At 39.0% G+C, this 288,358-nt stretch overlaps 2 protein-coding genes and 1 pseudogene across 3 annotated transcripts; 1 reads left to right on the top strand and 2 right to left on the bottom strand.

Annotated features, from left to right (window-relative positions):
- Positions 1 to 67,854: 67,854 nt before the first annotated feature.
- Positions 67,855 to 87,999, top strand: UPP2 (uridine phosphorylase 2). The gene is given in 7 exon segments (XM_028113066.2): positions 67,855 to 68,015; positions 69,110 to 69,305; positions 69,879 to 70,000; positions 73,196 to 73,350; positions 73,353 to 73,413; positions 75,547 to 75,692; positions 87,866 to 87,999. Coding segments are annotated over 7 exon segments (975 nt in total).
- A 21,113-nt stretch (positions 88,000 to 109,112) lies between these two features.
- On the bottom strand, positions 109,113 to 274,264 carry CCDC148 (coiled-coil domain containing 148). 2 transcript variants are annotated; one of them, XM_028113067.2, is made up of 14 exons: positions 274,204 to 274,264; positions 273,127 to 273,248; positions 265,282 to 265,385; positions 259,664 to 259,746; positions 259,307 to 259,458; positions 257,788 to 257,883; positions 257,529 to 257,710; positions 242,331 to 242,469; positions 239,924 to 240,130; positions 196,648 to 196,788; positions 161,408 to 161,526; positions 116,482 to 116,599; positions 113,901 to 114,041; positions 109,113 to 109,259 (listed from the first exon to the last, which is right to left on the bottom strand). In XM_028113067.2, the coding sequence occupies exons 1-14, from the start codon at positions 274,262 to 274,264 to the stop codon at positions 109,113 to 109,115; spliced, it is 1,812 nt and encodes a 603-aa protein (XP_027968868.2). The 2 variants fall into 2 exon arrangements, with proteins under 2 accessions (XP_027968868.2, XP_087878274.1); XM_088022148.1 differs by lacking the exons at positions 259,307 to 259,458; positions 265,282 to 265,385; positions 273,127 to 273,248; positions 274,204 to 274,264 and having other exon boundaries at positions 259,664 to 259,705.
- On the bottom strand, positions 142,242 to 142,910 carry LOC114216470 (methylosome subunit pICln pseudogene; annotated as a pseudogene).
- Positions 274,265 to 288,358: the final 14,094 nt, after the last annotated feature.

Here is a 288,358-nt window from a genome sequence, read left to right as displayed (position 1 = left end):
AGCACAACCTCAGACGACTGGAAGGCCGAGCCCTTGGCAAGGTCGCTGTGGGCCTGGGACCTCAGGCACAAAGAGGCCTGCGGTTGGGTTTACAGGGAGACCAAGACAACATCCTGCAGGGATGGGCTGCAAAAGACAGAAAGGCCTCAGGGGACATGGTTGTTGGTCACCTAGTGGGCTTTGAGTCATATGTGTCCACGTCTGTGCACACTTAGCAGCCCTTGGCCACAGCCTCACAGTGAGGATGTCCCCAACACAACGAATGTAGGAAAAATGTGTCTAGGAAGCTCAGTAGGAGGAGGGTGTGGAGGGATAAAAATCAATCCTCAGTTTTCAAGAGCGTGTGGGAAAGTTGACATCATATCCTACCCTCTCATATCAGCTTCCCCTGGAAGAAGAAACCCTGGATGGCAAGAGGACATCCCTGAAGGAGGTACAAAGGGCCATCAGGACTAAAAGTGGGCAGGGAGATAGAGGAGGCCTCCATAGCTGGGCCTTCCTTGCTCTCACTTTTCCTTGTTTCTCCCATTGTGCTCTTGGTCAGGATAGGAAATGGTTGGAAGGGGAAAACTCTTGTGAAGAAGAAAGGCCGAGGGGACCATTTTCTTAGAAATTTCAAGAGTGCAGGAGAGATACCTGAGATGTTTCTTTTCTCTTTTCTTTTTTTTAAAGATTTTATTTATTTATTTGGGAGAGAGCGAGCGAGCAAGAGAGGGATGAAGGGCAGAGGGAGAAGCAGGCTTCCCACTGAGCAGGGAGCCCAACGCGGGGCCGATCCCAGGACCCTGGGATCATGACCTGAGCTGAAGGCAGATGCTTAACCGACTGAGCCAGGTGCCCCTCTCTTTTCTCTTTTCTTTACAGCATGGGGCTGGGGCAAAGGCCTTGAGGTCCTGATTGTTTTAAAGGACAGCCATCCTTTGGCTATTCTCTGTTCAGGCCCACTCACTGCAGGGAAAAATCAGATGAGAGCTTTGGCAAAGAGGTTAGACGTTCTCTCCAAAGCCAGTGTGTCTGCAGGACAGTGTCCCATGAGAACCCTCCCTGTGCTGCTAGATAGCCAAGGGAGATTCTTATGTAGTTGAGGAGAAGGGATAGTTGGGAGACATTCACCTTGGCAAGACTGTTTTTCTACTGCATTATCCGTGGATCTAGGGAGATGGGCTGCCCAAAGTGGGACTCACAGAAAGAGCTCAAATCTTGTCAACTGTCATGAGACCCTGGACCATGAGTAATGTCAAATACAGAAGGTGATTTAAGGATAAGCAGTTCTATTTAATGACCCTCCAAATGAAACCATATCCCCCATCCAGTGTGAAAGGTGCCTTAACTTTGGGGTACATGACTCGCTGACCTGGGTTGATTTACTTACACTCAGGCAATCAACTCTTAGAGGCAGGAATGGAGAAACATAGAAATTCATTTTAAGAAGCAAGTTTTGGAGTTTTGTTTGTTGGGGTATTCCTTGCATGGCAGATTTCATGTTCGAAGATGAAGTTTCTGATCTACAATGAGGGGCATTGGTGCTCAGAGTGATTTTCCGATGAATGGGAGTGGATTTGCACAGATTTGTCCTCTTCAGTGTCTGCATAACCGTCAGCATTGTGCAGGCAGTCAGCCCAACCCACAGAAAGTGAGGAAAGCTGGCAGGCTTGCACAGGGGCTGGACTTCTGGTGTGAGTCTCATGGCCCCAGAGCTTGGGAAAGCTGCTCCACCTGCTTCCATACCCCTCACTACACATAACACAATCACCTGCAAGATGGTCAACTGGAAATGAATTTTGTCTTTTTTTTTTTTAAGATTTTATTTATTTATTTGACAGAGAGAGACACAGCAAGAGAGGAAACACAAGCAGGGGGAGTGGGAGAGGGAGAAGCAGGCTTCCCACCGAGCAGGGAACCCAATGTGGGGCTGGATCCCAGGACCCTGGGATCGTGACCTGAGCCGAAGGCAGACGCTTAACAACTGAGCCGCCCAGTCACCCCTTTTTTAAAGATTTTATTTATTTATTTTTCAGAGAGATAGCGAGAGCACAAGCAGGGGGAGTGGCAGGCAGAGTGAGAGGGAGAAGCAGGCTCCCCACTGAGCAGAGAGCCCAATGTGGGGCTCGATCCCAGGATCCTGGGATCATGACCTGAGCCGAAGGCAGATGCTTAACCAACTGAGCCATCCAGGCACCCCTGAATTTTGTCTTAATCGAGACATCTTTGCAAGTATGAATGGTTACATCATAAAATAAGAAATAAAGACAATTTCCCTCCAGAGATTTAGAAATATTAGACAAATAATAATAACTAAATGTACTGTTCTCAGATCAAAGCAGCCCTTTTTAACTAATTGAGAGAGTTTCTTGTAATTAGATTTCTTTTAAAGATTGATTTTAAAAAATAAGGTTTCCTTTGGAAGCAGATGCTGTGTTGACTGGTAGTCAAATTACCAGAATCTTAGACATTTTAATATCACTTTAGATAATTAGTTGCTTTGCTTTAATTTCCAACTACTGTGCCTTTGAGTTCTGTCTGGCAGCCATGTGGGTATTAGTCTCACAGGAAACTTGCTGAATGGCCAATATGTTGAATGCCTTGGCAAGGCCACAGAATTACAATATATAGTATGCTCTTTGCTGTAAGTGGAAGACTGTGTAATTTATTGTCCAAACTGTGATACTTTTGAGAATAAAAGGAGGAACAATTAATAATCACTCCAGGAAAACAGTTATAAACTGGGACTTCCTTGCCTATAAGGCAAGGTTTTTCCTTCAAAGTTATTTCACAGAAAGATGGAAGATGCAGATATAGTTATAAATGTTATTCAGGTTCTCATGAAGTTACTCATATTCCAGGTCAAGTTCCTTTTTTGTTTGTTTGGTTTTTGTCTTTTGTTACCTAGAAAATACTCTTTAGGCAAGACATCCTGAAATGATTCAACCACTGCTAGTTTTGCATTTTTTGTAGAGGTCGACTAATGGAAAACAGATTTAAAAAGGAGGGATAGAAATTTGACACAGATTTAGTAATTATTCCTGGAGGTTGTCTCTCAAAATTTCAGTTGCTGGATTTTGCAGTTATAAAAGCAAAAGGATAAAGTGGGTGTGCTGTCAACCGATAGGATAAATGGAAATTCCTATTTTTATGAAAGTGTATGGTTTAGAAGAAATTTTTCAGCGACAGCATCGTGCCTGATTTTTAAAAGTATTATATGTCAGACAACTGAAGCGTGAAGATGTGCACTCTGGATGACACGGCAAAAGATAAACAAATTGGCCATCGTGATGAAGGAGACAAGGAAGACAGAACACGTGTGTGAATGCTGAATGTAAGAGTGGGAAAAATGCTAAATTAAGCATTATTTTATGTAATACCTGATTTTTAACATCAATATGTAATTTATTTAACAAATTAAAGATTATGATTAGACACTTGAACATTTTACTCATATTCCCAAAAGTTTATGTATTCACATTGGCCAGAAACTTTCCTTTGGACTTTTTTGTGGGGAAACACCTTGTATCTGGGGTCAGCTTATAGCCAGGCATATATTGTCATCACCACATGGGTTTCTGTTCTACGTAGGTTTATAGCAACAGGCTCCCGGAATTCAGGCAAGGTGGATAAGGGGTCCGCCTGACTTTTTGCCTGGGTGGAGAATTCATCAGGACTCCAGGTGATAGAGCAAAACATTGAGTCTGTGAGCTATGTCTTTTTTTGTCCTAAGTCCAGCTGCTGTCTTTCAAAATACCACCATGCAGGGGGGAAGGGATTATGGCTATGAGCTCGTCCTAAAGATTAATAGATGACCAGCAGGGTCTCTGCAAGCAAAGTCTCTCAGGACTACACTGAATGGCTCAAGGGCAGTTCCTTTCCATCCCAGGCTCTAAGAAGCCTCTATCATGGACCCGAGCCCTAACTTCATTTGGTGTTAAGGTGGCCTGGGGTACATTTATTAAAGATCAGCCACTGTATGGATCTGGAAAGAAGAATGTGTCGTCCTGGTCTCTTCTGGCCTCCTTGGAGCTTAGAGTCTAGCTGGGGGGTGGATAAGATGCACTCTTGGACTAACCACCTCTGCAACTTAAGGCAAATCCCTTAAACTTTCCGCAGAAATTAGAGGAGTTTTCTTCCAGAGCTGACTATTTCTTTTATCTATGAAAATAGAAGCAAAAGGGTAGTGAAATGTTAACATAAATGGTACAGAAAATGAACACCTCAGAAGTAAAAAGAAACGAGATCAGTGTGCTGCAGTGATTGGGGAAATCCTCTGGTTTCTTAGGCTTTCGTGATAAAAAGAAATTAGGATTTCCCTTAGTTTTACAGATTTTGGAGTAGAAGTACACTGAGGGTCAGGGAGGAGATTTCACTTAGTTAGGCCTATACAGATACATAAAAGGTCCTTAAGAACCAGAGAAAATGGCCTAGCCTCCCAAACCCTAAAGTAAGGTATTATTTGGTATGTTGAGTGCCTTGGGGAAAAAGGAAATCATGTGATCCTAGTGGCCTTCCCCTTATATATGATGACTCCATTCTCTTGATTTGGCCCGCTAAAGGAACTTCAGAGATTTTGAGGTGCTAAGAGCAGGCTTAGGGATGGGAGAGGAGTATAGAGATGGGGAGCCCGGGGTGCTGGAGCACCTCCAGGACTGCTAGGGTACTTGATTGGTCTGGCAGTTTTAAGGATTTTATTTATTTATTTGAGAGAGAGAGTATGAGAGAGAGATCACGGGCAGGAGGGAGGGGTAGAGGGGGAAGCAGACTCCCCACTGAGCAGGGAACACAATGTGGGACTCGATCCCAGGATCCTGGGATCATGACCTGAGCCAAAGGCAGACACTTAACTGACTGAACCACCCAGGTGCCCGATCTGGCTGTTTTCTAAGGAAGATCTGGAGAGTCGGCCAGTGTCAGTTCAGGACGCTGACAGCTTTGATGCTCTTCATTTTCCAACTGGCTCTAGTTACATTTTTGGTTGGCAACCCATTGCTGGATAACCAGGTACATGAACTTCTTTGTAGAACTCACACAAACCACAACTATGCCATCAAAAGGCTGTGAGATAAAATTAAGAAAATAGATTCCATGTCTGTCCAGGTGGTTCTAATTTGTACCACTTTTGGTTTTCCCTAAAACTGGAATCTCTCGGTTGGGTAAAATACTTGCTGGCTTTCTTTACAAAAGCATTTCTTTCTTGTTTTAAGCAAAAATCATTGCCATCCAGTCCTGTTCATGATAACAATTAACATCAAAAAACCTCCCTCAATGGGGCGCCTGGGTGGTGCAGTGGGTTGAGTGTCTGACACTTGGTTTCTGCTCAAGTTGTGATCTCAGGGTCATGGGATTGAGCCCCTCATTGGGCTCTGCACTCAGTGTGGAGTCTGCCTGAGACTCTCTCTTCCTCTGCTCCTCTCCCCCGACTCTTTAAAATGAGTAATTGAATATTTAAAAAAAAATAAAAATAAAAACACTCCCTCAAGTGCCTCCTTCCCTATGTTTTAGGCTCATCACTCAGAATGTACATTTTCAATAGCTGAATACTGCATTTTGTTCTGTGCAGCACATTTCATGAGGGATATTGGAAACCAGAAAGTTCCCAGGAGAGAGGGATGGTATAGTATCTGGACACTATGATAAAGGAAGACCAGACAAAAGAACTGAGGATCTCTAGTCTAGAGAAGCGAACCCTAACCTAAAAATTGAGAGCAGGCGGCTGCCCGTTAATGTAGAGGTAGGACCAGATATTGCTCATTTTGGCTTTGTAAAAGGAGGAACTTTATAAAACTTAGGGCTCGCCAGCTTTGGAAGGGGCTGGGATGAAGTCATGAAGTCATGAGAAATGTCCTTGGAGAGATGAGGTAGGCCTCTTTCAGGGATGCCGTATCTGGGACGCCTCCCAGGTAGCTTGCAGTGAAAGGCTCTGGGGATACAAATCAATGTATGACAAAGTGCCTATTATCTTCCAGAAGAAACGATGCGTAAATAAAAATATAAGTTAAGAGTGTAGGAAGTGCATGCCACGGACTAGGGGACATACTGAGAGCTGTGGGCTGGCTGGGAATGGGCAGAGGCAGAAGGCTTCATTAGGAGGTGGGATACGGGGTGAGTGTTGAAATGTGGCTGAGACTCAGATAAGTGATTGGGGAGATTCTTGGGGTGCAGCTGGGGCAACAGGGAAGACTGGAAACAAAGGGCTGTGTTGGCACCATGAGGAGGCATAGAGCAGGGAGGAGGGTCTGTGAGGGGAGGGCTCATAGCGATTGGAGATAGCCAGAAAGGCCACAATCTGGAAATCCTTGAACTCTAGGTTGTTGGAGTAAATCCTCTACTGGTACCTGAGTTACTAAATAGCGATGTCTTTCATACTTGACAGGCAGTGTTGGCTTCCTTGTGCAGTGCCTCAGAAAGCACAAATGTTAGGGTAGAAAGTAAATAACATCATGGCATTTTCCTGACCTCTTTCATCAGCGGAGTCTCTAGCTTTAACAGGCTTTTAAGGGAAATAGTACATTCTTTTGGCATTTGCCGGTATTAGCCTACCCACCCCTAAACCCTCAAAGCCCACTGTATAATTACCCCCAGGAGGCCAGAGGTCATTTAGAACAGCAAGTGTAGGCAACACCCAGCTATTAGAACTCAAATTTCAGAGCTTTCCCTAAATTCTGGCCTGAAGCATTTTGGAGATGGCAGGGGGCCCCAAAGGTGGGGAGACTTTGAGGTTGCTATTTCCTGCCTGCAATGAAGGCGTGTGGTTTCTGAGGTTGGCATGGGTAGGCTGGGTTCCTTTAGGGAGGGGTGCAGCTCCTCTCCCAGGGAGGCTCTCTCTCCTTGGCACTGGATGCAGGCCTTACTCATGGCCCCTCTGCTTCCTCAGAGGCACATACTTGCCTGTTCTCCCTCTTCCTGCCTTTAGCTGAACTCCTAGGGTGGGAAGCTCAGAGGAGTCTCAGGGCTGCTCTTGTGACCTGCTACCCCAGATGGGAGGGGTGTTCCAGACAGGGAGTGCTGAAAGGCAGCTGTTCCAGAAGGGATCTCCCAGTGAGTCTATGGGCAGCCACCCAGCTAGCCAGTTCTTCTGTGATTTCCTGAGAGAAGGAGAAGCTGCGAAGTGGGCAAAACAGTAGTTGGTCTGCATGCAGGGTGACTGCTCCACCAAGATGGCAGCCAAGATGCTCTGTACAGGAGGTACATACAGATAACTGCCCCACATGTTCTCATTGAGGGGTCCAGAAGCCCCTCAACAGCTTCCACATTGGCCTACTCTGAGGTTTAAAATGCTACCGTTAGGATGGATTCACTGGATTTTACCATAAATCTCACTCCATGGTTCTCTTTAACAATGCAACTTCACCTGATACAATAAATTAGTCTATTGGGTCATTCCTCTCTTGTAAGAGGAGCGCATTGCCCTGGAAGCATTAGGAGTTGCAGAAGGTAGCCAAAGACAGCGAAATATTTTGAATCGAGAAAGCAGAGCATACCGAGGGCCACATTTACTCCCTTTAGGATTTGCCATGGGCCAACACAGACCCAGTCAAGCAGTGTCTCCTGGCTCTCGGGACCCAGAGCCCAGGGTAAGGCTCTATGCTCTAAAATGGATGCTTCTGAAGCCCTGTTTTATATTCACTTTCTATGGTAGCAAAACACTTAGGAAACCAGAGTTTAACCATGATCACCAATTCCCCACCCTTCCAATCTTGACCTGCTCTGTCTGGTGTTCTTGCATTCATTTTTACCATCAGGTGCTTGTCTTTGAAGTTGGCTGGAGATTCTCAAGTCTGTTTTCTGTAGGAAGGAGGCTCATTTTCACTGAGCAGACACAGCACTCATTAGGGCATGGAAAGTTTTCATTCCTATCCCAGTACAGAAGCCAATGTCCTGGGACCATCACACGTAGGGCAAAAACTTCTGCTCAGATGCTTTCCAGAGAGAACTGTCCAGCAGGTGTCAGTAAGTTCTAAGATGTGCAGGGAGTCTGGCTTGACAATCAAGTGTGCTCTTTTCCAAACCAGCTTAGCTTTCAAGGACTTCCGGCGGGGGGCGGGGGGCGGGGGGCGGGGGTGGGGTGGGGGTGGCGGAAGGCTGACCAAAGGACCATGAGTGGTGGAGTTCCCAAGGAGGAGAGCAAGGAGGGGAAGTAGAAGTCCCTTTCCTTGCAGAGAACTGAGATTTGTCCTGTGTCTGCGGATTCTAGGAAGTCTGTGCTCTAGAGCCCAAGCTGAGAAATGCACGGAGCTTGACAAGCTGAGATGGCAGAGATGGCAAGGCACCAGACAGCAAGCAGTTCATTCTGTCTTTCTCATGGCCTGGGGGCACAGTCCGGTCTGGCCTTACCTACAGGCAGCCTGTTCAAACCAGTCTCAGGTTTCTCAACTTAAATGAGGCCTGGCCTGAGGTTAACTGTGACGAGTCCAGCCCAGCGGACTCCATTCTACACTAGGTGACTCTCCACCACATAAAATTGTGCAAACTGGAAGCGCTAGAGCCACCATAGCTCGGCTTGGTGCCCTGTTTCTGGCTTATCGTCAGACCAGTTTCCGGGAGAGATGAGGCAGAGGTGTGGAGACGAGTCTTTACCTCTCTGCATCCTCTTTGCTTGATCAGCATGTATTGAAAGACTGCTATTTTCAGGGGGTAGTGCTAGAAACTGTGGAGGATACAGAGAGATAGAATGTCGGGTGCCTGAGTTTAAGAGAATCAGGATCTTAAAGTGGACTCCGGGGTTCATGGTCATTGTCGATCAGCTCCTATCCCGTCCTTATTGTGCTGCTTCCAATTAGAGGAGCTCCTCTCCCAGTTTATAGGATCTTGATAGAGTGATCAAACAGGCATCATACCCTATGACCACGGGGTGGGATTGTGACCGAACCTGGCTGATCAGTCTGCTGACATCACTATATGGTTGTTCTCCATTTCTTACAGCTAAAGGAAGTGAAACTAATCCATAGATTGACAATATTTGATCTGCCAAACTGTTTAACACTATATGAACACCGGCATGAAGTTTCCCAGAGAAAGGATTGATTGATCCAGAGATGTTCTTGTTTTATGTGGGATGCAGTTGTTCAAGTACACGGATATTGAAATTGGTTTTCCTCTGATAATCAGCTACTAACATTATAAACTACTGGGATGGGGGATGTCTAGGAAGTTGATTTTCTCATTAAACTTAGATTAATGAGTTCTGAAGGACAAGGATTGTGTCAAATAGTTGGCCAATAGTTTTTGAGCCCTTGGAGATGATCTGACATGTGAGTCACTTGGCCCGTAGGAGAATCCTGACCATGGACTTTGAAAGAAACCAGGCTCACAAGTTTGAAAAGTAAAAGTGCCCATTTTAAAAAAAGCAAAATACCAGCTTTTCTTCTTTATTCTAAGATATTGGATACATTACCATCAGAGAATGGCCAGGAAAAGTGCTCGCTTAGTTTTCTAAGCCATTCTCCGAGATTCGTGGTGTCATACATTCCGTTATTAAAGTGATAGTTTGTGTTTTACAGTTTTCTTTGTCAAAGTCTAACCTAAAGTCTTTCCATTTGAGCCTGAAAGGGAGGGCGGTGGCAAAGAGTCCATTCACCACTGTTATAGCCCCATGAGCTAAGCAGTGACATCACGTTTCCTGCCAAGTCCAGGGGTGGTCTTATAATTGACCTTAGTACAAAGCTCTCCACCTTGGCATTCATTACCAATCCATTAGTGTTGGCCTATGGATGCCCCACAAGATGAAAGCTACTTTCCAGCATGAACTGTAACCAGTGATACATGTTTATGAGACCCTGAGCAGAAATTTTCCTAGCTCTTATCTGTTCATAAGCTGGTGTAAGGCTCAGAGAAAGACACAACTTCAAAATCAATCAACTATAGATTGTAACAGTGATGCTGTGAATATGTTTATGGAAAGGCAAATGAAGATAAAACAAGTTACTTCTAAGTACTCGACAGGTCAGTTTCCTGTCCCTGTGGGGAGAAGATAAATATTCATTGAATGAAGCAAAGAATGGCCATCAGTTGAAACGGGTGCAAAGTTTCACATTTCCAGATGTGTTTTGCTTCGCACTGACAGGTCCCAGACAGTCAAGGAGACCCAAGGTCATCTGTATGTGCTTAAATAAAAAAAGTGACACCACTTCAACAAAACACTGGTCAGTTTCAAGCCTGTACTGGGTTGGAAAATTTTCTTATCTTCAAGCTCATTTGTTTCCTAAAATCTCAGATTCATTCTCACCTCAGAGAGTCAATCAGTCTTTAACCTGACATAGAGAATGGAAATGTAACAATCCCCATAAGGGGGATATATGAGTTTCCTAGGCTATTGTAATAAAGTACTACAAACTAGGTGGCTTAAAGCAATAGAAATTTATTCCTCTTACAGTTCTGAAGGCTAGAATTTCAAAATCAAGGTGTCAGCAGGGTTAGTTCCTTCTGAGGGCCTTGAGAAACCATTTGTCCACAGCCTTTCTCCCAGCCTCTAGTGACATCCAGGGATTAATGACTGGCAATCCCTGGCATTCCTTAACTTGTAGATACACCTCTCCAATCCTCAGGTCTGTCTTCACATGGCCATCTCCTTATAAAGACACCAGGAATATTGGATTAGGGGCTCGCCCTACTCCAGGATGAGCTCATCTTAATTAATTATATCTGCAACAACTCTATTTCCAAATAGGGTCACATTCTGATATACTACAGGTTAGGGCTTTTATATATATATATATATATATATATATATATATATAGAGAGAGAGAGAGAGAGAGAGAGAGAGAGATTTTTGTGGGGGATGGAGGGGAAACAATCCAACCCATAACAGGGAATGAGGAATTATCTGACCCTGTTCAATAACGAATGTTGCCAGAGTATATAAGGTAAATCTTAGATAGGCTTGATTTGTGGTGGCAGGTCTATGGGGCCTTTGAAACTAAGATATCCAATAATGTATCCCCAATGGATAGAACTGTTTCTGTTTCATTGTTTTTCCATCTCAGCTCTGATTAGAATGTCAACTGTCACCTAAAAGAGAAACTTCTATATCCCATCACCAATTTTCAGATTCATCTTATTTTTAGTTTCCCAAATTTGAAGATGTGAGGAACACAACTTTCGGTATTTGTATCAGTAATATGAGCTTCCTGTAGTTGTTTGGGTGGCTTCTCTCCCCAGAGTTTTCTACCTGCCAGATTTTTGACATGGCTTCAATACATGTAGAAACAGAAAAACTATCCTATGGAGGCTAAAGTAATATGGGCCCGATGTTTTAAAAAAGGTTGTGTCTTTAGGATAAGTGGATACTTGAATAATTGATTTCAAAGAACTAGATTGATAAGCTCCTTTTGATTGCACCGATAATGAGGACAACCAAAGTAATTATACTTTGTAGCATGCATTTGCTAGTTGTTTATAACTTCTCACTGGACAGATGCTGGAATGATATATTTTGTATTATGCAGCAACACTGGACAGACAGTTAATATTTTTTTCCAGTTCAGTTATTCATATCTCAGCACTGCTATTGAAAGAAGTCATCTTATTCCTTTCACTGCAGAAAAAGGAGTTCATGCTACTCTTCACCATTGAGTTGGAACAGCCTGTGGCTAATGCAAAACCACACTGGGAGAGAATTTTTTACTCTCTGCTTTCTGACCTCCTCAAAGTCATCACTGTCAAGTGTGAACATTAAAAACCCTATTGAGAGTTTTTATAAAGATAATAGGGATAAAGAGAGGGCTGTATGCGTACAACACTTGGACTAGATTTAACTTTCTCCCTGGGGAACAGGTCAGCAAGACTAGTGTATGCGTGGTCTACACCGTAGGTACCACTGGGGCATCCGTAATTTTCCACAGGGAGAAAATGCCTTCCCTTGAGAGCCGCAGGGTTCTGCCTACTGCACTAAGGAGGTCTAATCCATTTTGGCTGGTTGCACCGAGATACTCCCTGTTCCCAATTAAATCAATTATCTGGGTAATCTTCATAATTAATGGCAGAAAACTTGAGCTGTCAGGACTGGCTGTAGCAAAAATATTTGGGCATGTGGGTTAAACCATGGTTGTTCTGTGGGTATCTGAGTCTGGGGCAGGAAAGTGGGCTGAGTGCACGCTGGGGCCAGCTTTCTCAATTATCGTTGGGCTCTAACTAAACAGCAGAAAGGGCTTTAGCCTAGAAGTCAGGAGATAATGTTTCTGCGCCAACTCCGGCACATTAAGCAAGGTTCTTCACCTCAGAATGACTTACCTTTACAACTGCAAAATGAAGGAATGAAGCCAGATGGTTTCAGTTAGTCTTTACAGAGCAAAGACTGATTATCAGGCACAGTGGTAAGCATTATTTCATTTAATCCTTGTAACCAAACTTTTATGAGAAACAAGACACAGAGAGGATAAGCAACTTGCCCAGCATCACACAGCTAGTAATTTTCAAAGACCAGAGGTTCTCTAAGCTCCTTTCTGACTATAATTTTAATGGCTATTACTGTGAAAGTCAAGTGGAAGACCCTGTGTCCCAACTAAGGCTTAGGTTAACTTAGATTCTTGCTCCTCAAAATCCGTGGACCAGTTACATAGGCATCACCTGCGATCTTTTTGGAAATTTGGAATCTCAGATCCTACTCCAAATTTATGAATCAGAACTTGCATTTTAAACCAGATAATAAGGTGATTCCTATGCCTATTAAAACTTGAGAGGGCGCTTATCTAAGGCTGGCCAAAGGCCAAATTGGAACGGCTGCAAGGGATTTCTGTTTTCTGTCCCTTGTGGGAAGTGTTGAAGGCGGTAGACTGAGGGGCCAGGGGAGGGGTGTGGTGCCTTCCTTCCTGCAGTTCTAAGCCGTTTGCCCAGTGCAAGGATCTGTGTTTGTTCTTGGATTTCATATCCAAGTCATATGCTCCTGACCCTCGGCTCCACTTCCAAAAAGAAGCTTCCCATAAACAGAAAAGACCTTTGTATCTTTGTGGGCTGACCAGTGGGGAGGCCGTCGTGAACAGATTAACGTATGTTCAGGATTAAATTCTCCAATGTCCATTTACAGGCAGGAGAAATTGCTGTTCTCACTTTCCCACTGGCTTCCCTCCTTTATTTAACAATGACTCTACACAAAAGCTTTCTATGGAAAGATAATTGGATTTCTAACTCTATTTGTTCAAAACTCACTTAACATTGTAATGGCCCTAGTTATATTGTTTGTTTCAACTCATCAGTAGTAAAGTACCAATTTCCAAATAAATATGTAGATGTTTGTACATATATCTAGCATTTTCTTTTCCTGCCAAAGTAGGAAAGAAAAAGAAGCCAGAAATAGAAATCCACTAATAAAAACAGATACCAGATACCTTGCTGCACTAGGCTTAAACTTGCTGGGTAAGTTTAGATTTTCAACATCTGAGCACTATTTTTATCTTACCTATGTATGGATTTGCTTAGTGTTTAATCACTGCGGAACTTCTGGCAAACTGGTCAAGGAAGAATATAGCCTGCTATACTCACCGCTGAAGAGCCTATTTAACTCAATCTAAAATGAATTAAACATATACATATACACTGATTATCCCTCTCTCCGCATAGGAGTTACAACAGAATCTGGTTTCCTGAATATCGCAGAGGTTTCCCTCTGACATCTTTAAGGCAAAAGTAGAACGTATTGTGTGCGTGTGCGTCCGCATATATTTCTAGGGATTTCCGTGTTTTCATTATGTATGTTCGATAGAGATTTCTTTTTCACTTTTACAAATATATGAAACAAGGCCTTTTTTTTAAAAAGATTTTATTTATGTGACAGACAGAGAGAGCACTAGGAGGGGGAGGTAGAGAGGGGGAAGCAGGCTCCCCGCTGAGCAGGGAGCCTGATGGGGGTTTCCTCCCAGGACTCTGGGATGGCAACCTGAGCCGAAAGCAGACGCTTAACCAACTGAGCCGCCCAGGCGCCCCAGAAACAAGGACTTTTCCCCATGTTTTTTCTTCTCTGTTCCTCCCCCTGGACAAGGAAGAGGCTACCACTCAATAAATGAAACAAAGAGCAGAATGTATTATCCGCTAAGCCAAAACAATGATCGTAAAACGATCTTTCCGAAGAAAGCAGATGGTTGCTTTTATATGGGGTCTGGGAAGCTGGGCGCTCAGAGATTGGTGGCCTGCAGAAGCAGCAGTGGTCAGGGATTGGCCATAGAAAGCAGCACTCAAGTATGGCTGCTGCTGACTGGCTGGCTTTCAGAAGCCTGCTTACTAATTCAGAGTTGTCATTAATTGATTGGGAAGGGTTTAAAACTGAATCTGGTGGTTACTTGTTGCTACGATCAGAGAGCAGTCTTTCCTTCTTGAATTTGGAGTATGGACACCCTTTATGTTCACCTCCTGTCCCCACCTGCCACCTCAGGCAGCCTGTGTACTCACTGTGGTATGAAATATTAAGGAATATAATCTTTATGAATCCATGGAATAGTAAAGTGCCACACCTTGGCATTCTCCCATAGAGTAAATAGGAAACATATGGCCCATGTGTGGGCCTTCCAGGCTTGCTCAAAGCTCATGCCACTCTTTGCCGCGAAGCCCAAATTAAGACTGTGGCTGCATCCTAGCAGCCTCTGCTCATTAAGTGGGATTGCCATCTTCCATGGAGGAAGGCTGTTTGCCATCCCTGCTCTTGAACAACTTTGTAAAATTTAACTATCCTGTGCCCCATGCTTTTCACTTCTCCTTTCCAGTAAACCAGCCGAGGAGAGTTCCAGGCAATTTCCCTCAGAAAATGTAATGTATTATACAATGCATGGTTGTCCTATAACTGTTAAGGGCAAAGATCCTGAGCTTCCCTCTGTGGACTAGATCTACTCCTGAAAAGGGGTACAGTAGTGTGTCAATTAAGAGCACCAAGACAGATAAGCACGTGGATTCTAATTCTAGCTGAAACATCGTTTACCAACTCTGGGACATTGGGCAATTTCCTCAACCTCTCTGAGCCTTAGTTTCCTCTCTTGCAAAATAGGGATAAAGCACATAGGATTACTGGAAAGATGAGATGAGAGGAACACATAAGACACTTAGGATGGTACCTGGTAGACTGTAAGTGCTCAAAATGTTGCTTACAGCATAATTTGCTATTTTTATCTGTGAAGAAATCCCAGACCTGGGAGTCAGAAAGTCTGAGTTGGAATATAGCTAATATTACGAGCCATGTGGCCAACAGCTAGTCACTAAAATAAGAATACTTGCATTGCCTACATAATTGAAGCCAATGTGTACTAACTTTGTAATGCTGTTCAAATCATCCTAATAGGGCCTCAGTTTTCTTCCCTGTACAATGGTGCTAATAGCTACTCAGTCTAGCCGACCAGGTGGCTGTACTAAATAATGTACATGAACTGATAAAGAACCATGTGTGGTACTCAATTCTTGAGGATAATCGAGATTTAAAAAAATAAAGGGGAAATCGGGGCACCTGGGTGGCTCAGTTAAGTGTCTACCTTCAGCTCAGGTCATGAGGGGTCCTGGGATGAGCCCCATGTCGGGCTCTCTGCTCAGCAGCGGGGAGCCTGCTTCTCCCTCCGCCTCTCCCTCTGTCTACCACTCCCCCTGCTTGTGCTCTTTCTCTCTCAAATAAATAAATAAAATAAAAAAATAAAGGGGAAGTCACTTAAAACAGGAAATAAAATTTTACCATATATGGTATTTTTAAAGTACTGAATGAATTTTATTGTTAAAAATGAAACATATAGGGATGCCTGGGTGGCACAGTTGGTTGAGCGACCCACTCCTGTTTTCTGTTCAGGTCATGATCTCAGGGTCGTGCGATCAAGCCTCAGGGTAGGCTCCCTGTTCAGTGTGGAGTCTGCTTAAGATTTTCTTTCCCTCTCCTTCTGCCCCTCGCCCCCAATCTCTCTCCCTCTCTCAAATAGATCTTTAAAAAAAATGAAACGTATAAAAATAAGTTAGCTTATCTTATACTTTCCAGAATTTTATAATTGTAATTATTTGTTAATTTTTAGAATCACAAAAATGAAGTGTTAGTTTTTGTGGCTTAACTTGACAGACAAAATGTTAAGACCTCCTTTTCTTCACATTTGACCTTTGCTACACACTTATTGAAAGGGTCATTTTTTGCAAAAATATTAAAGGACTTCACTCGTTCTCCCAAGGGTCTCTCTTAATTCTCTGATATTTAAATGGCTCTCTTTTGAAGCTCAGGTTGTGTCCTCATCCAAGTCAGATGAAAGCCCGCATCTTTTGCAGGATATGCAATTTCACTTTGTTGCAATCAATTTGCATTTGATTTGCATTGAATTATTGACCACGTGGGAGTGTCCAACAAAGATCTTGATACCATCTGTGAGAGCAGACACCAGCATAATGGGAAGTTATGATTAAAGGAGAACAAATTGTAAACGTGGTCAGTTAATTAGTGAATCCTTTTCCGTCCTGAGAACGTTGCTTCCTCACCAAATCTTGGCACTGCATAGATGTAGTTAATAATTCTCCCTGCTCCCATTAAGACTGTATGTGATCCGTTTCCCAAGAATTTGATTTGGGATCAAATTCTTAAGAATCAGACTGTATTTCAAATGCCCTCGGATGGGAGATACTATTTTAAGGCCTCCTTTGATGTTTCTCAACTAAAACGAAAAACCTACCTAATCCCCGACTTAATCTTACTTTTCGCAAATCTGGATTTCCAGGAATCACATTTTCTTAGGGTAGAGTGCATCCACATTGCTTCAGCGAGCTGGGGGTCAAGTGATGGTGCCTCACTTTTCTCTCTGCAGGGAAGGGGCCAGGCCCAAGGCCATTTTGAAGTAGGCTCAGGAGGGCCACGTATAGAAGTAAATTTCCCACTTGCAGGGCAAGAGTGAATTTCTATGTGGAGCACCTCTCCCCTTCCCTGCTGCCCAACCAACAGAGGCCAGTGGGGCAAGAGCTCCTGTCAGTCCTCTACAGGCAAGAAGAGTTGATGATTAAAGACATAAGCAGGCCAGGGAAGCATGGCCCCCTCTTTCCTGCACACCTCCCGATCCTGTAGCATCCCCTGACATGTCTGGAAGGGGAAGTGTCTGATGTTTGTCATGATCACAAAAGCCACCCTCCCCACATCTTAAACCAAACAGCACTCTCCTATCCTGTGGGATAAGCAATGAATATTGCTGAGATCAAACAGGATTTCATGGTGTTTTTGTTAGATTTCCTAAACCAGGCAGCTGTGGGCAAAAATTTAAACAAACGACAGGCCTTTTAAGGGGATCTTGAAATGCTCTTGTCATTGCTGACTGTGTTGCTCCCAGGCTGCAGTCTGACCTTAGTATGACGAGAAGCTTGTCCTCTGAAGAACTGGGGAGACCCTTTTGAATGTGCTTTGTTCTTTTCTTCCTCCCAAGGAGGACGGTGGGTGGGTAGAGGAAGGAGAAAGAGAGAGACAAGAGAGAAGTTGGAGGGCAGGGGTGAGGCAGAGGTTCTGGAGAGAATGCTATGCTATCAGAAGAGGGAGGCGCCATACTCCTTGTTGGGAGGAAGCCTTGAGAGGGTACGCGTGGTTTCCACCTCTTACCCCCAGCCCTGCTAAGTTCTCTTATAACAAAGTGGCAGCAGCTGAAATTTCTCTTGCCAGGCCTAAGTCTGTGAGGCTCCCACACACCATCCGCAAAGACCCAAGCCAAATGTTGACAGTCTCAAAGCCTCACTTGACTACATCTTAAGGCAGTCCTAAATGCTTATAGCTTCTCATTTAGGAGAGGGAAGAGAAATTCCCTTGGGAAACTCCCTTTGAAGTCCTAAGCTCTAATGTTTAAAATCTGTTAGCAAACCACACACATTTCTCCACTCTCTCTGGGGCAGCTGGTTTCTCTCCAAATAAAGCACAGGGCTGCTGAGCATTCTGATGTGAGATCTTTGGGGTCTCCCTTAAACATTGCTCAAAAGGCCTAGCTGCGGGGTGGTTGGCCCGAGACCACCTCTTACAGGCTACAATCCTGTTTATAAAATCCTTTGGGACCGGAGTCTAGAAGGTGGGTTTAGGAACAGAACATTGTACAACCCTGACGTTGCGAAAGGGCGTCAGGTGGTGGCCAAGGTCCTGGGACATCAGCATCAGGTCTGGAAGATGGGCAGAGGGAAAGTGGAGGCCTCCACGAGGGCATCAGATGCCTCCTACCTTCGGTGATGGACACCGTAGCTGTGCAGAGGCTGGGTCCTCCTACACAAGCACATAATAGCCCTTTGAGTGACACTTCTTATCTCCCCCTAACTGTCCTTTCCTGTTGCATCATCATCTTTCAAATACGAGCAACATGACCTTTACATTAGAGGGTTTACTCAGACTCTGCTGATGTTAGGTGACACGTTTCTCCTTTCTTCTCACGAAAGTTCTGTGAGAGAGCACAGAAGCCCCGATCTGGCCATACAGATGCTTATGGTCTAGTTGGGGAGATACATGAAGACAGCCGAAGTCAGAAGTAATTCTCTGGGGGTGATATGCCATACCAACTGAAAGGTTAGCCTCTGGAGTCCAGTTTCTTGGCACGAATTCCACCTGCATCAACTCACCTCCTGTATAACTTTAGGCAAGCTTCTGCATTCCTGAGAATGGCTCTGTTTCATCATCTTCCGACACACATATCTTAGCGCCCACCTCACAGGGATGGTGTGTATGTCAAATGACCGATCCCTGTGAAGCACTTAGCCCATAAAAGGTGCTCAATAAATATTAGCTATTGATATTATCCATTATTCGAAGATGGAATATAACTAAGCTCTAAAGTAGTGTGGTATGGCAGAGTGTAACCCAGAGTTCAGCGAAACAGAAAATTAGTTGCTTTGATGTGGACTTGGATAAATGGATTAGATTTAAATGCTCAGTGGAGAGGGGCAGAAATCAGTTCAGGACATGCAAAAAACATGAGAGAAGGCCCAGACAGCACTGTTCCCATTCATGCACCAGACTGGACTGGAGAAATGATGAGCAAAGAAAGCATTTGGATTAGTTTGCAAGGGCAGAGACAACAACCGGACTAGGGCAAATCCAACTCAATATGACAGAGGAAGAAGTCTAACACCTCTGAACAGCAGTGGATGTGGTGAAGGTGGAGTTTCAGGATGACTAAAGGGACAAGAATTGCAGGATAACAGAGAGCGGAGAGCCTGGAGCCAGGCTGGCCAGCTAGGGTGACGTGGGGCTGGGGGGAGGGATGGATTAGAAAGAACTTTCCAGGAAACATGAAATGAGACTTGGGAACGCTCACCTGCACAGTGTACACATAGTGGAATATGAAAGCCTTAACGGAAAGCTTTTGTTCATTCAGATATTTTGGCTTTAAGGAACAGAAATGCACTCAAGTTAAATGAAGTAATTAAAAATTTGTACACAAGCATAGGGACTCAGGAAAAGCTAAACAAACAAACTAACAAAAGAGGCCTCGGGCAGATGGTAAGTGGAGGGTCTTCTATAACCTAAATGGCTCTAGTAAAATGTTTGTGGGTTTCATTTTAGTGCTCTACCAGTAACAGACTTAATTTTGCTCCAAGCCTGTGCATCTCAGTCTCTCACTTCTGACCACCTCCCTCACCCCTTATAATTATATTTTGTAGTCTCTGTAGTGTAATGGGGATACTATTTGCAAAACGTTGAACTAATATGTTTTATTTCCCCTCTTAAATCATATTCTTTGTAGCTCTCCACCTCTGAGGCTCAGCCGTGAAATCTTTTGTCCTGTGAGAATATAGTAGTTTTGAAAACTGGGCTTGGATGAGAAAGATTTTCTAAATGCCTTCAGAATTTCAGGAACTAACCTGGTTGGGTCAGATCACAGAACTCCTCACAGGGAATGGAGATACCTTTTCCATCTCACCTAGCCAGGTCCCAAGGCTTGACTACAACTGGTGGGAGGAGGACAGGGTGCAGGTGAAGTGAGGGAAAACCCCACCCTTCCTGGCCCACAGGACCGGGGGTGGGGGGGACAAGGGAGAGAGGTAGAGGTGGAGGAAAGGAGATTCTGGACACCTCATTTGTCCTTCCTCTTACCTACCCCCCATTGCCTCCAGGCCACACCTGAAGGGCAGCGGGCAACTTTAGGGACATCTGGGTAACCTGGAGTATTTAAATAGCATGAGGATTCTTCTCCACTCCTATCCGGGACTCCGGAAGGCAATCATTTCCCATGTTGCCTGTGGGACAGCTTCATCAAAGTCAAGCTGGGGGTGCCATGTGGTGGGAGAGAAGGACTTCCTGTTGCTTCAGTGTTTTTGCTCTGCTTTTGGTGCTCCTGTGGTATGGATTCAACACAGAGGAAACTGAGACTTTGGGGAGCTCTGTTTCTGAGCAAGAGTGTTTTAATGCTGTGGGAGATGAATGAGAGTCGCAGGCCTTTCACATCAGCAGGAGCAGAGGGAGGCCGCATGAGAGGGAGGGCCACCAGCTACAGTCCAAGTTGCAAGAGAGAGGATCACAGGCAATACCACCTGCCAATGGCAGCTGTGTGTGTTAGCAGGGCCAGCTGGGGCCAGGATCGTGGCCGTGCGGATGAGGGGGGTAAAAGGTGTCGCACGGCTTTTAGGGCTCTTTCCCTTCAAAGCAATAAGGTCACTTAGTCCCCATTTGCCCCATAGACCCAGATGCCACACTGAAATAGAGCAAGGGAGGAAATAAAATTCTAGCACACTGAGTAATACCTAAAGAAATGTCAAAATGATTACTTCAAGCCAAGAATTGGGCTAAGGTGGTTTGTTTTATTTTGCTTTTTCCCTTTTGTTACCCAGTCAATGGGGTCTCATGAAGAAGATTAAAGGAGCTGTAAGTCAAATGAGGAAGCTACATTTTCTCCATGCTGTAGAATTAGAGTTTTAAGTAAATTTATAACCCTACCACGAGTGTGTCTGCTGGCTCATAGTTTCCACGTGAACATGGTCCATCATGACTTCCCAGCCAACTTTCCGATTTCTCTCTAAATCATGACCTACAATTTTATTTCTCCCTAAGTGTCTCATCTGCCCACTATTTGTTAGTTTAAGGACTCCCCGGTCAGAGAATCTGCTTTGGACCAGATCATATCTTTGAGCCAGGTTGTGCACTGAGATCTGACCCTTTGCGTCAGGAAACGAGAGCCAAAGCCGTACACACGGGAAGTTCCAGGAAGGCATCTGAGGTAGTTAAAGTAATAGCATAGTCAATTCCTTACTATTTCACCTGTGTTTCAAGTCATGACCAAAGGAAAACTTGGGAAAGTACCCTGTAAAAGTCATAAAACTGCTCTATCTCAAAGACACTTTCCTTCCTCTGTGTCTTGGCCAAGTAGACTTTTGTAATTGTGATTTTCTCCCCTACCAGAAATAAGCCTAGGGTATCCTGTGAATTTCACCTTCTTCTCCCATATGGGGAACCAGGGATCAGTCAATTCTTTTTATGCAGAATTTTATTTATATATTACAGTTGCTCAGATATTACAGTTAATAGAATTAGAATATGATTTTTTAAAGAATTCAAATATATTGGACCAGGTAAACTGAAATCACTTATCTCACACTATTCTTGTTTAAAGATCCTGAAGATAATTTTGTATTTGGCAGTCTCTCTGGCTCACAATTATGAAAATCAGTTATCATTGTTCCTTACATGTGCATCTGAGAGAGTTTGAGCTCACAGTCTAGGTCATTTTATAATTCTATCTCATGTTGGCATTTGTTCCAAATTTCATTCTATCCAAAAGCAGGTTTGAGGTGTCCTGCGGTATATTTCCTCCCTCGTCAACATCTTTGTCAGGCAACGCACATGTTCACACAGCAGGGATGTTGAGGATCATTTAAGGAGAGCCAATCGTAAAGCCCATTGCAGGTGATCCACACTTCAGCATGAACCCAGGGCTGGTAAACCTATGGCAAGGCCACGTGGTGACCTGAGGGGGGGTTTGGATATATAGACGGCTGTTGGTTTACTCATTCGCCTAACATCGGTCCTTTTCTCACATTTGTATGTCAGTGGCAAGAGCAAGATGCCAATATGACATCAGTTTTAAACCTGGGTATTATCACCCACTCAAAGGCGTGAGACCAGTGGAAAGGGGAAAATGCAGAAAGTCTCTTTAATTTTTTTAATTCAGTGCCACTCCTTAGTGTGACATATGCAAATAACATTCACTTCAATATCAATTGTAATTGTTGAAAAATAGGTTAAGATAGAGCCAAATTATAAATGAATGTACCTTCAATTATACTTGCAGGTAGGGAACAGCTGATCATCCTAACCATGTCTAACCATATTCTTCTAGTTTCTCTAGGACCTAAACCATTTGAGTGGCTTGAAAAGGACATCAGAAAGCAGCATGAGGACCTGAAAGGTATTTGGAAATAGAGGTGAACCCCCACCCAATTTCAACCCCTGCCCCTCTCCCAGCTAAGCAGAGCGGGCTCTTTAAAGATGTGATGTGAGTGAATATGTCTTTGACCATCACTTTTTTTCCACTCTAGCACCTCCCCCCTTCAGGCACCCATGCTATTGGAGTGAGCCCTGACAATTTAGGTCTCCCCCATGTGGCTCCAGACATTCTGCTTGCCCACCCCCCATCACAACTTAATAGTTACATGTTTGATGCTCTTAGAGCTTCACTAGTGACTTTTACCAAAGTATCATATTCTAAAGTAATAGTTAATTATGACTCCATGTCAGACGCCTTCTCCAGAAGAAGCCATAGAGGTTAAAAGTAAAGCATGAGAGATAGATAGTTTATTTCAGAGGAAGGCATCCAGCATGGTAGGCTGTGGGACAGATAGAGGCTTGTGCCACCTGACAGCGTACCCTGAAAACCACAGCTCCTGGGGGCTAGAACAACTTCCCCATCTGTGCCGTGCCCCTGCTCTCTTACCCTCATCAGTTAAGTGCCAAGTTGTTTTCAGGTGCCATGCAAACCAGAGGACACGAGGTCTTATTATTCCTTTTCCCCATTTTCCTTTCTAAATTTCCTCATCCGTTTGTGGCCCAGCATTTCTTAGGAGCAGAGAATGGTATTTCAGCCACTTTTCGTTTTAGGGTGTGACACAGTAGTGAGTATTTTCCCTACTGGGAACAACAGGTGCATGGAAATTGTAGTTGGAGAGAACAGGCTGGAGCGATCATACTCTGCAGGAAATAGGAGCACCGAGCACTTTAACCGATTCATGGATTTGGGATCTAATACCATTTCAAAAATCGGGCTGCACTAGAACAGTCGTCAGCTTTCACTTGGAATTCTAAAGTGAACTGGGAAGTATTACCTGGAGAGAAGAAGTTTGTAAATGTTTTCATTAGTTTCTTATGATTGTATATTAGAACTCAAATGTATTTGTTTAAGGCCTAAATCCTGTGGATAGTTTTCACTTGGAAGAGGCTTGAGCAAAATGACTCTCGTGTGATATTATTTATTTGGACCAAGAAGCCCCATTGCAATTTGAAACAAAAATCCCCTTGGCTCTAGAGTTCTTCCTTCACAGTGGTTTGTTTGTTTGTTTGTTTGTTTGTCTCTCTCTTTTTTCTTTCTTTCTTTCTCTTTCTTTCTTTCTTTCTTTCTTTCTTTCTTTCTTTCTTTCTTTCTTTCTTTCTTTCTTTCTTTCTTTTTCTTTCTTTCTTCCTTCCTTCCTTCCTTCCTTCCTTCCTTTCTTCTTTCCTTCTTTTTTCCTAAAAGTCAATAACCTTGATTTCCTCAATTTTCTTTTGCTTTTGTTTTTTTTCCTGAGTGGAAAAGTGGAAATACTAAGAATGATAGGCAATAATGGAGAGTAGAGGGTTGTATGCTTTGTTCCTGACAAAGAAATGTAGCAAAGAGATGTAGCTGGAAAGTTTCATGAGGAAGAAAAACCTTTTTGTGCTGAGGCTCTCCGTGAGCATATTCTGACATAGACCATCTCTTGCAGAGAGGGAACGTATTATTTTCTATAGTCTGCATTTTGAAGAACGTGTGAGACCTGTTAACAACGATTTGCTAAAAGCCTAGAGGCAAAGACTGTAAGCGAAGACTAGGAAGTGAACAGTTTTGCTCCATTTTGTTTACAGGGATTACTTAGGGCTAAGTTTCTTTTTTCCCCCCTCTTCGTGCTGCTTTCTCCGGTCCTTGCTTTCTGATAAGGTAACAGATGAACACTGTGCTGACTCCAACTATAAAATTCCAGTCTCTAAAAGAGATCTTAGAATAAAAAGGATCTGGGATTTACTGAATGAAGAAAGTGGACAAAAATTCTATTATTCAAGAAATTTTTAAAAATGAGTATTTGCTGCTATCAAATGTGACCTATGGAATTTGGAAAAGGGTGGCAGTCAGAGCAGATCATATTACTGGTCGTGAGCTATTAAAATTCATTGTGGGATACTCTAAGGACTACAGGTATGGAATATCCTTCATTTTATAGCAACCTAAGTTGGTTAATTGAATTTTTTCCTATGGGATTTATAAATCAGGGAGGATTTTGTATACTTAATATTTAAATCGACTTTAATGATCAGTGAAATTCCTCAGTCAGATGCTGGAAAGGAAGGAGCTTGGGAACAGAATCCAATTGGGTTGTGCTGAAGGCATACTGAGGAATATGAACTGAATGTAAACTGTCAGAGGGAATGACTAAGATGAATTAACAAATGGCACTTGGAGAGAAAACAATTACTCTTTACCACAGTGCTATTCACATACATTTTACTGAGTCTTCACAAAACCCTGCTCGTAGGACACTGTTATTCCCATTTCATGGGTGAGAAATATAGGTACACTGAAATGTGAAGTATGTTGCCCGGCTGTCCTGGCCCACACTTCTTCTAACAAGAAATCATGTGTTTTTGTTTTTGTTTTTTTCCTATCCCATAAGCTCTTCCATGTAAATGTCCTGCCACTCTGCAGTGGATAATTCATCTTCTAGCTACAAAAATATAGGGATGGGGTTAAGGTTGCCAGATTGAACAAATACAAACATAGGACATCCTGGGTATGTCCCAGATATTGTATAGGACAACTTTTTCCCATTAAAAATGACTTTAATTGAGGTAAAATACATGTCACATAAAATTTACCATACTAACAAATCTTTTGTTGTTTATCTGAAATTCAAATATAACTGATGTCCTATGTTTTATCTGGCGATCCCATGTGGGGGATCATGAGCATTTACTGAAAGGGAGGAACCTGAAGGAAAAAGCAGGCAAGAAATCGGAACCCAACAATGAGCCTAGAGTCCCATGAACAGCAAGGAATCTTCCTAAGGAAAAAAAAAGATGCACCTTACTTAGTCCATCTGCACATGAAGCTGTGGGAGAAAGTATGATGATAGAGACACCAAGAATGCGGGTAAACTTGGAAAAAGTGTACTTGGGGTAAATATTCAATGAACAGTGACAAAATTAAGGGCTACTCTCACCTAGAATGGACTCAGTTTATTATCTAGAATAAATATACCATAATATCCCTAATGGCTAATGTTCTGGATACCAATAGTACCGACTCATTGTATAGGTATGAAGCTTCTAAGTTAAGAGCACAAACTTTGGAGGGATACTAGCTGCCATGTATTATCTGTGTCTCTTTGATCAGGTTACATGATGACTGTGGGCTTCAATGTCTTCATTCATGTAATAAAGTTGATATTACTCTCTTTAAGAGGTATTTTCACTCAATGAATGGCAGAAGTGGCTTTTCTTCATCACCATCATCATCATCATCACCATCATCATCTAGACCGGGAATTGGTAAACATTTTCTATAAGACCTCCAATGTAAAACATTTTCTATAAAGCCTCCAATGTAAATATTTTAGGTTTGATGGGTCATAATGTCCCTGTCAACTACTCATCTCTGCTATCGTAGTGAGAAAGCAGCCACAAACAATACACACACGGAGGGCTGTGACTGTGTTCCAGTGAAACTTCATTTACAAAAACAGGTATTGGGTCAGATTTAGCCTGTGGGCTATAGTATGCCAATTCCTGATTTAAAGCAGGGATCCTCAGTCTCCTCCCAAATCTCATTCTCATGGGGAAGGAAGGAAAGAGGTGCTTCAGGGACTGCTGGATAAGTAGGAATTTGTCTCTGTCAAGGCATCAGCTGTGCGTGGTGAATGGCAACTGCTTTATGTATATACTTATATGTAGATATATGATTTTATTTTTTTACAGCCATTTTAGGTTCACAGCAAAAATGAGGGGAAGGTACAGAAATTTCCCACATACTCCCTATATCCACACATGCATAACCTCCCCCTTACCAGCATCCCCCACCAGAGTGACACATTTGTTGTAACTGATGAACCTACTGTCTCATCGTAATATCATAATAACCCAAAGTTCATAGTTTGCATTAGGGTTCACTCTTGGTGTTGTACATTCTATGGGTTTGGACAAGTGTATAATGACATATATCCATCATTATGGTATCATACAGAGTATTTTCACTACCCTAAAATGTCTCTGTGCTCTACCTGTTCATCCTGCCCCCCCCGACACAATCCCTGAAAACTACTGATCTTTTTACTCTCTCTCTAGTTTTACTTTTTCCAGAATGTCATGTAGTTAGAATCATATAGTATATATAGGCTTTTCAGATTGGCTTCTTTTGCTTAGTAATATGTATTTAAGTTTTCTCTATGTCTTTCCATGGCTTGATAGCTCATTTATTTTTAGTACTAAATAATATTCCATTGTTGGGGCGCCTGGGTGGCTCAGTTGGTTAAGCGACTGCCTCCGGCTCAGGTCATGATCCCGGAGTCCCGGGATCGAGTCCCGCATCGGGCTCCCTGCTCGGCGGGGAGACTGCTTCTCCCTCTGACCCTCCCCCCTCTCATGTGCTCTCTCTCATTCTCTCTCTCTTTCAAATAAATAAATAAAATCGTAAAAAAATAATATTCCATTGTTTGGATGTACCACAATTAATTTATCCATTCACCTACTGAAGGATCTTTTGGTTGCTTCCAAATTTTGACAATTATGAATGAAGCTACTATAAACATCCATTTGCGGGTTTTTGTGTGGACATAAGTTTTCATCTCCTTCGGGTAAACACCAAGGAGTATGATTGCCAGATCGTATAGTAAGAGTATGTTCAGTTTTGTAAGGAACTGCCCAACTGTCTTCTAAGGAGGCTGTACCGTTGTTTTTTGTTTTTTTTTGTTTTTTTTTTGCATTCTCACCAGCAATGAATGAGAGTTCTTGTTGCTTCGTATCTTCACAGCATTTGGAGTTGTCAGTACTCTGGATTTTGGCCATTCTAATCAGTGTGTAGAGAATCTCATCGTTGTTTTAATTTGCATTTCCCTGATAACATATGATGTGGAACATCTTTACATATGCTTATTTGCCATCTATATATCTTCTTTGGTGAGGTATCCAGGTTTTTGGCTCATTTCTTAATAGGATTGTTTTGTTATTGTTGAATATTAAGTTTCTTTGGTATTTTGAATAACAGTCCTTTATTAGATATGTCTTTTGCAAATATTTATTCCTAGTACCCATGCCTTTTGAGAAGCCCTAGAGGAATAAATAAGAAACATGTAGGCTCTCTGTCACAACTCTGAAGGAAGAAGTTGAATTTTATGTATTTTGTAATAATATGTAACATGTACTGGAAAGTGTGATTAGCATTTTATATACATTATCTTATTTAGTACGGCTCAACTCTAAAAAGAACAGATAGTATAACTATCTCTGCTTTGCAGATGAAGAAACTGAGATTTGGAAAGATTCACATGCTCACACAGTCAGCCAGAGTTCAAATTCAGGCAGTCAGACTCCAGTGTCTGAATGCTTGACTCCCATACCATATTACTAGCGCCTCATACTGGGCCTGGTTCAGTACCGTTCTGTAACCATTTGTAGAAAGAGCAAATGAGTGAATGGATGTATGAAGCTATAGATCACATTCTTCCAGGGAATTTTAAGCATTGTACCCACAAGTTCTCGAACTCATTGCCATTATCTTTGAAGGCTGGGGGATTTACCTCCTATAAATCAAATTGGAGAGCTAGGCATAGACAGATTAAGGTCTTCTTAACTGGAGGTAGAAATGAGTAGTGAAGAAAATAATAGAGTGTTATTCCAAAGAAGGTGTTTGTTTACTAGGCTTGATGGGACAATGTACCTGCTGTAAGGATTTGCAAAATTTCACTGTGACTTACAGCAAGATATTAGTAGCTGTGTTGATCTGTACATGTAGGAAACGAACAAAAGGGATAAATGCAGGTTTGTAAATGATTAATAAGGCCCTACTTTACTTTTTCATAGTTTTGTTTGTTTGTTTTCTTGACGAAGGAAATTCTTACAATGTATGGGAAGGAAACTCAGTATTGTATTTCTCTCTGTCCTTTGGAGAGTCATGGGTTTGCCTATCGAAGGTTATTTCTCCCTAATAATATGAGATTGTGCTGAAATTGCTGCATTGGGACATGCAAAAGAGTGAGGAAATCAAAAATGTGAAAACCATCCCAAACCCAGTGACTCGTGGGAGTCTGGTGTGTGCTGGGGGACAGGCTCTTTGGGGACAGGCTCTGCAGCTTTATCACAGCCTTCTCCAGAAACATCATCACTCGTATTTCCATTGCCTCCTTTCATCCCCATAAGCAGACAATGAATTTCGCATTAGAGTGGGCTAAGAATTATTTTAATGGTGGTAAAATGCTTGTAACATAAAATCTACCATCTAATATATTTTTTTTTACTTTAGAGAGAGAGAAACAGAGACAGAGACAGAGAGCATGAGTCAGGGGAGGGGCAGGGGAGGGAGAGAAGAAGGAAAGAATCCCAAGCAAACTCCACACTGAGCTTGGAGTCCGATGCCGGGCTCAGTCTCACAACCGTGAGATCATGACCTGAGCTGAAACCAAGAGCTGGATGCTTAACCAACTGAGCCACCCAGGCGCCCCCCCACCTTAATAATTTTTAAGTGTATGGTTCAGTGTCATTAACCTTCCCGATGTTGTACAACTATCACCACTACCCACCTCTAGAACATTTTTCATCTTGCAAAATTGGAACTCTGTACTTATTGAACAACTCCCCATTTCCACCTCCTCTCAGCCTGGCAACCACCATTCTACTTTCTCTTTCTATGCATGTGACTACTCCAAGTACCTCACATAAGTGGAATCATATAGTAGTTGTCTTCTTGTGTCTGGCTTATTTTATTTAAGCCTCTTGTCCTCAAGGTTCAGCCATGTTGTAGCATGTGTCAGAATGTCGTTGCTTTTTAAGGCTGAATAATAGTCCATTGTATATATATACACCACATTTTGCTTATCCATTTATCTGTCAAGGTACATGTGGGTGGCTTCTGTCTTTTGGCTATTGTGAATAATGCTGCTATGAACATGGGTCGGGCTAATGATTTCTTAACTTCTTTTTTATTTGAGTATAGTTGACATACAACGTGCTTCCTCTCTCTCCTCCATCCTTTTCCCTCCCCTCGAACATTTATGCCTTTGTCTGATACCCTAGTTGTTCATGGCTCCTAAATTCAGCCTTCTATCCAGGCCTCTCATCTCTTAAATGCCCCCCATCGAGATAGCTTCTTGCTTGTCACAACTCATCAAAGCTCCCATTTCCTGAAATTCTGATCTCAGCCAGATGTTAAGAAAAAGCACTTTGATTAGTTGGTTAAAGTAGTCCATTATAAAGTGTAAATAGCTTACAGGCATTAATCCATTAATTAGTACATGTCATCGATACGTGTTATTTTGTTCAAACACATCTCGGGGGGGTGTGTGTGTGTGTGGGTGGGTGGGTGGGTGTAGGGGGTCTCCCCGTGACTTGTGTCCAACCTAAGGCTGTAGAGGATAGGCGATTAGAAGAGCAGGCTCTAGAATTAGTCTGCTAATGAATCACAGCCAGACTCAGTCTCATATTAGCTATGTGACCTTGTGCAAGCTACTTACGCTTTCCACATATCAGCCTCTTCATCTCTACATAGGTCTAATAAAATTGTAGAGGGAAATGAAATGATTCATACACTATACTTGAAGAGTGCCTGGTGCACAGTAAGTTTCCCAGTAAATGTTAGCTATCATGATAGTTGATCATCAGGGCAGTCACTGCCCCACCCCCATCATCCCACCTCTGCTTTGAATCTCAGAGAAGGTGGGACTCAATCTGATACTTCTTTCTCAAAAGTTTCCTAGTGTTGAGAAGAGCATCTCCTTTTGATTTGTCCATGACCAGAGAGCAAAATTCCAGGAACTCGGCAGCTGAGCATAAAGTAATTTTAAGGTTTGTGCTGTGGACTGAATTGTGTACCCTTCTTCCCCAATTCATATATAGAAGACCTAACCTCAATTGTGATGGTATTTGGACCTGGAGACTTTGGGGGTAATTGGATCCAGATGCGGTCATGAGAGTGGAGTCCTCGTGTTGTTAAATGCCCTTATAAGAAGAGACACGAGAGAGTGCACTCTCTTTCTCTTTCTGCTATGTTAGGACATGGCAAAAAGGTGCCATCTGCAACGAGGAGGAGGGTCCTCACATGGAGCTTGCCATGCTGGCACCCTGATATCGGACTTCCAGCCTCCAGGACTCTAAGAAGATAAATGTCTGTTGTAGAAGCCACCCAGTCTGTGGTATTTTGTTATGGCAGCTCAAGCGGACTAATACATTTTGAGTGATAAGATGATCTTATAACCATCAAAGTATAAAACGTCAGAACTTTTCAGTGACCTGGTAAAAACTTACTAATAAAGCTAAGACTTTATCCACTGACATGTGATCTGGTTCACTACGTTAATTATAGTCACAGGCTAAAACTCCAGTCCGATGTCTTTTAGATGAATCACAAAATTGTTGTCTGAGCTGGATAAGAATTTAGGAGGCATTGATTTACCTTCTCGTGTGGCAGATGAGGTCACCGAGACCTAGAGTGGTTAAGAACTTTAGCAGAAGCCACACAGCTGGAGTCCAGTTCTCTCTCTCTGAGGCCAGTGTTCTCCCCACACAAGGCATGCACATCATCAGTCACAGGGAGGCCCTGCTGAGGCTGTAGAGACGAATTAGCTCAAATCAGAGCTCCCAGGGAGTGCAAAGATTTCCTTTCCTTCTCTCCCTGTGCCCCTGAGAAAACACTGGGCAGCAGTATTAACCTTTTATCTGCACTCTAACTCAGAGATGCAAAGAGACTGGGGCTTGTTTTCTGTAATGGGTCTAAACTTCCTCCTGAGCCCCACCCCAGCCCCTCAGTGAGTGGACAGGGAGTAGTGGGTTTGGGACAGTGGGTGGCGACACCTATATTTGCCATCAAACAGCATCCTGTCTCTTCCACTTAATCTCTTTTAGATCATTTGGCTTATCTGGGTTTATTATTCCAGGTTTCTTCCCACTCCCCCTGCTCCTTCTCCAAATGGAACACACCTTGAGTCAGTGTGTGCAAGTCTGTGTGCTGTTCTGCAACACAAAGTGTGGTCCCTGGCTGGTGTCTGCTGAGCTGCACCTGGACCTGCATCACCTTTGGGTGCAAGAACAGGTAATTTGGCCCTATCCCAGGGCTCCACACGTCTGCCAATTCTTTCTGTGGCTCCTGTCCCTTCCCTGAAGCACATGGGAGATTTGGATCATCTAGACCAGGGATGGGCATGCTGTGGCCCTCTGGCCAAAGCCTGTTTTTGCAAATAAACTTTTATTGGAACATGATCATGCTCATTCATTTACACATGGACTACAGCTGCTTCCATGAGTACTTGTGAATAACACTGTATGGTTAGCAATGCCAAAAATGTTACTATCTAGCTCTTTAGAGGAAAAAGTTTGCTGACCACTGGTCTAGACAAATGCTATCCAACGGAACTTTCTGCAATGTTGGAAATGTTTCTTATCTGTGCTTTTCAATGCAGTGGTCAACAGCTATGTATAGCTATTGAGCACTTGAAGTGTGGCTAGTACAACCAAGAAATCACATTCAAATTTTATTTAATTTTGATAACTTAAAATTTTTTAAGAAAGATTTTTATTTATTTGAGGGAGAGAGAGACACACACAGGGAGGGAGAGGGAGCACGAGCAGGGGGAGGGGCAGAGGGACAAGCAGACTCCCCTCACTGAGTGGGGAACCTGATACGGGGCTCGATCCCAGGACCCCGAGATCATGCCCTGAGCCAAAGGCAAACGCTTAACCAACTGAGCCACCCAGGCGCCCCTTTTGATAACTAAAAAGTTTAATTTAAATAGCCTTATGTGTCTAGTGGTTACTATATTGGACAATGCAGCTGTAGACACCCTGAAAAGGCCTTGGGGAGCCAGGAGTTCTGCCTCAGGATCTTCCCTGGCCACTTCCCTTGGCTTCTGCATCATCGCTCCTGGGACATGTGTTCACACTCCAAGTTTTTAACCAGGGGTATGCAGATTTTCTCAGGGAGTGAGGAGGAACAGGCTCTTTGTCCCTGCTGTTCCAGATTCTTGCGCTTCTATCAGATATTCACTATCTCGTACCACCCACCTGTGCTCTAGGTTTAGCCCCAAAGAAAGGCTGCAAAGGACACACTAACTTTCCATGGCCCCCTGGGTCTGGGAGGGCAGGTGTTTCCGCCTTTCTCCTGTAGCTGAGACTTCCTTTACTGCTCTATCTTCCTCTTCCCTGAGATCACATTTGTCCTCCTCCCCTCTCAGGGCCATGAGACAGATGAGGTACAGAGAAAGAAACCAGCTTAACTGTAGTGGAGGGTCATCATGCTGGCATGTGAAAATACGGTTCTTAAAGGACTGCTACATTAACTTGACTTATGTAAGGTTAGAAGCTTGACTGAGCTCAGATCCAACTCACATTTGTTGAGTACCTAATGTTTCAAGCCCTCAACCCATTGCTAGAAAAAAAAAAAACCCTATCTGCTTTTCTCCCTTGTCTTTTCCTCTTCCACACTCCTAAACTGACAAATACAGTGTCACCATCATCCCTTTGAATCTGCTTCAACAGGTTTAGGGGAAATACTTGCAATACAAGCATAGTCTTTTCTTGAATAACTGACAGTTTTTGAACTGTTAACTTTCCTGGAAGGCCTTTCCTGATCCCGCCCCTGAGGGCCTCCTCACGCGCCCACCTGTGGCAGCACCCCCATCCTTTCCCTGCTTTGTTATTCCCCACAGCACTCATCAGCACCTGCCAAACTCCATGACTGCCTGCTTCACTAACTTCCTGTCCCCCCACCTTAGCCTACGGCTACATTCTCTGGTTCACAACTGTATTCCTAGAACACAGAATTCTGCCTGGGAGAAGGTAGGTACTCAAATATTTGTTTAAATTTTCATCCCAGTATAGTTAACAAACAGTGTTATATTTGTTTCTGGTGTGCACTATAGTGATTCAACAATTCTGTACATCACTCGGTGCTCATCAGGACAAGTGCTCTCCTTAATCCCCTCCACCTACTTCACTCATCCCTCCACCCACCTCCCCTCTGGCAACCATCAGGGTGTTCTTCTAGTTAAGAATCTGTTTTTTGGTTTGTCTCTTTTTCTCTTTGTCCATTTGTTTCTTAAATTCTACATGAGTGGAATCATATGGTATTTGTCTTTCTCTGACTGACTTATTTTGCTTAGCGTTATACTCTCTAGCTCCACTCATGTTGTTGCAAAAGGCAAGATTTCATTCTTTTTTATGGTTGAATAATATTCTGTTGTGTATGTGTGTGTGTGTGTGTGTGTGTGTGTGTGTGTGTGTGTGTGTGTACACACCACATCTTCTTTACCCATTCATCTATTGATGGACATGTGGTCTAATTCCATAATTTGGCTATTATAAATAACACTGCAATAAACATAGGGCTTCATGTATCCCTTCGAATTAGTATTTTTGTATTTTTTGGGTAAATACCCAGTAGAGCAATTACTGGAATGTAGGGTGTTCTATTTTTAACTTTTGAGGAATCTCCCTACTGTTTTCCACGGTGGCTGTACCTGTTTGCTTTCCCACCAACAGTGCTTGAGTGTTCCTTTTTCTCTACATCCTCACCAACACTTGTGAAACTTGTTTCTTAAATTTTTGATTTTAGCCATTCTGACAGGTGTGAGGTGATATCTCATTGGGGTTTTGACTCACAGTTCCCTGATGATGAGTGATGCCAACCATCTTTTCATGAGTCTTTTGGCCATCTGGATGTCTTCTTTGGAAAATTGTCTGTTCATATCTTCTGCCCATTTCTTAACTGGATTACTTATTTTCTTGGTTTTGAGTTGTATAAGGTCTTTATGTATTTTGGATACTAGCCCTTTATCAGATATATCATTTGCAAATATCTTCTCCCATTCAGTAGGTTGTCTTTTAGTTTTGTTATTTTTTTCTTTTGCTATGCAGAAGTTTTTATTTTGATGTACTCCCAATAGTTTACTTTTGCTTTTGTTTCCCTTGCCTCAGGAGACATAACTAGAAATGTGTTGCTATAGCCGATGTCAGAGACAAACCAAAATACAGATTACTGCCTGTGCTCTCTTCTGGGATTTTTATGGTTTCAGGTCTCACATTTAGGTCCTCCGTCCATTTTGAGTTTGTTTTTGTGTTTGGTGTGAGAAAGTGGTCCGGTTTGATTCTTTTCCATGTAGCTGCCTCATTTTCCCAGCACCATTTGTTGAAGAGATTGTCTTTTTCTCATTGCATATTCTTGTCTCCATTGTCAAAGATTAATTGACCATATAATTGTAAGTTTATTTCTGGGCTCTCTATTCTGTTTCATTGACCTATGTGTCTATTCTGTACCTTGACTAATTTTGAATAAATAAGAACCTGGTATTATGCCTCATAGTATGACCTTGGTGTTTTAAAATGAGCAAAACTCCTTCCCTTCTGGGGGTGAAGATAGAAAAGGCCAAAGGAGTTGAAGGCTACAGAGATCTTTCTTTACTGGAGGAGCAAAAATTGTAAAAGAACATGGAATCCCACTCACATCATGGATTAAAAAAACAAAACTTTGACAAGTTAAATGATGACCCATTGCTGGCAGAGAAGGTGTATAAACCCACATGCCCTGTTTCCAAAATTCTAATTTTTCATCCATCGTTCTTTACTTGATAATAAATACTATAACCCAGATTAACTTCTGAAGTCCATATATTTACCTAAAATTTCAATAATTACCAACTTCTGGAGGTGTTTTCTTTTATAATAAAATAATTAGGTTGTAGGTAGGACTTTAGCTTCTATTTGGAATTAACTAGACTGTTTTCTTAATTATGTTTCACCTAGCATCTTTAAGCTTCAGTGTATCTTAAATTAGGTTTCTTTCTTAGAAAATAAAAGGGTACTGGCAAATAAATTTCTGAAGATTTATTTTAAATTAAATAATGTGTGTAAAAGCATATCATCAACCATGAAGTATTCTGCAATAGTAAGGCATTGCTACTATCGTCGTTATCAGCAATCCCAGGAAAACTTTGTAATATAGTTTTCTTTCTCACCTTGCCGAGAGTGTGAAATTATTTAAGATTTGGAAATCACCTAATGCTTAGTTACTTAATGGAAATAGCATAGATTTCCCATTCTGGTGAAGGGATGGGAATCTGTACAACCTCATCACATGGAGAGCGATAGCTTTGAAAACACAGGAAAAGAGAAAAAGGGGAATCAGGGGAATTGTTTTTGAGTAGTAATTATAGTTTGTGAAGTGCTGGTCTGGTTGTCAGAGATTGTGAATGAGGTTTTACATGAGGGACACTTAATATCAGGTAGTTAACCCCCCAAAAACCAAGTCTTAATAAGCTCTGGGGTATTTTCTTGCCATAGAGGATTACCTGAACACATTTCTTCCAACAATCTCCTGATTTTATGTAAATGAGCAAAATCTATGCAACTCAAACAGCCCAAATCTAGTGCAAATGTTTGAGACAAGTCAATATTTAAGGTAGGTTTATTTATTACTTCCACTGTGCCTGGGAGAGTGGGAGTAGAGGAAGGAATAGATATGAATGAATGAAACAATTGTGATTGTTTCATTTCTCTGAGCCTTGGTTTTCTCATCTATTAAGCAAAGCAGATAGATGGTCAAGGATCACAGATGATCACAGGGACCTGGTGTGTATTTGGGTAAAGCCTGCCTGCTGCAGCTAAGATACTAGGTAGTTATTGAGAATTTGGTAAACCAGAAGGCCTTCTTTAAAGCTTTCACGTTCAAATTTTTTAAATTCTTTCCTGTCCTGGTTTGGTGAGCAGGCCTCTGGCTGGCTGCCTCTGGAGTGAATGAATGATTGTTAAGGTACAAGAAGTCATATTGCACCAACCCATATCTTTTTTTCTAGGAAACTTCTTTTGATGACCACCTGTGCAAGTTGTTATTGCATCTCAGGTTTAAATGTGCCCTTTTTGCTTGCTCTGTGAAAATGAAGGTGGACCTTTATTTTCTTTTTTTTTTAAAGATTCATTTATTTATTTTAGAGAGAGAGAGTGAGGAAGAAGAGAGACAGAGGGAGGGAGAGAGAGAAAATCTCAAGCGGACTCCCCGCTGAGTGCAGAGCCTGATGCAGGGCTCAATTTACGACCCGGAGATCAGCACCCAGGCCAAAACCAAGAGTCGGACGCTCAACCGGCTGAGCCACCCAGGTACCCCTAAGGTGCGCCTTTAGAAAGTTTTCTTCTGTCAGGTGGCACAGGGTTAAGCTCTGTTGCTAGGTGGTGCTGGAGAAAGACTGCAAGAGAAAGAAGTTTACTTCCTGGTTCTAGTGAGCTCTCTTGGTGGGCCCCCTCTGTGCAGGCAGCTTCGCCAGGATCCGGCTTCTGCCGGTGCACAGCTTCTCTAGCACCTGGCTCTTGCAGCACGGGTGGCTCCTCGAGCATTGGACTCCGCACTGCATGCAGCTACTCTAGTGCTGGTGCAGTGACTTCTTCAGTGCCCACTTTTGCACTGAGAGTGATTTCTCAAGCATCTGGATTCCGCATCATGGCAATTTCCCCAGTGTCCAGTTCCTACAAGGTGCAAAGCTTCTCCAGCACCCAGCTCCTACAGCATGGCTGAGTTCTTAAGCATCTGTCTACTGTAGTGCCTATAACTTCTCTAGTGCCTGGCTCCTGGAAGCCTTTAGGCAATTTTGCAGCAGAAGACTTCTGGCAAGACACCTCCCTGTAAACAGCTTTTCCCGACACCCTAGAGGGAGGATTTCCAGCAAGTTCCACTGGTTTGGCACTACAGTGACTTTTCTGGCAATCTGTGAGCCGCAGTCATGCCCTCCAACAAGATCTGGATCTTAGCCTTAGGTGGAAGGGCTCTTTCTTGGGTGCTCTATCTCAGTCCTAAGTATAGCGCCTGATCCTTATAGCTGCTATTTCTATATTTGCTCGAGTTCTCTTCATTTCTCGGTAGCTGATCTCTTGTTACTCTCATCTATTCTTAGATTTAACAATTCTTTATAGTAAATTGTCCCTTGTTTAAATTGCTGTGTGGTTTCTGTCTCATGAGTGGACCCAAACTGAACTACCCTGGAGGTCTCAGTAGCTCTCCCATTTGTGTTGGTGTCATTCAGACAGGGCATCCCTACCCATTCCAGGTAAGACATCTCTACCTATCTCTACCTAGAAATTAGACATGCCTTAAAATATATGCTTAAGTCTCTTGCCTTGAGTGAAGGCTCCAACCTCATTTTATTGATAAGATCCCTGAGAACAAGAAAAGCTACATGATTTCCTTATGATCATGAAACCAGTTAATTATGGAGCTGGGACCAGAACCCTAGTAGCCTGACTCACAATCTGGTGCTCCTTCCTCTCTGTCACAGTGACATTATTCACCAAAAATATTAATTAAGCCACTATTTGCATATGGCCAAATTTATAAGTTTAAATTAAAATTTGAAAAATTGATCTAAGATATGCTTCTTAGGTAGAAGGGGCTGGGGGAAGTGTAGAATTTAGGATCAGAGAGACTGGGGCTATTTACCACTTGAGGGAAGTAGGGCGAATGGATGAACATTGTTGTAAAAGGAAAATATCTACATTACAGGTTTGTTGTGAAGAAGAAACAAGATCATATACATGAATCACTTGTCATCATTTGACATGTTTAGGGAAACCAGACAACTGAAAAAGCACTTAAATCATGCTGAATCCACTGCATTTCACACAATTATTTTTCCTGCTTGCTCATTTCTTTCATGTATATTTTACTTTATTTTTTTAAAGATTATGAAAGGGCATGATTTCACTTATACTGACTCAGGTGTATGATTTTACACTAAGATAAAACTAGAAATACTAAACATATCTTCAAGAAAGAAGGTGCTTTTTGGTACAGGTATATGTTATAAAGCTTCATTCTCCCCCTTCACCCCCAGCTTTATTGAGGTAAAATTGACAAATGAAAATTGTATATATTCATGGTGTACAACTTGATGTTCTGATATAAGTATACATTGTGAAAAATCACCATGATCAAACTAATTAACACGTTTATTGTCTCACAGAATTATCACTTTCTTCTGTTCTTTTTGTGTGTGTGGTGAAATACGTAAGATTTACCTTCTTAGCAAATGTCAAGTATACAATAGAGTATCGTTAACTATAATGACATTGCTGCACATTGATCTTCAGAACTCACTCATCTGGCATAATTAAGACTTTGTACCCCTTGAGCAGACCAAGCTCTTTCATTTCCCTCTCTCTCCAGCCCCTGGCAACTACCGTTCTACTCTCTGCATCTCTGAGTCTATTTTAAATTCCACATATAAGTGAGATCCTGTCACATTTATCTTTCTATGCCTGGCTTACCTCACTCACCATAATGTCCTTCAGGTTCATCCATGGTGACACAAGTGGCAGGATTACTTCATTTTTAAGGCTTAGTAATGTTCCAGTGTATATGATCTACCACGTTTTCCTCATGCATTCATCTGTTGACAGAGACTGTGGCTGTTTTCTATTTCTTGGCTATTGTGAATAATGCTACCATGAACATGGGAGTGCAAATACCTCTTCCAGGTCCTGATTGTATTTCCTCTGGATATATACCCAGAATTCCATGCATATTTTAAGAAAAATTGTTTTTTCCAAAAGGCTTTTGCATTTTTTTCTCCTTTACTTGCAACTATTTCTGCCCTCACATGGTGAGTGTCCATCTAGCAAAGAAAGGTCAAATGAGTTAGAATGAGTCACAGTCATTGAGAGAGGGGTGTGAGCTACATACTGGCTGATTCATTGCTCCTTCACGAAATCAAGGTGGGTAAGTGTGAAGTTAACTGCATTCGGACAAATGTATCACAGGAACCACTTTCTTGTCTGTTAGGCACTATTTGCACAGAGACATCTGGGCCGTTCAGTGTCATTACCATCTGTGTTTGAAGTCTGATTCTTTGGGGGTAGAGTCCTGCTTAAGTACAATATAGCCACATCAACATGCCTGACCTTAGCCCCGTGGCTGTCCTGGAATCTCCCTTTTAGAGCATTCTTCTTTGACAAAGAGATTCGGATTCCATGAACCACACATCATTTCACATTTCTCTATTTGAATGTTCCACAATTTTTTTTTTAAAAAGATTTATTTATTTATTTTGAGAGAGTGAGAATGAGAGGGAGAGAGAGAGTACATGAGAGCGGGGAGGGTTAGAGGGAGAAGCAGGCTCCTCGCTGAGCAGGGAGCCCGATGCGGGACTCGATCCTGGGACTCCAGGATCATGACCTGTGCCGAAGGCAGTTGCTTAACCAACTGAGCCACCCAGGCACCCTGTTCCACAATTTTTTAAAAAAGGGTACCTTAAGATAATAAGGTAATAGAGAGTATTAAGGTAGTAATTGCCATCCTTTATTATGTGCTTTATTATAAACCAGGTATTTAATATATATTTTCTCATTTTATCTTCTCAACACTCCTGCGTGGTAATTACTGTTATTTCCACTTTACAGGAAACAAACAAACTGAAGTTTGAAAAGATGATGATCTTGCCCAACAATACATGGATCCACTTGGCATAAAAAGAATAATCTTTTCAGTACATCATATTGCCTTGGTAGGTGCAACTTGTTAGTCAACCATTATGAAACAAAACGGCATTCATATACTGTGATAGAATTGTGCTTACTTTTTCCTCCTGCTTCCAGAGCCAAGAATATGGCTTTTCTCTGAATACAACGACTTTCCATTTATCCACACGCTGATTATACCCAAGGACAATGCATCATTTAGTATGTTGCTGGTCTATTTTTATAAATCTTGGTGTTCTACTCTCTTCAGGCTTATTAAAGCCATAGTTCTCTTTCCTAGCTAGCTCGACTCAAGTCAAAACTTGCCAAACTTTGCAAATGCTTTTTTTTCCTGCTTTGAAAAAGAATTGTGACACCTTTACCAAAATCCCAGCCTTTGCATTTTGTTTCCCAGACTATGTCCTCATTAGTATGTGAATGAAGAAGGGATTAAGGCAAAGAAGTAGGGGATTTGAATCAGGGTGGAACATCTCTCTGCTCCTGTTCCCTTGCCCCTTCTCTCACCCTAAGAGTGGAGAAAAGGCCAGGCTCAGACAAGAAGAGAAGGAAGATGTCCATGAATGTGAGTTATTTGTTAGGAAACATTGTGTTGTAGCATTTTGAAAGTATTCATTTAGAGGCATGTATTTAAATTTTTTTCAAGTAAAATTTAGTATTAAAAATAGTGAGCCATTCCTGTGTCCTATTCTAAATGTTGATTTGCAGTGTTGTTACACCTTAAAGGAATTAGAGACCTACGAATCAAGTGTTACCAGGAAAATAAAGGAATAGATACATTCTCATAAAGTAAATCATAGAATATAGCAGAACTGTGTGAAATGCTGATATTGAAAAGAAAGGACATAAGTCCAAAAACTGCTCATGTCAATTCTTTAGTGCTTAATGGAGAGAGGGCCATTTTTAGTGCTTAACAAAAATCAAGCCTATTTTAAGAAAAACTTATGCCCTGAACTATATAGTCTGTACTGAGCCATGTTTTTCTTTCGCTGAGGACTGAGTCAGTTTAAAAAATCTCCAGTTTTTGGGGTGCCTGGGTGGCTCCAGTCGGTTAAGCGGCTGCCTTCGGCCCAGGGTCCTGAGATTGAGCCCTGCGTTGGGGTCCCTGCTCAGCGGAGAGCCTGCTTCCCCCTCTCCCTCTGCCTGCCGCTCTGCCTATCTGTGCTCTCTCTCTATGTCTCTGTCAAATAAATAAAATCTTTTTAAAAAGTCTCCAGTTTTTACACTATTATCTTTGCTATTGAACAAAGCATGTGCAAGCAACATGGGAAACTGAGCCACATGGACATGTCTCTTAAAGTAAACAAGAGGAGTACAGTATAAATATTAATGAGTGAACCTTAAGGAATCAAAGGGCTAACCGTAAATTGCAGAAATGAGAACCATCAGCTCATGAGCTGATGCTATCATGGCACAGTGAGGATCAATCCTGGAAGAGACCCTCCTGCCAAGGTACAGGGGTTTTGCAGGATGCACATACATGGTCCTGGCCTGCCAGAGGTGGGCCTTGGACCTGAAACCCCTGCATTAAGCTGGGACCTTGGAAATTCTGTACCTTCAGTAAAAGAGAATTAAATATGACCAGCCTTGAAATGCAAAGGAATTTTTTTGTTGCCAATGTGGATAGAAACACAGTTTTTAGTGAGAAACTGAAACAGAGTATGACATGTGGTTGCAAAATGACAATTTATGCCAGCTACACAGTGCTGAAATCCTTGCATAGGAAATTTATATAAACCTGGTCCTAGTCTAGGGATACCCCTGGAGTTCCTGGCAGGAGCAAATACAACACCATGGCCTAGTGACACTTTCATAAACCAATGTCTATTGGACACTCATAGAAAATGGGCTCAAAAATAAAATTTATATATAAAACTTGGAAACAATCAGTTATAAGAGAAATCAACAGACACAAAAAACAGGAAGATCAGCACCCCCAAAACTTGAAAGAATTAAACAGTCTGAAAGAAGCTATAAAATAGTTCTGTTTAAAATCGTCAAGTAGACAAAAGGTGGAATAGAAATATATGGAAACAACAGGACATAATTTAAAAAGAATAGACAAAGTTGAAGAATTCCAGTTACAATATCTACACATCAGAGAACTGTTCATGGGAAGAGAGACCTCAGAGGATGGCGTAGCAGTTATCCATTGCCACCATAACATCATAGCCTAGGACTTGAGTGATGCACAACAAGTAGATATTGCTCATGTGCCTGGGGTCAGCTGGGGCTGCTATCCTTGGTTTGCTCACCTTTGAGGCATCAGCTGACTGTTGGCTGATCAAGACTGGCCTCAGCTGGGGTTCCTGGGGTGACTGGTCTTTGATTTACGTGCTTCTCATCCTCCAGCAGACCCGCCTGGGCATGTTCGCTCTTATGACAATGATAGAGGTGCAAGGGCAGGAACAACTGGCACACTGCCTCATTTTCTTGATCAAAATAGTGACACAGCCAAGCACAGTCAAGAGGCAGAACAGGTCACTCCATTGGTGGTGAGAGGGCGTGGGACTGTGCAGTCATGGAAGAAGGTACGGATTCGGGAGACAGGAGGAGTCAAGGACGTTGCTACAGTAGATGGCGATTGAGTGAAAAAGCTCGTTTAAGCACACCTACAGAGAGAATGAATGAGGAGAGACCTGAGGAAATTTCTCAGTTCATAGCAGAGAAGCAAAGAGATAGAATATGTGAACAAGTTAAGACATTCAGACAGATTGAGATGGCCCAACATATATCTAATTGGAGTGCCAGGGAAGATGGTGTATTCAAGGAAGAAATAGTGAGAATTTTCCAGAATTTATAACAGATCTGCTTTCTCATAATTTGGAAGCACAATGAGTCCTAAGAAGAACTTTATTTTTTTAAAGTGACACCTAAAACATACTTTAGAAAACTTGAGACTATAAAAAGAAAATTTAAAAGACAACAGAAAGAATAGGTACTTACTAAGATAAAACAAGTAAATGAAAGCAAAATTGTCATTGGCAGCAATAGGTACCAGAAGACAATGATCTAATACCCTCTGAGTGCCGAGGGAAAATAACCACCCATCCAGAACTTTCTACCATACAAGTCACTCAAAAATTAGGGCAAAAATAAAGATATTTTTCAGACAAAATCCATGCCGAAGAACTATTATGTAATGCGCTTTAAAAAGAAAGAAGTTAAGCTCAGATGGAAGAACTAGAAATGAGAAGCAACAGGAATCAAAGACATCAGCAGACATGGATAATTTAAAGTATTATTAACTGCAAATGAAACAGTAACCATAATAATGACTAATGGGGGTGGAGAGACATGAAAACAGGATAGATTAAGTTATTTCACATGGAAAACATGAAGTAGGAACTAGGATTAAAGAGTTCCAAGTCCTTGTGTTTTCAGGAGAAGAGTAGAGGTATTAGTTAACCATAAATTTTGTTAAGTATGCTTGTTAAAATATAAGAATAACTATTAACAGAAAAGAATGACTTCAAAAACAATACAGGGAAATGGAGTCTACAGAGAACCTAATCATTCTATAGAAGGCAGGAACAAGTGAAAAGAAGTGCTTTCTCTCTGTCTCTCTGTCTCTCTGTCTGTCTCTCCATAAACATATACACACACACACGCACGCACACACACACACACACACTTTGAAACATAAGACAGAAGAAATGAATTAAAATATATCAGCAATCACAGTATTTGGAAATGTATTAAACTCAGATAGAAAATGCTTAACCTCACTAATAATCAGAGAAATGTAAAATGAAGCAAAGAAATACCATTTTATGACCACCACATTATTAAAAGAATTATATGGTTAATAACACTTGATTTATTGCCAAGGATATTGGGAAATGGGGCACATTATACACTGTTGGCCTAAGTATAACTTGGTAAAACTACTTTGTAGGACCGTGTAATAATAGCTGGTAAAATTGGATATGTGCAAATGTATGACCAGATATTAGAGAAACTCTCATGTGCATACACAAGCAGATATTTATAAGGATATTCACAGAGAGAAATTGGAAGCAACCTTAAAAAAAGTAAGTTGTGAAGAATATTTATATAGTACATACACTCTCTCACATTTTCTCTCCTTGCTCCCCAGTAGTATTGCCTCACATTTCCTTTTCTCAAACATTATTAAGAACAGATGGTCAGGTTTAAGGTACAGATATACATATAACTTGCTCATGTAGTTATAAGTACATACTTTTAAGTAAAAGTTTTAAAATGTGCCCTGGAAGGATGTCCACCAACTTCAGGGGAGTGGCTGCCTCTGGAAAGAAAGCAAAAGCAATGTAAAGGTAAGGAAGGAAATTGTTTTGATGGATTCTTTAAAAAAAATGGTATTAAATATGGCAAAATATTAGCAGTTAGTAAATGTGTCTGGCAACTACACAGGCATCTGTTAGAGCTGCACGTTTTTACATGTTCAAAATATTTCATAATTAAAAATTCAAAGAATATTGACTAACAGAAAATACTGAGAGAAAAACCAACAATCATCACAGTAGAGAATGAAATGCAAAGCCAAGGAGAAGCATTCAAAATAATCACTTTAGAAAAGTCATGACATTCCTAAAGGACGGCATTAATAGAAATGGGAATGTGACCATGATGATGTACTCAAGGTTTTCTACTGCTTTAGAAAAAATTTAAATTTAACTCAATGTATTGCACTTAGTAGGTTAGGAGAATATGTCACAGAATGCCCTGTTGTCTGTCACTCGGCTAAACCGAAATTAGAATCAGTCAGCTTTGAAATTTCATGACTTTCTGGGCCTGGAATTCATTACCTCCATGATGTATTAGCATTATTTTCCCATCTGAGCCTTCTTGGGCAGCCGCAGTAATAAACTCGGTTTTTTGTTAGAGGTTAGGACTGCACCTTCCTTGAGTTCCAAGGAAAATAGCACCTTCTCTCATTTCGGGGTGACATCTGTCAAACTCACGGAGCTTCTTTCCAACTGAGAGTCTGATTTCCTGATATACTTCCCTTTCCAGGTGGGGCATTTTCTTTTTCTTAAAGTAAACTCTACACCCAATATGGGGCTCGAACTCACGACTCTGAGATCAAGGGTCACTTGCTCTACCATCTGAGCCAGCCAGACATCCCCCAGGTGGTGCATTTTCATCCGGTGCTGAAAAACAAACACGGGGCTTTATTTTTTTTCTTTAAATTTTTGTTGTTATGTTAATCACCATACATAACATCATTAGTTTTTGATGTAGTGTTCCACGATTCATTGTTTGTGCATAACACCCAGTGCTCCATGCAGAATGTGCCCTCTTTAATACCCATCACCAGGCTAACCCATCCCTCCACCCTCCCTCCCCTCTAGAACCCTCAGTTTGTTTTTCAGAGTCCATAGTCTCTCATGGTTCGTCTCCCTCTCCAATTTCCCCCCCTTCATTCTTCCCCTCCTGCTATCTTCTTCTTCTTTTTTTTTTCTTAACATATATTGCATTATTTGTTTCAGAGGTACAGATCTGTGATTCAACATTCTTGCACAATTCACAGTGCTCACCATAGCACATACCCTCCCCAATGTCTATCACCCAGCCACCCCATCCCTCCCACCCCACCCCCACTCCAGCAACCCTCAGTTTGTTTCCTGAGATTAAGAATTCCTCGTATCAGTGAGGTAATATGATACATGTCTCTCTGATTGACTTATTTCAGTCAGCATAACACCCTCCAGTTCCATCCACATCGTTGCAAATGACAAGATCTCATTCCTTTTGATGGCTGCATCATATTCCAGTGTGTGTGTGTGTGTGTGTGTGTGTGTGTGTGTATATATATATATATATATATATATATATATACCACATCTTCTTTATCCATTCATCTGTCGATGGACATCTTGGCTCTTTCCACAGTTTGGCTCTTGTGGACATTGCTGCTATAAACATTGGGGTGCACATACCCCTTCAGATCCCTACATTTGTATCTTTGGGGTAAATACCCAGTAGTGCAATTGCTGGATCATATGGTAGCTCTATTTTCAACTGTTTGAGGAACCTCCATACTGTTTTCCAGAGTGGTTGCACCAGCTTGCATTCCCACCAACAGTGTAGGAGGGTTCCCCTTTCTCTGCATCCCCACCAACATCTGTCATTTCCTGACTTGTTAATTTTAGCCATTCTGACTGGTGTGAGGTGGTATTTCCTTGAGGTTTTGATTTGGATTTCCCTGATGCCGAGCGATATTGAGCACTTTTTTCATGTGTCTGTTGGCCATTTGGATGTCTTCTTTAGAAAAATGTCTGTTCATGTCTTCTGCCCGTTTCTTGATTGGATTATTTGTTCTTTGGGTGTTGAGTTTGATAAGTTCTTTATAGATTTTGGATACTAACCCTTTATCTGATATGTCATTTGCAAATATCTTCTCCCATTCTGTTGGTTGTCTTTTGGTTTTGTGGACTGTTTCTTTTGCTGCAAACACGGGGCTTTAATCTCCAAGGCCTCACCTCTCCATAATGGGCCAGCCACAGGGAGTGAAGAACCTCTCAGCCCAGTGCCTTTTAATTCCCTTTATAGAAGCCACTCAGGAACAGACAGAGCTGGCTACAGGCCGGATGGTAATTTGGACCAAACTTTTGGGGTAAAATCTTAGGGAATCGGTAAGCCTGAGATAATGACATCCCACCAACAGTGAAGTCAACAGTGCTTAACACCAGCAGGGCAATGTGTTGCAGAGAGATGCTCCTCCCATCCCAATCCTACTTTAAGACCCACGTCAAATTCCTTTCTCTTGTTGATGCCATTCTCCTTGGACTCTTGTCTTCCTTAAAGGACTCTAACGTGTAAAAACAGTGGTGAAATAGAGTCCCCATGGCTTTGTAGCTGGTCAGACCTAGGTCTGAATCCCAGCCTCAGATTACTCATTGCAGGATCTCAGACATCTCACTTAACCTCCCTGGACTTCTGTTTCCTCATCTGAAATTTGGGGAAATACTAACACCCATTTCAGAGGGTTGATGTGAAGACTGACTGAGATAGCCCAGAGTCTGGCCTGGTGTCATGCTTGAACTCATCACAACTGTCACTGCCTTTACTCTTTCTTACTGGTCTTTCAATCAACTTTCCCCTTGTTCTTCAGATTTCCATTCTGAGTTGAGGGTGATTATTTTGAATTTAGAGAAGAACTTTTAAATTTTATTCCTGACTGCTATTGATTTAAAATATCATGCTTTATCCCCAATAAAATAGGTTTTCTTGAATTTTTGTTTGATATTTTGCCTCACATTTCCTTTTCTCAAACATTATTAAGAACAGAAACATTTTAAAGATTGAAGTCAAACGTGTTCAGAAGCCAAGTGGTTTCAGTCTTAAGTGTCTCTACTGACCAAGCCAGTTGAGGCACTGCTGACCTTTGCTGGCATCTCAGCATCGTCTGCTGACTGAGGCACTGGTGTTAGTATTTAAGGTCAGCCGTTGGGGAACAGGAAATTTAAGCTTTGGTCACACTGAGGGAGTCATGTTCCCAATAAGAAAGGCCACCAAAGCAGCCAGGGCTGTTGTAAGTTAAGTCCTTTTCATTTGGAGGTTGCCAGAAGAATGACTCTGAGAACAAGCACATTCTTTTATGTCTCTTATACAACTTTAAGCAAGAACAAACTTAGCCCATAGTAGGTGCTTAATAATCACTGAGGTGTATGTATGACACCTCCTGTACAGATTCACCTCAAAACAGAATGTTATGGACTAAATGTGTCTCCCCCAAATTCATATGTTGAAATCCTAACCTCCAAGGCGATGGTATTAGGAAGTAGGGGGCTGTGAGGAGTGACTAGATCATGAGGGTGGAACCCTCATGAAGGGGCTTCATGTTCTTATAAAAGAGACCCCAGAGAGCTTTCTTGCTCCTTTTCTGCTACGTGAGGACAGAGGGAGAAGATAGTGGTCTGTGAACCAGGAAGCAGTCTCTTGCTGGATACCTGATCTGATGGCACCTTGACCTTGGATTTCCCAGCCCCTAGAACTGTGAGAAATAAATGTTTATAGTTTAAGCCAGTCAGTCTGTGGTATTTTGTTATAGCAGCCTGAACAGACTAAGCAGGTCCTATCTATATAGAATGGTTGACAACCATCAAGTCCTTCTCATACCTCAACAAAGCCCCATAAATAAATGTTTGCACAGTTGAAATATGTTCTTTTACTTATTATTTTGAATCATTGTCCAAAGAGAAATTTCTGGGTTTTTATACTTTAAATATTAGGCAATATAATTCTGAAAGGAAAAAAAATCAATGAAACTTTGTAAATCAAGAGGAGTTGTTTTCTTTAAACATTTTTTTTTAAAAACTTAATTCCAGTGTAATTAACATACAGTGTTATATGCAAACAATGAATCATGGAACACTATATCAAAAACTAATGATGTAATGTACGGTGACTAACAGAACATAATAAAAAAGAGACAATAATACAAATAAAAAAACATACAGTGTTATATTCATGTCAGGTGTACAGTATAGTGATTCAACAATTCCATATAATCCTCAGTGCTCACCACCATAATTGTGCTCTTAGTCCCCTCCACATATTTCACCCATCCCTCCCCTCTGGTAACCCTCAGTTTGTTCTCTATACTTAAAACTCTGTTGTTGTTGTTTTATTTCTCTTTCTCTTTTTTCCCCTTTGTTCATTTGTTTTGTTTCCTAAATTCTACATTTGAGTGAAATCATATGGTATCTGTCTTTCTCTGACTGACTTATTTCACATAGCTTTATATTCTCTAGCTCCATCCATGTTGGTAGAAATGGCAAGATTTCATTCTTTTTTACGGCTGAATAATATTCCATTGCATATACACCACATCTTCCTTATCCATTCATCTGTTGGTGGACACTAGGGTCACTTCCATAATTTGGTTATTGTAAACGATGCTGCAGTAAACATAGGGGTGCATGTATCCTTTCAAATTTGTGTTTTCTGTTTTGGGCTAAATACCCAGTGGTGTGATTACTGGGTCACAGGGTAATTCTATTTTTAATTTTTTGAGGAAACTCCATACTGTTTTCCACAGTGGTTGCACCAGTTTACATTCCCACCAACAGTGCAAGAGGGTTCCTTTTTCTCCACAGCCTTGCAATGCTTGTGGTTTCTTAAGTTTCTGATTTTAGCCATTCTGACAGGTGTGAGGGGGATATCTCCTTATGGTTTTGATTTGCCTTTCCCTGATGATGAGTGATGCTGAGCATCATTTCATGTGTTTGTTGGCCATCTGTAGGTCTTTTTTGGAGAAATGTCTGCTCATGTCTTTCTGCCCATTTTTAATTGGATTATTTGGTGGGGGTTGATGTTGAGTTATATTAATCAGTTCTTTATATATTTTGGATACTAACTCTTTATCAGACATATTATTTACAAATATCTTCTCCCATTCAGTAGATTGTCTTTTAGTTTTGTTAATTGTTTCCTTTGTTGTGCAGAAGCCTTTTATTTTGATGTAATCCCAATAGTTTATTTTTGCTTTTGTTTCCCTTGCCTCAGGAGACATATCCAGAAAGATGTTGTTATGGCCAATGTCAAGAGAAGTTACTGCCTATGCGCTCTTCTAGGATTTTTATGCTTTCATGTCTCACATTTAGGTCCCTAATCCATTTTGAGTTTCTTTTTGTGTACGGTGTAAAAAAGTAGTCCAGTTTCAATCTTTTGCATGTGTCTGTCAAGTTTTCCCAACACCATTTGTCGCAGAGACTCTCTTCTTCCCATTGCATGTTCTTGTCTTCTTTGTTGAAGATTAATTGACCATATAGTCGTGGGTTTATTTCTAGGCTCTCTTGTGTTTCAAGGAGCAGTTATTTTCTTAAAGCAAATTTCAACTTTATAGAGATTCCAGATGTCAATGCTCTGTGGGTCCTGGAAAATATGTCATTTTGGAGGTATTTTTAATCTCATACAAAATTACTGAACTTTTAAAACCTAACCAGAGTACCTCTAACATCCCGTGGCCCTGAACACAGGAGGCTTCAGTCCTCTGCAAGGATTGGGGGACGCTGGCATCTTCTCCACAGTCTCAGCCTGGTTCAGCCTCCACTAGAGTCCCCTTCAAGTGACCCTGCTAATGGCACAGGCTTCATCCACTGCCCCTCTGCGTGCCTCTGCCTAGAAGAGTGTCATATAATTCAAGTGAAGAATTCTAACACATCTTCTTGTTACCAATGGGTTCTTTGTGGTTTTTTCCTCCTAATCTAATTATAGAAAGATAAACTGTCTGTGACTTTCAAACTGACAAGTGCCTTTTTTTCCTCCCTCCTTTTCTTCACTCATTTGATGCAAGAAAGAACTCCCAAACTCAGAACTGTTTCAAATAAAGCATCAACATAGAAAAAAAAAAAAGAATTCTAACAGAACTGTGGAGGGATAAGTACTCCAAAGCACGATATAAACCCTGGTATTCCTGGCCTTTGTGCTAGAGCTTCGATTCTTACTGCTTCAAAGTGTTAATGGAGATCGTAGTTTTGAAACCTATTGCCAAGCTCTTCTTTCCTTTCTGTGTACATGACCATTTTCATAGTCCATATTCCTATCTACCTGCTGGGGAATGGGAAATCAAGTAGGGAATTAGGACTCTTTTAACAGGAAGTCTGAGTCCCTAGGGAGGCAGTGTGAGGAACAATAAGATTTAAAAAAAAAAAGGTTTGTTTTCATTAACATATTAGAAGCTAGGTCCAGTGAACTTCAACACAGAGACTGCCAGATACCAGGGAGAAGTCAGTATATAAGGGTATTTCACTTTGGTCAGGTAGAAAAGGTACGAAGAAGACCTCACCTTCCTGTGATGAGAGTTGTGGGGTTGGGAGCAGGGAGAAGTAGGGCAAGAAGTTCAGACAGGGTCCCTGGTCACCATCTACCCCTGGGGATGAAATTCAAGGGCGAGAGTGCCGTGTAACTATCCAACTAGACATAGGTCCACCTGAGGACACTGGAGGCAGAAGTGTGCCTCCTTCCATTGTAGCCCAGGAGAGCTTGCAAGTCAGTAGGAGAATCTCCATCTAGTATGGTGTGGGGCATTAGTGCGCCAATGGTGGGCAGAGAAGAATTGGGAGAGAGAGCTCAAGACAACGCCAAAGCCTATGTCTGGCAGGCAGAGCGCTCTCACAGGGGAAACAGAAGTTCTCAGATGCCAGTGGGCTGTCAGAAGCCCGAGGACTGAACAAAGAGGCCACAAGAGAAGGGGTTTTGAGGCTGGAGACAAAGAAACAAAGAGGCAACAGACTTCAGAGGTGGGTGCCAGCATCATGTGCCATTAGTGCTGGATGGGCCCAGCTGTGTCTCAGTCACCCCATTCAGAGACCCATAGACCAACCCAAGTAACTAGAGGTTCCTCACAAGAACACAGTGGACAGCACCTGACCTGCCACCTCCCAGTGGAGCCAAAGGATGGGAACCTAAGCACGTGGATCCCCAAGCTCTCCTCTTCCTTACTGTCAAGAAACCAAGTAAGCTTCTCCCCACCCATCCCACGTGGTGCGTGTCATCTCACACGGGAGCAGTGGGCAGAGGGTGAGAAACATGAACTTGGAAGAGAATGAGCCATCTAGATGAGACTGTCTAAAGTGAAGACAGGAAGATGCTCTTGATGGGCAAGTTTAAAGTCACCACCCCTTGCCCCAACTTCCAGGATGGTGGGCATAGTGGGAAAGAGCAGATGGCTCATAGAAAATAAGGTACATTTTCTTTGAACATATGTGTAAAAATGTTAAGCTGCAACATATTTATACCATAAGGGAAACAATTGTGTGTTTTTTAATACCTCCCCTCTTCCAAAAAGGATTTGATGCAGCTACAACCTAGGTACTGGAAAGTAAACACTTAAGGAAAGATCCAAAGATTCAATGAGTTTTAGTTAGTCGGTATGAAGAATAGAACACCATATGTTAACTATACTGGAATTAAAAAAATAGAAAAATAGAACGATGAAAATACATTTAATACATGTGATTTGACATCTAGAATGTTGGCATGAGAAGTGCAGTTAATTTTATCTTTTCTGTTAATGGAATGTCAATATTTTTGTGGAAGAAAAGCCGAGAAGCCAGAGCTGTCTTCATCACACCTGTGTCTCCTACCTTTCCTGGAGCGTGGTGTGTGCTCAGGAAATATTTGTTCAATGAATAAATGAAAAAATAAACTGCTTAGCATCAGTAGGGATAACTTAAGACATTTTTGAGCTCTTTCAAGCCATTGATGGGCCACATAGCAGAGCAGGGGGGACTGGGGTGGCAAGAGGTAGGAGTTGCCCCAAAGAGTTACCCCATCCTGGCCATGAGAGACCTGCAATCAGAAAGAGGGGGCAAAAAAAAGGAGTGGAGGTGGGGACTTTGCTGTGCATTGCCATTTCTCTCTCTCTCTCTCACTCTCTCTCTCTCTCTCTCTCTCTCTCTCTCTCTCTCTCTCTCGCAGGGTGTGTGTGTGTGTGTGTGTGTGTGTGTGTGTGTGTTTGCCTGTGTGTGATTGTTTCCTGGGCAAGAGTGCTCATTGCAGCCTTTAGCACTATAGGACCTTCTGTAGGTTCCTCATGGAGAGACCCTCTCAGAGCAGGGACTCTGGGCCCAGGGCAGAAGGGGTTGGTCTGGGAGAAAGGCAAAGAGCACCCAGCATGGCCTCAGGGAGGCAGGGATGGCCTGGTGGCCTGAAGGTGGGAGAGTGTTTGGTCTAAAATTAGATGGGCATATGCTACTTTTAAACTTGTGTTCTATTAAATTTACAGTGTGTGATGAATTAAGAAATATTTTTATAAGCCCTGCAATGTCTTGTGGCACAATTTGACTGTGTTCTTTATTAAAAGAGTTAAGATGCCAATTTGTTGTGTAGAAGTTTTTTTGAGAGATTATATTTATTTATTTGAGAGAGAGAGAGAGTGAGAGAGAGCATGAGCAGGGGAGAGAGGGAGAAGCAGACTCCCAACATGGGGCTTGATTCCAGGACCCTGGGATCATGACCCGAGCTTAACCGACTGTGCCACCCAGGCGCCCCCATTAAGTGTAAACTTTTAAAGTAGGATGAGGATAACCCCGTTTTGACCTTTCTTGATTTTTTTAAAAATGCCAGAATTTTAAAACCTGAAAGCCACCACAGCCCTGTCTGCAATGTTCTGGTGCACGTACGTGGAAGTAAAAGCACATACTGCTACTAGTCGTTCCCTGAACGAGACCCTTTCTCTATCACCTCTCGGCATTTTACACACTGTTCCCTGGGCCAGAAGCACAGGCCTTTCATATTCACCCCCACCCGCCCCAGGGGTATGTTTGGAGACTACATCTTTCCTCAAGACACAGCCCAGGCATCACAGCCTCCCAGAGGCACCTGAATTCTCCCCCCAGAACCGCTGAGCTCGGGGCCTCACTGAGTTTTCATAGCACCTGTCATATTCTTTACTGCTCATCTCTCTTCCCTACTAGAGTGTAAATGCCTTTAGGGCAGATGCCATCCATCTCATCCTCTTTGTGTTCTCAGAATTTAGCACAGAGCCTGGCATGAGGCAGATGCCCAGCCCTTACGGCAAGGTTCTGGGAGCCCCAATTCCTAGCCCTGCCCCCCCCAGAGTGAGAGGAGCGCTATTTTTGGGGGTGGGTATGGTTCTCTGTCTACATGGATGCATCTCACAGGTTAAGTGGAAAGCGTGCCAAATGCAGAGAGACCCAAATGTCATCCCGTTGTACACCAGGACTCTGATTTCTTTTCTCCAGCATTAAAGGTGCAGGGGCAAAATTAAGCCAGAGAGCACGGTCGTGGGAGTGAGAATATGAAAATGCTGGCACTGTGGAGAAAGACGGTGGGAAGCAAAGGGCTTTGTCTGAGCACGGATCTGGCAGAGCCAACGCAGGCCTACTGACCTCAAGGCTGGGCTGAGTCAGTGTGCGGCCTGGCACACGCCTTTGTTTGCCCAATGCCCAGGGATGGATTGCGTTTGCCTTGTGCCGACTGTATACATGCTTTCTAAAAATGAAAACTTTATCCTTTGCCATTCAGGTGATTGGCCTTTTGCAATACAGTTTAAGGAAAAAAAAATAGTACTCTGCTCTCATAGATTCTACAAAACTATTCTGCAATTCACCCAAATGAAGACCACTTGCCTTAACGTCCCGGGGACTTGTTATATGGGGTCCATCAATCTTTGCTGGCATTCCCTGACACTATTCGTGATCGAGACCATTGGCTGACAGAATTTGCCCTGGAAACAGACTTGTTAGTTAGTCTAATGAATCCACAGGAGTCATTAATTATCTAACACTTATTAATTAGCTAACAGTTTCACCTGTCAGAGCCAGAGGTAAATGCCAGACTGGAATTCGGTGGTCCTCTTCATTATACCCTAAAAATAAATGGAGACACGCAGCACAGAATACCCAATAAAAGTGTGGAGACTCCATGGTGGGAAGTGGGCACGCTGCAGCCCGGAACTGTCAGTAGTGTTTGGAGCCGTTGGAGGTGGGTCAGGAGGTAAGAGACGCACGTCATTGTAAACTACAAACAGCTACTGCTGTCCCAAGTCACAGAAGCAACACACATGGTCGGGCCTATTTTGTCTCCAAGCTGTCATTACCTGTACTAAGATCAGTTTCTTCCGGGATTTTTGAATACTTTGGGCAAAGTTACAAACATCTACTTGGTGGTGGCACAGCAAGATTTAGGCTGCTACGTTGGTTCTCTAGCCTCTTTCCGTCTCATTCTGTAAGCTTTGGTCGCTGGCCAAGATGGACCAAAGGAGGCCGGCGTGGAATTCGAAGAGTTTGTCCAGACTGACTATCACCACGAAGAGGAGTATCTTCAAACATGGAGATCCTACATAGGATATGGACTCTTGATTATTGACTGTCATGCACATTCTTTTTTGTTTTTTAAAGATTTTATTTATTTATTTGACAGAGAGACAGCGAGAGCAGGAACACAAGCAGGGGGAGTGGGAGAGGGAGAAGCAGGCTTCCCGCTGAGCAGGGAGCCCGATGCGGGGCTCGATCCCAGGACCCTGGGATCATGACCTGAGCCGAAGGCAGACGCTTAACAACTGAGCCACCCAGGCACCCCTGCCATGCACATTCTTACAGAGAAATCCATTCGCATTATGCAAAACCTTGTATTTGCTGTTGTTTGGGTGCTTATGAATATTTTGAGCTCTGATTTGTTTGAAAGTGATGAGACTAACGTTTTTTTTTTTTTTTAAGATTATTTATTTATTTATCCGACAGAGAGAGAGACAGCGAGAGCAGGAACACAAGCAAGGGGAGTGGGAGAGGGAGAAGCAGGCTTCCTGCCGAGCAGGGAGCCCGATGTGGGACTCGATCCCAGGACCTTGGGATCATCACCTGAGCCGAAGGCAGATGCTTAACGACTGAGCCACCCAGGCACCCGAGACTAATGTTTTTGAAGCTCATACTTGCATAGGACTTTAGCTGATTGCCGTGAGAGCTGAGGCAAAAAAGGATCAAGATGAAGTTCCTTTTCAAGAAGAGTTTCCATCCCAAACGTATAAAGTGAAAAGAAGCAGCAGAGTAGTGAATTCATGGATTTCTTTTCTTTTCTTTTTATTTGTTTATTTACTTTTTTTTGAGAGAGAGAGCAAGCATGCAAGCTGGGGGGTGGGAGGGGGAGAGGGTGAGGGAGAGGGAGAGAGAGAATCTTAAGCAGTCTCCACCCCCAGCGTGGAGTCTGATGCAGGGATCGATCTCCCTGAGATCATGACCTGAGCTGAAATCAAGAGTCAGACACTTAACCCATTGAGCCACCCAGGCGCCCCAGGAATTCATGGATTTCTTAACAGGCACTCTGTTTTCTAAAAATATTGGACTGTAGTTCATTTTTCTACCTGGATTGGACTCTGACAATTGGACTTTAACTAGGGTTTAGCTAAATGAAGAGCCCCTGGGAAACAGAACTTCTGTGTGATTTTGAATGGACAAAGTTCAGATGAAGGAATGTTTTGAGGTCCTGACTTTGGATGTTTTCCTCACTTCTGATCACAAAGAACAAGACCAAGTTGGTGAGAGGTAGGGATGGGGTAAGAAAATAAAATGTTTGGAAAGTGGGACATTTTGGGGACACATTTTTCAGAGAGCCCAGTGGAGTTGTTATGGAAATCAATGCAAGACTCACATCCATGTACAGTTGTCTCAAAATAAATAAGTCAGTGTGCTACACCGGACCCACACAGGGACTAAGGCCAGATGTGAGAGAAAGGCTCACTGGTCAACAGTTAACAAGCTAACCAACCTGGCCAAAGAGACAGGATGCCAGGATGCCACACCTTCAAAGAGAGACTATCTTCTTGGGGAAGTGCTATTCTGAGAGCTGGGTTGGAGTATAAAAGGCCATGTCAAGGAGGATATTTTTGAATTAATAAGGGACTTTAGAATGCTCAGAGAAAAGTTCCACTGGCAATTTTAGAAGAAAACATAAGTTTTAAAGGAGGGTATCATTCTAACTTGGAGTTGAACTACTGTGATTTGATCTATAATTTAATAGCAAATCACAATATTTCTTTTCTGACATCAACTTAAGAATGACTGATTATCCATACAGTAAAAGTATGGCTTCAAATTTACCTGTTCCCAATAAATCCACAAGATCTGACAGGAATACATATGTTGGGTGAGTAATTTTGATTTTTTATTTGTTCTGATGAGATGGATATTCTTTGGATTTTATATTAAATGTTCATAAGATAGGCCTCTGTGGTTATGTAAGTTTCTTAAGTTTAGAGACAATACAGTTGGAACACAGCTCATAATACAAAACAAAATTAAAACAATGCAGTTTTTCTTCCCGATGGCATTTTCATTTCTTGGTTCTTGGTGGCATTTGGCTCATCTAAGAAAGTGGAGGGATGTATCAATTATATCTCAATTGAAAAAAAAAAGAAAAGAAAATGGGGCCAAAAAAAAATGTCACCAAAAAACATGCAAAAGGTTAACCAACCTGCAAGAGTGAACGAACTCAAAGTTCAGCCTGGGATTCAGCCTTTAATTCCAGGACCATGGGCTGTAGCTAAGAAATAATTAAGGGAGCTTCCCAGTGCCTAAGGGAGATTTAACTGTGTTGCAGCCTATTATGAAGTGATTTCATGTGCTTTGTGATGGACTTTACATAGAATTCACTTCTAAAATATTGTGTATGTTATTCATCTCAGGGGTAGACATAAATCTGCCAAAGCTGTCTGCAAATTTAGCTCCAATTCTTGCCCCAGGTTCACAGAACATAATAGAGCATTAATCTTCATGAGGCTTAAGGAATTCTTGTGAGTTCCTTCTGATTCGCTGAGAGTTGTTTGAAACCTGTTGCTTAGAGCCTTTGTCATGTCAGCATTTCAGAAAATGCTCCGCTTACCTATCCCAAACAGAGGTAGCTTCCTATGTGTTAATTTCTTCAGGGAAGCCAAGGAGAGGGTAAGGAAAAATTATGAAGATGAAGGTAAGGGTAAAATGAAAGACTTCTCAACAAGCAGTTTCCTTTGGTTACCAATATGTAATACTGACCATTCTGTGTAACTTTTCATGGTTTGCTGAAAGACTTTATTCTTAATCCCACCTTTGACCCATGTTTTAGGAAAAGAAAAGAAAATACAAAACAAGGTTGAGGGCGCCCGGGTGGCTCAGTCGTTAGGCATCTGCCTTCGGCTCGGGTCATGATCCCGAGGTCCTGGGATCAAGTCCCGCATCATCAGGCTCCCTGCTCCACAGGAAGCCTGCTTCTCCCTCTCCCACTCCCCCTGCTTGTGTTCCTTCTCTCGCTGTCTCTCTCTCTCTGTCAAAAAATAAATAAAATCTTAAAAAAAAAAAGTTTGAGGAGGAAACAATAAAAGATATTCTATTCAGTGAAAATATATTTTAGAAAGATCAAAGTATTGCAATTACCAGATTCATACTGGGTTGATTTGGTGTGATGACCAAACTAGTCTTTCTTTTGGTCACTGATAAAGTGATCATCGTAGAAGTGCTTCTTGATAAGCTCAATGGGATATACATCTTCTATGGACATGCCCTCCAATTTCTTGACCAAGGGATTATCAGACATTGGGGCAGACATCAAGGAAGACTAAAGAATAAAATTAATGGTTGTGCTGGCTTGAGAATTTCTTCTTGAAAGAGGAAATGTGGAGTAGATTGGTGATTTTAAAAATACAAAGGTCCATATCTCCTTGACCAACTGAATCAGAATTTCTAGGGGTGAGGACCCAGGTATCAATATCTTTTAAAGCACCCTGGGTGACTCTGAAATGTTGATGGAGTTTAGAATCACTGGAGAAGATGAATGGCACTGTTTTGTAGAATAATGATTTATAGATTCCATTGGGAATAGTGAGAGCAGTTTTGCAGAGTAAAACAGAAAGTGCAAAAGAAGTTGGAAGAGAAAGTGGATGGCAGTGTTTCTCAAACTTTAATGTGCACGGGAATGACATTAGAGTTGGTTAAAATCAGATTTTGACTCTGGAGGTCTAGAGTGGGGACTGAAATTTTATGTTTCTGACAAGCTTCCCAGGCAATGCAGTTGCTGCTGCTGGTTCATTGACCACACTTTGTCTAACAAGGGACTTTGGGTAAATGTCCTCTTGCCCTTCACCCAGAGAAGAAAGGAGGTGTCCTTTTGCCTTGAGGCTTTGAGGATTGTTCTGAAGTAGGAGAGTGTACTAACATCATGGAATGCTTTATTTTTGAAACTAGCTATGATCTACTAACTAATTAAGAATCTGTTACCCTAAATGTTTTTGAGGAGGAAGTTAATAGTACTTCTGTTCCACTTCCTGAACAGTTAAATTTAATTCAACAAATAGAATTTGTTAGGCCTTAGGGATTAAAAAAAGATATATGAGACAGCTTGCATGAGGGAATTCACAATCTTTCTGGGGAAACAGAAAATTAACATGTAAAATGCTAAATCAGTGCTCTAGGAGCGCAGTGCGGGGAATCCATATTGACCAGGGAGGAAAGATTCTTGGAAAAGCCTTCATGGAGGAGATGATACTTGAATATGAAGTTGAAGAACAACTAGGATTACAATACATGAAAAATGGAAGGGAAGGGGAAGAATGCCTGAGGAACAAAGGCCTAAGGCAGGGGTTCCTAACTTTGGCTGCACGTCAGACCATCTGGGAAGATTTTAAAAAGTACTTTCAGAGTCTAAATTAATTGGGGCCTGGGAACCAGTATTTTTTGAAAAGCTTCCTAGTGATTTTAATGGGCAATTAAGTTGAGGATCACTGGAGATATATAAAGACACCAGGTTTTTGTTAAGATTTTTTGAGGTATTTGGAGGGAAATGGGAGGAATGCAGAGCGAAGAAATCCCAGATGGTTCTTGGCAAAGACAGCTTGACCACTGTGGTGTGGGGAAGAAAACTCATTATCACTAATAATTAAAGTCGTATATAATTATTACCGAAATAACCAAAGGCTGTGGATGATCTGCTTCATAAATATGGATTAGATTGAATTAAGGTCACTCCTAGTAGCAGTCGGCTCACTGTCTTGCATACATGGCTGGCATTGTTTTACTGTCCAGCTAGCACTGCTGTGCTAGAGGCCTGGGATGGGGCAGAGGCCGCCAGGAAGGAAAGGAGATAGATACAGCACAGGGATGGAGTGAGTCCTCAATGGCAGTGCTCCTCAAAGCATGAAGCTTGGACCAGCAAAATCAGCACCAAGGAGGAGTTTATCAGAAATGCAAATTCTGACACATACACCCCCAACCTGTTGAATCCGAATTTCTGGAAGAGGAACCCATGAAGAGTCTAGTGATTCTTATGTCAGCTAAACTTTGAGAAGCACTGGTCTACAGAGCTGAAAGAGGCTGCAGGACTCTTAGATTACATGCGCACGTACGCTCAGACACAGACATACACAGAACCCCATGGAAAGCCAAGAAGGAGGCAAAGAAGTGTGCTGAGATGGAAAGACAGGAGAGCAGGGCATATGGGAAGACTGCCATGGGAGCATGATGTGGCCGGTTCAGGATGCAATGCTCATGGAATGGGGGAAGGGACTAGAGGACTGGCAGCCATGGTAGGGCTAGGAGGGATGGTGTGGCCAGGGTGTGCTGGGATGTCACACCCAGGATGAGTCGGAGTGAACAGGTAACCGTGGAATCACACTGGGTGATGGGGTGATGGGCTGGCACCATGAATGGCTTACAAAGCCCTCTGGCTGCGGTCCTTTCTTTCTGGCAAGCCTGTCTTCCCTTGGCCCCTTAGCGATTTTTCCACATTCTCTCCTGGGAATCTGGTGGAGGAATGCTGCTGGACAAAGAGTTTTTACATTAAAATGTCCTCCTTCTTCTCTTACCTTCTGTTTTTCAGTTTCACTTACCTTATTACAATAATTTTGTATTATGCTGTCACGTGTTTGCAAAATGAGGTTTTTGAACGTCTCACTCCCCCTTCTCCAAGCTCTTTAGCCTCATGTCTCCTTCATGATTTTCTTGAGCATTCCTTTTCTTGATAAGCTCTAAATCCTGTTTCTCCTGAACTATATGCCCATTCATTCTTTCTTTGTCCCTATTACAACCAAATCCAGTCTCTCAGGTTCCAACTCAGCTCTGTGCTTCCACCCCATCATCCATTTCATTTATTTCTCACTTAAATCTAATGGGACAAAGTTCATTTCCAAGTATGTTGACAAAACTAAAAACCTCTTATTGGTCAGATAGGCTAATGCTGTTTAAAATATCAGTGGCTTCAGGGCTGTCCTGGTGGCCCAGTTGGTTAGGCATCTGACTCTTGATTTTGGCTCAGGTTGTGATTTCTGGGTCGTGGGATAGAGTCCCATGTTGGGCTCTGCACTCAACACGGAATCTGCTTGAGATTCTCTCTCCCTCTGCCCCTCCCCCTGCTCACTGGCTCTCTCTCTCTCTCTCTCTCTCAAGTAAATTAAAAAAAAAAGTATATCAGTAGCTTCTCGCTCGAATCTAAAACAGTGATGAAGTAAAGGGAGGTGTCTACTCTGCAGCCATTTGAGAACCAAGGCCTTCCATCTCCTACATTTGGCCAGAAGGCAAGAGATTGAGTGAGATACTGGTTTTTAGGAGCCAGGCCTAGAAGTAGGTGTGTCATTTCCACCCACATTCCATTGGCCAGAACTCAGTCAGATGACCTCAACTTACTGCAAGGGAGTTGGGAATATGGTCTAGCAATGCCCCCAAGAGGAAAAAGAATTAGAGTTTAATGAACACACTTTGCCACACCCTACTTTTTCATATTAGTCTCTCTAAAGCTGGTATCTTTCAGATTCTCTATGTTGGGAGGTGTAAAAATGAGAGCTCATTAGTCTCTGTTTCCCATATATCAGGTATGTCACAAACATTATCTCAGGCCTTAGGGCAAACTTGCAAAGCAGTTATTATTTTCACTCTACCCATTTTATAGATGAGGAAACTAAAGAACCAAGATAAAGTAACTTACCCCAGAACCCAGGCAGTCTGACTCCAGAGCCCAGTAGCTTATATTGCACAGTCCCCAAGCAAAGAAAGAAAATGACCACTAAGGCCAGACAGAACTGGAGAAATGACTGTTCTATAATCTACTGGTTGTATAATCTTGCATGAGTTTCTCAACTTCTGTAAGCCTTGGCCTTATTTGTAAATTGGATCATTAGTATTACTTAATAGGACGGATATAAGATTAAAACTCAACTTACCAGCAATACTTAGGGATGTAAAGGTAAAACTATTTCTAACTTTAGGAAAAACAATTGAGTTTCCTCTGCTGCTGTTTCTTATTTTCCTAACAAAGTTTATACCTTCAGCTAGAGAAATGTCAGAGATCCTAACAGGAACCCAAGCTATGTTCATACTCCGAAACCATTTAGAATGTGCACATCACGAACAATCATTTCCACCCCAACAAGACATAAAGTGTCCCAAACTAAATTGAATACAAACATGATTATTTGGTTGCTCTGGTCCCTAGAGATAAATACAATTTTATTGACAATACTGCTGGGTGTTCAGAATTCATTATGATTCAGTTCACTGTTGAACATCTACATTCAGAGCTGAACCTCACTAATTCTCCTTTTATTAAATCATAAAATTAACTCAACAAAACTAACAATATTATCTTATTCCACTTCTTGAAAGTAACCATTATCCAATATTTCATATTATTAAAATGTGTTCTTTCATAAGAACCATTATGAGAAAACTGTTTATGGAATACTGTTAGGAACACTGCACTTCTGTATTCATTTGATCATATATATATATATTTTTAATTATAAAAGCAACTCATGTTCATTATTTAAAATTGAGAAAACACAAAAAAGAACAAAATACACCTAAAAAAAACCCCTACTATCTAAACACAGACACCACCAATTTATTTTCTTTTCTTCCAGTCCTTTTTAATAAATAGACTTTAAAATAGTTGGAATTATATAACTTTGTATTCTGCATTTTTCACTTAACTTTCTGTCATTAACATTTCCCCATATTATGACATTTTCTTTGAAACATGTTGCATGTGGATGTCAAGTGGCTGTGCCATCCATTCTCTAGTCTATCGTTGACTTTTATGTTGAAGTATTTTCTATTATAAACAGTGCTTAGATGAATATTTTTGTACCTAAAGATTTTTCACATTACTTAGGATGATTCACGGGAATGGTCAAGAGAATAAACTTTTTAAAGAACTTCTGCTTTCCAAAGGGTCTGTCCCTATTCATAGTCCCGTAAGTTATACGGTTTTCTTTTTTTCTCTTTTCTCTTATTGTTATTATTTTTATTTATTTTTTGTTGATTGAAGTGTAGTTAACACACAGTGTACATTAATTTCAAGTGTAGTACAACATCAGGTTTCAACAAGTCTATGGGTTATGCTGTGCTCACACACATGAGGATTGTGTGAGAACTATCTGTGAGAATTGTGCAGTGTTCATCTGACTTGTATTCACTTCTTTAGCAGTGAAAGGAGCAAAAGTCAATGCTCTTACATTCACTACCTTGCTAAATCTTCACATGAGGTCTTGTAGGTGGATTTAGCAGATATTAATTTCCTCCATAAAAAAGGTAATTGTTCTGAAAGGTTAAAGGAGGTAAATAAGTTACACCACATAGGGGCAAAGGTAGGACTTGGACAAAGTTCCTCCAAGTCCCATTTCCAGGCTTCTTGCCCACTACACTAGGTGCACTCTTTGAGTCATAGTAACTGAGAATAGTCCATTAAATGCGAGCAGGTATTGAAGAAAGGGAGGAAGAAGAGGAAGAGGTTAGCTAGAGGAAGAAAAAGAAGGAGAAGGAAAGAAGATGAAGGAAGATGAAGTAAAGAAGGAAGGGAGGGAGAGGGGAAGAAGAAATAAATCTGTGATGTTCATTAATAGTAGGTGCTAAATTGCTTCCTCTCCTCCCATCTCTCCAAGGGCACCGGTAATAGGCGTAACACAACTGGTAAGGGAAAAGATGGGATTAAATCTTAAGTTTCTCTGATGAAAAAAGTAATGGCTCTTTCTCTATTTGAAAGAAAAAAGTACTACACTTTGGTATTCTAAAGGTTGGTTTCTGGGAAATCATTGGGATAGAAAGTTTTGTCTTAGACATGAAAATTATGATACTCACACCTCTCTTTCTCTCTCTCTCTCTCACACACACACACACACACACACACACAGTTGTCTCATCCATGTTACAATCCCAGGAATCAGGCCTTTACCTTTCTACCCAAATAGATTTTCATTAGCACTTATTCTCACACTCTGTCTGTCATAACCACTATCCAACCTTATAAACTCACACCTACTTGGTTATGGACCTCTTCTGTAGATTCTCTTTTGGATAAAACAAAAACAAAAATAAAAACATGATCTGGTTTAGAACCTAGGTTTTTCCACCAGAGAACAACTCTTATTGATTGGGCCATTTTGATGGATAGGAGGCAGAAGTGTATGTGCGTGTGCGTGTGCGTGTGCGTGTGTGTGTGTGCATGTGTGCGTGTGTGCACATGTGGTGTGTGGATTGGGAAGCAGGTAATGTAGTTGCACATGATCAGAACTGGCAGTCTAGCCTAGAGCAGGATTCTTTAGAGATAGCTGGCAAAGTCTGTTTTACACATATAGAAGCTTTTCTCAGAAACTTGCCTTCTTCCAGCCACATTTTTACCTTTGGATGAAAGCATGCTAGTCAATCTCTTGACTCCCTCACATCCCAGGGCAGCAATTCTAGCTAAGAAGAGGGGATAAAATCCATCAGTACCTGAAAATTCAGGCTGTATTCATAGAGATGAAAATCATTATAAATAGTATTATCTACAAAGGAAAGGAGAACGCTGGACGTGTAAAATTTAAACCTTAAAGATTCTGATAATCATTCTTATTTCCTTCATTTCCTTGCTTACTAGATTTTAAAAAGGTTTGCTAGCTGCTGCTGAAAAATATTAATTGCTTAATACAGTGTAAGTTTATTTCCTACTCACATTGAGTACAAAGTGAATGTTCCTGGTGGCTTTCCTTCAACCGGTGATTCAGGGACCCAGGCTCCTTCCATCTTGTTGTTCTATCAACTTTAAGGAGTGGCTTATGAAGTTTCTCTGGATGTCAATGCCCATCCAGGAGATAGAAGAAGGCATTTTATTGGAGCACCAATGGGAGATTTCTATAGGCTAGGACTGGAAATGGCACCCATCAGATTTGTTCACATTCGAGTTGCTGAAATTCAGGCATATGGCTTCATCCATCTGGAAAGTTGAATTGAGTTGTGTGCCTGCAAAGAAGGAAAATAGCTGTGGTGAACAGCTAATCAGTTTTTATCAAACTGACTAGAAATAGGACCAGATTAATGCAACATGGACAACATGGCAAAGTTAGTCCTTTAAGACATTGGATATATTTGAAAATGAGTTCATTCTGGCAGTCATTACTCAAAGTCCATAGCATATTTTTCTAATTCTTTAGAAAGACTCCTTCCCAATGCATTTCTATCTTCTCTGATAAAACCAGGAAAAATGATAATTTTGTTTGGGACATAAATCACAGAAAGTGCCACTTAAGGTCAATGTTGGTTGGTGGTCTTCAGCCATATTTTACTTCTCATTAAAGCAGCCAGACTGAAAATTGTGTCTAGAAGTGATATTTAGTAAGTCTGAGTTAGGAGTAAGTCCTCAAGAATGAAAATGTTTCTGTCTATACATATTATCTTTGTGTCTCCAGAAACATTCAGAAATTCTTGTTGATTACAGCAGTATCTATAGTTCAAAGAAGAATTCAAACTGCAAGCTATTCTAACATCTGTTTTGGTTTTATGGTCAATCTGAATAGTTGTAATTTACATGCACTGGCACCACACAATGAGGTTATTTGCAAACTACTGTATTTTGTAAAAAGAAAACAACAACAAAAATGACCTCTTTGTACTTAGATGTTGAGCCAAGTCCCAACTATCCATACCAACGGAGGGAAAGATGTCATGAATTACAAATAATAATGTAAGAACTCACCTTAGACCACAGTCTTACCCTCTTTGCTACCCAGCCTTTATGGCTAACTTGCATTGCAGTTCATTACCAACCTTAGGCCCATCAGAGAGACCCATAAGAGAGCACAGAAAAGACAATAATGAAGGTAGAAGAGAAGCAGAGACCCTGGATAAAAGGATAATTACATCGTATAGTTGAAAATGAGTGTGGAACAGGAATTGTTGTTAAATGGAAACAGAATGCATCATGTAATCAGACCACCCAATAGTCCTAGTAAATCATTTGTGAATGGGGGCACCTACTCCATAACCTCGGTTGGGTATTCCCTTGGACAGATATTCTTCATTGCTGGGAGGAAGCTCGCCATCAATCCTTCTGATCCTCTGCCTAATATTGCCCACATCAGTTAGGCACCACCAACTGCCTTTTCCTTACTGGATTTGAGCCAGCTTCATTTATACTAAGTTCTGCAAATACAGAAACAATAAGCAAGCTCAAAAGCTAGGCCAGAAAATTGCTACATGATATGAAAAATAGTAGTTGTCATTTGTTGAACACTCAGAAGTCACCTGTTTGTGCAATGTCTTCCTCCATATTTGATCCCATTTTATCCTTACCAAACCCTCCGAAGCGTTCTGCATTTTTTCTGTCTTGGAGGCAATGATCTGAGGCACATAGAGATTACGTGTGTAACACTAAGCAAGTCACTTAATCAAGCAATAGGTTTGGGCAGGCCCTTAAACACTACATTTGTTGCTTTATCTCTCTCACTTGGACCTTCTTCAGACTCTGTACTCCTCACTGCTTAGCTTAGATTTCCTTTTTTTTTTAAAGCTTTTTTTCCCTAAGATTTTATTTATTTATTTGACAGAGAGAGACACAGCGAGAGAGGGAAAACAAGCAGAGGGAGAAGCAGGCTTCTCGCTGAGCAGGGATTAGCTTAGATTTCCAAATGGCTTTGCTCCTGGTGCTCTTCTATGGGTTGCACTTCCTTGGGTCTCTGACATCGCTGCCGCCTCCTGGTGCTCACCAGGCTACCCATGCTCTTAGGCTGTTGCCATCCTCCCTCTAGTCTCCACCTCACCCATCCCCGAGGCGGGCGTGCCCCTGATAGGCTGTTACACAAGCAACTATAGACAGTTTCATTACGACATTTTATTAGGTTCGACACCCTTGACTACAACACCTATGATAATTTCAGAGATGTTAAAATGGGAACAAAACAAAAAGAAATCATTGGAATTGATGAAATAGCATGGTGAGATTTCCAGGCTATGCGATAAGGCTTATTCCACGAGAATTTCTTCTGAAAGAGAAGTTGGAGAGTCTTGATGTGATTTCTTTAAAGCTTTAAGTTAACGTAGCACATTTTACAATGAAAACTAATGTTTGGGAATGTGGAATGAGAAGACATATCTAAAACTCAGAGTACTTTTTTCCTTATATTACTTATATTCCATGTCCATGGTAAGCATATGGCCTGCTAATGTGCCCAAATGAGCTGTCTGTACCAACCCAAGAGGCTGGTTGATGTTCACTGTAAACAGAAATGCCAGGAAACACCTACTTGAACAAAATCAACACCTACTTTGATTTTATGATTATCTTTTTCTTTACTAATTAAGTACATCAAACTTTGCGTCTGGTTGCCTTATTTACAGGTCAATGATGCAAATTAGCTAACTCATGAACATAACCCAAAGCGTCTATACATACTCTTAGGTAAAGTACAGAAAAAAATAAAATAAAAACATTAAAGTTGAAAGCTGACCCTTGGTTCTTATCCCAGTTATAAGGCAGGTAATTGTTTATTTTTATTAACAATTTGTCTGCATTGGTGGGAGCCCCAACACAATGAAAGAGTTTGCAGTGTTTATACACAGGGAGCTGGGATTGGAGGACAGTAGAGAGGACATGAAGGATGTCTGAGCTCGGACAGACAGATATTGCATGCACAAAACTGATCCTGTGTCCTCCATTGGTCTAAGTACTCAATGGTTGCCCTTCAGGTACTCATCACAAGCTGGCAGAAAAAGGTGGGAGATTCTGAATACAGGAGTTCTTTCTCCTCGCCTGCTTTGCATTTTCACACAATTAAATTAAGTGCCCAGGTGTGGCATTCGATGTTGGAAAAAGCCCTGGGGCAGAACATGGCATTCGGTGTCACTTTAGTTTATTAGCTACCACTTAGCTATTCAAGTTGGGGTAGAAAGCCTTCAAAGCACACCTCCTCTCTTTAGTTTATGACTGATTAAGCCACCAGCAATTTTCTCTCCTCTACCCCTTATCCAGCTTTGGGAATGTTGAGCTTTTCGTACACAGGGGCCAATCTTCAGAATTGTCAAAGCATGCTGTTGTACACTATACTCAGCTCACTGAGAAGCTGCTAATGCATCTCCACGAGTTCTTGTGAACTGCTTTCTGTACTCAGACTATGCTAGCAGCTCTGGACACACATGGTGTCCTAAGACAGAATATAAGCGGAATGATTTGCAATTTTAGGGAACACAGAGACCATTTCCCTCTTGGACGCAGGGGAGCATCCCCGTAAGGAGAGTGTATACGTGTGAGCACCCAGCTGGCCTTTCTAAGTCTGTCTCTCTGCCACAGGGCTGTATTCCGAAACAATAGCTCTGTGTCTGTCATGTGTCTGGACACTGCAGCCCTCCTGAAGGGCACAGCCAGGCATGCCAGAGGGCCAGGGAAGAGTCCACTGCAGACGTGTAACACTGCTAAGGAGCGGACCCACCTGCAGCTCCTGCACCAGAGAATAGCCTTCATCCGTCAATCACCTGATAGTCCCTGGTGATGGAAGGATGGATGAACGTGGGTGGAAGCCTGGGGTAAAGAAGGGAAGATTATGTGACACCAGCTGGGCAGCTAAGAAGGGGCCAAGAAGGCCTTACACCTGCTTTTGGGGCTCAGGTAGGGGAATCCATTTATTTAGTCATCTGTTTATTCAACTATTATAGAATGTCTACATTGGAAGGAAGCTGAGAATTCTCCGATCTTGGCAAATTTTGTTTTACTAATCTTCACTTGACTTTTAGACAACTGTTCTTTTTTACACAGTAAATGGGTAAGAACAAAAAGGGTAACGTTTATATAAATATGAAACTATCATAAACAAGCAGTAAGACTTCAAAATAAGAAATAAAAACAGCACTATACTGACCCTGCGGTCCTGTCGGGAAAAAGGCCTGAAATATGTATCATGTCCAGGGGTCAGCCAATTAAGAGCAGCCCTCACTAGGCGGACAGAGATTTCCAACTGGGACCCCTTTAAAAATTCTTTCTCTCCAACAGCTGCTGAGGGTGGGTGGGTGTGTGTGTGTGTGTGTGTGAAAGAGAGAGAGAGATTTTGCAGGAATATATAAGCCCATTTGTCATTTTATCATCATGTTGCATAATAAGTGATAATCATAAACCTATCAAATATCTGATTTAGAAGGAACCTAATAGATCAAATAATAGTTCATTCTCTTAATTTATAGTTGAGGAAAATGAGATTTAGAGAGTCTACTCATTAGTGACAGAGCCAGTGCCAAAGCCCAGACTTGTTAATCTTGGACATACAAATTAATAGAGGTTTGATTCATGTCTCTAGGAGGCTTACAATGTATTTGGAAGTCAGGACATGTTCAGTGGGAACCAAAAATGGGGAACGCAGAGCTTCAAACGTTCCATAGTTTAATATTCTTGATGGCGAAAGGGAGAGAACTCAGCTGAGCACATCACAGTCATGGTTACAATGGTTTTCCAGATTTGTTAGTGAGAGAATTAGTGGCAGGCATCACCTAATTTGCCAAGATACCCCTGGTACTTTTTGTCATGCAAAGTCCTTTGTCCAAGAGGAGAACACATTGAAGAACACATTTGACCCCCTAATGTTATGTTAGGAATGAAATAACCATCGATTCAAAACTCAGTTCCAGCTCCTACAAATTCCAGCTCAGACGATCTTTCTGGAGAGTTATTAGAACATATTGTAACTCCCAGGAATTACTAAATCCTCTAAACTATATTGACCCCTATTCTGGTGATACTGATTTTACTGTAGCAAATGCTGAGGAAAATAAGGGTTATGGTCATGAAGTATAGCAACATAACCTCACCTATGCTCTGAATGGTCAGATGTGGATGTAGCCCACACCTCTACCCTCACACCTTTCAGAGCTCACACTGAATTAGCAAATGAACAAGGCCACATGAGCACAATGAAATGGATTTATTATTTCATTTAGTATGGTGGAAGAGGACTAATTACATGGCAGCCAAATTTATATTTCCTCAGAAACAAGTCAATCTTGCAAAAAGCTCTGTTTCAAAGGCTCACTGTAAAGAGCCCAGCGGGGCGATGAGAAATGGCCATGCCCTGACACACCAGTACACCATGCCATCCCCACCTTCTGCTCTTGACAATGAGGGCTGAACTCAGTGTAACTGGCAGGGAGATGTCTCTGTCTGATCCTCACAGATGGACACATCTATCAGCATGTCAGGTAGGCGTCAGTTAGAGCTGACTTACGTTTTCCTCAGCTTTGGCAAAGTCATAATGACTATGTAAATTTATCTGAGGGCTGTTAACTTGTAATGAAGAAAGAAAATATGTCCTGTGCATGTACCAGTTTGCAAGATGTATAATGACTTTCTCTTTTCTCTCAACAGCATGGCATTGGCATTCCCTCCATTTCTATTATGCTTATGCTTCATGAACTCATCAAATTACTGCACCATGCCTGGTGCTGTAATGTTACCATTATCAGAATTGGTACATCAGGGAGAATAGGTGAGATGAGTTGATTTCTATTATTAAATCCAAGTGATTGCTCCATACAGGGTGGCTGCCAAAATACGGCAACATACTCGGAGCCCAGCAGATACCCAGATGGGCTAGAAAGTGTCAGGAGGCTGGGCTTGAGGAAATTTAAAGAAATTTAAATTTAAAGAAAATTAAAGAAATCTAAAGAAATATTTCCTTTTTATCTTGCTCTTTTTTTCCTCCATGGAAACATAGCATGAGAGATCACACTGCCTATTGCCCAGATGGACTTAGGTATTCTTAAGGGGAAGACTGGAAGAATTGCTGACGAATATGTATGAGGATAAGTATAAGTTTTGAGTATAAGTATGAGTAAATTTTGAGGCTGAGGAATTTTATAAGTGACAGAAAAAAGTGCTTGGAGGGAAAAATTAATCACTAAGATTTGCCTCATTTGTCAGCCAAGGAAGCAGACTTCAGAGCTCTTAGGAAAACTTTGTTTTAGCTCATGTCAGTGACTACACCCCTTTACTTGGTTGGGTCTTTTCTCATCAACACACCAGAGGAGATCAGGCTGGGTTTTTAGGGAAGGGCCAGGTGATGCTTCCTAAGGTTTGGCCAGCCCCTGCCCTCCAAATCCTTTCTTCTTTGGCTGGTCAGGGGCTGTGCCTCTGCTTCCACACTGGGCTGACATCAAGTTTTGAGGAAACCTCCTTCTTTTCCAATCTTTTCTCCAGGAGCAGACCTTGGGAGGAGGCGATTTGACTATGTCACCAAATGCAAATACAGGCAGGACACTGTAACTAAGGTTTGGTTGGCAGAGTGACAGGATTGCAAGGGCTGTGATTTTGCTCTCAGAATGACACAGTTTTGGAGTAAGTGTGTACCTTAGAAAACCTTGGACAAGAAATTAGAGAAGTGACTTGTCCAGTAGCACAGAGCCACAGGTGGCTGAGCCATCCTTCACTAGAAACAGTCATAGTCACAAAGATTATGCCCTTTCTACCACTTGAACTTGTACAGGGTCAAGTCCAGCCACGGCCCTCACAGGTGGGATAAAGAACATCTGTGGATGCCCATCCAGAAAGAGAAGGAGAATGTTAGCAATCACTTTTAAATCAGGCATCCTTCTGGATTGTTTTTCATCCAATGTTACCCCAAATAATCAGTAGTAGGTATCAGTGCATTTGGGGATGAAATGGGTAATATTGTTATTAAGATTGTTTATAATTTGGGGTTGTGGGCTACAAGGTTCTGTCTGCATAGCCCATGCCCATGCAATGTACCGTCCTTGCTGCTGTGGCTGCCACTTGATATGAGCCACGTGCAAGGCACTCTGCTGACCATCCAGCTCATGGTCATGGATCCTAGTTCTTTCATTTTATGGCAACACAATGCATCCAGCCCATAGGCTGTACTAGTATCACAATGAAAGTCTATGAATGGTGGGGAATGAAACACTGTGCTGTTGTGGATACCTTCATTTTGAAGTTTTGTCCTCATGAAGAACTCTTAGCTTATTGATAGGATGCGAATGTTTGTTTTGTTTTAAGCAGCATTGCATTCAGAGACGAAGAAGATAAATCTCATTCCTTTGCTGATGTTCCCACTCCTTAGATGAGCCAACAAACCTTGATGAGGATAAAATACCCAATTAAATGGTACTTGGACCTTTGAGAGACTTTAACCAAGATATAAATGTTCTAACATATCTAAATATTAGGATGGTAGGTGAATAATACCACTTTTGATGCCCACATTTTCAAATTCCATCTCGATCAGTTTCCTGTTCTTAGGACATTGTGAATAATTCAAGGAGCCACTTGTTTGACTTATTTTTGACTTATTTTAAAAGTTTCTGACCCACCAAGGCTCTTTTATCATGGAGATCTCCCTGGATCTTCTAAATTAATCCCATGTTGATCAATACTGGAATTTATAAAAATCCAGAAGAATATGGCTGTGTTCTGTGTCAGGGGTTGATAAACTTCTTCTGCAAAGGGCCAGATAGTAAATATTTTAGGCTTTGCAGATCATATGATTTCTGTTGCAACTTCTCAACTCTGCCATTGTAGTGTATAAGCAACCAGAGATAATACGTAAATGAATGAATGTGGCTGTGTTTCAGTAAAACTTTATTTATAAAGACAGACTGAATTTGGCCCATGGATGGTAGTTTGCAGATCTCTGCTCTATGGCATCTCTATGGAAGCATTCATTCACTCATTCAACAAATTTTTATTGAGTACCTATAATAGGCATAATGCTAGGCTTACAGGGAAAAGAGTAAACAGACATTGCTCTTACCTTTATAGAGCTCATGTGTTATCCCAGCAATAGACAAACAGTGAGTAATTACAAAGTATAATAAATGTTAAGACACAGAGGGCACTATCAATATATGTCCCCTTATCCAGGCTGTACACAGAAATCAGAATGGATCAGAAACTAGATCAAAAGCTGGGCTGGGGAAATTTAATGTAACCTATCCATATTACTGCTTTTTATTTTTTCCCCCTCCATGATTCAGTTTTGAAAGAAGTGACTTATGTTCATACCTGAGGAATGAGTTGGAGGTAGTCTGATGAGAAAAAGAAAGAGTGTGGGGGAGGACAAGACGGCACTGCAGGCAGGGACAATAGGAGTTGGCAGAAAATGGTTTCTCAGGTCCCTGAGACTTGAGTTCCTGAGTCCCGTGAGCAAGCCAGGCTTTGCAGCAATGGAAGGTCAGCCAAGAGGCCTAATTTACATGGGGTGGTGGGGGGAGGGTGAATGTGACAAGAATCAGAAGGAAGAGAGGATAGAGATGCAAAGAAATTATAGTAATCAAGGAGTTGCAGAGAAGATTAAATATCAAGTAGTCACATCACTTTATGAAAGCTACTTGCCGGAAGGCTCATTTAGTTTATTCCTGACCTAATTTACTCAAATTTGAGCCCGAAGGCCAGTACTAATTTGCATGTCCAAGAGTCACGTCTGTCTTGAAATCTAAACCTGATCACGTTGTAAATGTGAATCTGGAAAGACAGCAAATGTAAATGCCTGTTCTGAATATTATTATTTAATTGCATTTAGAAAAGAAAATAATTTAGAAGATGAAAATAGGGAGAATCATTAGCAACCAGCATTAATTAATGTTGGCAGAATGGATTACATACTACATGTCAAAAGTAAACTCTAAGTGACATTCTTCTGTAACCACTCTTTTAATCTCACATTGCAATACTGCCCTGGGGTCTGTTGTAATAGAAGGTGCAGCCACAGACTCCTTCCTTGATCCCTGGTTTGAATAGGTGATCTTGGACAATATCACTACCTGAAGTGCTAAACTTGACAAGGAACTGGCCCAGGAGCTCCTCAGCTACAGCAAGGGAATCCCCCCTTCCCAGTCCTCATCAGACATGTGATGTGTACCTAGGATTTTTATGAAGGTGACAAGAAGTTACAAATTGGGAAAGCAACAGAAAATTGTTGCAACCCTTTGTTATTCAAGGCCATAATTTACATTAAAAACTCTGCTTTAGAAAATTAAATAGTTGGGGATTAAATAAAGGAACTGAAACAGCCTTTTTGACTTACTAGAGCATAGGAATGTGAGGACATAATAAGCAGCAGAGAAACATCCACAATGAATTTATATTGAGAGTGGGTTTAATCCTCCAAGAACAAATCAAATACTAAAATACAATTAGCGATGTTAGCAAAATCTTATCTCTGTTTATGCCTTTAATTTAAACTGGTGATTCTGGGAAAAGGGCAAAAGCTGATTCTATGTTTCTGCCATTTTAAGTTACATTCTCCCATGCCTCAGAAGGGATCTGGTACCCAGGGAAGAGTAGGGACCAGAAAACGGGGAAAAATATTTGCGGGAGGGAGTCTAAAAGGATGGGTGGTCTCAGAATGATACTTTTCTCTCTCAACCATGAGGGGGTCCCGAAATCAGGTGATTTGCCATGTAGTAGCTCTTGCTACAAGGGGTGGGGGAGGGGCCAGGAGAAAACACCCTCAAGGGCAGACTCTGCTCATTCCGGAAGAAAGAACCTAAGCGGGATTGTTACCATTCCTTGAAGGGCCTTCTAGAAATCCTATAATGTTTTTGTGTTTGGGTATGTTCATCAAACTGCGTATTATCTCATCTTAAATCATGTTTCTTTTCTTTTCCCTTGGATCAAACTTAGGGTATTATATTGAATTTTTTAAAAAATTATGTATGGAGACAGGTTATGTTATCTACAAATGTTACTTCAGGTTAGTCAAAGGGGTGTCAGTACATCTATGTTATAAAATAGGAGGCATGTTGGGTCTGATAGGGTTGAGACTCTGTCATAGGCCACAGCCCCTTCACTGGGAGGGTCACTGATAGGTTTCAGCCAGAGCTTGCAAATGGCAGCCTGTTGGAGTCAATGTTTTCTTTGGCCTGCACAGTATTTTGTAAAATGTGAATTATTTTGCCAACATTGAACATTTCTGGAGGTTTCGCATGAAAGTCCAGATTTTTGGCTTCTGGAGATAACATAACATAAAAAATATAAAATAATATATGCATGGCAGCCCTGGCAAGACCCCGCCCACGTCCAGGCTACGTTTGCTAAAGGTGAGGCAAGGCTGTCCCTTCTCTTCAGCCCAGGCAGACCTCATGGATGTTACCTGCTCGCCTTCTGGGACATCGGAGTTTGAATTGGCTTAAATAACACTGCATTAGAGGTGTTGGCAGGCAGCACTGAGGAGGAGGGAACAAGGAGAAGCAGACAGCCAGGGTGGAAGTAGTGTGTAAGAGGAAAGGGAGGAAAAGAGTGGAAAGGGAGCCAAAATGGGGACTGTGCAAATAATGGATGGTGACAGAGTGTGTCAGCCTCCCTGCTTCGATGCCCCCCTCAATCGGGAGCGGCGCGGGCAAGATAGCATCAGGCTTTTCTCCACTTCCTTCCGGCTCCACTAGCTGACACAGGTGAAATTAAGTGATAAATGAACCCCGAGAGCAGCCTAGCAGGGAAAAAGCGATCACAAAAGGGTGGCATGCAGCCTGAGACATGTGTGGCAGGGGAGAAAGGGGACAAGTCAATTGCCTATATACAGCTAGCACTGTCCTCACAGAGATGGAGAACCGCACCGTCCAAACCACCCTCCTGATCCTCAATAGCTTCAGGAGGCTTGAAGCTGCTGCTTCTCTGCCAGCACCTGTCCCTGAGCCATCCCCCAGTCATGGAAGCAACCTGAGATTTTCCTCAAAGGGCAGATCTCCTAGCAGCCCTCTGGTGGGTCCTGCTGTCCCAGTACAGTATTAGCTGCTGTGGCTACCCAACGATTCTGCCCCAGAGCTAGAGTGCTCAACATCATGGCGACTCCTTTCTACAAGAGTATGATACTTTTCTACAAGAGACTCGAGCTGGGCACAAGCCTTGCTCCAGGTCCCTTGATAGGATGATTCAGATGGCTAGATTTGTCCTACCAGGAGTGGAGACCCAAGCATTAGAGTTAGCCATTGAGCACTTGGGTCCCCAGCAAGCCCCTTAGTGATGCTGCTGCCACGCTGGTAGGACATCAAGTTGCTAAGAGTTCTCCACTCTCTTTTAGGCCAGGTCAACTAGACGGAGCATTGTGGTCCTTTTCCAGAGAAGAAAAGTTACATTGCTTGAAGAGAGCATATAAAGCCAGAGTGCAAACTACTGAAATGGAATCGGCAGTGTTTGTGGCTGCGTGTAGATTTTGTGGTCTGAAAGGTAAGCTATTCATGAAAGCCTCCGGTCCAATTCTCCTTTTTCATGAAATTATTTTCACTTCACAGGAGAAGAAAAAGGAATCCACCAATATATTACTTGGGGTTGAAGGCATGCCTTGTAATTGCTTATAATATCATCATCATATCTTGAGGGAGGGCAGGACATTATTCTCACTATGCAATTGAGAAAACCAAGCCTCAGGGGTCAAAAGTGAGTTGCCCAAAGTCATGAAGGTTATCTAGCCAGGACTTGACAACAAGTTCCACTTTCTTGATCCTGGTAGTGGCTGCTATTTTCTATTAAAATTAAATTTATCAAGACATGATACAAATGAAATATTCCTAAAACAGTTCATCAAAGGACAAAACATCAATGGAGTAGTAGGTTTTTAAAGTTAATTTACATGCATTTTTGCTTTTCCCAACTTTTTATTTTGAATATTTTTCATAATTCAGAAAACATTTAAAAATAGTATAATAAATACCTATGTATGCTTTACCAAGATTAATTTAATACTTTGCCACATTTATGAATGCTCTCTAAATATTTATATATACATATATACATATATGTATGCATATAAGTGTATATAAATATAAGTATACATACATCTATTTGCTTTTTTCCTGATTCATTTGTAAATGAATTGCAAGCATCATGCCACTTAACTCTTGTACCTCAGCATCATTTCCTAAGAATAAAGATATTCTCCTAATAACCAAAATACCATTATCAAACCAAAAAAACCCCCAAAAACCTAAGGAAAGTAAAAATAGCTTCATAACATCACTTAATATCCATTCCATATTTAAATTTCCCTAGTTTTCCTATATTTTTTTATAGATTTTTATTCTTACTCAACATCAAAATAACTTCATACATTATATTACTTGGTTGTTATATCTCTGTCCTTTTTACATCTAGAATAGTCCCCCTACTCTTCTTTTTTTTCCTATGACAATGGATTTTTTATTATTTATTATTTATTTATTTATTTGGATTTTTTTTTTAAAGAGTCAAGTTATCTTGTTGAATATACCATGTTCTAGATTTGTCTGTGTGTTTCATCATAGAGTTTCACTTGTTCATCTATACTGTGGATTTCCTGTAAGTGGAAGTGGAATTTAGTGGCCTCACTAGATTCAGCTTTATCGCAAGAACACTCTATGGCAACGTAAACTTCCGATTGTACCACCTCAGGGAGATGTAATAATGTGAAGATGTCCCACTACTAGTAATTTCAAATTGGATCACTTGGTTCAAGGGATAACTGCTATCACTTTCCACTGAAAAGTGAAAGTTTTCTCTTTGTGCAGAACAAGTAATCTCTACATGAACACCCTGTAACCCAACTATCTTTTACCAATGATTTTAGCATGGGTTACAAAATGGTGATCTTTAATTCTATCGTTCCCCCTCCATTTAGTATATGTATTGCTGAAGCGAGCACCGTTCCCCCTCCATTTAATAGGGGCATTCTGCTTTAAGAAAAGTTTCTTCTCCTCACACCCCTTTCTCTCTCTCTCTCTCTCTCTCTGGTAGTGAGGGGATAGTTATTATTGCTTTGTGAATTTAGTTCAAATCAATGTGTTATAAATGGTTTCTGTCATTGTTTTTGATACTCAAATTATCCCAAATTTGGCCAGGAAGAGCCCTTTCTAGCATACTCTTTTATCCTTTTGACATAATCCTCTTAGCTCTTGAGAATTTTCTTGCTTTCAAACACAACATGATTCTCAGGCACAACTTGCACTTTCCTTGCCTCAGGTCTGGAACAAGCCATTTCTCCAAGAAGCTCGGGTTCCTCTTAGTGGAAATGGTAATAAGAAACCAAATATGAGTGTGCCATGCATTTTAATTTTTGGTGAAATTATTCTAACCTTTAGCTAGCACCAAAAAAACCCTGATGAAGTAAAATATAATTTCCATGAGCACTCATCAGAATAACTATTCTTTGGGATATTCAATTATTTTCATAGTTATCCTCTAGATTTCAAAAATTGTAAATTTTACTGATGGAAGAAAATAAAGCTATAAAGTGAATAAAATTAGTTTTCAAATAAAATAGTCTTCATTAAGTTGATTTAAAAAGCCTCAGATCTGAAGCAGAATAACACCATCTAAAATAATGTTTTTAGTGGAAATCAGTCTCCAAATATTGACAGTAATATCCAAGAAAATGTTGGAGCAATTTTTTTGGATCCATGGTTTTGCATTTCACATGGCAATTGTCTTTTTTTCCAAAAGAAAAAAGAAAGAAAGAAAAACAGGCCATAAAATATCTCATCATTTCAAATGTGTTTTAGAGCATGCCTACTGAGTACATGGTACAATACTAAGAAACCTGGGGTTTTTTTGTGTTTGTGTGTGTGTGTCCCAATTCTTTATTTTTTATTAATTTTATTTTATTATGTTAGTCATCATACATTACATCATTAGTTTTTGATGTAGTGTTCCATGATTCATTGTTTGCGTGTAACACCCAGTGCTCCATGCAATACATGCCCTCTTTAATACCCATCAACTAGGCTAACCCATCCCCCACCCCCCTCCCCTCTAAAACCTTCATTTTGTTTCTCAGAGTCCATAGTCTCTCATGGTTTGTCTCCCCCTCTGATTTCCACCCCCTTCATTTTTCGCTTCCTACTACCTTCTTCTTCTTTTTTTTTCTTTTAACATATAATGTATTATTTGTTTCAGAGGTACAGGTCTGTGATTCATCAGTCTTACACAATTCACAGCGCTCACCATAGCATATACCCTCCCCAATGTCCATCACCCAGCCACCCCATCCCTCCCACCCCCCACCACTCCAGCAACCCTCAGTTTGAGAAACCTGGTTTTTAAATCAGATCTTTTGTTAGTAAGATTTATCTCAATTATTATCTTCTTAAAGAAAGAAGGACTTTCTTTTTATTTTTAATTAATTTATTTATTTGAGAGAGAGAGAGAGAGAGCACACCCATGAGAGGGCGGAGGGGCAGAGGGAGAGGGAGAGAGAGAGAGAGAGAATCCCCAAACAGACTCCTGGCTGAGCATGGAGCCCAATGGTGGGCTCAATCCTAGGACCCTGAGATCATGACCTGAGCCAAAGTCAAGAGTCAAACACTCAACTGACTGAGCCACCCAGGCACCCCAAGAAGGACTTCCTTCTGTCCATCAACTAGTGGACTGAGTGCCCAGGCACTGGGGATTTAGCAGAGGACAACACAGACAGTCTCTGCCCCTGTGGCATCTAGAGGGAGACAAACAATAGCAAAGAGTGATGTAGAGTAACAGTAATATGTTAGCTGCTGAAGAGGCCTATGGCAAAAATTAGGACAGGGAAAGAGAACAGGGACAAACAAAGCAGGAAGGAAAACCACAATTTTAAATCACATGGTGAGGGAAGGGTGCATGGAGAAGGTACTATTCAGGAAAATGGCACATGGGTATCTGGGGAAGAGCCTGGGACATGCAAATCAAAGGCTGCCAGCCAGGAGCATGCAAGGTGTGTTGTAGGAACAATGAGACCAGTGTGACTGGAGGAGAGACAGCAGTGCGGAGTGGGAGGAGATAGGGGGTGCAGACTGTGTGGTCACTGTGAGAACTGTGTCTTTCACTCTGAGGGAAACGGGAAGCCATTGGAGGGTTCTGAATAGAGAAGTGACCAGATCTGACTTGGATTTTAACAGGAGCACACTGGCTACTGAGTTGGGAAGAGCCTACTGGGGGGTCAAAGTCAGAGGTAGGGAGAGAAGTAAGAGGGTAGTATGGTGGTCCAGGGGGAGATGATGGACCAGGTAATAGGAGTGGAGGTAGTGAGCAGTAGTCAGATTCGAGTACATTTTGAAGGCATATCCAACAAGATTTGTTGACAATTTGATGTGGATTTTGAGAGGAAGACAAAAGTTAAGAACAGCTTTTAGGTTTGGGTCTTGAACAACAAGAAGGATGAAGTTAACATAATTGGATTGAAGAAAGTTGGATGCAGTAGACATCAAATGGAGGCTGAGTAAGCAAGTGGATTTATGAATCTGGAGTTTGGATGAGAAGTTTGGGCTGGAGAAGTAAAATGTAAGTTGACAACATAGAGATGGCATTTAAAGCCACACAGCAGATGAGACAACAAAGCAAATGAATCTAGAAACAGGTCTTTGGTTAGATGTGAAAAGTTAGGGGAGGTGAGGGAGATCCAACAAAGGCCATGGAGGAGTGACCAGGGGAATTGGCAGTACACCTGGAGAGTCTAGTTTCCCGGCGCCCAGAGAAGAAACCTCCAAAGAAGTCAAGAATTATAACATGTTAATGTGTCTTTTGATCACAGGTGGAATATTAATTCCAATATTTGTCCTTAGAGTCGATCAATTTTAATACATAAAACTACAAACAAAATATATATGGTAACATTTCTAAAAATACATTTTAGAAAGAAGTTACGGTTCATAAGAAGAGATTAATTGAAGGACCACTATGCTTAACTACTCCCAGCTCTCAGAATACACATACATGCAGATCCTTGTAATATATGGGTGAAGAATGCAAATGCATCCTTACCCTCTTTAGAAGGTCATCATTAACACCCTTTTCTCTCCACAAGTTAGTGAGAGTCAGAGCTGCAGGTGGTGACAGCTTGATCTTGACCTGAGCAACAGTCCAATCAGCACACAGCCTGTAGGAACACCTGGATTTAGACATTTCTGCTCCAGGAAATGCCTCTTCGTATTTCTTTAGTATAGAAACAACAAGTGGTCACTTGAGCCACGGCGCCACATAATATGCAAATGGAGAATCTGATAACAAGTTTATTTAGACAAAAACTGCCTCCTTCCAAACGGTGCAGCCCTGGTTGTAAGTTTGGGGATGACCATCAGTTTTTACCTAAGAGGCATTGATTGATTGGCAATCAGGAAGAGCGCTAGGCTTGTGAACCCTAGACCCTGATCTTTCTCTCTTTAAGGATGTTGCCAAAACCCCAGAGAAAGGATTGTGTTATGAGGGATATGAGGGAACTTTCTGTCCTTGCTGCAATTCCTTGTGACCTTGCTCTCTCCGCCCCCTGCTGCGCCCTCCTGGACTCTTTCCTCTCTTGCTTCCTTTCCCTGCAGCTGCAGAACTCTAGGTAGCTGATTCCAGCCTGCCAGCACCTGGCTTCCAAGCGACTCCTGCAGCTCTTGCCCTGAGCTGACCTCTTCTGGACTGCCACCATTCACACTAAAGGTTGCATCTGTAACTCTAATCCTGTAGTTCTTGGGAGTATTTCTGTCTGAATGTCTCTGTGGTGATGGGGACTCCTATCTCCCTCAGACAGCACTGTTTTCAAGGTGAATTCCTGGTATAGTGCCCCCTGGAAGATCGAGCAGGGCACAGACCAAATCTCCATGCATACAATGCCACCATGTTCCCATCTTTAATCACCACTTCATAACATCCTTCCCCCATAGCCGTGAAGCTCAGAAAAGCTCTGTGTGAGCTAGAAATTTTGTTGTGGGGAAGGTTGAGAGAGCCTTCACAAGCAGCTGCTTTAACATGGAGGAAGTTAGGGAGAAGATACCAGTGGTAAGCACCATGGGACAATGTATTTCACCTGCCACCAATGGCTCAGGGCCCACAGGCTGTGGCTAGCCTCCCAGGCCTATTCCCCTGCCCCCCTCCATTCTGTTCCTGTTGTTAGTGATGGCCATTGCCACCCTGTCCGTCCAGACCACACTGTCCATCCAGACCACCTTCTCTAATGGCCTTTTCTGTCCTTTTAATATTACCAGATGACTAGATAACCACTCTGACTTCATGTAAAGGTGATGATGGCTAATGGCTTCAACTTACAAATAACTTTTTATTTAAACAAGGGTCTTCTAGAAGCCATTGTTCTAACCCAGAGGAGTCACTTGTTGAATATGGATTCATGCAAAATCGGATCTTTCTGCATCCCCCCTGGGACAAAGAGGTCTTGTGTCCACGTGGGTTACCACTTCTTTATAATTAATATCAGCTCTCACCACAAACCTCACTTCATCAGCAAGCCCTCCTTGTATGACGACCTCAACTCAACTCACTTACCCATTGTACTTCATTTCTCTGTATCACAGTTACTACTATAAATTATATTTCTGGTTTTTTTACATATTAACTTATATATTATTTTACATACATTAATGAGTGAAGGTATATACTTAGCATCTCTCTCCATTAGAAATATAAGCACCATGAGAACAGGGACTTTGTAGTTTTCTTGCTATATCAACAGCACTTAGAATAATATCTGCCATCTGGGCATTCAATAAGTATTTGCTACGTGAGTGAACAAATGAGTGAAAGGAATGGCCATTAACTTCTATTTACCACGAAAAAGGGCTATGGCAAATTCATCTGGTTCCTTCATTCCCTGGCCACACTAATGGCTTGGAATTGCTAACGGACCCTAGAGCATCTCCGAACTGTCCAAATAGGAAGAGGCAAAGCTTTAGAGTTAAGCCTTCCTTTGCTGTAAGATTCATACACTACCTCTACTGGATCTCTAGCTCCTGGATCCTTTGGTCTGATAGGTGTACAAACTGCTTAAAAGGTGGCCACGGACACCCACAAGTCGTAAGTCACTGTTGTTATCCTGATGTTGTTACCCTGAAAAAGAACAGTGGAAATCCAATGTCACTTTAACAAAGATTAGGGTGAAGGGAAATAGTGGCATTCATAGGGTTATTCTCCACTGAAAGGCTAAACCTTCAGAATAACATAAATCCACTGTACAATGCTGCATAAATGAATTCATCTATGATTCTGTAATATGCATACATCTGTCCCTCCCTTAAAGCAAAATCTACTTTAATTAAACCCCTAACACTCTGATTAAAGATGATAATCCTTTTGCACTGGTGAACTTGTGATAAGTATGTTCAATTTGTAACCATTTTTAAAAGACAGTGCTGCCTTTTGACACACGCTTGCTTGCATGGCAGTATATGTGAAACCTAATATTTATCTTAAGATTAGGTTCTCCTTAAATCCTCTTCTTTGTCTTTAGCTGTTTGTAGCACTCAGAGTGTTTTTTTGTTTGTTTGTTTGTTTGTTTGTTTTAATTTGTTTTGTTTTTTAGGGTAAAGGAAGATTCCAGTATTATTTCTTTTGACAGATACTGGTAACTTTGGGGATACAGTCAGTCTTTATAATATTACTTCATTACAATTCAGTGAAAGGGAGCAGAATCTTGATTTTAACTCAATTATATATTCTTCTGCTGGTCCCAGCAATGAAGGATAGTGGACTCTGGGAACTGCACGGTGATCACTGATAAAGAAGATATTACAACAAGGATTAAAGCTTACATTCAGGCTGGAGCTGGAGCATTTCTTAACTGCAAAATGGAGAAAAATCAGGGTTTTGAAATATTATTACACAAGGGTATGAGGCAACCAATTGCAGCTCTCTTCACCCTCCCAAGAGACAAACTGTAGCTCACAGAGGTTCAATAACTTCCCCCAAATCCCCCAGTTAACATGCAGCTGAGCTGGGATTGGAACCCAGCTCTGATTTGAGGCCCCTTTGCACCACACTCTGCTGCATCATCCCAGCAGCTTCCCATGGATGCACAAGGTTCACAGTCTGTTCAGAACAGCAACAAGAACAAAAATGCAGATTTCTCTATTTTAGAAGTTGTGAGCAGGTAGTTGTTCTACTTCAGCCAGCAAACCCTAAGGACTCAGCATATACCAAGATGGTTAGTGTTGGAATCAAATAAAGCATGGCAGTATGCAAAATCAGTCAGTGTATCCGGAAAATCAGGCATAAATGGTAGGTAATTCATTTATTACTTTTACAAAAGCAAAGTTTTAAAAATTCTTTCTTCTTTGTTGGTTTTTACACATTTTTAATCAAGGTGAGCCTCTGTAGTTTTATTTGATTTATTCTGGTTCTCCTCTCCTACCATCTATCTAACTCCCACCTCCCATACCAACACTCCCGTATTAGAGGATCATTTAGGGCCACTGACTCAACCCTTTGTCTGGTTGGCATTGTTTGTGACCCATTTCGCCCTCACCGGGGCCCCTGCTGGAATCTCCCACCCCCAACACATCGGTTCTATCCTCTGCCCATCCTGACGCATCTCTGATTGGGAGTCCAGCCTCCAGCAGACGCTCAAGTACCGAAGGCTACAGCTGGACCTCTTGGAGATGACAGCGTGGTCCTCACACCAACGAAATGATGGGAAGCACATAAGCTGAGGGTGTGGATTTGGGAGAGACCTCTGAGATCCAACTTGCCCCTGTCTCAGATGGTGAAATGAGACAACCTGCCTAAGGAAACCCAGCTAGACAGAGAAAGATGGATGAGGACTGAAATTTCCTGTCTCTTGATCTCCACTCACTCCACTATTCCATAATATGTAAAAGAGTAACATATTTATCTATTGACAGATTACTCGTGTTCTCTATTTTTTTGAATAGGCATAAGCAGCAGCTTTCAATAAAGGATGAATGCTTAATATAATTTAAACAGAGGTAAAAAGAATAGAGGCATATATTTAAGGGAGTGGGTGGGGAGTTCTCAATATGAAAGAGGCAACCTGGGAGTACAGTACTAAATCTAAATACTTATATTTAGTTCTGAGTTTCCTGGAGGCCAAGCTGAAAATGGAAACACTCTGACTTACTTAACTCTCATTATCTAATAAAAGAAAGCATTCGAGGTTTATCATAAAAACTTCATCCAAATGTTAAACTTGAGTGAAATTGTCAGCTATATTACAATGGATAGTGTCTTCAATAATACTTTTATAAAAGATTTGGGGCAATTCTTGATAGAGTTTATGCTAAATCTTGGTTCTGTCTAAAAATCAGCATTTCTCTGGGAACCTAAAGCCCTAGGGTTTAAGTATGTTGTAACTTGATTTGATTCAGGATAAAGTTTAAAGTCTTTAAAGCATTGTTATCAAATATTAATGTGAAAATAATTTACTGGTAAGGTGTACTTTTCTAATGTAGGTTCACTGTCTTCCCTTACACTCATCCCTCATTCTATAGGTCCAGGATAGAGCCTAGGAATCTGCATTATCAACAATTTCTGGGGGCACCAGTGTAGCTCAGTTGGTTAAGCCTTTGACTCTTGGTTTCAGCTCAGGCCATGATATCAGGGTCATGAGATCGAGCCCTGCATCAGGTTCTACAACTCAACTTGGAGTCTGCTTGAGAGTCTCTGCCTCTCCCTCTCCCTCTGCCCCTCCTCCTGCTCCCTCTCTCTCTCTCTAATAGAAAAATAAAATCTTTAAAAAACCTACAAAATACAAGCTCTGGTTCTGACCCAGGTGACCAGTAGGGCACATTTGAAGAAATACCAGTCTAGAAGAACAAATTATTCCTATGCTCCTTAGCTTTGATCCACCTCTTTGAATATAAATTTTCTCCACTTGGTTTCAATTAGCAGCCAATAGCCTGAAATTGATGTTTCAGGGAAGACAGAGAAAATGCATAGGCTCTAGGTTGTTGAGATTCCTATGCTTTAAATTCCAGGCATATAGTAAGTAAAGATGGGGTCTGCTTAATAAACTCAGATCTTGAGGAGTGAAGGGGGCCATGAAAAAGGCTGGGGATAAGTGCAAGAGGAGCAGTCACAGGGGCCAGCCTGGAAACTCCAAAGCTTACCTTTGCTGCTTTGCCATTTTCCAAGGCCCAGCCCTGTTTGGGCTTTGCAGTGCACAGGGCAATTTGTGCCTCACCTTGCTGTCTTTGCCTACAGTCTATGCAAAAACCTTCCTGGAAGTCTGTTCTGAATCAGAGAGGGAGGCCTAAAGTGGGGGTCCATTGGGGTCTGTGGATTCCTAGGGATTCATGGTGGATTTCAGGGGCCCTGAATTCCCTGAAATTATACATGAATATTTTGTGATTATATGCATATGTATATTTCTGTGAAAAGAGGTTCCAAAGACAACTCTCATCAGATGCTTAAAGGGACCATAAACAATCCCAAAGAATGCAGAGTCACTGGGAATTCTTGATGCGGCTGAAGGTGCATCGAGCTCCACGTTCATGTTGGTGTGTTCCATCACACGGCAGCCTAAGGTCAGTTAAAAGCTGACAACCTCCTTGGTGACAGCTAGGTCACTAAATATCTCTCCATAGGAGCCACTCTCCCTGCCCAATCTGAGGATTATGGTAGCAAAGCTGTCAGGCTTAATTTTGACAAATTGTTTTGGGGAGTTAGTCCCCTTTAATTGCTCGTGGAAATAGTAATTTTAGGTGACAAGATTATTATATGCTGCTTGTTAATGGGTCCTTCAGGGTCAAGAAAACACCACTGGGGTTACTATGACCTGTTCTTTTCCATCTTTGGCATTCCCCTTGAAATCACCAGAAAAGACATTTAGTAAAGTCAGCTCCCACTCTCTGAAAAGTACAGAGCACAAGTTTCCTTTTATCCTTTTGCCAAGTGAAGGATTAGAGAAGGACTTTCAACTTTTCCCTGCTACTGCCAGCCCATGTCAGGCTTCAGAAACTTGCTGATCATTAACTCGAAGAACTGAGGAAGTTTCTAGCCTTTCCCTTTGCTTATTTACCTGTTCAACCAAGTTGCTTTACAAGCGAGTGAGTTTTGAATAAATAGGGTCCTAGGTGATAAAATATTTGACTCAGCTCAAGTCGAATATTTTCATCGCTTTTCACTTCACTGAACAGGAGGGTCAGGTTGACCGGGAGGTCTGGGTAATGGTTCACCATGTGCCTGATCAGGGGAGCAGTGGATGGAAGGCAGAGAACACTTCTCAGCACTTTAGGAGGCTGGGAATTGACTGGCTGTTTACTAACTGTGTCATTCTGGGCCACTTGTTTGACCTCCTTAAGCCCTCATTTCATCATCTGTCAAAGGGGATAAAAATAATAGCTAGCTCATGGTATGGCTGGCCGTAAGGACTAAATGATCACATAAACACCCGGCATATAACAAGAACTCAACCAAACAAAATGATAGCATCTCTTATCATTACTGTCCATTTCTCCTTCCCAAATCCAGATCTTATTAAGAAGTCTGAATTAGTGGGGAGGTCAAAAAAATAAATATTACATCCACACACAACTTGAGCTCCATGCCTTACAAGCTTGTTAACGTAGGCATATCTAATCCCATGTACACCAAAATGTATAACTATCTAAAATGATGCAGATGAGGGGCACCTGGTTAGTCAGTGAGCATGTGACTCTTGATCTTGGGGTCATGAGTTCAAGCCCAATATTGGGCGTAGAGCTTACTTTAAAATAAAATGAAATAAAATAAAATAAAATAAAATAAAATAAAATAAAATAAAATAAAATAAAATAATGCAGATGAAGATAGAAATTACTACATTGCTATCTATTTGATTTCAATGTGTTTAACCACGTAACTTGAAATCAAAGATTTCATGTGACATTGACAATAAAGAATATGTAGGTGACCTGATTTTTCTCTCTGGTTCTTCTAGATGGAAAAAACTAAAGAAACTACCTTCATGGTGACTTTTCAAAACTGAGAATTTCTTTCTTCTTCTTCTTTTTTTTTAGAAAAAGATGTTTGTTCTTCTCCCCTGGTTTTATATCTATCTTAAAATTTTTATTCCTGTTCTTTAGAAACTAAATTCTAAAAAATTTGCTCCTTCATGGTGTTGGCGCTTAGGTTTATGCATTTCATTTCATATTTTCCTTCTCAAATTTCATAAGGGTCAGGGATCACATTTATTGGTATTTCCTGGGTTCTGTGTTCATACCTCTTCTCTATTTACTTTACTCTTCAGCAAGGGCTGAAGCAGACAAACTCAAATATTGCACCACAGAGAAAATGTCATCTCAGGAGTAATGTCTAGCTCTCCAATAATACCCTCAAGTAAGAAGATCCTTCTTTAAGAACTGGCAATAGGAGAGAAAGCTGGGAGCTTTGTGTGTCTAGGTTGGCAAAGATCTCTCCTTATTCTTGTCCTGAACACAAAGCTTCCCTGAGCCTTAAAAAGGAGAAAGGAGAGTGCTTGAAATTATCCCAGTTAACTTATTTAGATGGAGTGTTTGATGGAGTCCACAGAAATATGAATTGTGTGGAAGGCTAGAGGGTTCAGCAGGTTACATCTATGTAACAGAAAATAATACAAAGCACATATGCTAGGGAGATTGGGATATTTGTCTGGTTTCTATACAAATATAAACCCGTTTGTTCAGTAATCATGTTACCTACTCTTCTAGCTCCTGTGGTCCAGGTGACACAGCTTGACAGACTTAAATGTGACCAGCTTCGCTTGCTCCATGAGCAATAGCCTCAGCCCCTAATCTCCAACTTCATCAAACAGCAGCTTGGATTTCATGACCAGATGTCATAACTGTGCAGCCCAATCCTTCCCTGTAACTTTGTAGTTCAAGTTGTAATGCTGAAGTCATATATTATTTGTGACATTTTTATATAGTTCTTATCCATGTGCTAAAATCATAATAGAGTGGTTTTATAAAACCCCTTTCTCTTGAAAAAATGAATTTATTGTAAAGGAATTTAATGCTTAACATTAAATTAAATTAAAATTTCATCTTAGAATAACTGTTAGTCTATAATTAAAAATTTAAAACTCCTGGATTGTAACATTTGGAGTTTCATATGCAGCATTAATTAAGCTCACATCAAAATAGATTAGCCACTTGTAGATACAGTTTCCAGTCACTCTGTTTCTGAAACCAGTCCAGAAATGTTGGAACATTGTCAGGCACTTACTAGGTGTTGGACAAGTGACAGAAATTGATGATGCACACTTAGAATATCTACATAAAAAAAGAGTCAGTGTAATGTAGGTCTATATGAGGAGGTCACCCTTCAGGAAATTTGACCATTCTTGTTTTCTACCCCCTGCGTGATTTCAGTGCACCACGGAATAGGATTAGAGGCTTATGTTTGCCTATGTTTGTGATTTTTAGCATGGAATATAACAATTCTGGGCCACAGTATAAATTCAGATGAAAACCCTAGGTAATGCAAAGAATGATCTTGATTTCAGAACTCACAAATGACTAAATTACCTTCTAGCCGTTTTCTTGTCTCTTGAGGAAATCTTTCAAAGAGGCTATATTTTTAAATCTCATTTCAATATTAACCTAATAGGCTGAGGAATTAATAACAACTGAGCTTAGACTTGAGTTCAGGATGTGAAAGTCGTACTTTTGTGTGACTGTGCTCTGTATGACTTGCTGCCCCCTGAAGGGTTTCTATTTTTTTTTAAAGATTTTATTTATTTTATTTGAGAGAGAGAATGAGAGAGAGAGAACACATGAGAGGGGGGAGGGTCAGAGGGAGAAGCAGACTCCCTGCTGAGCAGGGATCCCGATCGGGACTCGATCCTGGGACTCCAGGATCATGACCTGAGCCGAAGGCAGTTGCTTAACCGACTGAGCCACCCAGGCGCCCCCCCTGAAGGGTTTCTAAAGCATGGATGGGGGATGGGTGGAGGATGGCTGACATGCTTGTATAGTGTGTAGTGTTGTGTACAGATTTATATGGTCGTGGCTCAAATAAAGCTTAATTCCAATCATAATAAAGATTATTTGCAACATGGGTGACAGAGTGGAGGAGCAGGGTGGGTTTCCCTGTTGGTGGTCAACATGGTCTAGGCTGGTGGAGTCTGCAGGAGGCTGCTCCTGCTCAGATAAAAAGGATTTTCTCTTTTTTTCATTTTTTTATTAAAGATTTTCATTTATTTATTTGACAGAGAGAGACACAGCGAGAGAGGGAACACGAGCAGGGGGAGTGGGAGAGGGAGAAGCAGGCTTCCTGCCGAGCAGGGAGCCCGATGCAGGGCTCGATCCCAGGACCCTGGGACCATGACACGAGCAGAAGGCAGACGCTTAACAACTAAGCCACCCAGGCGCCCCAAAAAAGGATTGTCTTTTAATCACTGACAATAAACAACCCCCCTGAGGGGTGCATCAGTTTGAGGACTTCTTTTGGCAATTGATAGGCTTGGAGTGTGATTTTTAAGGTACCCCAATAATCGACCGTCAGATACAAAGATCAGAGCTGAAAGTAATGTAGAATAACACTGCAGTCATTAGTGAGCTTTTCATTTTGTTTCATATCTTTGTAGACCACGTGGAATACTTCGTAGTGCTCTCCATAAGCCTTCAGGTTTAACTTTTACCTGTCAGATCCTGGAAAATTGCCTTTATTTTCCTTTTTATTGGGAGAAGAGGAGGTTATGAAAGAGAGAGAAGAAGAATTACAATTAATCATCCTCTCAGCTCCTGACTAGGAGTGTGCGGGTATGTGTGCCCGCCTACCTAAGTTTGTGTATGTGTGTTTTCCCCACTAGTTATTTCCCATCTCAGAAAATAGTATCAGCTGAACAAGCCAGGATCCTGGGAGACCTCTTTGATGATTCTGTCTCCTTCCAGTCAATCGACAAATCCTATTAATTGATTCTCCTAAATATTTCTCCAATCTGTCCACCACCTTCCTGGTCCTCAAACTGGAGCCCTCCCAGCCAGCCTCACCCACAGCTTCCCACAGTCCTTCTACAGCCTCCTCAAAGTACTCACCACACCTTGCAATTATGTTGTGATTTGGGTCATTATTTGATTAATGTCTACTGCCTAGATTATAAGGTTCACGAGGGCAAAGTCTACCTGTTTTATTTACTGATGTATCCCAAGAACCTAAAACAGTGCCTCTCACATACTAGGTGCTCAATAAATATTCGTTAAATGAAGAAAGAATCCTCTTGTTAGCATGTCCTGTTTAAACTCTTACAAAATGCCCAATCTTTGCAAGATTCATCCTTACCTTAGTCAGTCCCTTGTCGGCCGGGCTCCCCCGATTGTCCCTCCCATCTCACTTTTTGGGGGAGGAAAATCCTCTGTACCATCAGTGTAGAGTTGTGGCGATGGCTAGAACCTCTTGTTTTCCCCTATAGCATATGGCTTTCCCTGCTGTCACAACCAAATCCAGATTCATCACCTTCAGGAAGGTCTCCAAGCTTAATTCCCCCTCAGCCCAACATAACTTTCCTTCTTGTTCCCTTCGAACTAAGGTTACACTAGGAAGACACTGATTTGTTCTCATTCCTATATTGTGTTGAGAACATTCATCCTTTTTCATGAACTTAGCTTCTGACCACCCAGCATGTCCTCATTTGAAAGTCCCATGTCTCCCTTCTCCCCTTAAGACTGCCACAGAGAAGTCCTCTGTAGGTGTTCTCCGACTGCTCCCCTGTGCCTGCCTTGTGTCTGCTCACTGGCTTTTCACTTCACTCCTAATTCCATCTTCTCCACTCATCTTGCCCTCCTTGAACACTCTTCAAGAACAGATAGATAGGCTTGCAAACACTCTCTCCTGGTTATTCCTATGTATGGTTGTTTTTGTGCATGTTTTGATATCTTTGTTCCTTTGTTCATTCATTCATTATAAATATATATCCCTTCTTCTTCCCTAAAATAATTAGAAACAGTTTACAAGGATAATAAAAGCACATCAAAATAGCATAAATTCAAACAAGTGGGGAAGAAAAGGGAAACATGAGGGGAAGGGGCATCCCTGGCCCAGAGCCTGGAGCTGATACCAAGATGCATAGATGCATTCCATACAGTTTATTCATTGGCAGATGGCAGGTCCTAAATTGGCTTTGGGCTGGCTAGCATTGCTTCATAAAGAAAAAAATTTAGTGTCTCTAAGATAAAATGTGAACTAATAATTAGGAGAAGAACAACTAGTCCCAATTCTAAGAGGTCACAGTGTAGTATAGTGAGGAGCATGGGCCCTGGAGCAGATGGCCTGAGTGTGAAGGTGGGGTGGGCGGTGGTCAATGCACCTACTCCAGGTGGTTCTCAACACTGGTACACATTACCATCGTCAGGGAAGCCTTTAAAAAAAACACGATTTGGAGCCCTTCCTCAGGCCAAATAAATAAGAATCTCTGGGAATGGGACTGGGAAGCCCTATTTAAAAATTTTCCCCTGGTGATTTGCTGCCAATGATTTAGAAGAATGGATAGTCTGTGAATATGGCAGGGTATTCCTCTAGATGAACTTCTCCAAGTTCTTAGATGGTGTCTCCCCTGGAATAGTTTATAAAGATCAAGCTCTTTCACTTGACTCTTATTCCTCAATGTGTGTGCATACACACACACACACACACACACACACACACACGTATAATTGGGATATAATTGACAAATACAGTTGTATATATTTAAAGTGTACAATGTGATAATTTGATATACAAATACATTGTGAAATGATTACCACAATCAAGTGAATTGACACCATCCGCTACCTCACAGTTACCTTTTTTACAGTAGTCAAGATATGGGGAAAAAAAACACTAAGTGTTGATCAATGAATGAATAAAGAGAATGTGGCCTGTGCACAGAATAGACTATTATTTAGCCATAAAAAGGAGGAAATCCTGCCATTTGTGACAACAGGGATGAAACTGAAGGGCATTATGCTAAGTAAAATAAGTCAAAGAAAGACAAATACTGCATAGTAATACTTATATGTGGAATAGTTAAACAAAAAGAAGTCAAACACCTAGACACAGAGAACAGAATGGCGATTACCAGGAGTGGGTGGCCGGGGGTGGAGATGAAGGAAATGGGGAGATGCTGCTTAAATTGGTTAAAGGATACAAATTTTAGTTACAAGATGAATACATTTTGGGGATCACAGCATGGTGATTGTATATTTAAGGCTCACTCTTATAGCAAATTTCAAATGTCCTCACCACAGAATATATTTTTTTAAAAAGGAATTTTTGTATCCCCTCTGAAATGTAGATGTTGAATTTCTGATCCCCAGGGGGGCTGTATTTGGAGATGGGGCCAGTAAGAAATTATTAAGGTAAAGGAGAGCGTAGTGTAGGGCCCTGGCTGCATAGGATTAGTGTCCTTATAAGAAGGGACACCAGAAAGCTCCTTCTCTTTCTCTCTGTGTCCACACTCACCAAGGAAGGACCATGTGAGGACACACTGAGAAAGTGGCCATCTGCTCACCAGATATGGGACAGGCTGGAATCTTGATCTGGTACTTCTAGCCTCCGGCATTGTGAGAAAATAAATTTCTCTCACTTAGGCCACATGATATTTTGTCAGCTTGAGCTGATTAAGACATATATTTTATATGTGTGTATATATGTAATGAACTTATGTGTATAACTCATTCACTCTTTTTTTATTATGTTATGTTAATCACCATACATTACATCATTAGTTTTTGATGTAGTGTTCCATGATTCATTGTTTGCGCATAACACCCAGTGCTCATTCATTCACTCTTAAAATGTACCAGGCACCAGTGCGTGTGTGTGTGTGTGTGTAGTATATAATGATATATATACAAAAATAAACAAAAACCAACAAACAAAACCACCGAAAATGATAGATAGATAGATAGATAAAAGTAAATATATAGCTAACTGCCTGTCAACTTAATTTTGCCCAAATGTTATTCTTAACCACTTTCAGAGTAATATGTGTATATTATTCAATGTAATTTGCTATGTGAACTCATTACCCACCACGACCAGCTCTTTAGTTCCATGTTTCACTTCTAAGCACCAACAAACTAAATAACTGACACACTTAACAATTGCTCAGTAAAACTGAATCTTTGGTCCAAAATACACTAAATAACTTCTCCTGGCTTATTTGTATCTAGTTATAGAATGTTATTCAATGCTTTGTACCCTGTAGATCCTTAACAAGGGCTATAAACCATAAAATTCAGGAATATAACAAAGTCAGTTTGAATTTTATTTCCATCACTTAAAAATATAGCTCTTAACATTTGGGACTCATTTTGGAGACTGTTGATAAAATCTATGGGCCCACTCTGCAGAAGGAGGCACATTAACACATATATCCCCAACTTTGCATAAAACTTCATGGGTCCAGACACCGGCCTCAGGCTGTTCATGGCAGGATAACGTGTCCCCTACCAATGTCCAGACCTCCTGCTGGTGGCCCTTGACATATTGCTGTCCTCTCTAGGTTCTGGTAATTGCTCCCCCTATGCCCTCAGATCAGGGCCGGTAACAGCTGTTCCCAGCTGCACCATCCTTTATTTCCTACCTTCTGACCCCCTCTTTGTAAATAGTCCTTTCAGTAACTCTCTCAGTACCTCGCTTTATTTGTGCCATCTGATTCCTGCTGCGACCCTGTAATACAGCCTCCAAAGTACATCTGGGGACCCAAAACCGTTTTGAAAAACACTGACTTAAGAAACTCCATTCCACGTGAAGATCTTTCGATTACAATATTTACTGCAAAACAGAAGTTGGTATTTTTCTTTTTAACGGGTAGAATACTTTTAAAAAGATAATCTTCTAATACAAGAATGTTTATTCTTACATGTGAAAGTTCTCATGGAATTCTCCAGGGCTTGAAGCTTGAGAAACATGGTGCTTGACTTATTTTCCTAGCTGGCTGCTAGGCATCACGTGTATGGAAGAATTGAAAGCTTGAGTAAAAGACAGATAAATGGCTTCTGTTGCTTGCCTCCCAAGCTACATGTCCCGTCATCCTGTCATGGAAGGAAATTAAAATTGTCTGACACATACTGAGTTTCATAAAGCCACACTGTTCTTCTACAGGATCCTGTGAGCCTGTAGAAGTCAATACCACAAGTACTTGGTTTTTTTGAGGATTTGATCTACAATCTTCATTTCGGAATTAGAGCTAAGTAAATTAATATTTAGTTATCGGGGTCTCTCTTTGTCCCTTTTAAAACATAAATGATCTATATAAATGTTTCTTTCCTCAGTCCTTCAGGACTTTTTCTATCTTCAAAGAATCCTAAAATAATAGCCAGTGGCTCTGCCATCCAGTGTCTCCTAAGATGAATAACTGAAAGACTTATAATTTGCAACCTACTTCATTATTAACTCCTCAACTGTTTTTCCCATTTCCGATTTGCTTTTTTACTCCCCCCAGATAGGTATCACTCAATCCAGAATTGATATTTATAATTTGTTTTTCTAAACACTGAGCATGACAGTTTTCACTAGAGAACAAAAGCCCACCGTTAAACCACTTTTCTCCCTGAAACTTTAAATTTGATTTAAATATTTTTATAAGTATAAAATAATTTTATTTTTTTATTTTAAAATCATCAAGCAAAGAACCTAGAAACCAATATAACATTTTATAGAGGATTAGTCAAGAATTAGCTACAAAAGGCAGCAATTTAGGATTGGGTCAGTGTTTTCTAAATTTCTAAAATTTCTTAGAAAATCTGTTACTCTCTACAGTAGCTTAATCATTACCATCATGAAACACTGGACATTCCGGAGTTAGAGAAATCATCTGAGTAATGTGATTTTGCCCCATGCCCTATTAGAATAAGAAGAATGAATTATTTAAGATCTGGGTTCTTCTTCTCATTTTCATATCACTTTATTTTTCATCTGGGTTTAAGGTCCTTTGCATTTACATGTGTTCCCAACATTGCAACCAACAAAAACTAATTAAGAGGCAAGCAAATGTTATCTATGTTCTACTTACTCTGAGTAAATAATCAGCAGTGGAAACCAGTCCACTACTCAGATATATTTCCTACACTTCATTGTCCTGCCTTCTTCTTTCTTCCACTGGGACTCCAGAGAAGTCACCTGTTATACGGCTGGTTCCATGATTGATTTAAGGTTGCAATACCACAGATCTGCTTTAAATCAACAAGCAAATGATAGAAGAAATGTATTTATAAAGAACCTACTTTGTGCAAGTCATAGTGATAGGTGTTGTGGGAGAGCAAGACACAGTAACTTCCTTAAACAATGTATAGCCTACTAAGTTTGAGGCACTAAGACAAATGTGTTATAATTCAAAGGATTATCTGAGAGACTCCAAAAGAGAGGTAGAAATAAAAGTGTTTGGGGAGTCAACAGAGAGAATGATCATATGGAGCTAGGATTTGAAAAGGTTTCTTAGACAAGGTGGATATTTGAGACAAGCTTTATTTAAGGGCTGAAATTTTGAAAGAGACTTTGGGGAGGGCGTTTTCATTGAAAATAAAAGAATGAAATAGGACAAAGAAGGAAAATAGGACACCACTATTCTAGTTATGTCCTGTTTGGCTGGAGCTGGAAAGGTAAAATGGGGTTCTATTATGTGGGACCCTACAAGTCAGGTTAAGGAGATGGGGCCTTGAGCCTAGGCAAAGGAAAGTGGCTGACAGGCATGGAGCAGAACCAGTGAGGAGTCTGTTGGAGGTAAGTGGGAGGAGGGGGAGTGAGGTAGAGACAAGTACCCGTAACAAGGAACTGTGTCTGCGTGTAGATGACCAAGACTTGACCGCTACCTTCCACAATATCCCAAGGTTGTGGGGAGGGCAGAGATGGATTAAAGACAAGCTAAGGCCACCAAAGACATCATTTTCTTGTTAGACTAGTCAGCTCCCCTACTTGTGAAGGTCAGTGCCTTCACATTTTCACCTAATAAGTTAAGCAGCTTACATATTTCAGAATAAAAATTCCCTTTTCATGTGAAGATGATGTGTTTCCAAAGTCTTTCTTTTGCTAAAAGGCAAAAGAAAGTTCAAGCATGACAGAGCCAGAGCAGCAGCTATGGAAGAGAATGGCATCTAAAGGGCTGATGAGGGAGAAATATCCACCATGGTCTCAGTATCTGTGCAGATAAAATGCTTTCTGGCTTTGTGACTAATAAAACTTAGCTTTCCCAGAAAGGAAAAATGTATAAAATTCAGTATGTTAAAAAAGGGTCAATGAAATTCTGACACATAGTACAACATGGATAAATCCTGAAAACATTATGCTAAGTGGTATAAGCCAGACACAAAAAGACAAATATTGCATGATTCTCCATATCTGAGGTACCTACCTCAAATTTATAGAGAAAGAAAGTAGAATAGTGGTTACCGGGGGCTGAGGGAAAGAAGACAGGGGAGTTATTGTTTAGTGGGTATAGTTTCAGTTTGGGATGATGATAAAGTTCTAGAGATGGATGGTGATGATGGTTGCACAATAATATGAATGTACATAATGCCACTGAATTGGATACTCAAGAAAGGTTACAATGGTCAATGTTATGGCATGCATATTTTACAATTTTTTAAAAGCAAAGGCTCAGTGAGGTCTATATTGTGGTTTTTATGATGCCAAATTCTAATTTACTGATTTTTAGAGAGAAAGTTCATACTATGTGACCTGATAGGATCATGCCTGCAGGTTGGCCTTTCTACACGGGCCTCTGTTCTATAGGAGGAATCATGGCCTCTAAGAAGGTTACATGGGAAGTTGGGAATCAGAGCAAAGGAATTGGGTATGGTAATGGTTACCAGTAGAGAGATTGCTTGTCCTAATGTTCTTGTCTTCAGTGTAGGAATATATCTGCCAAGGAGGTCTGAATCTTAGCATTAGCCTGTCTGGGTATTCTTCCTCAAGATAGTGTAGCCAACCAAGGTTATTTTTCAAAGCACAGTTCATCATAGTCATGAATGCCGTGAGAAAATATGATGAACACATCAATAGCGATCAGAAAGAATGATTAAATCTAAAATACTCACTAGAGAGAAGAGAAGAAGAGCGATACCGGGGAATATTTCTACAGGATCAAAGTCTGATTTTGAAGTGAAATTTTCCTGCATCAAGCCAATATGCACTGCTCTTGGTATAAATGGGCTTTGGTGTTTCAATGACAGTAGAAGACCAATTAATGAGGCTATTTATCTTTGCAGGTTGACATAGCACTTATAGGACTCTGTAGAATTGAAATACACTACCAAAGAAGGAAAGAAACTAATGTGAAGTGGAAGAAGCTGATAAGAAAAAAATGAAAGGAAATATTGAGAGGGCAGGATGACTAGCAAGGAAAGAAGGCAGTTGTGAAATCATGTTATGTGAAGGAAGAAGTCTACTGGGGTTCTGCAAGATGGACAGCTAACATAACCCCAAAGCACTGGAAACATCTTTAAAATTGTTAAAGCTGTAACAGAGGTAATTAAAACACAGGAATGAGAAATGCAAAAAGACAAGGCCACTTTGAATAATGTTGATGCTGCTGATGCTAATAGTACAGCACTGGCCACTTGCTCGGCCCTTTTCTAAATGTTTTGCAAATATTAACTCATTTTGGGGCACCTGTGTGGCTCAGTTGGTTAAGCGGCTATCTTTGGCTGGGATTGAGCCCTGCATCAGGCTCCCTGCTCAACGGGAGTCTGCTTCTCCCTCCCCCTGTTCTTGAGCTCTTACTTGCACTGTCTCTCTCTCCCTCTCAAATAAATAAATAAAATCTTTTTAAAAATATTAACTCATTTAATCCTCACAGCAACACTATTATTACTGTATTATGAGGTGTTAGTATTTTTCCATTTTATACAAAAGAAAACTGGGGCGGGCGCCTGGGTGGCTCAGATGGTTAAGCATCTGCCTTCGGCTCAGGTCATGATCCCAGGGTCCTGGGATCGAGTTCCGCATCGGGCTCCCTGCTCCTTGGGAGCCTGCTTCTCCCTCTGCTTCTCTCTCTCTCTCTCCCTCTGTCTCTCATGAATAAATAAAGAAAATCTTTAAAAAAAAAAAAAAGAAAAGAAAACTGGGGCAAAAAGGTTAAATAACTTGCTCTAGGTCACAAATTTAATAAGTGGTAGAGTTGAAATTTGTACAAGGACATTATTTATACAAACATCTCAGTCCATTAAGGCTACTATAACAAAATAGCATAGACTGGGTGGTTTATAAACAACAAAACTTGATTTCTCATGGTTCTGGAGGCTGGGAAGACTAAGATCAAGGTGCTGACAGATTCAGTGTCTGGTGAAGCTGGTTTCCTGACATAGACAGCAATCTTCTTAGTGCAACCTCACATGGTGGTAAGGGCAAGGGAGTGCCTGGTGCCTCTTTTACAAGGGCACTGATCTCATTCATTTGGGCTCTACTTCATGACCTCATCACCTCCCAGAAGCCCCTTGTCCTAATATCAACATTGGGGGTTAGGATTTTAATACACGATTTTGCGGCAGAGGTGGGGGCAGGGGTAGGCCCACTTTCGGACTATATGCCAGAATATAGGGTCTTAACCATTACACCAAAGAGCAAATTTTATTTCCAAATGAAATTCCAAATTTCAAAACCTTTCAAGATTTAAAAATTACAAAAATAAAAAAAACTTGTAATTGTAAGGGAAACTCAGTGAATGAATTAATTAAATAGCAGATTAGGCACAGCTAAAGAAAGAATAAGTGTAAAATAGAACTGAAAAAAAATCTGAAAATATAGAACAGAAAGAAAAAGAGATGGAAAATATAAAAGCAAGAGTAAGAAATGTAGAGAATAAAATGAAAAGATCCAACATATTTCTAACAGAAGTTTATAGCAGGAGAGAACAGGAAGAACAATAAAGAGGAAATATTTAAAAATGTAGTGGCAGAAATTTCCAGAGCTGGTGAAAGACATAAATATTCAAGAAGCACAGTATAAGTAAAGTTAAATCACACATGGAAATTTTGTGGTGAAACTAAGAAAACTAAGAGAAAATATCAAAAGCATGCAAAAAATGAACAGGATTCCCTATAAATGAACAATTAGATTAATAGCACATATCTCAATAGCAGCCATAGATTCTAGAAGATTCTAGATTATCTAGAAGATAGTATCTTCAGAGTCCTGAGGAAAAATATTATAAACCTGGAGTTTTATACCCAGAAAAGATATTATTCAGGCACGAGGACAAAATACAAATCCTACACTTAGATTTTTGCTGAAAGAACAGCTAGTTGAAGGATGTAGTTCAGGGGAAAAAATAAACTCAGAAGAATGTGTAGAATGCAAGAAGCAATGCAAGCAAACACACTGGCAAACACTGACTGAAAAATCAATTTGATTAAAAAACAGTACTAGGTAACATTAAAATAGGAAATTGAAATGTGATCAATTCAGTCTGTGCACCGTGAAGAAGTTTACATAGAGACTCCTCCAAAAGAGTCAGACGATGGAAACAAGTCTCCTCTCTGTAAAAGGATGAGTTGAGGGAATATCTGATGACTGTTTGCAAAGCGTGCAGGTAAGGAAACTTGTCAGCTCGTGACCTGGCTCTAGATGGGAGTCTCTGAAATTGACAGCCATTGCTTAGACTCAACACTGCTCATATGCCCACCACACAAACAGCCCACCGGCTCAGAGGTTCATTTCCACAGGTATTTTCTCTGCATCTGCCAGCTGTATTCTAAAGGACGTGTTGCTAGCATTTCCTCTCTGTTATTTCTGTGCATTTTGTTATTCACCGTGGAAGACTAAACAATCTCAAGGGAATAGTTTCATCCCTCAGGGCCTGACAGAGTTGGAGCCTGCCTGCAGGCAGAAGAGACACTTGGGTTTTCTCCTAGATGCAGGCCACTATGACATCATGGCACTACTACATCCTGGCAAGCCATGCCAAGGAGAATGGTGGCTGGTGGGAGACCTCCTGTGGAAGAGTAGGCCTGTGATCACATCTCAAATATTAGTCCTTTACTCCTCTGATCATAATCCCCTTTTAGTCTCTAAGCCTTCAATAAATCTTGTGAATTGCTACAGATTGATCATAGCTATTAGCGTGTGGAATTAAGGAAATTTCATGCTTGGAGCCCAGCTTAGAGAGAGAACGGAAACTGCCTATGTGAGGCCAAATATGAGATGGCAAAAGATGGTCTTCAGAGCATAGGGCTATGGTTGGAGCCACAGGGTTGGCTAAGATGACAGGCTGCAACCAGGACACTTTTGTAGGACATGTAGGCATTTCCAGAAACGTGGAAAGGAGTAGGTAAAAATACAAGCTGATATAGGGTCTTAATCTACAAAATGGCAAAAATACTGATATATAAAAAGGAAGTGAAACTTTATAGTCACTAGTTGGGAAGTCATTTGGTGCTTGAATAGATCTTAGGAAAGAAAGTTTTGTAGGATAGACCTTGAAAACAATGGCTCAAGGTGTAGCCCTTCTAGAGAATTCACATTTTCATAAATGCTTCACTAATGAAAGGAATTTAGCACCTATTGCTGATAATGGGATATCATTTAAGGGTAGGTGGATTGCTGGGGGACTTTCTCAGTGCTTCTTAAATCACATTATTATGATACATTTGATTCCATATCCAGGTAAAAACCCAAAGAAGAGTCACCACTATGTGACTTGTGGCTAAGTCCCATCATTTTCAATTGAGACCCAACATAGTTCTAGCTATTTGGGACAACAGAAGGATGGCCAGATTGGCAAATCCTGAGACTAGGAGGCAGTAGAGTTCAGGGCTCAGAAGGCAGGTTACCTGGCTTTAAATCTAGGTTCTGATGAACTGTGTAAGATTGGGCAAGGCAAGTCACCTTACTGTGCCTGTTTCCCCATTAAATAAAATGGCTGATGTTAGTGCATAGCTCATAGAGTTGTTGTAAATCAAATTATGTCATACATGTAAAGCATCTAGAACAGTGACTGGTGTGTAGTGAGTGCTCAATAGACGTTGGCTGCTCCTACTAGGAGTTCAGGCAAAGGACTGAACATAGTCAAGTCCAGGATCTCTTGTTCAAGATTTAGATTCAGATATCAGTTTCTGCACAATAAACCACCTTAAAACAATAATGTACTGCCATTTCTCATAATTCCGTGGGATGAGTGGGCTCAGATGAGTGGTTTTTCTGCTGGTCTCCCTGAGGTTTCTTGTATGGTCACAGTCATAGTCATACAGTGGCTGGGGCTGGAGTCATGTGGAGACCTGAATCTACTGGAATGTCCCAGATTACTTCTTCCCTCCAGTGTCTGGTGCTTCAGTGCGTCACCCCATGGCGTCTCTCTCCACAGAGCTTCTCATCCTCTAGGGCTCTCTGTGTGGCTTATCTTCCAGGAGGGTGATGAGACTTCTCACATGGTAACTTTATTCTGAGAACACAAAAGCAGAAGCTGCCGGGCCTTTCCTAACGCTCAGGTTCAGAGCCGGCACAGCATCACTTCTGCCCATTATGTTGGATAAAGAAGTCACAAGGTCATCCAGATTCAGTGTGGAGAGATGGGACTGTAGAACGGCATGGCTACTAGGAGGCGTGGTTCACTGGGTATGGTCTAAAGGAACTTTGTAAAAGGGAAAGGAGTGAATGAGTTCAGAGTTCTCTTTTCCCCCTCATTTGATAAGGATCAGACCCTACTCTTCCCCACTTTCACATCATCTCACACCTGATCTATTCTAACTAATCATAAAGGGCTCACCCCGTCCCAGTCTTCTCCCTACTTTCATCCAACTTGTACCAACTCTCATGTTAGCCTTCCAGAAACACTGTCTTCGTTTCAATGTCCAAGAAAGCTTAACTATTTTTCAGTACTGTCTACATGATAAAGTTTGAACACCTTAGGCTGTTATTCAAGGGTCCATGGGCTTGTGTCTGAGAAAAGGGGGTTAGGTTGGAGAATGACAGAAGTGAAACTCACAAACAGCACAAAGGAAATATCTGAATGATGTATCATTTTTTTTCACATGGGAACAGACAAGAGAGGTGACGATGGTCAGCAGCCTGCAGGGATGAAAAAAACTGCCAGATTTGAACAAAAGGGCACCCAGAAATGCATCCTTTCCTACTGGAAGTGTCCCATTATCACCCAGAAGATAACTTCTGCTACCTTGTAAAGCCACTCAACAAGCCACGTCACTTAGGACAATCATCTATGCCCAATGTCTGAGTTCTGGGTCCCAATATTCTTGCTGCATAATATTCTATTACCTATTTTCCTGTGCCTGCACTTAGAGGTTATGCAGTTGCCTTTATTTATACCTGTGTAGGAGATTAGGGGAATTTCCATTTCTCCAGGAGGGCAGTTTGGGTCACGTTGAACCACAGAAGTCCTCTGCAATGGTATCCCAGTTTCATGTTTTAACTCCAGACTTACCTGTGTGCTGCACAATGTTTACTATAACACTCCCTTTTACCCCTTGACACAAATCTTTGCACCCATTCATATTGGTCTACCCTCTCTGTTCCCTCACTTCCTAGTCCTTTCTCATCTCTCTGCTTAAGACAGGGAAGAGATGGCAGGGAAGGAAAGGAGAAGATGCAAGCTGTTCCAATGTCCCAAGAAGCTGAGGAGTTGGAACACAAGCCAGGAGGGTAGCAAGAAGGACAAGAATGCCTTGTTCTATAGTCTTCTCCTACCTACTGCCTTTTACTTGTATTTTTTCTTAAATATGAGATGTTTTATCTTCTCAGCCATATGCTGGGCATGCTTTGAGAAAAGAAGGGATTTATTTTATTTATTTTTTTAAAAGATTTATTTATTTATTTTAGGGGGGAGGGGGAAAAGGGAAAGGGCAGAGAGAGAATCTTAAACAGACTCCCCACTGAACGTGGAGACTGACATGTGCTCAGCCCCACGACCCTGAGATCATGACCTGAGCTGAAATCAAGAGTCAGATGCTTAACCGACTGGCCACCCAGGAGCCCTAAGAAGGGATTTATTTTAAACTGTGTCTTTCTACTCTATATACGTATACCTATTCAGAGCAACAATAGATAATTACTTATTAGTTGATTATCCCATATAAAGACAAAACTCCTACAGTTCACCTGTCCATCCATCAATCCATTTCGTTATTGAGACAGTAATCATTTACCGACTCCTATCCATCTCTACCCTCTGCTGGCAGTCCTATCACAGGGCAGTTTATGCAGGTTCTGGAACTCTTAGATTCCTTGGCATCTCATACATAGCACCAGATAAAATATTTAGCTTTAAAATTATAAAAACAAAGAGATAAAATTATGAAAATAATACAAGCTCATGGTAAACATTAAAACAGCAAAGAAGGGTACAAAGGGAAAAGTAAGACTTCCTGGTTGTCACTCCACACAAACTTCCCATTCCAATAGCCCAAAAGTAACAGTTGAAGGTTTCTTATCTATCCTTCAGAACTTTGTACTCTTTTTTTTTTCAAAAATATCATTCTATATGTATTTTTCTGTTGTTGCCCCCACCTTCATCTATACAATATATCTTGGTTCTCTTTTCATATAAGGCCATGTAATTCTCCTTGTTTGTTTTTTTTAAAACAACAGTTTTATTTAGGAGGGGCAGCTGGGTGGCTCAATTGGTTAAGCATCTGACTTTGGCTCAGGTCATGATTTCAAGGTCCTGGGATCAATCCCTGCATCAGGCTCCCTGCTCAGCACGGAATCTGTCCCTCTCCCTCTGCCCCACCCCCCACTCAGACTCTCTCGCTCTCAAATAAATAAATAAGATCTTAAAAAAAAAACAGTTTTATTGAGGGGCACCTGGGTAGCTCAGTCTGTTAAGCATCCAACTCTTGATTTCAGCTCAGGTCATGATCTCGGGGTCCTGGGATGGAGCCCCAACCCGAGCCCTTGTGGACTCCAGGCTCATCAGTGAATCTGCTTGAGGATTGTCTCTCTCCCTCTTCCCTTCCCCCACTCACTTGCATTCTCTAAAATAAATAAGTCCTTTGAAAAAAAATAGTGTATCATTTAATGGTTTTTAGAATATTTAGAGCTGTGCAGCCACCACCACAATCCTCATTCATTCTTTTTAATGTGGCAATTTTGTAGTAATTTTGTTTTATCTTATGCCACAATCTCAGTAAATATTTGTTGAACTGATTTAAACTATAGATTTGGATTGAGAAAATGGGGGGGAGATAATTGTTTAGAGACATAAAAATAAAAAAGCTCCAAGACTTCTGCTGGTCCTTTAAGCCAGTTTTAAGCAACTATGTTATACTGATATAATAATATGGATGAAAAAATATTTTCACTTTATCTAGATCTTTTCTTTCCAGATAGCAGTGTCCTAATCCACATGGACATAGATTCATGTTGCATTGTGCTGGATTTCCTTTAGCAAGTCAGTTATTTTTGCTTTCAAGGAACGTTTTATTTCATTTTGGTAAGTTTAAAAATAAATACTACTTTTAATAATCTTCCCAAATTAAGTTAATTTATAATATTTCAACAGTAACAGGACAATTTTTGCAGCATTTGTTTTAAATATACTGTGAAGGTAAGCATTTCAGATTAATACAACATTTATAAAATGTCTAAAGAAATGTAAGCAAATTGTTTTTGAAATTATTTATAAATATTAGGAACTTAAAGCATATGTGGTGCTAAGTAATATTGACGTGTCTGGGAAAATGTGCAAAACAGAGGGAAATAATGCAACTGCTCTTTCCCCACGCTTACATTCCCACATACAAAATAATACATTCTCTGAGGGGAAAAAAAGGCACCTGGTAAATTAGTAAGGCCTACAGTGACATTAAAACATGTACTTAAATACAAACCTGAATCAGGCTAAGCCCTGAAAAATGTAGACTCAAATGCTGTTGAAGATAGGAAAGAAAAAGAACACAGGTACTTGTTCGTGTAAAAAGAGGAATTGCTGTGGAGGTTGGAAAACATCTTTCTAGAGATTTTAACATGACAAGAACAGGACAGATTTGATGCCATATTCCTCTCTCAGGATTGAGACTTGATTCCATGAGGTCACACAGTTCATGGATTCTATTATTATAATCCAGTCCCACGCTGAGGCTCAAAGTGCAATATTCACTCTTCCTAAATGCTTAATGTCTAAGTTCCTGAGAACTTTCCCCCTCAGGACCACTCTGGTACTCAGCAGTAATCTAGCAAGTGCTCATCTTCAAATGCATCAGGAAGCATGTAACATTTTTCCAAAACAAATTGATCGGATGTCAGAAACAGAATTCTCAGATCTTTTTCTCTCCTTAGGTGAAACTTCATCATTCCTAGGATCTGACTGAGATCTGAAAAATTCTGTATCGTAGATTCTCCAGCCAAACACAGTCTTGATCTTAAAAAGTTTCTAATTTCCCCAAGTTTCCTTAAAAATGTCTTTACCTTCAAAATGACTTTATACTTTACCTCTGTGTCCTGAACTTAAAATCTATCACAGCTAAGGAGATGATGGAGTTGTTTTAATGAGGCCAAAAGAAAACCCAAGAAAATACAGGCTCCATAAAAAATAAGCAAATATATACCAGATATAGGAAGCTCCAGGCTCTTTATGCTTTTTAAAAATGCTATATGGGACTTTGGATATGGGGAAATGCACTGAACTCTTTGAGGAGAGAGAAAGTAATTTCTAGTTGGTCTCTCCTTAGAGTGAAAATCATTGCTGTGAAAAACAGTACTCAACAATTAAGGTGACAAAAAAAAAAAAAAAAGGCTGAACTGTTTTCTTCTTCCTACTTTCTGAAGAGAGGGGAGATGGTAATTGAGAGGACATATTAAAAGACAGATCAGTGGAGGGCATGAGACTGTGCTTGGTGCATAACAGCAACTACAGAAAGATCAGTGTATCCCTGCTGCCACAGTAGCAAACTGACATAAGCTAGTTTAAATAGAAAAGCAATTTATTAAAGAGTGTTAGGTATTTCTGGGAGACCAGAGAGTCTGTGTTTGAGGTTATCCGACTGGGAAGATGCTCAACCCTAACCAGGAAACTGCTTCATGGAGACCCACTGCTGCTCTGGTAGTCCCATGCACCTCTACAGTCATCACCTACACTGACTGCTAGAGACTACCAGCTATGCAACCATTACTCCCCAAAGCTTGAAAGCCTCCACTACTAACCTCACCAGAAAATGGGTTCTTGGGTTCTCACATAGCTCTCTAATAATGAAATCTCAAAAAGGTGCATTCACTTGCATAGAATATATACCATGAGAACCGGGAAAATGGAGTAGCTAGCATCTACTCTGGGAAATGGGTACATAATGTGAGATAATCCCCAAATGTGAGAATGGCCCCAAAGCATGGCGCGTATCTTCCATTGGAAGAATGGCTCCAGTGTGGAAGCCAGAAAGTCAGTAGGTCTTGATATATTCGATATTACTAGTGAGGGAGAGGGGGCAGCCTGAGTGACCCTCAGATTTCACGTTTGCATCTGTGGTGGATGGTGGTGCCATTACTGAAATGGGGTGGGCTTGTTTAGTGCAAGAAAGGCCATTGGGATCAAGAATTCAGTTTTGGGGATTCTGGGAAGATGACAGCAGAAGTGGCATAATTTTTTAATTTCCTCAAAGTAGTCTATAAAAAGAAACAAATAATAGCACAATAAAGCCAAACACCCATGGGGATAGTCTTCAACAGTAGGTGACAAGGAATTCCCATATACTACAAAATATGAATGGGTAAAGGAGTTAACCACTGACAGCTGTAAGACCTGCTTATACCAACACCTTTGCAGGACAGAGGGAAGCAAGGGACATCAGACAGACCAGAGAACCCTAAAGAGCCAAGAAGTACTCACTGGAAACTTCAGAAAGCTGAGAGGGGTTTTATACTCTAATAATGAATGAGCATAAAGAGTTTGCAGTGAACTCTGAAGGGGCCACAGAAGTCTGGGTCCCATGAAGTCCCAGACTAAGTAGTCAAAACTTACTTCTAGGACAAAGTTCCATCACGATGAGAAAATGTTGCAAGGAGAATGCAAATTGAGCACCACAGGAACAGCAGTGTCAAAGGAAATAGCAGGTCCAGATAAAATTAGGGGAGGACATAGCTCCAGAAAGCAAGCTGCGAAATTTTTCGAACACTGCACAAATAGAACAAAAGAGAGAACTATAGATCTGTGAAGTTAGAAGGATTATCTAGCGCTACAATTATTTCTAAAAGTTAAGGAAAAAAATGTTAAGTATAAATGAACAAAGGAAGAATCAGATCTTAATGTTAATGTGAAAAAAAAAACAGATTAGGAGGCAGAATAACATCCCTACAGATAAGGAAGGAACACTAGAGAGACATTACCACAATATGTCTTGCCACAGAGAGAGGACGTGCTCTGACAGAGCAGGGCTTTCATGGCTTATGGTCTGAAGTTTTGCGTCAAGTAAATCGAGGGCCCATAAAGGAAATTGTGACTGTGGGAGACATCCTTAAGACAGTTGCCAATGCTCACTGCCCTGAGTTTTGTTAAGGATTCCTTTTCTTCTTATTATTATGAGATGTGATGATGCAAAAGGCTGAACTGGGAGGTCATTATAATGACTTGTGGGTAGAGATAAGGGGTTTTGCCCATAGACTTTTTAGTGAAGGTTTATTCTAATGAACTGTGTTTGCTACATTATTTATTCCCATCACCTTGGAAATAATCATGAAGCCAAATATTCTACTAGTCACACTGGTTTTTGTCTTTTTTTACATTATTGCAGTTACTACAGCCCCTGGGCTAGAGATGCCTAGGAAATGGCAGGGAGTTGCAACGGAGAGAAAAAGAGCTTAAAGGGGTGGAGGTAGTCTTCCTAACAGTAACGGTGGCAACTTCCAACAGTGACTTGCTCTTCTGATTAAATAATCAATTTTTTTTAAATAGCAAGGAATATATGCTTGACGGTTTTTTTTAATAAAGATTTTATTTATTTATTTGAGAGAGAGAGAGAGAGCACACAAGTGAGGGGAGTTAGGAGGGGCAGAGGGAAAGGGAGAAACAGACTCCCCACTGAGTAGGGAGCCCAACGCAGGGTTCGATTCGAGGACCTCAAGATCATGATCTGAGCTGAAGGCAGACGCTAACCAAGTGAGCCACCCAGTCACCCCTACACTTGAGTTTTATTTGAAATGCTTCTTATCTGGGGCACCTGGATGGCTCAGTCAGTTGAGCAGCTGACTCTTGATTTCAGCTCCCGTTATGATCTCAGGGTTGTGGGATCAAGCCCTGCAGTAGGCTCTGCGCTCAGTGGGGAGTCTGCCTGAGATTCTCTCTCTCTAAAAATAAATAAATCTTTAAAAAAAATGCTCCTTATCTATAATACCATCTAGATATTAAATAATTTGGAATTTTGATAGCATTTAAATTATAAATTTTAAAATATTTCTTCTAAACAACCATACAAATACATTTTTTCCAAGCCAAAACAGATATTCCCATGCTTGAAATGCTGTTCCTAATTTCTAATTTATTTTTACAGGCTAATTTGCAAAATGAAATTGTTTGGATGATTGGTTTGCAGTAAACATGGTATACCAAATTGGTTTCTAAATTTAGAGAAAGGTTGAGTCTCCTCTTATAATAATCAAGAAATAAGAGAAGTATTAATGATAATGGAGTTTCCATAATTAAAAAGTCAAATTCTGAAATAACAAGCAGAAATGAACTTCAGCAGGTACTAGCAACATAAATTATAATTCTTGCAAATGGTTATTTTGAGCTCTTTTCATGGGATAATTTAACCTCCAATATGCAATTTACTAAATGATAATATATGTATCACATGTGTCATAATTATGTCTCATAGTCTTGTTGAATTTAGTACTATTAGACGTAACAAAGATACGGGAAATAGTGCATGACATTATGAAATTCTGAGTCATAAAAGACAAAGATGTTTTAATGAATGCTTTGATTTCTATATCTGATATTTAAAAAGGTTTTAGAAAGTAGTAATTGTTATCCATATAAACATTTGTTTTCAAAGAAAAATCTTATTTACATATAATAGGATTTGCAGATGAACTCTAGATTTTAAATACAGTAGACTCCATGTCCTTTCTTGGAGGTTTTCGAGGACTGATTTTTGGAAATATCTCTTTGGCATAAAATGTTTTATGAAGTCCAGCTTCTCGAAGCGCTAACTCGAAACGGAGTCTAGGGTCAGAAATTATCTGTAGAAATAAAATACATTTAAATAAGTAGCAATTCATTGAACTAAATTACATTTTATCATTTAGTTCCATATTTCCTCAAGCTGTTTAACTTGTTTTTTCTGGGTAGATGCCTATAAACTTGGTATATATAGTGACTATATTCTGTTGAGGTGTTTTTTGTTTGTTTGTTTGTTTGTTTTTTGACTGGAAATGTCCAGTGGCACCTGGGTGGCTCAGTTGGTTAAGCAGCTAACTCTTGATTTTGGCTCAGGTCATTATCTCAGGGTCTTGGGATGGAGCCCCAAGTTGGGCTCCATGCTCAGGCAGGGAGTCTGCTTGTGGATTCTCTCTCTCCCTCTGCCTCTGCCCCTCCCCCTGCTTGGGCTCATTCATGCTCTCTCTCTCTCTCTCTCAAATAAATAATAAATCTTAAGAAAAAAAGAAAAGAAAATGTCCAAATATTCTTTTTTTAAAGATTTTATTTATTTATTTGACAGAGAGAGACACAGCGAGAGAAGGAACACAAGAAGGGGGAGTGGGAGAGGGAGAAGCAGGCTTCCCGCTGAGCAGGGAGCCCGATGCGGGGCTCCATCCCAGGACCCTTGGGATCATGACCTGAGCCAAAGGCAGACGCTTAATGACTGAGTCACCCAGGTGCCCCGAAAATGTCCAAATATTCTTGACATTATCATTTTCCAGTATATCTGTAGTTTCCAACACAAGGTATAGAGAATATCCTACTCGTCAAAATATAACACATTGAAATTATTAAAAGATGGGGGAAAACTTACTTTCAGTACTATCATTGATTCATTACTGATAGCTAGAATTAGAAAGTATAGACAATCATTGTTTAAAATAAACCTAAACCACAACCTTGTGCATTGGTCTTTAAACAAACATTCAGTTTCTCAGTCATTCAGCAATATGTAAATTGTGTTTAAACACATGGTCCCTACTTTAAAAAACAACAACAAAAAAATCACTTGAACTCTCCTTCCAAGGCTGGATTTCTATTTCAAGCAGAATTAGAAAATGTTTCCGCCAATGTGATTCTAAGTGGGAATTGAAATATGAGTGGCTCAATTTCTATTTTCATTTATAGCTGATTGGGCCTTTTTCCTCTTCTACGAATATTAAATGTCAACAGACGCTGTTTGCTATGATAAGGTAGTCACATACGGATTTTAGCTAATGAGGCATTTTACATGGACTTGAAGTCCCCCTAGAGGATAGAATAAGCTGTTGAAAGCAGCCCCTCCTTCAAGAAGCTCTTAAGCTAATAGAGGTAATAAGAATGTATATAGATAACTACAGCTCATGGCACATGTGGATGATGTTCCAAGAATAGTAGAACACAGAGGTACCTCTCCCGGTGCAGGTGAGACAGGATGACCTCAGGTAAGTAGCAGCACTTGAGCTAAATGTAATGTTCACCCTATTTTTCTATGAAGCAGAGCAAGGAGGAAAAGAGATAGAGCAGGAAAGGAAGGCACATGCAAATTCAGAGGTGAAATAGGTCAATTTGGGACCAGGGCAGTTTGGGTAGAACACTGGAGTAGCAGTCTACTACAGCGGTCTACACATGAAGTAATAAATGCCTAAGCTTGGCTGGTAGCAAGGAAGAGAGAACTGTCAAACATTATGAAGGGAAGAATCAAAAGACTCTGGCAACTGAGGACGTACAGAAACTAGAGGCAATGATGTATACAAGTTGAAAATACAGAGATTTGTGTCTGAGAAGCAACGTAGTTGAGCCTTAGATCTAGTTTCTCCTCTTCTGGATATAGTCTCTGTGGTCCCCCTCATCCACTTCCAAGGATTCATGCTCCACCTGTGTGCTCCTTAATTATCTCCTGAAATCACCTGTCTTCTCAATTTCTGGTTTGTGAAGTTTAAAATGTCTCATTATCCTGAAAGGGGAACCCTCCTACACTCTTGGTGGGAATGAGAGCTGGTGCAGCCACTCTGGAAAACAGTATGGAGGTTCCTCAAAAAGTTGAAAATAGAGCTACCCTACGACCCAGCAATTGCACTACTGGGTATTTACCCCAAAGATCCGAAGGGGCACATGCACCCCAATTTTTATAGCAGCAATGTCCTCAATAGCCAAACTATGGAAAGAGCCTAGATGTCCATCAACAGATGAATGGATACAGAAGATGTGGTATATATACGTATATACAATGGAATATTATGCAGCCATCAGAAAAAAATGAAATCTTGCCATTTGCAATGATGTGAATGGAACTAGAGGGTATTATGCTAAGTGAAATAAGTCAGTCAGAGAAAGACAAGTATTATACGATCTCACGGATATGAGGAATTTGAGAACCAAGATAGGATCATAGGGGAAGGAAGGGAAAAATGAAACAAGACGAAACCAGAGAGACAAACCATAAGAGACTCTTAATCTCAGGAAATAAACTGAGGGTTGCCAGAGTGGAGTAGGGTGGGAGGGATGGGGTGGCTGGGTGATGGACATTGGGGAGGGTATGTGCTATGGTGAGTGCAACCCCTGAAACAAATAATACATTATATGTTAATAAAAAAATTTTAAATGTCTCATTATCCTATTTTTAAAATAGATATCAAGTGAAATGGAGATCTCCCTCGAAAGCTGACCACCATTTCCCCAATTCCCCTCCCCAGAAGCAGCCAATCAGTTTCTTGTAAATGTGTTCTAGACATCTTCACCCCAAACATGAAAAGAACAAAACAAGTTCTCTCCCTCCCTAAGTCTGTTTTTACTTCTGTATTCTTACATGGTTAATGGCAGCCACAGCTAATGATTATAATTTACTGAATTACTTCTAGGTGCCAGGCAATATCCTAGGCAATTGACATTTATTATCCTAATCCTCATAAGAACCTTACAAATTATTATTTTACAGATGAAGTAAACAAGACATAAAGATGTTAATAGCTTACACAAGTTCACATAGCCAGTATATAGTGGGTGTGGATTTGAATCCAGAATGCAGGCTCTCCTCAGTGTCACTCGCTGCCTAGCTTACAGTCATTACTCCCTCAGAGCCATTCATGCCCCTCCCTCCCATGTTTATGAGGGCTCTGCCATCTGACAAGGATCTGACACACAACCCCCAAACCCACCAATTTTCCATCCAGGACACATGGCTAAAACATATCTGATCATATAATTCACCTGCTTCTGAGTCTCACCTGTGCGCACAGGATAATGTCTTAGCAAGCAAGTGCTACTATACTTTTCAGTCTGACCCTAACCTATGTTTCCAATCTCATGTCCCAGCACCCACCCTTACCACGGACTTTACACTTTCCACCCTCTTCGGCTTGGTGAAACCCTTTTTTGCCTCAGCCCAGGTACCCGAGCGTTTTCCAGTTTCTGACCAATTCTTTGTCCACCCCAGCTGCTCTCCCTGCTTTGGCTTCTGGAGACACACTTACATCCTTATAATGAATCCCTCTCCTTTCACCCCACCCCTCCTCCCAACCTATTTTTTTTTTTTTGTATTTGGTTTAAATCACCTGGAATAAATTTTGTTACTGCTGCTAAGGATCCTAGACTAAGATGTAGCTGTTTCCTCTTTGACACTTTGACTTCCCTGGTCAGCGTTTCCATGGGTTCCCTTCTCCTTACTGTTGCAGCCCTTAGACTTCCACTATGGAGGTGTAGTCTCACCCCAGAGCATTATTGCCATACAGGCTACCTTCCCTCCCAACCCAGCCGCCCTGCCCACTTCCTCCGAGAGAACAAGTCCATCCTGTTTAGGATGTAGCCCTGGCAACCCCACAGTGCCAAATACAGTGTATGTTCCATAAATATTTGTCCAATTAATAAGTGAACCGTTCACAAAGAGGCACACTCGATTTATGTCAGTGGGTGAATGGAGTTTCTTACTTTTTAAATAATTAAATACTGAGCTTCTCTCCTTAGATTTGTAAAATTAACAAACTAGGGGGAACTACTTTCTCCCTTAATTTCAGTGACATCCATTCGTTCATCTGTCCTCCCTCCTGCCTTCTATCCATGCATGCATCCATCCATCCATCCATCCAAAAAGACTTTTTAAAATCCTTCTCGATCTTTAAAATAAATAAAAAATAAATAAAATCCCTTTTCAGTAACAGACTAAAAGGAGTCAGAAATTCCTGGAAATGGTTAAATAACACCTTAATACTTGTCCACAGAAAATGTTTTCTTTTATCATTAGCTCTGATGTATTATCTTCAATTCATTTTAATTTCTGAAAGCTTCCTTCTGCTGTGTCTTATCAGTATCATCAATTGTTGCTTTAATAGGACTTACATTATGAATTTAAACAAATTCCAAATTGATAGAGAAACATTTAAACAAAATACAATATTAACACAACTTTAAAGTAAAATTTATAAGTTTTAAAAATAATTTTAACATAAAAATGTAAATTTAAAAAATAATTTTCAGTGATAGATTCATAATATGTTCAGATAAACTGTTCCAGGATTACCTATCAACTATTTTATAACATTAAGAATTGGGCAGTAATTGTGTGCTATCATTTAGCAGTAAAAATTATGCTAATCCATGTGGCATTCAAACGTAAATACTGAAAATAATCTGAAACCCAAAACACATACTTCCATGAATCTTATCATCATAGCTTTTGCATTAATCATGCTAATTCCCATAATTACCTGGTATTCATTGTATGTATTCATTGTAAAGAGTGGTTTTTGAAGAATAAATTCTTCTTCAATTCCAATACCCATCCTTGCTTTTGATGCGGTTGTATCTGACATCATTCTAACAGGATCAAACTGAGCGACAATAGCAACCTAAAAGAAGAAAGAGCACGTCTTACTTGGTTTAAGACACAAGCTAACTACTTCTGGGGAACACTATTAATGTTTAATGTCTAGTAAAATTTCCTAACTTCAATGAAGATAAAACCAAAGAAGGAAGGCAGACAGAATATTAAGCCAGGCCAGGCCTAGAGATCCACAAAGGAGTTAATGATTTAAAAACAAAACATGTTAAAAGGCCATGATATATATTGTTTGCTACTGATTGAATTATTACAGTTAGGATTAAATTTAGATAAAAATTTATCTTTCTGGTGCTAAGTCACAGGAAATCTGATCCAGAAAACCTATATATTGAACTACCTTAAAGGTAACCAAAAGTAAAAAACATCAACTTTTATCTACTAGCAACATATGGACATGGTAACAACAATATACTAGAAAGTTTAATCTGATCAAGCTCAATCGAAAGAATATTACTCATGGGTAAAGTGGAGTTGTGTTGGCATTATTGGGCGAGATGGGTGAATCCCATTGTGTTAAGCAACTAGATTTCCAGGAATTGTTGTAAACCATTGTTTTCCCTTCTACTGAAAAACTGTAGAGTCATTCTAACCTAAATGCCCTTGTCCTTTATGATAATTGAAATCATTCAAACCTGTATCCTACTGAAAAGAAGCCACTAATTTTGTAAATCATATGCACCATTAGTAACACCTGCCTGTTAATTCCTAAAGTCAAGAATTAGCATTAAGAAAATGGCATTTTGGGGGGCTCCTGGGTAGCTCAGTCGTTAAGCGTCTGCCTTCGGCTCAGGTTGTGATCTCAGGGTCCTGAGCCCCGTATCGGGCTCCCTGCTCAGCAGGAAGCCTGCTTCTCCCTCTCCCACTCCCCCTGCTTGTGTTCCCTCTCTCACTGTGTCTCCCTCTGTCAAATAAATAAATAAAATCTTAAAAAAAAAATGAAAATGGCATTTTTAATGCCATTTAGAAACCATAATGACATAACTGGGGTTTGAACGTACTTTAATTATTATAGGTTTCCTAGCCAAAATGTCCTATACTATAGTTCTAAACACTGATTACAGGTAACGGGCACAGTTCCTCTTTCAAAGAGTTCACAGATGGAAAGAATTCTAGTCATATGGACTGTAGTTATCAAAGTTATATTGTGAACAAAAATGTGTTTAGTAATAATGACATTAAAGTTTTGTCCCCAGAAGGCCATGGTATGTAATTATTTGCTAATGATTGAATAATTTAACTTTTGTTGAATCTAGGATGACCAGGATTTACATTCCTATGCTTTGAATTTATTTCTGTCATCTATTTTATCAAAGATGATGATATGATAGTTGTATGTATTTACACTTCCTCTAAACTATGCCATTTAACTAGCCCTCCTCGGTTTGAATCCAGTCTGACAGTTACTAGCTGTGTGACTTTGGGGAACCCCTGTGCATCCTCAGTTTCCTCTTCTATAAAATAGGAATACTGCTATAAAATAGAAACAATACATACATCATGGGGTTGTTGTAGAGATTAAATGGGATAAAACCTAAGAACATTTAGAAGAGGGCTTTATACTTAGTATTATTTTTAAACTGTGAACACATCACTACAAACCTATGAGGCAGATACTATCTTTCAGAGGAGGTCCCATCTTTCAGTCCCATCTTTCAGAGGAGGAAACGAAGCTCAGGGAAGTTAAGGAAAAGATCTAAGTTTCCTCTGCCAATAGGAAGCGAACCAGGTTGTACCAGGTTTGAAGGACACCAGAGGCCAAGTTCTTATCCAAGATTCCATGTTGCCTCCACCGACATGGAAGGGAAATCAGACAGTCATTTCCAATCAGCAGGGAAATGGTGTCAATGGACTTTGGAGCTTATGAGTTGAACTAATTACTTCCAGATCAAAACCTCTGAAAAATTATCAAGTAAAACTATTTTATCACATTTCTCAAATTCTTAAATTCCTGCCTTTGCCATCTGCTGTCTACGTTAAAAACTTTTGCCTACTTTTACTAGGCAAAGCAATGGGAGGTTTTCTCACAAAAAAATAACAGTTTTAAAAAGCGTTTTTTCACATGTTTGCTGACTGTAGGGTATTTCCAGAGGTTCCTACCCCAAAGAGGATTACCTTGCTCTAGCTCCACCAGGTGTTTTGAGAGCATAAAATCCTTATGGTAGACGCAGTTTCACTCCTTTAAGTGGATACTCTTCAGCTAATAAACTAGAGGTAACATGGATGCATTTAAGTCTTGGGAGAGCTTTTTGAAAGGTGCTGATAAAGTTATTTTAATATTCTAAGAAACTGGAAATTGTTCAACATAAATCTAATTGCTCCCAGGAATGAAGATCAGTGTCCCAATTTGGAAAAGTTACATTTTATATCACAGAGGTTGCGAACTAAGCCTACTAATTATGTTATGGACACTTAGAAACCACCCATGAAAATTTCCAAATTAAAAACACCTGTTTCCTAAGGGCTTCTAGCCGCCTCTCTCGCTCTTCTTCTTCATGAGCTTCTTGAAGGGCCACTTCTTTTTTCTCCATCAAACGCTTTTCCAGTAATTCTTGTCTATATTTAACCCTTTAAAAATAATGCACAAGGATGTTGGGAAAATATAATAATTATGGAAATTATACAGATAGGGGCAGGAGGCATGTCAGAGGTGACATGACGGTCATAATTTATTTTTACTTGTTTTTGGTTGATTTCTCACAGCCACACAACAAAATACACTGGTATAAAATGCAAGCTACAATAATTCTAAGAACCAGAGAACTGCAGATCAGGGGGCAGGAAAACGTAGGGCAATATCCAATCCATCTCTTCCTTCACTGAAATCATAGTATTGACTCTCAAACTGTCTGTAGCCTGTCACAGCTGCAGCTAATCCGACCCAACAGATGACATTCTCACTCCTGAGTGATTAGTCCAGCAGTTTTCTGAAGAGGAGTTTTACACAATTTGAGATGTTAAAAAGGCAACGTTACTAGTTAAACACACATACTTTAAGAATAGTAAAAAAAAAATGCTATGATAATATGCCCAATTATTGGAACTTAAACCAAACTTTATATTGTCACTCATTTTGTCAAGAATGCCCTGTGTGCATGTGTGTGTGTGTGTAAGTTTAAAAATTGCACTTTGACTGTAGATGGCAGCAAAAACACGATTTTCCGTTAGCATTATGTTCCCATTCTCCTTAAAATCAGCAGATACTAAACCAGAGCACATTTCAATACCTCCAAGCTCATTTGACCCTCCTTTGCTGCCTTTTTTAGACATCCCCCCTTCCCATCTTCTTGCCCAAGCCACTCTTCTATTGAATTATAGGGATGAGATTTATCTTCTCTAAAAAAGTAGACACTTGGGTTCTCAAGGGAGTATGAGGCCATTGCCTTGGTCTTCCATTATTGATGGTTTAGATTTAACTTTAAGACATCAGTGACAAATGTGCTTTGTCCTTAGTGTGTATACCTGCATTTTCCATAGATATACCCTCACTAGACCTCTTTAATTCTGGATCTTGAGGTTTACTGATGTAGCTGTTCACTATGTATCAAGTCTGTTGCTGAATGCTTTATGTGTTTTAGCTCATTTAGACTTCACCACAAGTACCAGTGTTGATCCCATTTTCAAGACAAAGAAATTGAGGTATAGACTGGTGATGTAACTTGCCCATGTTCTCACACCCAGAAAGTGGTGGAGCCAGAGATTAAACCCAGGGAGACTGGCCCCAGATCTCCCGCCGACCCTGACCCTCCCACCCCACTTCTACTAGCCACTATGCTCTTCTCTCTTCTCCCCCTTGATTACTCCACTCGCCTCACTGACATGAATACCTGCTGTGTGCTTCCCCTGTGCTAGATATTATGAGCACATTGAGAAAAAGACAGCCCTTAGAAGTTTGTAGTTTAATATAGAGACAAAAAGAGAGGCCTGAGAACGAGTCAAGGTGTGCAGTGCCTTCAGAGAGGAATAAAAAAGGGCCACGGGGATTTGCTGGATTGTGGGAAAGACTGGGAGGCTTCAGCTAGAGTTTTAGGGAGGAGGCAGCATCCGAGCTGGGTCTCAATGACTAGCATTTGGAGAGACATGGTGGTGGAGGGGAGGCTGGCCTTCCTGGCAGAGAGAGAGAGAGAGAGAGCAAGCCAGGGCAAGGGTGAGTCAAGAAAGGCCCATGTAAATATAGGGTTGGCATCTGAGAGTGGGCAACTTTTAAGTTTTGCCCCCTGGTCACAGTCCTGAGAAAGGAAGAGTCCAAGATGGCTAGAACAGAGTAAGGCATTTGAAGCTGTGTCATTTGAGCAGAGTGAGTGAATGAAAAAGAAGCCCAGGGAAGTACTGGCAGGCTGAGCCTGGCAGTCACCTGGTTCCTTCAGAGGAGGAAAAAATCTTTAAAACCAGGCTGCTCCTGAGGCTGACATTAAAGCAGCAGCACAGGAGAGGAAAGGAGGGAAGCACGCAGTAGACTCTTGCAGAATACAAAACCCACAACTGGACTTAGAAGGCAGATCCTGAACTCCTCTGATGGCCGTGGCTGTCCTCCCCCTCATCTCCCATATCAGGAGTCGGTGGTCAGATACACAGATTAAAGAGGCCACGAACCAGACTGCTCCCTTTCTCCAAGGCCTCCATGTCATGGGAAGCTACTGCTCATTCTCTCCATTTCACTAGGGCATGACACAACCTCCCTAATGAGGTTCTACTCAATTTATGTACGGAGTACAAGCTAAGTGAACTACTGTGAAGGTTCAATTAAAAGATACCCTGGGATTTGATAATTACCATATGCTAATTCTCAGAACCTTTGAAAAGTTTCCCTTCCTTTGGGATATATAGGTTGCTTTGTCTGCAACAAAGTTTTGTCTGCTGTGGAAAAGTAATAGTAGTTCCAGTTAGGGGAGCTTGACTAGTGAGGAAGAAGTTAAAAACGAGAGTCAGGCAACTGAACCTGTGTCTGAAGAAGCCTGGCTCACGGTTTACTCTGAGGCTTACTCGCTCATTCAACAAATGTTTACTGAGCACCTGTTCTGCATCAAACACTGTGTCAGGCACTGCAAATACAATTTCAACATGGGAGGCAGGCTTCTGTCCTCACAGAACTGGCAGTCTAGTGGGGATACAAAGACCCAGGCAATTTTGACAAAGGGGGGCCCTTGCTCTGAAGAGGCCATGTGATATAGGCCTTGGGAGAGGCACCTTTGCAGACTTGGGGCATTCAAGGGAGCAACCAAGAGGAAGTGCTCCGAATTTTAGACCTGAAAAAGGAGCAGAGGGGGAGAGCATAGAAAGAATGTTCCAGGCAGAGAAAAATAACATAGGAAGGCCCAGAGGTGAGAAAGCACAATATTTTTGAAGAACTAAAAAATATTTGGGATGACCAAAAGTGATTGATGCAAAGTGAAGAGTGCCAAGAGCTGAGGCTGGAGACACAGGAGAGGCCAGACTGGGGCTTTGCAAGCATGAGGGCTTTGATCAGGGAAATGTGGTGATCAGAAAAACCTCTCCTGTAATAATATGGACATGAATTGTAAAGAATCAAGACCAGGGAGGGGTGTCCACAGGCAAGTTGATGGTTTCCTAATCTAGGGAACTGGTAGGAGGTAGATATTGAGGAGATACTGAAGGAGAAGACATGGACTTAAAATTTATGTAGGAAATAGAATAAATTGGAATTGTTTATTTTATGGGAGAGCAGAAGAGATAAAGAAAGGAGTTAAGGTTTCTTTCTTGCACAATGAGCGATGGTGTCCCTCACTGTGACTGGGAACTTAGAAAAATCGGGAAAAGAAGGAAATTAGGCTCAGTTTGAACGTAGACCAGCCTTCACAGATCTGGGCTGAAGACGTAGATGGGGGATCTTTATCAACATCATGGAATCAAAGCCATGGAGCAGATGGAACCAATCAGGAAGAGAGTGTGGAGCAATAAGAAAAGTAGGTCTAGGAGTGATTGCCAAGGAAACGTTTAGGAAAGGGACAGAAGAGGAAACTATCTTAGGAGACTGAGGAGAAACAGTGCCAAAGCAGTGAAGGAAAGTGGCATTAACAGTGTCAAATGCTACAGCAAGATTTGATATAACACCAATGGTCGCTGGGCTAAATAGGAGGGAGTCATGGGTGATCTTGGCAAGAGCAGCCAGAAGAGAGGTGGCTGAAGAATTAGTGGAGCCCACGAGGTGGAGGTGGGCGGGGGAGCGGGGACAACCCCTTCAGTGAGACTGGCACCGCCATGGGGAGGAGGGAGACAGGGGGTGCTGCAGGGAGCACGCAGCCCATCATACTTAGGTTGGCTCCAAAGTGATGATAAAGATTACTCTGGCCACCTTGAGGATTTACCACAGAAAATTGAAGCAAACAGGCAACACCCTCAAATTCTTCATTTATACGGCTGCTATGGTTTTAACTCAAATAATAATTCCCTTTAAAAGGGAAAACTCTTGGTGCCTCTTTCTTCTCCCAATCTGGATAGAAACTTGTCTTTGCCTCAAGAGAAGTGATGCAGAAAAACTCCTGGGAGAAAGCCAAATACTCACATATTCATGGGGAAAGAAAATAGCAACACAGTGAAGTCAATCATTTGGAAAATTTTCCACATAAATACCTTTAGCTATTTGAGGTAGCAGATTTTCTCCAAATTAAACTCTTGCTATGAAAGTCAATGTCAGGTAGTGGCTAAATTCAATAGTCTTTAAGTTGTGCCCAGAATTCCCAAACAGGAGTCTTAGGTCCATCCCTCAGTCCGTTTTATGCTCTCTGAGTCTGCAGAGGTTGGAAGTGTTGCAAAATGGGCACTTTCAACTTCTCGGCGGGGGGAGGAGAGGCATCATATTGTTCAAAACAACAGCTGCTACAGAATCAGGCCCCGCATTAACAATAATCTGGAAAGGATTTTGTTTAAGCCTCCAGGCCTGAGTAGTTGAAGGGACAGGAAGCTTTCATGTAGAAATGGAGAGTTGATGTAGGTTTAGGAGATTTTTTTTCCAAAAGATTTTATTTATTTATTTGACAGAGAGAGACACAGCGAGAGAGAGAACACAAGCAGGGGGAGTGGAAGAGGGAGAAGCAGGCTTCCCGCTGAGCAGGAGCCAGGAGCCCGATGCGGGGCTCGATCCCAGGACCCTGGGATCACGACCTGAGTTGAAGGCAGACGCTTAACAACTGAGCCACCCAGGCGCCCCTAGGAGACTCTTTATGTGTGTACTGCACTCTAAGAGATGAATGGACAAATGCAAGTGGTTTGGAAACACCTTGAACTTTAGTAGCAGCATCCCTTTACTTCAGTAAAACTTCAGTGAAAACTGGGCAAAATATTAAGTACTAAACCTTGACCTCCTTCCTGTCTGGAGCCCCAGGTAATTTCAGTCTAAACAAACCTACAGCAACCAAGGGGGTTGATAGCCGATAGTGGTAGGATCTACGGTCAAAAAAAAGCGTAGACAGTAAATAAAACAACATAAAGACATGTCTTAATTAGGGTACTGTAACCAGTATTGAACTCCCCCCGAAAATGTTTCAGGGAAGTAATTTGCCCTCCTGAATTAAAGGCAGTTTGTATGCAAACTTGCTACTTAGTGTTGAGGTCACGTGGCTCACTCCCTCCTGAACAAGAACGCTTTGTTAAACAGACACCTGCCGGAGGTGCTGCCGCCAGAGGCACTGGAGCAGCGGCGTGGTGAACCTGTTCCTGCCTGTTGGCAAATCCATTTTTGGCTCAAACCCACTCAGAAAGTCGTTCTGCCCACCAAGTGGAGAGAAACCCCTCTATTAGCTATAGGGTACCCCAACAGGGAAGAATCCGCGGATCGAAACACAGGCAGGCCAGGTGGCAGCATCTGTCAAAAGGTGGATGACGGTGGGGGTTTGAGGGAGAAGGAGGAGAAGCCAGCTCAGAGAAAAGAAGGAAAATAACATAACCGGATGCTCCTCGGACGCTCACTGGATGCTTCTAATGGTATGGGCAATGAGACGACTCGGTGGGAATTCTGGCTAAGGGCATAAGCAGAGACCAACTTCTGCAAATAGAATGTGAATCCTGATACCAGGCAGTGACATCCTGGTGCAGAGAGGCGTGGGGCAAGAACAAAGAGGATTCATAGCGTAACAAACATACATAGCTTCACAGACCCAAGAGACAATCCCATGCCAGCCCCAAACAGAGACTGTTCTTCCAGCTCAGAACACTTACTGGTCCCTTTGTGAGGTGTAAAGGCAAGTTCTTATTGGAACCCTATTCTTTAATTGATCGATTCAGTTAGTCAACATACGGTTATTTGAGCACCTACTATGTGCCAAGCACTGTCCCCAGAGCTTAGGATACAAGAGGGAAAAATTAAAACTAGATAAAAAAGATCCCTGCCCTCTTAAGTGTTACAGTATTTGTGGTGTTTTATAAGCATGCCTAAATTAACATTCTAATAAAATACATAAGATTGTTCTTAATAAATTATTTGTCACAAAGTCTTAGATTAGTCCCTTCTTATATTGCTATAGAATGATGGTTTTCAACTATGACAGTCATTAGAATCACTGAAACTTATGAAAAGTTCTGATGCCAATCCCACACCAAACTAATTACATCAGAATCTGGTGTTGTGCTGGTGGGGGCTCAAGCACTGGTATTTTGTAAAAAGTTCCCCCACATGATTCTAATGTGCAGCCAGGTCTGAGAGCTAATACCACCTGGCCCACTGGTTCCCTAACTTGAGCTAACATCAGAATCATCTGGAGGGCTTGTTAAAGCCCAGACCCTTTGACCACCTCCAGAGTTTCTGATTCAGTAGTAATGAAATGGCGTCTGAAAATTTACATTTATAAGATGTTTCCAGGGGACGCTGATTTTGCTGGTCTGAGGACTACATTTTGAGAATTAGAGTATAAATATTCAGATTAGAGGGATTCTGCCTGACTACTGTTATCAAGACAAAAGCAGGTACAAATTACTACCCAGACAGGGCTGATTTCTGTTTGCATGTGCCAAACAGCACAGTGAAATGCCTCAGGACTGATCCAAACTAGAAATTCCTGCTTTGGTGCTACTGACTTTCAAGAGCAGAATCCTTCAACCTCACCTCCCCCTCCACGTCCCTAACACACACAAATGACAGGTGCCCTCTCAGTCTTGGGTCAGTGTCAGTGATGGGCAGTTTCAAGAATGGCTGCTACTGAATCACTGCCTTTCTCTCCAATGGACAAAGCGCTGGTATATCCTGATGACAGTTGAAAACATCAGGCTACTGGAGATATTTAAAGGGTATACTCAGTAAAAGGAAAGAAGGAAGAAATAAGTTGAAAGTATTTGAGCCTTAAAAAGGAGGTATGAGCCACTTCCTTTGGGAATAACTCTTGTAGCTCCAAGGGGGTGGATATTTTTCATACTGGAAGTGAAAACCCACAAAAGAGAGTGAAGTATGTTTTCCTGTTCTTTGTGATCAATTTCAACCTAGCTGTCTGACTTCACTTGAGCTAGAAGTACAGACATACAAACAGCTCGGAAACAAGGACTTAAGCTTGGCAATCCAGAGTTGAATACAGGGTAAGATGTGGGGAGAGGGTTACTGAAAGAATGTTGCAAATATCATATTAGCTCTTTCCCCATAGTAGCGCAGAAAGACATTTCTACCCCAATTTATTTACCAACCCCTTGTTGACCCTTTCCTAACCCTTTCCTTCTAGATTTCAGTGATCTTTTATACCCTTAAAATTTGCCGAGAACACTCCTTTCTAATAGCATTTCAAGAGGTGCACCTTCTATAAAGAATTAAAAACAAGAATAAAAGTCTGTCTTTCTTATGATCACGCACTAGCGAGTCTAAACAAAGTTAGTGATGAAATATTCCCTTTATTGGAGCATATAGCCCCATCCCACTTCACTCTTGGTTGCCCCTTTTAATAGTTTTTCTTAATTGAAAACCAGTGCTTCCCAGGTGATACTACTCCCATTGCTCCCATTTAAAATCGTGGAAGGAGAAGGCTGCATTTTCCTGGCCCTCTGGCACTAATTCTAGAAAAGCTTTATCCATTGACATTGGGGTTACACCATCCTCTTTCTGACAGGGTTCTTGGAATCAACCACTAGCTGCCCAGGTCACTGCCCAACATTTACTGAGGGTTATTCAAAACTCCACCCTTCCAGTCCCTTGAGCCTCAACAGCATTCGCTTCTCCCCTGCTTCACCAGTTCATTCCTTTGACCAAACTTGGAGCTTGGCATCACCTAAGAATTGTTTCCTGCCAAAATCTTAGACTGAGGAATTCTGCTCTGACTCTGATGTCTAGGGCCACCACATATGCTGATAAAGACTGCACAACTCTAGGGGTGGATTCCCTTTTAACTGCCTATGGTTCTTATGCTCTCATCGCTTACCCTGACTCAGCCTGCTACTTTAGCACATCAGGCACTCCATTTTTCAATGATCTATTTAAATTGTATTCTATGTGCCAGACACGGGGCTAGATCTTCCCTCATGAAATTTACTGTTCTACTTCTTTCCTTTCCCTCCAGGTTATGAGACACAGTCGGCCTTTATTTACTTCATTCTCTTTCCAGCTGTGGGTCCCTGGGTCTATGTTTGTAAGGGTTATTATCACTAGTATCCTCTACTTGTCTTCTTTTCTTTCCACGTATGCCTGCCAATTCCCAGACCCGATTCTTTGCTGAATTTATCATGTATCTATGAGGTCAAACTCTACCTGGACACTCCACATTCCTCCAGATTAATTGTATTTACACCAGCTGCTTAATATTCTCCCTCTTAACAGAGAACCTCCCCTCCTACTTTACTGGAAAGGCCATGGGCATTCATTTCCCCAACATGCTTTGCCCACTTCCAATTTTGTTAAGATTTGTTCTTATTTGTCCTTTGCTTCTTAAGCCTGGGCTTTTGTCTCATAAGCCTAGCTGTTTCTAGGACCTTGCTCCAGAAATGAATTTCTTCCTTTCCTATTCAGTCTTTCTCAATCCCCTTTCTTGGATCTTTTTCCTCTATAAGCAAACTTCTTCAAATGGGGAAAAATGTGTCTCCCAGCTCTGAATCTCTTTCCAACTGCCATCCTCTTTTTCATTTTCCCTTCACTGAAACATTTTTTAAATGAAAAAGCCATTCTTTTTGTTACCAGTTCTTCATTTCTCATTTAATCCAAAACCCATGCAGTCTGCTTCCTCCACTCTCTGGAAACCATTCTCCCCAATATCACCAGGGACTCCAAATTGTAAACCAAGCTTCTTTTAGAGCTCCTCCAACTTACCCTGTCCACAATGCCTGCTACTAATGACCCCCTCCTTGAAATGCACATGCAACCCCTCTGCTTTTCCTCCTCTTTTACAGGCTTCTCCTCCTCTGTCCACCCAAGGTTCCAACATGAATCTTCTTAATTTAAAAACATCTTCTGGGAAATCTGACTCCTGCTGCAATCCAGGCATCAGTATCCGTAGCCTCTACCTCCTTCAAACCGCCAAATACTCTGATCTTTTATTTTTTCTTTAGGTAATATCAAAATCGGTTTCAGACAAATCTCTCAAGTGTAACTACATCATATTGATAGTTAAATACAGAGCAACTGCTTTAATGGGCATCTGAGCTTGGCATAGTTTCCTCATAAAAACAATCTTAGGAACAAACCTAACGACACATACCTATGAGAAGTCTGGAATACCACCCCACGTCCTCTTAGAGCTGAGAGGGCCAAGATTCCACCTAGTCTGATTTTTTTTTTTAATGATTTTATTTGTCTACTTCACAGTGGAAGAGCACAAGCAGGTGGAGAGGGAGAAGCAGGCTCCCCACTGAGCAGGGAGCCCGAGGCGGGGCTCGATTCCAGGACCCTGGGATCATGACTGGAGCTGAAGGCAGATGCTCAACTAACTGAGCCACGCAGGTGCCCCTCTACCTAGTCTGTTATTTTAGGTTTGCTCTAATCCAAAGGCAGAGAATTAAGTTCCCATTGCTTAATACCTTATAATATGGCTGCAACAACTTTAACCTGAAATAATGATAGCAGGGTTAATAATTTCAACTACTTAAAAAAATCATAGAATGTATAACTTCGAATGATACAACTTCTTGGAGCCAAGAAAATCTTTTATATAATTAAACCTGTCTGAGGTCACAACATTTGGGATTATTAGTTATAAACCATCTTATGAATTAGAAGAGGTATTCCAAAAATAATGACTTTAATATTAGAAGACTTGATTTTTTTTTTTTATTTTATCCCTTATTTTCTGGCAGTAATTGGATACTAGGCCAACTGCCTATGATGGCCAAATCTAGATTTTAATAATTAGACCACATTGTGGTAGACATCTGTCTGGTTTTTTATCCTCTAACATCAACCTAGTAACATCAATCCCTTTCAAATTGCCTTTCCTCATTCCTTCCGGGTCTGTTGAAACCTTTAATCAGAGAATCCCCCCCCACACACACTTTCCTGGTGACCAGATATGGTTAATAATAGTACACTACAATTATGATCACAGCCATTGGCCCTCAGTGAGCTTCAGCGGAGCCAATCAGAATCTTTCCTGGGGATTTATATGGCTTTTGAAGAAGAAAAGCTTTCTTTTCTCTCTGAGGTCACTAAGCTAAAATAGTGTAATTAAGCCTGGAGCTGTTCAAGAATAGAATCCTTTCTCCCCAGTCTCCCCAGCCCAGACATATGAGAAAGTCCATACCAATGCACAAACAGGTAGGAGTAAAGAAGTAGAAAGAGAGTGAGAGGAACCTAAAAATGCCATTTGAGTCCCTGAGGCAAGACCCACGCCTGGATTCCCATTCGTGTCACTCAATCTATTCTCCTTTCTGCCTAAGCTAGTTTGAGTTAGGTTTCTCTCAGTTGCTTCTGAGGAGTCCTGATCAATAAACATATCCATATATAAGGGAATACTTATGTTTTCATCCTTTATAACAGGAGGGCATGTACCAAGCTGTTCCAAATGATAATCAGTTCATTTCCCAAATTGATGGCCCATGGAATGTTAATATCCCACAGAATGTTAAGATGTGTGCCATAGATAATATGTTTGGGTATTCAAGTAAGCTTGAGAAAGATAAACCAAGTGAAATAGGTTTCTTTATAGTAGGATCTCTCAGAATATTTATTAGAATATGGTGGTATACATTATCAATTTTCAAAAAGAAGACTAGTGTGCTAATTTCCCCCAAATTATCTAATAGAAGCTTTTCCCCATAGAATCCAGTTTGGGAAATACTACTTGCCTTTCCATTGAACAAGCAGAGATATTCAAGTAAGCAAACTAATAGGCATAAACACATATACTTATTCATTTGTACTAGTTATTTGTTTCCATGTGTTGTTTGTGTTAGACTACATTTCCTGAGTACATTGGCTCTGTCTTAATTGCCTAACAACTAGCATAGTGTCTAAACAGAAGGCAATATTCATTATTCACCAAAAAGTGAAAGACAGGATAAAGGATGAACAAAATTTTAAAAGTAATGGCAAACATTCAATTAAATTTTCTAAATTATAGGTAAATAACAAGAGTCAACAAAATAAAAATAAAGAATAAATTGAATACACACACTTGTTAAGCCTGTCTAATCAGTGGGTATTCCCTTTGTATCTTACAAATGTAATCATTTGTAAATTCCCTTTGTAAATTACAAATGTAATCATTTGAGGAGTTGACAGAGAAGTGAGAGAAGTTGAAACATTGGAGAACAAATAAGGTGTTTAGTTCCTTTGGACAATCAGGAATCATGGATGCTAAAAGGCAGATGCTAAAAACCATGACATCCATGACACAGACTTGCTAGTCCTGTGATTTTGGAGGGGCAGCAGAAGCAGGAATGACTTCTTGGCTTTCAAGAATGATTTATGATGATCTGGAATTTAACAGGCTACCCAAGCAGATCAGCATTTATTTGCCCAATTTCATTCATACATTCATTTATTCAACATATTTTTATTAAGTGCCACATACATGAATATATAAAAATCATAATCCTATAAAATCACATAAGAAAAGCCCAGAGCAATTAGAAACACCTATCAAGTAAACAAACACATATTTTTTAATCCATTCAGAAGCTTGCCACTTGCCATCAGAGGAGTTCACTAAGAAGAGACATCTGTCATTCGACACTAATTGGGTAATTTGCACAGTAACTCTTGAACTCACAAATGGTTTGTGGTAGATAAAGTTTAATGTTACAGCTAATATGTATTGCATTTTAAAAAATCTTCAAGAATCGGGGTGCCTGGGTGGCTTAGTCGTTAAGCGTCTGCCTTCGACTCAGATCATGATCCCAGGGTCCTGGGATTGAGCCCCACATCGGGCTCCCTGCTCGGCGGGAAGCCTGCTTCTCCCTCTCCCACTCCCCCTGCTTGTGTTCCCTCTCTCGCTGTGTCTCTCTCTGTCAAATAAATAAATAAAATCTTTAAAAAAAATCTTCAAGAATCTAATTATTTTATCAGTTATATAAGAAGGGAACTCATGTTGAGGGTTTACCTCACAATATTAGCTTTCTTTAAATTTCCCCACTTTGGTTTGTAAAGAAAAAGAAATAAATTAAAGGTAAGAAGGTGACAAGTATGGGTGTTTAGTTTTATTGGACTTTTTTTCCTTAAGAATTCTTATAAGATACCTGTAATTTCTGATGACCTTAATTTCAAGAAGAGTGTTTTCAGAATAAACAAAACTGAAAGAAGCATTGTGTTAGAATGAAATTTTAAAAAGCCATACTAATAACATACACCACTGGGTTTTCAAATTATAATATTTCAGTTTGGTTTTTTTCTATTTTCAACTTCTGACTTTAACTGGTCCTGTATGTCCAGAGACAGACACTTGTGTCATTTTGATGGAACTGGTTTCTCTTCCTCAGGAATCCTGATGGGATGGCATTGAGAACAAAAGAAACCACAGTCCTCTCCCTCAAACAAATGATTTAAGTAAATAGGATTAATAAAACTTGCCTTCTCTAATATTGTTTGAAAATCCCCCTTACATTCTCTTTCTTCCTTCCCAGGTCTCTCAGAACTTCTGTAGACAGCAAACATCAAAAGGACTAAAGATTTTTGTAGTGATTCAGCCGCCCACAGCAATGAAGTAAACCCTGATTTTCTTTCAACCTAGGAAATGATCAGCAAAGAGGCTTCACAAACAGCCTCTTTAACATTTGAAGTTTAAAAAAAAAATCAGTGTAGCAAAATGGCTACTTTCATAAACACCTTTGGGGGCTTTGATTTTTTTTCTCTCCTTTCTTTTTTTTCAAGTACCCTGCTAATCCCCCCTCTACAAACATTATAGAATATTTTCTTTACCACGACTTTTTGGTTAGGCATTTTAAATATGCTTTCTAAAAACCAAAAGATAAAATATATTTTGTTTTGGGCATGACTTTCCTCTTGCTTTTTTCCTTGGCTCCCATAAATGCTGATAGACTCTCATCGCCCCTGGAGTTTCTGCCTCCAAGTTTCAGCTCGCCTTTCCAGTGACTTCCTGCCCAGTCACGCCTCTCTTAGCAGTTTCCTTTCGGTCTCAGAATTCAGCCTTAGGGACTGAACTCTGAAATCACTGTACAGTTTTCTTTCTTTAGAGGCAGACACTTCCACAAAGCAGTGCATCCTACAGTCCAGCCAAGTGAATGCTGATGTTAGGATCTTGGGGGAGAGGGCCCATCCCTAGTGCTGGCTCCAGGAGCTCTGATGTCTGCACTGCAGTTTTTCCAGGTGAGAGGCTGAAGCCGATGTTCTAGAAAGTCTATTACTTGAGGCCAAGAGAGAGATGTGTGGCTTTTTCCAGAGCTCAAGCAGATAAACAAAACTGGAAATAGTACTGTAGACCGAAGTGATAGGAAACCAACTTTACCGGAAAAGATAAAATAGTAAACTGGGCAGAGATCCAGATAAATTTACAAATAATACCTACAGGGGCACCTGGGTGGCTCAGTCAGGTAAGCGTCTGCCTTCAGCTCAGGTCATGATCCCAGGGTCCTGGGTTAGAGTCACATGTTGGGCTCTCTGCTCAGCGGGAAGCCTGCTTTCCCTTCTCCCTCTCTCTGCTCCTCCTGCCTCACGTGTACTCTCTCTCTTAAATAAACTCTTTAAAAATAATACCTACATCACTGACCCTCAGCGCCCCTTTTAAGGCTATATATTTTTTCTCAGCAGCACTGTTTTTGTACAGGCAGAAATAAATCTCGAAAAAACCCTGTATTTTCCTTTCCTACATTAAGCTAGAGATATCCACACCCACATTCCTTGGGACCTCTCTTTGAACGGAGAAATTCCTAGAGGAGAGTCATGGATCAGAGAAGTACAGTAAAGTAGGTGAACAAAAACACACAGTTTGTACAGTTTAATAGAATATTAGAATTATGGTTAAATTCCAAGTTTGGGAAGCAGCAGGGGAAAGGGTGGGCAGGCTAGAAGAGAAGTAGGGCAGTTTCCTAAGTAAATTGCTGGTGTAAACAAAACAGGTAATTAACTTTTATGGAATTTTACTTTAATAAAAGTTACAATGGCCAAGTGTTGGCCTCTCTAGACATAGCTGACAACGGACACCAGGAGATGGGTTGTCTCTGTTCACATTTTGCACAGCGTGTAAAGCAATAGCATGAGAGGTCCCTTAGAAGAAGAGCTCTCTCCAGTCATAAGACCTTCTTAGTTATCAACCTCAGAAAAGAAACGGGCCCGGCTCTCTCAGGGGCCTAATCATGACCCCCCAAACAGTAAACCCCACAGGAAAATCCACTTACTCCAAGTTAAACTAATGAAAGGGGTAGATTATTTACCCTAACCCAAGGTTACTGGGTAATCCAATGGCCTGGATAGCAAAAGAAAGTGATTTTATTTTCTCTATGAGCTATAAGCTGAAGGTCCACACAATTCTAATTTCCTTTTTTTCACATAAGGTATTACCTGATTAAAGTAATCAAAATTGAGAAAACTGGAAAAATACTCTTTAAATAAAAATTAAATATGGCTGCCCCAAATGACTAACACAAGGGGCAATAGTTAAATTCTCTCTTCAAATATTGACACTACATGTACACATCCTTCATACTTACTTTTTAGCTGTAGTTGACATACAATGTTACATGCATTTCAGGTGTACAACATAGTGATTCGACAAGTCCATATGTTATGCTGTGCTCACCCCAAGTGCAGCTCCCATCTGTCACCACACAACACTATTACCATATCGTTGACTCTATTCCCTATGTTGTACCTTTTATCCCCGTGGCTTATTCTATAATTGGAGGCCTGTATCTCCCATACCCCTTCACACATTTTGCCCATTCCCCCACCCCCTCCCCTCTGGCAACCATTAGTTTGTTCTCGTATTTACACATAGTTCTAATTTCTTAGAGATATAGCCAACCTTGTCACGTATATGAAAGGCAACTCACATTTTCTCTCCAAGTAACTCTAAATTTTAATCTTTATTGTCCTCTCCCAGATGTCACAACTCCTCCTGCCAGATTCCCCATTATTTCAAGGCCTCCTTTTGAATATACAACTTTCTGAGATCATGTTTCTGGTTTCCCTGAAGACTGTCCCATCAATAAATCTATCTTCTGCCTAGATCCTTGGTTTTGAAAATAATTTTATCACCTTAGCCAGGCACAGCCAACACTTCTCTCTTATATGTATTCTTCAATCCAAGCAGAAATGTCTTGCTTGGACTGCTCCATTTGAATGCATAAAAACATTTATGTGTAAGACCTTGGCATAACTGCAGATGGAGATGAGTCTTTCTGCAAATAGGCCAATTGCCAAACACAGACCACAGGAAGACCCTATCTGAACCTGGTCTAACATAAAATCAGTTATGTCCACTAAGTGGAAGACTTAGGAAGGTATAGTTTGTGGAGCAATAGTCTGAGACATCATAAGGATTAACTTGCACCAAAAGCTCCCAGTATTAAAAAAAAAAAAAAAAGGCATCAAAAGCCTTGCTCTTTTAGAAACATTTAGAGTTTTCAAGCCCACACACACTCAGATAGTACTGATAATCCTCTCTGTGTTTGTAGGATTTGGAAGAGCTACAAGGAATAAAGAGCCACAATATTTTGACAAAGTGATGTATTCTTCTCTTTAGGTATATCTGATGGAAAATTTGGACTTTCCCCCTTCAATTAATAAAATATCAAGTACAAGAAACTTTGAGTATATAAAGACTTTCTAGGAACACAGTAAGTACACATACTTATTTGGTATATAGAAAGCACTGATATTTTAAAAATCACCTAGTTGTATATATTTTTTTCACCTAGTTGTATAAAACTCCGGTTTTCAAGGTACTCTCGCATATGTTATTATGAAAGATTCCGTATAGAACATTTTATTATTCAACTAATATCTAAACAGAATTACTCACTTTTTCCACTTCTGATTACATGAGAGAGGCCATCAGCAATTACTTTTTAAATTTTTTTTTGAAGACTTTATTTATTTGACAGCAAGAGAAGGAACACAAGCGGGGGGAGTGGGAGACGGAGAAGCAGGCTTCCCGCCGAGCAGGGAGCCCGATGCGGGGCTCGATTCCAGGAACCTGGGATCATGATCTGAGCCAAAGGCAGACACTTAACAACTGAGCCACCCAGGTGCCCCAATTACTTTTTAAATTTAATTAAGATTTATATCCTACCTGTTTCTAAACAAGATTTGAAATGATGCATATTAACCCTAAGGTAAAATGGCAACATTAAAAATCAAAGAAGATACAAAACCAAGTAAAAGGAGTAGATGTTTCCAAGCAACAGCAGCAAGTTGTGACAGCTGGGCCCTGAGCTTGCCTCTCACAGGAGTTAGCATTTGCTCACCAGGTGGGAATGCAGAAACTCTGGGCTATTTAACACTATTTCCAGAACCATCTCACCATCAGGGGCCCTGAATTAATGATACCCCTGTATTTCTCAGAGAGTGGTTGGTGAACCAATTGAAATGGGATTTTCAGTGGTGCTTGTTTTTAGAATGCAGATTCCTGGGCTTAACCTAAGATCACTGATGTTGGATTCTGGAATTATATTTTCACGTACCCGCTAGGTTATGTTTTTGCTCTGTAAATTTGGAAACCACTGCTTTTCTGGGATTAGTACCTGTTGCATGGGAAAAATAGGAAACCCACCACCAAGAAGGCAGAAAATAAGGGGTGCCTGGGTGGCTCAGTGGGGTAAGTGTCCAACTTTTGATTTTGGCTCAGGTCATGATCTCTGGGTTGTGAGATAGAGTCCCCCCGCCCCCCGCCCCCCAACCAACCCCAGGCTCCATGCTGAGCGCAGAGCCTGCTTGGGATTCTCTCTTCCTCTTCCTCTGCCCCATTCCGACTCTCCCTCTTTTAAAAAAGAAAAAAAAAAAGGTAGAAAATTGTTCTCATAATCAGTCTCTTGGATGCTGCTTTTTGCCTCCCTGTTTCTGTCCTGTGCTCATAATACTTCCAAATGCCTTGTCCATTGACTGCTTAATGTTTTACTTTGGATGTTCCCATACGCTTGGCCTCTTCTGACTATAGTATTCTCCTTCCAGCATCCCATCCCCTTCCTGCTCATCAGCTTGTTTCTGATTCCTGCCACAGGCTCCTAGTATTTTTGCATGTTTATCACCTGTTGGTAACTTCAGGCTCACTTTTATAGCTCTGCACATGCTGTAATCTCTACCTGTCTTGCTTGGGGTCAATTTACTGCTCTGCTGTTTATGGGAACATGTGAGATGCTCCCTCCCTGGCTTCTGGCCTTCGATGCCCAAATATGGACCTATGTAGGAAGAATTATCTGTTCTCTGCTCTTTAAAGTTATTTCCAGTTAATGAGCCTTCGTGGATTATTCTCTATATTTGAGGTACAAATCTTACGCTTTTCCCACTCTCCAAATGCTCTCAGAGTCTGCGGCTCTTGTTATTTTCCACTTTCCTCAACATATTCATTGGCTTATACTGTCGTCTCCTGATGTGCCTCCTGTGTTTGACCATTCACATGAAGGCCTAGCCAACACCCTGATTAAATTTAGTTTATGGTCCTAATTTCTGCACTATAATTATCAATCCTCCAGTCATATGTTTGGGAATTCATCATCATTCAACACCCATTTAGCCCCAAGTTTTGCTGCTCTTGTTCCCTGTGAATTTTTGCTTTTTCTCTTAAAATTTAGGATAATCCTCTGCACCCCCCCCCCTGACATTTATTAGGATTGTTAAGACTCCTGTCAAAAATATTTGCTCCATTTTTAAGAAGTATCTTTGTCCCTAGCTCAGAGCCTCCCTTTCTGGTCATAGACCACCCGGGAAACTATTTTTAAAAGATCAGGTACAGCACATCCTGAGAGTTATATATGTTTGACTCTGCTTCCTAAGCTACCAGTGTTAATAAGAACACCAGATGAAAACACTCCCTCCATACCCAGCTCCTTCGGTCTTCCACTCAAGACTTCCAAGTTTCTGGAAAGCCTTCTACTTTTCTTCAAACTGACCGGACAAGCCAGAACAAGTGCAGACTGTCCAGTAGGTGCATGAGGTTTAGGACCTCACTTCTGAATTTTTGGGAGAATTCACAGGGAGGCAGGACAGCTAATATGGAACAGCAGGTAAACAAACAGGAAATTCCACAGCAATCCCCAAGGAATCACAATTATCTCTTCATGGGACTTAAGTCCTGTGATTGCTTTCATCTGCTCGGGTGACTGTGACCCTTAGTCAAGTGCCAAAGCTGTCTCATACCGGCTGGAGAGAGCCAACTGCTAAATGTTTAGGACCTTTGCAAGTTAGTTCTTTAATACGATCATGAATAAACATTAAATTATATTAACTTACAATGAAACAAATTGTATTTAAAAACAAAAGTAACATGGCTAACTGACAGGTGAAAAGAAGCTCAACATCACTTATCAGGGAAATGCAAATCAAAACAATGACATCACCTCACACCTGTCAGAATGGCTGAAATCAAAAACACAAGAAACAAGTGTTGGTGAGGATGTGCAGAACACGGAGGGGAACTCTTATGCACTGTTGGTGGGAATGCAAACTGATGCAGCTACTGTAGAAAACAATATGGAGGTTCCTCAAAAAAGTTAAAAATAGAACTACCCCAAATTCCAGTAATTGCACTACTGGGTAGTTACCCCAAAAAATACAAAAACTAATTCAAAGGGATACATCCACCCTGTGTTTATTGCAGCATTATTTACAATAGGCAAATTGTGGAAATAGCCCGAGTATCCATCAATAGATAAATGGATAAGGAAAATGTGGTATATATGCAATGGAATATTATTCAGCCATGAAAAAGAATGAAATCTTGCCATTTGCATCAACATGGATAGAGCTAGAAAGCATAACGCTAAGTGAAATAAGTCAGAGAACGACAAATACCACATAAATTCACTCATATGTGGAATTTAAGAAACAAAACAAACAGGCAAAGGAAAAAGGCAAACCAAGAAACAGACTCTTTTTTTTTTTTTTTGAAACAGACTCTTAACTCTAGAGAACAAACTGATGGCTACCAGAGGGAAGGTGGTGGGGGGATTAAGGAGGGCACTTGCCGTATGAACACGGAATGATGCATAGAATTGTTGAATCACTATATTGTACACCCGGAACTGATATAACACTGTTAACTACACTGGAATTAAAGTTAAAACTTAATACAACACTAAAAAAATAAAAACAAAGGTAACAATCAAAATTCATCACTTCCTAATTATTTTACTATTATCTAAACTCTTGAGGTTATTTATATCTATTGTGTCTGTACAGTAGAAATAATATATAATGGCATACACCTGCACATTTTCTCCCAATTCTGTGTTAAGTAACATCAAGTCGGTTGTTTGAAGTAAGCCATGGTGAAAAGTATGCATACCACAGAAATCAGCAAATACTACAAATCAGGCCTTATCCCATCCCCTCCCCCATCCCCAAGCAAGTTGTTAAATATTTATAGTACATTATTGCTGTGAATCCACTTAGTAATAAAATGGAAAAACACAAAGGTACAATATAGTTACATGAAATTTTCCAACTTTAATTCACACTTTCCCATTTCCTCCAACCTGCTTTCCTTTCAAGGCGGTCTGACCTCTCCCAAGTCAAAACATGTGGAAGCATAGCATATATCAAACAGCTGACCTGAATAATGTTCATATTGAGTTGTTACTTTATTAATTGGCTCTCCTAAGGTGAAGTCAGAAATTGCTTTACATAAATTTTATATCTCATTTTTCTGTTCAAAATGCCTGCTCCGTTATGTACATTGTCCCCTAGACCCTATTCTGCACATGTGTGTTTGTGCCAGTGTTTGTGCATACCCATGTGCTCTGTATAGTAGCTGTATACTGACTTCTCATTAGCTAACTTGAACCTCAAATAACAATTTAAGCCCAACTCTGTATCTAAGACACTAGAAAGGGAGATCATTAAATGTCTTAGAATCAATACTTGAATTCTTAAGAGGGAATTCAGGAGGAGGTCAGCAAATGTTATTAAAGGATCAGGAACTGGCTCAAGAAAATATAAAAAAAGTAAGACTCCTTATATGGCAATGATAAGGCTAATGGGAAACTGAAAGTGATCTTGGAGAATGACTGGGAATTTTATACAGAGGAGTCATTGTTCTCTGTTTCCACTTAGGATGAGTTAAGAGAGAGTCAACTTACAGCACTTCATAGAAAGAACTTGAGAAGAATTCAGTAAGAGAAAATTATCTTAAGGGTTTTTTCCCCTTAAAGAATGTTTTTAATCAGCCATTTTAATCAGTGATTCTTTAGAAGCTTAATTTGGAGGTAGAGAGTCTTATTGCTAAAAAGTCACTCAAAAATACAATCAATGGAAGATGGGATGTCTGGATTTTCTCCAAAAGTAGATAGGGACTTTAGCTTTCTAAATATTCTCTGATGTTCCAAGCTCACCTGAAGATCCTATTTACTGAGGCTACCTCAAATAGACGGGTATGTATACATAAGGGATAGGATATAAATACCTAAGACACATAATGCCAAATCAGACCAAAAAAACATTCTGTCTGAGACTCAGTTTCTGATCATGTCAATGAGGTCCCTTTGTGGGAAGGTGTGAGAGGGCCTTAAATAAACAAGTTCCCCTAATAACTTACCATTTGTGTGTCTAATCACATTTTGAACCCATTTATGCATTAATAAGTACAACCTCCCGAGGTAATCACTTCCCTAGTTTTTTTTCTTCTAGTATTCTGGAATTTGTTAAATCTCTATGCCTATATTAAAATCCTTTTGAAAATAGAAAAAGTATAAACCACTAAATGTATTAATTGTTTAACTCAATTAATTATAGTTAATAAATTAAAAGTCAGAATTTACCCTACTCAAACCCTATAAGATGTAAGGCTTCTAAGGACTTGCTATAATTTGGCCTCTGCTTATCTATTTAAACTTTTCTCTCACCACAACCTTTCCCTAGCCCTTCCAAATCATATGCTTCAACTATACCAAATCATTGTCAGTTCCTTTAAATTGCCATGGGTATTTGGCAGAAAGATATTTCCCATTTCCGGAAGATGTTTCCTTCTACCATGAGGACTTCCTGACTCCCCCTGCCACCTCCTATCTGGTTTAGGTGCTGCTCCCATATGTTCCCATTGTACTTTGTGCTTGCCTTCACCAAGAATATCTGAATTCAACTCCCCATTAGACTGCCAGGTCCTTGAAAATAGGGACTGTCCTTTTTGTTCATCACTCTATGCCAACGTAGTAGGCATTCAGTTATAATTATTAAACTTATAAATTAAATAGGTTAATAGCTTTAAAATAATATCACCACTATGTTCCATACTCGAAGCTCAGTCCATCAACTCTGGCCCTCTACCTGATTTCATGGTCATTATAGTCATCGTTTTCTGAATCACATTAGGAATCATGCAGTCTCCCAAATGCAAGTTTATGATTATTTCATCCACATATCAAGTCATGTTTTTGCTTTCTTTCCTAGTGGTGTCTGGGATTTCATTAAACTTTTTGGCTAATATCTTCAGGCAATACTTGTAGTGGCCTCAAGATCTATTTTATAGGTTGGAAAAGATCATTTATTTTTTTTATTATTATGTTATGTTAATCACGATACATTACATCATTAGTTTTTGATGTAGTCTTCCATGATTCATTGTTTGTGTATAACACCCAGTGCTGCACGCAGAACGTGCCCTCTTTAATACCCATCACCAGGCTAACCCATCCCCCACCCCCCTCCCCTCTAGAACCTTCAGTTTTTCAGAGTCCATCATCTCTCATGGTTCATCTCCCCTTCCGATTTCCCCCCTTCATTCTTCCCCTAATTGTTCAAGACTGTTGAATCACAGATCTGTACCTCTGAAACAAATAATACATTATATGTTTAAAAAAAAAGAAGAAGATAGCGGAGGTAAAACTATCATCCTATAAGAATGGTTTGTAGGATAAAAAAGGCAGAAACAGTGAATTGCATTTAAATTTGTCTTGTTTGATTTTGTATGTTATTGGTAGCACACGCTTCAGGCCTTTGTTAAACAAAACTGAAAAGCTACTGTGAAGTTCAAAAACATCTCCTCCCCTAAGCAACAAAAGCAGGAGAAACATTCATTGTGATGAGGGAAATTAAGCCTTGATTTTGAAACAGCTTTGTCCTCTCAAAGGTGCCTTATTAAGACAGGAAACCAAAACAAGGGTGGAAAAATAACGGCAGGGATGATCAAACTAGTAAAGATTAGTTGAACGTAAAGAAGTCTGCTCTAAAGTCATGTATAGGCTTTACTGGGAGAATATAAGACTGTCATGGCAGTGAGGTGTGAATTGGGGGGGGGAGAAATCTTGGTCTATAAGAAATCTTACTTGGCTTTATTAGTTTGCTCAAAAGCATATGATACTTTAAGCTTGGAAAATAACTTTCTTTTAAATAGTTTCAATTAAAAAGATGTTGATGCTAATTTAAAACCAGTTTTCAGCTGATAAGTTTTTTTTTAATAGTTTTATTTTTTTTTAAAGATGTGACACAGGAAGAGAGGGAACACAGGCAGGGGGAGTGGGAGAGGGAGAAGCAGGCTCCCTGCCGAGCAGGGAGCCGGATGTGGGGCTCGATCCCAGGACCCTGGGATCATGACCTGAGCTGAAGGCAGACGCTCAACGACTGAGCCACCCAGGCGCCCTCAGCTGATAAGTTATTTTTTAAGTTATTTCTCTATAACAGAACTTAGAAGTTTTAAATGGCATTTTCTGAAATAAATTGAGATTTTAAGTCCAAGTCATATCTCATAGGAAAATTGCAGGTGAATAAGGAAGGTCACCTTATTATAATTATTAGTAAAAATATAGTTATCTGCTTAGACTGTTATTAGGAACAAGCAAATTTTTTCTTTCCCTTTGGGAATAAAAGGGTCAAATGATACAAATCTGCTTGTGATTGATAATAATTAAAGATTGGTGATTAAAGCACAGGTGTGCTTTTTTTCTGCCTCCCTCGCTCTTCATAAACTTGCTTTCTTAATGATTTTAATCAAAAGTTTAGAGAAAAATAGGATTGATTTTATGTTATGAGACTTTGAAAAGCAACCCAGGAGGGTTGAGACACTCTCAAACAAGTCATCTGGTAGTGATTGCTAATCATTCTGATGGAGGAGAGAGGATAACCAAACGATTCTTCACATTGGTCCAAAAAATCATCTGCACAAGAACAGGGGTGTGGAGACAGGTTTTAGTGGCACTGTGTATAAAAAGGATGATTGTTATCTAGATCCACACACTCAACCTGGTTTTTATGTCTCACTAGTTTATTTTAATCTGAACAGTCAACAGTTCCATCACTTTTTTACCCATGACACTGACTTTTTTGAAGCATTTAAAGTTGTTTTGTAGCATATCCGTCATTTCGGATTTGTCTGATTATTTCCTCTTGGTATCTAATCCTTTCCTGTCATTCCTCTTCCCCCTGACTCTCCTTTAAATTAGGTCTCAAACAAGGGTTGACCAACTATATAATTACTCACAGGCAAATCCAATCCCCCACTTTATTTTTGTAAATAAAGTTTTATTGGAACAGAGCCACACCCATTAGTTTACATATTGTCCATAGCTGCTTTCCTAGGGCAGGGTTGAACAAGAGACCATATGGCCCACAAAGCCTAAAATAATTATAGTCTGTCTCTTTCTAAAAAATTTTGCCAATTCCTCTACTAGAAAGTTGGTTAGACTGAGATAAAGTATTTTTGGCACAAAGGTGATATATTTCATATTGCATCATTTCAGCAGGAACAATGTCAGGCTATTAGTCCGCTAGTAGTGATGTTGTTTGTACACTTAATTAAAGTGGCAATAGCCAGATCTCCCCATTGTACAGGCATGCTTTTTCCCCTTCTTTTCATTTAGAAAGTAATTCAAGGAGTGATACTTGGGCTCTGTGTAAATATCCTATTTACCATCTAAAAATCTTCCATCTAAAGATTTTACTATCTATTGATGGTCCTCACCTGAAATAATTATTACATTGGAGATTGAAAAGTGCCAGTTTCTAAATCTATTATGTCTTCAACATTTATGAGATGACAAAATGAAACAACCTAAGCTCCACTTATAATTTCTCTGTTCCAGACCTAGAATCAGCCATTTTCTTCTCAATTAATCCCGGTTCTTTTAGGTGAAAATGATATTTAGAAATCAATATCGAAATTGGTGTAGATGGTAACCTGTATGATTTAGTACCTGGAGTGTATGGCCCACAGGCTGAAACATTTATCATATAGCCCTTTACAGAAAAAGTGTACTGATTCCAGGTATTAGGGGGATAACAGAAGGGAGAGTCATTACATATTTAAATGCTACTAGGTATGCTCATTGCTATTGAAGTGTCATTGTTTCTAGGCCATTTCAGTGACCCTTTCCAGAGGGAGAAAAATTTGTTTAAAGGAAGAAAAAAAATCACAAATCTGTATTGGTATTTTCATTTTATATTTAATACTAAAGTTTAAAATTTTTTTAATATTGGTATCTTTTCTTGTATACTGTGCCCTAGTCCTGTTAACATTAAAACATTCCTTTAAGTGTTTTGTCCTACCACAAATGTAAACTATTTCAAGGTCACAATACCACTGTTACCACTAATATTAAACCTACTGAGTGAAGTTTGGGATTTCTTCCCAGTATTTTTCCCCTTAGAATTCATCCAACTGAGGATGTACAGAGTACTGGTTTCAAAAGTTAGTTGAAATAATATATTTTTTCATGTGGTTATATTATCTTAGTTGGGAAGGCTATAAAAACATTTAAATGATAATTAGGGAAATTGGAATATGGACTAGATACTAGAGGATATTATAGAATTTTTGTTCATTTTCTTAGCTATCATAATGGTATTGTGGTTAAATAGGTGATTGTCCTTATTCTTAGCTAAATCATGCCAAAATATTTACTGGTGAGATTTCATGATGTTTGCAACTTTCTTTTTTTCTTTTTTTCTTTTTCATTTTCTTAGAAAACCTAGATTTATTTGTTAAACTATTACAAAGACGAGACAATTATCATCTGAAGTACTCTGAGGACATCATCCCAATTTCACTGGTTGTTATGGAAACCAACCTAAGAGGTTAGAAATTAAAGGATATAACCTAAGAGATTATAACAAAACAGACGGGTGACACATGGTGAAAAGAGTAAAAGCTAGTCAGAAGCACTTATGTTAGTGGTAGTGTATGTGGCTAGGATGTTTCCCAAGAGGCTCCCTAAAGATGCCTGAGTGAAACAATCTGGGTCCCCAGTTAATGAAAAGACCCTTACTCCTGTGGAGAATGAGCAGAGGCCAGGATTTCTGAGATCTTTCTGTCTTTCTTTTTAAGGGGTGAGGGAATGCTTAGGCTCTAAAGGGGTATATCTTAGATTCAGCATCCCTTTTCCCATCCTGTCTACCTACACCTTCAAGCGCCTGTGCATTCTCACCACGTGGGCCTGCCAGGTTACAGAAGATGCATAGAGTGAAGGCAGGAACTATAGGCCTACTCAGAGGGGACCTATACACAGAAAGTTTTGAGGTAGATCATAAACTACAAATACCCTCTTGGTTAATTCACCTTTGTTAATAAAGATCAAAGTTTCTTCTGCTGGTGACAACTTTTTGTCTCAGTATAGTCTGTCTCAAAAAAGAACTGGTTCAGATAAATTTTGGAGAAGGAAAAAGACTTTCTTTCATCAACACCTACTCCACAGAAGAGGCACCAAGTTCTTTCCTACAGTGAGGAGTAGAATCCCACAGCAGCATAAATCATTCTCAGTGATCACCATCTGCATCTTCGAACTGTCCAGCAACTGTTGGTATAGTATCTACCTCCATGCCATCTTCATAATCTCTTACTGAATCTTCTCCAGACTCCAGCCATGTTTTACTGGCTGCACACAGACTGAGACAGCATTTGTTCTAATCTCTTCAGTGTGGCTTGGCCTTCTGCTGTTAAATGGGATAATCCTTCTTCATAGGTGTAAAATGTAGGGATGTCTCCCTGCTCTTGTTCATGTGTGTCCTACATCCTATTCTTCTCCACCACAATCATCTGAATCTTCATCCTCAGGATCTGGATGCAAAGCCTGACATTCACACATTGCAGTGAACGTTGCTGATTTATCACTAGGCACAAATCTAAATTCAGCAATAGGTTCAACATTATCATCAGTCTTCTTCAGCGACAGATTCTTTTGATTCCCCCCCAAATTTGGCATTCACCATAACATACAAATACTCTCATGGATAGGCATTTAGGTCCCTAGGCACTGCATGCACTCTACTGGTAGGGTATTCTAGTGAGAATCCTAATCCAGAGCCATCTAACTAAGACAGATGGCTCTCAGTCATGTAAAGGGTCCTGGGATGCCAAGACCCTTGCTGTTCAGTACAGAGCCCCTCAGCTGAGCCTGGCAGCAGGAAATTTTTGAGGAAGCTCATTGCAGCAGGGAGCGCAGAGACACAGTCCTGGGGAGAGAACTGAAGCACAGCAACTCCAGCTGTTTGCCGACAACTTTCTTCTAAATAGTGTGGCAGACCACAGTGGGTGTGGGGGTGGGGTGGAGGGAAAGAGAGAGTGAGAGTACAAATGATAAAGCAAATAGGGCAAAATACTAAAAGTTAATCTGGGTAGAAGTTCTTTGTGCCATTTTTGCAACTCTTCCTTAAGCTTGGAAATTTTATCAAAAAGTTGGAGGTGGAGAAAAAAGAAAAAGATGATGATGAGGTCAATATAGATTTTTAAAAGTGATCCATATGCATGTGCATAAATGCTTTGTCACCTTGGGCAAGATTAATTAAGATGTATGTCCTGGGGAAGAAGCTTTAATTGTGCTCTGCTTTGGCAGGGGGTTAGAGCATACCTAGAGCTCTAAGTGTTTAATGTGAAAGGGAGTAGACAAAAAAGAATGCAATCAGAGGAGAGAATGATGCATTCAATTGAGTAGAATGTCAGGTTTTCCTAGCTTTCCTTCATTCCAGTTCAATTTATCTAGCGGCCAGTTAAGGATAGAACCCAAATACATAAGCATATTTTGCAAAAAGCAACACCATTAATGCTCTTCCCTTCTACCATCCCACTAGACCTGGGGTCAGCAACCTTTTTCTCTAGAGGGTGAGATAATAAATATATCAGGCCTTTTGCTCATAGAGTCACTGTATGTCACACTGTCATTGTGGGCCATACAGTTGCTGTATGTGTCACGCTAAGCATCCATAGACAAGTGAATGAACATGGTTGTGTTCAAATAAAACATTGCTTATGGACACAGAAATTGAAATTTCGTATAGTTTTCACGTAACATGATTTTTTTTTCCAGCCATTTAAAAATGTAAAAAATATTCTTAGCTTACAAACAATACAAAAAATAGATAGAAGGGTGGATGTGGCTCAACCCAGAAAACAAAAGGGAAAAACTTACAATTGCACCTTTGTGCTGGCAGCCTTTTAGCCACCTCACTTGGCTCTGGTAAAGGAAAGGGGCTCCTTTGAATGGCATGACTGGGTTAAGCAGCTCTGTGCTTTTAAGCCATAGAGCAGATAGTAAATCTCTTCCCAGACCTCTAAGATTCAAGAGGTCCATCAGCTGTTCTAAATAGGAAGGCTTGTTCTAAGTTAGGAATCAGTGTAATTGGGAGGAGTCATGATGTAGGTAATAACAACTAGAATCTTGGTCTATCAGCCCAGGATCCTGGAACTAGAGAGGTTTCTCATTTTCTTCCTTCTACAAGTGAAGGCACCTCATCTACTGTCTTTTTACTCTGGGGCCTTGCCATGACAAACTGATCTCACGTTAGCACCTCTGTGCAATCCAATTGTCTGCTTGTAGATGTAAACTTGCCTTATTTAAATAAATGTATGTTAGATAATGACACAAATAACTTCCTAAGGAATAACTTTTATTTACAATAATTTCTATCCTTTGATAATATTTCCATAGTGACCCTGAGCTATGATATGTGCTGAATCATGATGGGCCCCTTTGGCCAGTCAGGGTTTTCCCCTAAGCCCCTCCTTCATGGCAAATGACAAATGAGTTGAAAACATACCTCTCCAAAAAGAGCTTATGAAAAGGAAGGGCTTATAGGGATGGAGATGGAGATGGGGAAGGAGAAATACATAACTATCCTCAGTATTTAAATGGTTGTCAAGGGAAAGAAGCTTCAGACTTGCTTAACTTGCTCTCAAGTAATAGAAGGAAAATTGATGTGTGGAAGCTGATGAGACAGAGCTGGGCTTATTACCAAAAAATAAAGAAATAACAAGAGGAAAAGAAAAAAATTCAATAGCTATCCAAAGATGAAATGGACTGCCTTGGAAGACAGCAAGTTTAGCATCCAGAGATATACACATACCTAGGTTGTATGACCACTTAGTAGACAAAAGATTCAAAAACTGAAACCATTGAACTAGGTAACTTTTAAGATTTATGACATTTAACACAGGCCTGACACTTTTGAGATGGCATTCTTTTCTTAAGAAAAAAAGGGGCAAAGATAAATAACCATAAGAGTGAGGCAATTCCTTATTCCTCTATTTAACCACAACAAAGACAAGTGTGACTCATTCACCTACAACAAATTGAGGCCCTACCATTCGCCTAATAGTGCTTTATTCTAGTTATATGCATTCTCCCATTTAATGACTATTTATGGAGGTTGTGTTATCTACAATATGCCGAATATGAGGATGTTGTAGTGTAGACACAGATTCTGTTCACATAGAATTTACAATTTATTGGAAAAGATAAAAATCTAATGAGTAATTACAATTAAAATATGGGTGTTGAGATTGTGTAGGCATTGTAATGGTCTTTAAACATGATGACAGGGGTGCCTGGGTGACTCCGTCAGTCAAGTGTCTGCCTTCAGCTCAGGTCATGATCTCAGGATCCTGGGATCCAGCCCCATATCCCTGTGGGCTCCCTGCTCAGCAAGAAGTCTGCTTCTCCCTCTTCCTTTGCCCCTCCGCCCACCTGTACACTCTCTCACACAAATAAATAAAATGTTTTAAAAAAATAAACATGACGTCAAATTATTTGATACTCCCCCTATTGAGAGTTTGGGGCTAAATTCCCTTCACTTGAATCTGGTTGGGCTTATAACTACTTTGGCCAATAGATAAAATAGAAGTAACACTGTGTGATTTCTAGGTCATGTGGTTTCTGCCTTGTTTGTTGGAAGATGAGTTTCTGGAGCCCTGAGGTAAACTGGGAAGTCCAGCCACTCTGAGCCCACTGTGCTTTGAAGAAGTCAAGCTTCAGAGAGAGACCATGCAGAGCTCCACTTGATAGTTTCCTGCTACTCGCAGCTTTCTAGTCATCCCAGTCCAAATGAAAGAGGAGGTCATCAGAGTATTCCAGCTCCAGACACTCAGGTCACTCCCAGCCATCCACATTTTCCAGGCTGAGAGTCTAGACATCATGGAGCAGAGACAAGCCATCCTCTCTGGGACCTGTCCAAACCCCTGACCCAATGAATCCATAAGCATAATAATAACATCATTGTTATCCCATGCCAATAAGTTATGGGATGGTTTGTAACAAGAGTTCATCACAACAGGCCCATGAGAACATGTATTAAGAAGACCTAACCTTGTTTAGGGGCCAGAGAAGTCCTCTGAGGAAGTCACATTTGAGCAGAGACATGAAGGAGTAAGAATTAGCTACAAGAGTGTTCTCAGAAGAAACAGTCTGTTTGAAGAGCCAGTGGAGGCAAGAGAAATACTGGGGCCCTTTTGGACCTGGTAGCGTGTAGAAGTCCAAAGAGGAGTGGGATGAGCAGGAGTCAGGTGGGAAGTAAAAGATGAAGTAGAGTTTGACCATGGTCATCTCATAAGCAATATTATGGCATCTGAAATTTATCAGAAGTGTGAAGATAAACCACTGAAGGGTTTTTCGTATCAGAATCACATGACTGGATGTGTTTGCATTGCAGGCAAGGATGAAATAGTGAGAAGTTATAGCCTTATTTCTGGTGAGAGATAATAGTAGGCTGATCAGGAGGGCAACAGGGATCAATATCCAAAAGGTAACTTCATGGGATTTACTAAGCCTTTGGCTCTGGGAATAAGAAGTGAGAGAGGGAGGAGTCACCTGACTGGGCAGCGGAGTGAGTAGTGGTGTCATTTATCCAAAAGGAAACTGTGGAGGAAGAACAGATTAGAAGGGGTGATGAATAGCTCGATCTGGGGCATGGAGAATTTGAAGTGCCAGAGAGACATCCATGTGGCAAAGCCAGGAGACAGTTGGTTAAACACTATAGGTAAGGAGGAGAATATGGAGAGGAACTAATATTACCAAGTGAGTATTTTAATCCAGGTACTGTTATTTCCCTTGATTCTGATAACAACCATGAGGGAGTGTTCAGAGAGGTAAGTAACCTGCTTAAGATCAGAGAGACAGGAAGTGTAGGGTAGAAATTTCAATATAGATCTTCTTATTCTAGTTCCAAGTAAAAGACATGTGGTACTATTTTCCACTTTGAAAAAATCACAATGTTGGGTGATACTCTTTGGATTTGGAAAGCAGCAAAATCAGCATTTGAGAATGCCTCTCTAGTCAGTTTAGTGGGTGACCTGAAAAGCTAGTTTTGAAAAGGGGCCAGAGAAAAAGAAAGCTGTCCAGCTGTCCAGCTGATCCACTTGCAGACAGCAATGCCACTTGGCCCTCTGACACCATGGATTCACTGATGTATTCTGAATGATCAGAGTGTTCCATAGAGCTTGTCTAGTTGAGACCTCCAGGATTCAACAGCACACTCAGCCCTTCTTTGAAAGTTGTGATTTTTCTTTTAAGAACTAGCTCTTGGTTTAATAAGGGACCCTGATAATTATTACAACTATCATTTGACAAGCAGGCACAATGTGGTAGGCATTGTGGTGTTTTCATGTTTAACTTATTTATTTCTCATAAAAATCCATATGAGATAGGTATCATTTTTTAATCTACCTTTTATAGACGAGGGTGGTATCAACTGGATTTTTGACTTCAAGACAGCAGGTGACAATGAGACTCTAGCTACTCATAATGAGCTGGATGTTATCTGAGCCACCTGGCCATAAAGCTGGGAGTGACTATCAGCACAGACTAATGAAATGAAAATAGATTGAGCTTGAGCATGAGCATGACTGGAAGACACAGGTAATTTGTATGAACAGGTGGCTCATCGTCCACACTGACATCCCTCCCTCAACCCACACATATGGCCCAAAGGGCATTCCCAATAACTAGTTGACTGGAGAAGGAAAAAATGAGCCAGATTTATAGCCAGGTCTACACACATACTGGCCCCAAACAAAAGTAGATATCTATGGTGGGTGGCTCTGCTCTGAAATCTCCCTAAAACATGGTAATAAAAGGGAAATTTTCCATGTGGGTATAATTTCAAGAGGAATATCCCAATGTTCACTTTACCTGAGGTAAAGGATTAGTGACTGCCACATTAGGTACTCAAATACTTTTAGGTAAATGAATATATAATGGATTAATAACAATTTGTAGACAGTATTTAATGGCTTGGTCAGCTGGTTGGGGACATTGAAGGAATATGGTTGGAGGAATCATGACAGGAAGATTCAGAGAGATTATGTGGATGGACCTAATGGAACTGGTTCAGATTGTGGGGATAATTTACAGGTGGTTTTAAAGAATTGGATGGAAGAGATGATCTGCTGTATGTGTGTCAGTCTTCTCCAGCAAATGGGTACCTGTTCAATGGGCTCATGATAAAATTCTCCCAGTGGTGGGAACAAAAGTTGTATGTTGCTCAGTTACATGAATTTACCCTATTCAAGGCTGATCTGGCTGCTGTCAGTCTGAGCCCTTGACAGGGTAAAATACACCAGGGAAATTAGACAGTGTTAGCTGGTTACAACATTCTATCACACTCATTCTATCATGAGAAAGGCAAAAAGAATTTGGATTTTCTTTCCCTATATACCATGTGTGCACCATTTGTGCCCTCCTAGTACATCCCACAAGATGATGCCTCTTCCTAAGGAACTCCCTTAACTGTGTAAGAAGTAAGGCAATGGGCCGAAGTCCATATGCTGCTGTCCTTATAAAACAAAGAAATGGCCGATTGAAGACTCAGATACATCATGAGCTGTGAGATAGTATTTTGTGAGGTTGGTGCTATTTTACAGGAGGTGGTTTTGCTCTGAAGTAGTGGCCAATATATTGTGCTGTTTCACAACACAGCCAGATCATGTACAGTGGGAATGGTGCTTTTTACTATTAACCCTAAAGACCCATTTGCAAAATCTTTTTCCCATCCTGAGACTAATCTCTGCTGGTTTTAACTTCTAATACTGCCACCAGGAGGATAACAATGGTTACACCGAATTGGGAGCTGATGCAAATATTTGCCTTTTGGGGTTTATCATACTACTAAGTAAACAGGTAGAAAAGGAGGTTACAGTGGGGGAACAGTTGACATCAGGGGGATATAGGACTGCTGTTACTTAACAGAGGCAGGAAGAAGTAGATGGAATCCAAGGAACTCCTGGGATACCTTCCGCTATTGCATGGCCAATGGTAAAAGTCATCATATACAAGCCAGTGTAAGTCACCCCATTGGGTAAAGAACCTCACCCAGCCAAGATACTGGCTGAAAGCAAAGAGTAAATGTAATGCATGGAAAAGAAGTCATAAATTTGAATTGTGATCTTGACCGTTTACTGAAGGTGTTCATCATCTGCCACACACACACATGCACACACATATATACATACATATAATATGTATAAATACAGATCTTCCTCGACTTATGATGGGGTTACATCTCAATAAACCCATCATAAGTTGAAAATACTATCATTTGATAGTACATATGATAGATACTATCATACCTAACCTACCAAACATCATAGCTTCACCTCGTCTACCTTAAATGTGCTCAAAACACTTGCATTAGACTACAGTTGAGCAAAATTATCTAACACAAAGCCTATTTTATAATAAGGTGTAGGAATAGCTCATGTAATTTATTAAATATTGTACTAAGAGAGAAAAAAAAGGAATGGGAATAAGTGTATCAGTTTTTTACCCTGGAAAAAATCCAGGCATCCTGCGGCTGCCTGGAAGCTGCAGCTCACCACCACTGCCAGCATCAGGAGAGAGGATCACACTGCAGATCACTAGCCCAGGAAAAGATACCAAATCCTAAATTCATTTTATATATATATACTAATTTTATGTCTGCTTTCTTCACCTCTATCTTCCTTACAATTTTACATAAGACATGTTTATTGGTAGTAAACTAAAACTTGGTCCATAGGTTATGGAATATTGGGATGGATCATAACAGAACCAGAGGACAATAAGGCAAAAAGATATCACTTATAGTTATATCTATTAATCACTTTGAGTGTTAGGTAGAAGGAAATTTTTTGGCAGTGTAGAATAAAAAGAAGAGTCTGTTGATTTTGCCAACTATACTTGTAGACAGTAAGAGACATTCTTTTTTACTGTTCTTTCCTTTTGTTTTCTCAGCTTCTGAGCCTCCTTCCTTCTTTTGAAGAAATCTCCCCTATAAAGTGATGTCAGATACCTGCTTTCCCACCTTTGCAGCTAACTCATGAGCATTTGACCTGACTTCAGCCCAGCGGGTGCTTCACTTGGAAGCCAGGGATACAAAGAAGCAGGGCCTGGGAAGGCTCCTGGCAGAGCAGCAAGGCATGGGTATGAATAAAGGCAGCACTGCCAGCTGGGATGTCTGGACTCCAGAGATGGCATAAGAGAAGGTGCAAGCTGTGGCATCTAATGGTCAGTGGCTGGACTTGCTGGGATGATTCTGTGCAGGGAGTTGGGGTACAGCCTTGACTCTTCTTATCTTCTCAACCTCTGTTATTCGCAATCATTTTCTAAGCCCAGTTTCCGCAAAGGATTCCAAAAGCTACCCTAATATAAAATATTTTTTATTGCAAAATTCAAGCAGAAATCATTTCTGTTGTTTGCAAACTAGAACCCTAGTTAATACAAGGAGGCTGGGCTAGATGCTTTCCAAGATTCCACCCAGCTCTAAAATTACATTACTCTATAAAACTCATATTAAAATACATAAAGTAAGAAAATAACCTAGATTGCAAACATGTTTCTTTCACTAAGTAATTACTATTTAATATCATCTGATAGCTCTGTGCGTGTGCGTGTGTGTGTGTGTGTGTGTGTGCACGCCTTACAGGAGTAGTTTCAAGCAAAGGGAGAAAGGATAAACAAGTGCTTGAAGCTATATTGTACCCACCACAGTGGTGGTATTTTGTGAAAGTTACCATTATTTCTCCCAGCCCATGGCTTTATACATCCTTCATTTAACCATGCTTGCTAAGTTTCCACCTACCTAGCCCTGCAGCTTTAGAAAATCCTCCTAGAGTTTATGCCTAATAGGTCAGTATTTCATTACCTGAAAGTGCTTAGTAAAACTCCCTAGCTAAGGAGGTAGTGATAAAAACCTCAGTAACCTAAAGCGTGGTTGCCCCTACTTCACTCACAAATACTGTTGGGCATTGGCGGACCCAGCATCCCTTTGCTGCAGAAAGGACACAGCAAATCACTTGCCTCTATATATTGGTACAAATGTTGAATGGCAGAAAGGCAATGCTGTTTCAAAACAACCCAATGCCCAGTAAGAAACTTTTGAATATCTGTAGCATTAATTATGGACCAAGATAAAAGTCTCTGTTCCTGGAGGAGAGAATATGAGATAAGTGATCCTTTTTTTAAAAATATTTTATTTATTTATTTATTTGACAGAGAGAGACACAGCAAGAAAGGAAACACAGCAGGGGGAGTGAGAAAGGGAGAAGTAGGCTTCCCGCCGAGCAGGGAGCCCCATGAGGGGCTCAATCCCAGGACCTGAGCCAAAGGCAGACGCTTAACCAACTGAGCCACCCAGGCATCCCTGAGATGAGTGATTCTTGAGAAGACCACAGCATCTAGCTATTATTCTATTTGAAATGGTAGCATCTGTGGTCACTTCACTGACACATACATATGAAGGACAAATAATGCTGGGTACTAAAGGGAAGCAATAATGCATATTTTGTATAAAAATATATTATAAAGGGGTTCTGAATATTGCCCTCTCCCAAACACATACCTGTTGACATTCCATTTTATGTCCTAAACATGTAACTCTAACAGACAGATCAATACGGCATATGGTAGAAATCCAGGAGCTTTTTAACGAGCAAAGCTTTCTAAAATCAAAAATCAAAGTTGTAAACAACAAATTAAAGCAACCAAAAGTACTAAACGAAAGGCACTCTCTGATTGCTGTGGTTTGGTAAGGATCATACATCTGAAGCTGGGCTTGACGATCAGGAGATACATCGTCATCCAAGACCTCTACAATGACCCTTAGCTGAGCCATCTCTGCCCAGCTGGCGCTCCGTCTGCCCACTGGCACAAGCTTGCTTGTATAGTTTCACATTAAAACCACTGTACATTGCTTTGTTCATAAACTTCTTAGCCTCCCTCTGTCAACTATGCTTGCTCAGCTAAGATTCATTCAAGGACTATTACAATTAAGTCCAAATAATCTGTGTATTCATGCCTCAAAGTATGAAAATACACACACACACACACACACACACACACGTATATACATGTCATAGTTATGTTATACTGATGAGCAGGTTCTCAGTATTATTATTTTTAGACAAAATTGCCTCTGTGGGTTGGAAAATGGCATGTTGGCTACCAGTGGGGTCTATTTCAGTCTTTTAAATTCTAATTTGTGAAACATTCCTAATACCCTTTAAAAGACAAAACAGACAGTCTTATTAAGAACTATATTTGTTTAATGCCTCACAGTGATCCTTGATTGACATCATTTGGCACATCCACTTGGAATGGGGATTTGGTTGACAGAGATTTAATGAACAAGAGCATTCCACTAATTTTGGGAAATCTCTTGCTGAGAAGCAAAAACATAACAAATGTTTGTAAAGTTTCTGTTGAAGTCACTCTAATAAACATACTCTTTAAAAATCACAGATTAGGGCGCCTGGGTGGCTCAGTTGGTTAAGCGACTGCCTTCGGCTCAGGTCATGATCCTGGAGTCCCGGGATCGAGTCCCACATCGGGCTCCCTGCTCAGCAGGGAGTCTGCTTCTCCCTCTGACCCTCTTCCCTCTCGTGCTCTGTGTCTCTCATTCTCTCTCTCTCAAATAAATAAATAAAATCTTTAAAAAAAATAAAAATCACAGATTAGACTGTGAACCCACTTTAAATGCCCTTAATGTCTTCCAATAGAACATGCTGAATTTTGCATATTGTTAAGAAAAGACATGGAAAATAGAGAGAAACATCTGGTTTTACTACTTAGAAAATGCAATAATTGTCAATTCCCTGCTGTTGGCAAGCACCCCAAAACATACACTAGATTAACAAAGCCAGTTTAGTGTTAGGAAGGCAGCTGGCTCTAGTTTCTTCCTTCCCAAATGGTCATCACCATCTTAAACTTCAAATGTGTACTGTTTTGCAACATAGAAAAACTCCCTTCTTTTGCAAACAACAACTAAAAACTAGTGTTTGTTACTACACAAGGCATTGCTTTCTCCATTAAACACATACCCATGCACGTGTATGCACACACATACACACCTGCTTAGAGAGAAACATGCAAGATTTTTGCTTGCAGAGGATTCTTGAATTGATAAACTCCTCCATGAATATAAAGTTTCATCTCCATGACTTCCCTATTTCAATGAGGGAATAGCATCGGAAGAAAAAATTCAGAGGCACTTCTACAAAAAGTGGGGTCTTCTCAAGACCCCAGTGAAAGATTTGGGTCCATACTTCAGAAAGTATAAAAAGAAGTTTAGTATACTAGTCCTCAAACTTCACTGCACTTTAGAATCCCCTGAAGATTTTCAAAAACCATTGGGACAAAAATCCCATTGCCACAGATTCTGATTTAATTGGTTTGGGGCCTGGCCTAGGCATCAGGACTTTCAAGTACTCTCCAGGTGATTCTGTTGTAGCAAAGAGTACAACCGGTGCTCTAGTATTACATTAGCATTGACCAATGAAGGTGTTATATCTTTACCTTCCATCTGTTGGTCATGCCAGCTTCATTCAGTCTTCTGGTTAAGAAATGTTAGCCGAGGAAGTCTGCTTTAGATATCTTTAAATTATCCTCCAGAGCATATAGTTAAAAATTTAAATATGTTAAAGTTATTACAAAGGAGGTAAGTGGGAAAGGAAGGCTTTTTATTAAATTACAAGGAACAACAATGAATATAAATAAGTGAAATGTCACATTTACATCCATCCTTGTAAAAATAATAATTGGCAAATACAGAAAAAGGAGAGTATACATTAGCTGCACTTCATAGAGATGAACTTCAGAGAAGTTAGAGACTGAACATTTTAACAAGCATTTACAAAATGCCATAATGACAAGAGGAGAGAGAACCCTGTTCATGGAAAGATGATTTAATTTCTGCTTATTTACTCTGCAACTTTCAACGGTAATGGGAAGCAATGATGCTTTCTACTCCTCCTTGTGCATATCTAACATAAAGAATGCTCCGTAAAGGGGCACCTGGCTGGCTCAGTCAGAAAAGCATACAAGTCTTGATCTCAGGGCTTTGAGTTTGAGGCCCACCTTGGGTGCAGAGATTACTTAAAAAATAAAATGTTAGGGCTGCCTGGGTTGCTCAGTCAGTTAAGGGTCTGGCTCTTGATTTCGGCTCAGGTCATGATCTCAGGGTGGTAAGATCACACCCCGCTGCGCTTCTAAGTGTGGAATCTGCTTAAGATTCTCCCTCTCCCTCTGCCTCTCCCCATGCTCACTCATGCACTCCCTTTCTCTCTCTTTCCCTAAAATAAATAAATACATCTTTAAAAAAAAAAAGCCAATTCCACCTGTCACTTTTTACATCTTTAAGTGTGGCTATGAGAAAATTTTAAATTATATGTGTGATTTGCATATTATTTCTATTGGATAGTACAGTCTTGTACCCTGGGGAGGTAGAAGGATGAGATGAAATTGCACAGGGAAATGAGGACACTGAAGGGTGTCAGAGCCTGTAGGCTAACCAGTCATTCCATCCTTCCTTTGAAGGAGGTTTCCTGACCTCCTGCAGAGACTGGAGTTGGTATTTTACCCCCCTAAACAGATAGAGATAATCCAAAATGAGATCATTTTGAAATGGAAGTGCCTGAGATACTTTTAATTGAAAAGTTTTCATCTTTCTTTATTACCCTGCAGGAAGGGGTCTCATAAAGAAGCTGAAATCAGTTATTATTCTTCACACATTTGGGAGTGGTGTGAGTAAATATTTGACCTCAGTACAAAGTCTTTAATAGAATTGATATCATACTTTTATATAAATTTTGAACCCTGCTTGGTTAATCATCCTGCATACATTAATCTCTCACCAACAGGAAAAAATATATATTGCCCTAGTGAAACAGATTGAAAAAGTAATGCTGAAATAGAATACTATTTGGCAATAAAAAGGAAAAAAAACAATACATGCTATAACATGGATGAGACTCAAACACATTATGCTAAGAACCCAGATGCATTACATTTATATAAAATGTCCAGAAAAGGCAAATCTATTGAGACAGAAAGAGATTAGTGGTCATTTGGAGCTGGGAGTAGGATCGGGAATTAATGGAAATGGGCATGAGAGATCTTTCTGAGATGATGTAACATTTACATCATGTTGTAAAACTGGACTATAGCAATGGTTGTACAACTATAAAATTTACTAAAAATCATTTAATTGTACATTGAAAACAAGAGAGTTTGTAATATATAAGTTGTTCTTCAATAAAGAGGTTTTTTTTAATGTTTAAAGTAGCAGGGTCAGTAGCTTCCCATAAAGCATTCTAAATTTTTGCACATTGTTATGGAAAGATGTGGAACATACACAAGTAGAAAAAATTGGAAAGAATCAGTAACCTTGCCTTTGGCAAATACCCTAATATCGACCAATTTATTGTTAGGATATCAAAAATGATGTGTAAACTAGTTAGATAATGAAACCCAATTTCAAAACTTGTAGAATGCAGCCAAAGATACACAGAAAAAAAGGAACCTATAGCCAAATAAATTTATTAGAAAATAAAAGAGCTTGAAAACAAACTAAAGCTTTTAACCTAAGAGGATAGAAATAGCTCAATAATATTCAGGACCATGCTTCTTTCTCGGTCTTCCCTCAAACTCCATTCCCAATGAAACAAGTCATCATGTTTCACCTAATCTAAATACTTGATGAACATTTATCACCTCTGCATCCCCAATGCCACTCCTAGTTCATACACTTTTCCTCACACAGTTACCAAAGAAAATTTATTTTTTTATAATTTTTTTATTGTTATGTTAGTCACCATACAGTACATCACTAGTTTTTGATGTAGTGTTCCATGATTCATTGTTTGCGTATAACACCCAGTGCTCCATTCAATACGTGCCCTCCTTAATACCCATCACTGGGCTCACCCATTCTCCCCACCCCCTCCCCTCTAGAACCCTCAGTCTGATTCTCGGAGTCCATAATCTCTCATGGTTCGTCTCCCCCTCTGATTCCCCCTCTTCATTTTTCCCTTCCTTCTCCTAATGTCCTCCATGCTATTCCTTATTTCCACAAATAAGTGAAACCATATGATAATTGTCTTTCTCTGTTTGACTTATTTCACTTAGCATACTAAAGAAAATTTAGAATCAGCTTCTTGGTCATCAATTTCTATTTATTCCAAAATAACTTCCAAGTCTTCACCAGAAAAAAAAACAACTATGAAATCTTTTACAGAAGCTGAGAGAAGACTTGAACTGGAGAGCTATTCCAGAAGGATGATCCTAGATTAGGGATTAAATTTGGTATGTATGTCAGCATTCTGTAACAAAAGTTCAATGCAAACAATCAACAGGATTTTTTAAAGTGAAATTTGACATAAGAATAAGATTTTTGAAAAGAATAATGAGTGAACACTTGCTCTATCAGATAGCAAAACCGATTAATTAAAACAACACAGTATCGATGTAGAAATATAAATATAGATCAGTTTTTATTTAATCTAATCAAGAGTCCATATGGATATGAAAGTATAATTAGAAGTATAACATATAATAAAGGTGGCATTTCAACTCAGTGGGTTAGGATGAATCATTAAATAATTGGTGTTGAGAGAGTTGGCTATCAATTTAGACCAAAAAATGAAAGACACTTAGCTCATGTCATTCTTGGAAATAAATTCCAGATGGCTAAATTTTAGAAGAAATGTGGATAATATATACTATTTAAAAAGAATTAGGTACATCTATTTGCAGGGGTGCCATGTATCATTTTGAAGTTTGTGCTTTGCAAAGGCAATGCTGGCCCAGGAGTATAAATAGGGAATGACATCCAGCTTTGTCACTGCTTGTCAAGCTGACTGCCATAGTTCAGAAGGGGGTCTTTTCCTAATTTGTCTATTCAGGTAGGGAATCTATGTACTTTTGCCACCAGAACAGAGCACCTTTTCTAACTGGCACAAAAACCTTATCTTCCAGCAGTAACCAGTAAATAGTAGTTAATAGTAAATAGCTAATTTGTAGATACATAAATGCTTTTCTAAACACAAATGGTTGCTATAAACTGAACGTGTCCCTCTAAAATTCATATGTTGACGTCCTAACCCCCAATGTGATGGTGTTTGGAGATAAGGCCTTTGGGAAATAATTAAGTTTAGATGAGGTCATGCGGGTGGGTCCTCAGGATGGGATTCGTGTCTTTGTGAGAAGAGACACCAGAGAGCTATTGTCTCTCTCCCCACCTATGGGCACAAAGCAAGAAAGCACTTGTCTATAAGCCAGAAAGAGTTCTCCCCAGAAACTCACCATGCTGGCACCTTGATCTTGGACTTCAGTCTCCAGAACTGTGAGAAAATAAATTTCTGTTGTTTAAGCCACCAGTCTATGGTACTTCGTTTGTTATGGCAGCTAGAGCTAATACAATAGTATTGTATTATAAAATGTATTGGGGTGGTTTTTTTTTTTTTTTTTTTTTTGGTTTTTGTTCCTAAACTCTTTTTTTGTATAGGGACATAGAAAGAGTGTGTATGCATATGTATCAATAGACAACTGATAACAGAAGGGACTTCTAGAGAAGACATTGTATGAGAGTAGTGATCAGGGACACTTTTGCTTTAACCTCATGTTTTGTTTTTAATAAAAATGTCCTCATTATTACATGTTTTATCTAAAATATTAAAATGCTTAAATATTTTGAGAAAATATTGTTAGAAGGTATCTTATGTTTTAAAAATTCAATTGATAGTAATCACATATTTAATGTGTGCTACATTCAATACTTCTTTAATCCTTACAACACTCCTATGAAGTAGACACTAGATATGTCTTTATTGTACAGACAAAGAAATTTAAGCACAGGGAAGTTGAATAACATACCCAAAAGTCACATAGCTATAAAGAATAGAGCCAGGATTCTAATGTCAACAACCTGATTAAAGCACCTTCCCTCTTAGCTTCTCCAGCATGTTCCAAAAGAGAATAGGGCTTAGGAAATTAGGAGGTTAGTGAAAACTTTGGCAGAAACAATTTCAATAAAATAAAATAACTCTTAACTATATGAAACAAACTGAGGGTTGCTAGAGGGGAAGTGGGTGGGGGATGGGGTAACTGGGTGATGGGCATTAAGGAGGGCACTTGATGGAATGAGCACTGGGTGTTATATGCAATGGATGAATCACTAAATTCTACCTCTGAAACCAATAATACACTATATGTTAATTAAATTTAATTTAGATAAATTAAGTACAGATTATAACTGAGGGTGAAATACAGATTATAACTGAGAAGGAAGACATAATAAATAAAATGAATCGCTATATCTTTTTATGTTGAACCACATGAAACTGCCAATACTTAACTATTTCTGACCTGCAGAAATGGAATTTTCTTATGGTTTGACCTAATATATTTGCTAATTTATGAATATTGTTTTCAAGAAACTTAGAATTAAAAAACAGAAGAAAATAAACAAGAGAAAATTTTAAACCCTCAAGGCCATGTGTGTGTGTTTTTAACAGATCTGGAAGCTGTTTCAAGCTTTCATTTTCATATTAAAAAAATGAGCCTCCAGTTAAAAAATTAAATATGAGGTTTGTGAACTGTATTTCAGTAGTAGAGAAAAAGCAATTAGCCAAATTTCTTAGTGTCAGGGTGGTTATAAAAGAACACAACTTCTGGTTCTTGCCAAAAGCAAAAGCTACCAGCAGTTTTTACATGTGGAACTCCATCTCCCTAAGTCACAGAATGAGGACATGCTTTCATCTACAACATTATCTGAAATTTTCTGGGAACTATTTCTTGATATATTACATTAGCCAGATATTTTAATGACCTTCCTCACTGATTTCGCATTGGCATGCAAGTACTGGATTCATAATTATCCAAATCTACAACATTTCACATGAGTTTAACATACAGATCATAGACCCCTAAAAGTTGATAGCTCACTTAGCCCTCAGAAGCTGCCCAGTTCAATTTTACAAAGAACAAAGCAGAGCCTCATAGAGGTTAAATGAATGGTTTTGGCCAATTCATACACTATTCCAAGATTTAAGACTAAAACCTTGGTCCCCTGGTTCCTAGTCCTTAGTACTCTTTTTGCTATGTGTGATATGCCTATTTTTTCCTGTTATGTAATGCAGATTAATCTGATTTTCCTTCTCTTCTTTTCAACTGGAGTTCTGAGTCAGCTAATCTTGATAATTATTGGAACAGGAAGCAAAAGACTGAAATGGCTCTGTAATCAAAGAAACTCCCTGGCTATGAGGGGAGATTCTATTAGAAGCATGTCTGCTATATGCTGGGACCTCACATCTGTTCTGTTTTTCCCACCCCCTTTAATTCCTGTGGCTCTCTCTTGTTTCCCCAGCATAGCTTCAGACTATCCAAGCAGCCTTTGACCTACATCATTGTCTTGCTCTTTAGTGGGATTTTTGTCTCTGACCCATGGCATGACCTATCTACTGGTTTCCACTTTAACTTAGTTTGTGCTTATTTGGCTGGTTTCTCATTGGCTGTTTCACTTCTTAGCCTAGAGCCTTGGCTTTGCTGTATTCTCAGTTTTCTCCATAATAGATTAAAGTGAACTCTAAAATCCTGAGATACCTAGAAAATGATATAAATTTCATCCAGAAAATCCTTAGGAATTGCCTGGCATTTATGTGGAACTCCAGATTTACTCTGAAACCTTGGTGACTGGAGTTTGAGATAACTGTCCCATCCTTACAAAGGAAGCTTCCTAGATAAAAGTGAACCTCGTTGTATAAAATGGTTATATCTTCCAAGGTTATGTATAAGTCTAAGGCGTAATTTTTATTTTGTATTTATTTTTTTAAGATGTATTTATTTAGAGAGAGAGAGAGAGAAAAGAGAGGGTGGGAAGAGTCAGAGGGAGAGAGAATATCCAAGCAGATTCCTGCTGAGTGTGGATCCCAACTTGGGGCTCGATCTCACAAACCATGAGATCAGGACCTGAGCCAAAACCAAGAGTTGGAGGCTCAACTGACTGAGCCACTCAGGCACCCCTAAGTGGTAATTTTTAAATAGACTTAATTTTTAAAGTAGTTTTATGTTCACAGCAAAACTGAGCAGAAAGTACACAGTTCCAGGCAAGTTTATTTTTTTAAATTGACTAACAGTAAACTTATTGTGACTTCTGTTATGAAACAAAAGAGCTATTAATTTATCTCTTGTGAAAATCTACTCAGAAGCTAGCTAAACTAGATAACTATGCCAGTTACCAATTTGTTGTCTGACACAATGTTAAGCTATGTCAGAAAGGGGTTCTGGAAAGATGCTGAAGGAGGGAGGGGCTTTCTTTCCTGGTTCCAGTGTTTACCCCTTCTTGCTCCTACCATATGTCTGCCTGCTGCATGTGTGGGGAACTCCCAGTGGCACCTGTGCCCATGGAGCTCCAATGGCACCCAATAGTCAGTTTCCCATCAAATTTCAGAGGCACTCCCATGGTCAGATTCCCACTGAGTTTTGTAAGCATCCCAGTGGTTGACTTCTAGCTTTGGCCTCCTACACTCGTGCAGGGCATTTCCTGCTTGCCCAGCGACTGTGAACTAGTTCTGGTTGAACCCATCTAAGAACTTCTCCACCATGCAGTGGGCCACAGCCACGCCTTCTACAATGAGGTCTGAGTCCTAAACTTGGAGCTGGGGGGTGGGGGTGGGGGCTTCCCTATTTGTTTCTTCTATGGGAAGCTTCCTTCAGCCCTCGGGTTTTCTTTAAAGTTCTCTTTATCTCTTTATATAACAGAGGTTTTCTATTAGAATTAGTAATTCTTTATCTTAAACTTTCCCTATTCAAATTACTGGGTTGTCTCTGTCTCCTCACTGACATTGATTGATATGGTAAACTTGGAAAAGTAATTTTAATTTCTCAGGATACTCATTCATAAAATGAGGACACTGGGTTAGTTGATCTCACATGTCCTTTTCAGCTCGAAAACCACACCATTCCAAGAAATCCTCTGTGTTTTCCTACATAGGGTGCACTCTAAGTATACTAAAATGAATCACATACGCTGTATAATTGTGCATTGTCTTCCCCAGCCACATTCATAGTAAATGGGTCTCCCTTCTTATCTGAATAACGGTTTCCTCCTTCTAGGTCAACATATTAAGTCACAGCAGCAGCCAGTATCATTTCATGCACACAGTGGGCAATCAAATACCATGAAATCATCTGTGAGGGTTTTAACTAGGAAGCTATCTAAAGAACTAAATGGCAATCTAGAGATTTGTGTATGAATATGAGAGACTGAAATACATGATAAGTATCATTTTATCTGTTTGTGAATATAAATACTGTAAGAACACATTAAGTATAGAAAAATGCTCCCTCTGATACTGTTTACTCTAACCACCTCCTTTACTATGCAATTTAGGATTTTTCTTTTACCTTTCTCTGTCTTTCACTGATTGTTCAGCCATTAATTTCTTCAGTTCTTCCAGACGCTGAAGATCTCTCATTTCCATTTCTTGCCACTTCTGCTCTTTTTTAGCCCAGTATTTTCTTATCTATAGAATAAATGATACATAAAATTTAAATTAACAACAGATATGTCAAAATGAGGAGCAAAGTTATAACAACATATCCACTGGTTCATATGTTTAAATTTAAATGGCACTTTATCTTTTTCATTTCTTAGATCTGCCTACAGTATATTGACAACAGAAAAAAAATAAATGAAAACACGAAGGTACAGGTCCTAAGAAACTGCATGGTTTAACAATTTCTGAAGTGGAAACGTAACTTATGCTGAGATCTAAAGTTTAAATCTATGGCTAAAATAATCGACTTTCAGGGAACAACAATAGAAGCATGTTATTTTCTCTAAAGTATATGATCTACCTGTTACTCAAGAATATTTTTATCCCCTTATGATAATGCAGGCTTTAACAAATATCATTAAACCTATTTTTACTTTAAAAGCATGAGTTTATTTATGCTAATGGACAGCAGGATGTTGAAAGCTTTATGCTTCTGGGGAAGTGGCAGGAGATAGGTGGGAGGAAGGAGGAGAAGAAAAAATTAGCAGGGTTCTGATATATAGTAGTTCTGACTTATGTGGTAAAATAAAGGACAAATTTATCAAGCTTGAAAAGGTGAGAGCATTCTTACTAGGCCTGTTTTACTTCCCTTCTCTGGAAATGGAGCCAGACTGAGAAAACTGAAAGTACTCATATGGATTTTCAGAGGGATGAAACCATTATTCAGGGTTCTCCTAGTTCCCCAGGTGGGGCAATTGAAGTTAATGTTTATTTGACAGAGGCCCCTTCAACCACTCTGGCTTGCCATGTTGTGTGTGATTCAAGAGACTGGATCTTGCTGGAAAAAGTAGAGTACCTCAGTGGTGGATGATAGTGAGTGACTGCCAGCAGAAGGTCTGTTGTGGAAGACAGGTTAGCCACACCCCTCTTTTGAGAAGTGAATATGAAAAGCTAAATGGTTTCCAGACTTCCCCTAGCCAACATAGTCTCTGACCCCTGGGAGAACTAAAAGGAGCATCCCAAGCAACATGGCCACAGCCATAGCAACTCTGCTGCAGAGCCTACAACACCAGCAGCCACAATGGAGAGAGATGTCCACTCAATGAGTAGTGAATAACTGGATGAGCTCAAGGTGTAATGATTTCACTCTAGAGATCATTGAGATTTGAATTTGGGGAGGACAGAGATAAAGTTAGAAAGGTAGCAGCACCAAAGATGGAGAGTAAAAGAGAGGGTAGGAGAGGCAGAGAAAGAAAACATTGACAAGGTGTGTTTCAGAGTCTTAACTGATAAATTCCAGGGCATTCTATAGTGCCAGATATGACAATGTTAACAATGATTATATCCTCTCCCTCTGGGGTTTAAGTGGCCTTTATTTTATGCTTTATACTTTTCTGTGTTACCTTATGTTTTTCAATGAATATGTATTTCTTTCATGATCAGAGAAAATAAAGCTACTTCAAAGCTAAATTTTAAAAAAGAACAGATATTGGATTAAAGAGCATTTTCCCCTGGGCTCCAATAGACCAATGTTCGCTTATGCTCAGTGTTGGCCTTGAAGGGAAGTCAGTGGTTCTTTTGTCAACAATCCCTTGACTACAAGCAGACCAACCCCAGGTTGCTGGTGTCCTTGGATTGCAGACACTATTTGGTGCACTAGCCTCTGCAGGCTCTGGAAGTAAGTCACACCTGAGGCTTTTGGCATCTTGGGATCAATTATTTCCATTCCCAACACTCTGGTATCCTCAGACATTACTACAGTGTGAGCCTCTCTCTCTCTCTCTCTCTCCCTCCCTCTCTCTCTCTCTCTCTCTCTCTCTCTCTCCCTCCCTCCCTCTCTCTCTCTCTTCCTCCCTCTTTCTCTCTCTCTCTCCCTCTCTCTCTCTCTCCCCCTCTCTCTCCCTTTCCCTCTCTCCCTCCCTCATTCTCTTATGTGAGCATGATTTATTCTTTTTCAGTGCTTCCTACTGGACTCTCTGAAACCCCTGTGTCATCACACATAAAATCCTCTACATCTTCAACCTTCAGACCACTACATCATTGTTTTGACTGGAATTCTCTTGAGTAAAGGATGATTATCTTCTGATGCCCCATGTGCCAGGAAGCTGGGGAATGGTTTGGGCATTTTCTTCCTTGTTAACAGCTACTTTTACACCATAATAATATTCCTCTCATGTACAATGTCTTCTTCCTTCGATGTTAACTGTATCTGTATCACTTTCTAGTCCTTATCACTGGCATGTATGGATTTCCAGGTCATTCCCAAATATTCATCAAGAATTCAGATAGGCGGGTCACAGCCACACAGGACTTGTCCAAAACAACCCTACTTTCCTAAACAGCTTCAGTATCTGCCTGAATGCCTCTCCAACCTACTCGTATCACAGTTTTATGACTTCCTCCATTCCAGGCAGCTACCTCTTTCCCCAGGATTCTATTATCATCAAGGACATTTCAGTTCCAATCTGAAATCTTCAATTATAGCCATCAGTTCTATGACCAGAAACTACCCACTTCTTTTCTATCATCCTGTGTTCTGATTGTATAATTTTATTCTTCTAGTAGCGCCTTCATCACAAGGCTTTGCTAATTAATATGCTTGTTTCTCTCCCCCACTAGACTTCAGAAATGTGATTTGTTTATTTTGGCACTTCCAACATCAACTAAAGGGTCTAGACCATAGTATATACCTAATAAATGTTTGATTGATGAATGAATTACACAATTATAGAAACTTGCACCAAATTTATGGTTTCAACTGAATCTTCATTGACAACCAGCATTCCTTTTATGAATTCCTGGTTAATGCCTCTGAATTTCTCATGGCTATATTTCAAAACCTGTTCACTATATTAAGCTCCATAAGTACCTCTCCTTCTTCACTTTTATCAGGAAAAAATGGGAGCTCTAAATGATACCTTCCTTGATGCCTTGCCCCTCAGAAGAAGAGATATCTTTCCTTTGTACAAGATTTATCCCTTTCGGGCTCCAGATCCTAACTCCCCAATTCCATCTTCTCCATAACCTTACTCCATCATCTACCTCTCTTCCCCTTGTACGTTCAATCTCTTGGTCTATGCTGCTTCCTTCTCCTTACATGGAAATATGTACAAATCTCACCCATTTACAGAATTTAAAATAACTTTCTTTAGATTCCCAAGACTGTCCCTTCATTGTTCCCTTTTCAGTCAAGCATCTTAGAATACTTACTGTTCTTCAATTTCACATCTCCTAATTTATTCCTCATCCATGACATTCCTACCTCTTCCTTCCCTCCAAATTCACTACTCTCACCAGTGACATATAAATGAGCAAACTAAATGATCCTTTTCAATCCTTATTTTACATAATGTCTCTGTGCATTTAATTCTGTCAACCCTTATCTATAGTCTTAAGATATTACAGACTTTGGCACTCATTTGTTCAACAAATATTTATTGAACACATGCTTTAAGCTAGATACTGTGCTGTGTACTTGGGATATGATGCTTAAAGAGAAATAAGACCTCTGCTTCATAGAACTGCGACTTCTAGAGAGAGAGAAAGAATAAACACATAAATGAATGAACAGAATATTACATGTGAAGTTCTAAGAAGGAAATAATTATAGTAATGATTTAGAAAAATGTGGGTAGAATTTTTATTAGAAGGCATATTTTTGTAATGACATTTGAATCAAAACTTGAAGGATGATTGTGAGACAATCATTGTGAGACAATGAGGGTGATCACCGCAGAAATGGGAGCTCTAGGTGCAAAAGCATTGAGTGGGAAAGACCTTGTGCATTTTCAGGACTGGGAAGAAGCCAGTGCAGCTGAGCATGTGGTGTGAGTTAAGAATGGAGGTGAGATTGAGAAGCTAGCTGGGGGCTATGTGATTAGACGAGGATTTAAGGTCTAGAAACAAGGAAAAGCTATTGAAGAATTTAAAGCAGGGAATGACATGATCTGACTTATATTTTTTTTAATGATTTTTTATGGTTATGTTAATCACCATACATTACATCATTAGTTTTTGATGTAGTGTTCCATGATTCATTGTTTGTGCATAACACCCAGTGCTCCACGCAGAATGTGCCCTCTTTAATACCCATCACCAGGCTAACCCATCCCCCCACCCCGCTCCCCTCTAGAACCCTCAGTTTGTTTATCAGAGTCCATCATCTCTCATGGTTCGTCTCCCCCTCCGACTTACTTCCCTGCATTCTTCCCCTCCTACTATCTTCTTCTTCTTTTTTTTTCTTAACATATATTGCATTATTTGTTTCAAAAGTACAGATCCGTGATTCATCAGTCTTGTACAATTCACAGTGCTCACCATAGCACATACCCTCCCCAATGTCTGTCACCCAGCCACCCAATCCCTCCCACCCCCCCACCACTCCAGCAACCCTCAGTTTGTTTCCTGAGATTAAGAATTCCTCATATCAGTGAGGTCATATGATACATGTCTTTCTCTGATTGACTTATTTCACTCAGCATAACACCCTCCAGTTCCATCCACATCGTTGCAAATGGCAAGATCTCATTCCTTTTGATGGCTGTATAATATTCCATTGTGTATATATACCACTTCTTCTTTATCCATTCATCTGTCGATGGACATCTTGGCTCTTTCCACAGTTTGGCTATTGTGGACATTGCTGCTATAAACATTGGGGTGCACGTACCCCTTCGGATCCCTACATTTGTATCTTTGGGGTAAATACCCAGTAGTGCAATTGCTGGATCGTATGGTAGCTCTATTTTCAACTGTTTGAGGAACCTCCATACTGTTTTCCAGGGTGGTTGCACCAACTTGCATTCCCACCAACAGCGTAGGAGGGTTCCCCTTTCTCCGCATCCCCGCCAACATCTGTCATTTCCTGACTTGTTAATTTTAGCCATTCTGACTGGTGTGAGGTGGTATCTCCTTGAGGTTTTGATTTGGATTTCCCTGACGCTGAGCGATGTTGAGCACTTTTTCATGTGTCTGTTGGCCATTTGGATGTCTTCTTTGGAAAAATGTCTGTTCATGTCTTCTGCCCATTTCTTGATTGGATTATTTGTTCTTTGGGTGTTGAGTTTGATAAGTTCTTTATAGATTTTGGATACTAGCCCTTTATCTGATATGTCATTTGCAAATATTTTCTCCCATTCTGTCGATTGTCTTTTAGTTTTGTGGACTGTTTCTTTTGCTGTGCAAAAGCTTTTTATCTTGATGAAATCCCAATAGTTCATTTTTGCCCTGGCTTCCCTTGCCTTTGGCGATGTTTCTAGGAAGAAGTTGCTGTGGCTGAGGTCGAAGAGGTTGCTGCCTGTGTTCTCCTTTAGGATTTTGATGGACTCTTGTCTCACGTTTAGGTCTTTCAACCATTTGGAGTCTATTTTTGTGTGTGGTGTAAGGAAATGGTCCAGTTTCATTCTTCTGCATGTGGCTGTCCAATTTTCCCAACACCATTTGTTGAAGAGACTGTCTTTTTGCCATTGGACATTCTTTCCTGCTTTGTCAAAGATGAGTTGACCATAGAGTTGAGGGTCCATTTCTGGGCTCTCTATTCTGTTCCATTGATCTATGTGTCTGTTTTTGTGCCAGTACCGTACTGTCTTGATGATGACAGCTTTGTAATAGAGCTGGAAGTCCGGAATTGTGATGCCGCCAGCTTTGCTTTTCTTTTTCAATATTCCTCTGGCTATTCGGGGTCTCTTCTGGTTCCATACAAACTTTAGGATTATTTGTTCCATTTCTTTGAAAAAAGTGGATGGTATTTTGATGGGGATTGCATTGAATGTATAGATTGCTCTAGGTAGCACTGACATCTTCACAATGTTTGGTCTTCCAATCCATGAGCATGGAACGTTTTTCCATTTCTTTGTGTCTTCTTCAATTTCTTTCATGAGTATTTTATAGTTTTCTGAGTACAGATCCTTTGCCTCTTTGGTTAGATTTATTCCTAGGTATCTTATGGTTTTGGGTCAATTGTAAATGGGATCGACTCCTTGATTTGTCTCTCTTCATCTTGTTGTTGGTGTATAGGAATGCCACCGATTTCTGTGCATTGATTTTATATCCTGCTACTTTACTGAATTCCTGTATGAGTTCTAGCAGTTTTGGGGTGGAGTCTTTGGGTTTTCCACATACAGTATCATATCATCTGCAAAGAGTGAGAGTTTGACTTCCTCTTTGCCGATTTGGATGCCTTTGATTTCTTTTTGTTGTCTGATTGCTGTGGCTAGGACTTCTAATACTATGTTGAATAGCAGTGGTGATAGTGGACATCCTTGCCCCGTTCCTGACCTTAGGGGGAAAGCTCTCAGCTTTTCCCCATTGAGAATGATATTCGCTGTAAGTTTTTCATAGATGGCTTTTATGATATTGAGGTATGTACCCTCTATCCCTCTACTCTGAAGAGTTTTGATCAAGAAAGGATGCTGTACTTTGTCCAATGATTTTTCTGCATCTATTGAGAGGATCATATGATTCTTGTTCTTTCTTTTGTTAATGTATTGTATCACATTGATTGATTTGAGGATGTTGAACCAGCCTTGCAGCCCAGGGATAAATCCCACTTGGGGTGAATAATCCTTTTAATGGACTGTTGGATCCTATTGGCTAGTATTTTGGTGAGAATTTTTGCATCCATGTTCATCAAGGATATTAGTCTGTAATTCTCCTTTTTGATGGGGTCTTTGTCTGGTTTGGGGATCAAGGTAATGGTGGCCTCATAAAATGAGTTTGGAAGTTTTCCTTCCATTTCTATTTTTTGGAACAGTTTCAGGAAAATAGGTATTAATTCTTCTTTAAATGTCTGATAGAATTCCCCTGGGAAGCCATCTGGCCCTGGGCTTTTGTTTGTTGGGAGATTTTGGATGACTGCTTCAATTTCCTTAGTGGTTATAGGTCTGTTCAGGTTTTCTATTTCTTCCTGGTTCAATTTTGGTAGTTGATACATCTCTAGGAATACACCCATTTCTTCCAGGTTATCTAATTTGCTGGCATAGAGTTGCTCATAATATGTTCTTATAATTGTTTGTATTTCTTTGGTGTTGGTTGTGATCTCTCCTCTTTCATTCATGATTTTGTTGATTTGGGTCATTTCTCTTTTCTTTTTGATCAGTCTGGCCAGGGGTTTATCAATCTTGTTAATTCTTTCAAAGAACCAGCTCCTAGTTTCGTTGATCTGTTCTACTGTTCTTTTGGTTTCTATTTCATTGATTTCTGCTCTGATCTTTATTATTTCTCTTCTCCTGCTGGGTTTAGGCTTTATTTGCTGTTCTTTCTCCAGCTCCTTTAGGTGTAGGGTTAGGTTGTGTATTTGAGACCTTTCTTGTTTCTTGAGAAAGGCTTGTATTGCTATATACTTTCCTCTCAGGACTGCCTTTGCTCTAACCCAAAGATTTTGAACAGTTGTGTTTTCATTTTCATTGGTTTCCATGAATTTTTTTAATTCTTCTTTAATTCCCTGGTTGACCCATTCATTCTTTAGTAGGATGCTCTTTAGCCTCCATGTATTTGAGTTCTTTCCAACTTTCCTCTTGTGACTGAATTCTAGTTTCAAAGCATTGTGGTCTGAAAATATGCAGGGAATAATCCCAATCTTTTGGTACTGGTTGAGACCTGATTTGTGAGCTAGGATGTGATCAATTCTGGAGAATGTTCCATGGGCACTAGAGAAGAATGTGTATTCCATTGCTTTGGGATGGAATGTTCTAAATATGTCTGTAAAGTCCATTTGGTCCAGTGTTTCATTTAAAGTCTTTATTTCCTTGTTGATCTTTTGCTTAGATGATCTGCCCATTTCAGTTAGGGGGGTGTTAAAGTCCCCCACTATTATTGTATTCTTGTCAATGTGTTTCTTTGCTTTTGTTATTAATTGCCTTATATAATTGGCTGCTCCCACGTTAGGGGCATAAGTATTTACAATTTTTAGATCTTCTTGTTGGATAGACCCTTTAAGTAGGATATAGTGTCCTTCTTCATCTCCTATTACAGTCTTTGTTTTAAAATCTAATTTGTCTGATATAAGGATTGCCACCCCAGCTTTCTTTTGGTGTCCATTAGCATGGTAAGTGGTTTTCCACCCCCTCACTTTCAATCTTGGGGTGTCTTTGGGTCTAAAATGAGTCTCTTGCAGACAGCATATTGATGGGTCTTGTTTTTTAATCCAATCTGATAGCCTGTGTCTTTTGATTGGGGCATTTAGCCCACTTACATTCAGGGTAACTATTGAAAGGTATGAATTTAGTGCCATTGTATTGCCTGTAGGTGACTGTTACTGTATATTGTCTGTGTTCCTTTCTGATCTATGCTGCTTTTAGGCTCTCTTTTTGCTTAGAGGACCTCTTTCAATATTTCTTGTAGGGCTGGTTTTGTGTTTGCAAATTCCTTTAGTTTTTGTTTGTCCTGGAAGCTTTTTATCTCTCCTTCTATTTTCAATGCTAGCCTAGCTGGATAAAGTATTCTTGGCTGCATATTTTTCTCATTTAGTGCTCTGAAGATATCATACCAGTCCTTTCTGGCCTGCCAGGTCTCTGTGGATAGGTCTGTTGCCAATCTAATGTTTCTACCATTGTAGATTACATATCTCTTCTCCTGAGCTGCTTTCAGGATTTTCTCTTTGTCTCTGAGACTCGTAAGTTTTACTATTAGATGTCGGGGTGTTGACCTATTTTTATTGATTTTGAGGGGGGTTCTCTGTGCCTCCTGGATTTTGATGCCTGTTTCTTTCCCCACATTAGGGAAGTTCTCTGCTATTATTTGCTCCAATATACCTTCTGCCCCTCTCTCTCTTTCTTCTTCTTCTGGGATCCCAATTATTCTAATGTTGTTTTGTCTTATCGTATCGCTTATCTCTCGAATTCTGCCCTCGTGATCCTGTAGTTGTTTATTTCTCTTTTTCTCAGTCTCTTTATTTTCCATCATTTGGTCTTCTATATCGCTGATTCTTTCTTCTGCCTCATTTATCCTAGCAGTTAGTGCCCCCATTTTTGATTGCACCTCATTAATAGCCTTTTTGATTTCAACTTGGTTAGATTTTAGTTCTTTTATTTCTCCAGAAAGGGTTTCTCTAATAACTTCCACACTTTTTTCAAGCCCAGCCAGTATCTTTAAAGTCATGATTCTGAACTCTAGGTCTGACATCGTACTAATGTCAGTATTGAGTAGGTCCCTCGCAGACGGTACTACCTCTTGTTCTTTTTGCTGAGGTGATTTTTTTCATCTTGTCATTTTGTCCAGAGAACAGATGAATGAGAGAACAGAATGCTAACAGGTTAACAACGTCTCCAGCAAATATACTCTATACAAATCAGAAAAGACCTGAAACCAGGGGACAAGAAAGGGAAAGAAAGAAGAGAAAAAGAAAAAAGGAAAAAGAAAAAGATAAAAACAAACAAAAACAGAACAAAACAAAAAAAAACAGAATATGATCAAATATGATCAGGCTAGTGCATAGATCAGTGCCACACACTAGCTTTTGGGCATATTTTGGTCTGTTAGAAGAAAGTGCTTGCTAAAATTTTAAAGGAAGAAAGACTTATATATGTACAAAATAAGGGTTGATACAATGAAGGGATGGAAGATGACTGTAAAGATGAAAATTATAAAAGATTTTATAAAAGGAATTGATAAGATAAGAAGTTGTTTTTAAAAAGAAAGAAGAAGATTTAAAAAGAAAAAGAAAAAAGAAAAAAAGGGAGAGAATGTGATCAGGCAAGAGACTAGAACAAAGCCATACACTAGTGATTTAGGGTATATTTTGATCTGTTAGAAGAAATTGTATCTCAAAATTTTAAAGAGAGAACAACTTATATATATATATGGCAAAAATAAGGGTAACTACTATGAAGGGATAAAATATGGCTCTAAAAATGAAAAATAAAAAATGTTTTTTTTTAAAAAAGGGATTGATAAGATGTTGTTTGAAAAAGGGAAAAAGAAAAATTCAAAAAAAACCGTTAAAAAAATTAACTTTGAAAAACTAATGAATTATGGTAAAAAAGCCATGAATTCTATGTGCAGTACTCCCCTAGCGCTGGAGTTCTCCCGTTCTCCTTGATCGGTAAACTTGGTCTTGGCTTGCTGGCTGTTCTTGCTGATCTTCTGGGGGTGGGGCCTGTTGCCATGGTTCCCAAAAGTCTTTGCCGGAGGCAGAATTGCCCCGCCCTTGTGAGTCCGGGCTAAGCAAGCTGCTCTGTTTGCTCTCAGGAGCTTTTGTTCCCTGCAAGCTCTCGGTACAGCTTTGGAGGACCAGGGTGAAAATGGTGGCCTCCCAATCTCCGCCCGGAGGAGCTGCGAACTCGGGGCCCTGCTCCTCAGTGCGCCCCCAGAGAAAAGCAGTCACTCCCGTCTCCCCGGTCTCTGGCCGCACTGCGTGTTCACCCGGTCTGTGATCGAGCATTTCTATGTCTGGCACCCGACCCCGTGTGGAGTCTCCAAACCCAGCAGATCCCTGCGGTGCGCTCCCGCGCCGCTCCTCCCAGGGGAGGAAGGAGAGTCTCCCCGGCTCTGCCGCTTGTTGGATCCCTGCTGGAGGAGCAGTGGCCTGACTGGGCCGCGGATCACAGTTTATGGCAACCCCGAGCTGAGAGCCCGCGCCTCGGCTCCGTCTCTGCAGCCGGCTTCCCCGCTCCAATACCTGGGAGCTCTGCCGCACTCAGGCACCCCTAGTCTTTCTGTGACCCCAAGGGTCCTGAGACCACACTGTCCCACGAGGGTTCCACCCCCTGCTTAGCCACTGGAGCGACGTCCCTCAGCGGAGCTGACTTCTAAAAGTTCCAATTTTGTGCTCCGCGGCTCTATCACTTGCCAGAAGCGGCCGACGGAGGCCCCCTCCCCCCGCCGTCTATCCTCCCGAATATCGCCTCGGATTCACTTCTCCGCACGTCCTACCTTCCAGAAAGTGGTCGCTTTTCTGTTCAGGGTGTTGTTACTATTCTTATCTTCGATCTCCTGTTGAGTTCGTAGGTGTTCTGAATGGTTTGATCCCTATTCAGCTGAATTCCTTAGACCAGATGAAATCCAGGTCTCCTACTCCTCCGCCATCTTGCTCCGCCCTCCCTGACTTATATTTTTAAGAGGTAGTTCTGGAAATGTTGGGTGAAGAATGGATAGTAGAGGAGCAAAGGAGAAACAAGGAGACCAGATAGAAGGATAAGGCAAAAATGATCACTTGGACCAGGAAATGAAGGGAAGTGTTCAGATTTGAGATGGCTTTTGAGTGGAGCCAGACTGCTCACTGAGGGATTACATATGAAGTTTGAAGAAAACGGGAATCAAGGATGATTCCTAGATTTTTGCTAGAGCAACCGGTTGAATGATGGTACCAATACCTGAGATGGAAGGTTGGAAGAATAACAGGTTTGGGAAAGAAAGACCATCAGGAGATCAGCATTGAATATTAAACAGTTGACATGACTATAAGACCTTGAAGTGAAGATTCCAGATAAACATATGGAGGGTACAGATGGGAGACTCAAGGGTTGATTCAGGGCTGGATATCTAAATTAAGGAAATACCCACTTAAAATGGTATTTGATGCCACAGGACTAGATGAGATCTCGAGGGTGAGAGCATAAATAGAAGAAAATGGCCATGTACTTTCATTCCTATCTTCCTTTTGCAAAGTTTCCTAACTAGAATGACATCCTTTCCCTCTTCCACCTGTCAGTTTTACTCTACCCTTATTCTCAGAACAAAGGCCATCTCCTACTTGAATCATCCTCTGAACCCTCCAGGAAAAAAATCTTAGCTCCATCCTTGGCACACCAATGACACTTGGTGAAAGTTTATGACTCTCCATTTTGTCCTGCCTTGAGTTCCTTGATTTTTTTTCATGAGGCTCTCCCACTGGATTGTTACTGATATATTTAGGCCTTTATTACATGCCTGGCATGGTCTGCCCTGCCTGCAGTCTGCTAAATCCCTCCTATCCATTCTTTAAGACTCAGTTTTAGCATTGCTTTCTCAGCCTTCCTCCTTCTCCCTCTCCTCCAGACATAGATGTACCTTCTAAGGCACTATTTATGTATCCTTAGTATAGCATTTTCCATATTGGTCGGCATTATTCTTCTTTGTATTGTAGTACCTTGTATCATGTCTGACACAGGGCTTAACTGATCATCATTAGGTGAGTGGAAGCTTCTTCTGGTCTCTGGCCTGAGAATAACAAAGTTGTGGATGGGAACAAGGCCAGCAGTTTTATTTGCAGGATGGTAAAGTCTGAACTAAGCACTTCCCTAAGGACAGTTCCATTCACTTTTTGACAATAGGAGCAGGAAGTTTGTGTCAAGAATTATTTGCTTTGAAAACCTCAAACTAAAGTTAAAGCTAAGGATATTTAGCTAGCCCTTTGGGACATTTGTTGAGACCAGATTTCAAACATCCTGTTTTTTACTTTTTGAGTGATTCTTAAAACATTCCAATGATAGGGAAATCAGATAGTAAGTTCAAGTAATAAGAGTTGAATTCAAAGTTTGTTTCTTGACTTTCACAGATGAGGTTTCTAGAAAAAGCTTGCTTTTCTGAAAAACAAAACAGGACTAAACTCCCCCCATTTCCTCTTATTATCTCAGATTCCTATTGGATGTTTCCCTTTCATAGTCCTACAGTTTGCTCATTTTGGTGAAATTAAGCCAGTAGAAGTGTAAATAAACCAAAGAAACTATTCTGTAAAATAATGCTATGCTAACTTTTCAAAGAGTTTGACATCATTTTTATATCCCATCTTACCTTTCTAATCTTCCAAACAATATGTTTCTTATTAAAAACTCCACTAGGAAACAATGTTTATAGCATTAGAGTACCTCAAAGTTTAATTTTAAAAAACTTGGACTAATACTACACAACCATTAAATTATATTTTTTCACTCCTTCAGTCCAAGAATTATTATAATTCAGCATGAAATAAGAATTTCTTGTTTACACATAGAAAACAAAAATTAGGAGGACTAAAGCATTATAGAAGGAAGACAGTTTAATTTCTGATTTCAAGCAATCTGTGTGATGTTGAATCTTTGAACAAATAAACTTCTATACCTTGCTCCCAGGTCACTATTTCAAAGGCTTTAGTGACTTATTCAGAAGGAGGTCACAATTCTTAACTAGATACATAAAATATATGAAATAGGAAGTTCAAAATATCCAGTTCCATCACTCATAAGCCATTGAGATAATGGACTGTTAGTCCATTTTCTAGATTCTAATTTACTTAGCTAATTATTTGCATCTTACAGATCTTTCTACTTTTGGTCTGGAATATGCACCCTCACAAAATAGTGATATCGTTACATGTAAAAGCAGCAGGACCTCTTAAAAGTTTTTTTTTTACTTTACTTTTTTTTCCATTTGCTCCATTTAGATCAGCCTGTATCCCATAAAATTGTCACCAATTGAAGTATGACTATTCTTTCCCTACAATCAATTTGATAAGCGTCTATATTTCATCACATAATCTTTCACACATTTGTGTGAATTTCTGAAAGGTAAGGAACATGCCTTATGCTGTAATATTTATTTGTATCTAGTATTGCATCTTGCAAATGAGAAATATATGATATACCTCTGCTAAATGAATCCAGTGAAAAACAATATGGAAAAGCATCATCGCACATAATATTTTTTTTTCTTTTTTCTTTTTAATTAACATATAATGTATTATTTGTTTCAGGGACACAGGTCTGTGATTCATCAGTCTTACACAATTCACAGCGCTCACCATAGCGCATACCCTTCCCAATGTCCATCACCCAGCCACCCCCTCCCTCCCACCCCCTCCACTCCCGCAACCCTCAGTTTGTTTCCGGAGATTAAGAGTCTCTTACGGTTTGTCTCCCTCTCTGGTTTTGTCAATACTTTCCTTATTTCAACTTATATAAATCCAAAACTACTAATAAAGAAGCCAATTAAACAATAACAATAGATGATAAACAATCAGTGGTCCATTCCACTAAGTCATGTGTGGGGTGGAACTGCATTTAATCTCAAAAGAGCCTGGGGCCATGGTATTTCTCAAGTCAGATTGTCTATGAGAGTCAGATTAAAGATTTTTTCTTCTTTTAAAGATGAACACTTTGTCACCTCTATCCTCAAAACCTTTCAGTCAAAATGATCTCTTCTATACTTTAAGGTACAGAGAGCTCTGTGGGCTTCAACCCAGGACCTCGTGAAGCTTCTGAATAAAAATTTGGCCCTAAAAGAATTACTTTGCATGGCATTCTTTATGCAAATATTTGAACACTCTTTATATGGGTAAGAAATCAAAATAGAAAGTCAAATTTGCAAACATCCTGCCTGGTTATTTGAATAGATCTCCTTTCAGTCCACAGTTCAGACTATTTGTATTTCAGCTACTTATCAGTATCCTAAACTTGAACATTTTTGCCACCAATCTCCAACCTGATAAACAAGTACTTCCACCACTGGTAAGAGGGTAGATAGTCATACTCTTTCTGAAGAATAAATAAGAAAATCACTAGCAAAAAGCCTCAGGGATTAAGAAACAAAGTTTAAGAATTAATAAGCAGGGACATATGCAAAGATTTAGGTATCAGTATGTTCATTACAGCCTTAAAATGGTGAAAGGTTGGAAATAATTTAACACTCCAGAATAAGAAAGTGGTTAAATGCAATATTTCACATAATGAGATACTATGTAAACACTAAAAATTATGTGATAGGAAAACAGGGGAAACTATACAAGATTTATTGATAAAATTTTAACAATAGGTTAAAAATAATATATGCAGTATGATTCTAGTTAAGTTAAATTCCCCATGTATGTTGAAAAAAGAATATAAGGACATTGCTAATAATTTTCTTTTGGTACCAGTTTAGGAACTGGAATGACTTTTATTGTATTCTGTGTGCTTGTTTGTATTTTTCAAACTGTCTACAATGGACATAAATACTTTACAATTACAAAAGTATGTTTTTTGAAAGTCTGGCCAAGAAAAATCAATATTTAGAAGGAACATCTAAGGGACATGACTATTATTCATTCCTGAAGTTTCCAAACTCCATTTCTATACCAAGTCAGATGACAGGAACATTGTATTTCCCTATGACATTTTCACTTCTTATCACCTTGCATGCAGCATCACTTTCACTTTCTAGAGAAAGTTTCACAGGACTATGGTTTAATTTTATATCATAGGCCTTATAAAGGTTGATGCAATATCATATGAGGATTGATTTAGATTCTTCTGTAAAGCAGTTCTACTAAAAATGCTATCCACTGGGTGGTTTGCTTCCCTCCCCCCCAGTACATGCTGTCAGCTCCTGATGTGCTAGGATGTTGTCTATTATTAGCAAATAAGAGCTAAATGCTTCCTTTTAACTTTAACCATGTTCAATTACAGCACCCCTTTTTAGTCTTGGTTTGCTGACATAACTATATTCCCATCCTCTTAATTTTTTGTCTTACATTCTCTTACTAATTTTCTATTTTAATGATTCTTAATAGGAAACAGATGGCATGCTTAAAATTAGAATAAATCAAGAAGAATATAATAAGGGGACAATTGACAAAGGAGGGTTGGAATTCAGGGAAATCATAAGACACCATGCAATAGCTGAGCTGCTTTACCACCCATTGACTAGAGTCAGAGAAAGCTGTGTGAGGAGGGCCACCTGACAGGAGGAGCTGAGAACTTTGGTGGAGGACACAGCTGGTCATCACAACTCTGCTGGCCTAGGAGCTGGGGAAACAACTCTCCCAACATCAGTCTCCTTTCTCATTCCCATCTCTAGTGTTCCATTTTCACTGAATCCAACCAGAAGCCAGAGGTCAAAGGAGTTGTACAAAACAACTGAAAAGAATGGAGAGTATGACCCAAAGGGAGGATGTTCAGCACAATAGTATTAATGCCTCTTATTATAATTTGCTTGGAAGTAGGTGATATCTATATGCATAAAAAAATAACATGAATCTCTGTTAGGTGGTGTTCACTTTGGTCACTTATGAGAGCATTTTTCAGTAGCAGAGCTATCTACTTGAATTGGCAATAGCTGTTTTCTGTTGTGTTGTAGTCTTATGTCCTTAGAACAATGGTGAACCAAGGAAGTGTTCTGAGGTAAACACATTAGTTATCTTCCTGTTAATTGCAATGCCAGGTGGATTAAAAAATAACTGTCATGTCTTCTTTAGACATAAGGTTTATTTTCAGTATGGGCATTGAAATATTACATAATGATCATGTCATATGTTGATATTGCTAAAATGAATTTGTCTGTAATCTTGTTTAATTTCTCTCTTTTCACTATGCATTAGGAAGGGAGTATATATACTGAGGATGTTGTATTTCACAGCCTGAGGTGTCACGGAGAGTGAAAAGTGAAAAGTAATCAAACCTCAGAGCCATTCAATCATAACTTCTTAGAGCTGAGGTGATTTTAACAATCATTTAATCCAAACACCTCATTTTACAATTGAGGAGGCAAAATCCCACAGAGCCTGCATAACTTGCCCAAGGTCACCCACCTTGTTAGGGCCTCCTAGTTTGGCATATTTTCCTCTATGCCTCAGCGTTAAAGTACAGTTGTATACTGCTCGTTCATTATATTCATTCATTCAACCAATATTTGTTGAGTGCCTTCTGCCAGGCACTGGAGATACAACGATTAAAATAGACAAACCCCTCTTTTTTATGGACCTTACATTCTAGAAGAGAAAGAGAAAACAGCCAATAAATAAATAGATGGGTGCCAGGTGGGATTATAAGTGCTGAGAAAAAAATAAAAGTAGGGCAAATGGACAAAATGACAGAAAAAGAGAATGCTATTTTAAGTTTGGTAATTGAGGATGAACTTTCTCTTTGATAACATGATATTGGAGTGAAGTGAGCGTGAGTTATGCAGACATCTGGAAGAGTAGTCTTCCAGGCAGCGGGAATAGCCACTGCAGAAGCCTAAGAAGACGTGGGCCAGGGTGTTGGAAGAGGAGGAAGTAGACTGGTACGGCTGGCACAGGATGAGTTAGGGGGAAAATGGCAGGATATAAGATCCAAGAGATATAGAATGTAGTGCAGGAAGTGACATCTCTGACCGCTGTGTGGAAAATAGCCTGGAGAAGGGAGTAGGAATGCAAAAGGAGGAGGCAGAGAAATTAAAGATTAAGAAGTTATTATAATGGCTCCTATTTAAAAAGTAGAACTTTTATTTGTGACAATAGGTGAGGGTATCAGTAGGAGGTGTGCAGGGGAAAAGTAAGAGTCAAAGATAATATCAAGGCTTTTGGCCAGAGCGCTGGGAGAAGAGGTTTTCATTTGTTGAGAAAAAGAAAACTAGGGAAGGAGCAGGTCTGCAGGGAAAAACAAGAATACATTTTGGGTATACTAGATTTGAGGCAATGGGATGTATGAATTTGGAGTTCAGGAGAGAAGCCTAGAGCAGAGATGTTAATTGCTCTTTGTCAGCATATAAATGACATCTAAATAATATTGCATTGATTGAGATCACCTAGGAAGTATATATACTTAGAGGACTGAGCTTCAGGGCACTCCAAAGCCCAGAAGTTAGAATGATGTGGAGGATCCACCCAAGTTTATTGAGAAGCAGAAACCAGTGAGGTAAAAAGAGCAAAGTGAGATAAAAGCAGAGAGAATGGCTTCTTGGGAGCCAAGTATCAAGTTTTCCAAGGAGGAGGTGGTGATCATTTCTGTCTTAATAGTTCAAGTAAAGTAAGGACTGAGAACTGACTCCTGGAATGAGCAACATGGAGATCAGTTATGACCTTGGTCAGCACAGCTTTGGTAAGGAGTGGAGGGACAAAATAGCCCATGAGAGAATGAATGGAAAAAAATTGGAGACAGTGTGTAGGCTATAGAATCGTGCAATTTTTAAGGGAGGGGGTTTGGGGTCAAGGGAGAGTATTTTTTTTAAAAAATAGAAGTCATAATGGCATATTTGTAGGTTAATAGGAAAGATCTAGAAGAGAAGAGAGAAATGGTGGTGGGAGAGAGATTGGGATGACCTTGAATGGGAGAGAGCGGATAGGGTGCAGTGCATAAATGAAGGGGCTGGCTTTAGGAGCACAGATACGTCATGCATTATAAAAGGGAAGGTGGGTAATGGGTACGAATTCTGATCGGTTGGTAGATGTGATACTGGAAGCCTGTGGAGATTCTCTTCTTGTTAAATAAGATACTGATAGGTAAAAAAAAAATCACATCAAAATCATTATTTTCTTTAGTCTACTGAACAAAAGAACAGCACCAAGGAAGCAATGAAGGTGGTTTTTTTAATCCATTCATAACACCCACTTGACACTTCAATTGTGATCAAACTATAATGGTGTATGTAAGTGATGAATCACCAAATTCTACACCTGAAATTAATATTGTACTGTATGTTAGCTAGCTGGAGTTTAAATAAAAACTTGAGGAAAAAAATCTATAATTGTGTGGTTTCTTATAAATTGTTTAGCCATAGTGGTTCATTAACCCAAGGAGAGAAATCCTGAGGGAATATTAAGACGAGTAAAGAGATTGACACAGTGAAACTATTTGCACATATAGAACAGCAACAAATATTCCTAGTAAGCAGACTACTAAAGAGTTTTATTTTATTTTATTTTAAATATTTTATTTATTTGACAGAGAGAGACACAGCAAGAGAGGGAACACAAGCAGGGGAGTGGGAGAGGGAGAGCAGGCTCCCCGCGGAGCAGGGAGCCCGATGCAGGGCTCGATCCCAGGACCCCGGGATCATGACCTGAGCCGAAGGCAGACGCTTAAAGACTGAGCCACCCGGGCACGCCCCTACTAAAGAGTTTTAAAATTATCAGTTTCCTGTCTATTTAGAAATTCTGAGTAAACTAAGACAGGACCAAAGCCATGAAAATGACCCTAAAGCAAATAGGTTAAAACTGAGTTTTCTCAAAATTTATTAATCACAAAATTAAGAGCAAACAGCAATCACAATGGTGCACAGCATCCACAAGTGTTTAGAATCATGAACTATGGAGTTAGCCCTCCTGGGTTCAAACTCTGAACCTCTTTATGTCTGTTGGACTTTGGGGAAATTATGTACCTTCTATGTGTCTCAGTTTTTCTTTTATAAAATGAAGATCATATTAGTACCTTGCCCTTAGGGTTGTCAAGAAGATTAAGTGAACATAGAACAGTGCCTTGCATGAAGCAAGCACTATATAGATGTCTATTAAATAAATCAAACCACCATGAATAACCAAGACCTAGACAGAAAATATAGCCAAAAATTGATACCTGGAGTTAATTTAAAAATATTTTTAAAACTGCCTATTGAAAAATCTCTTCCAGAGAAACATACAGCTGGCTCTCAATGATCCAGGCTGCTTTTTTTCCCCCTCCATCTGACTTTCCTAAAACTGTGTCCTGACAAAGAGTAGGAAGATTCTATCAAGTTTTTGTTTTTGTTTTACTTTTTAAAGAGAAGTTCTAGGAGAAAATTTCACTTTTTTCCCCAGTTTTATTGAGAAATAATTGGCATATATCCTTGTATAAGTTTAAGGCATATAGTATGATGGTTTGATTTACATATAAGATGATTACCATAATAGGTTCAATTAACATTCAATTTCTCATATAGATAGAGTAAAAAGAAAAGAAAGAAGAAAGAAAGTTATCTAGTACCTTTTGACAATCTTCCTCTAATTTCCCCCCCACCACCCCCTCTTGTGATCATAAGTCTGATCTCTCTATTAGAGTTGTTTTTTTTAATATTCCACACATAAGTGAGATCATACAGTATTTGCCTTTCTCTGAATTCATTTAGCATTACTTTCTCTGACTACACTTAGCATTATGATTTCACTTTCTCTGTCTTACTTCATTCAGCATAATGCATTCAAGGTCCATCCATGTTGTTGCAAATGGTGTATTTCCTCATTCTTAATGGCTGAATAATATTCCATTATATATATACCATGACTTCTTTATTCATTCATCCATTGATGGATACTTAGTTGTTTCCATGTCTTGACTATTGTAAATAATGCTGCTTTGAACATGGGGGTGCAGATATCTTTTTGAGTTAGTGTTTTTGATACCTTTGGATATAGCCCCAAAAATGGAATTTCTGGATTATATGGTAGTTCTATTTTTAATTTTTTGAGGATCTTCCATACTGTTTTCCATAGTGTCTGTACCAATTCATAATATCACCAACAGTGCACAAGGGTTCCCTTTTCTCCACATCCACACCAGTGTTTGTTACCTCTTCTCTTTTTGATGGTGGCCATTCTAAAAAGCATTAGGCGATATCTCATTGTGATTTTAATTTGCATTTCCCCAATGACTAGTGATGTTGAGCATCTTTTCATGTACCTCTGGCCTTTTATACATCTTCTTTGTAGAAATGTCTATTCAGATCCTTTAAAAATGCCTAATTTTTAAATTGGGTTGTTTTGTTTTTGCTGTTAATTTGTATGAGTTCTTTATATATTCTGGATATTAACTTTTTATCAGATATATGGTTTGCAAATACTTTTTCCCATCCCATAGGTTGTCTTCTCACTTTGTTGGTTGTTTCTTTTGACTATAGAAGCCTTTTAATTTGACGTACTACCACTTGTTTATCTTTTGTTGCTTGTGCTTCAGTATCATACTGAAAAATCATTACTAAGACCCATGGCAAGGAGCTTTGTTCCTATGTTTCCTTCTAGGAGTTTCACAGTTTCAGGTCTTATATTTAAGTCTTTAATCCATTTTGTGTTAATTTTTGTGAGTGGTATAATATATGGTTCCAGTTTCATTCTTTTACATGTGAATATCCAATTATCCCAGCTACATTTATTGAGGAAACTGTCTTTTCTCCAGTGAGTATTCTTGGCTCTTATCAAGTATTAGCTGACCATATAGGGTTGGGTTTATTTCTGGGCTTTCTATTTTGTTCCATTAGTCTATTTGCTTATTTTTATGCTAGTACCATAATGTTTTGATGACTATAGCTTTATAGCATAGGTTGAAATCAAGAAGTATGAGACCTCCTGCTTTGTTCTTTCTCAGATTTCCTTGGCTATTCAGGGTCTTTTGTGGTTTCAGGAGAATTTTTCTACTCCTGTAAAAAATGCCACTAGACTTTTGATAGTGATTGCACTGAATTTATAGATGGCTTTCAGTAGTATTGACATATTAACAATACTACTTCCAATCCATGAACACAAGATACTTTCCATTTATTTGTGTCTTCTTCAATTTCTTTCATCAGTGTCTTGTAGTTTTTAGCATGAAGACATTTCACTTCCTTAGTTAAATTTGTTAAGTATTTTATTGTTTTTCATGCTTTTGATGCTACTGTAAATGGGATTGATTTCTTTGTTTTTAAAAATTTCATTTTTACTGTATAGAAATGCTATTGATTTTTCTATGTTGATTTTGTATCCTGCAACTTTACTAAATTTACTGATTAGATCTATCAGTTTTTGGTTAAGTCTCTAGGATTTTCTATATATAAAATTATGTTGTCTGCAAATAGAGACAATTTTACTTCTTCCTTTCCAATCCTGATGCCCTTCCCTCTTTCCCTCCCTCCCTTCCTTCCTTTCTTTCATTGCCTGGTTGCTCTAACTAGGACCTCCAGTACTATGTTGACTAAAAGTATAAGAATGAGAATCCTCTGTTGTTCCTGATATTAGAGGAAAAGCTTTCATCCCTTCACCATTGTGTATGATGTCAGCTGTGGGCTTGTCTTACATGGCCTTTATTATGTTGAGATATGTTCTCTCTATGCCTGATTAAGAGTATTTATCATGAATGGATGTTGAATTTTGCTGAATACTTTTTGTGCATCTATTGAGATGATCATATAATCCTTTTCTTTCATTCTATTATGTGATGTATCACATTGGTTGATTTGCATATGTTGAAACATCTTTGCATCCCAGAGATAAATCCCACTTGATCATGGTGAATGATACTTTTAATGTACTGTTAAATTTAGTTTGCTAGCATTTTATTGAGAATTTTGGTATCTACATTCATCAGGGATATTGACCTATGGTTTTCTTTTCTAGTAGTGTCCTTTTCTGATTTTGGTATCAGGATAATAATGGCCTCAAAAAATGAGTTTGGGACTGTTCTCTCCTCTTCAAATTTTTGGGAAGAGTTTGATAAGGATTGGTGTTAATTGTTCTTTAAATGTTTACTAAAATTCAACAGTGAAGCCACCTGGTCCTAGGCTTTTCTTCATTGGAAGATATTTTATTCCTGATTTAATCTTCTTATTAGTAATTGGTCTATTCAGATTTACTATTTCTTCCTGATTCAGTCTTGGTAATTTGTATGTTTCTAAGAATTTTCCCATTTCTCCTAGGTTGTCCAGTTTTTTGGCATATAAATATTCATAGTAGCCTCTGATGATCCTTTTCTTGCCTGTGGTATCAGTTGTAATGTCTCCTTACTCATTTATAATTTTGTTCGTTTGGGTCTTCTCTCTTTTTTCCTTAGTTAGTCTACCTAAGGGTTTGTCAGTTTTGTTTCTCTTTTCAAGAACCAACTCTTAGTTTGGTTAATTTTTCAATTGTTTTTCTGTTCTCTATTTCATTTATTTCTGTTCTAATCTTTATTATTTCCTTTCTTCTGCTAATTTAGGCTCATTTTGTTTTTCTTTTTCTAGTTCCTTAAGGTGTAGAGTTCGGTTGTTTACTTGGGACATTTCTTGCTCCTTAATGCACTTACTGCTATTAACTTGACCTCTAAGAACTGCTTTTGCTATGTCCCATAAGTTCTAGTATGGTAAATTTCTGTTTTCATTTGTCTCAAGAAATCTTATTTCCTCTTTAATTTCTTCTTTGATTCATTGGTTATTCAAGAGAGTATTGTTTAATTTCCATGCCTTTGTGAATTTTCCAGTTTTCCTCTTGTTATTGATTTCTAATTTCATGCCATTGTGGTCAGAGAAGATACTTGGTACAATTTTAACCTTCTTATACTTGCTAAGATTGTTCTGTGGCCTAACATAAGGTCTATCCTAGAAAATGTTCCATGTGCACTTAAGAAGAATGTGTAATCTATTGTTGGATAGAGTGTTTTGTATATGTCTGTTAGTTCCATTTGATCTACAGTATTGTTCAGATCCACTGTTTCCTTATTGATTCTCTGTTTGGAAATTTATCCATTATTTAAAGTAGACTATTAAAATATCCAACTATTATTGTATTACTGTTTATTTCCTCTTTTAGCTTTGTTAGTTTTTGCTTTACATATTTAGGTGCTCCAATGTTGGGTGCATAAATATTTACAGTTATATCATCTTGATGTCCTAAACCCTTTATCATTATATAATGACTTTCTTTGTCTATTTTTACCATTTTAAGTTTAAAGTCTATTTTATCTAAAGTAAGTATAGCTACTTTGGGAGTTTTATTTGTTTGTTTAGTTTTTTATTGTTTGGTTGGTTGGCTTTGGTTATCATTTTCTTGAAATTTCTCTATCCATCCCTTCACTCTCAGTCTATGTGTATCCTTAAGGCTAAAAAGAGTCTCTTGTAGGCAGGATATTGTTGGGTCTGATTTATTTATTTATTTTTATTAAATCCATTCAGCCATTATATGTCTTTTGATTGGGGAATTTAATCTGTTTACATTTAAAGTAATTTTTGATAGGTAAGAACTTACTATTGTCATTTTGTTAATTGTTTTCTGGTTATTTTGTAGATCCATTGTTCCTTGTTTCTTATCTTTCTCTTTTTTTTTTGCATTTTGATGTCTTGGTATTGATATGCTTTGACTTCTTTATCATGTTCTTTTGTGTAATTACTACAAGATTTTCCTTTGTGGTTATCATGAGCCTTACATAAAATATATTAAATTTATTTATTATTTTATTTTTTTAAAGATTTTATTTATTTATTTGTCAGGGAGAGAGAGAGAACAAGCACAAGTAGGGGAAGCGGCAGGCAGAGAGAGAAGCAGGCTCCCTGTTGAGTAGAGAGCCTGATGCGGGATGCTGGGATTATGACCTGAGCCAAAGGCAGATGCTTAACTAACTGAGCCCCCAAGGTGTCCCTTTTAAATTTATATTAAACCTATTTTAAACTGATAACAATTTAACTTCAATAGAACTAATATATTTTACACATTTAATTCTTTTCTCCCTCATACTTTAGGTTATTGTTGTTACAATTTACATGTGTTTGCTTTGCATTGTGTAACTAATAACAGATCGTTGTATTGATGATTTTTTCCATATTTTTTAACTTTTAAACTAGAATTGTGAGTTATGTACCACTATTACCATATTGCAGACTCTAACAATGACTATATATTTACCATTATCAGTGAAATTTATGCTACTTTTTTGTGTTTTTATGATGTTAATTAGCATTCTTTTACTTCCACTCAAGAAGTCTCTTTAGTATTTCTCATAAGGCAAGTCTGGTAGTAATGAACTCCCTCAGCTTTTGTTGTTTGGGAGTCTTTATTCCTCCATTTCTGAAGGACAGCATCACCGGATATAAAACTCTTAATCAACAGTTATTTTCTTTCAATTTTTTTGAATATCATCCCCTTGTCTCCTGGTCTGAAATGTTTGTAGTGAGAAATCCACCTATAGTCCTATCAGTTCCCTTATATGTAATTTCTCTCTTTTTTGTTGCTGCTCTTAAAATTCATTGTCTTTCACTTTTGACAATTTATTTATCATGTGTCTCAGTGTAGCCCTATTTTGGTTCAACCTATTTGGGGTCTTTTGGGACTCATGGATCTGGATGTTCATCTCTCTTTCCAAGTTTGAGAAGTTTTTAGCCATTATTGCTTTAAATATATTTTCTGTTCCTTTCTTCTGTTTTCATTCTGGAATTCCCATAATGTGAGTATTATTTCTTTTCATCACATCCCATAATTTCCATAGGCTTTCTTTATTCTTTTTCATCTTTTTCTTTTTCTCCTCTAACTAGATGGTTTCTAATGTCCTATCCTCTCAGTTGCTGAATCTTTCTTTGGCATGGTGGAGTCTACTTCTGAAAATTTCTGTTGAGTTCTTCAGTTCAGTTGCTGTGTTTTTAACTTGAGAATTTCTGTTTGTTTTGGTTTGGGGTTTTTTTGTTTGTTTTTTTGTTTGTTGTTTTTTATTTATTTTTTAAGATTTTATTTATTTATTTGACAGAGAGAGACACAACAAGAGAGGGAACACAAGCAGGGGGAGTGGGAGAGGGCGAAGCAGGCTTCCTGCCAAGCAGGGAGCCCGATGCGGGGCTTGATCCCAGGACCCTGGGATCATGACCTGAGCTGAAGGCAATGCTTAACAACTGAGCCACCCAGGCACCCCTGTTTTGGGGTTTTTTTTGTTGTTGTTGTTGTTTTGGTTTTTTTGATGGTTGCCATATCCTTGTTGAGCTTCTCATTTTGTTTATGCACTGTTTTCCTAATTTTGTTTGGTTGTCTGCATTTTCTTGTACTTCACTAAACTCCCTTAAGAGGATTATTCTGAATTTCTTCTCTGAGAGTTCATAGATGTCCCTATCTTTAGGGCCAGTTATTAGAGTTTTATTAGTTTCTTTTGGTGGTGTCTTATTTATGTGATTCCTTATGTTGGTTTCTGTGCATTTTTGTAATGGAGCCTCTCTTGCAGACTTTATAGATTTGCTTTGGCAGAGACAGTTCTTCACCAGTCAGCTCAGTTTGGGTTTCTGGGTGTGTTTACTGGTAATGTCTTTGGGCAGGTGGTGCTTACTATTATGGCCTATTTTGGGGTGAGGGAACTATTCAAGCTCTGAGGACAGGGATGGGGGTGTGCCATTGACTGAGAACATTTAAATAGGACTTCTGGCTTGGTTCTCTATACAAGTGAGGCTGTAGGATAGGCTCCACAGTTATCTGAATTCTCTGGTCAGGCTTACCAGATGGTTGGGACTGGATACGTTATTCAATAATAGATGGAGCTATGAATTAGCTTCCCTGCACTGTCAGGGCAGGAGGACAGGGCCCAGGGCCTGTACAGCTCCTTGTCTGGGGAACCAAATCTGTCCTGACTATGCACTGAATTCCCTGGTCAAATGAGTCCACCAGTTTATTTTGCAGATGAGGGAAGCCACAGGCTGTTCAAGTGCCACTGTAGGCAGGGCTGTTGAATCATCTATGCAGCTTCTCATGTGCTCTGGTTAGGTTCCCTGGTTGGACAGCCTAAAGGTTATATTTACCAATAATCAGGGCTACGAATTAAATCCCCTTCCCTGACACAGTGGGAGAAGCAGCTCTAAAACTGTGTCTTGTCTTAACTAAAGTCAACCCCCACCACAAGTTCCCTGGCTATTGCCTTTGCTCTGCAAACCATCGGCTCTGCTGCCCTTCTCTCAACTGAAATACCATTAGGCCACACAGCTGTCCAGTGTTTTCACCAGCCCTTCTGGTCAGATGAGGCTGGAAGACACTCTCCACAGTAGATAGGGCTGTGTCTTAGCTCCCTTGCCTGAATGTGAAGGAGGGGATGCTCCTGGCTGCACTCAAAAGCCCAAACAGGCTCTCTAGTTGGGAAGGTCCAGGAGCTACCCTCTGACTTGTCTATGAATCAATCCTCCTGCCTGTGCATAGCACAGGAAGCTTCCATGCCCTGTACTGGCTTTGTTCTGGGGCTATCTGCTCTGTCTACCCACCTCTCAGTTCAAGTGTCACTGGACCACACAGCTTCCAGAAATTGTTACAATCCCTTTTGGTTAAATGTGGCTCTAAGGTACTTTCCATAGTGGGTGGGGCTGTGACTCAGCACCTTGACTGGACATGGGTAAACCAGGCTCTAAGGTGGGCAAAACTATCTGAGGATCCAAATTAGGCAGATCTGTACCCACAACTTGGTACTGCCGATGAGCAAAACTGCTGTTGTGATTACTCTTTGGACACTGTGGGTATGAACTCAGTTTGCCAAGATCTGTGTGCTAGTTGTTGCAAGCCCCATCCCTAACCTTCTCCATCACAGATCCCTAAGTAGTTGGGCCCCTGCAGATCATTCTGCTATCCCTGATGTATGAGCTCAGAGAAGGGGCTCCCACAAAGTGACCCACAATGCTAGAGGAGGCTGGTCATCCCCTCTGGCCTTTTTCCACTAGAGGAACTGGAGACTCAGGGGACACCTCTCTGTGTGATGCTGCACTGTCCTGGAGGGGCAACGCACTGTCAATGTCTAGCCCCTTTTCCTACCCTTCTCATGCAGTCTGTTGTAGTCTCTGGTGCAGGGAGCAGCTTCAACCTCACCCCCATATTCTAGGATTTTCTCAGTGGTGTCTTGTTCTTGAATGGATGTTAGTTGTTTAGATGAAGTCAGTACAACCTATGTTACCATCCTGGTGACATCACCTAGAAATTTTTACTTTTAAAAGACAGTTGAAACTAGAAAAGTGAGCTTCTTGGACTATCATCCTACCTTTATGTCACCTGCTGATTAATATACTGAGAGTTGACTCTACATTCAGTCTCATATTAGATTGTTAGAATCAGTTAATAAGCTTATGTTAATGTCCATTTCTAAATTTTCATAACAAAATAAGGAACATTATGAATATTTTCAAATGATATGATCTTTGATTTCTTTTGGATAATTAAACCTCTCATATTACATTAATTTCTTAAATAATATTATTCAGAGGACTAATATTAAAAATTCAGAAAACACACTCTGAACTGAAATAATTTGGAGTTATTTTTACATAAAATATACATTAACTATCTTCTCCTTCTGATCATTATAATATCCTGATAGTTACTTTACTCACTAGGTTTTATAGTTCCCTAGTTGGAATATTGCATCAGATTCCCCCCAAAAAAGACCAACAATTAAAAGACAATCACCTCCTCAAATGTTTACTGCAACTTCACACTTCTAGGAATTGGTAATTGAGAGAACCACAAAACTGAGTGTGGGAAGTAGTTCAATAGATTGGACCTCAGCCAGATGGGGATACTTTGGCTTTAGTAGCAGGTGGTTCCTTTAAAAAGAGGATGTTTGCAAGTGAGAGGTTTAGGTGGGTGTATGTTAGAGCAGAGATCAAACTGGAGTTCAGAGAGTTTCAAAGACATATTTTCAAGATCCAAGGCATCAGAGTTTTTATATTCCATATTCTCCATTTTATGAAAATGTAAAAAAGTGCTTTAAGCCTATTTTAGATAACCTGAATGTCATTGCATTACTGTGTTGCTGAGTGCTGCCATAGTGTTTTTGTCAGCTCACAATTCAGTTGGTCCCCAGTGATACATTACATAAGTTTACAGTATTTATATCTTAAGTCATTTTAGTCTAAGTGGGATCCAGTTAGATCACTATCTCTCTTTTACACACACACACACACACACACACACACACACACACACACACACACACACCACTCCTTTAATCAGTCAGGGGAGGTTTTCCAGGTGGCTCTGATCTTAAAGGTCCTTTTTCCCACTACCTAAGTCCTCAAATCTACCCTACCCTCTGCAATAGCAAAGCATTCACTGGAAATAAAAGGCAATCAGTCACAGGCATTTGAAGGAAATTGCACAGGACAGTTCTATATCCTGCAGTTCCTGCAGTGCACAAATGCATACAGTAGCAATTAGAAGCCTAAAAAAAAAAGAAAAAAAATTAATAGAGAGTTGATGAATCTTATTGGAGTCAATCAGGGCAAAATGTTCATATACTAAGGCCTGAACTTTGATCAACTGTAGCAAAACTAATAACTTTTATTGGCATAAGAGGATTCACACTAGGAAGCAATCAGACTAGCATGGGCCATCATGTGAGGATAGATACCCAAACTATGGTTTGCTGATACAGGACCAGGAAATGAGAAGAGGAGGTCTAGGCATGTATGAAGGCAAAAGCACTAACCTTAACTCCCTAAGTGATCAGTACCCACTGAGAAAGGCAGGAAAGTCACACTGTAATTATGTGTGTGTGTATGTACCTATGCAAATATATCCATTTGTAAATACTGTGTATATATGTATATATATTTAAATTACCATGTGTATCATGATTAATTTAACTAACTGCAAACTCTATATAGTTCACTCCATTTTGTATTTTTAATTTTTCTCTATTAACCCTTTTGTTCTACTCATAAAGTTTGAAGCTAAAAGAAACCCTTCTTTTTAGTAAGAGCTTCTACTAACCTAACTAAGAATTGCATATTATCTTTGTGGTGGAGCAGGTAAATACATCCCTTTAAAAAGATACCAGAGTGGCGCCTGGGTGGCTCAGTTGGTTAAGTGTCCAACTCTTGATCTCAGCTCAGGCCTTGATCTTAGGGTCATGAGTTCAAACCTGGCACTGGGCTCCATGTTGGGTGTGGAGCCTACTTAAAATAGATAGATGATTGATAGATATCAGAAAAGGGGCTGTTTGAGTACGGTGACCTCTTACAATTGCATGAAGGACTGGGTATAATATGTGTCACATTAAAGACACTTAGTACATACTTACTGAATAAATGAATACATACATGGATGAACAATCATCCTAAATAGGACCTTTAGTGATCCCTTTGGGTTTAGATACGATCTTACTGTCAATATATCTTACTGGGAGCTGATACAGCTATTCTATGTATAAGGTGGTAAGAAGTAAAGAGATTTTCCTGAGCCTAGATGGATAGGTTTGGTCCAGTGGTGGAAGTATTAGGAATGCCAAGGTCTTAAGTAGTTTTATCAGCCTGCTTCCTGCCAAGAGAATTTGGGGGAGTCCATGGCCTCCTTTCACTTCATATTCACTCTTTCCCTTTGTCTAAGCTGGCAGTGTTTCTAATAAAATTTTCTCAAGAACCAAGTGAGCCTTTGCAGATTTTATGGGGATTCACTCCATTAGACAAAAGCCACACACCCACAGGTCTTTTTGAGATAATCCTTTCTCTGTCTCTTAGTTTTCTATTGAGGTGGCTGAGCGAAATTGCCCTTAAACTTCCCAGGGGCTTTCTAATTTGAGATCTATGAGAAACACCCTTAATCTCTTGGAAGGGTCTTTTATATGACTGAATACTCTGACCCTGTGATCTTTTCAAGGCTATAACAAAGGATTGTATATTCACACATTCAGCCCTTTGTCTATGGCATGATGGCGGCAATAATCTCTTAACTCTGGAGTCTTTTGCCATTTCGATAGGTTGAGAATTTCCCAAAGCATCAAATCTCTTCTTTTTGCTGTAAGTAGCAAAAAACCCTAGTGACATGTTCAACACTTCAGAAATCTTAGCTCATCACATATGAAGTTCATTACTCAGGAATGTTTTCCACCCAACTGCAGCACAGAATTAATTCCTCAGGCTTCCTGTCACCACTTAACAGTGACCCTTTCTCCAGTTTTGAAGAATATGTTCATCACTTCCTTTTGAGACCCAGCAGCCACATCTTTAACATCCTCTACTAAATCAGTTCAAGGCATTCTAGTCTTTTTTCTATCATGTTCCTAAAATTCTTCTTGCTTTTTCCCACTTCCCAATTCCAAAGCCACTTCCATATTTTCAGGTATTTGTTACGGCAACAAATCACTTCTAAATACCAAAAACTGTACTAGTCTTTTAACTGCTGTGTAACATATTACCACAAATTTAGCAGCTTAAAACAACACTTACTTATGAGCTCAGACTCCTATAAATCAGAAGTCCAGCATGGTGTCCCTGGACTCTCCGCCCATGACATCACAAGAATGAAATCAAGGTGCTGACAAAACTGAGTTCTCACCTGGAAGCTTTAGAGGAAAATATGCTTCCAAGCTCATTCTTGTTTTGGCGGAATTCAGTTCCTTACAGTTGTAGGACTACAGGTTACAGGTTCCCATTTCTCTTCTGGCTGTAAGCCAGGGCCACTCTCAGCTGCTGGAGTCCACCCACATCCCTTGCCATGTGACCTCCTCAATCTCCAAGCCAAAATATTCAGTCATGTCCTTTTCATGCTTTAAATCTCTGATGTCCCCTATTGTGACAAGCCAAAGAAAACTCTCTACTTTTAAAGGGCTCATGGGATTAGGTCAAGTCCTTCCAGGTAATCTCTCTTTCTCAAGGTTGTCTCTGCCATATAATATAACCTAACCCACGGTAGTTATGATCCTGGTGATTATATAGGGTATGTATCCCAGGAGGGCAGGAAATCTTGGGGCTCATCTTAGAAGCCTGCCTATCACAGGTGTGATTCATTGTCCCCTTTAAGTCCCAACAATCCTGAAGAAGTAGAGTTTATAGTCTGGGGATTTATTTTTTTATTATTCTTCAGTATCTACCTACCCCCCCCCCCAATTCTTAGCTCTTTAGATCAGTATATTATTAGATTAAGAAACACTGGGGAAGGAATTTCATGGTAAATTGCTCTCATAAGAACCCACAGATTCCCACATTGAGAAAATAGCTTTAATCTGAATTGAGAAGATACTCTGGGTTCCCTCCTAAGCGCAGAGCTTCTTGAATCTTCTGGTAAGCAGTACTGGTCTAGCCCTCTAGCCTGTATTCTTTTATGATAGCCTACCCTCTTTTATTTTAGACTGTTTCTGCTGCCCCTGGTTATATGTAGGATGAATGTAATTCTAAGTATTTGCCACATCACCTGAGGTCAAGGGGGACAACATAAGTGCCAAGGTTCTACTGATGCCTGGGTCTATTGATATTTACTGATAAGATGTCACTTGAGGCTAAGAGATCAAAAAATGATAGATTTTTCCCCAGACACATCTCAGAGGTGAGGCTGAAGGTCACATGGATGGTGGGCCATGGCTGGTGGAGTTATTCTGACTTTCCTGATAATGCTTCCCATCCCTCAGGTGTACAAGGTGGGGGCTTCAATGCTAGATTAGGAACTTATAAAATTGGGAGAGAAATGTATATGCTAGAGCAAGGAAGGAATATGTCTCCTTCTAATGTGAGCGTTGCTTGAAATCTCTATTTTGGGAGTGAGGCTGAAACTATCCTTGCTTTGATCCCATAGAACTCCAGGCATCAAGCAGCAAAAAACCTCCTAAAACGCCGTGATGCGGAGTAGTTTTTATGTTATTCAAGCCACCCAAAATGCTACATCTAGTGAAAGGGTGGTACTGGGACCAATATTACATATCAGGCATTTTAAGGTTCACCTAGCACAGTAATTTTGTTTCTTACAATAGCTCCTAGGGATAGTTTATAGAAAGACATTATTCTTTGATTTTATCATGACAATAATTTCAAAAGTGGAGAGATGCTTCTGAAATATTACCATTATCACCTAACAGCCTATGAATCAAAACTTACCTTGAGTCTTGAGATGAAACTATGAAAACTGTGAATATTATGTTCAACTCAAGTTTTAAAGCACAGAAGAAAAAGTGATCTAATAATTTAAAGGTCAATTTTGAAAAGAGTTGGGCACCTACCAGGGTAAACTTTGGGATACAAACTAAAATGTTATTCCAGCAAAAAGACAGTGTCATTCCCTAAAAGACAAACTGCTGAGAAGAAGAATTAGGAGAAAGACGATCTGTTATTCCGAAATCCTCAGGTGGGGTTTTATACATGGAATAGTTTCTCTATCTCTATGGCTGCTAGCTTATGAGAAGAGAAATCCAGGCAGGTGAAACAGTAGATGAGGAAAAACAGAGCACCAGCTAACAAAGCAATCAGTCTCAAGTCAGAGGGAGCTTCTGACCTGAGTAACTATAGGAGGGTTTTGTGAAACTGCTGTTAAACACTAAAGAACTAATATCCGTCTCCAGCATAGAAAATAGTTAGAACAAAGAGAGTCTGGATTCATAGAATATATATAAAGGTAGCCAGAACTTTGATCAGTTTGTCTGAGTTGACATAGAAATCTCCTTTCCTACTTTAAACACATAGAAATTTTGGACAAACTATAACACAACAGCACACAAACACACACAATGTCCCCGTGTTGAAGATAAAGATGGAACTCAAAGTCAGAGCAGTAAAATGGAGCCAAAGCTAAAGGGCTCTTGGACAGAACTGGGCCTGAGGCAGGCCTGAGGAGCTGGTGGTTGGGTCTTTAAGATTAGCTGTGAGACTTGTGTATATGGGAGCTGGAATCATGCCACTTAAAAAGAGTAAGAAGTCCTATAGGACTTGTCCATACACAAAATGGGAACGAGACACACCAGGACCACTCCCCAGAAAAGTGATAAGGGAGATAACTTTCTGCTTGGGACCAGAGGAGGAAAGGGGTCACCAGCAGAACCCAGGCGGGTGCTGTGCATGACTGCCAAGTCAGCACCCTCTGCAAGCTCACAGAACAGGTCCCAAATCTCACAGTCAATACACACACTGCTCCTGGGCCAGTAAAACGTATAGGGCCCTAAGCAGAAGTGAACAAAAACTGTCTGTAAAGATGCTCTCACTATCAGGTCATGGTTCATAAAGGAAAGCACAGTTCAGAAAGGAAAAGAGTTTAATAACTTTCATTACTTGATCATTTTAAATTTCCATGAAACCATAGACACTAACAGACCAAATTTAAAGGCAGATGACCAATGAAAGAAAACATAACTGACAAAAAGAAATATATCCAGAATTTATAAAAAAACAAACTTTTACAGATTAATAAAGAAAAATAGACAAACAAAAGTACTAATAAGCAATTCACAGAGGAAGAAAATGGCCCAAATAAACATGAGGGGATTTTTCCATCTCATAAGTGATCAGGAGAATCCAATTTAAAACACTGAGATACTGTTCACATTCATCAGATTGGCAAAAGTCGAAAAGAAGATTTATAACATAAACTAAAAAAAGAAAAACAACCTTATAAAATTGAAAGCATACAAATTCCACCACGCTGTAATTCTCCTCCTTGGTGTACTGTGGAGAGAGGTGGGCACACACGCCCCAGTCGACTGTACAAGGTGGCTGCGCCAACAGTTACAAGAACAAAACTTCAGAAACGTAAATATCCACCACTAAGAGAAGGGATGAATGCCAGCCTCCAATGAGACAGTACAGAGCAGTGAAAAGGGGCAAACTCCGTCTGTTTATTAATATAGCTGTAGCTCAGAAGTTTAAGGTTAAATGCTGAAGTACATGCTGCAGAATGATAGTCTGAAAGTATTCATGAAAAAATTTAAAAGTCACGAACTACATATTAAAAGATGTTAAAAGCAGAGTGCCTGGGTGGCTCAGTCGGTTAAGCATCTGCCTTTGGCTCAGGTCATGATCCCGGGGTCCTTGGATCAAGTCCCTTGATGGACTCCCCGCTCAGCAGTGAGTCTGTTTCTCCCTCACTCTCTGCCTCTCTCCCTGGCTTGTGCTCTCAGGGTCCTGGGATGGAGCCCCACGTCAGGCTTCCTGCTCAGCGGGGAGCCTGCTTCTCCCTCTCCCTCTGTCACTCCCCCTGCTTGCGCTCTCTCGCTCTGTCAAGTCAATAAATAAAATCTTAAAAAAAAAAGATGTTAAAAGCAACTGATGGCCTGTAAAGATAGGAGTAAAATTTATGATCAAGACTGACTTTGAGGAGGTAAGAAGGAAAATGGTACTGAGTACATCCTCAATAGAGGGCTTCAACTTTATGTGTAAAATAAAATAAATCTGTAAAAGAACAAAAAACATTAACAGTTTCATTGCTAGGTGATGAGTACTAATGTGTTTGTTTATACCACAAAAACTGATAAAATAAACAAAAGTATCTAAATAAAGATGCCAGATATATTTTTAAAATCCCATCTCAATTTCACTTTTTTCCTTCCACAGAATATCAGCAATCATTTTGAAGCTGTTAATAAGTGTTGTGATTAATTTTTTGAAAACTGGGAAGCAAATGTTTGCTCAAAAGTAGAGCAATGAATTTGTGTCCACAAATGAAAAACAATCTAACAAATAATAAGGCAAGAAGTAAATTCTTTAAGGGGCCTTCTGGTATTGCATGAGTTGCTCTGACTTCGGTACAATGTCTTTTACCAGCAAAGACCTCTTTTGACAGTCAGTTGCTACACTGTAGTCAACCAAAATGTTACCCTGGTATCTCTTGTCCTTGCATGTTCCTACTTAGAACAAGACTTAACAAGTCATAAACCCTAACTTTTCTTTCCCTATAGCATTCCTTCTAATCACAAGTACCTGTGCTCATGCAGGTCAATAAAGTGGATTCTCCTCCACGTCCAATCTTTGAAGCTTAAATGAATTCAAGCAAGACTCCACTAGAACCTTACGAATCTTTCTAAGAACTGCCTATGATGATTCCATGGCAAGCACCAAGATCTATCAAAGCTCAACCAGACAACTAAGCATTCATTCACACATTCACAGTAATAGCAGATTTCATACTTTCTTTTTCTTCTCTGCTCTTTGTAACAATTCTTTCTCCTTCCATAGTTTCTCTTTCTCCTTCTCCTTTTCTCTTCTCCTGGCAGAAATTTCCATTTCCAGTCTTGCTACCTCTTCCTGGTGGGCTCGCCATTGAAGAACCTGAAATAAATGGAAATTCATTCCAATAACTATACCCAGTCAAGTAATTTTACAGACCACAATAAGACTAGGTTCTATATCAAGCAGGTGCCAAAGTTTTTCCAAATACACATTAAAATTCTGTGTGCACATGAGTGTGTGACATGTGCATGATGTGTAATGTAAGGGGTGTGTGTGTGTGTGTGTGTTAGTGTTAAAAAGAGAAAGCAACTTTAAAATAATCTCATTCAGGGATTCTTCACTTAGATTCATGGACTGAGATCCTAGAGTCTGTGAACTGACTTCAAAGAATCTATGAATTCTCATAAATAGTATGTAAAAATTTCTCTGATTTTGCACAGGTGTGTTTTTCTGAAACAACTGTTCCAGTTTCTGGTCAACAGTTTTCAAAAATTCTCAAATGATCCTAAGATTCTAAAAAGTTTAAGAACCACTGATAGATTTCATCCTTCTTATTTTATAAGTGAGGAAAATGAGCCTGAATGAAGATGAAAAATAAAATTTAAGACATTTAAAAGAACTTTCTGGATACTGATCAGTATTATTGGTAGAAGCATAATTGGTACTGCACTTCTAAAGGACACTGGACAATATGTAAATAAATATGTATCACAATATAAAATATGCATAGCCTTTGACCCACAACTGTATTTTTGGGAAGTAATTCAAAGAAGACAATCAATTGGATAAGTGTGCAAAAATGTATCCACAGGAGTGTTCACTGTAGTGCTGCTTAAACAGAAAAGTTAGAAAGAGTCTAAATGTCTGGCAACAGGGTAGCTTAAATTAATTATGGTACGTTCATACAATGACTGCCATTGAAAAAGAATGGTCTATACCTATATTCATTGACATAAAAAATGTCCACACCATATTATTAGATGCAAAAAAGGAGGTGCAAAACTACATTAATAGTATGGTCTCCTTAACATAAAATATCATCTATGTATCTATACATAGAAAAAGGCTTAGAAGGAGTTTTACCAAAATAATAATACTGGTTATCTCTGAATAACATCATTTCATGAAATTAAAAAAATTTATTCTTTAAGCCTTTCTGTGCTGAGTGACATTTTTACAATAAATATGTGTTATCTTTGGAGGCAGCAAATCAATGAAGCTAACAAAATAGAAACAAACATTTACATGTTCCACATACACTAAGAAAACTAAGAAAGCAGAAAGAAGGAAGGTGGAGAAGTGTGCAGAATTCTTTTCAGAAAAGGAAGGAACTAGCATTTCCAATTTAATACCTCATATCTTATGTTTGATATAAGCATGACTCATTATGGTAAACTAGCATTTCCAATTTAATACCTTGTATCTTACATGTTCAATATAAGCATGACTCATTATAGTAATACATAAAATGAGAATAGAATAAATAAAATGTCCTAAAATATAATGAATTAAAGTGACTAAATAGTTAAGCTCTTTTTGCACTTTCTTTTTTTTCTGTATTTCAGTGTTTTATTTATTTATTTATTATTTTTTAAAGGTTCTCCTTTTTTTTATTATGTATGTTAATCACCATACATTACATCATTAATTTTTGATGTAGTGTTCCATGATTTATTGTTTGCGTATAACACCCAGGGCTCCATTCAATACATGCCCTCTTTAATACCCATCACGAGGCTAACAAATCCCCCCACCCCCCCTCCCCTCTAGAACCCTCAGTTTGTTTCTCAGAGTCCATAGTCTCTCATGGTTCATCTCCCCCTCCGAATTCCCCCCCTTCATTTTTCCCTTCCTACTTTCTTCTTCTTTTTTTTTAACATATAATGTATTATTTGTTTCAGAGGTACAGGTCTGTGATTCATCAGTCTTATTAAAAGTTTGTTTTTTAAAAATATACTTTCTCCTAGTTATCAAAATAACTAAGGAGGGGCACCTGGGTGGCTTAGTTGGTTAAGTGCCCTACTCTTGATTTCAGCTCAGGTCATGGTCTCAGGGTTGAGAGATGCAGCCCTGAGTGGGGCTCCATGCTCAGCAGGGAGTCTGTTTTTCTCCCCCACCCCATGCCCCTCCCCCTACTCACATGTGCTCTCTCTCTCTCTCTCTCTCTCTCTAAAATAAATAAATCTTAAAAAAAAATAACCAAGGAAATTCAGACTCTTGGTTTTCAGACACACCTAGGTTTCCCCATGGGCTGCTTGTCTTGGCCACTATATTTACTTTCCTTTTTGGAAGCCCATTCCTAGAATAAGATCACATGCCTTCCATCCTGATCTCCTACTCCTAAACCATTCCTTCCTGTAAACCATCTTCCATCTGTAACATACTGTATTATAATCAAGTGTCCTGTCAAGTGTTGCTAGCGATGGTGGTACATCATGTTGACCCTGTTGACCATCTCTTTCTGATTAAAGCTCTTTCCTTCCTGGTGCACAACATTTTTCTCTCTGCTTCTCTACCAATGGATACTACTCTCTTCTTTTCCTGTTCTGTCCACACTCCACCCTCAACTCTACTGCTATCTTTTTTTTTTTTTTGAGAAAGCTACAGAGTGTGGGGGGGGAGGGGAAGAGGGAGAGAATCTCAAGCAGATTCCATGCTGAGCTTGGAGCTTGACGTGGGGCTCAATCTCATGACCCTGAGATCATGACCTGAGCTGAAATCATGAGTCCAACGCTTAACCGACTGAGTCACCCAGGTGCTCCTATTGCTATCCTTTTTCTATGAACTCAGCCTCTCTATGCTTGTTATGTCTGTCTCCTATGAGTTAACTTATCACTTCTGTGTGTATGACTAAAATGTACAATATCAGCTTTGTCTTTTTGTCTGCAATTCTATCCTATCAGATGCTTAAGGTCTTTACTATTTGTATGTGTACACAAAATACAATATTTTCAAAATTAAACTCAACATTTTTAACTTTGCCACAGCTTCACAAGCCCTGTGCACCTGCCTCTTTTTTCAAACATCCTGGTTCATTCTGTGGAACCACAAGTATCTCTGTAGTTTGCATTTTTATTACTGCATGCACCTATCAAAACGACTAATTCTTTACACTTTACATCTGACTTGGGCAATCTTATATTTCTTAAGATCAGATGAGTTTTACTTATGACAAATCAATTTCTAAAGTACTGCATTTCCCTAGGCCACTTCGCTGTAGTTTCCTAGTTCACCCAAAGTCTATCTGCCAAATGTATTGAGAAAAATGCCAGAGTTCATGGGGTGATGCCAATTTATTCCAATAGGACCTAAGTAACTTAGTTTTCTTACTCACAATCAATGCCCCCATTTTAACTTAACTAACATATAATCTCTACATAGATTTTTTTTCATGTGCCTTTCTGTATGTGGCCATTCTTGTTCTTAGCCTCATGGTTTGGTCCAAACTGTTCTCCCACCTGTAACACACTCCATTTCCCCCTATTTCATAGAAGGCTCTTTGGACCAGTATATGTCCCACTTCTTTCATGAAACATTCTTCAATCCATGATCATTTCTCTTTTCTTATTTCACTTACCATACCATAGTTATTCTCTAATCATTTTGAGCATAATGTTTAATTTTTATTTACAGGAGGGTCCATCATATGTATTCTGTCTTCCTCTTACACCATCTAGCAGAGTACCAGCACATCATAGATGCCCCTTCTATTTAATTTAATTTAGCAAAACAAACCTTTTTAAATAAAACCTAATAAATAAAGAAATAAAAGTATTAGAATATACCATTTTATAACATCTAATGAAATAATAAGTCCTTGTTTATGATCATCAATGGCTACTAAACACTTCATGTTAATAGCAGATGGGAAACTTTATAATGCAAGAATCAGGCTGGCAACAACTGAACACACTGAACAATGTTAACATCACAGAGAAACAAGCAGACATTTTGGCCTCCTGATGGAAATATACAGCATTCCTATGAAGTATTCTTGCCAAAAAGTAAAAATGATATCATTAAATCTCTAGACCTATCAGGTTACAGGAAATTCAGCTAATGGAGAAATATATTAAACAACTGCATGGCGATGCAATCAACAAAACTGAAATTTGAAAATCTTTAAAGGACTTTAACAAATTACAAGAAAAAGAAGGAGAACTATGGATAGAGAGATATAAGAAACATATTAATCAAATGCAATATGTAGATTATATTTGGTTTTGATTTGAATAAACTAAATGTAAAAATTACAAAACAAAAATATTTTGATATTGATTAGTTAGTTGATACTATTAAGGAAATATGGTTGAAGTTTTTAGGTATGATTATAATATAGTTATGCTTTTTAATTTTTATTTATTTATTATTTTTTAAAAGATTTATCCATTTATTTTAGAGAGAGAAAGAGAGGGGAGAGTGGCAAAGGGAGACGGAGAAGAAAAGAAGAAGACTCATCGCTGAGCGAAGAGTCTGATGGGGGCCCAACTCCATGACCCCGAGATCATGACCTGAGCTGAAATCAAGTCAGACACTCAACTGACTGAGCCACCCAAGCACCCCTTGTTATGCTTTTTGAAGAGTCTTTTTAATTTTAGAGATATATACTGAAATACTAACAGGTCAAATGGTATGATGTCTGGGGATTTGCTCACTATTACCCACTGGTCATGGATAACAGTACAGATGAGACAAATTTGACTAACGAGTTGATAATTGTTGACACTGAGTGATAATAGATTGTATGTGTTTAAATTTTTCCACACTAAAAATTCTGTAAAAATAAATAAACCATAAAATATAATGTACGTCCAAAGAATTTTATATAATAAAATACTATAGTCTCAAGGTTCTCAGATAGTAGAAATGGAGATTTGAGGCACATTGAACTAATGAAAAGTAGCATACATTTAGCCTTTCTGAGTACTAAGACAAGTTTTATAAGTTTCAATAGAAAGAAGTTTGGGTTTTACTGCTAGAACTCATACAGGAATTCAGTCAAGTGGCAGGATATAAAATCAATGCACAGAAATCAGTGGCATTCCTATACACCAACAAGAAGACAGAAGAGAGAGAAATTAAGGAGTCGATCCCATTTAAAATTGCACCCAAAACCATAAGATACCTAGGAATAAATCTAACCAAAGAGGCAAAGGATCTGTACTCAGAAAACTATAAAATACTCATGAAAGAAATTGAGGAAGACACAAAGAAAAGGAAAAATGTTCCATGCTCATGGATTGGAAGAACAAACATTGTGAAGATGTCAATGTTACCTAGAGCAGTCTCCACATTCAAAGCAATCCCCATCAAAATACCATCCACTTTTCTCAAAGAAATGGAACAAATAATCCTAAAATTTGTATGGAACCAGAAGAGACCCCAAATAGCCAGAGGAATCTTGAAAAAGAAAAGCAAAGCTGGTGGCATCACAATTCCGGATTTCCAGCTCTATTACAAAGCTGTCATCATCAAGACAGTACGGTACTGGCACAAAAACAGACACATAGATCAATGGAACAGAATAGAGAGCCCAGAAATGGACCCTCAACTCTATGGTCAACTCATCTTTGACAAAGCAAGAACGAATGTCCAATGGAAAAAAGATAGTCTCTTCAACAAATGGTGTTGGGAAAATTGGACAGCCACATGCAGAAGAATGAAACTGGACCATTTCCTTACACCACACACAAAAATAGACTCCAAATGGTTGAAAGACCTAAATGTGAGACAGGAGTCCATCAAAATCCTAAAGGAGAACACAGGCAGCAACCTCTTCGACCTCAGCCACAGCAACTTCTTTCTAGAAACATCGCCAAAGGCAAGGGAAGCCAGGGCAAAAATGAACTATTGGGATTTCATCAAGATTAAAAGCTTTTGCACAGCAAAAGAAACAGTCAACAAAACCAAAAGACAACCAACAGAATGGGAGAAGATATTTGCAAATGACATATCAGATAAAGGGCTAGTATCCAAAATCTATAAAGAACTTATCAAACTCAACACCCAAAGAACAAATAATCCAATCAAGAAATGGGCAGAAGACATGAACAGACATTTTTCCAAAGAAGACATCCAAATGGCCAACAGGCACATGAAAAAGTGCTCAACATCGCTCGGCATCAGGGAAATCCAAATCAAAACCTCAAGGAGATACCACCTCACACCAGTCAGAATGGCTAAAATTAACAAGTCAGGAAATGACAGATGTTGGTGGGGATGCGGAGAAAGGGGAACCCTCCTACACTGTTGGTGGGAATGCAAGCTGGTGCAACCACCCTGGAAAACAGTATGGAGGTTCCTCAAACAGTTGAAAATAGAGCTACCATACGATCCAGCAATTGCACTACTGGGTATTTACCCCAAAGATACAAATGTAGGGATCCGAAGGGGTACGTGCACCCCAATGTTTATAGCAGCGATGTCCACAATAGCCAAACTGTGGAAAGAGCCAAGATGTCCATCGACAGATGAATGGATAAAGAAGATGTGGTATATATACACAATGGAATATTATGCAGCCATCAAAAGGAATGAGATCTTGCCATTTGCAACGATGTGGTTGGAACTGGAGCGTGTTATGCTGAGTGAAATAAGTCAATCAGAGAAAGACATGTATCATATGACCTCACTGATATGAAGAATTCTTAATCTCAGGAAACAAACTGAGGGTTGCTGGAGTGGTGGGGGGGTGGGAGGGATGGGGTGGCTGGGTGACAGACATTGGGGAGGGTATGTGCTATGGTGAGTGCTGTGAATTGTGCAAGACTGTTGAATCACAGATCTGTACCTCTGAAACAAATAATGTAATATATGTTAAGAAAAAAAAAAGAAGAAGAAGAAGATAGCAGGAGGGGAAGAATGAAGGGGGGGAAATCGGAGGGGGAGATGAACCATGACAGATGATGGACTCTGAAAAACAAACTGAGGGTTCTAGAGGGGAGGGGGGCGGGGGATGGGTTAGCCTGGTGATGGGTATTAAAGAGGGCACGTTCTGCGTGGAGCACTGGGTGTTATGCACAAACAATGAATCATGGAACACTACATCCAAAACTAATGATGTAATGTATGGTGATTAACATAACAATAAAAAAATTTAAAGAAAGAAGTTTGGGTTTTAGAACTACTCCTCTCACCTTTTGATTTAAGACTAACTTACGGGAATTATTTTTTTCTTTAAATTTTTTTATTGTTATGTTAATCACCATATATTACATCATTAGTTTGTGATGTAGTGTTCGGGATTATTGAATAACCATTACATACGTGATGTCATAGGATTTAAAGAAGGCAACGCATAAGCAAATATCTATAATTGGAGAAGAGTTCTGTTTCCAAAGGCTAGTATAGCAAAATAATAATAATAACAATAATCAGACTAATGAAACTGAGGCAATGCATTTTATCCACCAATTTAGCCAATTTACCCCTCCCTGTATTTGCAAGTCTAAATGATATTTCTCCTGTTCCCCAGAGAAGAAAAGATTATGGTAGTTTTTTATTTTTTAAGTTTTTTTAGCTGGTTAAGTTTATATTAAATCCACATAAGTAAAAACTGTCATGAGAAGCTATGGTAGGTTTTTAAATGGGACTAACAAACTGAAGAATCATGAAACAAATGGAAGTTCAGCAATCAAAAGCCAATAGGTTAAGATGCCACGCAACACACGTATATACAAAATTCTGGGGAAAGGACTCTCGAGCAAGTCAGCATCAATCTTTAGAAACTAAATTGCCCCACTTAATATTGGAATCACGAGAATGGTCATGGACCCTTAGAAGTTTGCTTGAAATCAATAACTCACAATATCATCTGTAATTATAACCATACTCAAAAAAACGGTAAAGATTCAAGGAGAGAAGTTTGTTGAAGGTAGCATTATATCCTAAGTTAGCTAGAGTTGTGAGATCTTGACAAGAAACACTCTCTGCAGTAACTGGTTTCCAGGCAGTAAGGTAAACGGTTTTTCAGAATGCACAATGGACACAGTGAAGAATCTGGCGGGAAACGGGTGCCATTGAAAAAAAAATCCTTATCCAGTGGATCACCAGAGGCAGTCAAGGGATTTGGATGGTTCCCATGTGGAGAGAATGACAACCAATTATGGTATTTTTGAGACTCCCAAGTGTAAGAAAGCTGGCAGGTGGGCAAAGGAGTCAATATTATCACAATGGGCTAAAATTTAGAAGACTCTTGAGCGATCAGTGAGCAAAAGGAAGAATAGCCCAGAAGAACATTTTAGTGGTTTTATTTTAAAGGGTTTGTTAATTATATAGCTTTAAGCAGAGCATGTGAGCATAACTGTGCAACAATAATAACCACAAAAGAACATTATCACGGTGGCAGTCAGACCACGAAAGAACATTACCACGGTGGCAGTCAGGAGCATGTTAGAAGGAGAGCGCTATTTAGATTATTAACTACAGGACATTTTTCCAGGTCTTTAGTTAATACTTTAATATTCCTGCCAAAGGTACAGTCTGAATGAAACCCTAACCCAACAAAGAACAAAAGGAGTTTAAAATATGTTCATCTACTGCAAATAATTAAGGTTTTAAAATGAAAATGGTTAGTAGCATTACATGTATTCCTTGCCCTTAATGTAAAAGTAAAATGGTTCAAATGAATTTAATAAATACACATATTCTCAGAGTAAATAAAGTACTAGAAAAACAAAAAAGCCCATCAAAACTTCAAAGATAATAATGGAAATTAACATCAAGGTAACAATATTAACACAATTTTACAACAAAGTCGAAAGCCTTAAAAAATTCTGTAAGTGGCAATGTGGTATAAAGGAGACGAATATTGAACTATTGGTCAGAACACCTGCTTTTTTGTCTTATCTCTGCCACTAACCAATAATATTGTTACTTTGAGCAAATGGTTAACCCAGTTTTCTTGTATGTGAAAGGGGAGGACTGGATCAGATGACTTCTATGATTTCTTTAAGTTATATTATCCTGATTCTATTTTATATTTTCCTTATATGGAGAGATCGCAATATATGACATGTTCTACAATTTTCATCTGCAAGCAAAACGAATTGCAATGAGAAACATCAGTATTTTACAGGCCTGTTAAATAATAATAGACAATTAAATATTAATATGGAATTCTATCATTCATATTTATGGAAACATTGTGTCATGTGTGTTGTCTTATACAGGAAAAGTTCTGTATGACCACTACCTATAACTGGCAACAATAAAATATTAAAAACTGCCATTTATGAGGGCTTATTGTGTGCCAGCCCATGCTTTATAAAGGCATTTAACTCAGGGTATGATGTAATCTTTGAAACAAGCAAGTTATCCTTTTCACACTTCATCTGGCTAACTTCTATTTACCCTTATTCACATCTAAGCTTAGAGATCATTTGCTCCAGGAAGCTTTCCCTAACTCACCATGTCCATGCCCCTAGCACATTGTCCCTCTCTTCTATTACAACATGCATTAAACCATTTACCTATAATTCCCACTTGGCTACAAACTTCTTAAGGGCAGGGACCAAATTTGTCTTATCCATAACCTGTCTACAGAGCTTACCATGTCATCTTATACTTAAAAAGCGTTCCAGAAATACTTGGGATATGCACAGATAAGGCTCTGAGGCTATGCTTGGCAGTTAGATTGACAACATTTCCCCTTCCCCACACTGGACTGGTCTTTAGAAAGAAAAGGTAAGTCCATCCCCACCCCACCCCCACCCACCACACATGCTACCATTTTCTGACTCCCCCACAGGGGACTTTCAATTCTTGATTTCCCCAGTCCTAGTTGTTTCCATGCCTCCTAGGCTCCATCTCTGCTTGCCTGACAGAGAAAACATCCAGAAAACCTTGTCAGGATTTTCAACAACTAATTCATGTTTCTAGCAATATTAGAGGACATGTGCACAAAAGCGGCAAGCTCTCTGTCTTCTCCTACAATATTCCTATAAGTTTCTAGATTCAGTTCAGCTGAGTAAACTTCAAATTTTCATTTTATTAAATCTTAAACAGTCTGATAGTTCTATTAAATTCTTTCCAATTGTCCCACTATTTTTCAATATTACATAAGCTTTTTAATCTCATGTGTTCCATTTGTGTTTAAACTTCACTCATGACATATAGTACCTGTGATTTTGCATATGTTATTAAAGCTTTCTATTCTCTCCTTGGCATTTTTACTTAGCAGAAAGACTTGTTTTTTTTCTTCTGGTTTCACAACTGTCCCTTGGTTTCTTGGGTTACTTCATAGGTACATTTTTTATCACCTCACTTTGATAACCACTTTCCATTTTCTGTGGTTTGTTTTATTAGTCTTTCTCAGAATCTCAAAGATTATTCACTATTATCTTGACTGTTTCATGTCCTTTACTTTTCAAATAAAGTCTTGCAAAGTTTCATTTAATTTGGTCCTACAGGGTCTTAACTTTAGTGTAAAACAAAACTTGTGGAGAAAGAAAAAAACTAAATGTCAATAAGCAGAAAACTATCAACAGATATTTTTTCATAAAGGATGAAATCTAGAAACCTATCAGTCAGTTTTATGTATGAAGCTGACAAAGCCAAATTGTATAATATTGTCAGGAAATGGAGCTAACAGGAAATCACTTGCCTGCTGGCTATGAGATCCAGGGAAATCACTTCCATTTCTGGGCCTCAAATTCTCACTGAAAAAATGAAGACGACTAGTTCACTTTTATAAACGAGGGCCACAACTCATTAATAGATAGTGAAATTGATTTTGTGGAAGGGAACTAGTGTTTTCTTACAAAAGAAAGCAGAACAGAAAATATCAGAGGGTATCTCATGTCATTATAGTAATGCTGTTTCAAGAAATTTTTGTTTCCGTTTGTGTGTGTGTGTGTGTTTGTGTGTGTGTGTGTGTGTGTGTGTGTGTCTGTGTGTCTGTGTGTCTGTGTGTCTATGATGTAAAATACATTTCTCATTGTAGGCCATGGTCAAAGAAGCTTGAAAAATACAGTAGGAAGTTCTCTATAATCCCTTCCAATGCTAAAATTCTATGACTCTGTAATATAAAGACCAAAGCTATTATGTTGCCATCATTAAGCCACAGTCCTTATGCCTTCTGCCATCAACCCAGAAGCATAATATAGATGAGAGAACCCAGGTTTTGAAATCATAAACCAGAGCTTGAGTCCTACCTCTGTAACTTATTAATGGTATTCTCTGTGATACATTGCTTAACCACCTAGAACTACAGACTAACATAAAATGGGATAACAGTGATGCATGCCTTATAGGATTTCTGTGTAAACACCATCAATTTGTACAAGCCAGAAACTCAAGAATTATTCCGCTTGTCCCTGACATTCCATTTATAATCAATTGCTAAGTCCTGCTGACTGTACCTATGACTATCTCTTAGAGCCCATTCACTCTTCTCCATCTTCACAGCCCCCATCCTAATGCTATGAGGAGGCATCTGGCATCCACTCTTATTTCATTCCACACCCACATCCCCATCTCTGCCTACACTTTCAATGGTTTCCACTGCTTCCAACTATGGACCATAAGGCTTCCAGGGTTTGGCCCTGCCTATGTCTGCAGCCCCAACTTATAACCCCATACCACTCACAGACTTACCCTCTGTGCTCCAGGTGTACTTGGCCATTTTACAAATCCCTGAATAGGCCACATTTCTTCCAGCTATGTAGATATTATACATGCTATTTCCTTTGCTTGGAATGTTCTTCCCTTCCTCCTTGCATCCCCCACACCTTTTCCTAATCAATACTTACTCAGTTCCAAATTTCACCTCCAATGCTGTCAGTGAAGACTTATCCACCTGCCCTACATGAGGTAAAGACCCCCAGTTGCATGCTCCCATAACAGTTTACTTTGCCTTCAAGATACTTCTCATAGTTTAAAATGAGATATTCAGTCTTGTGATTACATGAACAGTGTCTGCTTCCCCACCAGACTGTGATATCCGCAAGGATAGGGATCATATCTGATTGGCTCATCATTACATCCTAAGTGCCTTACACACCACCTGACACCTAATAGATGCTCAATAAATAAGTTTGAATGGATGAATAAATGAGATAAGAAAGTATAAGTGCTACACAAATGTTAACTATATTCTTGGATTGCTGTAACTGCTTTCCGGTTGACTTTCCTGACTTCAGTGTCACTTTGATTCAACCCATTCTGTATACATTTGTCTATTGGATTATTTCTTACATATGTTTTGCTCCCTTGCTCAAGATTCTAATAGTTGGGGCTTTGCAATGTCATTCAAGTGGCTTTTATAACTATTTATTTGGACACCACCTTATTCAAAAGGAGGATTCAATCTTTAAAGGCATATTTGGACTTGAACCCATACATATGAGCTTATTTCCTATTACTCACCAGAGCATACAGGCCAGACCTTCCTCTTCCTCCTTTGCCTTTTTCTCTTCTCCCTGCTCCTACACACTCCTGCTTATTTCTGTCCCAGGCCTTTGCCTAGAAAGCCTTCACTCCTGTTCACCTGTCCTTCAGGGTCATTCAGGGCCTCTTCCTAATGATTTCATCCAACATTTGCTATCCCATCTCTGGTCTGTCTTCATGAATAGTGTCCAAAATAGACACTATCCAATCACTCTCAAGCCTGTCTTGATTTATTTTCATTTCACTTATCACTATATAAAAGTATATTATGCTAAGAGTTTTCATCACAGGGAGTAATTTTTTCCTTTCTTTTTTTTCTTTTAGATACACTGTAGATCATGAGATGATGGATATTGATTAAACCTATTATGGTTATCATTTCACAATATATGTAAATCAAATCATCATGCTGTATGCCTTAAAGTTACATAGTTATATACTAATTATTTCTCAATAAAACTGAAAAAATAATGTTATTAATCAATTGACTTATTTTCTTGTCTGTGTTTCTCACTAAACTTTAAGCTCCATGGTAACAAGGACTTGGCTTTATTTACTGCTCTAACCCCACTCCTGGAACAGCCTCACCCAAAGTAGGTTCTCTCTGAATATTTCTTGGGAAGATGAGTGAGTGTCCAAAACTCAGATTATAAACTGTGTACTTGCTTAGGTGGTAAACCTCACAAAAGCAAAGGCAAAAAAAAAAAAAAAAAAAAGGCAAAGATAAACAAATGGGAGTACATCAAACTGAAAAGTTTCTGCACAGCAAAGGAAACCATCAACAAAACAAAAAGGCAATCTACCAAATGGGAAAAAATATTTGTAAATTATATATCTGATAAGAGGTTAATATCCAAAATATATAAAGAACTCATACAACTCAATAGAAAAAAAAACAATTAAAAAATGGGCAGAGGATCTGAACAGACATTTTTCCAAAAAGACCTACAAATGGCAAACAGGTACATGAAAAAATGCTCAACATCGCTAATCATCAGGGAAATGCAAATCAAAACCACAATGAGATCTCGCTCACACCTGTTAAAATGGCTATCATCAAAAAGACAAGAAATAACAAGTGTTGGCAAAGATATAGAGAAAAGGGGGATCCTTGTGTACTATTGATGGGAATGTAAATTGGTGCAGCCACTATGAAAACAGTATAAAATATTAAAAATAAAAATACCATATGATCCAGCAATTCCATTTCTGGGTATTTATTTGACAGAAATGAAATCACTATTTTGAAAATAGTGGATCTGCAGCCATGTTCATTGTAGCATTATTTACAATAGCCAAGAGTTGGGAAAAATCTAATTGTCCATCAGTGGATGAATGGATAAAGAAAATGTGTCTCATACACATATATGTATATAATATATATACTATTCATCCTTAAAAAAAGAAGAAAAGACCTTGAGGGCATTATGCTAAGTAAAATAATTCAGAGAAAGACATAAACTGTATGGTCTCACTTATATATGGAATCTAAAACAAACAAAATGAACTCATAGATACAAAGAATAGATCAGTGGTTGCCAGAGGTGGAGAGGTTGAGGTAAAATAGATGAAGTGAATCAAAAGGTACAAAGTTCCCACAATAAGATAAGTAAGTTCTGGGTATGTAATAGGCAGAAGGGTGACTATGGTTGACAATAACGTATTGTATATTTGAAAGTTGCTGAGAGAGTAAATCTTAAAAGTTCTCACTACAGGAAAAAATAAATAATAATTATGTGTGGTGATGGATGTTAACTAAACTTATTGTGGTAATCATTTCATGCAATATATACATATTTCAAATCATTTTGTTGTACACCTAAAACTACTACAATGTTATATGTCAATTTATCTCATTTTTTAAAAAGAAAGAAAAGGTTTTGTTTATTAACCATTTCACAGGCATATCCCACTTTCCAACTAGATTATATACCTCTTATATTCTGAGATCAAGGTTTATGCAGTTTTTGTAATCCATAAAATCCACTACAATGCAAACTCATAGAAGGTACTCTATGAAATGTTATAAAGATATCTGTGATCTTTTTTAAAGATTTATTTATTTATTTATTTATTTATTTATTTATTTATTTATTTATTTTAGAGAGAGTGGGAGAGAGCACTCACATGCATAAATGGGGGGAGGGGCAGAAGGAGAGAATTTTCAAGCAGACTCCCCACTGAGCGCAAAGGCTGACATAGCTCAATCCCAGGATCCATGAGATCATGACCTGAGCCAAAACCAAGAGTCAGATGCTTAACCCACTGAGCCACCCAGGTGCCCCAAAGATATCTGTGATCTTACAAACATACTATAAAAGGTTGAGACTACTCTCCTCTGAGCAGTAATTGTAATTTTGTATCAGAGATTTTCCATAAAGACACCAACCCCAGAATGACTTCACTTTTTATTTTGCAATTCTGACCTTTCTTACCTTGGGCTATGGTTAAAAATAAAATACAAATAAAATTTGTCTAACAAGGCATTTGCTTAATTAATGCAAGTGAAAGGGATTACTGAGAAGAGGAGTTACCTAGAATCCTTTCCTGCACTCAGGATGGTGTGATGTCTAGAGGGAGAAAGTGGAAGATGTGTAGTATATAACGTAAATAAGCATTAGTAAACTATTCTTAAATGCACCAGTTTACACTAGCATAGCCACATACCTCACAGCTTGGATATTTCCCTTAGAGTCATTATTTTAATGAACAGAACCTCAAAAGAAATGCTCATAGATCAGTGACCACTAAAACAGCTTTTTTTATGAGAATAAGATAATTTTGGAGCCATGATATGGAGACCACTGCTGAGAACAAAAATTAAGGAAAATGATGATAGAGTGTGATAAAAGTGATTACAGCTTATGGATTTTCTAACTCTTAGGACCCAAACAGGAAGCCTACAATAAGACCATTGTTTTCCCTCATCAGCTCAGTTCTTTTTAGATATAGCACAAAACCAACAACAAATAATTTACAGAACTTGGCAGTACTTTTAATCTCTTCACAAAAACTCATTATATCTTACCTATATGGGGGCCAAGAAGAGAAGTCAAGCAGAGATCACAAAAAGATTAACTGGGAAAAATTATAAAGGAAAGTGACTTCCATTATCATCAGCAGAACCCCCTTCACTTGGGATGTTATTTGGCAATAAATATCTCAAACTAGATATAGTGCATGTTGATATATGCATATTGCCTGAACGCCTTCCTGCAGAAAGTACAGTCAGAACATATCAGGGGAAAAAAGCCATATCTTCTTATGGGGGAAAAAAAGCAAAAGGAAAAAGGGGAGCTGAGGAAGACAAAAGTTAAAATAAAATTAAGGTGCCATTATATCTATGCGCAGGGACCTCACCCAGATTATCCTCCAAAATGCTTATGGAAGTTACACACAATAATTCCTCAAGCATCCACAGGATGATAAATCCTGTCATCTTGAACTTTTTTCAAATAGATACTAAGGAAGAAACAGGATGCTATACTGATACTACAGTACGTTCATGGAAACGGGAAATCTTATTTCTTTCCATAAAGTCTTAGAAAACCTCTGAAATGAATGTTCTGAGCAGATAAACACTAGAACAATGTGCATTATTTTGAATTCATTTATTTTATGTTCAAGATTTAACCAGTTTTACTTCTAAATGACAACTCCACTGAAGCTCATTTATATATTCCTCTATCTTCCCCAAATTTCTAATTACTTATTCTGCATATGTTTCTCAGAGGAATAGCTATGACCCCTTACATAAAATTCTATACTACTCAGCCAAGGAGACAAGTCTGTCTTAATCCATAAAAACATATTAAATAGAACATATAAAGCATGATGGTGTGAATCTAATTGGCACTTAAGCTATGAGATTTAGAAATTTGAATTTGGTCTTTCAAGTCTACGTTCTATCGCAAGTTTCCTGCTTACAGATAATTGCTCCCAGCTAGATAAAAAAAAGATCCTATCTGTCACAACAGAGCTAATGCTACTGACTGATAATTCTGTACATCATTATTTGCAAACGTCTTGGGGATTTTCTAGATTTAAGACAAATTTGTCTTTTCATAGCAGTAAGATGAGTTATGGCAATCCAGGTTTCTCATATGTGTGATTCCTCTATATCATGCACATTCCATGAATCACATAGAAAGAAGCTCTAATCCTTGAATAATGTTATCATTAGCATTTAAACTAAGATATATTCTACGACATTAACAAGAAAATGTCTCTAACTTATAATTGAATAAAAGCATATTTTAAAGAGCTAGTAACATGTCAGAATTAATAATGCCAATTGTACATCTTCATTGGCTAGCTGGACCCACCTCCTGTATGTTCCCTCTGTTCCCAGGGTCTCCTTTGCTTCTTTCCTTTTGACTCAAGCCATTGGAACTCCAGTACCATGAATGTGCTCACAGCTCCACATCCATATACACAACTGCCTGAAGGGTAACCCACAGACCTCTAAAAGTACTGCATTAAAAAAAAAAAAAAAAGAATCACTATTCTTCCCTCAGAACCTATATTCCCTATCTAGGTTGATGGCATCATAGATAATCCAGTTGTCTAAGCCAAGAGCCACTCCAGACTCCTTTTTCTCCCTACCCCTCACATCCTGTCACCAAATCCTCCTTAATATGTCTAGATTCTTTTATCTGATCTCCAGCACCAAAACTACCATGTTCAGTCAAACTTACATCATCTTTTTCCTACATCATGAGAATTATTTCCTAACTGGGCTCCCCATTTTCAGATTTATCCCATGTCAATCCATCCTCCATATCATGTCTGACTAATCCTTTTATAATGAAAAATCTGATCATATTACTCCACTGCCTCAAGGCTTTCAATGGTTCCCTATTGTCTCTAGCAGAGGCACGTTCAAACATCTGCTGGGGCCAGGTGAGTATCAAGTTAGTAAAGCGGGCTGGGAATAAGATAACAGGTGGTGGCTGGGTCTGTACCCAGATGGATAGGAACATGCTCTACCTAAAGGCACCTAAGGGAGGCAGTTGCTTTTGACTAGCTAGTTGTTGTCACATAGAAATGTAAGTCCTGGGTCACCAGATGTTCCAATTTTTCAAGAGAAGCTGGAAGCCTGGGTTTTTATGGACATTTTCCAATATTATAATGTTGAAAATACACCTACATTCTTAAAAACAAACATATGAAGACCTAATTTAATATTTAGGCCATCGTTTTCAACTTCTCATTTACTAGATAAAATTCAACTCTTAGCATGACATACCAGATACCTTGTTATCTGTCAAAGAATGTTCCTTTCTTCACCCTCAATGTTCCACTCATAACAAACTACATGCCATGCTCCTTTAGGCCCCCATGGCTTTGAAGGGCTTTCCTACTTTGGGAACACCCTGCTACCCCTACTCACCTCTTATTTTAATAGAAAGCTGTTATTTACTCTTCCAGACTCAGATCAAGCCTCTCTTCCTCTGTAAAGCCTTCCCAGATCCAGCCACAGTAAGACAGTTACTTTGTCCTTTGTGTCACCACCATTCTAAAACATACACTTATTACAGAATTGATCACAGTTTGAAATTATTTATTTTAAACTTGTCTCTCCTATCAGATAATGGAGCTCTTTTAATGCAAGGACTTATTCAGCTTTTACATCTATTCACAGCCCACAGCCTGTTATTAAATATATAATACTACTGGAAAGAAATAAGACATAAGTGACTATGCCATTTTTGCCAGTTTATAATAAAGTATTAACAGTAGGAAAACAGATAAGACCTTCATTCATGTCTGAAGGAATTTAACTTTGCTTTCATATAAATAAAACAACTTTAGATTTAATTGAAAAATGCTGACAATCTGTCTCTTCTCCCAGACTGGTCAGTCCTTCACTCATATGCAGTGGCTTCAGCCCTGTTTTCTGACTATAATTTTGCCTTTTCCAGAATGTTTTTTAAAAGGAATTACACAGTGGGGAGTGGGAGGGATGGGGTGGCTGGGTGATAGACATTGGGGAGGGTATGTGCTATGGTGAGCGTTGTGAATTGTGCAAGACTGTTGAATCGCAGATCTGTACTTCTGAAACAAATAATGCAATATATGTTAAGAAAAAAAAAAAGAAGAAGATAGCAGGAGGGGAAGAATGAAGGGGAGTAAGTCAGAGGGGGAGACGAACCATGAGAGATGATGGACTCCGAAAAACAAACTGAGGGTTCTAGAGGGGAGGGGGGTGGGGGATGGGTTAGCCTAGTGATGGGTATTAAAGAGGGCACATTTTGCATGGAGCACTGGGTGTTATGCACAAACAATGAACCATGGAACACTACATCAAAAACTAATGATGTAATGTATGGTGATTAACATAACAATAAAAAAATTTTTTAAAAAAGGAATTACACAGCATATAGCTTTGGGGTTTGGCTTCTTTCCCTTAGCATAATGCATTTGAGATTCCTCCATGTTTGTGCATGTATCAGAAGTCGATTCCTTAGTATTGCTGAGTATTCCATTGTATGGATGTACCACAGATTCTTTATCCACTCACTAGATGCAGAACATTTGGATTGCTTCCAGTTTTTGGTGGTTATAATTAAGCTGCTATAAACATTTGCTGCAGGTTTTTGTATAAACATAAGTTTCATTTTACTTGGGTAAATACCCAGTAGGATCAGTGAGTCATATGGTAAGTGTATGTTTAACTTTATCAGAAATTGCCAAACTGTTTTTCCAAACTGGCTGTACCCATCTGCATTTCCATATGCAGTAAAAGAGTTCCAGTTGCTTCACAACCTCTCCAGGTCTTGATGTTGTCAGATTTTGGAATGGCGAATTTTTTGAGGGGAGGAATGATTAGAACTATTCCAACAGAAGCATAGTGGTATCTCATTGTGGTTTCAATTCACCTGACCTCTTATAAATTATTTTATCTTTATTCTTCCTTACTAGCTGACATCCTTATATATCAGACATCTCCATGTATCACCTCACATCCTCTCGGACAACGTTTTAACTGCAGCTGTTGTTGTGGCAACCAGCTGCTCACAGGTATGACCTGAAAGCAACTCAACTTCACCTCACTTGCACCACATATCTCTCCTTTCTGCTCCGCAGCTTCTCTGTCCCCACACCCCACATGAAATATGTGCAAAAACCTTCTCATTCTGATGCATGTGCAAACCTAGAAATGCAAGAAAATTTATACTCTATTGGACAACTTTTGACCAATGGTAGATGGAAGCTGGTGAATACATACTCCTTCCCTCGGAAGAATGGTTCCGTCCCTTGGAAGAATAGTTCTAAGGCATTTTCTTGATAGCTCCTCAGAGGATCCCGAGTGAGAATGAACACAGACTGAACATTGTGTAGCCCGCAGTGGTGATCAGCAAAATAATATATCTTAGCAATGGCTTTCCCCCCTTCTTTGTTTAACTCTTTCAAAGTCCTTATTTTTCTTCCTTGAGGTTACTTTCCAAAATAAATTCTCTGTACACAAGCCCTAGTCTTGGGCTCTGCTTTAGGTGATATCCAGACTAAGTCACCTTTGGAAAGTACTTCAGCTCAAAGAGGAAGTAAATAACAGAACAAAGCAGTACCTATACTGATATTCTCTGCAAGAAACACAAGAACTACATTTTTTTTTCTCTTTAGTGGGTACTATTTTTAGGTATGCCTTCAAGCCTAAATCAAGCATAAGATTGTTAAATGACTAAATTTTTGGATTTTCAATACTTAAATATGTCTCTTGGATTAGCATCTCAAGGAGATATGTGAAGATAGTATTTTAGGTTTATTGAAAATAAAATATTAATGTCCACTTTCTAAACATTAACACTTAACTTTTATTTTTCACTAATTTGTAATTTGCATTGTTTTATTATTTGCACATTTTGTGACAGAGCCTCAAGGGAATAATGAAAAACAATGGAGGTGGCTTACTTAGATGTGGTTTCTTATGGAAGGGGGTGTTACTGGGTACAGGGGATCACATCAGGTCTGGAAAGAGGACATGAGTGACAGTGACCCTTGTGTCATTTAGGACAGAAGCAAATAGCAAAGGAAAGGTTTACTTTATTTTGTATGAGGAACACAGTCTTTGATCCTGATAAGTCTGGCCACTAAAACCATACTCAAGTGGTTCAGATGAATCTTATGCTTAGAAGTGTCCATATGGGAAATAATTTATAGGTAAACTTGGTATCTTACAAAGGTTTGTATTATGATCATTGCTTTTAACAACAGATACTACTTTTCTGGTTGTCCATACAAAAGTAGCTTTTGTTAGCAAGCAAGAGAAAGCTAGTCTATTCATAAGGCTAGATCTCTAAATTTTCTTGATGACAATACAAGTATAACTCAACGCTTTCTGGCTTTCTGGCACATAGGCATTATTTATATACATGTGTGTTGATTGTATCTACAGGCACTCTTTGTGTGGGAGTTCTTTTCTTATTGTAGAAAGCATTCTTAGTATCTTCATAAGAGGTAGAAGCTATACAGTGATAGACAGAAGCCACATATGTGTATTCTATTAGAAGATAGCTCCTGAATTTCATTCACAGTTTTTAGGCTTCATAGATGAATCCTGGGAGAAAGCTCCTAGGAAAAATGAGCAATTTAGGTGTGATGTAATTCCGATTTTAAAAAAATGCGTAAGAGAGGGATGCCTGGGTGGCTCAGTCAGTTAAGCATCTGCCTTCAGCTCAGGTCATGATCCCAGGGTCCTGGGATTGAGTCCCACACTGGGCTCCCTGCTCAGTGGGGAGCCTGCTTCTCCCTCTGCCTGCCACTCTCCCTGCTTATGCCCACTTGCTCTCTCTCTCTCTGACAAATAAAATCTTTAAAAATAATAACATACACAAAAAATGGAAAAAAAATTAAAAATGCATAAGAGAAAATTATACAAATAACTGCTTAGTATTTATAGTAATCAAACATTGTAAATATTTACAACATATTGTCTTTGTGAAACTGCCCTATCCTGTCTCACCATAATCATCATCACCTTCTCTTTCACGAACTACTGGAATTAATATAAGCTACTTTGAAGGTTTTATGTGTACTCTTCTAAACTTTTCAGAGAATAATTCACCAGTATATGAGTAGCTTGCAACGTATCTATTTTATTAAACTGAAATCAGAGAAAGTGTTGACTGCTGATTATTTTTATTTAGGAGTACAACTATCATTTAAACAATATGCCTTATAACCAAACTTAGTGATTTTGTCACAAAAATAAATTACTCTTCTCTTTCCTCTGTTATTCTAGACACTTCAGATTAGAAATTTCAGGGCTCTTACATCCTCTTTGTCTCTCTATAGTAAATTAAGTTATATTAATTCATCCTTTGTTTTATTCAATTCTTTTTTGTTTCTGTTCCCTCTCTTCCTATCCAAGTCCGAAAGACTAGGCCAATTGCCCTGTTTATTACTATCAGGACCAATTATAAGTGAGCTCTGAGAAGACCTGAAAATTACCTGACAAGCTTAAATACAGCATTCCAAGAGGTTTTCATAAGATTTATAGTGGGGATTTTTATGGTGGGAAAGCACAAAGAGCTTTAGCTCAACTTCAGACTTATGAATGATCGTGGAGCAAGTCTCAGGGACAAGTAGAGCATGTGCTAGAGGTGGAAACAAACATAATGGGTCCTAAATCCAAGTTAGTCCCCTTGATGGAAGAGGAGGCTTTCATAGCTCCTTCTACATCTCTGGTTTATGGAAGGTGAAGTACAGTTCTTGGATGAACGGAATAAAATATCCTTGAACAAAAGAAGAAAAAGAGCACAACTACTTCAATGCTTTGGCAATTCTTATCTTTGACACAGAGAAGATAAAGGAGAAACTCTATAATGCCTTAACTCTCCATCAGGTATGAAACCCTCCCCAAGCAGAGTAGACTCAGACCTTCTGATGTAGCTGCAGAAACCTCGCCCAGAGAACAGGACACCAGTACTGTGCGGGCCTGGACGTGTGGGGCTTACTGCAGAGGACAGGACACTGAATGCAAGTCTAATGTGGGGAGTCAGTCTTCCTGGGGTACTCAGTCAAGGTTCAAGAAGAGCTTGCCTAGAAACAAACATACCAACCCCCACATCTCTGCTTATTCATTGGGAAAGAATGAAATAATGAAACCCAGAATATATCTATCTCTGGGGCCTGAAAAACTTGTCTCACAAATTGAAGACTTGGAGAAACAAAAAGTAGATTAATTTTTCTTCTAATTGGAGATTATGTATTTGGAAGAGGCTAGAGAATGTGAGAAGTAAGTGGGTGGCTCTGAACAGAGAGTCAAGAAAAGATTTGCTTTCTACACCACAAAGTAGAATTCTGGATCAGCAAACCCCGACGTGAGCATTTTATAAAAATCAGGAAGAAAATATAGGTGGGAGTCATACAGACCTGATACAAAAGATGTCAAGCTAAAAGGAGATGAAGATGGGTACAAGGTGTACATTATGGTGGTAACAGGCATGATATATAGAGAACAACAGTAAAGAAGGTGTTTGATGATTATCAATAGTAAATAACAATATATCCTTTTTTTTTAAAGATTTTATTTATTTATTTGACAGAGAGAGACACAGCAAGAGAGGGAACACAAGCAGGGGGAGTGGGAGAGGGAGAAGCAGGCTTCCCGCGGAGCAGGGAGCCCGATGCAGGGCTCGATCCCAGGATCCTGGGATCATGACCTGAGCCGAAGGCAGACGCTTAACGACTGAGCCACCCAGGTGCCCCAATAACAATATATCCTGTCCCCAGTAGTAAATAACAATGTCCCCAGACTTCCTCAACTTGTGACTACAAATAAAGTCAAATTAGCATTTGTGGACAAATTTTACAGCCTCTTTATGCTTACCTCCTCCTATGGATTTCCAGCCCACTGTAAAGTGCTCCCAGAGTATATCTAGAAATTAACAGAGGGTATACTAACAAGTACGTGTCTGTTGGGCATCTACCTCTTTCTTAGGTATCGGGGGAGGATCTGCCATCTCTCCTTCCTTTGATCCACTAAGTCCTGGTGCTGGTAAAGCCACCACACCCTACAGGTGCTAGCAAGCCCTGCATTATCTCCAGTCTTTCTGTACCATAGTGATTCTAGGTTCCTTACAGTAATGCATCATGTTCATTACTCCCTGTTTCAAAGGATTCAGATGCCATGCCATCCCCCCAACATAATTTCTCATCCATTTCTCTCAGGCACCTGAATACCTGAATAGATACATGGCATGAGATTATAGAATCAGTTTAGGTTTGGCAGGATCTATCTTGCTCCACTGTACTCCCTGCAAAATACTACACTCCTTTGGAGAGGACTCCAGCCTTAGCCACTGACTCTTTCTCAGAGAAGGGGATAGTGTTTCCTCTGTAGCCTCCTGACCTCCATGGCTATGTTCCAGGAGAGCAGTTACTCCAATATACAGATGACCCCCACACTAGAATTCATAAAGTCTTGCATGGAACTTCAAAATTTTACTGGAATATCCCTAGATGTTATTAGCCTCTGCATACAAATGAAATCCCCCTAAGTCTAGGGTCTGGCTATTCAACATGTTATCCATGAAACTACAGCATAGGCATCACCTGCAGCTCATTAGAAAAGCATAATTTCAAACTCCATCCTAGAATGTACAGTTTGAGGAGATCTCCAGGTGATTCGTGTTTACACTCAAGTTTGAAAAGGTGGTGTTACAGACTATATCACTAAATTTTACCATTTTATTTATTTATTTATTTATTTATTTTTAAGATTTTATTTATTTATTTGACAGAGAGAGAGTGAGCAATTGAGAGAGCACGAGCCAGGGGAGGGGCAAAGAAGCAGGTTCCCCACCGAGCAGGGAGCCCCATGTGGGACTTGATCCCAGGATTCTGGGATCATGACCTGAGCCAAAGGCAGACACTTACCTGACTGAGGCACCCAGGCGCCCCGTAAATTTTACCATTTTAGAAAATTACATCACTGACACCAACACTGCTTGTGGATTTGAGTCATGAATACATACATCTGTATCCATCTGTATCTGCAGCCTTCAGTCTCTGTGATCCTGCATAGAGGTGCAAGTATCTGACCATTGTGTCTTCTGGTGGTGTCACACCCACACATTTACATACTGAAATACATATTATTTTACACTAAATTATTTTATTTTACTTCCCTTTTACATTATTGTTAGGGCATTTTATTGATTTCATTTTCAAGTTATGTGTGTAGGCTGATTGTATTTTCTATGTTTTTCATTTTAGGAGAGTAAGTGATTTTTATAGAACACTTGTTGCAAATAGAGGGCATTGGGTCTGAGAGCATTGAAAAGCACTACCAAGGCCCATGGGAAGCCATTCACAAGTTTTAAGCAGGGAAGTAACATGGCTAGATATTTTGTTTCAGGTAAACTATTCTGGTGATTGTTTGGAGGACAGATTTAGGTCCATAAGGCTGGTGTTGGAGGAACCAATGCGGAAGACTTTTACTGCAGTCCAAGAGAGTTAGGAGTGGCCATAGACTAGAAGAAAAACTTTGACAAGGAGGATTCTCAGAAGCAAGGACGAGAGAATTCAAGAAGAAAGAGGCAAGTCAATAGAATCAAATGGATTTATATGAATTTATTTAAATTGGTAGCTAGGTGGCAACAAAATGTTCATACAGCTAGGAGTAACAAGGCCAACTCACTTTGCCATGGCATGAGTATTGAGGGAAAAGGACACAGAAAAGGAGAAGGAGAAAGGACCACTTCCTTGCTTTTCTCAGAGCAGCATTTTCCCATTTATTCCTCTGTCCCAGCAAGTGATCCTGTAGTCTTTAGAAAATGGCAGTGGTAAGACTCTGCAGAATGAATTCTAGTCCCGAATCAAATGCCAAATACGTCACTTCTGACAGGCCCATTTTTTAAAATTTTTTATTGTTATGTTAATCACCATACATTGCATCATTAGTTCTTGATGTAGTGTTCCATGATTCATTGTTTGTGCATAACACCCAGGGCTCCACACAGAATGTGCCCTCTTTAATACCCATCACCAGGCTAACCCATCCGCCCACCCGACAGGCCCATTTTCTTTGACTTGATGTCCTTATCTGGGGCTTAGGGGTAATAATTTGTCTTCTGTCTTAAGATAGCTTGGATGACAGAAATATATATGTCAAAGTATTTTGAAAAATTAAGGGAGATAACTAAATTGTGATTGTTATATTGTTTAGATTTCGACAATATAATAGGTTTCCATTCAGAGCATCGGTATGCATGAGTGGGAGCCATGCCACTCACTTCTAGGTAGTAATTAGGTTTTTCCTTTCTCAAAAAGAAAGAAAGAACTTTCTGATATTAACACTTCTCTATGGCTTCATACTAGGGAATTTATGTGAACAAAGGGGCCTAACAATTCTGTGACTTTTTGGAGTCTCTTTTTTTTTTCAAATCCCTGTCAATCTAGTTTTATAATCAAAGTACATTCTTTGGAGACCTTTGGTGACAGCTGGAAGTCAGAGTTGCAGTTCGTTATATTTATTCAAAGTATTTATTCAAAAGATACTTGATGAGGAAATTTTAAATTGAAAAAATCTCTGGAGAAATTATTATTTCTTTGGAAAAGTATGAGTAGTCATGATGACTTTGAAAAGGTACATATTATGGTGAGCTTTTTTTCCTGCAATGTAAGTTCCAGACAGAATCACCCATGCACATCATCAGCAGTACTTGTTAGTATCCAAAGAAGTTTATGGCTTGAGCAAATAGTCACTTTAAAATCAAAGTATTACTATTATACCTATAAATTCCTGACAAGTTTTCTTTTTTTAGAGAAAGATGCCTAATTTCTCCAAAAAATTAAATTTATTTTTAATTAACTGTAAAATGGGGATATTTAGTTATAAATTATTTATATAACTTGAATTTTTTCAAGGGTGTTATCAGCCAGGATGAGGCATTGGAAGTTTACTGGGTTTGTATTCAAAATTACCTAATTGTACCAACTTTAAGTATGAAGTATTACATCAGGTGAGCTGCAACTCCATTCACACACACAAAATGGCATTTCCATTATCACTGATTAGGAGCTTTTTCAGCCATATGAAATACTGTGAACTAAGTAGGCATCCAAAATGGTCATTTATACACGATAATCATGGTTCCAGACCAGGCTTTGAAATGGTCTCTTGGATCAAACTAAACCCCATTATTTTAAATGCCACATATTTGTTCTGGAAAATAGATGCTCTGTTAATATAACAAATGAAAAAAGTATGATGCTTCATACTAATTATCAGCCTACAAACAGAAATTCCAACCTATGCAGCTATTACTAGAAATTCACTCAAAGATGCAAATTCACAGCAGAGATACTAAAATTGCATGTTACATGCAAATCCTAGAGTTTTAGAACTGGAGATAATTTAGTCCAACTCTTGTCTTTGACAGACAAAGAAATGGAAGCCTGAAAACATTAGATCATATCTTCTCCAGATTACTTATGAGCTTGTTAAACTTGGACAAGTTACTTAACCCCCCTAAGCCCCTGTTTCCTTGTTTATAAAATAGAGAAAATTAAAGACCTAACTTACTGTTATATCAAGTATTAAATGAGGCCATGTATTAAATCACATGGCATAGTCCCTAAAATGTAGTAAACGTTTCATAAATGTTAGCTATTATTTTCCTTGTTTGTGAGTCAGAGAGAAAAATGATAACATTAGCCTAATTTGGAATATTTGGTAGGTATGAATTGTTAAGTATCAAGGATAACCATCATCGCCTCAAAGAAGTGTATGGTGCGTTAAAGTAGCTCTCCAACTCCTCAAAAGGATTTTTTGTATGAAATAGTCAATCCTGCTGTAACTAGTCATTTAGGCTGTGCACTGCCCAACTTTAATTTCTGCAAATGTCACCACCCCTTGAGTTATGCTCTATATTTACTTTGCACAACTAACATGTAGTAGCCCTGGGAATGGTTTTCAGTAATGAAATAGTCTTAACACATTTACAATATTTATTTGCGATCCATAATTGGATTTAAGGTATCTGTTGCCATTAGTCCTAACAATTTTTTACTTTTAAGAGAATTTTTTTGAATTCTAGGTTCAGCCCTGGAGGTAAAGATATTTCACACAAAATACCAGAGCATTAACCATAAAAGAGAAAGGTTGATAAGTTCATTACTTAAAAATTAAAAACTCCCCTATGTGGAAAGCTAGTACTCAGACAATGAAAATGAGAGATACAGAGTAGGAAAACATATCTGAAGCACATATAACCCACAAAGAGTTTATACCTAAAATACTTAGTGAACAAGTATAAACTGATAAGAAAGATTGTCCAATAGGAAAAAAAAATGAGCCAAAGATTTGAATAGGCAATTCTACAAAGAAATCCAAATAGCCATTAAACATGCTAAAAGACCCTCAACATCATTAGAAATTAGAAAACGGCAAGTGAAAATCACAAAAAAATACCAGTTCACACCCACCAGATTGGTTAAAATGAAAACATCTGCGAATACAAGCATTAGCAAGAATGTGGAGCAATGGGAACTTGTATGCATTGTGCTGTAAGAGTCAGTTGGTACAAGCCCTTTGGGAAAAAAGTGCAGTAGTACCTTACAAAGTTGGTAATACATATATGCTATGACCCAGCATTCGACTCTTAGGTATTCTCCACAGAAATGTGGTGCCAGGGAATATGTGTAAAAATGTTAATGGCAACATAGTTCCTAAAAAAAAAACTCTAAACATGCAAATGGCCCAAATGTCCTCATTAGCAAAATGGCTCAATAAGTTGTAGTATACTACAGTCACACACAACAACAAAACATAGAGGAAAAGATGCCATGCACAATGCAATAACATACTATTAGATTCTATTCACAGAAGTTCAAACACAGGCAAAACTAATCTGTACCATTCAGGGATGCACATCCAGTGGTCAAAGCAGAGAAATGATTATCACAAAAATTTGCTTATACTATTCAGAGGCTGAGGGTTGGTGTTAGGGTAGAGCCTGAGAGGGAAACTGTGGGTAGAGGCTGAACGAAAGGGACTAAGAGAAGCACACAGCCAGGGACTGGGGTGGGGCAGAAGTCTCGGAGATGAGGGGGTGAAGAAGAATGACACGGTGTGTGACAGACCTGGAGGGGCAAGTAAGATGCAGATGTGGAAGTTGAGGTGAGTCACACAGGAAAGGGAGCTGAGGCACAGCAGCAGGCTGAGGAGGTGGGGTCACCACAACAAGCTAGGGAAGAAGGAGGCTACCAGCTGGCAAGAACTGGGCACAGGGGATACTCTGCCAGGCAGTGCAGGTTGTTGTTAAATACTGACATTTCATACTATCATCTCTAGCCTGGCTAACTGCAAAAGCCTCCAAATGGGTCAGCCAGCTTCCTTCCTTGCCCCTCTAACCTATTCTCAAACCAACATCAGAGGGATCCTGTTAAACTGTTTATGTCAGATCATGTCATTCCTTGTTCCCTACAGCCACACTATCCTCATTTCTGTTCCTCAAGTACAGCAGGCAGGGTCTTTGCACTTGCTATTCCCTTTGCCTAGGTTTGCGTTGTTACATTTCCCCTAGATATATAGTTTGCTCTCTCATCTCTTTCAAGTTTTTACTCAACTGTTGTCTTCTCTCTGAGGCCTTTCAATGATAGTCTACTAAATATTCAACAGCATACCCCCTAGTTTGTATCCTTTCCTTTGCTTCATATTTTTCTCACTAATACTACTCTCTTGCACTGTATGTCTTACTTATTTATCTTGTTAAGCATCCTAACTTCTATTAGAATGTAAGTACTGATATACATGCAAGGGTTGGGATTTAGGGGTCTCTTTCATGTTTGCCTCCCTAGTACTTAGAAGAATGCCAGTATATACTCAGCATTCACTTAATATTTGTTGAATGAATCAACAAACCCCTCCATCCAGTAACGAAAGCTAGAAACCTGGGCGCCTTTTGCTCTTTTTTTCTCCGTCACCCAAATTCTACCCATTTAATTTTCTAAATAAATATCCCTCTACCCTTCCTCTTCATCTCTATTTCCATCACTCTAGTTCAGACCACTATCATCTTTCACCCAGACTATGACAATAGATACCTGACTTCCCTCCCCACCTCTAGTTCACACCCCATAAAATCAATCCTCCCTGACACTATCAGATTGATCTTAAAACATGTTGATCTCCTACTAAAACCCTTCAATGACTTCTCATCCCACATGGAGATTACAACTCCAGCTCCTTGACATTGCACATCCCTGCAAGATCGAGCACACACTTACCTCTCTAGCCCCCCTCTCATTACTCCGGACCACAATTTATGATCAGGAAACACCAAAATGCTTTTGTATGTTAACATGTTTCTGATCTGTAGGAGACTGACTCATCTGTCCTGTGTTTAGAATGTCTTCCCACTTCTCATTTTACCCTGCTAATATATATACCATTCTTTAGGATTTAGTTCAAATGCCTGCCTCTCCCAGGGTTTACTATTGCTGCCTCCCCGTTTGCTATGTACCCTCCTCCATGCTCCCATAATTTTCATACATACTCTCCTGTGACACTTACCACACTCCATCGGAACTATATTTATACACCGTTCTCTTCTACTGGAATCTAAGATCTTTCTGTGCATCTTAGTCATCTCTGTATGCCTAGTGCTTATATCAGTGCCTGGCACAGACAGGTGCTCAAAAAATATTTGGTGCCTGAGTAAATGAGAGAGTTAGGCTATACACAAAGAAAAGTAATTATTGTAATAATCACTAAGAAAATTGGTAACAAGCAACTTGTGTCACTTTCAAATACTCAGGCATTCAACATATGTCTTTTACAAATTCATCTTTTGTGAAAGTAAAGAAACAGGCACAGAGCCCAGAAGAATCACTCTTAACATGTCTCTTATGGTTCTTTCATGCCCAGAAATTTGATTCTCTTTATTATAAATGCCTCAGGCACCAACAGATCATTTTCTCATTTTTTGTTCAACTTTATCACTTCACTACTTTGTGGGTGACACAAAAAAGAACTTCCAGTGAACCACCATAACCAAATGTAACATTGGTTATAATGAGACAATATAGGAGAAACTCGATATACATTATTTGAGACATTTGCAAAATGGGGATTTTCTCAAGTAGTCTGCAGTGAAAATAGGCTAATGGGAATTTACTGGGTAAGAATCATCCCGGTAACAAGAGACAAGTAGTCACTGTGTTCAGAGAACTAAGTGCTCCACTAGGTAGAAATATACGTAGATACCATAGAGATTTCCTTTTAATAACTAATATATTTAATTTCTCCATTATTACCCAGAGAGGTCTATGAAGATACATGACACATAAAAAGATGCCCTCATCTGTTCATTTATTAACCATTAATCCTAAACTTGAAATTCTTTTGATAAAAGAGTTCCTGTTCTATCTGGAGCTAAGAGAAAGGAATCAGGACTAGGTTTTCTACCCAATTATCCTCTCATTCACTGCCTAAAGTTTTCCCAATCAAACAATGCCAAGGTAAAAGGGCAAACTATTAAACCAGACAGATCTGCCCTCTGAGTTTCTAGTTGGAGAAAAGTATATATAGAAACCAGAATGAGCTCTGGTGTTGTGAAAACTATGGGGATTGTCTCAAAAAGACTTGGATGAGTTAATACCATAATACCATACCATACCATTTGATTTTAAAAGGCAAAAAGGTTTTTAACATTGAAAAAACATAAAAGCCAGATGTGAACAATATGAGACACAGGCAGATTGTCAGAGAACAGAAATGGGTATACAAGATTCTTCCCATAGCACTTTTTAAAAATTAAAGTCGATTTTACACAAATACAACTTATTCAAGGGTACATGAAATCAATACTGAGCTTTTTGAGTACCTATTATGGATTATAACTGGCGTTAGGCATTAGCGATATAAAGATAAGTAAAAAATGTATCTTTCTCTCCTATGTTGAGAGTCCAGCAATGGACCTATGTCCATTAGCATCAGATGTAATAAATGTAACGTGGGAGGTGAGCACAGGGAAAACAATGTGGAGTGGAGGAGGAAGAGCACATTTATCTATTGCAATACATATAAAAATTAGATCTCCAGAGAAAGTTGCACAGCTAATATACCATTGCATATAATGTAAAAGGAGCCAGCACACTTTATACTTATCTATATATTAGGATGTGCCTGCCATAGGATAGTACTAATATTTAGCCATTCCTGACCTACAAAAACAGCAATCTGGCATGGTTTATCCTGTGCGTTTCAAGACAAAGTTTGATTTATTTATTCTACAAATATTTGGTCATCACATAGCAAGGGCAGGTGGAAGAGGCATGGAGAGGAGAAGGGTAGAAGGTACCAAAGGGGACAAGAGAAGCTAACGACTATAGTTACCCTTCAACCAAATTTATTTTTTTCCTGAGGTTTCCCTTAAAAAATACCATAGACTCAGCCCTCCAAGAGAATGGTACATCTCTAAGGACCCTGTGTTTTTCCTTACAGATAATAAGCTTTTGTGAGAATGCCTGAAGCGGAAGTAGAGTCTTAGGGAGGCAGGGAGCCCAAATCCCTTGCTGATAACTCATAGCCAGAGTCTGCTGGTTATCCCTCTTATTTATTCTCCCCTTTTTGCATAGTAGTGACCTCCTAACTTGGGTGGGACATCGGCCACCTAAAACAGACCACCTTGTTCACCTTGCGGTCATGGATGGCAAGCTTGAGTAAGTGCTGGTTCATGAGAAGCTAAGTGGAATCAGAGTGCAATTTCTGGAAAGTTAACTTGAAGGGAAGTGGCCTTCTCCTTCTCCTCTTCCTGCTGATTAGGGAAGTCCCTCATTCCCCAGTTCCTATAGTCTTTTCTTTGCAAGAAGATCATATAGATGAAATCACATAGTATGCAGCCTTTTGCATCTGGCATTTTTCACTTGGAATACCTTTGAGATTCGTCTAGTTGTTGCATGTTTCCGCATTCATTACTTTTATTGCTAAGTAATCGTCCCTTATGTGGAAGTATCATAGTTTGTTATCCCTCCCCCAGTTGAGGGCATTGGGGTCATGGGGTTGCTTCTAGTTTTAGCAATGACAAAGTTGCTGCACATGGTCACGTACAGATTTCTGTGTGAACATGGGCTTTCATCTTAAATAAGTAAACACCTAGGAACATCTAAGAGCAGGACCGCCGGGAACGCGGTAAGTGTACGTTAGCATGAGGGGCTGCACAAATGTCTTACAAGGTGGTTTTATCATTTTGCATCTCATTGCATCACATATGCATCATTGCATACCTTTGCAGCAATGTATGAGATTCAAGTTTTTCAAATTGGCAAGTTTGGCATGGTCCTTCAGACTTTTTAATAGATACCATAGTAATATCCCCTTGTTGTTTTAATTTTCCTCCATCTAGTGACTAATGATATTAAGCATCTCTTCACGTCATATTTGCCAAATAGCTTTTTCTGTGAAGTGACTGTTCTTTTTTATTGAGTTCGTTTACTTATTAAGTTTTGAAAATTCTTCATTAACTCTGATATGAGCCCTTTATCAGATATGTGATTTGCAAATATTTTCTCCTAGTGGGAGGCCCGTCTTTTTATTGTCTTCACAATGTCTCTCAATGAGCAGAAGTTCTTAATTTTTTTAAGGTTTATTCATTTATTTTAAAGAGAGAGAGAGAATGTGCTAGCAGAGGAAGGGGCAAAGGGAGAGGGAGATAGAAGCAGAGCCCCTTTGAGCACGGAACCCCACATGGGGCTGATCTCACCACTCTGAGATCATGACTTGAGCTGAAATCAAGAGTCAGATGCCCAACCCACTGAGCCACACAGGCATCCCAGAATTCCTAATTTTGAGAAAGTCCAGCTTATTAACTTTCTCTTCTAGGGATAGTACATTTGGTGTTGTACTTAAGAAATCTTTGCCCAATCCAAGGTCATAAAGATTTTTCTCTGTTACTGTCTTTTCCTGTGTTTTATAGTTTTCAGTTTTACATTTTTTTAAAGATTAATTAATTTGTTTATTTATTTGAGAGAGAGAGAATGAGAGAGAGAGCATGAGAGAGGGGAGGGTCAGAGGGAGAAGCAGACCCCCCGCTGAGCAGGGAGCCCGATGCGGAACTCGATCCTGGGACTCCAGGATCATGACCTGAGCCGAAGGCAGTCGATTAGCCAACTGAGCCACCCAGGCGCCCCAGTTTTACATTTAGATCAATGATCCATTTTGAGTTAATTTTTGCATGGAGCACAGGTATGTATCAAGGTTCATTTCTTTTTGCATCTATTCAATGGCTCCCACACCATTTGTTCATAAGACTACTCTTTCTCCATTGAATTGACTTTGTATCTTTGTTGAAAAGCAACTAAGCATAGATGTGTGGGTCTCTTTCTGGATTCTCCATTCTGTTAAATGAGACACACTTAAAATTTTTTCTAGTAAATATGTATTTATTTTTAATAGGAATTTAAAAATTGCTGGCTTCCCAACCCCAAGTTGTGGCTTCTTCTCTTAAATTACCCAGTCCTTGTGATTATGTTTGCCTAAAGTTATATTGCATAAACTCATTCTAAAATGTAAACATATATGTCACAACAAGTATCCTCATTTGTAAAACATCTTATGAGATGTTTTTGTGACTTGCCACTAAAATATAAGGCATTCATTTTAAAGAACATTAAAAAGTACAGCCTCTTTTAGACTTTATTAAATAGACCTCAGTACAGACAAATATGCTTTTTAAAACTAAGACATTTTAAGAATAGGGCTAGCACTGTGAATTGTGTAAGACTGTTGAATCACAGGCCTGTACTTCTGAAACAAATAATACATTATATGTTAAGAAGAAGAAGAAGAAGAAGAAGAAGAAGAAGAAGAAGAAGAAGAAGAAGAAGAAGAAGAAGATAGCAGGAAGGGAAAAATGAAGGGGGGGAAATCGGAGGGGGAGATGAACCATGAGAGATTATGGACTCTGAGAAACAAACTGAGGGTTCTAGAGGGAAGGGGGGTGGGGGGATGGGTTAGCCTGGTGATGGGTATTAAAGAGGGCACGTTCTGCATGGAGCACTGGGTGTTATACGCAAACAATGAATCATGGAACACTACATCAAAAACTAATGATGTAATGTATGATGACTAACATAACATAATAAAATAAAAAAAAGAGTAGGGTTAGTCTGACTCTTTTACTTGGAACTAATACATAGATTCATCAAGTCCCCAAGCCCTGTGTAATTTCAGTTAGCAAGAGCCACAGATAGCATAATATAGCTGTATAGAGGAAATACCATCTGCCTCTGTGAACAAAAATCACTCTAGTATTGATGCCTATGGTTCCTCAGAGCTCTCTCGATTCTGCCAATATTATACCCATGGTTAGCCACAGTGAACTTCTCTGTGAATGTCCCCCACTGCAGAGACTATAGGGAAGCCAGTAATGCAAGAGATTCACCAATAACACTGAGTATGCTTATGGTGCATAGCACAGTTGACCACACCAAGATATTCATAAACAAATTCCCTAAATTGGCAGAAACTACTGAATCCTTGCCAGTTACTGTGATAAACTAGACATCTAAGTTTTTCCAATTACACTGTTTTTTTTTTCCCTTTCTGATCAAGGAAGCGTGTAATATGAGCATCGTTAATGCCCAAGAAGAAACTTCCTATATCTCCCATTAACAAGGAAAAAACCCCTGAGATGATATCAGATATATAAATAGAAATTAATTACAACTATGGACATTGATAGATTGTTATCATGTGGTGAAAGTATCCGTTCCCTTTGGCATCTAGTCACTCAAGCCATGTGACTTATGGGTAAGCTTTTTTATGGCCACTTCTCCCTTTAAGATCGTCCTCTATGGGATCAATTCCAGCTTGAACCAGCTAAGTGATGGGTCATTATTGATTCTGACTTCTGCTTATCTTAACTTGCAGTCAGCAAGCTGGCAAGTTAGAATAGCTTAGCAGAAAGCAGACATCATCTGGGTTTGAGTTATTAGTTGCACACATCAGAATCCACCCTATTTAGTTTAAGAAGGAAAATATTAATTGCAGGATTTTTAGAAAGTTCACAAAGTCTCTGGAAGGGTCAGAGAAGCAAGCTCTAAACTAAGCTTCCAGGAAAACATCCAGAACCACATATCACAGACTTGGTCAGGTCATACTGACTCTGGCACAATTGGGAAGTTACTGCCATCACCACTGACCCCAGGACATGCTGCTTTTGCTCTTGATCGCACCAACAAGATGGATATTCATGCCATATCTGTCTCTTCACATAACTCTCTTTACCGTTTGTTTCAGTGGTTTGATTATCATGTACCTCCGTATTATTTTCTTTGTATTTATCCATCTTGAGGTTTGCTAAGCTTCTTGAAAATACACATGGATCTTTGTCAAATTGTGAAGTTCTTGGATGTGATTTCTTCAATATTGCCCCTATTTCATTCTCTTGCTCCTCTTTCCCGGGCTTTAATTACATATATATCAAAACTGTTTGCTATGTTCCATATTTCTCTTATGTTCTCTATTCTGCTCTTCACTTTATTATTTTCCCTTTATATGCTTCAGTTTGAATATTTTCTATTAGCCTGTCTTCAAGTTCATTAATTCTGCCTTCTGCTATGTCTAATCTCCTCTTAAAGCCATCTAATGAGTTCTTAATTTCAGGTATTATATTTTGCATTCATTTCTAGAATGTTTTTTTGGGGTCTTTTAACTACAATATCTACATCATTTCTCAGTCTGTTTTATTCCTTGATTATTTATCAGTTACTTTTCCTGTTTCTTTGAATGTTTGACCATTTTTATTGTGTGAATACAGGGCTCAGCTTCAAAGCTTTTTTTATTTCAAGAATTTTATCTATGCACTTTTTTCCAATGCCTGCAAACAGGTTTTTAAAAAATATTTTGCTCAGTTTTTATAGTTGTTTACCATATCAACTATCCATTATCACTGAGATTGGACCTCAAAGAACTCTCTATTTTAAATTAAGTTACCATTTACCATCAGATTTGTGAAACCTAAGTCCAAGTCTGTTCTCTGTCAGTAAAGGAGCCTGAAATCTGTGGAGAAGGGAGATTATGAAAGGAGTTGATGCTATGAGAAACGATCAAAATGTAAAAAGGGTGTCTAAATGGTATTTATTCAAAAAAGTATCTTCTATGCCATCATGATCTGATTCTTTAACTACTATGGCTTCTTGATTAGGTGAGCCAATGAGCCTATGGGGCAAGAAGCACAAAGGTAAGATAAAGTGGAGAAGAGTAGAAAAGTGTCTGGTAGCTTTGTTCATGCCTAAAATGTACCTCAGTTGTATAGGTTACCAGGTTTTATTTTTAAAACCACATTTGAGTACGTGCACCCTGATGTTTATAGCAGTATTATCAACAATAGCCAAACTATGGAGAGAGCCCAAATGTCCATCGACTGATGAATGGGTAAAGAAGATATGGTATACATAAGTACACACAATGCAATATTACTCAGCCAATCAAAAAGAATGAAATCTTGCCATTTGCAATGATGTGGATGGAGTTACAGTGTATTATGCTAAGTGAAATAAGTCAGTCAAAGATAAATATCATATGATCTCACTCATATGTGGAATTTAAGAAAAAAACCCCAGATGAACATATGGGAGGGGGGCAAGGGAGAGAGGGAAATAAACTATAAGAGACTCTTAATGATAGGGAACAAACTGAGGGTTGATAGAGGAGGATGGGTGGGGTGATGGGACAGATGGGTGAAGGATATTAAGGAGGCACTTTCTGAGATGAGCACTGGGTGTTGCCTGTAAGTGACGAATCACTGAATTCTACTCCAGAAACCAATATTATACTGTATGTTAACTAAGTGAAACTTAAATAAAATAAAATAAAATAAATAAAATAAAATATTTAAAATAAAATATTGAGATTTTGGCATATTCAATATTGACAATTAAGACATACTTTACTTCTCAGTGACTTCGCACATCCACATACTTGTTTCTACAGCTAGCTTTCTCAGGTAGAAAGAAGATAGTGACAATAGTACTATATCAGGAGGCATTGAAAAGAAGAGGGAAAAAAATGCCTAAGACTTATTATACACTTCACTTCAACCAAAATTACTGAGTACCTACTACGTTCCAAGCACTAAAAAATCTGCAACAGTTGCAGGGAGTGGTGGATCGGGGTGGGAGGTGAAGGGATAGCAGAGTTGGAAGGGGTGTATGTTACACCAAGATGAATAAGATGGGGTTCCTGCTTGTATTTGTGAGGGGACATAGATCTTCCAGTGTGCCATAATCACTGTCAAGTCAGGGTTATGTACACAGGGTGAGGGAGAACCAAGAGTGGATTGAATCTGACCAAGAATCTTGAAAATGAGTGAGATTAGCCAGACAAAGGAAGGTAAGAGAGCCATTCTGGGCAAAATCAACAACAGCAGGAGCAAAGGTACAGTCAGGAGACAAAATGTACAGTGCAATGGCAGAGGTAGAGTGGGAGTGGATTACAAGGAGTTTGACATTTCTAAATTGTAAAGTGTGAAGTGGAGTGTGTCAAGAAAGGAGGCTGGAAAGGGAGCTGGGGTCCATGTTATTGAGGACTTGGAAAGCCATGCCAGGAAGTTTGACCATTATTATAAGCAAAGGGTGCCATCAAGGAGTTATCTTCAAGGGAGGGCATAACCCAAATTGCATTTTAGATAGAGCATTCTGCTTGCCATTTAGGGGGAAAAATTCAGAAGGGCAGTATGTGAAGCATAACCATAATATGCCCACTGCAATAGTCCAGGAACAATGGGCAGGCCCAGTGATAGAAAGGAAAGGGTAGAAAGTTAAGAGAGAAAATTTCCAAAGCTGGTAAATAGCTATGGGGGTGAGAGAGGGAGAAGAGGAAGCTAAGTTTTAAGAAAAGAGTGAAAATTTACTGGAGGGAAACGAAAATTCCCATTTTGGACACTGACTTTGAGGAATCTGTAGACTTTTAAGTTGATATAATCAGTATGTAGATGGATAAATGAGGTTCAAGAGAGAGCTACTCAGGGATGGGAAAAAAGATTTGAGAGTAATTATTGTATAAAGATAGGTAAAAACATAAGTGGGGTTAGGAGCCAGTGAAGTAGTGAGAGAAGAGCAAAGAGCAAGGACAGAAAACTTGAGGATACCAGGGTTTTAGGATTATGCAGACAATGACAAATACACAGGCAGACTAAGATACGGCAAACAGAATACTATTTTAGAAGCTGAAATAATATTTTAGAACAAAGAGTACATGGCCAACAATGAGAAATGAAGAAGAGAGGTCTACTAGCATAAGGATGGAGGAGCACTGACCGGATTAGGTAATTGAGAGGACACTGGTGACCTTGGAGACAGGAGAGGATATTGGTAGAGTAGAGAGGTCAGAAGTCCTGAGAAAATATAGATTATTCTTTCAAATGGTTGATTTCAAAGAAAAGGACAGAGATTAGGGACTGCCCAAGAGCTAGAGTCAAGAGAAGGGTTTTTTTTTTTTTTAATACTTTATGTATTTTAGAGAGAGAGCATGAGAGAGAGAGAAAACACAAGCAGGGAGGAGGGGTATAGGAGAGGGAGAAGCAGACTCCCTGCTGAGCAGGAAGCCTGATGCAGGACTTGATCCCAGGACCCTGGGATCATGACCTGAGCCGAAGGCAGATGCTTAACTGACTGAGCCACCCAGGCACCCTAAGAGAAGGTTTGATTTGAATAAGAAAGACTTAACCATATTTATAGGCTGGGAGAAATCCTGGGATAAGGAAGAAAAATAGTAATAAAAGGAGATAATCAGAACCAAGTTCCTAAAGTGGTTAAATGGGTTAGAGTCCTAAACGCTGGGGGAAGGACTGGATATGAGCACATAGAAGGCATTGAATCTTGCATCAGGAAGAAAGTGGGGGGACTAGCAGGAGACATAAAGACATAGGGTGGGGCAGGAATTAGGGATCTATCTCACAACTCCATGACTTCATTTTATTGATAAAATAGAGGTGGGTTGTCTCCTGGGGGCTGGAGGGGGATGGTGTATGGCATTAGGTTAAGGGTATTGAAAGAACTGGTGACCTTTGGAAACAATCATAAGAGGAATGGGGAGAATTGGTGAACTAAGGATAGGACTAAGGCCTCTCATGTGGCATTGCGAGTCCAGGGAAAGCTGACTTTTCCTTAGTAGCACTTGGTCATTGAGCATGGATGCAGAGAAAGACAACTGTAAGACAGATCTGGGAATGAAGTTCCCCAGCCATGGTATAGACAAGCATGCCAAAAAATCAAGTGCACAGCTAACAGAGTGGTTTAGGCTGGATGCTTGGGAAGGTCTGGTAGTCCGAGAGATTTTTGGGGATCAAAGAGTGAGCTTTGTGGTAGCAGAATGAGAGTTCTACTTCCCTGCTTTCATCTCACCACTCTGGTGAGAGTCCTCTACTTGCTACAGCATTGGTTACTGATAGAAAGCCAAAATTAAATAGAGAAGGAGAGAAAGAGAGTGAGGAAATTCATTATTTCAAAATTCCTTTAACACTTTTCTTAAAAGGCATGAATGATGTAAATCATCCCCCAAAAGCCTTCTTAAATTCCAAGACTAAGAACAAAATTATGGTTAAACGTTTAATTAATGTTTATTATAGCTAGCATGTTAGTTTTAGAAAGGTCAAATTTATGATACAATGAAGTAATATTTTTCACATTCTGTGGGTCTATTTTATAGTGCATTGGGGCTCCCAGTATAATAAATATCTTCTATTATTTTGTAAGATTCTTATATGCAAAGCTGTGTAGGCCCGAGATAATATTGCATTTCAAATCAAATGAGCTGACATGAACCTTAGGGAAGTCCCTTTATCTTTCAGGACTTCAGCTTTTAGACTCATAAAATGAAGGATGGAGATAAATCTCCAAGTTTCCTTCCAGGTAAAAAAGTTGAGCATAATTTAATATTTTAAATTACTATAGAATTGATAGGATTACTCCTTTTCCTTTATGATATACTTTTGTTTCAAGCTATAATTTATTGAGCCTCAGTCCTTGATCAGGAACACAAACTCCAGTGATAACACCATCTCTATGGAAAATAGAATCCATTTTGCATCACAATTTACTTTGTGTTCCACCATTCTCTGTTTCATATTTACTCTTTGGAGGCTTCATCTCCAAAAGTTCAGAGATACTTGTTCACCATCTTGTGACCATGGGTCTCTGAGGAGATGCCATATTATATTGCTTTCAGAAACCAAGCCCCTGATTTCTGTGGGTGGGTACTCTACAGCAACCCCTGCACATCTCAGGTTTGTCACTGAGGATAATATGATAAAATGCCTATAGAGTATCTATTAGAATGCCTGAGATGTGGGAACACTTCACAGAGTATACCCAATACACTGAACAGCATGATCCATGGGAAATAATCAAAACACAGCATTATTCTTGTCCCCCATTTAGATATTTCTCCTACCACTAGATGAAAACTAAGCAGAACCCATGGCTAACCCTTGGGTTTCACAGGGTTCTACAGTCACTGTAAGTCACAAAATACAGTCTTGATTCAAAATCAAATTGCCCAGTTCCAAGAGATTAATCAACTCTTCCTTCTTTATTCAGATGATGACCTCTCCTTTCATTCCCTAGATGCTTAGACCATCAGAGTCCATCGGGGGGGGGGGGGAAGGGGACAAGATGTATAGGAGAGGCCAGCAGAGTTGTCATTATCCTGGTGACTGATGCTGTCCCCAAGTAAACCTTGCAGGTGGTTAATGCTGATTCTTGCCCTCCTACCAGTTTTGTTGCCTTGATTGCCAGCTGGGAAACATTCCTGGAAACATTCCCCTGATGTGGGTCATTTACATTTTCCTTTGTCTAACTGCTTCTCTTCCACCTATCAGGTTCCCAATTAGTGCTATTCCACCCCACTTTTTGGGGGGCCCCCTCCCCATTAGCAGGAGTCCTATTGGGAAGAAAACCTCAGACAGGCTGCCTTTGAAAATGACCCTGTGCTACTAGGCAATGATTTCTTAAGCAGGGCACATACAAGATTGTTAAATAATATTTCATGAGGACTTTCCAGGTTCCATTTAGAATGTAAGAAGCTGGAAAGAATGTCGCCTCCCAAATTAAGCACAAGGAAAAGCTATATCAGAACTTTTCTCAAACCCATCAGAGGACTGAGGCCACAGGGCAAATAAGCCTGAGATTTAAAGAAAGGCAGATGTTTCCAAGCAGAGAGGCAATACGGGAACTAGCTTACTTGAGAAAGAGCACCTGGAAAAGACAAGGCCACCATATAAGTGGGGAAGAAGATTGTAGCTAATACTCTGTAATGAGTCAATAGTTAAATTTTTATAATTTGCTGTTGTCATAGAGCAGAGAGTATAGAACCCGTGAAAGTTACAACAGAGGGGAATTTACACCCCCTTATAGGCTTTTCTCCACAGAAAGCTCATAAAAAAGATCAGGGTCAGGGAGGTGAGCAGAGGAATATTCTTATGTTACACAGGTCTAAGAAATAAAAAAAGCCCTACATGCGTGGCCAGCTCTTGGTTTTGCCTCAGGTTGTGATCTCAAGGTCGTGAGATGGAGCCCCTCAGCCCATCCGGGCTCTGTACTCAGTGGGGACTCTGCTTGAAATTCATGAAATGTGCATTAGCTCTGTAGCCCACCATAGGTAGTTCAGGCTTGATGCAATTTCTATTCCTTCTAGGTCCCAAGCTTATGCAATGCCCAATATAATATCTTTTTGTTTAAAAAAATGCAAAGCAGGCATTTTTCCTCTAATGTTTTAAAAGAGACATTTCTTTTTACATGCTGTTAATTGCTGTGGTATAACTATTAATTGCAGGTTATTTTTTTTCCTACCAATAAAATAAAACTTCTTGTTGTGCCATCATTCTCCTACCATGTCATTTATCAATAAGTAAAGATTTGTAGGGGTGCCTGGGTGGCTCAGTCAGCTAAGCATCTGCCTTCAGCTCAGGTCAAGATCTCAGGGTCCTGGGATTGAGCCCCGAATCAGGCTCCCTGCTCAGTGGGGAGCCTGCTTCTCCCTCTGCCTGCTGCTCTCCCTGCTTGTGATCTCATTCTCTCTCTCTCTCTGTCAAATAAATAAATAAAATCTTTTAAAAAATAATAAAAATAAAGATTTGTATGCTTTACTGTAGATATGCTGTACCTCAATACAATTTGTTTAATGGTCCAGCCAACACTCCAAGGGAGGCTATATCCACATGGGACCTCCAGGATGCGTGCACCAGTGACCAGTCTGGGGAATGCGATTATTCCCAACACAGCAGCCATCTCTGTTTTCAGTTCTGCCATGGAGGCAGCTCCTCTAGTTCCCTGTGACCATCAGACACCAATCCTCAAGCTCCAACAGCAGGGGTTCCCCACTAACCCCTCCAAGGTTATGGGGGCCCCCTCACTGGGTCTGAGGAAGAGGAACACTCCATCCACTCCACCTTTCACTTTGCCCATCAAGCTCTCCCCAACATATCTCTTCACAAATCCTCTCTCCTCTTTGGAATTTTACCTTTTTTTACATCTTTAATGTGAATGAGAGGTCCAAGAGTGTTTGAGCCAGATAAAGCCATCAGGCTTTACTCTATCATTACATTCTGCATTTTCATCCAGCACCTTTCTCTGGTGTGCGGTATTTGTAGTTTGTGTTGGCTATCGCTCAATCCAGACTTCAACATTGACCTGTCTTAAACAGACATAAACTTGAACCATATGAAATTGTTGATTGTTGACTACTGTTGATCTAAAACAATTGCGATTTCATATGGTTCAAACTAACAATTTTATCCAAAATAAAATTTTTAGAGAAACTGAACTTTAGGTTGGGTTTGGGTTCTTAAATGAATGCCAGGGAAAATCCTGAAACACCGTCAGCAGAGCATCTCACCTTGGCTTTCAGATGAGCACACAGTTCCTGTTGCTTTCTCCTGTCCTTAGCCAACGTGTCCTCCATTGCGTGTGCTGCACAGGCCTCGGCAAGGGTCAGCACAGCCTTCTGGATAAAGTCTCTCCTGTTCTTATTCCAATTTGATATCAGGATCCTTCGCTGCTCCCTAGCAAAGTGATATTGATCACAATATTTCTCATGTTCCACCTGAAAAGATAACAGATGGCAAACACTTATTATGAAACTGAGCCTATACTTTATGGCGTTGTTACAAAAATGAATAAAATGAATTATAACCAATAATTTTGAAAAACTGGGGACAAACAGCTTAATAGTGAATGCAGCAACCAGGACCAGGTACCAGTCCCAGAGTTCCGAGCCTGTGGCTAACCGGTGACTAAGGACCAGTTGTTTAATATTTCTAAGTCCTTAGTTTCCTCTATGGGATGGAGTCTGATTAGGTGGCCCTAAAACATCTTCCATGTATACACGGCAGTGAATCTATTCACAGAAAGAATTACTACCCCTGTATATAATTTCAAAGGTACTCCATCTTTAAATTAGTTTGGGTATTTTAACAATTACTTCAAGTGCTTCACTTAGATACATGCTAATAAACATAAATTGCTATCATAATCCCCAAAACTCAGTTTGTCCTTGGTTACTGAAATATTCAGTTGTTAGGATGTCTAAACTTGAAGGAATTACAGCAGTGATATTAGTTCTTCCCATCCTATTGTCCTGATGGACATGATATTCTCACATGGGTACTGGTAGTTCCTGTTGGCAGTGAATCCCAACCACAAGAGATCTCAGAGTCTTGAGGGGAAGAACAGGAATGGAGATTTCCTGAGTCATTTGAAAAATCTTTTCAGGTGATTCTGAAATGCTCCTTATATAAACTTGTGTCTCCTGAAATTGAGAGCCAGTGACCTACATAATTCTTTATCTTGCCAGTATAGACCACATCTCTGAATTTGATACCTTATTTAACCCCTAAGTGGTGTAAGAAAAGAATCTAGCAAGCAGGATAAGGTTGTCCTAAAATAATAGTCTAGGTATGGTTAATTAGGTACATGATGAAACAGGCTATGGATTCAATGAAACCAAATATCAGCTACTAAAATATGTTCTGGAAACTTCTGAGCTTTGTTCCCCAAAAGCCAAAAATATACTTAAAATCTGTCAAACACTAAGAAAGGAAGCATATGCCATGCAGAAATGCATACTAATCAACCCAATATAAGAAGTGAGTATAAAAATCTTTATCATGTTAATAGGTAAATACAAAAAATTACAAAATTAAAATTGATAGCTGGTCACAGAAACAAAGAGAATCAACAGGGAATAAAAAGAAAGATCTAATTTAATAAATTAAAACTTAAAAAATCTAGAGCACATTATTTATTATATAGCATGTTTTTTACATAACAGGTATCTGCTATAAAATAAAGATCAAAATTAAAACAAGTAATTGTTGGGTGGGGGACTGGGGGATAAGAGAGGATGGTCATACTAGATGTGTGACCTTTGCTTCAGTTTCTTTATCTGTAAAACAGAATAAAAATAGTACTCTTTCATCCACTGTTATGCGTGTTATAGGAGTTTACACATGATGGACATAAGGTAAATTCTATACACATGTCGGTATTGTTGGTTACTTGCTTAATTTAAAATAATTACAAAAATGCAGAGTATATGATGATATTTTATAGCCTGTCCCATTTAAAGTTAAGAGTTCACATGTGTTTGTCTACATATATGTTTTAAGGTGAGTCATTGTAAAGTTAATTGGTGACATGGTAACTTCTGTTTTCTTGTCTTTTTGGCCTTACGAACTAAAGAGTGAAACAATAGTTTCCCAGGTCCTTCTCAGGGAAATTTCAGTCATGACTCTGAGTTCTAATTTGGGGCATTTGTGTTTCAGACCCATCTAGGGGGATCAAGTGGAGTTGTTGTTGTGGGGATGATATAGGTAGGCACCAGCCCCCATGGCAAGTGCTGGCTTCCCCATGACTAGAAGGGCTGGGTGTGGCAGGCTCTGCAGATAGATGAACAGGCACCCCACTTGCAGGCAAGAGCTAGAGACTTTAGAACCTCTGAGGGCGGGCAGGTGAATGCCCAGACACCCAGAGGTCAAATACTGGCAGAGCAACCCAGGAAGTCACAGTAAAGATCTCTGGGGCAAGTAAGCATAGAAGAATAAATGTTGCTTGAGTGGTTCTCCACCTTCTTATGGACCATATGACTTGAAAAATTAGAGACTTTCAACTTATGATCCTATTATTTGCTAGAGTGTAGGAAAAAAATAATTTTTAGAGCACCATCCTAAAAATATAAATTTTGCCTAGTAATTATTGACCACTAAAGCAATTTAACGTGCTGTTATATAGGGTCCAGGACTCACCAAATCATGCCTGGATTTGTGAGGAAAATATCTTTGTAACATGTTCAGATACAGAGTTCTTCTGCCACAGAGATCTCCAGGATACTGATCCAAAACAGCCTGGTAAATCCAGTGGTCTTCTTCACTTAATTGGAAGTTTCTGGAAGCAATAAAAGTGTCACAACACATTGTTAAGCAATCAGGGAGTTTGAGGGAACTCAAACTGCTCAAGCTATTAGCAAATGGTACTGATTACATAAAATGAAGTCTGGGGTTGGTTTTTTAAAATACATTAGCCAAATTATATGTCTGCTATAGAAAAGGTTCTAAATTCTAATACAATGGGTTCTTTAATCCTTTATTGGTCTTGCCACGAGTTCCAGGCATAATTTCAAGAAGTTTGCCAAGTGACATAATATTTTTAAAATATTTATTCTATCTTCCCTATAAGAATATTTAAAAAATCACAACCAATGAGTGAAATAAACACTGGGAAAGAAATCATTAAGACATACAGACTAAAAAGGAATTTTTATTCCTGGAGGAAAACACAAATGTAGACAATTAAATGAACAATTACACAGAGGAAATTAAGGACTGAGGAAAGCACTTACTTAAGGTTTCACTTTAAAACAAGCCTAAAATTATCATTTACTTTACCCTCTCATCTTCTCGCTTTGTGGGATTTAGACTAGATAATGTTAGTAAGAAGATTATCAATGGCATTAAATTTCAGATCACTGAAGAAATCATTTGTAAATAGGAGCTCTCTTCAAGGCCCTACCTAATAACATGTCCACCCTGCTCCAAAATGTCTTTTTCATTTCAGGACACTCCTAGGCACTGGCCTAGTTTGTGTTCTATGTAAGATATTAGCAAAGCCCTATGCAGAGTGGAAAGGCTGCAATATCAGCTTGAACTCTAAACTGAATTAATGTCTCTTTATTATTCTGGGTTTATTTGCATATTGTTATTCTTGTTTAACAAATTGGAATAATCAAATACAGATGCAATCAGAGCGAATATTATTAGCAACAAGTATTTTTTTCATCCAAGATGGAGACTTGCTATTGTTTATTTCTACTATATCAATGATCTTTTACTTTAAAGTTAATTGTGCAAGTCAAAGAATTTTTCATAATATGTCTTCTATGCCCTTGAAAAATATTTGACAATTTAAAATAGAATAAAAGCCTCTCTAAATCAGTGATACTAATGGGAATTCCACTGTCCTCATACAAGTTCACCTAGTTTTTGTATAGCATTTCATTATTCTGGTAAGTAGCAAGAAAGAAAAAATTATCTTTCAAAGAAGATAATCTTCACTAACAGCTCTACAATGGGAAGAAAAAGAGGGTTGAAGGTGTTCTACCAGGAAGAAGCATACTCCACAGTTCTTCTGTATGACATAATAATCTATTGCAGAGAAATATTTGAGATTCATTCATTGAATACAATGAGTGTATTGCTTCTGTCTGAATCAGTTATGAATGTATAGACAGTCAAAGACTTCTGCCAACAAAGCATTTCATATAGGGGTATTAAGCCTGTGGAAACATTTGCCTGAGTGTACTTGTCATTAAAAACACCCTCAAGTCTTCATGTATAATACCTAAGGTCCTCTCTCGAACTCATTTTTGTTCACGATAACAAAAATGCATTTTAATAGCAGAGTTAGCCACTTAAATTCTCTATTACTACACCACAAGTAACAAAAAAGAATAGACCTGAGGTCCATGTCTTCATTTATGCTTTTAAACTATTTCTCTAATCAAAGGGACTTGAACATGGTTTGACTTTCCACCTTTATTTGATTACAAATGTGGATATATGTGGCCAGGTGTGTGCTGAGGAGGGGAAAGTAACAGAATTGAGGTCCAATAAATTGTCCATTTTTTTTAAGTTGCCATTCATCTATTCAGTGGATGCTGTTGGTACCATGCCAGATCTCCCTTATTAGCTAGAAGTCCCATCACCAAGATGCTGATAATACACAGATGCACCTCCCTTCTCTGGAGAATTGCCCCGGACCGAATGGGAACTGCCTCACCCAGGAGGCTTCTGTCCTACCCGTTTTTGAGGGCAGCTGCAACCAATGTTTGGCTGACATGGGGGAACAGAAGGCCAACCCACTTGCCTCATGATGGAACCAACTCTGCGATACCATTCATGCTCTAGAGTTTCACTGTGGGGGCAAACGGCAACCCATTTCCACTGAGATCACCTCCATGCAGAGCCATTTTCCCCTCCTCTTTCTTTCTTCCCTTAACATCCTTCTCCTGAGAGCGTTGCCCAACAAATCACTTGTTCTTACAATTCCTGTCTCAGCTTTGCTTCTACAGAAGCTGACCTAAGATAATCTCTAAACCATCTTACCCATAATTTTCAAAAATAGTTTTAATCCTTTGGTAAATGGAGTACTTCTAAGCTAATTGCTTTGATGATCTCTCATACTGAATGGTGGTGCAAGATTTCGGCTACACTCAAAGAGGAAGTGCAAATGGCAACATGTATAAAAATGCTTTTCAAATAAAAGCACACATTAAGCAGTGTACATTGCTATAAATAAATGTAGCAGCAGGAGAATTTGTGGCACTGAGTGCATTTTTACGTATTGTGTGAATGTATTAATTAGGTGCCATTATAGTGACAACATTAAAACCATTTAAACATATGAAATGATAATATTACATCAAAACTATTTCAAACCAAGAATGCCACAAACGATCACATCCATTTTGCTCTTCTTATTGACTTTAGAAACCTCACATTTCAACAGCTTTAGCCAATTACCACAATTATGCAAATTATAAGTCATTTTTCTAGTATACATAGAATAAAAACAAAAAAATACCTTAAAATAATACATAAATACAATATTATTATTTTAGAGTATTTATAGCAGTTTCTAGAGCCACAGGCTTAAATTTTGAGGCAAATATTCACATCAGCAATAGCAATGGCACAGTCATACATCTCCATTAGGATGCTCTTTGTGAGGGAGAAATCTCCCACCATCATATATATATATACTGAGTCTTCTGGATAGTAAAAATCTAAGAGGAATATTTAAACATAATAGCTTCTTCACAATAACAAAGTAGCTGTTTCCTACTTAGCCTCTAAAATAAAATCAAATTTAATGAATCTGCATTTCTAAATTCCAATCTGGACATTTATCTTTCCTAATCAAATATCTTTTCATTGTACAGAAAAACCTATGTAAAATAGCTAAGCTATATAAAATAACTAAGGTTAGCTTTTATTTTATTTTTTAATTTTTTAAAAGATTTTATTTATTTATTTGACAGAGAGATAGAGAGAGAGCACAAGCAGGGGGAGCGGCAGGAAGAGGGAGAGGGAGAAGCAGGCTCCCTGCTGAGCAGGGAGCCCGACGGGCTTGATCCCAAGACCCTGGGATCATGACCTGAGCCAAAGGCAGTCGCTTAACAAACTGAGCCACCTAGGCACCCCTAAGGTTAACTTTTACCTTCCAAAGTTCCTGCTTAATTTAATTGCTTTGCTGGTGATTCCAATGACAGAAGTAGCTAAATTATACAGCTATTGAAAACTCTTCTGATCACGTACCTACTTTCTGAATTTGAAAAGTGACTCCATAATTTTAAAAAATTTAAAGAAGGCTTTAAAATTATCCTAAACTTTTGCAATTTTTAAATTATCTTTAGAGAAAAAAAAATCTTTGGCAGGTCTGTGCAATTTCTATTCTTTTTGTCCATCCAAATTTTCTAATTTAAAATGTTTCATAATTTTCATCTTTATAATAGCACACAAAGATTTTACAGTTTCCAAGTTTCTTGGGCACTTCTAACACTTCAGGAAATTCCAGACTACAGAAGTGTGAGATACCTACCATTCAGTCTCCACCTACCATCCCCACCCCATAATGAAGTCGCATGATATTTTATCATGATATCCCAGGATGAGACAAAATAGGTAATTCAGAAAAGGAGGACAACAGCTGTGAGAATCTAACTACACCAAGGCTGATTGTCTCCCTAATTCTACTTGTTTGAATCATTCCAAAAATCCTAAACTGACTCACAATTAACTTAGCCACCAATTTTCTTCTTAGTCATGCTTAAGTCACTTCCTTCAGGTTCTGGCTCCATAACCTCAACATACATTTGTGGTGGGGGAGAGGCAGAGAGGCAGGCAACTGTGGCAAACAAGGTACCTAAGTGTGACAAGTACTTTAGCAGCAGAGACAAGTCTATGAAACTAAACGTTGTGTTCACAAATGGCTGAAAGTTGTTTTATAATTTTCTCAGAGTGAAGGGAATTTTCCAGCAAAAAGGTCGTAGCTCCTGAAGTTGCCTGATACATCTAACAGCTAGCTCGAGATTGGCAACTGGCCATAGTGAATCTGGCCTAAAGAAAAACTCTTTTAACTCTTCTACTGTAACAGTGGCAGGAGACACCTGGTGCTTCTCTCCACTAAAAGCAGGATTGCAATGAACCACTGGTGGATTAATATGAATAAAAGATAGCTCTGATGTAATCGGCTTGTTTGGCTGCATTAGGTCTGAACCTCTAGGAAATACAACTTGACTCTACTTTTTAATGTGATCTTTCCAAATCAGACCCAAACACTGAATCTAATCAGCCTGGTTCCTGAAACTGTCTCCCCACCCAACTACCACCCCACCCCACTCCCATTACCCAAATATAAATCTATCTTTGATTTTTCAGCCTGGTTTACAGGGGGCTTCCTAGCCTTAGACTTATTTCTGACCAACAGAATCTTCTCCTTGGATTTTGTTTGGGTAAGTACATTGTCTTTCCACGAGATCCATTCTCACTTAGCAGTTCTCACCTCCAGGTTCCCTAGGCTCTGCCCAGTCTGCCTACTTAGGTGGGAGCTGATGGCTAGAATAAGGTAGGCTCTCAGAAGTATGGCCATTGCTTTTCAGCCTTTTGGCTAAGATCAAGTATAGAAGTATGGCCAAAATCCACTGAATTAAAGAATCAACAACAAAACTGCCTGTAGGAAAAAGCCAGAACTTGCATCAGCATCCAAAGCCACAGAGAGGTAACAAGAAAGTGAAAATATGGTAGGGTTCTAAAATTGATGACCCCAGAATTTCTTATAGAATGGTTTAGAGGCATGAATCTGGCCAGAAAAGGAGGTTAAGTGATTTATCTGGAAGCTGCAATTGCTGTTGACATAGAAAGTACACTGTTTTTTCTTAGGTTTTTTTGAGGAGGAGGAGTTGTCATAGAAAGCTTGATTTTTTACTCAGAATGTGTATTTTTTAGAAGTGGAGTAGCTGGGATAATGGCAAGACTCCTAAACCATCCTTTGTCCCTACCTCCATCTATACAGTTTTAAGAGGCAATATAATTCCTAGTGGAAGTTTTGAAATCATATGATCAAGATAAAACAGCCTGTTAAAAGTAAAACATAATGGCTCAACCACTCCATGTGCTAGGTTTTAAATAATTATATTCATCATAAGAAGTGTAAGGAAAAGGTAATCGTAACAAACATTGCCCCTACTCCTGCTTCTGCCCATCAGAATTCTAATTTTATTCAAGATCTACCTTCCTTCATAGGGCCTCCACTCCAGGGAAGGTGAGCACCATTCCCAGCCCTGAGAGAGGATCTTGATTGATTTTAAGCCCTTTACAAACATCCATTCACAAGCTTCCTGTTCTTCTGGCCAGTGTTTGGAATAAGCACAGACAAAAGACTCAATTCTGGCCAATGAAATGTGAGAAGTCTTCTAAGGCAAAGGTTTCCTAGCTTACAAGGAAGAAAAGGTTCTTTTCTGCCCCAGAGTTTTATGGTGGGAACTGCTGTAGGAAGTCATCTACCTTGCAGGAAGGCAGGGCAAGAGAATGCAGAAAACCAGACTTCACTGTGCTTAGATTTCTCTACTTCTGCACTTTATAGGAAATAAGAAAAGAAATCACCTATTGTTCAAGTGACATTGACTTGGGTTGGGATTCTCTTACTTACAGCCTAAGATAGCATATTTGATAGCTAACTGGAGGAAAGAAAAATAACTTTTTAAAATATGGCATCCTAATATTGCTTTGGAAGGAAAGTGCTATGAAGGATGTAGAGATTACAGAGATGCAGATAAAATGTGTCCAGAGACCACCATCTACACTAAGATTCCTCAGATGATTGGCAACTGACAAGTGTTCAACATCAAGGGCCATTTTTAAGACAAAGACCCAGAACTAAGCAAAACCAGCTCAAACTCAAATGTATAGAATCAATAAAGACAAGATCATCTACAAACACACTGTATGCTCTATTTTTTTAAATCCTACTGAGCCAGAACTTGCCTCCATGTACCATTTTATTTTTCATTTTGGAGAAACAAGAACATTTTTAAGTGCAATAAAGTTAAAGTGAATAAAGTTACTTATATAGACATTATGATTCAGTTTTCCAGGTTCAAAAACAAGAATAATAAAACTGGCCTACTTCTTTGGAATGGCATGAGGAAAAATTTAATTAACCATTGAGGGCTTTTGAGATTTTATTTTTTTTAATATTTTATTTATTTATTTGAAAGAGAGAGAGCAAGCGAGAGAGAGCATAAGCAGGATGAAGGGCAGAGGGAGAAGCAGACTCCCTGCTGAGCAGGGAGCCTGATGTGGGACTCCATCCCAAGACTCTGGGATCATGACCCAAGCGGAAGGCAGACGCCTAATGACTGAGCCACTCAGGCACCCGAAATTTTATTTGTTTTATGTATGTATGTATGTATGTATGTATGTATGTATGTATGTATTTATAAAGTATGCTCCACATCCAAAGTGGGGCTTGAACTCACAATCCTAAGATCAACAGTCTCATGCTCAAGAGCCAGGCAGGTGCCTCAGGCTTTTGAAATTTTAAATGCCACATAAAAATGCTATAATATCACCTCAAATCAACTATCAATAGTCATTAAGAAATTATAAGAGTGGATTAGAAGACTGATGGTTCTCTTTCTCAGCTTATTATTTTTTAGACATTATCAATATTCAACTTTATGTTCTTGTATAGGCACTAATATGGCAGATAGACATAAGCCTGAGCATGGTGATTATAATTTCTTACATTACTGGTTCTCCATAGTCTCAGTTCTAATGATATGGTTTCCTCAAAAGATTGGACCTCAAGGTTCAAGGAGTAGGAAAACCTTGTTATGAGCAATTGATTTGATATATAAAATAGGCATTATAATTCCTCTCTTGTCAAATTTGGCAACCCTGTCCATAGTAATTTTAATCTTGTCTTTGCTTACAGGTACACATATTTTATTATTTTAATAATAAACTCTATCCTGTATTATCCAGGTTAAAAATAACATATGTCAGTTGTCCTGGACACAAATCTGTCAAGCTGCTATGTTTCCATTTTCTCCAATCTGATTTACTCAAGATTAATTTGATTTCACACCCAGCAAAGAACAGAAACCTCTCATAAATGACTCTTACTCCTTCATCCTATAACACCTAGATTTTTCAGTCTCCAAAAGCATTAAAAAATGTAGCTTCAAACACCTCTACACTGTGTAGTTTCTAGCTGAAACAATTATATCAAGAAGGCAGGTGTGGACTGCAGTGATACTAACAATAAGATGGTTGAACTTAGAAACTTATAGCCACTATTTTTAGATATATCTTCACAGATACATTTAAATAAACATAACATCCAAGCAAGTATACAAGCTGAATTATTAATCAAGCAAGGCAAACTCTAAGACTAGCTTTTAGGGTATCCTACAGAAAATACATCCATTTTTCTCCCTTGATAAAATGCATCCCACTATAGCCAAAAGAACTTAAAATACACTATTCCCACAACAAACACAAAGTAGGTTGAACAACTGTTAAATATGGCTTTTAGTTCAAGACTCATAAAGTAATTAAGTATTTTCAATGATGTATCTATTTTAAGAGAAAATTATTAAATATGTAAGACAAAAAATAAATCATAGTCTACAACTATGACCTCTCTCTAACAAATATAAATTGCAAAGTCAGGTTGGACAAACCATGTTGGAATATGTCCAGAGAAAATGAGAGTTGTAGTAACCCAGGGGTGTTGCTCAAGTGGATCATGTAACCAACATGACTAAGTGAACGTGCCAGTGTTTGAATAACCATGTTCCTAATTCTGAGCACTTCTCACCTTACTAACCACCCTTGACATACAACCAGCCCAGAACAGCAATGTAGAACCTGAGACTGGACATCCCCAGGCACTGAAATTTTCCAAAATTTCTGAGACTATATCCTCAGAAAAGAATCCCACCTGGTAATTAAGGCCCCAGTGTTTTAACTTGTAACTTCACCAAGTAAGCAAATATCAGTTATTCTGTTCCTTTCCCTCTCTATCTTCTATCTTGTATTCATCAAACAATATCCTCACATGTAAATATTTGTTTATTAAAAATATTTTAAAGAAAATTACATGAGGCCACTCACTGTTTCTTGAGTGCTGGTTTCTGATGCTGGCTTTTATCTTTTTCATCTTTTTGCCAATTCTGTTGGCAAAACTTTCACATAAAGGCAGTGACAGAGCTATGCTATGTAAATAAGTATTGAAAAAGAGAGAGAAAGAGAGTATGAACAAGACACTGGTGATATTCACACATGATTGCAAAATCCAGTGAAATCCAAAAGATGAACCAAACAATGGAAAGTCTGTTGGTCGGCGTATAAAGTGTTTCTGCTTTTCTGGAGAGCAATGTATCCATACTCTCAAAAGCGTTAGAATTTTCCAATCCCTTTGATTCAGCAAGTCCATTTCTAGAAATTTGTGTTAAGGGAATAATCATGGTTCAAAATATAGCAACAGAGTTGTTTGCTCCAAGGTTTTTAAACAAATACCAAAATGTGTACTAAATGATTGTCCAAAACTAGGAATGGGTTGAATTTACCTGGTACAACTACATATTGTAATTTCATGTGTATAATAAAAAATCTGTTGTAAAGCAATATTTAATACAGTGACCTAAGACCTAGGTTAGGAAACATTGATTGGAAAAATGAATAATACTGGATTTGATTCATAAACAGAAAAAACAATGAGTTTGTGTAAAGTATGTTTTCATTTTTATAAACAACATACATATAACTTAAATATATAAAATGTTACCAGAGAATATCTCTTGGTGTTGGGAACTTAAGACTAATTTTTACTTCCTTCTCTTTGCTTGTCTTGATTTTTTTTTAAATTTTCTGTAATAAATGTAACCATTTCTGTATTAAGAGAAAAAAATATATATAAGGAAACATATATAAGGCTACTAAATAGTTATCTTGAAAGTTACTAGTAAGTAACTTTCAAGTAACAAGTAAATTGAAATACTTTAGTTGAAAAAACGTGAAACTACAGGCCTTGGCAATGTACACACAGAGGGACAAAACTGTTATAATCATTGTAGATTTTAAATAGTATTCAGATTCTGATCTTATAAAATAATAGGATAATAATTATGAATCAATATTTAAAATTTAATATGCCTATCAAACAATGAAGTAGAAATTACTCATTATCTCTATAGCTCTATAGCTTTTGCTGCATATTGGCTTCAGATCTGACATAGCTAAATGGAGCATCAGACAATTATGCCTCATCTATATGATTAATTCATACAAATGTTAGGAAATTAAAGCCACAATCTCATCTGAGTCTAAAACAAGCAATTAAACTTGTCTTCATGTTACTAATGAAATACAGCCTAAATAGAATCTAAATAGCTTCACACATACTGAATAAAGAAATAGGTTCAACTGCAGTCAGATTTAAAGAAAAAAATATGTTAGGGTAAAAGACAACATCCTTTAAAGCCGTGCTGTCCAAGAAGGTAGCCACAAGCCACATGTGGCTATTCAGAATATAACATGTGGCTAGTCCCAATTATGGTATGCTGCAAATGTAATATGCAGACCAGATTTCAAAGACTTTATACGAAAAAAGACTTTATATTGTTCACTTTCCACTTAGCTACAGTTTTTTCATCTGTAAAGTCATTTTTTAAATGGGCTGTATTGAGGATTAAAATGGCATGTACCTGTCATGTCATATAATGGGTACTCATTAAATATCAATAGTATCCCCTTCACTCTTAGATTTTAAAAGTTTGTGATTTTGCTTTACAAATAGAAAAAAGCATGTATGCCAAACTTATAATTTTACCTCTTGGGGATAACTACTGTTATTGTTTGGATAAACTTCCAGTCTTTTTTCTGCAGCTTTATAAACGTAACACTTTGAGGGAAAAGAAAAAAAAAAAAAGAGAATCCACTACTTTGTGGCCTAATTTCTAATTGCATAACAACTTATTGCAATTATTTGTATCATTAAAAATTGTTTAATATAATTATTAATAACAGTGTGGTATTCTATTATGTTGATATATCATAATTGATGAAGGTAATCTTCAAGTTGTTGGCTATTTCATCATTTTGAGGATTTTGCTATCACTAAAGAAAGGAAAAAAATGTTGAATATCCTTGAAGCCAACTATTTATTTCACTTCTATGATTATTTCCTTTACGATTATTTCTAAACAATGATTACTCACATTTATAAAGATTTTTGATGACATAGTGCCAGATTGCCTTCCAAAAGAATTTATGTACCATTCATGTATAAAAATGCCCATTTCTTCCATATTTCAACCTTGGATAATTTTTTTATATTTTACCATTGTATAGGTAAAAATCTGAGCATTTAAAAAAATTTTTTATTGCTTTGATGAGTAGAGAGGTTTTCATAAATTTCTTTATCATTTGTATTTGGAATTACTACCCAGAGTTCCATGGACTTCCACTCTGATATCTATTCACTTCTCAGTACCTGCCCCATATACTGTGCATCCCCACCTGTTACTGTAATAGATGAACTATCTGGTTGTTCCTCTCCTTGTGTACCAAACCCCAACACTGGATTATTCTCATCAGCATCAAACATAGTAATATTTCCCCCCATTTTAAGCAAAACAAAAGACAAATCAACAACATGAAACTCTGACCGTACTTTTTTGCTCTCCTTTACATAGAACTTCTCAGAAAAGTTGTCTATACTCATTGTCTTGAATCCTCTTCTCCCACTCACTTAAATCCAACCCACTTAGGCGTTTGTTCCCACTTTTTCAATGAAAGTGGTTACCAATGACTCAACAGTTGTTTATCATCTAGAGCAAATCTTCAATTATCAGTCATATTTTATTTGACTTAGCAGCATTTATTCAGTGATCATCCTTCCTCAGCTCACACTGCTGACCACTCCCTCTCCACCTGCCTTCTTGGACACACAGTTTCTTGGTTTTCTTCACATCTCATAGACCTTTTCTCAGCATCCAGTGTTGGTACCCCTCTCTTTGCTGATGATTTAATGCCAGCAGATCCTAGGGATCTTTGTTCTCTCCTTTGTCTCTTCACTCGCTATTTTGGTGATCACACCTGATTTCATGGCAATGACTCACAAATATGAATCTCCAGCTCAGATCTCTCTCCTGGACTCCACATTCATATTTCTGACTGCCTTCACAAAACCTGTACTTGGATACCTGACAGCATCTCAAACTCAGTATGTCCAAACCTGAACACCTGGTCTTCCACAAAGTCCAACCCTACTATTTTTACAGTCTTCCCCATCTCAGTTGATGGTAACTCCATCTTTCCAGTTGCTCAACCCAAAAACTTTGGATTATTCTTTTGTTGCTCTTTTTCACACATCTTATGAACTCTGTCAGCAGATGTTGTTGGCTCTACCTTTAAAATATGTTCAAAAGCTGGCTATTTCATACCATCCCCACTTCCTGATCCAGGCCACCATTATCTCCCACCTGCGTTACTTTTTTTTTTTTAATCTTTATTTATTTGACAGAGTGAGAGACGGCTAGAGAGGGAACACAAACAGCGGAGTGGGAGCGGGAGAAGCAGGCTCCCCACTGAACAGGGAGCCCAATGCGGGGCTTGATCCCCTTGAACCTGGGATCATGACCTGAGCCGAAGGCAGATGCTTAACAACTGAGCCACCCAGGCGCCCCCCACCTGGGTTACTTAAATAACCTCCTAAGTGTTCAATCTTTTCTTGCCCCTCTCTATCTCCATCTTAAACACAGCAACTCCCAAAGTGATCCTGCTAAAACCCAAGTTAGTTCTTGTTACTTCACACTGCTCTCATACTTCTGCTTCCAATAGCTTCCTATGTCACTCAGGGTAAAATCTAGTTGCTGTACCTTGGGGAAATGAGGTTACTGACTGGTACACACCCCTAACACCAGAGCCTACCTTTGGATATGGGGATAGAGTCATTCCAACCCAAACCAGTGAGCTGCGACAAAATAGAAGGAATTAAAATAAATGTAGGGATTAACCATGGTCAACTGCCTTTAGCCCAATGAAAATTTTATAATTTAAAAATGTCCCCCAGATATTTCAACCTTCTTATGTCACAGCACTACACATCTGTTTAAAACAAGCATCCACTCGCTTGTATAGGTGTGTATATATATGTACACAATCTATATGATTCTCACAAGGCCTAATAACTAGAACCAAAACGGGAAATTGCCATATCAAAATAGTGGCAGGTACTGGCAAACTCTAAGTCCAATGAGTATTATAGCTAAACATATAATTCATTGTGTGAATCAGAACAGTACATTTATATGACTTACTGCCCACCAGCCACAGATTGCTGATGCCAACGACCTCCATATTTATTGAAAATAGCCCATTTACTCTCTTTTTCCTCAAAGAGACTACTCCTGAAAACTCAATTCACTTTTATTGATGCTTCATCATTCAGTGCCAGCATATTTATAAAATCATCTCTTCGGTTGATGTTTGCATATAGTTTTTATTTGGGCAGGATACATGTGTATATGTTGCTTCCCCTAAACATTCTAAGCCTTCTAAAAGGCAAGGCCATATTCTAGTCTAGTCTGTCTGTTTACCCCCCTACCAAGGAGCTCAGCAGAAACCACTATATGTTAAGGATTACCCAATAAATATTCATCTAGTAAAACATATCAGTAATTATATAAAATTTATTTTGGATAATTACATGTGGCAAGCAGACTCTTAAGCTAGAATTTATGAACCTATATTCCTCCAAAGTGGATTCCTATTGCTCCTATAACATGCCTTGCCCCTCTCACCTTCAATGTTTTCACCTTTAATTCAAATCAACTAAACAATCATTTATTTGAAAGCTGCTATGTGCCAGGATGTGCTAGGTGCTAAGGATATTAGTAAATATTGCTAATAAATTATTTTGTCTTCAAGGGGTTTACAGTCTAATCATTTAATATCCCTTCTTAGAATGTCCTCCCTACCTCCTTTCTGCCTTATTCTAATCCTACTCAATCTTTAAACTCCATAGTAAACTTCACCTCATCCACTAGGCTTTCCTAAGCTATTTTTCCCTCAGTGTGCCTTCCCAATGCAGAAATCTTAGCATGTGATAAATGTTCATCTTATTCTCTACCTAAATCTCAGTATTGGCAATGGAACTGTGAATCTCAACTTTTTCTGAGTGGTACAGCCTTGTACAAAGGAAGAGCAGAAACTGAGTTCTCATGAAAAGGAAAGTAGGAAAATGGGCTGTGAAGGATAGGTCTTAGTGGAAAGGATCCACTATAGGCTGCTAAGGCAAACTCTTCCATGTTTAGGAGCTACTAACCTAGAAAGACCACAATCTCAACCAGATTTCCTAGGGGGACAAGATACATCTGAGAGGAAAGGTAATAAATAGGGCAGTCAACATGCTTTAAAAGGAAGGAGTCAAATTTACCTTCTTCATAGCCACAAGCAGCCTGATTATAATGCATCCCCTAGAAAAACAAAAGAACAAAAACAGAAACCCCTCTCCTTACTTGATGAGCTCTAAAATCTCTTTAACAAGGTTGGGATGGGGAAGGGAGAGAGGATGTTTATTTTACGATTAGAGACTTCACCTAAGGGCATGGTTGAGTTAACATTTCATTGTGATTGAGTCTCAATTAAAGTGTAATTAATTAATCAATCAGCACATATAAATGATATATTATTAATTTTCCCCCCAGCTTTATTGCAAGATGGGATGGAAAAAAGGAAGGCAAAGAAGTGGGGAGAGAAGGGGCTCTTAGAAGACCAAAAAGTGTATGCCTAGGAGGAACACATGACCATCCCCATAGAGATGTAAGAAAAAGCAATGGGTCAGGAAAGATTCAAACTTCACCTAGGATTGCCTCTCCAAGTATGTGAAGACAAGTAGAAGCTGTAACCAGAGTTGGATCAAGAAGCTATTAAAGCAAAGAACTCTACTTGGTAGGATTTAAGGTTTTCCTTGTTGTTACTTATTTCTTAACACTAGTAATTTCATATAAAGGAGCTTCATCTATAGGCAATTCGTTAAGAAATGTAAGAAATTTAGTAAAAAGCTTACTTTAATTTACTATAAATGTGTCCCTTCAATAGTTTTCCTTTTTTTCAAAATACATATTCTTTGAAGAAAATTTTCAGGTCAATATAATAGAGTAAAAGGCCTATTTTCCTATAAAATATTCCTCAGAAACTTCATGTGCAAAACACACATGAGGTTAGCTAATGATCTAACCTACGGTGGCATTTCTGGCTTTGTTCATTAACCTAATTTTAATACAGAATTTATACTACAGAAGATGACCCTGCCAAAACTGAATTTTAAATCCCCTAATATTGTATTTGTCATTCAGAAGAGGATTTGTCATTCTCAGGATACATCTAATAGTCCATTTTCTAAAAAAAATTTAACATGTTTTTAAAAATTTATAAAACATACTTTGTGTTTACTGTAGGACAAATCAGTGGATTACAAGCAACATAATTCCATGGGTACATTTTCCATTGCCATCAATTATTATTAGTACTGATTTATAAATTTCCACTGAAGAAGAGCTTCACACCTTAAAATCAAATTTCATAGTTACTGAAAGTTCACGCTTGAAAACTGTTTCTTAATTATGCAGTAAAGAGCTCAGTGAGGGGTTATTTTCATCACATTTCAACCTTGTAAAAATCTTTAAAGTCATTGTTCAGGAAAATGATTTTGGAGGAAAGAGAACCCTCATTCAACAAATAGTCAATCTAAACATTTATTGATTGACTATGTTCCAACCACATAGTAACTATGAAAACAATAAATGAAATTAAAATAATAAATATTAAAACGTAGTGGCAAAAACCTACATAATTCAAGTAGTTTTATCTTATCACCTGGATATGTCTTCTAACTGCAGATCAAAGTCTTGAAGTTTTTTTTTATATTTCTCTGTAAAGTTACAGAACTCATGAAGAATTGAAGATTTCAAATCAGGGTATGGGCATTCCAAAGTTTCTAATTCCATGGGCAGTTCACTAAGCAGTTTACTTCTTTCTTCTGAAGAATAATCTAGTATCTGAAAAAAAAATATGATGGTTTTATTTAACATAAATGACAAATTGGTAAACAAATTACTATACACCTCACACTTACCTTCATACTCCAGTCTGAAAGATAATTTTCTATTTTCTGTTGCTCCAGACTAAGTCTTTCAAAGATAGCAGTCAATTGTTTCTTCACGAAGTCAATCTAGAGGATACAGATAAGAGAAGGTTTCTTTGAGGACCTGTGGAAAAGGGTTCAAGACATGCCATAGCCAAGCAGTGCTTATCAGAGGGGGCTTCCAGAACATATCCTAAAAATGGGCCTAGGAAGTACAGTGGGGTCATAGCAACTCTGCACCCTCATTTGGATTTTGTTTGTGTTAAGGCAGAGAACTTACCAGATTGTCTCTGGTTCAATCACCCCTTCTTTGCATTGCCTCCAATCCCCAGCTGGGCATGGGGTTAATTTTTTAAGATTTTATTTATTTATTTATTTATTTACTTACTTACTTACTTGCTTACTTACTTACTTACTTATTTATTTGTCAGAGAGAGAGAGAGAGAGAGAGCATAAACATGACCCGAGGCAAAGGCAGACGCTTAACCAACTGAGCCACCCAGGCGCCCCTTATCTATTTTTTTATTAGTTTATTGACTACCTCCCCTGACTAGAGCATAAGCTCCACAGTCATAATGGCATTAGATGTATGCTTTTAGGTGATTTTTCTTACTATTTTTCAGTTATTCTGTAATATTGTTATATTGGTTTCATAAATAATATATTTTCTAAAAGGCATTAAAAATCCCATACCCAGGGATGCCTGGGGGGCTCAGTCGGTTAAGTGTCTGCCTTCGGCTCAGTTCATGGGATTGAGTCCTGCATTGGGCTCCTTGCTCGGTGGGAAGTCTGCTTCTCCCTCTCCCTCTGCTCCTCCCTGCCCCACTCATGCTCTCTCTCTCTCAAATAAATAAGGAAAATCTTTAAAAGAAAAGACAATTATCAAGAGGAGGTAAGTGACATAAAAACAGGGTAACGTAATAGAGAATGACTGTAGCTTCTTTCGTGTGGATGATCAGGGAGAGGCCTCTCAGGGGAGAGGACACTTAAGCTAAGACCTAAGTGGCAAAAAGTGCCATCAGTGGCACAGAGAAAACAGGTGATGCAAAGGCCTTGAGATGAGAAGCAGTCTGGCACATATAAGGAATAGATGGGAGGCCAGTCTCAGTGTGACAAGCTCTAGGAGAAAGGGGGAGTGTCAGGCAAGAGATGAGGTTTAAGAAGAGAGACAGCAGGATGTATAGGAAGGAATTATGGGCCAGCAAGAGCCTTGAGGGGATCTACCAGGGTGATGACTTGATCTCCCTGCACCGAAGGCAGAATCCCAAAATGTGCTGTGAAGAGTGGCAAGAATGAGTGCAGGGAGACTAGTCATGAGGCCATTGTAACTTTTCAGGAGAGAAATAAGCATGCTTGGACAGATTCAGGGATATTTTTAAGATACTGAAGAGACAGAATTTGCTATACTTCTATTTAAATACAAGGCACACATTTGTTTTTTATGTCAAACTGTTCTAGTTGGAACAAAAATGAAATATTACATTATTAGAAGTAAAGGTAATATACTGACCTCTTCCAGTACTTTCACTGAGTTAAGCACAATATGTGAGTATGAATACTGTGAAATGTGATGCTGTCTGTATTTTAGATCTGCTCTCAACTGCTGAATAGGATTTATCACATTTTTAAGATACGTGTACCATTGTTCTGATAACTCTTGTTCTATAGAGAAACAAAATTAGATCCAGGTAATACATTATTATTTTAAGTTTCTTCAAGAACAGGTCTTAGAGGGCAGATTTTGCTTTGGATTCCTTCAGAAAAAAACAAGCAGTTAATAGTAAGAGAACTTAAAGTGAGTGGCCCACTTTTATCTTCAAAACAAAACTCCCCTTTAAATATAGGATCAAAAAAGAAAACAACTCACCAAAATTTGTAAGGTCAGAAAGACATTCATTTCCAATGTTCTCTTCACTGAGAAAGGATTTAATTTCAGATTCCATTTTACATCTGAAATAGACATTATCTCCATCAATCTTTTTAAATAATTGTGAACATATATAGATTTAAAAAACTAGTAGAAATTTAATCTAATGTGGTCCCATTCAGCTGTTCATTTATTCAGACCATACACTAAATTCCTAACGTGGGTTGGACACTTGCCAGACACTGAGATAGAAAGAAGCATAAGTGAACACTCCAGGCAGATGTAACAGCATGAGCAAAGGCAAACACATGACACATCCTAGCACTGCTTTGTGTAGAAAGAGCTTAGGACAGTAGGAAGCCACTGAGGGTAATTAAGCCGACCTCACCTGCCAAGCAGATCTGTGTTTCACAAAGATGCAAGGCAGCAAAGTGGAGGATGGGCTGAAAGGAGAGGTGGTCAATAAAACAGAAAATGAAGATGGAGGGGATCAGGTAAACCTGGACCAACAAGGAGGTTATTTCAAAAGTTAAGAGATGATGAGGTCCTGAAATAGGGAAATGGGAGTACAAGTATGTTTTATTTTTATACATTAATAAAAGTAATATATCTTAATGACTTTTTATCATATTATTTAGATATAGTCATTTTTAGAATAAAACCATAACCAGCTCTAAATGGACATCCAAAAACATTGTAGCCTATCCCTTGCTTATGGCAGATTTAATGAAATCATAGAAAAGAGTTTTGATTTATCATGATTGCTAAAATATAATATTAGAAATGGTATAAAATAAGAAAATAGCATCAATTACAATCCTTTAATACAATGATTATTTTTATTTTTGCATATGTTTCTAGTCCTTGTCTACATGCATATATATTTTAAATAACTATAATTATGGCATATTTACCATTTTATATTGGGGTTTTTCAATAACATTTTAAGATACTTCTAATAATTCTCACAATTACCATTTATTTTAATGGCCACATCATATTCTATTTTATATAAGTGCCACCATATAAGCCAACTCACTTACGTGGGACAGAGGTTTTATTCGTATCTATAAAGGAGTGCTATTGTAGATGACACTTCACTGTCTACTTTTTTAATATAGTTTTTGCCAGAAATATATTTGAAACTATTACATGGAGGAGGGGTACATAATAGTGGAATAAAACCAGAATTTATTTCATGGTGGATTTGTTTAAACAAAAACATAGCACTTATCAATTGTCCAGCTCAGTTCCTTTAAATTTTCAGCATCCAGAAAACCATAGTAAAATATACAAGCCAACAGGAGAACTGTTCATACAGGAGACCAACCTGCTACTTGTATGTTATAATTCTAGTAAGTTCCATCCTGTTTTCCTAGATTCACAACCTAACCCATCTGCCAAGACCAGGCCTTTTCTCTGATTGTCCTAATTGCCCAACAAAATCCAAAAGCATTTTTTTATGCCCTCAAGAACTACGAGACTCTGAAACTAGCTTGTAAGTATAAGCTAACATTTCCTTAATTGTGTTCTATAAAACAATAATGTCAACGAGAAGCTGGGGTTGGGGGGAATGGGAAATAGTAAACTAAACAAAATCAGGTATGTTTCTATGGTATAGGATTTCTCGAAAACTTGATTATGCTAAAGTGCATTGAGATTATCCAAAAAGGGTAGGAAATATATTTTCTAATTTATAGGAATATGAAATTCATTACTCTCAATGGAGTATCTTGAAGAATATTTCTGTTTTGTAGAATATGATATAGGAAATATAAAAATTGTGGCTGGGGGGCTCCTGGGTGGCTCAGTCGATTAAGCATCTGACTCTTTAGGCTCAGGTAATAATCTCAAGGTTGTGGGATCGAGTCCTGCATAGGGCTCGATGCTCAGCGTGGAATCTGCTTAAGACTCTCTCCTCCTCTACCTCTGTCCCTCCCCTCCCCACTAAAATCAATCAATCAATCAATCAATCTTTTAAAAAAATTCTAGTGGACTCGAGAGCATTAACAATGGAACTCTGGAGAATAGAACCCTACCCTGTTCATCACTGACATGCTAGACCAGGTCCCGGGTGTTCTCCAAGTTGGAACTCTGCAGCACGTACAACATCTTCCCCATCTTAAGAGTGAACAAATGTAAGGCGGCTTTCCATGCCCAAATTTGCCAATTTAAGTACCTCCTAATGCTATTTGGCCTATCCTCTGTTACCAGTGAATGTGATGGTACTACAAAAAAGTCTCCTGAGTTTTTGTGTGACCATTTGCTAGTTGATATGTTAATCTACTTTCTAGATCTGCCTCGTCGCAATGCAATCGCCCGCAAGGTAAGCCAACCTGGTGATGGGTGTTATTGAACTCTCAGGAGTCTACTGCCATATAGGTCCTCATCCTTCCAGGATGGTGCCAAAGTTCTCGATGTAGAATCAGTCTCCTCAGAACATCAAACATCGCCAGATCTTCCTGAGATTTCTAGAGTAACCACTTAGTTACCACTTTGGGTAGAGCAAACAAAACATGGGGTACAAGAATGGTAGAGGCAGAAGCCATAAGCAAACAATAAGCAAAGGGACATGGATCATGAAAGGCAGAGCAAGAAAGTATGTTAAAGTTCCATTAATGGAACTAACAGCCAGGAGACCTGCAGAAAATTAGGGTACCAGAGCAGGCTGAAGGTCAAAGCTCTGTCCCTTCCATAGGGAAGGAACTCAGCAGGTCAGATAGCTTGGTTCCTTACATTCAGCTATTTGATCCACTTCTCACTTGAAAGAGTCTGTCCCAAGCAAGCATACCACAGAGACAGAGCAGGGAGTCCCACAACCAATGGCCAGGGAAGGCACTCAGGAGCCAGGCTTAGAGTTCTTTGAGGCTCTGAGTTGCACAGTGTGAATACTGGTGTCAATTTTATCTTTAAAGATGCATTTATAGACATTTAATTGTTGTTGTTAAAACCCCATGATATCCTCTGTAAAAAGGAGATATTTTCAAAATAATGTTTTAAAACTAAAACTATAAAAAAATAAAAATAAATAAAAATAAAACTGTGAGCAAGAGACTACATGTATTTCTAACAGAGATTTGGTTATAAGACATCCCTTGTAGGAATTATCATACAAGTAGTAAAGTGTACAAATAAACCCTTCAAATTTTATGATTCAACAATTCTGATTAAAATAAAAATTGTAATTCTTTATCACATGGTCGATATAAATAACTCCCTCCTTAATCTCTAAACCAGTCATTGTGGAACAAGGGAGCAAGTGCCCCTGAGAGAGTATATCAAGGTCTCCGAGGGTATAGTTTGAGAAAGCATATTAAATACTAAATGTAATTTTATAAGTTTAATATGAAATTTTATAAATTTAAATATTATATATTTTAAATATTATATTTAAGTATTATATATCTGGAAATTTTATGTGTCTACTTTCCTGAGGACAGATTTCAAAGAATTAAAGTTTGGCAAAAAAAATTTTTTTTCTAGCAAGATTAGACCAATTAGAGCCTCGGGTGATATGAATGGAACCCTGTGGGGGAAATAAGCTTCTGAACTCCAAGTTCATGGAGCACAGGAGTTAAAGGCAAGTGCTCCAATGCCATCTTCACATAAACTAGCTGATTTACCTTCCGTGAATAACTTTGATCCTCTGAAACTCAAGATTGTCGCCTGTAAAGTGGGGAGAGCAATGACACCTAGTCTGTAGGGTTGTCATAAGGACTTAATGAAATAAAGCATATAAATTATTTGCCATATTACCTGCCACATACTAAATAACCCCACAAAAGTTCAATGTCATTGTAGTCCCCTACCTTCTGTAGGCCTGAGATTCTCAAATGGACTCTCTTATGGTAAGGCATAAAAATACTTTATTTTTAATCTTTTATTAGGTTTTTATTTTTTTTTAAGATTTTATTTATTTATTTGACACAGAGAGAGACAGCGAGAGAGGGAACACAAGCAGGGGGAGTGGGAAAGGGAGAAGCAGGCTTCCCGCCGAGCAGGGAGCCCAACGTGGGGCTCGATCCCAGCACCCTGGGATCATGACCCGAGCCAAAGGCAGTCGCTTAACCAACTGAGCCACCAAGGCGCCCCTTTTATTAGGTTTTTAAAGTTTAGAGTTCACACTCATTTTCTGGTGGTCCCTAAATTCTCCACAAATCTAGCCACTTCTCTAACTTTCCTCCTTTCATTATTAGTTTTTAATTTCACTGAAAACATATTGAAATTAGTCTGCTTTCTAGAATAACACAGAAAATTACCTTAGAATTCTTCTTTTTGTCCAATTTTCAGCACTTACAAGTTTCAAGACATTAAGGCTATGACTTGAAAGCTCCTCCCTTCCATTGCCTTTGTGCCATTCCAGGTCAACCAAAATAACTATTTTCCACAATGATATGGATATGCCTCTTCTATCTAGCTCTAGAACAGCTAATGCACACAGTTAGAAGTGTGGAACAGCCAAGGTAAAAACTTTTGCCAGTGTCTTCCTTTACATCTGAGCTTTCATCAGGGAGCACCATAATAAAAACTTTCTAATGGCTTTCCTTTCTACCAAGTCATGCAAATTTTGAAAAAAAAAAAAATTCTAATGGGCTCATTCATTCTCTCCATAAAAGGTGATTTTTTGAGAGATAGAATGGGTCTGATTTGTTTTTATGTCAGCAGCATGGTGACAAAGTGCATATAATTTTGTTTTTCTATGTCTTAAGTTATACAATGATGTAAAACCATATCCAGTCATGAGCCTTTCAGTTCACAGTTAGGAACCTCTTGCCAGAATAAGAATCTCCTACTAATTTGAAAAGTACCTACATCAAAAGTAAAGTTAATGACCTTTGGAAATTTGACTTAGAATAAGACCACAAAATGATTTACTTTGATATAAAATATACGATTAAAAACATACATTTTTAAAAGCATATTTTACAAATACCACCATCATTAAAACTAGCATATATGCTTCCAATGGAGGGGAAACACATCTGCCTTCTCTTTTTGCCCTGACCTTTGAAAGAAATGTATTTTTCAAAGATTACAATTAAGAACAAGGATAGAATCATTATTTTGTTGCTTCATCTTGAAACAAGTGCTGGAAATAATAACAAAAGTCAAAAATGCAAATTGACTAACTTAGTCATGATGCAGCTACATCTAGTAATCAGTGAACAACCTGAACCCCTTAGTTCATTCGTTCATTCATTTATTGAAAGCATTTCTGTATCTCCTCCTATGAATCCTACAATGAAAAGATAAAACTGATGGGATGTTTGCCCTTGTTTGCCACTTCATAGGGAAAACAAACATGTAAACAAGACATTATAATTTAATGTGCTAAGGGCAATATGAATAATTACAAGTATGAGAGGGAGTACAGAAGACTAAATGATCAGCAGATATAGAAGATTATCTTTTTTCTTCCTAAGGAAAGCAAAAGCCATATTAGTGTATTCACTGGATTTCAAATTACATTGAGGAAATGAAGGAATTTTAATTTGACTCACAAACTGTAACTTTAAATTTTAATGGTTTAATTAACATCGAAAGTTATAGAACATCTAACCAAGTGCAATTCTTAGCAAGTCTCACATGTTCTTGTAGAGATTTTCCTCAGTTCTTACCTGACATCAGTTAGCCGTTGGTGTTCCTGCCACCACACTTGCTTGTGTTGTTTTATTAGTGTTTGTTCCTTAGATATCTTTGAAGCCTTCTCTGCTTTCCTGATCTAGATTTAGAGGAACAAAAGAGGAGCAATTCCAATGTTTTCTAAATGTGTTTTCCACAATGAAATTGTTAAATTTGTAATTTCTAAGTTAAATATTTATCCTTTTTCAATCCTATTAGTACATCATCTAACACAAAATCCACCTTAAAATAAGTAATTCATTAAGCAAAAAGCAGGAAAAGTAAAGGTGAAAGAGAAAATGGTTTGGAATACTGTCCAATTTAAGAATTGTCTTTAAAGTATTTATGAAAAGAAAGGTGAAGTAATTCTATTTTCCTTACATGCAATTAAAAACACCTTAATTCACACAGTCTCAGAAAATTTTTTAAGAGCTTTCCATATATTTTCTCATCTTTTTGATACATCTTCCCTGCCAGGCATTTTGGGCATCACTATTCCCATTTGACTTATGAGGACACTGAAGTTCAGAGAGATTAAAAGAACTGGTCAAGATCATAAAGCTCATAAACATCAGAAACACATAGAACCTTGGTGTTTAGATTGGCTTTTATATGAACCTTCAACAGAGGATGGGGAAAAGTCATTGGATAAGTTGTTAGAAAGCCTGGCTTTACAGGTGCCTGGGTGGCTCAGTCATTAAGCTTCTGCCTTCGGCTCAGGTCATGATCCCAGAGTCCTGGGATTGAGCCCTGCATCGGGCTACCTGATCAATGGGAAGCCTGCTTCTCCCTCTCCCACTCCCCCTGCTTGTGTTCCCTCTCTCGCTGTGTCTCTCTCTGTCAAATAAATAAATAAAATCTTAAAAAAGAAAGAAAGAAAGAAAGTCTGGCTTTAGTTTGAGCTTCAGTACCTACTAGAAATATGACCTTGAACATGCAATTTTAATTTTTTAACTCCATGACTTTCATAAATAAAGTTTTAAAAAATTTAGGCAAATATTTTAAAAATTAGGCACATATTTATTTGAAGGAACTTAACAAAGAAATTGTGAAAAATCATGTAACATTGAAGCCCACATTTTTAATTAAATTTAAATTTTCCCCAAATTTTATGGCTTTTTAAAAATGTAGCACATAGGGGATCCTGGGTGGCTCAGTTGGTAAGCATCTGCTTTTGGCTCGGGTCATGACCTCGGGGTCCTGAGATCGAGTCCTGCATCAGGCTCCCTTCTCAGCAGTGAGTCTGCTTCTCCCTCTCCCTCTGTGATCTCTCTCATTCTCACTCTCTCTCAAATAAATAAATAAAAATCTTTTTTAAAAATGTAGCCCATAATTAGTGCTTTGGGGTTTGTTGACAAGTTGAATCAGGCCTGGATCTGTTTGCCTTAACATCCACTCTTGGCCATCTCCCTGATCTGCTCCATATCACAGAACAGCCTGTTTCCAGGACAACCCGATTAGCAGGCTTCCAGCTGGTTTCAGCCAAAGGGAGACACTGGTTGTAGGAGACTGAAGGAGGGAGGAAAGGAGAAGCCAAAGGATTACTCTGCCTGCCTTTTCTACTCTCAGAGTGGTCTCCAGGAGCATCTGCATCTTCTCCATTGCTCTAAGTTTTCTTGACAGTTCTACTATGGTTCCAACAATTTCTGGGTAAACTCAGCCCACAGAATGTGATACAGCCTTGCTTTTTCTAACGTCCCTCTGACCCAAGCATGGCAGGCACTTCTACTGTTGTTAACCCCTGTATTGCTTCATGGTCCCCTGTCTGGCTTCTCAGCTCTACACCTGTGTAACCATTTCCTGCATTAAAGACCCCTCTACTCTAAATCCTTAGTGTCTGTTTCCTGGTTAGATTGATACTCATGTGTTCGCTGAATTCACATATTCCATATTAGTACTTCTAAACATCTACAAAAGTGCTACTCTCAAATCAGAAATTTGATGAAACATGCATATTTTATGTTTTCTGTGCTACTAGAATACTTAGTACCCTGGAAGCTTTAACAGATCAATGCTGAAGATATAAAAACTTCAGAAGACAAGTCCCAAAAAGACTCTTTATAATGCATGCTATTTCTTGCTGTCATTCACTGATTGCTTTAACCTTGAGTTTATCTTTCCACTGTTCTGGTTACTGATTCAAAATTAGCGGTATAAGAAAACAAAAACATGGAGTCAAAGTCAAATCTTTTCCTCAGGAGGTCTTAAGAGTGCTACAATTATGAAAAGCACATTTAAATAAGAACAGGAGGGGCGCTTGGATGGCTCAGTCAGTTAAGCTTCTGCCTTCCACTCAGGTCATGATCCTAGGGTCTGGGGATGGGCCCACATCAGGCTCCCTGCTCAGTGGGGAGTCTGATTCTCCCTCTGACACTCCCCCTGGCTTGTGCTCTCTCTCTCTCTCTCAAAGAAATAAATAAAATCTTTTTAAAAAATAAATAAGTAAGAACAGGACACTGCAGAAAAACATTCAGCAATCCTTATTCTACCTACTGAAAACATAATAGTACATAGTGGTTCTAAGATCTGACACTTCTAGTATTTGCTTTAAGAATGCCTGAAACCCATTCCAGCTACTTGCCACCTACAGCCTCTAAAGTTTGTTGCAGCAGACAATCACTTTTAAAATTAGATTTCTTTGACATATTTGGTCCATGTTGTACAAAAAAATTAAAACCAATTTTCATTGGTGAAAGATGTAGACACATTTTTATAGCTTAAAAAAATCAATGTTGTTGCCTTTGAGCCCAGGGTAAGACCAATTAGGTAGACTATAAAAGTGAAAATAAAGCTACTATTTTTCACTAGACGGTTCCAATATTTTAAAGAACATCCTGATTTTTTGTAAGTTCATTCATTGACTCCACTTCTATCCTCAGGCCAAAAATGAAGAAAAATAAAGTCTTAAAAGAACAAAAAGATTTAAAGTTGTATCTTTATCAATAGAGAGATTTCTAGGTGGTTCCAATGTATTTTGCTGGGCAATAAGCCATATGAAATCAATATTTAAGGTGGATGATGATTTATGCAGAATGCTGATGAATTAAAAATAGCAAAAATAATAAATTCATTAAGGAATAAGAAACTAGAGGTTTCCTATGTGGTTTATTGTGATGACCCAAGATAGTAAGAATCTAAATAGGCACCTTGAAATGCCATGAAAACCGTTTGGGCCAGATGACCTATCTTTGAATGTAAGCAACAATAACTAGTGGACAACTTAAATGTTGGTTACATAGGTATATACATTTGTCAAAATTCATTGAGATGTACACTTAAGATCTGTGCACTTAACTATGTGTGAGTTGTACCTCAACAAAGGTAAAAGAACAGTTAAGCGTATAAAGAACTGTTAACATAAATAAAAAGAAAAAAACCCAATTACACTAAGATGCAATTCCTCATCTATCAGGCTAGCAAAACTTCAGATGTGTCACAAAACACCGTGAGGCTATAGGGAGACATACTCTTTCTTGTTGCTGGTGGGAATGCAAAATGGTGCAGCCTCCCACAGAAGGGAATCTGGAGGTGTATAGTGAAATTTCATATGGATTTACCCTCTGACCTAGCAACTTTACTTATAGAAATCTATCTGAAGACTATACTGACAAAAGTATAAAAAGATAAATGAACAAAACTATGCACTGTAGCACTATTTGTGATGGAAAAAGACTGCAGTACAAAAATTCCATCAATAAGTGATCCTGTCAAAATAAATTGAACCTCGGGGCGCCTGGGTGGCTCAGTTGGTTAAGCGACTGCCTTCGGCTCAGGTCATGATCCTGGAGTCCCGGGATCGAGTCCCGCATCGGGCTCCCTGCTCAGCAGGGAGTCTGCTTCTCCCTCTGACCCTCTTCCCTCTCGTACTCTCTCTCTCTCATTCTCTCTCTCTCTCTCTCAAATAAATAAATAAAATCTTTAAAAAAAAAATAAAAATAAATTGAACCTGGATCTCATCAAATCTCCAGATATAACTAACAATTTACTGGAAATACAAGAGACAGAAAAACATGTTAAATGACACCACCATGATGTAATCAGCAAAATCCAGACTGTAAGAAAATATAAAAGACAAACCATATAATTTCTTCAAAAAATAAATTACAAAAATACAAGAGGATAGAGGAGGAAACCTAAAAAATAAAAATCAACTGTAATATATGGATCTTACTTAGATACTGATTTGAACAAATGCTAAGTAAAAAAATTGAAGACAATCATGGAAATTTAACACTGGATATTTGAAATTAAGAAATTATTAGTATTCTAATGGTAATGGTATAGGGTTTGGGGTGGGGCTGTTTAGCCTTCATCTTTTAGAGATACATGCTGAAATATTTATGGTTAAATATTATGATGCCTGAGGTTTACTTCAAAATAACCTGGCACAGGGGAAAGTTGTGGTAAGGAGTATAGAGAAAACAATAGCCAAGAGTTGATCATAGATGAAACAGGATAAATTACATAGAGATCAATCATTCACTCTAAATTTGCATGTGCTTACAATTTCTGATAATATTTTTAAAAAAGGATGACTAGACAAACTTAGCTGGACAACAAGAAATATTCATTCTTGCTTAGCAAAGCAATTCAAATAAAAATAATTGTAAAGATCTCTTTTATACTTAACCTAAATTAGAAATGAATAGTTAACATATAATGTACCAAAAATTGGTCTCAGTTTCCAGCCCAAATCTACTCTTTGACTTCAGGTTCAATCTCAGCCTGTGAAAGACTATATCACTCTATGTTCACATTAGTGTCTTTATCTGGAAGCCCACAACTTGTACATGATCAATGACATAGACACATCTGATCAATATACCAATACCAGGAATAGAAACTAGGCAAGTCTTCTGAATTTACTAGTAATTAACAATAATTATTATAAGAAAATAATTATTGTTAATTTCTCTTCAAATATAACTAAGTACTCTGGATCCAACTTGAAGCAAACACCTCCTTTATGTGCTTTAAATGTTAACATTCTATCCTTCAGTTTAAGTATGTTTACATTTAATATTGCCAGAGTATACTGCTGTAATAATTAACAATGATTATTAAAGTTGTTAATTTCATGTGCAAGAAAAGAACACATTTAATTAGTTAAAAACGTAGGAGATGAACTGATATTTAATACAAATATTGAAAGAATGTGTTAACTCTGTAACATTAGGAAGAAAAAATACTCTTCTTGAGCCAATGCATATTTTATAAAAATGTAAATAACAATATAAGAGTAACAGAGATGATATTATAATCATAATCTTAGTTGGCGTAGGCTAGTTGGTATATATATTAGCATTCATAACATTAAACAAAATAAACTTTAAGAATTATACTTAATTTCCTGTTATCTAATTCCATTTTAGCCATGAATCTTTCAAGGAAAAGTCCTATTTGGGAACTGTTCACATTTTATAATAGTCAATTAAAAGCAAAATGTCAACTTTCTATCTCTAAATTAAATGAGAAGAAAAGATCAAAAATCACATGAAACAACATTCTCAATATATCTTTCTTAATCCAGCTATACTAAAAAATGAAAACTGTAAAAGGAAAGAAGTATTAGAAAATGGTGAGGTATCCCGAACACATTTTGGTCTCACTAACTGAAATTCAAAACAACAGATACTATAAAAATGCCTTAACAGGACAATTCCTTATCATTATGAATCTATGGAGACTAAAAATGGAAACAAAAAGCTTATTGAAATGATTGCTACAGACGGTGAGCCATTTTCAGTAGTTGAAGACAAGGGATTTTTGAGGTTTGCCAAGCTATAAATCCCAGGTACAGTTATTTCCAGAAAATATGTAACTAAAAAGCTTCTTCCTGAATTATATCCTATGAACAAAAAAGGTTATTGATGTTACTTAAAATGTCAGTTGAAAGTGATCATCTGTTTAGTCTCACAAATATGTAACACAGTGACCAGAGAAGCAATCTAGCAGCTGACAGGGATGAGAAATTATTGCCCTTGCACTTAATATCAAAAATTGAAAGCCACATCAATAATTAAAAATTTTAAACATGTTTATTCTTTGAGAGTGATTCTTTAACCACAGAGAAATTCACTGTGACCAAGCACTGAGTTTTGACACTCAACCATTCTACATTCAGCCAAAAAAAATTTTTTTTGGTACATGATGGTTGGACAGATACATAGATAATATTTAAGATGTATGTATATATATATATGAATATATATGTACATATTCCAATACTGACAGGGTGTAGAGGAAGTATCTGTGGTGGTATCTTTATTAGAACAACACTTTGGGAAAAAACTTTTTAAAAAACATTCATATTTTTTTGGCCCAAACGTTCCAATCATGGGAATTTATCCTATGAGGATGAAGGATTCTAAAACATGAAAAGTGTCTCTGCATGAAGATACTTACCAAAGTATGATTCCCAATATTGTAAAACTGGATACAATCCAAATATCCAAAAATCAGAATGTGGTAAGGCATGTGTCTTTTCCTATTTGAAGTACTCACCACTCCTGTTTTGGTTTAATTTTTATTGGTCTTGAGATCCCAATTCCAATGTCATTGCCTCAAAAAAACCTTCCCACTCAACTAGGATCAAGACCAGACAGCATGTTTTTGTTATTTGATTAACACTGACTTTCCTCCTCTTCTCCTGCAAACAGTACATGCCATGAGGGTAGGGGATGTATTTTGCTCATTATTATATTATTGAGCCAAGTAATAAATATTTATTTATGAGAGTAATTAAATATCATATAATAAATAAATATTATAAAGATTATGTGGCAAAGTGTTAGGGGGAAGTAACAGGATTTCATGTCTATATTTATCATGGGAAAAATAAAATATGTATGTATATGTTCATGTCTATATATGTATGCATAATGTGATGTATATACAATGGGTCAGAATACAAGTCAGAAATATGAAAATAGTTTTATTAGGATGATAGTTATATAAGTGATTTTCCCATAAAATTTCTTTCAATGTCCTGAGAACAACATCAAATTCTTTTAAAGTTATATCTGAACTTAACAAATAAGGCCCTTTTTAAGAAATCTCTTTAGTTTGAGGGGATATATCTCATGGATAGGTAGTCACGTCTTTAGAATAGGTACAAAATGTGCTTTGGAATCATAATATTTGCCTTTTTAAAAAGACATTTAAAAAAAGCGATGCAAAACTAATGTAGCACAAAAATATTAAATTCAAATGAAAACTTGTAAATTACTTAATATGTCACTTTGCAAATCAGATTTTTAATGCAACCAAGCAATGGAAATGTTGTTTATAATGTACTTTATTATTTGCACAAGAGGGAAACATACTGCATGAGTAATCCTAAACCATATAAGGCCCTAAAATACTGTGCACAATCACTTGCACATAAACCCCTTTCAAATCTAGACCAGGTTCACCTTTTCTGAGATTAGGGCAAAAAAGGGAATTGTAGAAAAGAGAGGCACCTGAAGGCATATTTGCATCGTGTTGCAAAAGGAGCCTTAAATCAGATGATAATCCATGGCTGGCACTTATTTGCAATTCTTATTTTTCAGAGTAAGTTAGAAATTGTTGAACACTAATAAAATAGCTAGCTTTCTAAAAGTAAAGACCTCAGGGTTGTTATGAACATTAACTGAGGAATGCATGTAAACTATATAGCACAGTGTCAGAACATTCAATAAACGTTAACTGCTATTCACTATTATTAATAGTTGGAAGATTCTAAAAACTATTTAGAATGTCATTTATTTTCACATTTACATTATAAATATAATTTTACTTCCTGGAAACTCAATTTTCCAAAACTAGAAAACACACATGCACACATACACATTTCTAACCTTTAGCTCTACAGAGGCAGAAGCTAATTTTTTTGCTTCCGTTAATGCTTGCAACTGTTGATAGTCGACTGGTTTATACTTGGTCCTCCTCATTCCATTTTTCATTCGGAACACCAGATTATCTGTTTTTCATTAAAAACAGAAAATGACAAATAAATAGTATCATATTATTGGAAGTTTAAATATAGCTATGGCAACATGTTGACCCCAGGTCTTATTTTTAAGCAAAAACAAGAAAAAATATTACAACATTCATAGTATATTTGAACCTCTATCTTTAGAAACTTTAAAAATAATTACCACTACATTCCTTGCATAAAACTACTTCTAAAAGAACATAAAGGAAATATTTCCATTTAAGTAAGTATATTGAGAATTTTAGAAAATTAATGTCAAGATACAAAGTGTGGCCATTCTTTTTATTTAAAAAGTTTCAGGCATCAACTGTGAATATTTAAGTATCATCTTATTATGAATCAAATTAATCAGATTTTTAAAGTCATAACTGCATTTCTAATAGAAAAAATTGAAATAAAATAATTTCAAGTAAATTTGAAAAAAGGTTGAAACTGAAAGCTAAAAAATGTAATGGGCCAAATAAGAATAAAATGATATAAAATTTTCAGGTAGGCATTCTCCATCCAAATACATAAAATGTCCTATTTTAGTATGATATTTGCTGTTCTGATAAAGTAAAACATAAGTAGAAGGTACTCAAAGGCCAAGTAGCATAAAGTATAATAATCTGAGTAATTCAAGCAAAAAAAATGCATCTTTGCCCTAATTATATGAATAATTAATCTGTACCATATAAAGTGATTGAGATTAAGTATATCATGAAACACATGACTTTAAGTAGACTCCAAATGATTCAAGGACAAGCACAGTAAAGGAAAGTATGGTTATCTTGACCGCTGTTGAAGATTTAAGCATGCATTGTTAAGGGAATTGGAGAAACCTTCAGTATGACCAAACAATGAGCTTTCCATTAAAATTTTGAAAATCAACATTCCAACTTTACATCATGCATAATCCACTATAAATCATAGAACAGATTTGGAAGTAGAAAAAAAATACCTGAGCTATTGTTTTTCTGAATTGCCATGAATGGCTGGTCTCTTTTATTCAAGTCCTCCATATCTGTCAAAGAAACAAGAGACAGCTAAAATTTCACAATGTTATTTTCCAAACGTTTTTAAAGATGTGATAATCATAGTGTTTTTTAAAACAAGGCCCACAACTGGGTGCTATAACTCTTTGTATTTACAAAAATTCGCTTCTCCAAGTTCTAGAAGCTTCTTTCCATTAGTTTTTTCCCTCTATTCCTTTCCTGTTCTTGGTGTCTCCTTCCAACCTCTGACATTTTAATCCTCCTCTCTTGGATTGTCTCAGTGACTGATAAATATTTTGTGATTAAAAAATTGTGTATGTTTTATCCTGAGTTCCTAGGAGGTAAAAAACTACATAAATTAAAAAATAAAGCAGCGGGCGAAGTGACTCACTACTACTGTTAAGCAAATCATCCTTTGTGGCTGATGCTCAGATGTGCCATCCACTTCTAGAAAGCACTCGATGCCCAGCTGTCCCTTCTTTCAGAGTTGACTCAGTTTCAAAGAGTAAACTCGTCCAAAGTTATACCACTGCTGGGGCAGCCTATACCCAATGACTGAGCAAGACAGGATTTTAAAGTCCAACCAGTTTGGACCCAATGTGGGTCACCCTGATGGGCAACATTTCATCCAGAGCTCCCTGCAGGGTTGACCCGGACTTTGTTGGACCTGCATTGAAACTGACTTTTTCATCTGCCCAAACCTGCTTCCTCCTTCTTCTTTTCACAGGTATGGATCCCTAATGAATATTTAGCACCCAAGCTCTGCCTCAGCATCTCCTTCCTGAGAACCCAACCTGCAGTAGCACCAAACTAAACTGACATCTTTTTAGGGCACCTACAGGGCAACAGACTAGTCAAATGGTGCTTTAAGTAACAGTACCATTTTTCATAAATTTTTGTTCCATATCCACTAGGTTCAACTACTCATGTCTAGTGGCTTTTGCTGTAACCTAAGTCTTCTTAAATGGAAAAGAAAGTAGCACAAGTACTTGATTTTTGGAAACTCTTCCAAGTTACCAAGAATCATGGTGATTGCCCAACAGCTTTCAGAATATAGCGATAAAATCCAGTGTAGCTCCTATAGAGTCTCTGGTCAGGGAATTCTTGTTTTAAGCCTTCAATAACATTGACAATCCTCCCTATAGTCTGGTTTCTACTCACATCTACATCCTATCCATTAGGATTCTTCTTTTGGGGGCGGGGGAAGATTTTCACCTGTCAGTCTGCACTGCCTCAAGCCACTATCACCTCCTGCTGGATGACAGCAGCAGTTCTACTTTGTGCCCTTAGAGTCCATTCTTCACACAGTAGCCCAAGCAACCTCTTTAAAAACTCTAGTCTGACCTTGCTGAATCCCTTCGACAGCTTCCATTATCCTTTAAAATAGTGCCCTAAATGGCCTATAAGGTCCTGCATGATCTTGCCCTTGTTCATCTCCCCATTCTCATCTCATTCACACATTCCAACCACACTGGTCTTTCTGTTTCTCAAATATACCAAGTTCATTTTGCCTTAAGGCCTTCCCACTTGCTGTCCTCTCTACCTTAAAGATATTTCCTTCCTCTTTTTACCTGGCTGGTTCCTACTCAGCTTGCAGCTAAACCTCAGAGACCTAACCAGACTTTTCCATCTAAATAAGGGAGAACTCTTTGTTTTTCTCTTTCATCCCATTCTTTCCTTTCAACATTATAATTTATATCAGTCTTCACATCTCCATGCTTACTGATTCAATGTCCATCTTCCTCCATAGACTTGTGGCCTATGTGTGTCTTCTGATTGCATCCCCAGTGCCCAGCACATGTAGTAAATGCTCAAGAAGTATTATTTGAGAAAATGAATAAAAGGTAGCTGGCAGTAGCTCAATGTCTTGTAGGCCCCGGAAGGGCTGCAATACCAATTCCTTAGTCCATACTATAGCCTCCCTCTCCAACAATAAATTTTCACTTTTCAAAAGTCTGCCTTAATAGTGTAGCACACAGGCAGAAATGGCACATTTACATGCCTTCGAAGGCCATCACGTCAATGAGAGAGTGACAAGGTACACAACCATAGGAAGTGCAGAAAACATGGAAAACTAAAGAGCATTCCATGTCCAAAGATAATCAAATACATTTTTTTCTTTTTATTAACAAAAGTACACCACAAATAAAGCAAGTATCCAAAACAAATGGATGCTGCATTTAGCAGCTAGTCCGTAAGCTCTGGCTGACTGAGTCTCACCTCTAGTTTTCATTTCCATGTCCCACCCAGAACTTGACTGTGAGCTTGTTATCTCCATCTTGGAGAGACGTTGCCAGTTCTCTCATTGATTAGCTTCAGGTTTTTCCTCAGTGGGGAGCCCAGCCCCTTCAGATTTAGGACTCATTTTGGGGGGATTTAGATTGCAAGATTGAGGCCCTGCAATAAAGTGGGGTTTTGCAGACTCCCTTTAGGTTACCTTGGTCTAACATTGCTAGATTTTCAGATTTTCAGAGGAAAGTCATGAAGTCCACACAACATTTCTCACCATTTCTATATGGTTCAAATATTAATTATGACCATAAGAAATTTACAGTAGAATGCATTCCGGAAATCAAAATTGCAGACAAAAACTATTCTGTCTTCATGAACTTGAAATCTAGTTTGGCTGCGACTATATAGCAGACCAAGCAAAAACATTTCTTGACCTACATTCTTTTTTTTTTAATTACATCTTTTTTTAAATTTTATTTTATTATGTTATGTTAGAGACCTACATTCTTTAATATTTATATATAAAGCACAAATAATTACTACTTACCTTTCAGGGATGTTGAGGATCTCTGAACTAAATAATTGTTAAACTGGAATAATATAAGACTGACAGTTGTAGTGTTTCTTATATCAGAGAATTAAATAGACATTAGATTTAGAATCTGAAAAGTTCACATATAATTCACTTAGTCTAACTTCTCATTTTAGCATATGAGATGATTGGCAGCCCAGAAAAATGACCAAGATCACAGAGAACTTCAAGTCCAAAATCTCATATTCATAATACAAAAATCTCTGAAAATGAAGGTATATATCATAATCAGTATGTCCAAATCCAACCTGAGCTGAAATCATTTGGTGGCAAACTTGACCCACACCAAAGTTTATTTTATTTAATGTGGACATTCATACATTTATCCGAAAGTGTTAATGTGTTTAATTATGGGGTGCTACCCAGATACCATCAGTTTTAAATAATATAGGGCATATGCTCTATATTACATTTCTAAAAATCTGAAAAAATCAAAACTACATCTGGCACCACAGACTTCAGATAAGAGATTATGAATCTGTACTAAAACAAACAGTTCTTGATTCCCAAACAAGCATATGTCATCCAGGCCATTTCAATTTTATGCTTACTACTGAAATTCAAAGTGGCTACTTCAGCCGGCAGTTAAATGTTTTTGACAGAGTAACAGCTACTTGAACAGAATTTTCCTTGTTAAATAATTTTAAAGCACTTAAGTTTTAGAAATTAATTCCATGTTCACATTATGTGACATTTTTGAAACCACTTATGAGTATTATCAAAATGTTAAACCTTTTAGATCTACTCAATTACTGAAAATATTTTAAAATAATATATTTTTATGAGAAGTTTCTTATAGTGTAGGAAGAACGTTTTGATATATAATATAATGATAGCTTCGCAGTAGCTAGAGGATTGAATAAAGATTTTTAATATAAAGTTAATTTTTACAGATTTGATAGAGAATCTAAACTTTAAAAACTACATGACCTCAACTGGTCTCTATGGGGTAGGTAAGCAAGAAGGACTTCTCTAGAGATGAGAAAAAAATAGCAAAGAGATCATTTATATAACAAGGTAATCTTTTTACAGTGTTAAAATTTGTATTCTCTTTCCTAAGAAAATCTCTTTTAATACATCAAGGAAGAAAATCTCAGTTGTACTTAGGCTTAAAATTGTGCAACGCATGGATAGTTTGTTAACTCTAAACTGCCTAACTGTGTAGATATGTATATTAGCCAATCACCCCATGAAGATAAGTTTTCAAAAGTGATAGGGATTCTGCCAGGTCAAACAGTGTGAGAATAATACCAATATGAAAAAATATCTTGGATGTAGCATCATATTATAATCTTTTTTCATATGAAAGATCTCATTTCAAATGTGAGTTCAAATACTATGGCCAAAGTCTGGTTTAAGCAATATTTTTCTAACATGCAAAATTCTCTTTTAAATTCTAAGCAGAATGGTACATATTACTTCCATTATGAAACATTATACATTGTATAGAATTGTAGTCAGCATAAGATGAAAATATTGTCCTGAAAAAATGAATGGAACCAAAAGCAAAACTATTAAAGTTAACAAAAATAGTTAAATAAAGTGTTCAGTTACATAATAAATATCTCATAATTATTTCAAACATAATGGGGAAAGCTCTCACTCAGAAAAGCAACTACAACAGAACAAACAAAAACAAAATATCTAGGAATAAACTGTACAAGAAATGTGTAGGACTCATGCCCTAAAAAGCCACAAAAGTTTATTAAAGGAAACAAAACCTAAATAGAGGAAACCAATTCTGGTTCTGTGGACCAAATACTTAATAGTGGCAATTTGGGGATAGTAGGATTATAGTTGATTTTGATTTCCTCTTTTTGTTTGAGCAGAATTTCAAAAATATTTTTTTACAGGAAGAAGAAAAATACATTTTAAAAAATACTAAGCTGGGGCAATAGTTATTTCACTATAAATTAAGGGAAATGACACCACAGTTTCCATATTTTACCAGCCAGAAAAGAAACTGGATTTCATGACACCAAGAATCTTTCTGGATGTGAACTTGTATATACAATATAATTTTCCACACTAATATTGAATTGACATATTTCTCACTAGTCCTCCTCTATTAAAAAACAGGATATGTTAAATACATTTGTAGAATTTTCTAGAACTTGAAAATGTTAGCATTAAAATATTCACAAGGTCACTTTTTAATGCCGTGTGAAGAATAAATATATTAAACTATCCTTTCAATTATAAAAGTACTAGTTAAATAATATGAAACTGTATAGAAAGATATAAGGTAAAAATTAAAATTTCCAGCCTAACTTAACCCTAATCTCCAAATTCAGTTGGCCCTGGCAGTCATTTTCAATGTTTTATTGGATATTCTTTCAAAGATTTTCTATGCACATAAACATACACATGCATATCCAATTTTTACACAAATGCAATCATGATATATGTACAGTTCTACAAGTTGCTTTTCATTTAATAACTCATCTTTCCACACCATTCTATTTGTGTGTCTATGCATGTATAGACATATCTTTAATGGCTGCTAAATAACTAATTCACATATATATCACCATTTATTAACCAGTACAAGAATCCAAGAATGAAATTTTTCAAAAAATATTTTACCCTCTTACTGCAAAATAAAATCCATAAGCAGACAAAGGAAATCTATAAAATCTCTGCCCTTTTCATAATTCATATAAATTTGCTTATGAAGCAAATTCTATATATAGTCACCCTTTATGAATATCTCTTTTTTTATGTCTATAATAGCTCAAGGAGTAGAATCTAAATCAACCTCAATAATGAAAATGATTCAAATAAAAATCTACTTATCTCATATGCTTTTCCAATAAAAGTCTGGGGAGCAAAATCAAGTAGAGAGAACAGAATTAATCAAGGCAAGGAACCTAGAAGTTTCTGAGGGACTTCAGAGTTCCACAGAGATTGGAAGTAACTTCTGTAGAGCCTCCCATGCCCTTATTCCTGCTACATCCTCAAAGCTGTTTTAATCATTTCAAAAACACAAGAGAAATTGTATATGTACCCAGTTTAAAGTAGTACATAGTAAAAACAAAGGGTGGGGGGAGGAGGGAAATTGAATATATCTATTCCCTCTTCTCCCTGAGAAACACATTGATAGCCTCAGAAATTCCAACCAGAAGCCATGACTGGCAATTTTAAGCTCTGGCAAAACAACTTGGGAAAAGTAAATAATTATTTATGATGAAATATTACTTTGTCCCTAATTTTCTTCCTAAATGTGCAACACATAAAAGAAGAGTATTAAAAGTGATCCTCTATTGTGAAAAGACTCACCACTTGTTCTTCTTGACTTGCCATTTTGGACATGCATAACTAGAGATTTTGTCAACCTTCTGACACAATCTGGGAATGCAGTTCTTCATCCTATTTACCTGGACTTGAAGTTAGAGGCTTTTCTGCTTCCCCCTGGTTCTTTTTACTTCTAACCTCTCCATCAGTAGAGGAGCATCATATAATTCACTCCCTCCAAATCTTTTGTGTAGATTTCTGCAGTAGCAATAGGAAATTGACAGTGCTCTTTCATACCTCTCTACTTTTGCATATGCTGTTACCTGTGCTTGGAATGCCTTTCTCAACCCCTGCCTCTCTGGCCAGTGACTACATACTTTTCAGTCTCATTTTAAGCATCCTACTGGAGCTTCTCTTAATCCAGGTATAGATTATTTATCTCCTCTCTTGTGCTACTATTATACGTTTGTATATCCCTGCTAATGCAGTTATTCATTTATTCGGTGCTTATTGAACATCTATCATAGACTAGACTGAGGCTATGCAGAGAGACCTGCCCTGGGCATCTCGTCTGAAGTAGCCCCCTTCACCCTCAATCACTCTTTATCCTCTCAATCTAATTATTTACCTTCATAGCACTTCTCACTATGTGGCATTATACTATATATTCATTCATTTGTTGATTTGCTTATTGTTCACTTCTACAACAAGGATGTATGCTCTATACAAGCAAGGCCTTTTGCTGATTATCTCTATTTCTCCAGAGTGCCTAAAATAGTGTATGTCATATACTAGACACTCAATATATATTTGCTAAAAAAAACATCAAGTGATTGCATTACAGATCATGGTCCTGTCCCTAAGGCATGGTACTATTAGAGGCAAACACATAGTTTCCCTTCCTCTTTTCCAATGTTTAAAATCTAGGCTCACTTGTATGAGATGAAAATCATTATAAAAACAAACTCCAAATCAAAATGGGCAGTGCACTAGGGTCTATGTCAAGAAGTAAGAAAGGACAAATACCCCTACTTTGTCTTGGTGAGTTTCAGCTCTGACTATAAATTCATGTTAATGAGAGTTGAAGGTACCCCTTGAGCACATAACACATCTGTCATCTTACCTCTTCAAGGGTTTGAGGGTAAGAAGAACATTCTTTGCATAGTACACACAGATTATCTGGTTTTATCTCCAACATGTATTGTTCAATGAAAAAAGCAAGTTGCACCATGACACATACCATATGATACCATTACATAAACATGGAAAGACACCAAAAAATGTTATGCATATTACACATGCACTCCCCCACATGTGCATTCTACAAAGGACAAAAGTCTAAAAGATACACAAATAGACCAAACTAGAGAGGATACTGCAACCGGAGGTTAGTTTCAAAGGGGACTCTAACTAACTGTAATGAAATCTTTGATTTTTTACAAAAAGAATATATATATGTATATTTATATAACTAAGAGTAATAAACATTACCCCCAAAGGTCCTATTTCTAAATAATTATATTATCTATTGTAGTGTTAATATGATTACATTTGAGTTTATAAGTGATTATCCGGTGGGCTCTACCAGTGAGAGCCCCAGGGTTTAATAACCCAACTGCACCCATTTCTGAACCTGCTAAACTTGGACTACCTCTAAAGAACCTTGACCCTCCCAGGTTGTGACAACCCTGTAAAGCCCAATCTGAAATATCCAGTTAACTTTATCTTTAATTTTTAATATAATCAAATTTTTTTGAGGCAGGGGAGAGAGAGAGAGAGAGTGCACATGTGCTAACAGGGGGCAGGGAGGGGTAGAGGGAGAGGGAAAGGGAGACTCTTAAGCAGGCTCCAATTCCAGTGCAGAGCCTGAGGCCAGGTTCAATCTTGGGACCCTGACTGAGATCATGACCTGAGCTGAAACCAAGAGTTGAATGCCTAACTGACTGAGCCACCCAGGTGCCCCTAATCAAATAATTTTTATACAAATTTGATGTGCCTTATACAAGAAATTTCTTCTGACATCTTCTTTAACAAAGTAATTCAAAACACAGTATTTTTAAATTTTACTTAATGGTCACAAATGCATTGTTCATTCTTTTGATCGCAAGTTTATTCATTAAAAAAAAACTATTAACATCAAGGCCACCAGCAAGGTTATAGAGTTCAACAATTGAATGGAATTTTCCACTACTCCACTATTATTGCTGAAGAAATTATATCATCTTAATTTTAAAACTGTGGCAGACATAGCTAGGTGTCAATATCCATTCTCCTTTTTTTCCTTCTTTAGTAGAACCCAATTTTGTTCAGGATTAAAAGATTGGCCTTCCTTGATATCCCTGAGATTCTAAGTGACCATGTGACACAGTTCCAGCCAATGAGATATAAGCAGAGGCCTGCTGGGAATTGGGGTACAAAATTTGTTTCTTCATATGAGCATTGCCCCCTCCCTGTCCTTCCTCGTTTTCTTGCCTGGAAATATGGATGCGAAACGACATGGAGAGGCCATCTGTGACTATGTAGTGAGTATTAGGATGAAAGATATATACTAAGTATCCCAGAGAAGAAAGCCAAAGGGAGCTCGGGACACTAATGATATCAAGAATCTGCTATACCAGCTATAGAATACTTCTCTCTGGACTTGTTATGAGAGAAATAAATCACAAGCTTCTGCATGCACGTTCTGTAACTTTCAGCCAAACAAAATTCCCAACTGATACAGGATGGGAAAATATGAAGCACCCAGGAAGTATTGATGCCTTTCCATATAAAACAGTATAAAAATTCTTCTAGAAAAGTACCCATCAATACAGCATAGGATAAAATACTAGAAAATATTACTGTGGTTGCTTTTCAATAGTAGCATGAGAAAATCACAGCTAGAAAAATTCCTATTTGAAAACTCCAATAGAGTTTCATTTGCAGTTCAACATAGTTGAAAGAGAGTAGGTGAAGAGTGTAGGTGCTTCTGGAAGGGGAAAAAAGAAAAATCTTCAGAGACTTAATTTCACTATCAAAAAATAACACAGAAGAATGTATCCCAACTCCAGAATAAATAGTTTTCCACAAAGGATCAACTATGTGAAGAGAAACGTTCTCTTAAAATAATACATTTTTTTATTTTTAATAAAAAATGGCAATCGACCACTCTTTAACAATAAAGACTATAAGACTCTGTTAAATGACAGTGCTTGGAACACAGTAGGACTAACACATTTTGAGTGAATGAAATAATTATAATGGGTAGGAAATATTCATTTTTGTGTAAGGGAAAGATCTTTAAGGTGAAGGCATGATGAAATGAAAGGAAAAGGTTAAAGGAATTAAGATAATTTAGAGGAGGGAAAGAAAGTGTGAAGAAAAAGAAAATTAAAAAGAACAAAGAAAGAAAAAATTGTGTTCATTTCCTATTTCTACTTTCTAGTTCCCTTAAGTTTGGTCAAAAAAGAAGGCATCCTCCTCCCTACAAAGACAAACTCACAATTTACATCAGCTTCACTGAAGTGGTTAGAAGTTTTACTGCAGAGGAGGTAGAGCAGATAATTTTCAAACACAAAAGTGGGCCCTAACTAAGGCAGGTGTGGTGGGATTTTCATTGGCAGGAGGCAACTAACTCAGGATGAGCAACTCCACTCTCAGAGAGGGAACATCTATCTGATGTGAGCAGATGGGCTGAATGCAGAAGGTGTAATGAGAGATGTCAGTCTTTTCCTGCTTCAACTTTTGTTTCAACCTAATTCTTCACACGGAAAAGGAGAAAGAAATGCTCTGCTATCCTCTATTTCATGTTCTCTTTCCACAGGGATCCAAATTCTCTGAATAAAGTTGGAAGTTCTTGTTTGGAAAATCTCAATAATATTTTTTAAAGCTGGGGGAGGTAGAAGAAAAATAAATTTCTCTCCCTTAACAAAAGAGTGAAAGATGAGTTCTTTCTGCCTGTGGTAGTGCATGAGGAGAATAAGGGGGAGGGTGATGAGAGGGCCAAATGTCATGTAACCCAAGGACAAACAGAATTTGCCTGCATGGTATTTTCTACTTGGCTTTAAAAACACCATTGAAATAATTTGGTCCAAAATATAATGGTCAATAATACATAAAATAATCACTAACATATGACCACTACTACTTGTCAGTGGCAACTGAAGACATCACATGCATGAGATAGCCATGCAATGGGAGATTTTAAAAACCTGCTCCTGTAGAAAACATTGCCAACAACATGGGTTTGTTTAAAATTTAATTGATATGAAAACAGCACATTCTCAAAACTAAGATACACCTTAACTCTAGAGGAGTGTTGGGCTTTGGAATAAGACTGCAGAACAGTGAATTCCAACTCACCACTTTTAAATTATGGAACTCTTAGCAAATTACTTAAATGATAGAAAAGATAATATTGTAAACATGTCAATTCTTCAAAATTAATTTATATACCTCAGTTGAAATCCTGGAAGATTTTTGGTAAAAATTGGCAAGCTGATTTAAAATGTGTATAGAAATACAAAGGACAAATGATAGCCAAGGAAATCTTGAAGAAGAGAACAAAGCTGGAGGATTTATAGTACCATATATCAAGATCCATTATGAAACTGTAGTAATTAAGACAATGTGTGATTGGCATAAGGATGGACAAATAGGCCACAGTGAACAGTATAGAGAGGCAAGAAACAGATCCATACATATATGGTCACCTGATTTATGACAGAAGTGAGTCACACTGTAGTGTGCAAAGAACAGTCTTCATTAAACGGTCCTGGGATAGCTGGATGTCCATATGGAAAAAATGAATCTTGACCCCCTACTTCCCAACATTCACAAAAATCAATTCCAGATGTATTGAAGATCTAAAGTAAAAGATGAAAAAATGAAGCTTTTATAAGATTACATAGGAGAACATATTCATGACCTTGGAGTTGGCAAAGATTTCTTAAACAGTTCACCAAAAAAGCTAATCATAAATGGAAAATGTAATAAGTTGGGAAATCCTAAAATTAAGAACTTTTGTTCATCCAAATACACCATTAATGTAGTAAAAAGGCAATGCAAATAGTGGGAAAATATATCTGTAATACACATATTCAACAAAAGGCTTGTATCCAGAATATAGATATATTTAAATGCCTACAAATTAATAAGGAAAAGTCAGAGAACCCAATAGAAAATGAGGCAGAACACCTGAATAAACACTCCGCAGAAAAAGGATATCCAAATGGCCAATAAACATATTAAAAGGGTTCAACTTTATTCATTAGGAAAATACAATTTATTTTTTAAAGGATTTTATTTATTTGAGAAAGAGAGAATGTGCAAGTAGGGTAGGAGCAGAGGGAGAGGGACAAGTAGACTCCATGCTGAGTGTGAGACCCTCACAGGGCTCAATCCCACAACCCTAAGATCATGACCTGAGCAGAAATCAAGAGTCATTAATGAACTGAGTCATCCAGGCGTCCCAGGAAAATCCAATTTAAAACCAAAATGTAATACATCTATAAACATACTAGAGCAGCTAAAATGAAAAAGGTAGGAAATATCAAATGTTGGTAAGAAGGTGGAGCAACCAGAACATTCATACATTGCTGGTGGGAGTGTAAGTTGGTACAACTGCTTTAGAAAACTCACTGGCAATTCAGCTACTATGATCCAGTCAATCTACTCCTACATGTACCCAACAGAAATGTGTACATTACATTCACCAGAAGATAGTTATAAGAATGTTCATAGCAGCACTATTCCTAGTAGCCCCAAATCATAAACTACTCAAATATCTATCAGTGGTTGAATCAATAAATTGTGGTAAATTCACAAATTTACTATTTGACTTTGGTCTTTGGGAATGAGGCTATGAGGTGAAGTGGGTAGTAAAATATTCATCAATACTAGTGTCTTCTTGGGTCAAGAAAATGATACTTCTGGCTCTGTCCAAGGGGAGGTATTTATAAGAAAAAGGATACATTAACAGCAGGCATTATTCTTCTTTAAAGTTTGCATAATTTACTTGTTCAAGATGTCTATTTTTTTTAAAGATTTATTTATTTGAGAGAGCGAGAATGAGAGAGAGAGAGTACATGAGAGGGGGGAGGGCCAGAGGGAGAAGCAGGCTCCTCACCGAGCAGGGAGCCCGATGCGGGACTCAATCCCCGGAGTCCAGGATCATGACCTGAGCCAAAGGCAGTTGCTTAACCAACTGAGCCACCCAGGCGCCTGTCTTTTTTTTTTATAATTGCTAGTTGACATTAATTTGCCATGGTGACAGAGCTGACAAACTTGATGAGAGGCACTCAACTAATTATAAAACCAAATCTGAACGTTTCAAACAATATCATAATGTATTTCACACGCAAAAAAAAGTCACCATAAAAATTAATATTTGTAGGGGCGCCTGGGTGGCTCAGTCAGTCAAGCATCTGACTCTTAGTTTCAGCTCAGGTCATAATCTTGAGGTCATGGGATTGAGCCCCAAGTAGGGCTCTATGCTCAGTGCAGAGTCTGCCTCAGATTATCTCTCCCTCTCCCTCCCACTCTCTCTCTCATTCTCTCTCTCAAATAAATGAAATATTTTAAAAAATTAATATTGTAGAAGACCATTTAATGAGATATAGATTACATATAAATATAAAAATCTTAAAGCAAGATACAAAATAGGAAGAATTTTAATTTTATAAAAAGTGTGTATGTATATGTATATACATGAATATTTAATAAATGATTAAAAGCTGTATACCACAGTGCAACAGAAAAAATGTGAATAGATTTTTTTGCTCTGTATTTTGTAAATTTGCAAGTGATTAAAGAAAAACATTTTCTTTTTTAAATATTTAATAATTTATTAAAAATCTCAAACAATCACAGACTTACAGAAAATTTGCAAGAAACAGCATAATTTCAGTTTATGCTGTTTTTGCAAAATTTGCAAGAACAGCATAAACTTATTTTTCTGAAGGAAGGCTCCGTTTCAGAGGAAGTTGCTGCCCTGATTCCCCATCACTCCTAAAGGCACTTGAGGGTGTCTTTCCTACTAACAAGGACATTCTCCTGCATAACTGCAAGATAATTATTAACAAGAAATTAACATTGATAAACACTACTATCAACTAATCCTCAGACCCCATTCAAGTTTTGCCAATTGTTTCAATAATGTTCTTTATAGTAAAAAACTTGAGTTCAGAATTAAGCATTGCAGGTAGTTGTCATGTCTCTTCAGTCTGAAATTGCTATTCAGTCTTTCTTTGACTTTCATGATCCTCATAATTTTGAAGATCATAGAACAGTTATTTTGTAGAATGCTCCTCAGTTTGGGTTTCTCTGATGTTTCTTCACAGTTAGACTCAGGTGATACATCTTTGACAGGAATGTCACAGAAGTGATTTGCGTGCTTCTCACTGCATCCTATCACCTGATTTCCATTTGTCCATTACTGATGATGTTCATTTTGAACACTTAAGGTAGCATCTGCCACTTTTTCCACTTGTAATTAATAAGTATTTTGTAGAGACTTACTTTGAAATGCTGTAAATATCCCAAATTAAACATTTAATTTGTGTATTTATTTGCCTGTATCTGTATAGATTCATTTTATTCAGTGAGTTATCATCTGTTACTGTAATTATTTTTTCTTAAGATTTATTTTTAAGGGGTGTCCAGGTGGCTCAATCGATTAAACATCCAACTCCCCGCTCAGCAGGGAGCCTGCTTCTCCCTCTCCTTCTGTCCCTGCTCCTGCTCTCTCTCTCTCACTCTTAAATAAATAAAATCTTAAAAAGAAGATTTTATTTTTAAGTAATCTCTATACCCAACGTGGAGCTGGAACTTCCAACCCTGAGATCAAGAGTTGCATGTTCTACTGACTGAACCAGCCAGGTGCCCTGTTACTGTAATTATTTATTGTGATGCTCAAATTACCCTCAGGTTTGTCAGGGGAAAGCTCTTCAAGTTGGCTTCTGTGTCCTATGTGTTTTAAAAACAATACTCACTTATTAGCTCATAGTTCTGTAGGTCAAACGTCTGGTATGGCATGGCTGGATTCTTTGCTTAGGATATGACAAGGGTGAAATCAAGGTATCAAC

This window comes from Eumetopias jubatus, unplaced genomic scaffold, assembly GCF_037043125.1.
Source record: "Eumetopias jubatus isolate StellerSeaLion01/CBP00866 unplaced genomic scaffold, mEumJub1_p1.0 scaffold_3, whole genome shotgun sequence".
Classification (NCBI taxonomy): domain Eukaryota; kingdom Metazoa; phylum Chordata; class Mammalia; order Carnivora; family Otariidae; genus Eumetopias; species Eumetopias jubatus.
Note: the sequence above shows the minus strand (reverse complement) of the source record. Positions and strands in the feature narration are given on the sequence as shown.

Bases quoted from the DNA above. Each gene is read 5' to 3' on its own strand.
- CCDC148 (XM_028113067.2), bottom strand. From the start codon at position 274,264: ATGGAGGACTTGAATAAAAGAGACCAGCCATTCATGGCAATTCAGAAA. The intron at 240,131-242,330 runs GTGAGTCCTGGA...TTATCTTTTCAG, and splicing joins ACAAATCCAGGCATGATTTG to GTGGAACATGAGAAATATTG. The intron at 109,260-113,900 runs GTAATTATGGGA...TTATTTCTACAG, and splicing joins ATACATACAATGAATACCAG to ATAATTTCTGACCCTAGACT.